Source organism: Phyllobates terribilis, unplaced genomic scaffold (genome assembly GCF_046119375.1).
Source record: "Phyllobates terribilis strain yellow unplaced genomic scaffold, ASM4611937v1 Scaffold_2__4_contigs__length_985480577, whole genome shotgun sequence".
Classification (NCBI taxonomy): Eukaryota; Metazoa; Chordata; class Amphibia; order Anura; family Dendrobatidae; genus Phyllobates; species Phyllobates terribilis.
Window position 1 is genome coordinate 441,286,842 of NW_027362762.1, and position 288,358 is coordinate 441,575,199.

The window sequence follows — 288,358 nt, forward strand, 5'->3', positions numbered from 1 at the left end:
TACCCACTAGTAAGGTCCAAAGTAGAAAAGAAGTTAGCTGATTTTAGTGCGGCTAAAGACTTCTCTATTCTAGGCAGCGGATATGCGTCTTTGTGGGTGATACGATTGATTTGTCTATAGTCCACGCACATTCTCATGGTACCGTCTTTCTTTTTTACCAAAACTAAGGGAGCTGCCCAGGGGCTACAGCTATCTCTAATGACCCCAGCTTCTTTCATTTCTTTCAGCATACCCTTGGCGTTCTGATAATGTGCAGGGGGTACAGGCCTGTGTCTCTCTTTTATTGGTGGGTGGCTCCCCGTGGGGATATGGTGTTCTATCCCTTTTACTCTGCCGAAGTCTAGCGGGTGCTTACTAAAGATTCTTTCATACTCCTGAACCACCCGGTAGACTGCTTGTTTTTGGTGCAGGGGAGTGGAGTCAGCACCCACATGGAGTTTCTGGCACCAGTCCTCCTTTTGTTTCTGAGAGCCATTACCCTCCGCCTGAGGAGATGGAGGCAATGGTTCCACTGCCCTGATAGCATTGTGTTGGACGGCAAACAATTTGGCAAGTGTAGCGTACCTGGGTAAGTGTACCTCCCTCTCCCGAATGTTGAGAATGCGAACGGGCACCCTCCCATGACGGACATCAACCACCCCCCGGGCTGTCAAAATGGTGGGCCTGCTGTCTGAGTACACGGGTTCTACCATGGCTTGGTAGTCTCTGCCTCTCAACCCGATTGCAGTCCGACACCAGATCAGCATTTCACTTTTGGGAGGCATGGAAATGGGGAATGGGTCACTCATTCTTACACTACCGATCTCACCACCAGACTGTTCTACCTGCTGCGGTCTCATCAGGGCTCTTATCTCTTTCTGGAGGACCCTCTTTTGGCTGGAGCTCGCATTCATCGCCACCTGCTGTAAAATCACAATTACTTCTGAAAGACAGTTTTCAATTATATTAGTACCCACAGTTATTTTAGGGTGACTTTCACGACGGTCAATGTCCACAATGATCACTCCCTGTGCCGGCAGTTCCACCTTACCAATCTTGATGGTCATCTCTCTGAACCCCACCTGCAGCACGGGTTGGCCATTGCTGGCAATGATGCTTAGGTCATCGTCTGGGTAGCGGGTTATGTCAGCGTCACTCCAGTACCGCTTGAAAAGTATGTAGGGGATGGTAGTCACTTGAGACCCGGTGTCCAGCAGTGCACTCATGGGGATACCGTCCAGCACTACGGGTAAGACCGGGCGTCCTCCCACGTACTTATCACGCCAATTAGACGGACCTGATGACCTTATGCCTGGGGGTTGGCCCTCTGCCCCAGGTCGGACCCATTTAAAGTACAGTACCTTGCTATGTGTCCTGACTGACTGCAACGGCGGCAAATCGGCTGTCCATCCTCAGTGTAGCGGTCAGCGGGCCTCCCTCTGAACGGTGGGATCCTCCTCTGTCGACGCCACGGGACATCCTCCGGACTGGAAGCCAGCTCGATTGGTCTTGACGGTTCCACCTGCAACGACTGTACGGTCCTGGTTAATGCAGCCACACTCTTTGTTAGCTCCTGGACCTGATGGTGCAGGTCTGCAGGCTGGGATGGATTTAGGGCCTGTGCATCAGCCCCCACAAGGTCTGCAGGGTAGGGCGCTGCCCCCTGGTGGCAAGTGATGGCAGGGCGCCACCTGCTGCGGGTTCTCTGAGCACTCGGATGGCCCGATCCTTGAACTGCGCAAAAGTCAAATCGGGGTTCTGTAGGGCCATGAGGCGCAGCTGGGTTCTGTGGGAGCTGGACAGCAGGCCTTCTATGAACTGGTCAGTCAACAGTTTATCAGAGTCCTGCACGCTACCAGGGTCAGCTTGTTTGATAGTTCTCAGGGCTTCTTGCAGGTTCAAGGCATAGTCTCTGATACTATCCTGGGCCCGCTGCTTACAGCCATAGAACCGCATTTTGATTTCTGCTGAGGTACGGGTATCAAAGGTACTCCGCAGCCGGGTCAGAATGTCCTTTACTGTCTTTTTCTCCTCATCTGACCATGATTTCACTTCCCGCTGGGCTGCACCGGTGAGCTGCCCCGTTAGAATGCTCACTTTCTGTTCTTCCGTCAGGGGATAAACCTTGAACAAACTGTGCAGTCTTTCCCTAAAGTCAGTTAAGGTATGGGGGTCCCCTGAGTATTGGGGTAGCCAGGCTGCTCCGGAGATGTAGGGCATAGAGAACGGCATCACTGCTGCTGCAGCCCCGCCGGTCATAGAAGGCCCCTCCGTGTCCGTCATCTTCCTCCCCCCTAGTTAAGCGTGGCCTACCTTCCGACGATCCTCTTCTGTAGGCCACGGCTCCGCTGGTGCTGCTCCGTGTGAGGACCTTGCGTCGCGTCCTGGTGACGTCAGCGCCGCTCTCTCTCCCTTCCAGGACCTTGCGCAGCGTGGGGCGGAGCTTCAAGTCTCGCGCGGTTTGGACGTCCACGCCCCTCTTCTTCCCGCGCGGCGTCCTGAAGATGGCGTCCGATGGCGGGAAAACGGCTGAAGATGGCGGGAACCGACGGAAGATGGCGGGAGACGGCAGAAAATGGCGGGAAACGGCTCCGGATGGCGGGAAACCTCTTCTTCAGGTACGTGTACAGTCTTTTTCAGGCACGCAATACCCGTTTATGGCGGGTTGGTCTCAATCCTGCCGACTACGCCAAAGCTGACTCGCCCCCTGGGCCGTGGGGCACTCGGGACCGGACTTCAGGGCAATGCTGGGAGTAGTAGTGGCGACCCGGTCCCGTGGCTCAGGGTGGTCAGACCAGTAGTAGTCTATGATGTGTTTTAGGTAATGTCCGACTACGCCACCCGTGGATTGCGGTCAGGGAGGACCGCCGCTGCAAGGCCGACCGCTGAGGCTGGTGTTGGGGATGCAGCAGGGAATAGTACAACTCCCCACGGGAGGAGTGTAGCCTCAGGGCAGTGTGATAGGATGCTGGGGGTGATTGTGCAGGCGCAGCAGTAACCACACAGAGTCCAATAATGCAGTCCAGGGTCTTTTACTGATCCTATCATAGACCCAACAGGAGTACAGGGTAGGTATGGACCTGGGTGTCTGAGGACATTCGGGCGAGCTCCGCTGGTCAGGGTGAGTGGGTAGGCCTACCATTCTCTTTCTGCCCTTGCTGACTATCTCCCCCTTTAGTGGTATGATAGCCCACGTCCCTGAGCTTGCCGTGTACTACGCCTGTATGGCTTGCGACTCGGGCCTTAGGTACCTGTAGCTTCTCCGTGCTGTACTGGTCCCTCTGTGTGGCGGAACCTCCAGGCTTCTTGGCCAAGGGACCTGCTATCCCTTGCGGGTTGGTTTTCTGCTGCAGGGTTTGCAACCCTGACAGCCTCGGACCCCAGTGTCCGGAATGTAGTTTCCCTCTGTCAGGACCGGCTCTCGTCGCCTCTGTCCCTGACTTTCTGCTCCTCCTTTGCCTCCTGGACTCCTCAGCTGCGGCTGACCTGTCCCTCTGCTTCTGGGAACCCTTCTGGATACTTCAGAAGCGGGTCCTGGTCTCTCTAACCCTGCCCTCAGTACCAGTTTTTATAGGGGCAGCCTGCTCCCCCTACTGGCCTGGGACAGGAGGTGCGGCATGCAAATGGTCCATGACCAGAGAACCTCCCTACTGCTCTCAGACACAGCCTTACAAGTTTGTGGCATCCAGGCCTGGGGTGACACATATATATGCTTCCAGCCCCCCTGTAATGCATATGTGTCCTCAGAGTCTCCTATGATCCAGCGTCTCCTGTGATGTATATGACCCCATCCCCTCCTGTTATGTATATATGCCCCCAGAGTCTCCTGTTATGTATATACCCTCAGCGTCTCCTGTTATGTATATGCCCCCAGCGTCTCCTGGTATGTATTTGTCCCCAGCGTCTCCTGTGCTGTATATGCCCCTAGTCCCTCCTGTAATGTATATAAGCCACCAGCACAGTAGCATAGCTACCGGGGGGGCAGAGGGGGCAGTCGCCCCAGTCCCTGCTCTCTGAGGGGGCCCACGCGAAGCTACACTACTGTAACTGTATCGGCGTGCGCAGCACGCCTTTACAGTTACACTCCAGGCAGAGCAGGGAGACTGGATGTCCCTGCACTGCCCGGCGGCCGATATGCGGCCCTTGAGCAGGAGGGAGGGGGAGGACCGGTGCCAGCATCGGGATCCCCTGCCCGTCACCGCCGCAAGTTAACTGATGAGAGAAGGAGCGCGACGCTCCCTCTCCCATCAGTCCCCCCTCTGCATCTGACATCAATCACGTCATCACCTGGCACCCGCTATCCTGAAGATGTGTGCAGGCCGGGCGCTCGGAGCAGCGGGGGAGCGAGGAGGAGAGGTGAGTACTGTGTTTATTTATTTATTTTTCCTATTGGGGGGGATATTATGCTACATACTTTGCTTATGGGGGGAGATTATGCTACAGACTGCCTATAGGGGGAGGAGATTATACTACAAACTGCCTATGGGGGGGAGATTATGCTATAGACTGCTTATGGGGGGGTGTAGATTATACTACAGACTGCCTATGGGGGGAGATTATGCTACAGACTGCCTATGGGGGGATTATGCTACAGACTGCCTATGGGGGGGATATTATACTACAGACTGCCTATGGGGGGGATATTATACTACAGACTGCCTATGGGGGGGATTATGCTACAGACTCTGCCTATGAGGGGATTATACTATATGAAGGACTATCTGGTGCATTATACTATATGTAGGCTATTTATACAGTGTGGGGATTACAGTTAGGGTCATACAGTGTGGGAGATAATGTGGGGTCTTTGCACAGTGTGGGGGCCATCATACAATGTGGGAGATAATGTGGGGTCTTTGCACAGTGTGGGGCCATCATACAATGTGAGAGATAATGTGGGGTCTTGGCACAGTGTGGGGGCCATCATACAGTGTGGGAGATAATGTGGGGTCTTGGCACAGTGTGGGGGCCTTAATACAGTGTGGGAGATAATGTGGGGTCTTTGTGCAGCGTGGGGGCCATCATACAGTATGGGAGATAATGTGGGGTCTTTGTGCAGTGTGGGGAGCATCATACAGTGCTGGAGCCATCAGTTTGGAGGCTACTAAGGGGTCAGTATACTATGTGGGGTACTATACAGTGAGGGAGTATTATACTGTGTATAGGAGAGCATCATACTGTGTAGAGGGGAGCTGTACATGGGGGGGACTCAAGACATTTTTTAATGTTAAGTGGGCAGTTATTGTTATAGGGGAGCTCAGGTTATTATGACTGTCAAAAGGGCACACAGAGGGCATTATTACTTTCTAGGGGGCAAAATGTGGGCACTGGTTTAAAGGGCACTTGCACACGGCATTACTATATTCTAGAGGGTTGTTTAACCATCTAGAGGGCACACAGGAGGTGCAGTAATAGGGACACATACGGCAACAGAGGCTCAGTGTAATGCACACGCTCGGGCTGAGTGGCGTGTGCATGTATATGTAGTGATTCCACTGGACCATGCCAGAGAGTGAATGCCTGGAGGGGCGTAACTAAGTATCCACCCGATCCGACCAGGGTCGCACGACGGCATACGACGCCTGTGCACCAAGGAGGAACCGAGCAGAGGGACCAGGTGCTACTCCAGGACAGACCCCGGACACGGCTGTTGACCCACACAGGGGAATACAGGAACAGGCAGGTTAGGCTGGCACACAGACTGCTGGGTATAGGCAGACACGGCTGGTATGCAGACTGGCGGATGCTGGAAAGCACGACTGGTATGCAGTCAGGGAGGTACTGGCAGGTACGACAGGTTGGAGCACCGAGTGGATAGGACCCAGTACAGACTGGGACTCAGGAACAGAACCGCAGATGCGGTGGACAAACAGCAGAGTGAGGCCGCCCAGAGCGGCGAGCAAGAGCAGAACAAGACGAGACCGCCTGGAGTGGTGAGCGAGAGAAGAGCAGGACAAGGCCGCCTGGAGCGGTGAGCGAGAGAGAAGCAGGACGAGACTGCCGAAGCAGCGAGCAAAGGGTCAGAGCAGAGCGAGACTGCCGGAGCAGCGGGCAAAGGGGCAGAGAAGAGCAAGACTGCCGGAGCAGCGAGCAAAGGGTCAGAGCAGAGCGAGACTGCCGGAGCAGCGAGCAAAGGGTCAGAGCAGAGCGAGACTGCCGGAGCAGCGAGCAAAGGGTCAGAGCAGAGCGAGACTGCCGGAGCAGCGAGCAAAGGGTCAGAGCAGAGCGAGACTGCCGGAGCAGCGAGCAAAGGGTCAGAGCAGAGCGAGACTGCCGGAGCAGCGAGCAAAGGGTCAGAGCAGAGCGAGACTGCCGGAGCAGCGAGCAAAGGGTCAGAGCAGAGCGAGACTGCCGGAGCAGCGAGCAAAGGGTCAGAGCAGAGCGAGACTGCCGGAGCAGCGAGCAAAGGGTCAGAGCAGAGTGGAAACCGCAGGAGCGGTGAGCAAGGCAGAGCAGGCAAGAACCGCCGGAGCGGTGAGCAAGGCAGAGCAGAGGGGACAGGGCTCTGTTCACACGGAACAGACTGGAAGGGAAAGGCAGAACCAGGTACACACAGGATACTTGCAATGAAGTAGCGAATGGACTCTAAACTCACAAACGGGAGTACAGGTACAATGAGTAGGAGTTAGGTACGGGATCAGATTCTGCAGGAAAAGGGAAGGTACAGACATAGAGAAAAACAGGTAACAGGCTAGGAGAGTATTCAGACAAGAACAGACACAACAGCAAGATACAGGAGCGGGTCTAGGTATGCGGCCCCTAGAAGGCGGAACGAAAAGGCTAGGAGCGTGTTCAGACAGGAACAGGCAAGATACAGGAACGGGTCTAGGTATGCGGCCCCTAGAAGGCAGAAAGAACAGGCTAGGAGAGTGTTCACACTGGCCTGGAAATACAGCCTCCAGGATAGGCAGAAGACAACATGCTAGAAGATAGTTCAGACAGGACACAGTTCTGACACGGGAACTGATACCGCAAGGCAGGAAACATAGACAAGACCTGGCACATCAGTGACTGGAAGCCAACTGACAGAACACAATGCTCAGGCATGGATTCCGGGGAGGAGCTGGGTTAAATACCAGGTGACAGACAGCAATAGGCTGAGGACGCACAAGGGGTGTGCCTGCAGCAGCTACAAGAAGCAGGAAGTGATCGGGCGCCGCCCTTAAGCAGCAGAAACAGAGGCAAGCAGACAGTATGGAGGGAAGCCAGGCTAGCAGACTGGACTGGAGATCAAGTGTGCGCTCTTGCACAGTGGGAGATGGACCACTATGCAAGGACGCCGCCAGGTATGTTACACTCAGCATTGGTGTATCAGCAGGATGAGGAGTTTGTGCAGGTTGGCAATAGATGGGGACGGTGCCTGAAATGTAAGGAGTCAAATGTGTCTTTGTTGTGATCTCTGCAGACCTGAGACTGAGTCCTGGATGCAGGAATTGTCGTTTCGGTCTGGGCCAGATGGAAAAGACGGTAAAAATGAACAATTTAATCAGAAAGAACGTCAGCTGTAAGTTACAATATATAACCGTACTGTGATCTCTTATATGTTCTGCAGGACTGGCATCTATCAATATATGTCACCATATGGCAGTAGTATCAGTGCTGGTCTTTGTATAGAGATTATTTTTAGTAACAGCGCCGTCATCTGCTAAGGTTTTCCTACATCCACTATCTGGGTGCGCCACCATAGCTGTAATCAGTGTTACCTGGTAAGGGGCCCACTCAGAAGTTTCGCCCCCCCTGAACCAAAACCCTAGCTACGCCTCTGCACCAGCATCTCCTGTGATATACATATTCCCCAGCGTCTCCGGTGATGTATATTCCCCGATCCCCTCCTGTGCTGTATATGCCCACAGCCCCTCCTGTGATGCATATAAGCCACCAGTGTCACCTGTGATACACATATGCTCCCAGCTTCTCCTATGTTAATAACTTACTGCTGCGAGCTCTTTTCAAAATTCATCACAAAGAGTTGACTCCAAACTAATGCAAACCTGGAAAAGCAATTGCGAGTAGTAACATCATCACTACCACCTAATATCACACGTCACACCAAAGAGAAGCAGCTCCAGGCATCACATTAAGGGTGAGTTAATTAATTGCTTGACCAAATATAGCAGAATAAAATTCAAATTGATCATTTTTTATGGCCAGCAAATGATGTTATAATAGTGATGAGCGAGCACTAAAATGCTCGGGTACTCGTTGCTCGGGTCGAGCAAATTGGAATACTCGGGTGCTCGACCCGAGCAACGAGCCCAATGTAAGTCTATGGGAAACTCGAGCATTTTTCAGGCGGCTCCCCCCCGGCGGTCGGCAGAGGGCCTAAAAATTGCCCAAATCGATGGGAACAGTGCTCAAATGACATGAGGACAGCATGGGGAAGACCCCGGGAAGCATTTCTGACTCCCAGGTCACTGCTGTTAACAACGTTGTCAAAGTATTACACCACTTTTACGGACTCACAATAAAACATACAAAAACGAAACCAAAATGGATTTTCCTGGGAAATATGTTAAGGAACATCCTTTCTAGGGTAATGACTTGTATAGAAGGCAAAATAAATAACCAAAACCAAAAATACTCCTCCACACCTTGGGCTATGTTCACATGTTGTGTTTTTGATGCGCTTTTGCACATTTGCATTGCTTTCAACCAAGACAAATGCATTCACCAGGAAATGTAATTTTAACATTTTACAACCTTATCTGGCCATGTGGTGTGTGACACATCATCAGACACATGCATACAGTGCTGAAAAGACATGGGAACAGAATGGGGAAGACCTCTGGAAGCATCTCTGACTTCCAGGTCACTGCCTAAAAGTGTGCCCATCATAAGTGATCCTTGGCGCATGCGAAGATGCCTCCCGCCAAGCACCTGTCGTTGCAGACTTGCAACAATCACCGTCCACGTCCTTGTCCCACTGCAGCGTTCAGTTGTTCCTACCCATTCCTTGGAATGCAAGCGCAAGTATGCAGGCAGCCAGCCACCCACCCACCTACAGGCTGCAATACTATACTGCCAAATTTTTGACAGCTGCTTGCACTTGAAATGTGGCCTATTAAGCTCGTGGAGGCAGAAGCTTTTCACAACCTCATGTCGGCGGCGGCCGGGTGTCCATACTCGGTCCCCAGCCGCCACTATATTTTCCGGTATCGCCTCCGTCTTCCACAAGCACGGATCCCACAACATTATCCGTGCCCTCCCCAGTGCACTAACTGGGAAGGACCGCCTAACCACAAACACGTGGACAGGTGAATGTGGCCAGGGACGGTACGGAGCCAGTCCACAACTTTTTTTTGCTGACAGTTGTATTTAGCTCGGTGAAAGGACTGGCATAGAGGGAAACCCTATCTACCCTGCATGTCATTTCTCACAGGAAGTCCTGTAATGCAGCTTGTTGCAGAAGCAATGGCAGCCCGTTCAACATCAACTCGCACTTGTCGGTGGTGCTTTGACACACACACACACATCTTTCTTTGCGCATGTAATTTCTTGAATACAGAGTTGGACAATGGCCTGATCTGTAATGTGGTTTGAGAAATAACATGCATAAGCATGGCCGATCCACATTAAAAAAGCAGCCATAGAGTGTCCGGGAACCTTCTCCCACACTTTTCTTAGCCAGGGCTGCTTTTCGGCAGGGTTGGACGGGACCACCAGAGAACCGGAGACTCCTCCGGCGGGCCCTGGCTTCTCCTTCAGGAGAGTTCATAGTGCCGAGGTGAGGCCATGATTATGATAGAGGCCACCATCTGTTTAGTTTTCTGCTACTTGGAATGCAATTGCAAGTATGCAGCCAGCCACCCACCCACGCATAGGCTGCAACACTAAACTGCCAGATTTCTGGGCAGCCTTTTGCACTTGAAATATGGCCTTTTAAGCTCGTGGAGGTGGAAGCTTTTCACAACCTCATGCCGGCGGCGGCTGGGTGTCCATACTCGGTCCCCAGCCACCACTATATTTCCCGGTATCGACTCCGCCTTCCACAACCACGGGTCACACAATATTACCCGTGCCCTCCCCAGTGCACTTACTGTGAAGGACCGCCTAACCACAAACACGTGGACAGGTGAATGTGGCCAGGAAGGGTACGGAGCCAGTCCACAACTTTTTTTAGCTGACAGTTGTATTTAGCTCGGTGAAAGGACTGGCATAGAGGGAAACCCTATCTACCCTGCATGTCATTTCTCACAGAAGTCCTGTAATGCAGCTTGTTGCAGAAGCAATGGCAGCCCGTCCAACATCAACTCGCCCTTGTCGGTGGTGCTTTGACACACACACACATATCTTTTTTTGCGCATTTCATTTCTTGAATACAGAGTTGGACAATGGCCTGATCTGTAATGTGGTTTGAGAAATAACATGCATAAGCATGGCCGATCCACATTTAAAAAGCAACCATAGAGTGTCCGGGAACCTTTCCACACACTTTTCTTAGCCAGGACTGCTTCTCGGCAGGGTTGGACGGTGTGCCTTTGCTTCTACCTCAGGAAAGTTCATGATAGCGCTAACTTTGCAGCTGCTATGGGGCTCTTGAGCGGGGGAGAAAGGTTAGCCCTCAGAATCAAATCCTCTGGTGGGCACAATGTTTTTCAATCTGAAACAGCTTCTCAATGGGACTTGTATTTCACCACAGCCATATTTTTTAGCTTGGTGAAAGGACTGGCATAGAGGGAAACCGTATCTACCCCGGCTGTCATTTCTCCGTCACCAGGTTCCGCCCATTGTTACACAAGACCATGCCTGGCTGTATGTTCAGCGGTGAGAGCCACAGATCAGGCTACTGTGTTACAGCTTTCAACAACTCTGCAGCGCTGGGCGGTTTGTCAATTAAGCATTAAGCATGTTATCTTCAGCACAGCCTGTTGCCGTTTGGCCAAGGCAGTGCTGCAGTGCTGTCAGCTTGAGACTGATGTGGTCATTTCGGAGATGGAGGAGGAGGTGCATGAGCTGAACAATGTGATTACATTGTTGTTAAATTGGTGACGCTGTTTTTTATACTAAAGAAAGATCCTATTGTTTTGTTTTTTACATTTTTTTTTAAGACAAATGCATTCACCGGGAAATGTCATTTTAACATTTTACAACCTTAGCTGGCAATGTGGTATGTGACACATCATCAGACACTTCCTGTTTTATTTATGATGGAGGGACTCTGAAAGTCATAAAGCCTATTTTTATAGGGACATCAGACGGCCCTTACTATTCTTAAAAGGCCAGCAGTCGGCCCTAGCTATTGTTAGAGAGCCATCAGCCGGCTATGCTTTGTTGTTCCCATTATTAACAAGTGGGTCTCCTATACTGTTATTGCGTATCCAGTGACTGCAAGGGCTGCCAAAAATTTGGACGCAACCCAATGCCCCTTTGAAGAGACATAGAGGAGGGTCTCAGTAAAAAAAAATGTTCCTATTATAAAGGAGCGGGTCTCCTATAAGTGGTAATGCCCAAAATTTGGGAAAAACCCCACTAAGAATTTAAAGACACATAGAGCAGGGCCACAGTAACAAGTACGACATGTTCAAATTAGAAAGGAGAGGGTCTGCTATACAGTTATAGGGTATGCAGTGAGTCCAAAGGCTGACAATTTTAGGAAAAACCCCATTAAGAATTTAAAGACACACAGAGCAGGGCCACAGTAACAAGGTACGACATGTTCCCATTAGAAATGAGAGAGTCTGCTATACAGTTATAGGGTATGCAATGAGTCCAACGGCTGACCAATTTTAGGAAAAACCCCACTAAGAATTTAAAGACACATGGAGCAGGGCCACAGTAACAAGTACGACATGTTCCCATTAGAAAGGAGAGAGTCTGCTATACAGTTATAGGGTATACAGTGAGTCCAACGGCTGACAATTTTTGGAAAAACCCCACTAAGAATTTAAAGACACATGGAGCAGGGCCACAGTAACAAGGTACGACATGTTCCCATTACAAAGGAGAGAGTATGCTATACAGTTATAGGGTATGCAGTGAGTCCAATGGCTGACAATTTTAGGAAATACCCCACTAAGAATTTAAAGACACATGGAGCAGGGCCACAGTAACAAGTACGACATGTTCCCATTAGAAAGGAGAGACTCTGCTATACAGTTATAGGGCATGCAGTGAGTCCAACGGCTGACAATTTTAGGAAAATCCCCACTAAGAATTTAAAGACACACAGAGCAGGGCCACAGTAACAAGGTACGACATGTTCCCATTAGAAAGGAGAGAGTCTCCCATAGTGTTGGCCTATGCAGTGAATGCAAGGGCTGCCAAAAATTTGGAGGCACTTCAATGCCCCTTGGAAGAGACGTGGATGAGAGCCTCATAAAAAAGTATTCCCATTAGAAAGGAGCGGGCCTTCTATACTTGTCATAAACACCCTTTAAAAAAATTAGGTGGGTGTTGCATCACGGACCACGGTCACCCTGGTGATATGGTGGTGGAGGATGAGGAGAAGGAGGAGGACAAGAGCAAATAGACAAAATCAGGAAGCGTATACCCATATGTGGGTGTAAAAAGGTGCATGGGAATACACCTCTAGAGAAAAGACACTGGATTGGAGTTTATGTTACGCTACTATCATTCGGTGGTGTTGAGAAGTATGGCCCAATCCAGCCCTTGTTCATTTTTATAAGAGTCAGCCTGTCAGCATTTTCAGTTGACAGGCGGATGCGCTTATCAGTTATAATTTCACCAGCGGCACTAAAAACCCGCTCTGATAAAACGCTGGCGGCAGGGCAGGCCAGGACCTCCAAGGCATAGAGAGCCAGTTCATTCCACGTATCCAGCTTGGATACCCAATAATTATAAGGCACAGCAGAATCACGGAGGACGTTGGAACGGTTAGCAAGGTACTCCCTCAGCATCTTCCCAAACTTTGCACTCCTTGAGAGAGTACCCCGAGCCTCAGGGCCTGTCCGATGGGAGGGTCTGAGAAAACTCTCCCAGAACTTTAACAGTGTTCCCCTGCCTCGGCTGGATTAAAGTTGTGTCTCTCTCGCCTGTACTCCTTTCGTTGTCCAACGAAGTGTGCCCTCTGCCACCAGCGTTTTCAGATGGGAATTTTTTAAATAGTTCCGCAACAAGGGCCTTCTGGTACAGCCCCATTTTTGTTGACCTGTCCGCCTCAGGAATAAGAGATATAAAGTTCTCCTTGTAGCGTGGGTCTAGAAGTGTCACCAACCAGTAATGGCTGTCACCCAAAATTTTGAGAACGAGAGGGTCATGGGAAAGGCAGCGTAGCATAAACTCAGCCATGCGTGCCAGACTACTAACAGGCAAGACTTCCGTGTCCTCAACAAGAGGATGACTGACCATGCTGTCCTCCTCCTCCTCTCTGTCCTCTGGCCATCCACGCTGAACAGACGGTATGACAGCTGCACAGGTAGTATCGTCTATAGTGCATGAAACTAGCTCCTGTCCTTCCTACTCCTCCTCCTCCTCTTCCTCATTGTCACCCAATCCACGTTGGGATGAGATGAGGCTTGGCTGTGTGTAATCACCCTGTATGGTTCCTTGCTCCATCTCATCGTGCTCCGCCTGCAATGCATCCTCTTTGATTGTGAGCAGAGAGCGTTTCAGAAGACAGAGAAGCGTGATGGTGACGCTAATTATGGCGTCATCGCCGCTCACCATCTTGGTGGAATCCTCAAAGTTTTGGAGGATGGTACATATGTCTGACATCCATGTCCACTCCTGAGGTCTTATGTGTGGAGTCTGAACTGAATACCGACGGCCTTGTTGATGCTGGTACTCAACAACTGCCCTCTTCTGCTCACAAATCCTTCCCAACATCTGCAGTGTAGAGTTCCAGCGCATGGGGACATCACACACCAGTCTGTGAGCCGGAAGCTGCAAATGCTGCTGAAACACTGCAAGGGCGGCGGAAGCTGTAGCTGACTTTCTAAAATGGGCACACAGGTGGCGTACTTTAACAAGCAGATCCGGCAGCTCCGGGTAGGATTTGAGAAACCACTGAACCACGAGGTTAAGTACATGTGCCAGGCATAGTACGTGTGTGAGCTCGCCTCGCCTCAGAGCCGCCACCAGGTTCCGGCCATTGTCACACACGACCATGCCTGGCTGTAGGTTCAGCGGTGTGAGCCACAGATCTGCCTGCTCTTTCAGAGCTGTCCACAACTCTTCAGCATTATGCGGTTTTTCACCTAAGCATATTAGCTTCAGCACAGCCTGTTGCCGCTTGGCCGAGGCAGTGCTTCAATGCTTCCAGCTTGTAACTGATGTGGTCATTTCAGAGATGGAGGCTGAAGAGGAGGAGGAGGCTGAGGAGGATGAGGTGCAGGAGTTGTAGACCGTGGGGGCAACCCTGATTGACCTAGGGCCCGCAATCCTTGGCGTCGGGAGGACGTGTTCCGTCCCAAGGTCCGACTGGGTCCCAGCTTCCACTATGTTAACTCAGTGTGTCGTCAGCGAGATGTACCGTCCCTGCCCACAAGCACTTGTCCACATGTCCGTGGTTAGTTGGACTTTACCGGTAACTACGTTGTTGAGAGCATGGCTAATGTTTTGGGACACGTGCTTCTGTAATGCAGGGATGGCACACCGGGAGAAATAGTGGCGGCTGGGGACCGAGTGCCGAGGGACGGCCGCCGCTATCAGGTTGCAGAATGCTTCCATCTCCACGAGCCTAAAAGGCAACATTTCGAGCGCAAGCAGTCGTGGAATGTGAGAATTTAGTAGTGTGGACTGTGGGACGTTGGCTGCATATTTGCGCTTGCATTCCAAGGACTAGGGTATGGACAACTGAACGCTGCGCTGGGACAAGGACATGGACGTGCTTCCTGATGCTGCTACTTAAGAGTGTGCAACGACAGGTGCAGGGCAGGAGGCATCTTCGCATGCACCATGGACAGGGGATTGGCTTGCACCCACAACAGCAGAAGAAGCAATGGTACCACCCACAGACACTGTTCGTAGACCCTGGGGTTCGGCCCACAAAGTCGGGTGCTTTGCTGCCATGTGCCTGATCATGCTGGTGGTGGTCAGGCTGGTCGTTTTGTCACCCCTGCTGATGATGGCCTGGCAGGTGGTGCAAATGGCCTTTTTGGGGTTATCGGCAGAGTCTTTAAAAAACAACCAGACTCAGGAAGACCTAACAGTTGTACTGGCAACTTCCTTCGTGTTATATTACGGGGAACGGTTGCCTGCCTTCTGTTTGCGGCCACCACACTGCTTCTTCCTGCCTGTTGGGGTGCTCTGCCTCCCTCCCCCTGTGTGCTGCTGTCCTCGCTCTGCATGTCCTCCTGCCAGGTTGGGTCAGTTACTATATCGTCCACCACCTCGTCTTCCACTTCCGCACCCTGGTCCTCCTCCTGACTTTCTGGCAATTGTGTCTCATCATCGTCCACCTCTTGTGACACTTTCCCACCGTTGCTTTCGTGTGACCGTGGCTGCTCAAATATTTGGGCATCGCTACACGCGATCTCCTCTTGCCCCGCTTCAAGTGGACCAGGCGAGAGGCCCGAATCTATAAATGGAAAAGTGAACAGCTCTTCAGAGTGTCCAAGTGTGGGATCAGTTGTCTCTGGGCACTCGGCATGATGGGAGGAAGGAGGATCAGGGTGAGGAATATGTGGTCCAGACTCACAGCTACTGAGACTTGACCGTGTGGAAGACAGGGTGGTGGTGGTGGTGGTGGTGGCTAAGTGACTGGAAGCATTATCCGCTATCCAACCAACAACCTTTTGACACTGCTCTGGGTTCAATAGTGGTGTGCTGCAGTCCCCTAGAAATTGGGACAGGAAGGTCAGGAGAGAAGATGTGGGTGTTTGTTGTGGCACAATTTCGGCTTGCCCATGGCCTTGTCCTCGGCCTCTGCATGCACCATTACCATCATGTCCAGTACCCCGTCCCTTGCCACGTGCCTTGCCCATTTTAAATGGAGGACAGTATCTTCCATGCTCACTACAAATGACTGAGTTTGGAGTGAACTTATATGTGAGCCGTTTGACGGAGAAAACACAGTTTTAAATACCTGGCCTGTAGGTAAGTAGTTTGAACAGCAAACTGCTGTGAATTGCTTCACTGACACACTGAAATTTTTTTTTAATGGAGGCCAGAAATGGCAGTATTTTGTGAAAACGCATATGTAATACGTGTGACGGAGAAAACACAGTTTTAAATACCTGGCCTGTAGGTAACTGTTTTGAACAGCAAACCAGTGTCAAAACTTTGCTGACACACTGAAAGAAATTTTTATGGAGGCCAGAAATGGCAGCATTTTTTGACAACGTATATGTGAGGCGTGTGACGGAGAAAACACACTTTTAAATACCTGGACTGTAGGTAACTATTTTGAACAGCAATCTGGTGTCAATTGCTTCACTGACACACTGAAAAAAATTTTTAATGGAGGCCAGAAATAGCAGTATTTTCTGAAAACATATATGTAATCCGTGTCATGGAGAAAACACAGTTTTAAATACCTGGCATGTAGGTAACTGTTTTGAACAGCAAACTAGTATCAAAAACTTTGCTGACACACTGAAATTTTTTTTAATGCAGGCCAGAAATGGCAGTATTTTCTGAAAACGTATATGTGATCCGTGTGACGGAGAAAACACAGTTTTAAATAGCTGGATTTTTAGCGCTGTAATATGGAAAGGACCTGGCTGTATTCTGCAGTGCCAACAAGCAAATGGCACAGAAAAACTGTGTTCTCTGGATTGCTTTTTAAGCAAATTATGAGGATTAAGATGCAAAAACAATTATTCCTGGCCCCTTAAACTTGGGCCTATTTCTAGAAATATAACAGCAGCAGAAGGCAGAACTGGAATGGAGCGTCTTGTTCTATGTGCACTGCAGTCTGTTATATACCCTGCCTGCCTGCCTATATACACTGCCTGTCTGATATCTCTGCAGATGGATTAGTTAGTCCTCAAAAGAACTGTTTATTAAGATGGATATGTGTAATGTACGGTTTTTCTCCCTACACTACCTAATACACGATTAAATCTCTCCCTGACACAGCAGCAGCTCTCCCTACACTGTCTGATCCGGAGTGACTGTGACGAGCATTGCGGCGCCAGGTCTTATATAGACCTGATGTCGCTGTGCGGACAGCCCATCACTGTAATGCCCACAACCAACATGGCTACGGCATTACAGTGCATGGCAGGCAATCCCTGCACGTTCATTGGCTCTCTAAAGAGTGCCAAACATGCAGGGAGGGGACCCGAGTTCCCGCCCGAGCAACCCGGAAATACTCGCCGAGCGCCGAGTTTGTCGAGCACCATGATGCTCGGGCGAGTACCGAGTAGTGGCGAGCGCGTTCGCTCATCACTAGTGTTGAGCATTCCGATACTGAAATATCGGGTATCGGCCGATATTCGCGGTATCGGAATTCCGATACTTAATTCCGATACTTTTGCAATATCGTATACCGGAATCGGAAGTTCCCATAATGCAATGAGCCATTTTCATTTTATTCAGCCAATGAGGATCCTAAGAAGTGTGGGCACATCCTGTTAGGCATGTAGGCATCTTAACTAATGGCATGGCTGTGATTGGCTGCTGAAATGATGTCATGATGCACTATAAAAGCCGCCGCCGCCATTTTGAGCTCACTCTGCTGTGAATTCAGTTAGGGATAGGATGCTGTTGTTCTGAGGGACAGTTTTAGCTACCTATTTGGTCTATTCTGCTTTACCCAAGCTACTTTATAAATCGCTGTGCCTTGCAGTGCTAGTGCACAGTTCTCTGTGCTGTTCACCGCTTTCTGCAAGGTCTCTGTGTGTGAGTGCAGCTCACCCTGTAGTGTGTGCTTCAGCCACGTCTGGTTATAGTGCACTCAGTGTGTGTCACTGCCTCATACATTGTCCTTTTTTGCCAATTCATAATTTTTCCTGATATCTCCTATTAGTGTGGTGGTTCCATCCGTATTCAGCTAAATTTGTTCCAAACACACTATATAGGAGTAGATAGAGAAATTTTTTTGGTCTTGCAGCGCTAGTGCACAGTGCTCTGCATCTGTACTGTTCACCGCTGTCTGCAAGGCCTGGTGTGTGAGTGCAGCTCACCCTGTAGTGTGTGCTTCAACCACGTCTGGTTGTAGTGCACTCAGTGTGTGTCACTGCCTCATACATTGTCCTTTTTTGCCAATTCATAATTTTTCCTGATATCTCCTATTAGTGTGGTGGTTCCATCCATATTCAGCTAAATTGGTTCCAAACACACTATATAGGAGTAGATAGAGAAATTTTTTTGGTCTTGCAGCGCTAGTGCACAGTGCTCTGCATCTGTACTGTTCACCGCTGTCTGCAAGGTCTGGTGTGTGAGTGCAGCTTTTTTGCCAATTCATAATTTTTCCTGATTTCTCCTATTAGTGTGGTGGTTCCATCCGTATTCAGCTAAATTGGTTCCAAACACACTATATAGGAGTAGTTAGAGGAGCCTTTCTGCAGCATTGGGCCCTGCAGCCCCAGCCAGATTAGTACTAGCCTATTTTTTGCAGCCTCATCTATTGCATTGTAGGTTACCTTCCTACATTGTAATAGCTACAAAAAGTTTGTGATACTATCGTTATTACATCTTTAGGCACATCCAGTGTCTTTTTGTGACAAAAAAAACCTAAATAAAGTTCACCAAACACTCCACTTTACAGTTGTGTAGGCCACATTAGCTCATATTAAAGTCTAGTCCACACTTTATAAAATTAGTGTTTCTTATACCTGTTAGCAGCTGTTCAGGAATAAGCACACTAAGCCCTTAGTACTTTTCTGCCTATATTTATCAGTCTACCAAGATGAAGAAGGCAGGAAGTAAGGCATGTGGGCGTGGGCGTGGGCGTGGAGTTTCTGCAGGGAGAGGACGTGAGGATTCTGTGCCTGCAGGGAGAGGACGTGGGGATTCTGTGCCTGCTGCCCAGTTTTACCAGGGAACAGTCCTTTATGCGCAGCTTTGTAGGAGCTAGCCGTACCCCACTGCTGCGGGAGGACCAAATTGAAGCCGTTGTCGGATGTATGGCAGCTAACGCATCGACTTCAATTAGTTCCAGATCCTCTCAGGTCCTGAGCACTGAAGAGCACCCATCTGTCTCTTCACCACCTGCCAAATTGTCCAGGCAGTCAGAGAGCCCTGGACAGGAGCCATCTCTACTTCTGTTCTCTGAATCTCTTGGCTTGGAAAGAGGGGGCCAGCCAAGCAGAATTCGAGAATTTGAAGAAGAGGTAGTATGCAGTGATGCGCAACCGTTTTGTCTCTCTGAATCTGAAGAGGCGGGTGGACCAGTGCCTATGGTCAGCAGCACACCTCAGTACGCATCTGATGATGAGACTCAGGTGCCACTTTCTGGTGCAAACTGTGCTGTCGAGACTACCCAGGAGAAGCAGTTGTTTGAAGAGGGTGGTGTAGATGATGAGGTCCTTGACCCATCATGGCGTGAGGGACAGGAAGGTGGTGGGAGCAGCTCTGAGGAAGAGATTCCCCGAACAGCCCAAAAAGGAGGAAGAGGGAGGGGGCAGACTTGGTTGCCTGTAGCCTCAACTTCGGCACCCATTAGGAGCATGGCTCTTCCAAAATCCAAAGCGGGCGCTCCCAAGACTTGCAGTGCCTGGTCCTTTTTTGACACAGTTGCAGATGACATTTGCTTTGTCAAATGCAAGCTGTGTAATCAGAAGGTGAAAAGAGGGAAAAGTGTCAGCAACCTCAATACCAAAAATATGTGGAAACATGTGCGGACCAAGCACGTGATGGAGTTACAAAAACACACTGAAGACCTAGGCCAACCTACAGCGCCACCTACCACCTCTTCAGCTCGTGTTGTAGCCTCTTCCTCCAGCTCACACACAGCTGGTTCGGCTTCCTCACAGGATCGCCATGGAAGAATCTCTGGCACTGTTGTACAGAGACACAGTGTAATTCCACCCACAGCACCACTTTCCCAGTCATCCTCACACTCCCAGGCCAGTCTACAGCCATCGTTAGCACAGGCATGGGAGAAAAGGCGCCCATACTCGGCAAACCACCCCCGAGCACAGGCTCTGAATGCTGGCATTGCTAAACTACTGGCCCTTGAAATGCTATCATTCAGGCTGGTGGAGACTGACACATTCCGTAACTTTATGGCATTGGCAGTCCCACAATACAACGTGCCCAGCCGATTTTATTTCAGCAGGCAAGCCGTCCCTGCCCTGCAACATCATGTGGAGGGAAAAATTAAACATGCGCTACAAAACGCCGTCAGTAGCAAGGTCCACCTGACCACCGATGCGTGGACCAGTAAGCATGGACAGGGACGATACCTTTCCCTCACTGCCCATTGGGTAAATGTTGTGGAGCCGGGTACAGATCTTGAGAGTGGCGCTGTACGTGTTCTGCCAACTCCAAGGTTTGCAGGAATCCAGTCTGTACACATTGACTCCTCCTCATACTCCAGTTCCTCTGAATCAGCGCTGCAGGAGCCGTCACGGTCTACCTCCACATCGACCCGTGAACGGTTACCTGTTATGGTGACCAATATGAGCACAGCCGTGGCCAAACGTCAACAGGCCGTATTAAAATTAATTTCTTTGGGGAATCGAAGCCACACAGCGCAGGAGCTCTGGAATGCCATCAAGCAGCAGAGCGACGTGTGGTTTGTGCCAGCGAATCTCCAGCCAGGCATGGTAGTGTGTGACAATGGCCGAAATCTGGTGGCAGCTCTGGGCCTAGGCAACCTCACTCACATCCCATGTCTGGCACATGTGCTCAACTTGGTTGTGCAGAGTTTTTTGAGGGACTATCCGGATCTTGATGCACTGCTTCACAAGGTCCGCATAGAGTGCGCTCACTTGCGGCGTTCCAGCAATGCAAGATCACGCATTGCAGCTCTGCAGCGCCGATTACGTCTTCCGGAACATCGCATCATATGTGACCTACCCACCAGGTGGAATTCAACGTTACATATGTTGGAGAGGTTGTGTGAGCAGCAGGCAGCAGTAATGGAGTACCAGCTGCAGCAGGCGCAAAGAAGTCGCAGTGCGCGCCGTTCACACTTCACCACCACTGAGTGGGCCTCTATGAAGGACATTTGCCACGTTTTGCGTGCCTTCGATTATTCCACGCGGATGGCGAGTGCAGATGATGCACTAGTCAGCATGACTATCCCCCTTATCTGCCTGCTTGAAAAAACACTGCAAGCACTAAGGGACGAGGTTTTGGAAGAGGTGGAGGATGAGGAGTCACAAATGCCATCTGCTTCTCTACAGTCTGCGCAATGTGGTTCCTCACAAAGGCCTAGGCAGGGGACACTTTGTGAGGAGGATGAGGAGGAGTCAATGGATGAGGAAGACATCTGTCCAGAGGAGGGAGGTACACAATGCTCTAGTAGTCAGTATCTAGAGCGAGGGTGGGGTGATGCAGAGCAGGCAGAGATCACGCCTCAAGCAGGGGACAGCATTTCTTGGCCAGTTGGCAGTCTGCAGCACATGGTTGATTTCATGCTGCAGTGCCTGAGAAACGACCGCCGCATCGCCCACATTCTCAACACGGCTGATTATTGGGTGTCCACCCTCCTAGATCCTCGCTACCGGGACAACTTACAAAGCCTCATAACACCGTTGAACCGGGAGCGTAAAATGCGGGAGTACCAAGACGCACTGGTGCATTCCATCATGTTCTCCATTCCAACCGAGAGCAGTGCTGCTAGTGCTTTACAAAGCAGCTCAGTGCGTCGAGGCAGTGGAGGAAGCTCTGCACAAAGAGGGAGCAGAAGCAGCGCCTCAGCACAAGGAAAGACCAGTATGGCCGAAATGTGGCAAAGTTTTGTGTCCCCGCCGCCACAAATGTCTACACCATCACAGACGGCTCCAGTCAGCAGGAGGCAACGTTTCCGTCAGATGGTGACAGACTACATGTCTTGCCCTCTTAGTGTACTCCCAGACGGCTCTTCTCCCTTCAAGTTTTGGGTCTGTAAGCTAGATACATGGCCAGAGCTAAGTCAGTATGCATTGGAGGTGCTAGCTTGCCCTGCTGCTAGTGTATTATCGGAACGCTTCTTTAGTGACGCAGGTGGTGTACTAACAGACCGTCGCATGCGACTATCCTCCGATAACGTTGACCGGCTTACTTTTCTCAAAATGAACAAGGCCTGGATCTCTCATGAATTTGCCAGTCCTCTTCCAGAATAAATAATTGTTGGCAAAAGTATCCAGGTCTCCTGTTCTGTTCATGTTTCTACCACCTGAACTGTAATCCCTGAGCTCCAACACCGCCAGTTGGCGCTCGGAAGTGCCGTCTGCACAGTCAACACTTGCTGCCGTGTCATTGGGGTTCAGTAACGTCAGCTGTTCCCTGGCTGTGCGGACGGCAATATCTCCTGCTCTGTCCACATTCTCACTACTACAGATTTTAAAGTTGCTCCAAATACACCTCTGGCTCCTCTGTTTTCAGTATTATCCCTGAGCTCCAACACCGCCAGTTGGCGCTCGGAAGTACCGTCTGCACAGTCAACACTTGCTGCCATGTCATTGGGGTTCAGTAACGTCAGCTGTTCCCCTGCTGTGCGGACGGCAATTTCTCCTGCTCTGTCCACATTCTCACTACTACAGATTTTAAAGTTGCTCCAATTACACCTCTGGCTCCTCTGTTTTCAGTATTATCCCTCAGCTCCAACACCGCCAGTTGGCGCTCGGAAGTGCCGTCTGCACAGTCAACACTTGCTGCCGTGTTATTGGGGTTCAGTAACGTCAGCTGTTCCCCTGCTGTGCGGACGGCAATTTCTCCTGCTCTGTCCACATCCACTGTACTACTGATTTAAAAACTCCTCCAAATACACCTCTGGCTCCCCTGTTTTCAGTATTATCCCTGAGCTCCAACACCGCCAGTTGGCGCTCGGAAGTGCCGTCTGCACAGTCAACACTTGCTGCCATGTTATTGGGGTTCGGTAACGTCAGCTGTTTCCCTGCTGTGCGGACGGCAATTTCTCCTGCTCTGTCCACATTCTCACTACTACAGATTTTAAAGTTGCTCCAATTACACCTCTGGCTCCTCTGTTTTCAGTATTATCCCTGAGCTCCAACACCGCCAGTTGGCGCTTGGAAGTGCCGTCTGCACAGTCAACACTTGCTGCCGTGTTATTGGGGTTCAGTAACGTCAGCTGTTCCCCTGCTGTGCGGACGGCAATTTCTCCTGCTCTGTCCACATCCACTGTACTACTGATTTAAAACCTCCTCCAAATACACCTCTGGCTCCTCTGTTTTCAGTATTATCCCTGAGCTCCAACACCGCCAGTTGGCGCTCGGAAGTGCCGTCTGCACAGTCAACACTTGCTGCCGTGTTATTGGGGTTCGGTAACGTCAGCTGTTCCCCTGCTGTGCGGACGGCAATTTCTCCTGCTCTGTCCACATTCTCACTACTACAGATTTTAAAGTTGCTCCAATTACACCTCTGGCTCCTCTGTTTTCAGTATTATCCCTGAGCTCCAACACCGCCAGTTGGCGCTTGGAAGTGCCGTCTGCACAGTCAACACTTGCTGCCGTGTTATTGGGGTTCAGTAACGTCAGCTGTTCCCCTGCTGTGCGGACGGCAATTTCTCCTGCTCTGTCCACATCCACTGTACTACTGATTTAAAACCTCCTCCAAATACACCTCTGGCTCCTCTGTTTTCAGTATTATCCCTGAGCTCCAACACCGCCAGTTGGCGCTCGGAAGTGCCGTCTGCACAGTCAACACTTGCTGCCGTGTTATTGGGGTTCGGTAACGTCAGCTGTTCCCCTGCTGTGCGGACGGCAATTTCTCCTGCTTTGTCCACATCCACTGTACTACTGATTTAAAACCTCCTCCAAATACACCTCTGGCTCCTCTGTTTTTAGTATTTACCCTGGGCTCCAATACCGCTAGTTGCTGCTCAGAAGTGCCGTCTGCACAGTCAACGCTTGCTCCAGTGTTATTGGGGTTCAGTAACGTCAGCTGTTCCCCTGCTGTGTGTCCGGCAAATTCTCCTGCTTTGTCCACATCCACTGTACTACTGATTTAAAACTTGCTCCAATTACACCTCTGGCTCCACTCTGTTTTTAGTATTTACCCTGGGTTCCAGCACCGCCAGCTGGTTCTCGGTAGTTCCATTTGCTCTTGTACCTTCTACTACCCATCCGGGTTCCAGTACCGTCAGCTGATTCTCGGCAGTGCCTTTGGATTAGGTGCCTCCTTCTCGGTATCCAAGTTCCACCAACGTCTGCTGGTTCTTGGTAGTGCTTTCTGGCACAGGTACCTCCTGCTTAGTAACCGAGTTCCAGTACCGTCAGCTGGTCTTCGGCAGTTCCATTGGCTCTTGTACCTTCTGCTACCCATCCGGGTTCCAGTACCGTCAGCTGGTCCTCGGTAGTTCAATTTGCTCTTGTACCTTCTACTACCCATCCGGGTTCCAGTACCGTCAGCTGGTTCTCGGCAGTGACTTTGACACGGGTACTCCCTCCTGCCCAGCCTGGTTCCAGCACGCCAGCTGTTTCCGGGTAGTGTCAACGTCACTTTGCCTCCAATGCGTTGTCCTGTCGTGTTGCGGTCGGGTTAGCCGACTCTATGGTGCCTGCAGTTTAGGTGACTCCTATGTGGGCTGCGGGATCTGGCAATGAAGGCTGATTCCATAGTGCCTATAGGACAAGCACCCCCTGTAGGACTGTGGGTTTTGGTAACTGCGGCCGGCTCGCGGCCTTGAACTTTTTTTTACATGGGTACCTTCTGCTACCCATCCGGGTTCCAGTACCGTCAGCTGGTTCTCGGCAGTGCCTTTGGATTAGGTGCCTCCTTCTCGGTATCCAAGTTCCACCAACGTCTGCTGGTCCTTGGTAGTGCTTTCTGGCACAGGTACCTCCTGCTTAGTAACCGAGTTCCAGTACCGTCAGTTGGTCTTCGGCAGTTCCATTGGCTCTTGTACCTTCTGCTACCCATCCGGGTTCCAGTACCGTCAGCTGGTCCTCGGTAGTTCCATTTGCTCTTGTACCTTCTACTACCCATCCGGGTTCCAGTACCGTCAGCTGGTTCTCGGCAGTGACTTTGGCACGGGTACTCCCTCCTGCCCAGCCTGGTTCCAGCACGCCAGCTGTTTCCGGGTAGTGTCAACGTTACTTTGCCTCCAATGTGTTGTCCTGTCGTGTTGCGGTCGGGTTAGCCGACTCTATGGTGCCTGCAGTTTAGGTGACTCCTATGTGGGCTGCGGGATCTGGCAATGAAGGCTGGTTCCATAGTGCCAATAGGACAAGCACCCCCTGTAGGACTGTGGGTTTTGGTAACTGCGGCCGGCTCGCGGCCTTGAACTTTTTTTTACATGGGTACCTTCTGCTACCCATCCGGGTTCCAGTACCGTCAGCTGGTTCTCGGCAGTGCCTTTGGATTAGGTGCCTCCTTCTCGGTATCCAAGTTCCACCAACGTCTGCTGGTCCTTGGTAGTGCTTTCTGGCACAGGTATCTCCTGCTTAGTAACCGAGTTCCAGTACTGTCAGCTGGTCTTCGGCAGTTCCATTGGCTCTTGTACCTTCTACTACCCATCCGGGTTCCAGTACCGTCAGCTGGTTCTCGGCAGTGTCTTTGGCACAGGTACTCCCTCCTGCCCAGCCTGGTTCCAGCACGCCAGCTGTTTCCGGGTAGTGTCAACATCACTTTGCCTCCAATGCGTTGTCCTCTTGTGTTGCGGTCGGGTTAGCCGACTCTATGGTGCCTGCAGTTTAGGTGACTCCTATGTGGGCTGCGGGATCAGGCAATGAAGGCTGGTTCCATAGTGCCAATAGGACAAGCACCCCCTGTAGGACTGTGGGTTTTGGTAACTGCGGCCGGCTCGCGGCCTTGAACTTTTTTTTACATGGGTACCTTCTGCTACCCATCCGGGTTCCAGTACCGTCAGCTGGTTCTCGGCAGTGCCTTTGGATTAGGTGCCTCCTTCTCGGTATCCAAGTTCCACCAACGTCTGCTGGTCCTTGGTAGTGCTTTCTGGCACAGGTACCTCCTGCTTAGTAACCGAGTTCCAGTACCGTCAGCTGGTCTTCGGCAGTTCCATTGGCTCTTGTATCTTCTGCTACCCATCCGGGTTCCAGTACCGTCAGCTGGTTCTCGGTAGTTCCTCAGCTTTCTTGTACCTTCTGCTACATTTCCAAGTTCAAGCTTTTTGAAATGGTTCTTGGTAATCACTCTGGATCTCCCTGACGAGGACCCTGAAGACGAGGACCCTGAAGACTAACCCTAAGAAGACGAGGACCCCGAAGACAACGACCCTGAAGACGAGGACCCTGAAGACCACCCCGAAGAAGACGAGGACCCTGAAGACCACCCCGAAGAAGACGAGGACCCCGAAGACGAGGACCCAGAAGACCAACCCGAAGAAGACGAGGACCCCGAAGACGAGGACCCCCGAAGACGACGACCCTGAAGACCACCCCGAAGAAGGCCAAGAAGATGACCCTGAAGAAGTTGACCAAGAGGACAAAGAAGAGAAGACAAGCACCAAGATACAGAAGAACAAGAGACAGAAAACCAAGAAGCAGAAATACAAGAAGCTGCAGAACAAAAAGCGGAAGAACATTAAGCATAAGACTAAAAATCAGAGCAAAAGATAATATCTAAATTATAAGCAGAAGATGACTAAGCAGTGTATGGGGGTGAGTCCGTTCCTCCTCGTGGTGCCCCTGGAAAAGACCTGCTGCTGCAGGCCAAACTGAACGCGGACAAATCCTGTTGTAAATCTTTTGTGACGGGCAGAACGAAAGGTGTAATGTCCAACCTTTTATAGATAACAACTACAGGAATGCCTGTCACAAATAACAATATGAGGAAGAAGAAGAATATGAAGAAGATGAAGAAGTAGAATATGAAGAATGTAAAAAAAAAGAATAATACGAAGAAGGTGAAGAAGAAGAAGATGAAGGTGAAGAAGAAGAGGATGAAAAAGACGCTGAGGATGATGAAGAAGAAAGTGTGGGAGAAGTAAAAAAGAAGGTGAAGAGCATGGAAGTAGTGAAACATAAATATCTGACAAAATATAAAAATACTTAACATAGTCAATATTTCCGTAACTCAGAACGTCTTAAAAAAAATATTAATTCCTGCTATTCCATTTGATTGGGCAAAACCTCTATGCCTTTATTGTCTCCCCCACCTCCCCCAATACATTCTACATTATTCTTAGTTGTTTTCCTTCATGTAGAATTAACCTACAAGGAAAGAAAGGGTTTATTTTCATTCCGATATTTCTGTCCCATTGACTTGCATTGGTTTTCGGTATCGGAATCGGCGATATCCGATACTTTTTCGGTATCGGTCCGATCCAATCCGATCTGATATTTCCCGATATCGGAAGGTATCGCTCAACACTACTCATCATTAATAACTATCCAAATGGCCCCCAGCAGAAAAAAGGTTACCCATCCCTGTCCTAAAGTAACAAGTTTAGGGATGTAACCTTGTACTGAACATTCCCTGAAACCTCCTTCTAAAAGGCTAAGTCAGTACTGAAGCTAAGAATATTTTAAATGGTAAAATCAAACCTAACCTTTCAAAGAAGAGGTCAATGTCATTATAATATTTAAAAAAAATTAAATATGTCATGGCAAATATGATCTGTTTAAGGGATATTCTTCTAAAAGTGTTTTTCTTTTGTAGAGGTTAAATTGTACGACAAAATTGTTTATTTCTAATGTTTGATATATGGAACTTCATCTTCAAATTTCTGTGTAGCTATTACCATACAGATATACTGATGTCTGTAATTACTGTTCAATTGTTTTACTTAGGATTTTACAAATTAGTCTTTGCATTTGCAAGCATAAATGTTTATTTAAAATGTAGTTTAGTTTATTACCTTAATTATTTAAAATAGTTCTTATAACTCTCTTCACCTGAATGCAGATCAGATTATATGGCAACAATAGGATCCATATCTGGGAGTTCATAAAAACTGCTCAATTCTCATTAGAAGTTATAATATTTTAGAATTTCTTCAAGTATATTTCTATATCATTCAAAATGCTTTGAATAATGTATTGTTCTGAGATCTGCCTTATTGAAGACTGTTTAAAAATCAAATTTTGTCACTTTTATAATACTAAAATGAATGGAAATCCTAATAGCATGTTCCTTTATACATAAAAGAAACAGAGGTATGAATGAGAGCATATTACCCAGTACTGAAAGATACTGTATAGATAGGGGGCATGAGACAGAAGATGGTCTGCATCCTCAATAGAGATTAGCAAATCCTTTGAAATTCTAAATCGCCAACATCACAGAACTTTTCCAAAAAATGTGATTCGCAGTGAATTCATTCGCAACAAATCAAAGGTACTGCAAAGCATCCATGTTCTCTGAATAAACTTGTAAAACACTCTGAGATCTCAAAAGAAATTATTCAATCTCTTTTAAGCTGTCACGATTCTGTTGTCAGATTATCCGGGGCAGGGTCTCCTTCCCTGTCCCTAACGCTAGGGGCGCTCTAGCTATCCCTGCTCCCAAGATTACTTCTTATGGTGAAGATACTGGGGCCACATACCTTGCTGAACTCCTAAATCAGCCATATATCTGTGCCCCTCCCCTACCTAGGGAAGAGGGGAGGAATATTGTATGTATATACACAAACCAGACAAACAAGGAAGGACGTACAGGGATAAATGAAAATATCAATCATATAAATATGCCCTCACACACAACAGAGAGGAATACCGGGTAAAAAAAGGAAGGGAAATTTAAATAGGAGAGGATGAGAAATTGCACACAGCCAAAACACCTTGTAACAGTTAAAGATAAACACTCGAAATGCCTCTACCAACAATTGACTCCTCCACTCCTCACCAGGCAGTACAAGACTTGATATTGGCAATCCAGATTGCCAACACAAGTATATAGGAGAGGGGAGTTGCCAATACTGAACAGCTGAGATCATCCAAGCTGGGAAGTTTCAGAGACTCCAAGCTGAACAGATTAACCCCTGCACTGCTAACAAAAACCTACACCATTTAATATGAAGGAGAAGTGCTTCTGATCAGTGTAGGAGTACGTGAAATCAGACTCTGCGGTCTTCTGGGCCCTCTCTGTCACCGTAAACCATGACAGTACCCCCCTGACAGTGACCTCTGGAAACTCAGGGCCGGGTTTATCAGGGTGTGCCACGTGAAAGGACCGGATTAACCTAACCGCATGGACATCAGATGCTGGTACCCACATCCTCTCTTCAGGACCGTAACCCTTCCAATGTACCAGATACTGAAGAGACTGATGAACCAAGCGAGAATCCACAATCTTAACTATCTGAAACTCTAAATTCCCATCAACAATGACCAGAGATGGAGGTGCTATTGATGGTTCAGAGGATGCAATATATTTTTTTAGCAAAGAACGGTGAAACACATTATGAATCCTAAAAGTCGGTGGCAAAGCAAGACGAAATGCTACAGGATTGACGACAGACACAATCTTATATGGACCAATGAACCTGGGACCCAGTTTCCAAGAAGGGACCTTTAATTTAATATTCCAGGAGGACAACCACATCAAATCACCAACACAGAGGTCCGGACCCACCAAGCATCTTTTATCAGCCACACTCTTATATTTGGACTTCTTCAAATTATTAAGAGCCCCTTGCCACACAGACATAATAGATGATGAAAACTGTTCCTCTTCAGGTATTCCATAGGAACGATTCCTATTAAAAAAGCTGAACTGAGGATGAAACCCGTAGGCTCTGAAGAACAGGGACTTACCAATAGACTCATGACAATGGTTATTCACTGCGAATTCAGCTAGAGGTAAGTAACCCAATCCTCCTGATTCTCAGAAACAAAACACCTAAAATAAGTCTCAAGATTTTGGTTAACACGTTCAGTTTGCCCATTAGATTGCGGATGAAAAACTGAGGAAAATGATAGATGGATCCCCAACCGAGCGCAAAACGCTTTCCAAAATTTGGAAATAAATTGCACCCCCTGGTCAGAAACAATATCGGTAGGAATCCTATGTAATCTCACGATTTCTTTGATGAAAATTTGCTCCAAGGTCTTGGTGTTGGGTAAGGCGGACAGCGCAATGAAATGAGACATCTTGCTGAACCTGTCCACTACCACCAAAATAACTGTATTACCTGCAGATACGGATAAATCAGTAATGAAATCTACTGATAAATGAGTCCGAAGTATACTGGGAATCACCAATGGTTGAGGAGACCCAGAAGGACAAGTATGAGGGGTCTTAGCATGTGCACAGAGACTACAGGCAGCTACATATTCCCGAACATCCTGATGCACCCCAGACCACCAAAACCGCTGGGTAAGGAGATCTGTGTTGGCTTTACTTCCAGGGTGTCCAGCCAAGACCGAATCACATTGTTCACTTATAACTTTAAGACTGAGATTTACAGGTACGAACAGTTTACCTAAAGGACAGGCAGCCAGGGCGTCCCACTGAGCCTGTACAACCTCTTTCTCAAGGTCAGAACTTACAGCAGCAATAACTACTCCTTTCTGTAGTATAGTAACCAGTTCACAATCCTCTCCACCCCCAGGAAAACAACGGGATAAGGCATCTGCCTTAACATTCAATATGTCAAGAAAAAGTTGAATCTGGCAGAAAATAAAGACCACCTTGCCTGTCTAGGCATCAGACTCTTAACAGATTCTAAACATAACAGATTTTTATGATCAGTGATTACCATGAATGGATGAACGGCCCCTTCCAGAAAATTATGCCACTCTTCAAAAGCCCACTTAATTGCCAAGAGTTCCCTGTTACAAATGTCATAGTTTTTCTCAGCAGATGATAGCTTCTTGGAAAAATATGCACAGGGATGTTGTGACGATACAGCTTCAAATCTTAATCAGACAGATATATAGATTTGCTAAGCCAATTGTGTTTGTGTTGACTTTACAACTTGTGTGTGTTTCTGTGGCTGATCAAGAAGGACATACTATTTGTATAACCCTGAATGTTGTCTTCTATTGGTTTGTAAACAATGATGTTTGTTACTATGATAATTACATATTATACTAAGCTAGCTAGTTTATTTAAAAGAGCCCCCTGCTATACCAACTATGTAAATTGATTAAATACACAAACAATGAGACCTGAGCCCTGTGGAATAATATCATTCCTAACCCTTGACCTGTGGATGTGTACTTAAAAGGACATGTGCCTCTGTAGCAGGCAGACTTTACAAGGAGAATCAAAGATCAGAGACTCTCTCAGACCATCAGCTTGTAGCATGGCTCGATCCAGTGAGACACAGATTTTGATCTACATGATTCCAGCCTAAGGGTATGTGGCCCTGACTGGAAACATATGGATCTGCTCCACTGACCATCAGAGAGCCGATGGATACATTTGGGGAGATCAGGTTGGGATGATGAAGTCACCTGGCCCCATGGATATGTTGTTTGGGGTTGCCAGGTGGGACCCTCCGGTCGCCTGGAACCCATGGAGACATTCGGAGGAGCCAGATTAGGAACATCTGGTCATCTGGCCCTATGGAACCTCTTGGAGAGGCCAGGGTGGGACCTTTGGGTCTCCTGGCCTTGTACCTCGATGGACTGCTAGCTTCCTAAGCTGGCCACTACCTTCTCTCTGTGGGGGCCCACCAGAAGCGGGTGGCCTCTGGTTGAAGTAGTTGGCCCTGGAAGTCCCAAAGTCGCAGCTGTTCTATCCCAGGGGGGCCAGCAGAAGGGTGAGGACTGTGTAATGTTGTACCATTTTGGGTATTAGCTGGGACTGTTTTATCTGTTTATTGTCCGTTTTGTGGTCCAATAAAGTATTGGCACACTGTTTTACCCTCACCCTGTGTTGTCTGTGTAGTATTACTCCCACGGAAGACCCCGTGTCTTCACATATTGGTGACAACAATGGCATACTACTCAACCCAGAGGATCTGGGGGAGCTATAAGGGGACTGGTGTTAGCACACACCGTTCAAAGGGCTCCACAACCAGGGAGGCATATAGACAGACCTAGCAGACCATAGGTGAGACATACATAGCGGGATTCGGATCCTACCATGTCCAACCCTATCAGCCCGGCCTTGGAACGAGGACCGGAGAGGATTTACAGCAGCAACAAGAAACAGTAACTACAGGAGCTGTGCCAGCTTCATCGGATTGCATACCATTCCATCGATACTCATCGGATTTAATTCAGGAACCACATGATGCTGATGACGGCATGTGTGGATGCAATGGATACGAGTCTGTTCTTGTCAATTACGTGTGGAGTTTATTCGCAAGGAAGACATGGAATATGCTCTGAGGAAACTGGATGATGCAATGTTTTGTTTTCATGAAGGTGAGACCTCTAACATTCGGGTCTTTGCTTAAAGACATGCTGATGGACTGTCTCCAATAAGTGGAAAAGGATGATTGGGATCCTATCATGTCTGGCTGATTAAGATTGGGGGAGAAATGTGACGAAACAGCTTCTAATCTTAATCAGCCAGATGTTTAGATTTGTTAAGCTAAGAGAAATGCACTATTGTGTTTGTGTTGACTTTAGAACTTGTGTGTGTTTCTGTGGCTGGTCATGAAGGACATACTATTTTTATAACCCTGAATGTTGTCTTCTATTGGTCTGTGAACAATGATGTTTGTTACTATGCTAATTGCATATTATACTATCTAGCTAGTTTATTTAAAAGAGCCCCCTGCTATACCAACTATGTAAATTGATTAAATGCACAAAAAATGAGACCTGAGCCCTGTGGAATAATATCATCCCTAACCCTTGACCTGTAGGTGTTTACTTAAAAGGACATGTGCCTCTGTAGCAGGCAGACTTTACAAGGAGAATCAAAGATCAGAGACTCTCTCAGACCATCAGGTTGTAGCATGGCTCAATCCAGAGAGACATAGATTTGGATTCTACATGATTCCGGCCTAAGGGTATATGGCCCTGAATGGAAACATACGGATCTGCTCCATTGACCATCAGAGACCCCATAAATACATTTGGGGAGACCAGGTTAGGCCGATGAAGTCACCTGGCCCCATGGATATGTTGTCTGGGGTTGCCATGGGGGACCCTCCGGTCACCTGGAACCCATGGAGAAATTTGGTGAAGCCAGATTGGGACCAGCCGGTCATCTGGCCCTATGGAAACTCTCGGAGAGGGCAGAATGGATCCTTCGGGTTTCCTGGCCTTGTACCTCAATGGACTGCTAGCTTCCTAAGCTGGCCACTACCGTCTCTCTGTGGGGGCCCACCAGAAGCAGGTGGCCTCTGGTTGAAGTAGTTGGCCCTGGAAGTCCCAAAGTCGCAGCTGTTCTATTCCAGTTGGGTCAGTGGAAGGGTGAGGACTGTGTAAAGTTGTACCATTTTAGGCATTAGCTGGGACTGTTTCATCAGTTTATTGTCCGTTTTATGGTCCAATAAAGTATTGCCACACTGTTTTACCCTCACTCTGTTTTATCTGAGTAGTATTACGCCAAGGTAAGACCCTGTGTCTTCACATATTGGTGGCAACAGTGGGATACTACTCAGCCCAGCAGATCTGGGGGAGCTGTAAGGGGGACTGGTGTTAGCACACACCGTCCAAAGGGCTCCACAACCAGGGAGGCATATAGACAGACCTAGCAGACTATAGGTGAGACATTCACAGCGGGTTTCGGATGCTACCATGTCCAACCTCACCAGCCCGGTCTTGAGAGGAGGACCGGAGAGGATTTACAGCAGCAACAAGAAACAGTAACTACAGGAGCTGTGCCAGCTTCATCAGATTAAATACCTGGCCATCGACACTCATTGGATTTAATTCAGGAACCACAGGATGCTGAAGACGCCATGTGTGGACACAATAGATACGAGTCTGTTCTCGTCAATTACGTGTGGAGTTTACTTGCAAGAAAGACATGGAATATGCGCTGAGGAAAATGGATGATGCAATGTTTTGTTCTCATGAAGGTGAAACCTCTTACATTCGTGTCTGTGCTTAAAGACATGCTGATAGACTGTCTCCAATAAGTGGAAAAGCATGATTGGGATCCTATCATGTCTGGCTGATTAAGATTGGGGGAGCAATGTGACAATACAGATTCTAATCTTAATCAGCTAGACGTTTAGATTTGTTAAGCCAAGAGAAATGCACTATTGGATATGTCGTTTGGGGTTGGCAGGTGGGACCCTCTGGTCACCTGGAATCCATGGAGACATTCAGAGAAGCCAGATTGGGACCAGCCAGTGATCAGGCCCCATGGAAACTCCCGGAGAGGCAAGGGTGGAACCCTCGGGTCTCCTGGCCTTGTACCTCGATGGACTGCTAGCTTCCTAAGCTTGCAGCTACCTTCTCTCTGGTTGAGGTAGTTGGACCTGGAAGTCCCAAAGTCGCAGCTTTTCTATCCTGAATCAGCCCTGTATCTGTTCCCCTCCCCCACCCAGGGAAGTGGGGAGAAATAGTGTATATACTGTATATACACAAATCAGACAAACAAGGAAGGATGCACATGGATAAATGAAAATACCAATCATACAAATATGTACTCACATACAACAGAGAGGAGCACTGGGGAGAAACGTAAGAGAAATTAAATAGGAGAGGATGAGTATTTGATCAAGAAACAATAGCTTTGTAACAAGTGTCCAAAAAGTATCCCTTTTTTAAAGCAGCAATTGGTTTCCTGTTTGAAAAGTACAGAAGCAATGTTTTTTTAAAAATCCATCAAAAATGATACCTTTTTCTTGGAGCAGTTTCATGATTTTATATTAACACTGTGCAGGGTAGGAAATATAACATAATAGACAATCAAGAGTTGTGTGGCAGTCTATCAGCAGAGGCAGCACAGTATAGAACATGATAGGCAGGCAGGAGATGTGCAGCTTTGAAGGGAGAGTAGTAGCAGCCTTGGCAGCAGCACAGCATAGATAGAAAATGATGGACAGGCATGAGATGCCTGGTTATATAGGCACATTGGCACTGGCAGCAGCACAACAGTATAGAACATAATGGAGCCGCAGGCAATCTCTATGACCAATAACCATTGATATTAGTCATAGGTAAATGAAAATCCTCACTGATCTATGCCTGATTCACTTTGACAAATATACGGTTGCGCTGGAACAGGGAGAGGAGCATTGACTCTGCAGGGAGCAGAAAGGGGTCTCCTGTTCAGACATGCAATCAGCGGGTGTCTGCTTTGTGAAAACTTCCCTGAGCAGGGAACTCAGTTTATCCTGATAATACACAAATTGTGACTCACTTTGAGAAGCCAGAAAAAATCCCCCATTTTGGTTTATAGCAAGGGTCAAAAAGCATGGCTATACAATAGTCATCCCTTTGGTGCTAATGATACGTCTGTCAGCCCACAACCAATCAAGGATGCAGCTTCCCATGCTTGCCAGCATGAGCTAGATTCCCATTGGTTCACTTTCCGTTCCCTGCTGTGATGGTTGGCTATCATAGCCAGCATAATCATCATCACCATCACTATCAATTTCATACTGATTGCCAGCCTCATTCCCTGCCTGTGCATGGGATAATGCAATGTACCACTCCACATTCATATGCTGCTCTTCCTCCTCCCCTCTACTGCATTTGACATTGTCCCTGAGTGTGCCCAACATCCCTAACATGTAGAAGTTGCTGTTCTTTCTATATCCTTTGTTGCATCCTTGTTTTTACTTATAAAAATGAGGAGGATGACTTTAATGCACAGTTAATGCAAAGTTGACAAAATTAGGAGCCTCTTTGAAGGGCCCTAGTAGGCAACACACGTCCCTCATTAGATGCTAATATCACTGCTTTATAATGCTCATGTGACGCCTCTACTCAGAGAAGCCCGTGTTTTACCCTGGGTGTTGAGAGACTCGGTGTCGGGCCCTGTGATGGAGAGGTGGGATGCAGCCGTGGCCCGGGCCCGACCCGTGCTCAGGGCCGTCACATTAGAAAGAGATGGTGTGGGCTTGTCCGGGTTGAGTGGCTGATTAACGACTACGCCACCTGTGGTGCCTGGTGAAGGGCCACCAGCACCGCTACAGTCCGCTGAGGCATGGTGTTATGGCGGCTAAAGTTCTTACTACTCCCCACAGGCGGAGCAAGGCCTCAGGGCAGAGGGACAGGATGGAGGGGGTAGTAGTAGAGGAGAAGGGATCCCGCATCCCGCTGTGTAGCGCAGAAATAACAGTCCGGAGGCCATAGGGGTGAACTTCCAAGGCTTTACTCACTTAGATGGCAGAGGAAGGCGACTCCCTGCTCCTCGCGGAGTCCTGCGGTCACCAGGGACGGGGGTCCGACAACCTCCGAGTAAGTCCAGCATTCTGTCGGGACCTTACACCAGAGTGTTCCTGAACCACAGACCGAATCCTTTCTTGTCCGTGTGTGTGCAAATAGGCGGGGTCTCCCTCTGAGCTCCTCTCAGAACAAGGGTACGGGTGGCAGCTCCGCTCCGTCCGATACCCAGTGGGATCCTCTGGGCCTACCGGGCTTTCCCAACTAGGACATAGAGTAGCAAGGTCGGGTGTCGGGGGCCGGTACCCCTTTTGCAGCCGGAGTCCCTCTGAATATATCAGCATGGCGAGGACAGGTGGCGTAATCCGCTCCGTCTGCATCCTGCCTGGGATCCATTTGCTGTGGAGCCACACTCTTAAGCTCCGGGCCTTCTTGATCCTGGTCCTTGGCCGGGTTGAGACATTCCTTGTCTTCAACCTACCTCTCGCCCCAAGGCCAGGGCACGAGGGATGTGTTCCTTGCCGGTGCAGGCCACACAGGATCTGCGCTCCCGGAGGGAGTTCACAATACACACAGCACTTGACAGCACAGAACAACCAAGACCAAGATCAAAGATGGCTTTGATTTAAATATGAATTCTAAAGTGTAACTAACTTGTAAGTCCTCCACCCTCACCCACTAACTGGTTCCCCTCACTCTTGGTTCCCCAGTCTCCCTGTAACCAGGGGAGCAGCACCTAGTGCATACTAACTCCCTCTGGTAGAGAAATGTGGTGTTGGATGCAAAAGGTTAGGTCCCGACTATCACACTGTCCTTAACTCAGAGGAGAAACACCACACTCCATTAAAGAAGTGCAGCATCCCTGTGGCGGTCGAACCCTCAGGGGCGCCACACTCATATAGATGCTCAAACAAATGCAGCTTTGAATTATATTGCATTTCAACATTTCAAATCAGATGGTACTCAGGCAGTCTACTTTTTTCAAAGTCTAGAGAGCATGTTTCACCATGTAAGGAAGGTTGAAAAAACAAGACACTCTCCTGTACAATGGCATCAGCTTCTTCAAGAAAGTAAATTTCTTTAAAACATTTTGCAAAATCAAATATAGGGAGCATGTGTTACTTGGCCCAATGTAGTGCAGCTACAATGTTCCAGGCATCATCACAGAATACAATACCCAGATGTAGTTGATGGGGAGTGATCTAGTGTGAAATTTGCTGCTTGATGCAGAGTGGCATCTCATACGTTCTACGGATTTTGTTGCCCATGTTCATTTGCAGTAAAACACATTTACAGCGCTTAAGCTTACAAGAACAAAAAGACTGAGGGCAAAAGAGTGAATGCAGCAATCTGCATTGATGTCCATTGAGGAAGATGTGTAGGAAAAGGTGCATGATCACTAAATGGCGTTGGAACCCGACCTTGTGCCCAACTGTGGAGGCTTCACCATCTGTCCGAATTACTACACTGTGTGCAGAATTATTAGGCAAATGAGTATTTTGATCACATGATATTTTTTATACATGTTGTCCTACTCCAAGCTGCATAGGCTTGAGAGCCAACTACCAATTAAGTAAATCTGGTGATGTGCATCTCTGTAATGAGGAGGGGTGTTGACTAATGACATCAACCCCCTATATAAGGAGTGCTTAATTATTAGGCAACTTCCTTTCCTTTGGCAAAATGGGTCAGAAGAGAGATTTGACGGGCTCTGAAAAGTCCAAAATTGTGAGATGTCTTGCAGAGGGATGCAGCAGTCTTGAAATTTCCAAACTTTTGAAGCGTGATCACCAAACAATCAAGCGTTTCATGGCAAATATCCAACAGGGTCGCAAGAAGCGTGCTGGCGAAAAAAGGCGCAAAATAACTGCCCATGAATTGAGGAAAATCAAGCGTGAAGCTGCCAAGATGCCATTCGCCACCAGTTTTGCCATATTTCAGAGCTGCAACGTTACTGGAGTATCAAAAAGCACAAGGTGTGCAATACTCAGGGACATGGCCAAGGTAAGGAAGGCTGAAAAACGACCACCTTTGAACAAGAAACAAAAGATAAAATGTCAAGAATGGGCCAAGAAATATCTTAAGACTGATTTTTCAAAGGTTTTATGGACTGATGAAATGAGAGTGACTCGTGATGGGCCAGATGGATGGGCCAGAGGCTGGATCAGTAAAGGGCAGAGAGCTCCACTCCGACTCAGACGCCAGCAAGGTGGAGGTGGGGTACTGGTATGGGCTGGTATCATCAAAGATGAACTTGTGGGACCTTTTCGGGTTGAGGATGGAGTGAAGCTCAACTCCCAGACCTACTGCCAGTTTCTGGAAGACAACTTCTTCAAGCAGTGGTACAGGAAGAAGTCGGTATCGTTCAAGAAAAACATGATTTTCATGCAGGACAATGCTCCATCACATGCATCCAACTACTCCACAGCGTGGCTGGCCAGTAAAGGTCTAAAAGAAGAAAAAATAATGACATGGCCCCCTTGTTCACCTGATCTGAACCCCATAGAGAACCTGTGGTCCATCATAAAATGTGAGATCTACAGGGAGGGAAAACAGTACACCTCTAGGAACATTGTCCGGGAGGCTGTGGTGGCTGCTGCACGGAATGTTGATCGAAAACAGATCAAGCAACTGACAGAATCTATGGATGGAAGGCTGTTGAGTGTCATCATAAAGAAAGATGGCTATATTGATCACTAATTTTTTTGTTTTTTGTTTTTGCATGTCAGAAATGTTTATTTCTAAATTTTGTGCACTGATATTGGTTTACCTGGTGAAAATAAACAAGTGAGATGGGATTATATTTGTTTTTTATTAAGTTGCCTAATAATTCTGCACAGCAATAGTTATCTGCACAAACAGATATCCTCCTAAGATAGCCAAACCTAAAAAAAAACCACTCCAACTTCCAAAAATATTAAGCTTGGATATTTATGAGTCTTTTGGGTTGATTGAGAACATAGTTGTTGATCAATAATAAAAATAATCCTCTAAAATACAACTTGCCTAATAATTCTGCACACAGTGTATATGCTGCATCTCTGCCGCTGAAATTGTTGACCCTGTGGACTATAAAAAACAAGGACTGCCTCTATCCAAATTACTGCTCCACTTGTCTATAGTGAAGTGCATTTTTAAGATTAATTGCAAGACCATCGAGTGGCCAGCATTTTCTCCAGCACATGGGTGCACCTCTTTCTGTGAAAAATAATGGTGGCTAGGCATCTTCCAGAAATGCTGAGCGTACACCATAATTTCCCAAAAGGCTTTGGAATCAACTAAGGTGTATGGGAGTGATTGCACCACCAGCAACTTGATCAGTTGGGAGTTGAGTTGGCAAACAAGCAAGTGACTGGGTGCGTATTGTTCCCCGACCACATAATCAGTTGTGGATAGCTGAAGATGTGACCAAGGAGGAGAAGAAGTATGACAAGCAGTAGAAGATGATGATCACACTGATTTGGTGCTACTTGACGATGTAGTATGACTACAAGAAGAAGGAAGAGAAAGACAGCTGGAGCCTTGCTCGTATTGATGGCTAGTTTGCTTTTCCCATATGAGCAGGTGATGCCGCTTCATGTGCTGATGTAGAGCCATAGTTCCAATTAAATTTGTACAGGGATGTCCATGGATTATTTTCCTCCTGCAGAGCCTGTCCACGCCTAATGATTAGCTGGCCTTCAACATGGAAAAGACAGCACACAGGATATGACACCACTATTATTGGAGCTTCAAGGCACCTTTGAGTCTTCTCCATCAACAGCAGTTGCGGCACCAACTACTTCCCAGCTGACTGCAAAAGAAGCAGCTCTGTCAATGTAGAAGCAGCTCTGTCTTCACAATTCTTTATCACCTACTTCAACTTCACCATCCGTGTCTTCTAAAACAATCACCTCCTGTTCACCTCAATCTGGTTCTCAGGTCCTGTACATCACAAAATCCTCATCATCATCATCATTGACTTGGCTGACTGTTATCTCAATATGGAAAATGTCCTGAGCTCCTTGACCCTCCTCCTGATTCAGGCCAAGAATTGGTGAAGACACAGCATGATAAAAAAACAACAAGGGCTGGTGTGGATTGTACATACGTAAAATTATACTAATAAAATAGATGTGCAGAAAATAAGCAGTTTAAATTGATTCCTGATATATGGTCTCTTAGTCCTTTTTGCGCCTTTTTGTAAATCTAGTCTTGATCATCAGCTCTTCTCTTTGTGCATCTTCTTGAGGATCCTTGCCCCTTTGGCTCACAAGACTAGATATACATTGAGGGAAGAGGAGGGAATAACTTAGGAAGAGGTGGGCATGAATAAAAGATTTACTAGAAACAGTAGAATTTAGACCAGGTAAAAAAAAAATAGAAAGTGACAGGTCCTCTTTCATTGGAACTTGTTAGGATGATTTTACTACTGCAACTAGTGGTATGGTGGAATATATTTAATCATGTAGTAATCTGATGTACCAGTGCTGAGAAACAAGGAGTGAAGCGACATGAAAATTAACATGGAAGTGCATTGAGAGTACATCGATGTACTCCGAGTGCATCCGCACACTACAAATGTCATACCTGTCAAGCTTTCTTTAAGTCATTGCAATTGCTCAGGGCCTAGGAAAACACCGTTTCGTGGCTCCTTTTAGCCTCAGCACCCTTGCTATTTCTAGCATTAGATTAGAATATTCATTGGGAGCCCTTCTTCCTACACATTAAGGAAAGGGGGCAGAACTTCTTAGTTGGTATCTATGACAACAGAAAGTTAATGTGAAAAATATACCAGTGAGACTAGTACAATTAGTTGGGAATATAGGAGCAAGTAGACTGAAGTTGGTTTTGACAGTATGGCAGAACCAGTGGTCACATAATGAAGTCCCAGTAGAACTCCATAAGAAATACAAGCAGTAATCAGGAAATCCAGACCACAATGGTCAGGTCAAAGCCAAGTTCACAGAACAGGAGATAATGGCACAAGCCACAGGAATACAATATCCAAAACTGGCCCAGTTGAGCTTCTGATGAAAACGCCATTCCAGTCATCTGACCGCTGTAGCCAATTACAGGTCCCTGTGGGCATGTGACCAAAGAATGGGATGTCATCGCTTTTGATCCCTTTGGGTTTCAAACTACTGAGTAAGCATCGATTATGATTTTGTACCATCAACTGCGTTAAGAGAATTTATGTTTGACAATCCCTTTAATTCTATTTTGTCAGTTGTTGTTAACTCCTTGGTGGCAAAAATGCAACTGTTGAAGATATCAAGTAGCTTGATCTAAATGAAAATGATAAAGATAGAGACTAACTTCCATTTTATGGCTAGATTTGCCATTCAATAGATAGAACAACTTCACAATTAAGCTCTTCAACGGGCAAGAGAGATAACCTCATAAAGAGCTCTATTTGCTGGACAGCCATTACTCAATTAAATATGTCAGCCAAGTGTACAGATATACATAGCAAAGTAGCCATCCTGTATAAGGGGAAGAAGGAAGAGGACACCAGGTGCATAAGCCAATAGTCAATGGAAGTAGATTGCTATGCATGACACTTTGGGGATGTGTTAACAACCAAAAAAATATATTTTTTTCACCATGCCTTTTTAAGTGTCATTCTTATCTCTTGTGCCCAATTCCTGACCTGCTCTTCAACCTCCCACACCAATACTCTGATCGAGGGTTGCCAGCCATCCAGATATTCCTGGACAGCCCGTAAATATAGGGTATTTTTTTGCCTCTGTAAAAAAGTTTTTAAGGCATCCATGATTTTTTTTGAAGCTGAAGAAATTTATACAAATTATTTTGACTGTTTATCACCATTTTACCATTTACAGTGAATGCAGCTGATATCTTCATATCAAAATCATGGACTGTACATATCTATCACTTTTATTATTAATTATTATTTAACGGCCTTCAGTCTTGAGCCCTGGCGACTTGATCGATGAATGCTCTATAGGAAGATCAATCTTGTGCCAGCCTAGATAGGTCCACCAGAGTCTTCTCTAGCGTTATCTTGATCGTATCAAGCTATCAGGTTGCTGGTCTTCCTATTCGCCTTGTTGCTTCTATTCTTTCAACCATGATGTCCTCTCAAGTGATTGTTCTCTTCATATGATGAGTCCAAAGTAGGCAAGTCGTAGTTTAATGATCTTTGCTTCTAGTGACAGGTCTGGCTTGATTTGTTCCAAAATTGATTTGTTTGTAATTCTTTCCATCCATGGTATTTTTTTAAACAATGTGTTTATTGAATTTTGCACAAAAATCAAAACATACAATCTATAGGGCCAACAGATGCCCAAAACTGTGCCCCAACCTCTGGGCTTACAAAATGTACAAAATGAACAGTATAAAAATAAAATAAAAGGAAAATACATATACATAAAAGAAAACAAAAGAAAAAAGAATGGATTAATTACATTAATTTCCCCATATATTAGATGGTTGTGAGAAATAATTTATATCCGTAAGTGCTGTGAATGTCGCATGGCTCATATTTACACTATTGCAAGATCGGAGGTGCAAGGTAGGGAGAGGGGCCCATAATCGTCCCGCGCGTCACCCAAACTCAGAACTGCACACAAAATATCCCGCTTCCTCAACGTTCCCCATGTATAGACAATGGGCTGTTTAACCAAGGTTCCCATATTTTATCAGTTTTCTTCTTTGCCTTGAGTGTGTGTGCCAGAGCCATTTCATATTGACAGTTCGTGTTCAGTCTGGTCACTATCTCCCCCACCGTAGGGATGCCCACTCCTTTCCATTTAGCCGCAATAGCTGATCTAACTGCGATCAGAATATATGACAAAATTCCTCTAATTTCCCAGGAGACATCCATTAATCCTATATGAAGTATTCCCATACTAGGTGTTATCTCTAGGTGAGTCCCCAGTACATCCCATATCAAACTATCCAATGCCTCCCATAGTGATTGAAGTTTTGGACAAAACCACCACATGTGGCCCAACGAGCCTTCCCCATTGTATCCTCTCCAACATAAAGATGATGATTCAGACCCGAAGTGTACCATCTGTGCCGGGTAGTAGTACCATCTCATTTGCATCTTTTTAAGCTGCTCTAGGTGGTTTAAACACAACGAAACTCGCTGGACCTCATCCAAACCATCCCGCCAGTCCTGAGGGTCCGTCAAAATTCTTAGATCCCATTCCCAACGAGTCATATACGTCAATTTATCGTCCAGATCTGGGTCGTTTAGAGCCCTATAAAGTATAGAAACCCCCTTAGAACCGGTCTTAGAGTGGAGAAAGTAACCCATAGCTCTTTTATCCTTAGGTAGAATAAAAAAGGGGGATGTCTGTGTACAGTGGAGTAAATGCCTTATTTGCAAATACTGGTAAAACAAGGGCTGTAGGTCCGGGAATCTCATAACTAGTTTATCAAAAGGAATTATTACATTGTCCTCCAACAGGTCTGCTAGCAATTGAACTCCAGCTGTCACCCAACGTTGAAGGTTAATATATATGGAATATGATATTCTAGAGCTCGTAAAAGAGATCTCAGTCCTGGGGAGTAACAGCAGTTTGGATGCCAAATTCCTCCAACAATGCATAGTAGCCTCCGATGTTGGTAACTCAGCGACCAGAGTAGAATGGTTTCGGGCAAGTAAGGACTCTATTTGCAATCATTTGTGGCCGCTGTCCATGTTCCACCAGTTCCTGATTCCCGTCAAAACCGCCGCTCTATAATAGGCTATGAGATTGGGCATGCCCATCCCTCCCATGTCATGTGGATAATACAGAAGTCTACTAGACACCCTCGGTCTCCTATTGTCCCAAACATAATTATTAGCCAGTCTTTGAAGGGTATTTATGATTTTAGAAGGGATTTTAATTGGGATACACCTAAAATAGTATAAAATTTTTGGAATTTTTGGATGAATCAATAACATCTTTCAGTCATGACAACATCCAGGTCACCAGACAGCAGGAAGATTGTTTGGTCATGCGCAGTGCATGACCAAACAATATTCTCACTGTGCAACGCTGACTGCCTGCATGGCACAGGGATGGTGCTCCATCCCTATGCTATGCAGGCGATCAGAATAAAAAAAATGAAAGTCCCAGAGTGGGACAAAGTAAAAAAGTAAAAAAAACTTTCAGAAAGTGAAAGAAAAATGTAAAAAAAATTTAAAAAATATTTAAAAAATCAAAATAAAAAAAGAATCCACCAAAAATAAAAATATAATGTACCCATCAATAAATATTATTATGAAAAAACAAAAAAACAAACAATAAAAGTAAACATATTTGGTATTGCCGCGTCCGTAACGACCTGACCTATAAAACTGTCCCACTAGTTAACCCCTTCAGTGAACACGGTAAAAAAAAAAAAAAACAAAGCAAAAAACAATGCTTTATCATCATACCACCAAACAAAAAATGTAATAACACGCGATCAAAAAGACGAATATAAATAAAAATGATACTGCTGAAAACTTCATCTTGTCCCGCAAAAAAACAAGCCGCCGTACAGCTCCATCATCCGAAAAATCAAAAAGTTATAGCTCTCAGAATAAAGCGATGCAAAAAAATAATTTTTTCTATGAAATAGCTTTTATTGTGTAAAAGCGCCAAAACATAGAAAAACGATATAAATGTGGTACCGCTATAAACGTACTGACTCGAAGAATAAAGCTACCTTATCAATTTTACCACACGCGGAGTAGAATAAAAAAAATTTAAAAAAAACAATTCCTGAAAAGTTGGTGTTTGTTTATTCTGCCTCCCAAAAGCTGGAATAGAAAGCGATCAAAAAATGTCACGTGCCTGAAAATGGCACCAATAAAAACGTCAACTCATCCCGTAAAAAACAAGCCATCACATGACTCTGTCGGCCAAAATATGGAAAAATTATAGCTCTCAAAAGATGGCGATGCAAAAACTAGATTTTACAAAATATGTGTCTTTTAGTGTGTGACAGCTGTCAATCATAAAAACCCGATATCATTCTGGTATCTCTGTAGTCGCATCGACCCGAAGAATAAGGTCGTCTAATCACTTATACAGCACTAGGAACGGCGTAAAAAATAAACGCTAGGGCTGGGTTTGGGGTTAGGGTTGTGCTAATGTTAGGGTTGGGGTTAGGGTTGTTTTTTTTTTTCAAAAGTAAAAAAAGATGACGATATGGCAACTAGTGCTCGCTACTTGATTTTGTATCGGGTGCTCGGGTATGCATCGAGTATCGCGGGTGCTCGAGTCTCCGCCCTATATGCTTCGCGGCCAAAAAAACCTCGCGGGGATTGCCTGCCATGCACGAGCGATCCCCGCATGTTTTTTTAGGGGTGTCTAATAACCGTGAAACATGCGGGCGGGGACTCGAGCATTTCACTTGAGCACCCGTGATACATGGTGCATACCTGAGTACCCGATGCAAACTCAAGTAGCGAGCACTTGCGCTCAAGACTAATGACAACTTATTCAATGTGATGATGACCTAATGTCATCAAATTCTGTGTCGTACCTCTGGGTTCAAAATGTTCACTATACCCCTTGATAAAATCTTTGAGGGGTGTAGTTTCCAAAATGGGGTCACTTGTGGGGGGATTCAACTATTTAGGCACATCAGGGGCTCTCCAAACGCGACATGGCGTCCGCTCTCGATTCTAGCCGATTTTGCGTTCAAAAAGTCACACAGTGCTCCTTCCCTTCTGAACTCTGCAGTGCGCCCAAACACTGTATTTTCCCCACATATGGGGTATTGGCATACTCAGGAGAAATTGCACAAAAGTTTCTTGGGTTCATTTTCTCCTCTTACCCTTGTGAAAATAAAAAAATTGAGGCTAAAACATAATTTTTGTGGAAAAAGTTTGATTTTTTTATTTTCACGGCTCCATGTTATAAACTTCTGTAAAGGACTTAGGGGTTCAAGGTGCCCACCACACATCTAGATAAGTTCCCTGAGGGGTCTAGTTTCCAAAATGGTGTCACTTGTGGGGGGTTTCCTCTGTTTAGGCACATCAGGGGCTCCCCAAATGCAACATGGCGTCCGCTAATTATTCAAGCAAATTTTACATTCAAAAAGTCAAATGGCGCTCCTTCCCTTCCGAACCCTGCCGTGCACCCAAACAGTGCTTTTCCCCCATATATGGGGTATCTGCTTACTCAGGAGAAACTGCACAACAAATTTTGGGGTCCATTTTTTCCTGTTAGTCCTGCAAAAATAAAAAAAATTGGGTCTAAAGTAACATTTTTGTGAAAAAAGTTAAATGTTAATTTTTTTCTTCTACATTCCAAAAATTCCTGTGAAGCACCTGAAGGGTTAATAAAGTTCTTGAATGTGGTTTTGAGCACCTTGAGGGGTGAAGTTTTTAGAATGGTGTCACTTTTGGGTATTTTCTGTCATAAAGACCCCTCAAAGTGACTTTAAATATGATGTGGTCCCTAAAAAAATGGTTTTGTAAATTTTGTTGGAAAAATGAGAAATCGCTGGTCAACTTTTAACCCTTATAGCTCCCCAATAAAAAAAAATGTGGGTTCCAAAATTGTGCTGATGTAAAGTAGACATGTGGGAAATGTTATTTATTAACTATTTTGTGTGACATATATCTCTGATTTAAGGGCATAAAAATTAAAATTTTGAAAATTGCAACATTTTCAAAATTTTCGCCAAATTTCCATTTTTTTTTTTCACAAATAAACGCAAGTGATATCGAAGAAATTTTACCACTATCATAAAGTACAATTTGTCACGAAAAAACAATCTCAGAATCAGTGGGATCCGTTGAAGCGTTCCAGAGTAATTACCTCATAAAGTGACAGTGGTCAGAATTGTAAAAATTGGCCTGGTCATTAACGTGCAAACCACCTTGGGTTGTAAAGGGGATAAGGGGGGGGGGTGACATCATGCATGGGGCATTATAAGGAGGGGTGACATCCTCCATAGGCCATTATAAGGGAGGGGGGTGTGACCTCCTGCATGGGGCATTAAAAGGGGGGGGGGAGTGACTTCCTGCATGGGGTATTATATGGGGGGAGTGACATCCTGCATGGGGCATTATAAGGGAGGGAGTGTGTGACATCCTGAATAGGGCATTATAAGGGGGGGTGACATCCTGCATGGAGCATTATTAGAGGGGGTGACATAATGCATGGGGCATTATAAGGGGGGTGACATCCAGCATGGGGCATTATAAGGGGGGGTTTAATCCTGCATGAGGCATTATATGGGGGGAACAGCCTGCATGGAGCATTATGTGGGGGAACAGCCTGTGTGGGGCATTATGTGGAGGGAACAGCCTGCATGAGGCATTATGTGGGGGGAACAGCCTGCATGGAGCATAATGTGGGGGCACAGCCTGCATGGATCATTATATGGGGGCCAGTATTCTGTATGGAGCATTATATGGGGGGGCCAGTATCCTGTATGGAGCGTTATATGGGGGCCAGTTGTTATGATCTGCTACAAGCACTAAGGAAAGACAGGAGATCTGTCCCTACAATAGAACTAAACTGGATCCCTACGATGTAACGGGGGACCTGATCCTGCGATCAAACTCGCTAAAGTCCTCGGCTAGTCTGTACGAAGACCTATAGATGCAAGGGTGGGATCCCTACAAGAACTAGGGACTGGGTTAAAGTTGGACACCTCCTAGCAGAAATTGTAGCAGTCAAAGACAAACACACAACAAAGAACATAGAGGTCCGAAGACCTAGCACAACTAACAGAGAACGGTAACAGAGCACCAAGCTAGCTCAAGAGTAGTAAATACAATGAAGTCCAGCAAGGCCAGGAGGGCGGAGCCGGATTAAATAGGCAAAAATGGTCATGTGACCAGCAAACTAGAAAAAAACTAACAGGAGAGTTCTAACAGTACCCCCTCTTCTAAGAGGATCCTCCGGATCCCCTAGGACCGGGCTTATCAGGAAACCTCCTGTGAAACGCTCTGACAAGTCTGGAAGCAGAAACATCATCCGCCCTCACCCATGAGTTATCCTCGGGTCCGAAACCCTTCCAAGCGACGAGATACTGCAAACTCCCTCTATACCGTCTAGAATTTAGGATGCGGGAAATTTCATATTCCCCGTCCTCCACCACCGGAGGAACAGTGGCAGAGGCGTCACCAACCGACACATCAGCTTTTTTCAACAGAGAAACATGAAACACCGGATTAATCTTCCAGGAGGTAGGAACCTCCAACCTAACAGCAGATTGGTTAACTATCTGAAGCACCTTAAAGGGCCCTACAAACTTGGGACCCAATTTTTTCGAAGGAATCCTCAATCGCAGATTCTTAGAGGACAACCAAACCATGTCACCAATAGCAAACGAAACCTCTTGCCGTTTCCTATCAAAGTACCTCTTAGATTTTTTGTTAGCCTCCTGAAGATTATCACGCACATCCGTCCAAACTCTCTCCAAATCACCGGAAAAACTCTCCTCCTCCGGCACAGCCGATACCAATTTGGAGAATGACCCAAAAGACGGATGTCTCCCAGTACAACAAAAAAAAGGCGAACACCCAGCAGAAGAGGATGTATGGTTGTTAAGAGCAAATTCAGCAAGTGGCAGAAACTCAGACCACCCCTCTTGATTGTCTGCCACAAAGCAACGCAAGAACTGCTCAACATCCTGGTTCTTTCTTTCTGTCTGGCCATTAGACTCAGGATGATAGCCGGATGAAAACGACAAATGAACTCCCAACCTGTCACAAAAGGCACGCCAAAAACGAGCCATGAACTGAGGTCCCCTATCAGAAACAATGTCAGTAGGAACGCCATGTAGTCTGACAATTTCCTTGACAAAGGCCTTAGCGAGTGTCTTAGCGCAAGGCAGTTTGATGAAGGGAACCAAGTGACACATCTTGCTAAAACGGTCCACGACCACCCAGATGACCGTGAAACCTTCAGAGGGGGGAAGGTCAGTAATAAAGTCCATAGCCAGATGTGTCCAAGGTGCACTAGGAACCTCCAGAGGGCAAAGCAACCCCGCAGCAGGGGCATGCGAAGACTTAGATCTAGCACACACAGTACATTGACGCACCCAATTAATGACTTCCTTCTGCCATCCAGGCCACCAAAAACTGCGACCCACAAGTCTCTTGGTCTCAGAAATTCCTGGATGACCTGCCAACCGAGACTCATGACACTCAACAAACAAATCTCTCCTAAAGGTCCTAGGCACAAACAACCTCCCATGGGGAGTGTTAGATGGGGCATTCTCCTGAGCTTTAAGAATCTCATCCTCCAAAACGGAGTCCAAAGCAGCAATCACAACACCTTCTTGTAAAATGCTCTCCTCCTCCTCCTCAGCACTGACCATGGGAGAAAAGCTGCGAGACAAAGCATCCGCTTTAACATTCTTGGTACCCGGGATGTAAATAACGGAAAAATTAAACCGCGAGAAAAAAAGTGCCCACCTAGCCTGACGGGCATTCAAGCGCTTGGCAGCATCAAGATACATCAGATTTTTATGATCAGTGAAAACCTGAATGGGAAATTCAGCACCTTCCAAGAGATGACGCCAGTGTTCAAATGCGAGTTTAATAGCCAGCAATTCCCGATTACCAATATCGTAATTAAGTTCAGTCTCAGAAAATTTTTTTGAAAAAAAGGCACAGGGATGTACTCCATCCTTGCTTTCCTGAGACAACACCGCACCAACCCCCACAGAAGAAGCATCAACCTCAACCAAAAACGGCTTAGTCACATCAGGCTGCATAAGGATGGGAGCAGAGGTGAACCTCTCCTTTAGAAACACAAAAGCTTCAATGGCCTCAGAAGTCCACTGAACCGCATTAGCACCTTTCCTAGTGAGATCGGTCAGCGGTTTGACAATAATAGAAAAAATTGTTATGAATTTTCTGTAATAATTGGCGAAACCCAAAAACCTCTGTATCGATTTCAAACCAATAGGCCTAGGCCATTCCTGCACAGCTTGAACTTTAATCGGGTCCATCTCAAAACCTTCACTGGAGATAATGTAACCCAAAAAACTAATTCTCTGTACAGCGAACTCACATTTCTCTAGCTTAGCAAAAAGCGAATTGTCCATTAATAACTGTAAAACCTCACGTACGCTCCGCCAATGAGACTCCAGATCAGGCGAATAAATCAGAATGTCATCCAAATACACAACCACATTTTTGCCGATCAAAGGTCTAAGGATGTCATTAATAAGATTCTGAAAAAATGCTGGAGCATTGGTAAGACCAAAAGGCATAACCAGATTCTCAAAATGACCCACAGGAGTGTTAAAAGCAGTCTTCCATTCATCACCCTCCTTCATGCGCAACAAATTGTATGCCCCCCGGAGATCAATTTTAGAGAACCACTTGGCCCCCACTAACTGGTTAAACAAATCAGGAATCAATGGCAGTGGGTAAGGATTGCGTACAGTAATTTTATTAATCTCACGAAAGTCCAGACAAGGACGTAAACCGGCATCTTTTTTTTTTACAAAAAAAAAATCCAACAGCCACAGGAGACTTGGAAGGCCTAATGTGACCGGCGGCCAAGCTTGTCTGTATGTATTCCTCCAAAGCCTTTCTCTCAGGAATAGTAAGATTAAATAAACGACTTTTAGGAAGAGTCACTCCAGGGACAAATTCAGTGGTACAATCATAGTCTCTATGGGGAGGCAAAATTTGTGACTCCTCCTCAGAAAAAACTCTCCAAAAATCCTGAATAGGTACAGGTAATTCCCCTTTTTCCACCGCAGCAATACGTCCGTTACAACACTTGTCATAACATTTAGGGCTCCAGGACTTAATTTCATTGGTAGACCAATCCAGTACAGGATTATGCAATTTTAACCAGGGCAACCCCAATATTACTGGAGAAGGCAAATTATTCAATACTACCAAATCCAAATTCTCTTGATGAACACCATTAATAGTGAGGGGAAACTCACAGACCTTGTGAGTAACACTCTTCAAGGGAGAGCCATCAACAGAAACCACAGCAATAGGGGATGACAAAGGTTTAGGTTTTAATGTAAGTTTTTCCAAGAATCCCCCATCAATCACATTCAGAGTAGAACCACAATCCACAAATACCCGAAATTCAATTAATTCTTCCTGAGCAGCGGTAGTAGCAGATAGGAATACTCCCTTTGTATTTAAACAGGCTATACGTGCATAACTGACCATTTTTTTTTCTTTGTTCATACGAAGCACACAGTTCTTAATAAAATGACCAGAATTTCCGCAATAGAAGCACAAACCTTCAGAAATCCTGCGGTCTTTTTCCTGAGAGCGGGGTGTCATCGACCCAATCTCCATCGGCTCTCCTTTGTCAGCACAGACCCTCTCAAGACTCGGAGCTGACATAGCAGAGGATTTGCTCTAATTAACCCTTGCACGCAGTCTCCTGTCCACCCGTATAGCTAATTGCATAGCCTCCTGCAAGTTTCTAGGTGTGGGATAAGCAATCAGCAAATCTTTAACCCTTTCACCTAGCCCCGCAAGAAACAAACTTTCAAAGCTGAATCGTTCCAGCCCACCTGGGCAGACCACCGACGGAAGTGAGAACAATACTTTTCCACATTACCTGATCCCTGCCTCAAACGTCTCAATTCAGACTCAGCAGATGAGACACGATCAGGATCATCGTACAACAAACCCAAAGCAGAAAAAAAACTATCCACTGATCTAAAGCACGGATCACTAGGTTGGAGAGAAAAAGCCCATCCCTGAGGATCCTTGCGCAAAAGTGACATTATGAACCCTATGCGCTGTGATTCATCACCAGAGGATCCGGGTCTTAAACGAAAATACAATAAACAAGCATTTTTAAAAGAAAAAAAATCTTGTTGTTCACCAAAAAATAGATCAGGCAGACGTACCTTTGGCTCTACCAAATGTGCTCCAGAACAGCTACTCACGTGTTGTTGGAGCTCGGCCACCTCCAGAGAGAGTCCCTGCAAGCGTTGAGCCAAACCTTGAACCGAGACCATGATGGAAACTGGAGGTCTTTCCTTAGAGAATTTTTTTTGGGCTGGACTTACTGTTATGATCTGCTACAAGCACTAAGGAAAGACAGAAGATCTGTCCCTACAATAGAACTAAACTGCATCCCTACGATGTAACGGGGGACCTGATCCTGCGATCAGACCCGCTAAAGTCCTCGGCTAGTCTGTACGAAGACCTATAGATGCAAGGGTGGGATCCCTACAAGAACTAGGGACTGGGATAAAGTTGGACACCTCCTAGCAGAAATTGTAGCAGTCAAAGACAAACACACAACAAAGAACATAGAGGTCCGAAGACCTAGCACAACTAACAGAGAACGGTAACAGAGCACCAAGCTAGCTCAAGAGTAGTAAATACAATGAAGTCCAGCAAGGCCAGGAGGGCGGAGCCGGATTAAATAGGCAAAAATGGTCATGTGACCAGCAAACTAGAAAAAAACTAACAGGAGAGTTCTAACACCAGTATTCTGTATGGAGCGATTCGCCGGTTTCTGAGCTATTGTAGAATTTACAATAGATATCACTCATGTAATGTAAGAAGTGAAATCTTTGGCCTTGTACTATATATATATTTCTCTGCTGTATCTGTGCATCATGAAGCGTGGTATGTGTTAAAGGGGCCCATTGAGACTCTTTCACCCGGGGCCCAGAAAAACCTGGAGCCGGCCCTGGCCAGCCGCATTCTTATTCATATGTACTATGAGTAAGGGCTCGCTCACACTGGCGTATAATATTGAGGAGTGCAATGCGAGAAAATATCGCATTGCACTCTGGCCAATGTTATTCAGTGAGTCAGTGCTCATCTGCGAGTTTTTTCTCAGCTCGAATCGGACTGAAGAAAAAATCGTACCATTCTGTGATCGGATGTGAGAATTGGATCGCACTTGCCAATGCAAGTCTATGGGTGCGAGAAAAAAATCGGACTGCATACAGACCATGCGTGTGCCGCCCAATTTTTATGCACACATCTTAAAGGAAAGCCGACATCATCAACCAAGTACAGTAAATTCACAGCCCGAACCGTCAGAATAGAATAGCTATAATATATAGATATATAGAATAGATAGATAGATTAGATAGATAGGATTGATTAAAACAGATAGATGTCCTGTAGATATTTATTGTCACTAGCCCCGTACATATAATAAACTAGCACCGTTTAGTGCTTTTCATGTGGCACTAAAGGGTGTTTACCCTTATTAAACCTATTAAAGAAATAAATAATTTAAAAAAAATTATGTAAGGTCCCTTCTATTTTTGATAATCAGCCAAGGTAAAGCAGACAACTGCTGGCTTATATTACCAGGCTGGGAAGGTCCCTGGTTATTGGGCCCTTCCCAGCCTAAAAATACAAGACCGCAGCTGCCCCAAAATTGTCACATCACATTAGATGCGCCAATTCTGGACCTTTGCCCGGCACCTCGTGATTGCCCTGGTGCGTTGGCAATTGGGTAATGGTTTATGGGGTTGATGTCAGCTTTGCAATGTCAGCTGGCATAAAGGCCAGGGGTTAGTAATGGAGAGGCGTCTATCAGACACCCCCATTAATAAGCAAGTAAGTTAAAAGAAAAAAACTCACAAAAAATAAAATAATTTTAAAATACACGCCCCGAATCTAGCCCTGTTTCATCAATTTATTTAAAAAAAACAAACATCCACTCCAGGGATTTCGACGTAGTCCATCGAGTCCAAATTAGTCAATAATTGGAAACCTGAAAGACATGAAGAGAGAGAGGTAAAGAAATAAAAACAAGAAACACTCCCTCATTCACCAATTTATTATTTAAAAAAAATCCCCGCAGCTCTGACGTAATCCATGGCGTTCCCACGACATCCACCAATTCAGTACTTCAACCTATCAAGCGTTGTTCTGAGAAATCTTTTGATTCATGGTCCTCTCCTTCCCCCTCCAACACACATTTGGAAGTAACATATACCTTGCAGAAACTATGAACAAAAGGAAACCATGTGGATGCTGCCTGTACACATGAGCACTTTGGAAAATGTCATATGATGTCAAGCCAGGCTGGTTAATCAAAAGAATATATGTGGATGCTGGCAGGTAGGAGATGTATCACTTTTACATGAAGCATTTTCTCTAACCAATTTATAGATAAAGTAACATTTGGCTAATGGAGCATAAGTGAGTAGGCGAGAGATCATTAGCTTGGAGCCATTCTGCTATTTTTCTAAATGTCTAAGTAGTGAGCACATGTAGATGTGTGCTCACTGAATGTATGTACAGCATTTGTGTATGTAAGCATATACACACGTGGTCAAAATTGTTGGTACCCCTCATTTAATGAAAGAAAACCCCACAATGGTCACAGAAATAACTTGAATCTGACAAAAGTAATAATAAATTAAAAATCTATGAAAATGAACAAATGAAAGTCAGTCATTGCTTTTCAACCCTGCTTCCACAGAATTAAAAAAAAATTAAACTCATGAAATAGGCCTAGACTAATAAGTTTACTGTTGATATGTGAATGTACAGTACAGACCAAAAGTTTGGACACACCTTCTCATTTAAAGATTTTTCTGTATTTTCATGACTATGAAAATTGTACATTCACACTGAAGGCATCAAAACTATGAATTAACACATGTGGAATTATATACTTAACAAAAAAGTGTGAAACAACTGAAAATATGTCTTATATTCTACGTTCTTCAAAGTAGCCACCTTTTGCTTTGATGACTGCTTTGCACACTCTTGGCATTCTCTTGATGAGCTTCAAGAGGTAGTCACCGGAAATGGTCTTCCAACAATCTTGAAGGAGTTCCCAGAGATGCTTAGCACTTGTTGGCCCTTCTGCCTTCACTCTGGGGTCCAGCTCTCCCCAAACCATCTCGATTGGGTTCAGGTCTGGGAGCTGTGGAGGCCAGGTCATCTGGCGTAGCACCCCATCACTCTCCTTCCTGGTCAAATAGCCCTTACACAGCCTGGAGGTGTGTTTGGGGTCATTGTCCTGTTGAAAAATAAATGATGGTCCAACTAAACGCAAACCAGATGGAATGGCATGCCGCTGCAAGATGCTGTGGTAGCCATGCTGGTTCAGTATGCCTTCAATATTTAATAAATCCCCAACAGTGTTACCAGCAAAGCATCCCCACACCATCACACCTTCTCCTCCATGCTTCACGGTGGGAACCAGGCATGTAGAGTCCATCCGTTCACCTTTTCTGTGTTGCACAAAGACACGGTGGTTGGAACCAAAGATCTCAAATTTCGTCTCATCAGACCAAAGCACAGATTTCTACTGGTCTAATGTCCATTCCTTGTATTCTTTAGACCAAACAAGTCTCTTCTGCTTGTTGCCTATCTTTAGCAGTGGTTTCCTAGCAGCTATTTTACCATGAAGGCCTGCTGCACAAAGTCTCCTCTTAATAGTTGCTGAAGAGATGTGTCTGCTGCTAGAACTCTGTGTGGCATTGACCTGGTCTCTAATCTGAGCTGCTGTTAACCTGCAATTTCTGAGGTTGGTGACTCGGATAAACTTATCCTCAGAAGCAGAGGTGACTCTTGGTCTTCCTTTTCTGGGGCGGTCCTCATGTGAGCCAGTTTCTTTGTAGCACTTGATGTTTTTTGCAACTGCACTTGGGGACACTTTCAAAGTTTTCCCAATTTTTCAGACTGACTGACCTTCATTTCTTAAAGTAATGATGGCCACTCGTTTTTCTTTACTTAGCTGCTTTTTTCTAGCCATAATACAAATTCTAACAGTCTATTCAGTAGGACTATCAGCTGTGTTTCCACCTGACTTCTGCACAACACAACTGATGGTCCCAACCCCATTTATAAGGCAAGAAATCCCACTTATTAAACCTGACAGGGCACACCTGTGTAGTGAAAACCATTTCCGGTGACTACCTCTTGAAGCTCATCAAGAGAATGCCAAGAGTGTGCAAAGCAGTCATCAAAGCAAAAGGTGGCTACTTTGAAGAACCTAGAATATAAGACATATTTTCAGTTGTTTCACACTTTTTTGTTAAGTATATAATTCCACATGTGTTAATTCATAGTTTTGATGCCTTCAGTGTGAATGTACAATTTTCATAGTCATGAAAATACAGAAAAATCTTTAAATGAGAAGGTGTGTCCAAACTTTTGGTCTGTACTGTATGTACATGGGAAGATTACAATGAGGGAAGTCTGGGCTACCATCCAGTGACGGAAACTTAAGGATGCTAAGGCCAAATTGCCCTCATTATAGATCTTTTCACTACCACTAGCATCACACATCACCAGCAGGAACATTCCTGCAGCTACACTGCCTGCAATAGAAAGTAGCAGCTAAGCTGCATCAAACCATTCTCGGCTTCCTGCCTGAGGCTTTCTCTATGACTCAGGTGGGGTTATCATTACCTACGTCATTTAGCAGGTACCTGACCAGAAGAAGACAGAAGTGGCATTGTGAGGGATCATCTGGAGAGGTAAATGGTTCCTTTTTTATCTAACATAGTTCGGGAGAGCACGATGGGGGATGAATTGGGAGTAGGAAATAGGACATGGGACAGCGACTTGTAATGAAATGGGGGGTGAGATAAAAGACACAGGACAAGGACTTGTAATGAATTTGGGGGAGGGAACACAGTACAGAGACTGGTAATGAATTAAGGGATGTGAGGAGAAGAAATGGGACAGGGATTTGAAATGAGTTGGGAGGGTGGGAGAGAGGACATAGGACAGAGACTTATAATAAAATGGAGGGTTTGAGAAAGGGCACACAAAAGAGAATTTTACTGAATTGGGGGTAAGGGGGTGAGAGAGGACATAGGACAGGTACATGTAATAAATTTTAGGGGTGAGGGCACAGCACAGAGACTTTTATTGATCTAGGGGGATAGGAGAAAAGACATGGAGTTGTAATGAATCGAGGATGGTGGGGTGGGAGAGCGGACACAGGAAAGGGACTTGTAATGATTTGGAGAGATAGGATATAGGACAGGGACTTGTAAGGTATTGGGTTGAGAAATGACACAGAACGAATGCTTGTAATAAACCAGTGGGGTAGGGTGGTAGAGAGGATGCAGGAAAGGGAATTGGAGAGGTGGGAGAGAGGATACAGCAGAATCTTGTAAAGAATTGGGGGAGCAGAGGGAGAGAGGACACAGATGAGGGACTTGTAATTAATTTGTGGGATGAGATGACACAGTAGAGTAACATGTAATTAATTGAGGGGTCAACAGGACACAGGATGGTGACTTGTAGTGAGTCAGGGGAAGGGAGTTGGAGAGAGGACTTGTAATGAGTCAGGGGGAGGGAGTTGGAGAGAGGACACCGGAAAGGGACTTGAAATGAATTGGGAAGGGGAGAGAGAGGACACAGGACAGGGATTTCTATTGAATTGGGGGTGCAGTAGGAGTACAGTGAGGCATAAGGACGTAGGCCAGTGACTGGTAATGAATTTTGGGTGAGTCAGTTATTTACTTTATCATTATGCCATTATTATATAGCATTCTCTCCTATTATGAATAGATAAGGCAAGGCGTTTCTGACCCTTGTGGTCCTTAATCATTGCCTTATCTATTCTTGGTTTCCCTCTATGCCTCATGGAGTACTGCTGTGTGAACTGTTGCTGATTTTATCTTTACTGTGTGAGGCAGTGACCGGGATCGTATACGAGGGACGTTATATCTCCCCCAGAATGTGTACAGACACCAATTAAAACCATTGGAGTGCATTGCAGTCACAGGCACACCTGCGGCAGCAATGCAAGAATGAAGGTGAGCATTGACCTGGCCAGACTACCTGGCTAAGGCAGATTAAGTAAAACCTGGCAGGGCTTTCATTTCTTGGAGGAGGTCACAGGAGGCAGTGGGGCGACCTCCTCCCTCCAACCCGGGTTTTCCAGTGGCTCTTGCCACAGGTCCTTTAAAAACCCTGCACTAAGGAATAGTGTTGTTCTATGTTGGAACCTGCTAGGAGCATAGCAGGAAAGGTCAGCAGGATTGAGTGTGGCTGAACCCACGCCTGGGAAAGCTCTGCACCTGTCAGGCTTTGAGCGGCCCGGCGTGGCCGTTGCCACCGGCAACCGTTGTTTATGAACTCATGCTAACCCGGCTGCGAACCGAAGGACTTTCTGTTTACCCATGAGTTGCTGAATAAAAGCTGTTTATGTTGGACTTGATTGGGTCACTGAAGCAAGTACTGGTCTCTTCCTGAACTTTCTTTTTCATAATGTATAGCACTGTCCCTTATTAAATAGCGCCCTCATTTGTTACCTACAGCAATGTCCCTTACTATAAATCATCCCCCCTTATTATGTATAGTGTTGTATCTTATTACATAACATTACAGTGTCCTCTTTAGTTATGTATATCCTGTTTTTACATAGCGTAATCTCTTGTTATACAGTACAGACCAAAAGTTTGGACACACCTTCTCATTTAAAGATTTTTATGTATTTTCATGACTATGAAAATTGTACATTCACACTGAAGGCATCAAAACTATGAATTAACACATGTGGAATTATATACTTAACAAAAAAGTGTGAAACAACTGAAAATATGTCTTATATTCTAGGTTCTTCAAAATAACCACCTTTTGCTTTGATGACTGCTTTGCACACTCCTGGCATTCTCTTGATGAGCTTCAAGAGGTAGTCACCGGAAATGGTTTTCACTTCACAGGTGTGCCCTGTCAGGTTTAATAAGTGGGGATTTCTTGCCTTATAAATGGGGTTGGGACCATCAGTTGTGTTGTGCAGAAGTCTGGTGGATACACAGCTGATAGTCCTACTGAATAGACTGTTAGAATTTGTGTTATGGCAAGAAAAAAGCAGCTAAGTAAAGAAAAACGAGTGGTCATCATTACTTTAAGAAATGAAGGTCAGTAAGTGCGAAAAATTGGGAAAACTTTGAAAGTGTCCCCAAGTGTAGTTGCAAAAACCATCAAGCGCTACAAAGAAACTGGCTCACATGAGGACCGCCCCAGAAAAGGAAGAACAAGAGTCACCTCTGCTTCTGAGGATAAGTTTATCCGAGTCACCAGCCTCAGAAATCGCAGGTTAACAGCAGCTCAGATTAGAGACCAGGTCAATGCCACACAGAGTTCTAGCGTCAGACACATCTCTACAACAACTGTTAAGAGAACACTTTGTGCAGCAGGCCTTCATGGTAAAATAGCTGCTAGGAAACCACTGCTAAGGACAGGCAACAAGCGATGAGACTTGTTTGGGCTAAAGAACACAAGGAATGGACATTAGACCAGTGGAAATCTGTGCTTTGGTCTGTTGAGTCCAAATTTAAGATCTTTGGTTCCAACCACCGTGTCTTTGTGCGATGCAGAAAAGGTAAACTGATGGACTCTACATGCCTAGTTCCCACCGTGAAGCATGGAGGAGGAGGTGTGATGGTGTGGGGGTGCTTTGCTGGTGACACTGTTGGGGATTTATTCAAAATTGAAGGCATACTGAACCAGCATGGCTACCACAGCATCTTGCAGCGGCATGCTATTCCATCTGGTTTGCGTTTAGTTGGACCATCATTTATTTTTCAACAGGACAATGACCCCAAACACACCTCCAGGCTGTGTAAGGGCTATTTGACCAAGAGGGAGAGTGATGGGGTGCTACGCCAGATGACCTGACCTCCACAGTCACCAGACCTGAACCCAATCGAGATGGTTTGGGGTGAGCTGGACCGCAGAGTGAAGGCAAAAGGGCCAACAAGTGCTAAGCATCTCTGGGAACTCCTTCTAGATTGTTGGAAGACCATTTCCGGTGACTATCTCTTGAAGCTCATCAAGAGAATGCCAAGAGTGTGCAAAGCAGTCATCAAAGCAAAAGGTGGCTACTTTGAAGAACCTAGAATATAAGACATATTTGCAGTTGTTTCACACTTTTTTGCTAAGTATATAATTCCACATGTGTTAATTCATAGTTTTGATGCCTTCAGTGTGAATGTACAATTTTCAAATGCAAAAAGAACTTCGGCACTCCATACATGAATATATACAATTTTCAAAGTCATGAAAATACAGAAAAATCTTTAAATGAGGTGTGTCCAAACTTTTGGTCTGTACTGTATATAGTGCTGTCCGTTATTACATAGTGTCCTAAGTGTCCATATGGGAAAGCATTTATCAAGCTGTACTATTGCTCTCTCTATCATGTCATCTGCCAAATGTGCACCAGAGCACCTGTGTGTTCATCACATGACCTATGACATGACACCCCACCATCACCATCATTTGACTTATCATATTACACATTAGGTGAATGGTGAGGAACCAAAAACAGTCTACACTGCCCAGGGCTCTGGATGCCACTGAGTGTATATATACCTGCTCATGTGTGCACAAGTCTGCTTATATGTATCAAGCAAAATCCCAAAGGAGCGGGCAGTACATACAGTATACAAGTATGAAGTGCTAACCAGTGTACGTGAGGAACACGTGCATTCAAAACACAGAGAAAGGCATGCACAAAAATGTTTTAGTACATGCCTTCCTCTCTGTATTTGGGATGTGGCTGCTTTGCTCAAAACTGCTAGCAGTAAAAGTGTGTGTTTAGGCTATGTGCACACGATGCGGATTTGGTGCGTTTTTTCTCCGTGCGGAAATGCAGCAGAAATGCATTGCACATCTTTTCCCATGACATCCTATGACATTTTGCAAGTTCTGTGCACATGGTCAGGATTTTTTCTGCACGGATTTTAGGTGGGGAAAAAAACGCAGCATGACCATTACTTGTGCGTTTCCGCATGCGGATTTGCCTATACAATGCATTGGAAAAACGCATGGCAAATCCGCAAGTAAAAACGCTTAAAAAACACATCAAAAACGTGTGTAAAATCCCCATGCGTTTTTTCTGCCAAGGAGATGCAGAAATGCTCTGGAAAATTTCTGCTTCATTTCTGCACCGTGAGCACATAGCCTTATAATTGCCTGCACATAAAATTGTACATGCATATTTTTTTTTCTGCCTTGTAAAAATTATGAATTTAATAAAATTTTTAATTTGAAGTGTTTTTTTTTTTTTACTATGGCTTATTTCATACATCTTTTCAATAGTTTTTGCCTATAGAGAAGCTTATGGAAAAAAATACCAAATCTAAAGCAATCTGTATAAACATTTTTGAAAAGTAAATATCCAGCCAAAAATACACTGAAAGTATGAACATTTTCTACAAAAAAGGCACTCTTTGGAGTGCACTTTAGGCTATGTGCCCACGATGCAGAAATGCTCAGGATTTTTCCTGAGCGTTTCTGCATCTCCCTGGCAGAAAAAACGCATGCGGATTGTACATGCGGATTGTACATGTGGATTGTACATGCGGATTGTACATGCGTTTTCCTGCCAGGGACATGTGAAAGTGAAGCGTTCTTCACATGCATTTCCGCATGCGGGTTGTCAAGCGCTTTCCAAGCAATTTTAGCATCACTTGGAAAAGTGCTTGACAACTTGGTCACACTATATAAATCCATGCAACCGGCATGGATTTATATACTGTGACCTTAAAGAATGTTTAAAAATAAAAAAATAAATCTATACTTACCTTCTGATGGCCCCCGCAGTCTTGCTTCGCTTCGTCCTGGCTGCCGGCAGCTTGCGGTACACTACACTGAAGGACCTGCCATCACATGACTAAATGACGTCAGCGCAGGTCCTTCAGTCCACCATGATCTGGCGGCAAGGGAGGACAAGCACACTGGGGGCCATGAGAAGGTAAATATAATATTTATTTTTTATTTTATTCTTTTTTTTACAGTTTTCTATGGTTCCCGGGTCCAGAGGAGAGTCTCCTCTTCTCCAAACCTGGGTACCATCCGCACATTGAAACGTATGTAATCCGCATGTACAGATCCAGTGATGCAGATGTTATGCGTTCCAATGCAAGTCAATGGCGGCGAAAAGGCAGCGCTTCCACAAAATAATTGGTAGTGCTGCGTTTTTTTCCGCAATGATAATCCGCAGTGGAAATTTCCGCAGCATGTGCACAGCACATGCGGATTATCATTGGGGAACATGGCAGGCCTTCTACCAAGCGGTTTTTAAGCGTTTCTGCCGCTGCGGAAACACTTAAAAAACGCATCGTGGGCACACAGCCTTATATTTTCCTATTACCACACTGCCATCAATTAGTAGTATTTTATGCCGCATACAAAAAAAAACACCAGGAAAAAAAACAAGAAAAGTGGCGTGTGTACAGTGTTTCTTACTTTTTAGGTCATGTTCACACATTCAGTATTTGGTGAGTTTTTTACCTCAGTATTTGTAAGCCAAAACCAGGAGTGGGTGATAAATACAGAAGTGGTGACGTGGTTCTATTATACTTTTCCTCTGATTGTTCCACTCCTGGTTTTAGCCTACACATACTGAGGTAACATACTGACCAAATACTGACGTGTAAACGTAGTGGACGAGTTCATCACATAATGCTATGTTATTGACCACTTGTTGCTTGAGTGCCTATGAGACCAGTTATCTCTGTGCCCTGGAAATGGCATACTGTAAACGCCCATTGCGTTCCTGGAATTTAATTCCCTATTCCTATCTCCATGAAAGCTCAGTTTATCGAAAAGTGTGTCAGGAAATCGTATTTAGCTGGATTGAGAGAAGCGGAGGAAAATCTAGACTGCATGTGACCACCAGTATGCAGATCAGATACTGACGATCACGTTACTGTCCATTCGATCTGGAAGTTGAGGGGGAATCCTGTAATGCACACTCTCATTCCCTTCTCCTGTCTGCAGCTGTTTGATGGGACAAAAGAGGACTCCTGTAGTGTCAGTGTTATATGCTCTTTCGTTACTCTCTGCTATCAGCATCAGCCACTTGGTGCTGTGTGACAAAAAAAGGGGATCAGAACATATCTGTACACACTGACACTATGTGTGCTCTCAGCTCCTATTTAAAAGCAACTAGCAGTAGTTGTTCCATATCACAATATATAGGGCGTACTGATACAAACAAGATTGCTGCATTCATAGTGGAGTGGATATATTTATAAAGAAAACAGCAGCGCCACCTAGTGATTAACATACAGAACTGCAAAACTGCTCGTTGCCCAAAATTATGTAATTTAGAGACAAAATTCAGGGAAAAAGGTTAGAGTATGGTGGTCATGCGACCTCTTGCACGCCACAAATCTTAAACAGGTTGTCCGGATTTCTGTTAGAAGTCTGCAACTATTTTGTGTCTGCAGACTTCTGAATCCTTACAGTGTGTGCACACTGTCAGGATTCTCTTGTCAGTGAGGGCTCGCTCACATGAGCATATACATCGGACAAGTGCTATCTGATGTTTTATAATGTTCAGACCAAAGTTATACTTTTGGGCAGTGCTGGACAGGGTTTTTTCTCATACCAATTTGGCATGAGAAAAATAATAAAAATCGCAGTATGCAAATCGGATGGCACACACCCATTCAAGTATATAAGCGCGTGGAAAACATCAGACTGCACTCTGATGACATCTGAGTGCAGTCCGATCTCGCAAACTCACAATAGAGAAGATAGAGAACAAAATATCTCAATATTCTCCACACCTGTGCTTTGAATCTCTCATCAGAGTGAATTGGATCCCACTAAGCTGACACTCTGATCAGAGTTTGGTTGGAGTGTAATTACCATAATCGATCTGATTCTCTCGAAGGACAGAATATACGCTCTTGTGATCCCAGCCTGACAGCGATATGCATACTTCCAACTAGATGTGCTCGGACTCTCTCAATGCAAGTAAATTGAGAGAGGCAAACATGTCTAGTCAGCATGTGACTGCATATATGCAATACCAATGAATCCTGACAGTGTATGCACTGCATGCCGTAAGGATTCAGAAGTATACAGTCAGAGTGACTGCAGGCTTTCATTAGAATACTGGACAACTCCTTTAAGAGTCCACTTATGTAGCATTGCAACCCCTTCACAGGTAATCAATGCTTAGTCCTTGCTGACAATGCAAAATGGATTGAATGGCTACCCTGCAGTGAGGACCTCACCTAATAGAAAGTGCTAAAATATACTTGCCATTGTTTTTTAAGATAGAAAAACACATTTATATTTTGTCACTGTAGTTTACAATACAAACAGCATACAGTATTAAATAGCTATGGAGGCGGACATACAGTGGATATAAAAAGTCTACACACCCCTGTTAAAATGGCAGATTTTTGTCTTGTAAAAAAATTATACCAATAAGAATCATTTCAGAACATGTTCTACCTTTAATGTCACTAAATTTGTATAATTCAATTGAAACACAAACTGAAGTCTTTTCAAGTGGAAAAAGAAAAATAAAGAACTTAAATAATGTGGTTCCATAAAAATGCACACCCTTAAACTAATACTTTGAATTCATGACAGTATTCAGTCTTATTGGGTAGGAGTCTATCAGCACGGCATATCTAGAATTGGCAATCTTTGTCCACTTTCACTTACGGTAGCTCTCCAAATCTATCATATTTAGAGGGCACCTACGGTACAAAGCCCTTTGCAGGTCAAGCCATAGATTTTCAATTGGATTCAGGTTCTTGCCATTCCAAAACTTTGATATTATTCTGGGAAAGCCATTCTTTTGTTGATTCAGAGGTATGCTTAAAGTCGTTGTTGTGATGAAATGTGAAAATAATCTTCATCATCAACTTTTTAGCATTTGACTGAAGTTTTTAATGCAAAATAGATTGATATTTGGAACTGTCATAATTTCCTCCACATTGACTAAAGCTCCAGTTCCAGATGCTGAAACAGCCCCTAAGCATAATGCTGCCTCCACCATGCTTCATTGTGGGTATGGTGTTATTTTTGTAATGCAGTGTTTGTGCTGAGCCAAACATACCTCTTAAAATCTAGAGCAAAATGTTTAATCCTGGTCTCATCAGATAGTAGGTTTTTGTCACATGCTTTTGGCAGACTTGATGTAGGTTTTCACAAAACATAGCCAGGCTTGGATGTTTTTCTTTGTAAGAAAAGGCTTCCGTCTTGCCACTCGACCCCACAGGCCAGAAATATGAAGAATATAGGAGATTGTTGTCACATACAGTAAAGAAACAATACTTGCAAGAAAGTCCTGCAGTTACTTTAATGTTAACTATCACAATTTCATATAGTACATAATATATTTCCAGGTCGAGAGCATAACAATTGTTTATATTCCCCTTAACAGTAAGAAAAACTCAATGGAGGGTTGAGTATTCCTATAATATTTATACCCAAAGAAACCACTGCTGGAGTAGCCACAAACCACCAAGATATATTTAAAAAATTAATTTTATTGAAACATAATTACATTTTTTTAATATATATATATATATATATATATATATATATACGTAATGTAATAGTCTTATAAGAAAGAAAAAGTAATGGAGTAAAGTCAATGGCCCATAGTACACATGGTTGAAAAATAGTTACATCCAATTCATATTAATCATTTTATAGTGGAATCTTATTATATCATACAGTACAGTATCATTCTACATAAATGCCCATATAATTCACAATAAAAATACACGAATTAAAGCAAGATGTACCATTTACCCATAGTGTATCAGGGATAATTAGCTCTCCATGCTACACCAACGTGCGTTTCGCGTGTTGCTTTTTCAAGTGGAAGTGCAAAATACCTTGTCCACGCCATCATTGTGCCTCCGCCACCAGACATCATCACACCATGTGCATGTAGGATAAATCCTGACCCAGTGATGTCATTAACATGCACGCACCGCTATACTGATGCCCTGAACAGAGCGGCACGGTGTCAGAATGCAGCACGCATGCGAACATCGACAGCCATTTATAGAAGTCCAATGGACGTGGTGATATTTATAATATCGTTACGTCAAACCATAAATAGGAAAATTAACTTGTTAGTTAAGTATAGCAGACAAATACAGTGGGTGAAATAAGTATTGAACACGTCACCAATTTTCTATAATTCTATAATTTCTCATTATTACACATAATTTAATTTATGGACATCTATGGTTAGATTTCTTTGCCTGTGTGGATTGGATGGGTTGTTACCAACACCTGGTGAGAATTTCATGTAAATAGCACCTTTAGAAATATATTTACTTAGAAAATTGGTGACGTGTTCAATACTTATTTCACCCGCTGTATAAAGGGATTCCTTGAAAAAAACAAAAAATAAAAACCAAAACATGGCATTATAAATACCTTTGATTGATGACCCACACTCTTTAATCTAGTTTAGGTATTTACTTTGCTAAATAAAATATGGCTATGTATATTGTTAAGATATGGGATTACCTCCTGATCAGTGGGAGGGGAAGGGTTCTCATAGCCAGGAGCCCATGGTTTTTGGGATTTAGTTTCCTTCTACACCCCAGCATTACTAGCCATGTTTTCATTGCGTAAAAGAAAACTTACATTTATACAGGGTGGGCCATTTATATGGATACACCTAAATAAAATGGGAATGGTTTGTGATATCAACTTCCTGTTTGTGGCACATTAGTATATGGGAGGGGGAAAACTTTTCCTGATGGGTGGTGACCATGGTGGCCATTTTGGATCCAACTTTATTTTTTTCAATGGGAAGAGGGTCATGTGACACATCAAACATTGAGAATTTCATAAGAAAAACAATGGCGTGCTTGGTTTTAATGTAACTTTATTCTTTCATGAGTTTTTTACAAGTTTATGACCACTTATAAAATGTGTTCAAAGTGCTGCCCATTTTGCTGGATTGTCAATGCAACCCTCTTCTCCCACTCTTGACACATTGATACACTGCAGAAGAAATGCTAGCACAGGCTTCCAGTATCCGTTGTTTCAGATGCTGCACATCTCGTATCTTCACAGCATAGACAATTGCCTTCAGATAACCCCAAAGATAAAAGTCTAAGGGGGTCAGATCGAGAGATCTTGGTGGCCATTCAACTGGCCCACGACGACCAATCCACTTTCCAGGAAACTGGTCATGTAGGAATGCTCGGACCTGACACCCATAATGTGGTGGTGCACCATCTTGTTGTAAAAACTCAGGCAATGTGCCATCTTCAGTGCATAAAGAGGGCAACACATCATCATGTAGCCATTTCAAATATCCAGTGGCATTGAGGTTTCCATTGATGAAGAATGGCCCCACTATCTTTGTACCCCATATACCACACCATACTATCAATTTTTGTGTTCCAACAGTCTTGAAGGGATCTATCCACTTTGGGTTAGTGTCAGACCAATAGCGGTGGTTTTGTTTGTTAACTTCACCATTCACAAAAAAGTTTGTCTCATCACTGAACATAATGTTCTGTGTAAACTGAGGGTCCTGTTCCAATTTTTGTTGTGCCCATTCTGCAAATTCAGTGATCTGGGTCATCCTCGTTGAGATGCTGCAGCAGCTGGATTTTGTAAAGGTGCCTTTTGTGAGTAACTAATTTCCGCCGAAGGGATGTTCGACTGATGCCAGTGACATGCGACGAGTGCTACGCTGTGGGCTCTTGCTGAATGAAGCTAGGACAGCCACTGATGTTTCTTCAGCTGAATGAAGCTAGGACAGCCACTGATGTTTCTTCATTAGTGACAGTTTTCTTGCGTCCACATTTTGGCAAATCCAACACTGAACCTGTTTCACGAAGTTTGGCAAGCAGTTTGCTAACTTTAGCATGGGAGATGGGTGGTCTCGTAGGGTGTCTTGCATTGAAATCTGCTGCAATGACCCGGGTACTGTGTTCACCAGACAGCAACACAATTTCTATCCGCTCCTCACGTGTTAACCTCTGCACCATGTCAATGGCTGTAAACACAGATAAACTTGTAAATAACTCATGAAAGAATAAAGTTAAGTTAAAATCAAGCACACCATTGTTTTTCTTATGAAATTCTCAATAAGTTTGATGTGTCACATGATCCTCTTCCCATTGAAAAAAAATAAAGTTGGATCCAAAATTGCCAACTTCAAAATGGCCGCCATGGTCACCACCATTCTTGAAAAGTTTTCCCCCTCCCATATACTAATGTGCCACAAACAGGAAGTTGATATCACAAACCATTCTCATTTTATTTAGGTGTATCCATATAAATGGCTCACCCTGTATAGTTCTGTCTTGCACACTTTTTTCATGAGCATAAGGGTTACAATTAAATAGCTAATATTTCCATGTAGAGTCAATTTCACTGGGGGCACCAGGCACCGCAGTCCAACAATGATGCCACCTATTTTGCAATTCCAAGATGGTCTGCTGGAGTTTCTAATTTTAAAGCAGGGACTTTCCAGCTGACTTTCTCTGTCAGTACGAATGCCACCTTTTTCTCATAATATGCCGCTTCATTAATAAAGGTTGGATAAACAACTTTTTCTCCATCATAGAACAAATCTTCTCCATTTATAGTTGTAAAGATAGGATCTCCAGGCTTCAAAGGAACATAATCCTTGTCCTATTTTGGAAGCATAATGTGAATAATTTATTTATAAGAAGTTAAAATACATTAAAAGTTCTTAAATAGCTGAAAGTTCACTATTTCACTGGGATCTACATTTGTGCATCCGAGTAGCACAAAGGTGGAGGAGTTACTATAGATTTTCTGAATCTATGACACCATGGACAGTGTGAATCAAACATACATTGCATTCTAAACATCTATGCCCAAAATTCATGTCCCCGCTGGCTTCTTCCCACTTGCTCAACTAGATTGCGAGGTCTCTCCCTATAAACATCTAGGGAGAGACATGTCAGTCCAGTTAAGAGGATGGGGATAAGTCATTAGAGATATGCCTCTTGAAGTAGTCACCTTGTCCCCATCCACACCTGTAAGTGTTTTTCTTTAAAACTTCAGTGTGAATCAGCTGACAGGTTCAAATAAAGAAAATTTGTAGGCAGATTTTTGCTATCCTATCTGACAGCAACATGATATAGGGGCAGAGATCCTGATTAAAGTGAGATGTCACTTACTGGGCTGCTTGTTGTAGTTTTGATAAAATCAGTGTTTATCTACTGTAGATCTACCAGTTCTCTTAATGTGGACCTCTGTATACAGTACAGACCAAAAGTTTGGACACACCTTCTCATTTAAAGATTTTTCTGTATTTTCATGACTATGAAAATTGTACATTCACACTGAAGGCATCAAAACTATGAATTAACACATGTGGAATTATATACTTAACAAAAAAGTGTGAAACAACTGAAAATATGTCTTATATTCTAGGTTCTTCAAAGTAGCCACCTTTTGCTTTGATGACTGCTTTGCACACTCTTGGCATTCTCTTGATGACTATCAGCTGTGTAGCCACCTGACTTCTGCACAACACAACTGATGGTCCCAACCCCATTTATAAGGCAAGAAATCCCACTTATTAAACCTGACAGGGCACACCTGTGAAGTGAAGACCATTTCCGGTGACTACCTCTTGAAGCTCATCAAGAGAATGCCAAGAGTGTGCAAAGCAGTCATCAAAGCAAAAGGTGGCTACTTTGAAGAACCTAGAATATAAGACATATTTTCAGTTGTTTTACAATTTTTTGTTAGCTATATAATTCCACGTGTTAATTCATAGTTTTGATGCCTTCAGTGTGAATGTACAATTTTCATAGTAATGAAAATACTGAAAATTCTTTAAATGAGAAGGTGTGTCCAAACTTTTGGTCTGTACTGTAACTCCACCTACATCCCTGATTGGGAGTTTTCTGTGTACACTGTGCATAGGCAGAAAGCTGTCAATCAGTGGTAGGGTGTGCTTATACAGAGCTTATGAATATTGAGGACTACATGGCAGCAGGTTTACTAGTCCTCTAGTGATAATCTCCAGCTGATAAATCAGTGATTTTATCAAAACTACAGCAAGCAGCCCCGTAAGTGATACATATCTGGAATCAGGATCTCTGTCTCTACATTATGCTTCTGTCAGATTAGGCGGCAAAAACCTGGTGACAGATGCCTTTTCATTTTTTTTAGCAACAAAACAATAAGAACTTGTCAAGACATTACGTACCTAAATGGCATGACTTTCACTAGGTCTTCAAAATGATAATCTCTACTGCCAGTTAGGCAACATTCACACTTGCATTTGTCTGTTCGGGTTTTTGGAAGAGAAATGGAATTAATGGAAAAAAATGAATCCATTGCATAAATTTAATCTGAGGGATCCCACTGAATATGATGAGGACCGGTTGGAGACTGTGTCCTTTTTTAGACCAGAAAAAAAAGGTCCTGCATGATGCGCTTTTTCTTAAATTCTAAAAATTACACATATTAAAACCCATATGGAGACAATAATAATAAACGGGGCCCCTTTACTTCTGCTTTCATCAGTTATATAACAGCCCTGTTCTGAGTGTTAATCCTGTTTGTCTATTCCTAAAACCGAAACAGATAAACGGAATGCCAGAACCTGGGTGTGAACATAGTCCAAATATATTGTACAAAAGATGTTACTTATTGTTTGGTATTACTATAGAAATAAAGAACCTTAAAAACTTTACCTGCAGATCATTGTGGATAAAAGCTGAAATTTCTCCAAATGAATCTCGTGGATAATCTATTCTGGACAAAACTCTGTATATATCAGTTTGGAAGCTTGGAAACTCCTTACCTGAATTAATATGACAGAAACAACATGCTATGATCATATTATAATAAAAAATAATTCAAGTAAATTAAGAGGTAACATTAAGAAGTTAAAGAATATTTCAAATTAAAGGGAATGAATTAATGAAAATACCGTCCAATCTGCAGGCCCCATGTTATAGAGCAGGGGGAGCTGAGCAGATTGATGTATAGTTTTGTGAGAAAAGGTTCAGTATAACCTGGGTTTTAATCACGTAATCCTCTGATCTTTCTGGGATTTTTGGTCCAGTGGGCGGGCCTATCAGTGACTGTCAGCTGTCTTTGTATAAGTGTGTATAGAGAGACAGCTGTCAGTCACTGATAGGCCAGCCCACTGGACTGAAAGCTCCAGAAAGAGCAGAGGTTTAAGTGATTAAAACACAGGTTATACAGAATCTTTTCTCACAAAACTACACCTCAATCCGCTCAGCTCCCCTGCTCTATAACATGGGGCCTGCAGATTGGACTGTATTTTTCATGGTGACAAGTTCACTTTAAGCCTTTCCAATGTTCACCAAAAATGTGAATTATTAGACAATATCTTACCTTGATTAAAAAGCTCAAGGAAGTCTAGGCCACAGTTTACAAGTTGTCTCATCCTGGAAAACACATCCGCTCTGGTCACTCCTTGAGGCTGAGGTCCAAGTTCTATACCTTCAAAGACACAAGGCAACATCTGAAAGCATTAGATATTCTAGTGTAGTTATTCCAGGCTCCTGCCATTTTCATTTAAAAATCTATAATAGAAACAGTTTTGATTTTGTTTTCCAAATTTCAGGAATTTTGGTTAGGATGTGACTATGTTTATACGTATACCTTTTATCTATCTTTGCAGCTATCTTTACTAGCTTCATACATTTATAACCATGTTCCAAGTGTTAATGTTTTCATGCTACAGATTTCTAGCCTAAATGGAACCTGTCAGTTTTTACCTTCCTAAATTGATCACACAAAGTTCTAGGTCCTATAAAGGACTTTGTATCATTAGAGCACAGCAGAAGTATAAAAAAAAGTTTCTCTACTGTATGTAAATGGGACCAGAAGTGTCTACTGGGCTTATGCCCTACTTAAAAGTGTCAGATGTTTTCATCTGTAACCCAAGCCCTCTTTCCTTGATTGAACGTAGATTTGGGCCAACACATGTACAGAAAGGAATTAAAAAATATGTCCCCAACAAGGAGTTGCCAATGTGCATGTGCAGGTTTTATGCAGTATGGCATTAGTGCTAGATTTAGGAAAGACTATGGATGATGAAGAAGATCTTCACCGACATCAAAGGAAAATACTGGGTTACTGATGAACATGCCAGACATTTCCAAACAGAATATACTCACAATGAACACGCTGCGCATCATTTACATGAGATGTGGAATATTTTAAAACTTTTTAAGTTAATAGGAAGAGGTTGTTCAAGTGTTTACATTGAGATACACGAGCTTCAGGTTTCCTCTCTGTTCTTTACTAATTATCTGTCTATAGGAAAAAGGTAGTGAGACCTGTAATCTGCTCTACATTTTCAGTGGCCACATACTAAGACCTCATTCAGACATTAATCACATGTGTTCTATCCATAATTTTCATGGATTGAATTTGCACCCGTTAAAGGCTATTGTGCTATTCACATGTCTGGCATTTTTTCAACAAAAAAAATCATGGAGATGCCCATGGATCAGCACACAGGTTGAATCCATTTATAGTCCATGTGCTGTCTGAGATTAACTATGTAATGGATAGAAGAAACTTTGTAATATTTTTTTTCTTCATGCGAGAAAAATTGCTGCTGAAACTCTGATGCTCTGATGATAAAAACTGACACACTAAACTATGATGAAATTCTGATCCAAAACACTGATGAACAACTGTAAGTGTTTTTACAGTTGTCTGAATGAAGCCTTAGACAAGAGTATGAAAGTGTGGGTGAATCCTGCCTAAATGCATCCTATAAATGTGTACTAACAAAGTAAAACTAAAGCACATATGTTAAACACTGGCCCGCAGGGTGAGTATATTTGGCCTGCAATGCCTTGGCGGGTCCCCCCGAGTATATTTGGTCCGCAAAGCCTGGCAGGTCCCCTGCCTGGCATTGCACTTTCATCCAGCATTGCACTTTCAACTATATCAGCATCCTGGATGCCGATACAGTTGAAAGCAGTGATGAAGGAGGGAGCGTCAGCCTGTCCCATCATTCCCCCTCTGCGTCTGACGTCTCAGTGCAGCGTGCGCTGTGACGAAATGTGCAGAGGATCTGAAGACACCATGAAGAGACTGGAGCAGCGGGGGAATGGGCAGAGGTGAGTAGTTTTGTTTATTTTTAATGTGGGGCCATTATACTGTATGGAGCACTATGTGAGGCCCTTTATACTGTATAGAGCACTATGTGAGGCCCTTTACACTATATGGAGCACTATGTGAGGCCCTTTACACTGTATGGAGCACTATGTGAGGTTATTATACTGTACAGAGCACTATGTGGGGTCATTATACTGTATGGAGCACTATGTGAGACCCAGTAGCGTAGCTAATGGAGGGGCAGAGGGTGCGGTCGCCCCAGGCCCCATGCTCAGGGGGGAACCCACCACGGGGCACCCACCCAGAACTATGCTACGCCGATATACTTACGCAAAGCCTTGGCTGCACAGCGCTCCCTTTTCCCTGTGCTCAGAGGTATTCATGTCTCTTAGACGTGAATACCTCTGAGCAACACCGCAGCGCTGGGAGGAGGGGAGCACTCGTCATCTCCCGTCCTGACATGCAGTGGAGTGAAGAGGTCGCAGACTGCTACCTCATCATCACTCTGCTCCGCTACCGTGATCACTGAGCCGGAGAGCGGCAAAGGAGAAAGGACACCTCTTGCTTGCATGCTATGGGGCAGTGTGGAAAATTGAGAGAGGGAGCAGAATGGGGGTGGGTGGACCAGATGGAGAAGTGTTGCAAAAAGTATGGAGAGAAGCAAGCATGGGGTACAATATGAAGGTGTGGGGGGGGACCATTTGGAGAAGTTGGGGACATTATGGAGAAATGGGAGTATTGGGCACCCATATGGAGAAATGGGTGTTCAATATGAAGAAGTGGAGGGACAATATGGAGAGGTGGGCGCGTAGGGGACAAAATAGGGGAACAGGTTGGAGAATTGGGAGCGTCTGAGGACCATATGGAGAAGTTGGACTATGGAGGGATTGTATGGAGAAGTGGGGGCACAGTATGGATAAGTGGGGGACAATATGGAGGAGTGGGGGGACCATATGGAGGGAGTGGGGGACATTATGGAAAGGTGAGGGGACCGCATGGGGAAATGGGAGCATGAGTGGACCATATGGAGAAGTGGGTGTACAATATGAAGAAGTGCAGGAACAGTATGGAGAGGTGGTAGCGTAGAGTACAATATGGAGAAATGGGTGTACAGGATAGAGAATTTGGAGCGAGCAGGGACAATATGGAGAAGTGGGAGTGTGAGGGTAATTGTATGGAGAAAAGGGGAACAGTATGTAGAGATGGGAGAGTGGAGAAACAATATGGAGAGGTATGGAGAAGTGGGGGAATAGTATGTATAGATGGGAGCATGGCAGGATATGGAGTGGCTAGAGCTTTGGGGACAATGTGGAGAAGTGGGGATACAGTATGTAGAGATAGGAGCGTGGGGGGACAGTATGCAGAAGTGAGAGCTTTGGGGACAATATGGAGAAGTTGGATTCATGTACTGACAGTGGATCTGGTAATGGATTCATGCATTGACCGTGGTCCTGATTGTATACAAATGTATGAATCCATAACTGATCAGAGGTTGTCACCCGGCTGAGGCAGTCACCTTTCTGCCACTGGTTCCCTACTGTGGCTGTCACCCTGCTGCCATCATCCTGCTGCAGAAGTGGGAAAGGTAAGTGCGCTATAGAGCCGAAGGTTATTGGGACTTTTGTTGTATGAGGGAAGTTAATGTGAAGGCACAATATCTTGTGGGCAGTATGCAGAGGAGGAAAATTGTGGTTCTAGTTCTGTATTCATCTACAGACGGTGGTTCTGGCACTGCCTTCATTTAACAATAGTGGTTATGGTGCGTGGTTCTGGTGCTGCATTCATGTACTGATGGTGGCTCTGTGTATATGGGTGCTATGGGCCCACCATACTGTGTATATGGAAGCTGTGGGGCATTATATTGTGTATAGGGAAGCTATGTGCCCACCATACTGTATGCAGGGGAGCTGTGGGGACATCAAACTCTATATAAGGGAGCTATGGGTCCACTATACTGTATTTACAGGAGCTGTATATTTGACCCAGTGGACATTATTAAATGTTAAGTGTGCACTTAGAAGTATTATTGTATAGAGACAGTCAGAGTATGGGTAACCTTCAAAGGGGCAAAGCACTTTCCTAAGGCATCTGTAAAGTGCACTAATCTTTTCAAGGGAGCAATTTTACCATCTAGAGGGTACAAATGAGGCATTATTACTTTGTAAGGGGCACAGTGTTAGGCATTATTATGTGGGCAGTAAGAGGAGCTGTTATTGTGCCACCCAGCAGGTGAAGTAAAAGGGACACATACAGCAGCAACGGCTCAGTATTAGGGTATCAGTAGGATGGGGAGTTTGTGCAGGTGGGGGACAGATGTGGACGGGGCTGGAAATGTCAGAAGTCAAATGTGATTTCCTTGTAATCTCTGCAGATGAGTCCTGGCTGGAAGAAGAAGTTGTCATGTTGGCCTGGGCCAGATGGAAAAGACAGGAAAATGAACGACTCCATCAGAAAGAACGTCAGCTGTAAGTTGCTATGTATAACTGTACTGTAATTACTTGTATCGTCTGCAGGACTGGAATCTATCACTATATGTCACCATATGGCAGTAATATCAGTGTTGGTCTTTGTGTAGAGATTTATTTTCAGTAACAGCGCAGTCATCTGCTGAGGTTCCTCTATACCCACGATCAGGGTTCACCACCATAGTTGTACACACGGTTACAGGTTAGGGGCCCACTCAGATGTTTCGCCCCCCTGAGCTGAACCCCTAGCTACGCCTCTGGCATTATACTGTATGGAGCACTATGTGAGGTCATTATACTGTATGAAGCACTATGTGGGGCCATTATACTGTATGGAGCACTATGTGGGGCCCTTTATACTGCATGGAGCACTATGTGGGGCCCTTTATACTGCATGGAGCACTATGTGGGGCCATTATACCGTATGGAGCATTATGTGGGGCCATTATACTGTATGGAACACTATGTGGGGCCCTGTATACTGTATGGAGCATTATGTGAGGTCATTATAGTGTATGCAGAACTATGTGGGGTCATTATACTGTATGGAGCAGTATGTGGGGCCTTTATATTGTATAGAGCCCTTTTAATGGCCATTATACTGTATGGAGCACTATGTGGGTCTATTATACTGTATGGAGCACTATGTGAGGCCATTATACTGTATGGAGCACTATGTGGGGCCATTATATTGTATGGAGCACTATGTGGGGCCATTTATACTGCATGGAGCACTATGTGGGGCCCTTTATACAGCATGGAGCACTATGTGGGACCATTATACTGTATAGAGCACTATGTAGGGCCGTTATACTATCACTATGTGGGGTCATTATACTGTATAGAGAACTATGTGAGCTTTTAATTTTGGTCCTATGTGTATTTGAGTTTGATATCCATTCCCTGCACTAGTGTTCTCAGTTTGAAATCCAGTTTGTAATACAGATCTTACAAATATCCAGCCCCAAGAGATGAGATTTCAGGTACTCATTCGTCTCTATAAGTATGTCCATATTGCAACCAATAATGACATACATCATGCAAACAAAATGAATCCATATACACACACACTTGTATAGGTGAGCAAAACCCATAACATAATAAGAACTTGACACTGTTATACAACCCCTGGCAAAAATTATGGAATCACCGGGCTCGGAGGATGTTCATTCAGTTGTTTAATGTTGTTGAAAAAAAGCAGATCACAGACATGGCACAAAACTAAAGTCATTTCACATGGCAACTTTAGGGCTTTAAGAAACACTAAAAGAAATCAAGATTAAAAATGTAGTACTCAGTAAGGGTAATTTTTTTCAGACCAAGCAGTGGGAAAAAAATTATGGAATCACTCAATTCTGAGGAAAAAATCCTGGAATCACCCTGTAAATTTTCATTTCCAAAACTAACACCTGCATCAAATTAGATCTGCTCATTAGTCTGCATCTAAAAAGGAATGATCACACCTTGGAGAGCTGTTGCACCAAGTGGACTGACATGAATCATGGCTCCACCACGAGAGATGTCAATTTAAACAAAGGAGAGGATTATCAAACTCTTAAAAGAAGGTAAATCATCACGCAATGTCGCAAAAGATGTTGGTTGTTCACAGTCAGCTGTGTCTAAAATCTGGACCAAATACAAACAACATGGGAAGGTTGTTAAAGGCAAACATACTGGTAGACCAAGGAAGACATCAAAGAGTCAAGACCGGAAACTTAAAGCAATATGTCTCCAAAACAGGAAATGCACAACAAAACAAATGAGGAATGAATGGGAGGAAACTGGAGTCAATGTCTGTGACCGAACTGTAAGAAACCGCCTAAAGGAAATGGGATTTATATACAGAAAAGCTAAACATAAGCCATCATTAACACCTAAACAGAAAAAAACAAGGTTACAATGGGCTAAGAAAAAGCAATCGGCGACTGTGGATGACTGGATGAAAGTCATATTCAGAGATGAATCGCGAATCTGCATTGGGCAAGGTGATGATGCTGGAACTTTTGTTTGGTGCCGTTCCAATAAGATTTATAAAGATGACTGCATGAAGAGAACATGCAAATTTCCACAGTCATTGACGATATGGGCCTGCATGTCAGGTAAAGGCACTGGGGAGATGGCTGTCATTACATCTTCAATAAATGCCCAAGTTTACATTGATATTTTGGACAGTTTTCTTATCCCATCAATTGAAAGGATGTTTGGGGATGATGACATCATTTTTCAAGATGATAATGCATCCTGCCATAGAGCAAAAACTGAAAACATTCCTTGAAAGAAGACACATAAGGTCAATGTCATGGCCTGCAAACAGTCCGGATCTCAATCCAATTGAAAATCTTTGGTGGAAGTTGAAGAAAATGGTCCATGACAAGGCTCCAACCTGCAAAGCTGATCTGTCAACAGCAATCAGAGAAAGTTGGAGCCAGATTGATGAAGAGTACTGTTTGTCACTCATTAAGTCCATGCATCAGAGACTGCAAGCTGTTATTAAAGCCAGAGGTGGTGCAACAAAATACTAGTGATGTATTGGAGTGTTCTTTTATGCTTGCTTTTCATGATTCCATAATTTTTTCCTCAGAATTGAGTGATTCCATAATTTTTCCCCTCTGCTTGGTCTGAAAAAAATTACCCTTACTGAGTACCACATGAGTTGCCATTTGAAATTACTTTAGTTTTGTGCCATGTCTGTGATCTGCTTTTTTTCAACAACATTAAGGCTATGTGCCCACGATGCAGAAATGCTCAGGATTTTTTCCTGAGCGTTTCTGCATCTCCCTGGCAGTTAAAAACGCATGCGGATTGTACATGCGTTTTCCTGCCAGGGACATGCGGAAATGAAGCGTTCTTCACATGCATTTCCGCATGCGGGTTGACAAGCGCTTTCCAAGCGATTAGCATCACTTGGAAAGTGCTTGTGACAACTAGGTCACACTATATAAATCCATGCAAATGGCATGGATTTATATAGTGTGACCCGAGAGAATGGTTAAAAATAAAAAAATAAACCTATACTTACCTTCCGATGGCCCCCGAGACTTGCTGCGCTCCTGTGCTGGCTGCCAGCAGATCGCGGTACGCTGTACTGAAAGACCTGCCGTCACATGACTGTGACGTCAGCGCAGGTCCTTCAGTCCTGCGCGATCTGTCGGCAAGCGAAGAGAAGGAGTCCGGGGGCCGTCGGAAGGTGAATATAATCTTTATTTTTTATTTTATTCTTTTTTTTATGGTACCTGGGTGTGGAGGAGAGTCTCCTGTCCTCCACACCCGGGTACCATCCGCACATTAGAAAGCGCCAATTACGCAAGTACAGATGCAGTCTTGCAGAATTGGCGCATTCTAATGCAAGTCAATGGCGGCGAAAACGCAGCGCTTAAGCAAAATTAATGGACATGCTGCGGATTTTTGAGCGCAGCATAAACGCAGCATTGAAAGTGCGGAATTGCATTGGAGACCATGGGGGAAGGTTTACCAAGCGTTTCCCAAGCATTTACGCTGCGGAAATTCCGCAGCGTAAACGCTTGAAAAACGCATCGTGGGCACACAGCCTAACCCCTTTACAGCCTGTGACGTATTAGTGCGCACAGGCTGTAATCCCCCGGTTCAGTGTGGGCTCTGGCGGTGAGCCCGCACTGAACCGAGCACATGTCAGCTGATTATTACAGCTGACATGAGCCCGCAACAGCCACGGGTGGAATCGCGATCCACCCGCAGCTGTTAACATGTTAAATGCCGCTGTCAATCTCCGACAGCGGCATTTAACAGCGCCGCGCCAGAAGCGCGTCACTTACCCCGCCCATCGGTGACACGGGTCACCGATGGGTGGTCATGACAATCCTGGGTCTGCAGCAGACTCCAGTGGTTGTCATGAGCGGGTCGCTAAGAGCGCCACCTAGTGGTCGGTGCTCATAGCGCAGGACCATTTCTGCTGCATACAGGGGATCTGCTGATCCCCTGTATGTAGCAGAGGCGATCGGACAGTTGCTGCTTCTAGTCTCCTATGGAGACTATAGAAGCATGCAAAAATGGAAAAAAAAAAGTTTTTAAAAATATAAAAAAAATATAAAAGTTTAAATCACCCCCCTTTCGCCCCATTCAAAATAAAATAATAATAAAAAAACCTACATAGACATATTTGGTATCGCCGCGTTCAGAATCACCCGATCTATCAATATAAAAAAATAATTAATCCGATTGGTAAACGGCGTAACGAGAAAAAAATTCTAAACGCCAGAATTACGTTTTTTGGTCGCTGCAAAATTGCAATAAAATGCAATAATGGGCGATCAAAACATCGGATCTACCCCAAAATGTTATCAATAAAAACATCAGCCTGGCGCGCAAAAAATAAGCCCTCACCCAGCCCCAGATCCTGAAAAATGGAGATGCTACGGGTCTTAGAAAATGGCGCTATTTTTTTTTTTACCAAATTTTGGAATTTTTTTTCACCACTTAAATAAAAAAGAATCTATACATGTTTGGTGTCTAAGAACTCGTAATGACCTGGAGAATCATAATGGCAGGTCAGTTTTAGCATTCAGTGAACGTGGTAAAAAAAAAACAAAAAAACAAACAACTGTGGTATTGCACTTTTTTGCAATTTCACCGCACTTGGAATTTTTTTCCCGTACACGATATGGTAAAACTAGCAATGGCGTTGAAAAGTACAACTCGTCCCGCAAAAAATAAGCCCTCACATGGCCATATTGTCAAAAAAAAAAAAAGCTATGGCTCTGGGAACAAGGGGAGCAAAAAACGAAAATGCAAAAACGAAAAATCTCAAGGTTGCGAAAGGGTTAAACAACTGAATGAACATCCTCCGAGCCCGGTGATTCCATAATTTTTGCCAGGGGTTGTATAAGAGAAAAAAACTGAAAACTAATAAACTATTTAGACTAGGTTACGTTTTAGTTTAAATCCTAAAAAAGGTAGATGATATAATAGTATAATATATACTGTAATACAGTAATGCTTACAACATGAATGTTTTCCTATATTCTGGAGGTAAATATTATCCTTCTTTGGTATATCGATGAGGAAGTTATAACATGGCATAGAATGACTCCCACTGCTGCTCTGAAATCGAGAAGAGATTTTTTTAATCAAAACTAGAAGTAACAGAAATACGTTTATAAGAATTCACTTCACATCGCCATTATGTTTTGCATGTAAATTGTGATTCTTGTACAAAATTCTTATTCAGTAGATCTAAAAAAAAAACAAAAAAACCTTAACTTATTCATGGCAATGCTGCCCACCAGCACCATTTAATCTTCCCATACTATGTAAGGCCAGGTGCAGATAGCCGTCGATTCTTTCATCCAAGAGAATCGGGCCAATTATGCAAATGACACTCTGATCAGAGTTTCAGCATAGTGTGCTCCGATGAGAGAATCGGAGCACACTGTGAAGAGAAGATGGAGAACAAAATTTCTCCATCTTCTCCATTGTGTCAGTCCGTGGAAATCAGACTGAATTCAGATGTCATCCGAACGCAGTCCGAAGATTTCCATGCACTCATTGCCTTGCATGGCCGACTGCGATCCTAATATCAGATCAACCTCGGACATGGTATGATTTTTACCTCGGACCGGCCTGGTCCCATATTGGAACAAGTGTGATCCGATGTTTTGTTGGATTGCACACTGACGGAAAATATGGTGGTGTGCACCTGGCCTAATGCTCCTAAAATAGAGAGAAGAAGAATCAACATAGACCAAAAATGGTAGAAATATTTCTCTTTCTTACATCACCGTGTACATAGCGTACATGTACACCCATATTTTGCATCAAAATATAGCACACACCTCGGGTTAGAAAAGTGTTCATAAGTTTTGAGGTAGAAAATATCTATACACGTAATTGATTTGGTGTAGGCCATGTCCTCTTGTTCAGACAGCATGGGCTCATTCACACTTCTGTATTAAGTGAAAGAAAGGTGTTAACACATTTAATTGTTTTCACACTTCCATATTTTATTTGCTTTTTTATGCACATGGCGATTTTAATTACACTCCTACAGAGATGTATTAGTATTATTTTTAACACATAGAAGGCAATGGATTATTTTTAAGAGTACGTTTTGGTTTTCACATGTCCGTATTTTGTTTTTTTATTTTTTGGCATTATGAAGAATTCTTGCGCATATGCATACTAAACATATGCTCACCTACTGATTCCCCGCCACATTGGTCAGCACTGTAGTGATAGACTGCAGCTCCCTACGAGAGGAAGAAGAAAAGGGATTCAGGCAGCAGTAAAAAAAGAGTGATGGAGGATCAGTAAGTGAGTGTATTCAGTGGTGTAACGTGCAGCTTATGGGCCCCAATGCAAAAGCTCCAACGGGGCCCCCAATTATTGCAAGTCTTTAATAGCATTGGTCTTTTTATGTATGCAAAGGGGACATTTTGGGCCCTCTAGGCTCCGGGGCAGGGGTGCGATCGCAACCCCTGCTCCTATTGTAGTTACGTCCCTGAGTGTATAGATTTTTTTTTAGAATATACTGGACTTATTTTTAAGGAAAATGTGGAGTAGCCCCCCCCTGATGTCTAAACCTTGCTGATGGGTATGTGACATGAAACTTCCACCATTTTATTAAAAATCTAAAACAGCCCCCCAGAAATCGTGCATATCATTGATAACTTTCCATGTATTCAGAGGACCAGTTGCGCCCCCCTTAGGCACCAGAGCACCACTTACTTGCTTGCTTACACATAACATGTTGTTCATTTATTAATCTCACCTGCAAGTAGTTTGCTAAATGCATTGACAGGACATCATCCTTCGAGCAGCGCAAAAGTGTAGCGCCCATGTTGGAAGTTGTATTGTGCAAATCAAAAACAAAATCATGCAGACATGATCCAGAGCCATATTTCTGATTCAGTTCTCTTGCTCGCTTAAACTCATATGGGTCATTCTCAGAATCTGGTGAGCTGATAGAATAGAACAAGTGTAAATCAGCAAGGTACAAAATTCTTGCATTGTTCCCTTCTGCTATAAACCTCAAGAAATATAATGTAAATACATTTAGTAAAATATATAAAAAAATATACAATGCAAAATAAAATGGAAACATAAAAAATTAGCTCACATATAAAATCCAACACAAAGATGCAGCAGGCATCCAACCTGACACAAACACACATAGCCTGGGTATCAGTACTTTAGGCTTTAATATGTTCATATCACACACTAAATAAATTATTCAAAAAACTTGGTGACTGAGTATATTTTCCAAAATAATGAAGCTTTTAATTATTTTCAAAGGTGTAAAATGTTAGTAAAGGCTAATTACATAAGGTGAGGCTTCCACCAAGGATGGAACTAACTGACAGGAGCCTGTGTGACAATATGAGTCTGATTCATCAAAGTGTTTAAGTCAGAAATCTGGGGGAAAAAAGTTTTGAAAAGTCGCAAAATGTTGGTGTAATGCGAAGCTGCGCTAAGATTTTGAGACATTTGGTGTTTTATGCCATTTTCACCCACCTCCACCAAAGTGGACCGGGCTGGGCATCTCCAGCTCATCATATTCATGACAAACAGAGGCGTCCTTTACTCCACAATTCTTACTCCAGTCCCCAACTGGAGTGTGATTGGTGATTCGGTGCACACGAAGACACACGCCACTGTCCAGATGATTCATTAAGAGGCATGCGCCTATTTATGAATCAGGAGCGTCTGACTCCAGCACGGCTCATCAATACCAGAGTGACAAACGCCAGTTTTGATGAATCAGGACCTATATCTTTTTGACTCCATTTGTGGGGAGATAGTTCTCTCTAGAATACATCTGGTGTCAAATTACACAATGACCATTTTCCTCAGATATCCAAAATAAGACTCTGCGCCTCTGGATTAAATCAGAGTGATATGGAACATCAGGACAGGACTTATGCACTTATCAAGAAGCCCTATGATGGCTCTGTCCCATAATATGGTCATGTGCATGAGCCCTAACATTACAACAGCCTCACCTTAGTACTTCCTCTGAAAAGCAGCGATTAAGGTCACTGTCAATGTACCGCACACATTTCTCCACAGCAAGTGGATTTGCAACACATGGTTCAGCCATAAACGTTGTCCTATGCAGCTCAGAAGGATCTTTCAGCCAGTGTTTCGCCAACGTGACACCTGACATCTCATTTCCATGTGTACCTCCAAAGATAACCACGCGGGAGACTGGTGAACACTCCATAGAGGAGCTCAGAAATTCTTCCTGAAATACAGAAAAACATGATATTTATGCTAAATGATGGTAAAATGCATAAGGCTAAGTACACATTACGTCTGCGCCCAGTGTCGGGCATATACACTGAGGAGGTAGGTTCCCAACAGTGGCCAAAGTCAGGGTGGATGCCAAGGCATACCACATGATATATGTTTCTTTGCAGTAGGCCTCTGTATAATAAAAGCCCTGTCTACAGTGTTTTCTTCTGGGTCACGGCCCCACTATCAGTTTTTGGTCAGTATCTGGTCAGTATTTTTTCTCAGGAGTAGGAGGCAAAACCAGGTGAGGAACAATCAGAGAAAAGGTATAATGGAAACAAGTTACCAATTCTGCATTTATCACCCACTCCTGAGAAAAAATACTGACCGAATACTGACCAAATACTGATAGTGGGGTCGTGGCCTTAGAGTTAAAACCTTATACAGTTACAACCTGCTAGACTGTCATCACAAAGCCCTGATCTCAATCCTATTGAAAATTTATGGGCAAAGCTGAAAAGGCAGGTGCGAGCAAGGCGACCTACAGACCTGGATCAGTTACACCAGTTTTGTCAGGAGGAATGGGCCCTAATTCCAACCAACTATTGTGAGAAGCTTGTGGAAGGATATCCCAAACGTTTGACCCAAGTCATTCAGTTTAAGGGCAATGGTACCAAATACTAATGAAATGTATGTAAACTTTTGACTTTGCAGTAAGTAATAAAAATGCTTTAAAACATTCTCTCTCATTATTCTGGCATTTGGCAAATATTAAAAATTATGGTAATCCTAATTGACCTAAAACGGGAAAGGTTTATTCTGATTTCATGTGAGATATTGAGAAAGACATGCATATGTGTCTTTATATATATAGTGTATGTAAACTTCTGGTTTCAACTGTATGTAAAAAAATCTGTGGATGTATATAGTAGCCTAGGTGCAGAGACAGAGTGCACTTAACCTTACATGGTAGCTTAAGGACTTGTTACCAGATCAAACATGGCCAGCTTTTGCTTGTTTTTTTTCTGCTGCTCCCCTAAGAATAACGTTTTTTGTTTTTCTAAAATCTGCCATACAGTTCCAGCGATATGGGCCTTTTTATTTAATGCTAATTTTTATTGTCTTTACCAAGTGGACAGTGCTCACAGGGTAATCATATAGAGCAGCCTAAAGACAAGCCCACAGAAAATGAAAATAGTGAGCCATACCGCCTCGGTTAAGACCATAAAAATTAATATATCAAAAGGCTCTGGAAACGTGTAGCTGATTTGAAAAAAAAAAATGAAATTAGAGCAAAAATGGTCCTGTTTAATTGATATTGAAATATTGCAATAAAATACTCTTCAAGGTTATAGTCACTTGTGCTGACTTTTTTCACCATTTAAAATAAAATAAATCACTGCAGATATCAAACACTGCACAATGCATTATTCTGTGTAAATCACTTCAAAGAATAAGTCTACAAAACCGCCATGTGTGAATGCATTCTTGGGCAGGCGCTGTTCTAAAATCTTAAATCAAAAGCCTAAGTCTAAATCCATATGTACTAATTCCCCACAAACACAAATGCCAAAAATAAATTTCACATGCTAGGCCTTGGTACAGAGGCTTAGTTACACATACTATCCCTGGATATTACATTTTAGCCCTTATTAAGACGTCAGTTATTCTCATATGCCTTCTATCCTCTATCCATGTTTTTTATAGGTAGAACATGTACCCATTATAGTCTTATCCATTACGTTCAGGTCTTGTATGTGATTTTTTTTCTTTATACACTTTGATTTTCTCTCTAATTATTTAACGCTTCGTCACTACCATCTTGCTTTAGTTTTCAAACTCTTTCTATTTGTCATTTATTGTGCCCCTTACAACTCTATTTAGCCATAGAGGTTTCCTCCTATCTCTTGCTTGTTAATTCCCATAGTGTGGACAAGTCTCATTGAAGATGCTTATAAAAGTGTCCCATGTACTTTGAGTACTTTTATTTTTAAGGACATCGTCCCAGTTTCCGGTATTATGACACTTCTTGAAGTATACGTTTTTCATCACCTTGATGCTACCCCCATTACTTTGCCCGCTGTGCTACCCAGTGCCTCTGAAACTAATTAGTGCTACAAAGTGCCCCCCAAAAAATAGTTGTGCTAAGCAGATATTGACCTCGATCAGTAATAATGCCTTCAGAGTGCCCGCAAAAGAACTGCACTAATGGGACAGTTCCCCTCACAGCTATATAATGGCCACACAATGCCTCAAAAAGATGTACAAGTCAGAGTGCCCCAATACTTGCCAGAAGGTTTCCTCCAGCAGTTAGTGCCCACATAGCAATCCCTAAAATAACTGTGCCACTTGAAGAGCCACTAAGAGTACTACACAGTGTCCGCAACAACAATAGTGCCCACAGTGTTCCCTAAAATAACTGTTCAAAGCATGTCGCCCCTAAGAATTTGTGTCAGAATATCTACATAGTACAAAGCACATCCCCTTAACTGCAACACTGCCTACCAGGCACAAAAATAACTTTGCCAAGCAGACGTCCCCAATTGTGCCAACAGCAATAATAGGGCACCTCATGTGTCCTCCATAATAGTTGTACCAGTTTCCCCAAAAGTAAAAATGCCACCAAGTAGAATGCCTAAACTCTAATCAAGAAAGAGTAAAATCCTAAATACTCTCCTAACCTCATTCCCACATCATACATTTTCTTAAAAGCATTGCTTCTGGGTAAAATTCCCCTATACCTACTTTTTGGTTGGGTTTTACTGCAAAAAAAATGTACCTCTGCATGAAATTCAATGAGTATGGATATAAAGAAAGAATACATTAATATGAACGCCATATTAGTACAATGCATTTACCTTGGCATTGATGGACGCTAAAAAAATATAATTCAAAATGTCGGCACAAAACTCCAATATTTTACAGATTTGCTTGATTTTTCTGATGAATTAAAAGACTATTAACAGTATTAAAATTTAGTAAACTTTCTTTAAATTAGCATCAATTCTATCTAATACAGTCATGGATGAACGTTTTACCACCCTTGAAATTGTTTCAGAAAGTAAAGTATTTCTTCCAGAAAATTATTGCACTTACATGTTTTGTTATACACATGGTTACTTCCTTTGTGTGTATTGGAACAACACAAAAAACAGAGAAAAGGCAGCAAATTGGACATAATTTCACACTAAACCCCAAAAATGGGCCGGACAAAATTGTGGACATCTTTCCAAAAATGTGGGCAAACAACTTGTCTCAAGCAGGTGATGCTCGTTCAAACTCACTTGCGGCAAGAAACAGGTGTGGGAAATATGAAAATCACACCTGAAACCAGATAAAAAGGGGAGAAGATGACTCAGTCTTTGCATTGTGTGTCTGTGTGTGTCACACTAAGCATGGAGAACAGAAAGAGGAAAAGAGAACTGCCTGAGGACTTGAGTACCAAAATTGATGAAAAATATCAACAACCTTAAGGTTACAAGTCCATCTCCAGGGATCCTGATGTTCCTTTGTCCACAGTGCACAAGATAATCAAGTAGTTTACAACCCATGGCACTGTAGTTAGTTTACCTAGAGGTGGACGGCAGAGAAAAACGAATGAAAGGTTACAATGCAGGATAATCCGGTTGTTTTGCTGCCTCTGGTACTGGGTGCCTTGACTATGTGCAAGGCATCATGAAATCTGAAGATCACCAAAGGATTTTGTGTTGCAATATTGTCAGAAAGCTGGGTTTGCGTCCTAGGTCATGGGTCTTCCAGCAGGTCAATGACCCCAAGCATACTACAAGAAGCACCAAGAAATGGATGGAAACAAAGTGTTGTAGAGTCCTGAAATGGCCATCAATGAGTCCGGATCTAAATCCCATTTAACTCTTGTGGAGAGATCTTAAAATTGCTGTTGGGAGAAGGCACCCTTCATATATGAGTGACCTGGAGCAGTTTGCAAAAGAAGAGTAGTCCAAAACTCCAGCTGAGAGGTATAAGAAGCTTGTTGATGGTTATAGGAAGCGATTGATTGCAGTTATTTATTCCAAAGGGCGTGCAACCAAATATTAAGTTGAAGATGCCAACAATTTTGTCCGGCCCATTTTTGGGGTTTGTGTGAAATTATGTCCAATTTGCCTTTTTACCTCTGTTTGACTGTATGTGATGGATTAACATTTGGTGACAGTTATGGTCTGGCAAGTAAAGCTTTTTTCTGATGGTAATGACACTCCTGAAAGCAAGCCTACAATAAAATGTTACCTGGGATATATTCATTTTTTTAATCAGTTTACTTTCTCATTCACTCACTTTGTTCAGTCTTCTGCTTTAGACCTTGTGAAATTCTACATTATATCGCAGTTCTGTGCTGGAAATAAGTGTTAAATTAACAGATATTCTGGATTATTGGAAATATCATAATACATTAAGTAATTTTACACTTGATAGAACAGCAAGAATATCTTACCATTTCCTCCTCTATACAGAGAGTACAAGAAATAAGTTTTACTAGATTGCTTCTTTATAGAAGTACAGACTGGAGTGTTTAGGTTATGTTCACACTTGCTTTTTGGAATTAGGTTTGCCTGTTCCTATTTAGGAACATACAAAGGGAATTCATGTCCAAAGAGCGTCTATTGCATAGCTGATACAAACAGTAGCAAAGGACCTCTAGGAATTATTATGGGGTCCGTCTGTGTCAAAAAAAAGAAAAAGCATCATGTAGACCCTTTTCTTCTACAGTAAAAATTTACACAAAATAGAAACCAGACGGACCCATAATACCCAGTACGGCCCTTCTGCTTCTATTTGCATCAGTTATACAACAGATATGCGAATAGTCTCTTCAGAGAGAAAGACATGAACTCTAGCGCCACCTACTGGACATGACAATCCTAGACGTCTATATCAACCCTTTAGCAACCCTTGCTGTATGACTTAGGATAAGAAGCCAAACTAGGAACTTCATTTGCAGACATGTGTTTCATGGTGTTTTCCCCTAATCGGTGGAAAGTAGAAGATCTGATTTGGCAAGGTGAGAGGCCCAGGGGGAACCTCTCTCCTTGTGGAGTGTACCAGGCTGGTTTAAGGAGACTGATAGGCCATGCAATGCTCCTCTAGGAATTTAGAGAGGAGCATTGTGGAGAGTGCCACGCTTATACTGGCTTGGCACTCTCCACAAGGAGAAACGCATCCTCTCTTATACAATAGGCAAATGCAGGTGGGAACACAGCTTTATTTTAAAATGTGGAGATTCCTAATATTACAAAATGGCATGGCGTAATAATATGCAGGGTACAGGGTTCAACAGTACAGTTTTTTCTTTAGTTAATCAGTAAAAGGAAACCTATTGTGTAAACGTAAAACTGTAGATTGAGATTTCCTATAATAATATGTGTACAGGAAAATGAATAAAAACAAAGCATCTTCTAGAAGAGAGATTAAAGGGAATCTGTCACCCCCAGGGAGATATCAGACCTCTACTATGGGCATACAGGGTATAGAAAAGTAAATCTCTACATATCTGTATGGCCCATAATAGAGGTCTGATTGCATAGAAAAGTGTTTTATTCAATTCTATTTTGTACAGGCTTGGCGTCCGGGGGACACCAAGAAATCCCCGCCTATGTGCTTATTATTCCCCCAAATCCCCACCTATATGCTTAATTATCATATCCCCCCCCCCCCTACCCTAACGTCACAGGGCCTGTGATGTGCACTGTGCTCCCTGACTTCCCGGGCATGCGCTCACAGAGATAGATCGCTTTGCTTCATCCCGGCCACGTCTACCTGTGCTCTGTGCTGCAGGTTTCTATTGCGCAGGCACCGAGGAGTCACTGTCACTTCAAAAGAACAATAAAGGGTACTACAGATGACACGTTATGGTTTGGGCTTCTACGTGGGGTAAACATATACCCCTCTTTAAAAAGATTTTTGTGAGAGCACCATTCCAGAGTAATTACCTCATAAAGTGACAGTGGTCAGAATTGTAAAAATTGGCCTGGTCATTAACGTGCAAACCACCCTCGGGGGTAAAGGGGTTAAGATATTGTGGTTGAGTTGTGCTAGACTCCAACCTATGGAAGACTACAACTGAGCTGAGAAGCTGCTGTGTGGGACGTCAGTCTGGGGCAGTAAGTGAGCAGGGTGTAGAGGAGGCCGGAGAGGAGGTCTAGCTGATCTCGTCTTGAACTTTAGTAGAGTGAATGGGAGTGTGGTAGGGGACCACAATAGAGATAGGGCCGGATGTATAGAGCTGATCTTAAAGCAACCCTCCACCCCAGAACCTAAATATACACACATATATATATATATATATATATATATATATATATATACAGTACAGACCAAAAGTTTGGACACACCTTCTCATTTAAAGATTTTTCTGTATTTTCATGACTATGAAAATTGTACATTCACACTGAAGGCATCAAAACTATGAATTAACACATGTGGAATTATATACTTAACAAAAAAGTGTGAAACAACTGCAAATATGTCTTATATTCTAGGTTCTTCAAAGTAGCCACCTTTTGCTTTGATGACTGCTTTGCACACTCTTGGCATTCTCTTGATGAGCTTCAAGTGGTAGTCACCAGAAATGGTCTTCCAGCAATCTTGAAGGAGTTCCCAGAGATGCTTAGCACTTGTTGACCCTTTTGCCTTCACTCTGCGGTCCAGTTCTCCCCAAACCATCTCGATTGGGTTCAGGTCTGGTGACTGTGGAGGCCGGGTCATCTGGCGTAGCACCCCATCACTCTCCTTCTTGGTCAAATAGCCCTTACACAGCCTGGAGGTGTGTTTGGGGTCATTGTCCTGTTGAAAAATAAATGATGGTCCAACTAAACGCAAACCGGATGGAATAGCATGCCGCTGCAAGATGCTGTGGTAGCCATGCTGGTTCAGTATGCCTTCAATTTTGAATAAATCCCCAACAGTGTCACCAGCAAAGCACCCCCACACCATCACATCTACTCCTCCATGCTTCATGGTGGGAACCAGGCATGTAGAGTCCATCCATTCACCTTTTCTGCGTCGCACAAAGACACAGTCGTTGGAACCAAAGATCTCAAATTTGGACTCATCAGACCAAAGCACAGATTTCCACTGGTCTAATGTCCATTCCTTGTGTTCTTTATCCTAAACAAGTCTCTTCTGCTTGTTGCCTGTCCTTAGCAGTGGTTTCCTAGCAGCTATTTTACCATGAAGGCCTGCTGCACAAAGTCTCCTCTTAACAGTTGTTGTAGAGATGTGTCTGCTGCTAGAACTCTGTGTGGCATTGACCTGGTCTCTAATCTGAGCTGCTGTTAACCTGCGATTTCTGAGGCTGGTGACTCGGATAAACTTATCCTCAGAAGCAGAGGTGACTCTTGGTCTTCCTTTCCTGGGGCGGTCCTCTTGTGAGCCAGTTTCTTTGTAGCGCTTGATGGTTTTTGCAACTGCACTTGGGGACACTTTCAAAGTTTTCCCAATTTTTCTGACTGACTGACCTTCATTTCTTAAAGTAATGATGGCCACTAGTTTTCCTTTACTTAGAATTTGTATTATGCCAAGAAAAAAGCAGCTAACAATCTGTTCAGTAGGACTATCAGCTGTGTATCCACCAGACTTCTGCACAACACAACTGATGGTCCCAACCCCATTTATAAGGCAAGAAATCCCACTTATTAAACCTGACAGGGCACACCTGTGAAGTGAAGACCATTTCCAGTGACTACCTCTTGAAGCTCATCAAGAGAATGCCAAGAGTGTGCAAAGCAGTCATCAAAGCAAAAGGTGGCTACTTTGAAGAACCTAGAATATCAGACATATTTTCAGTTGTTTCACACTTTTTTGTTAAGTATATAATTCCACATGTGTTAATTCATAGTTTTGATGCCTTCAGTGTTAATGTACAATTTCCATAGTCAAGAAAATACAGAAAAATCTTTAAATGAGGTGTGTCCAAACTTTTGGTCTGTACTGTATATATAATTATATATATATATATATATATATATATATATATATATATATATATATATATATATATATATATATATACACACACACACACACACACACACACGTTACACATCCTATGTGTAGCCAGCATTTCTGGTACCCTACAGCCTGCTGCTTCTGCGTCCCTCTGTGAGAATGGCGATTCATTCTCCTTTTCTGCGAAATGGCTGCCACAAAAGCATGGAAACCACAGTGGAAAGCCTGATCCTCCTCTGCCCTTTTTCTATTGTGGAATGGACACAGCATTTGTCACCAGCTGGGCCATTCCACACCAATTGGAAGGTGGGCATGGAGTGCTTCAGACTTTCACATGGCTCCAGATGTGCTTGAGGCAGCCATTTTTGAGAAGAGGAGAATGGAAACCCTCCCCTTGAGAGAATACAAGTGGGGTCTCATGAGAACACGGACCCCATAACGGAAAGGGGTAATTTATTATGGGTTTTTCTGTTCTTAACAGTTATGCTGAAAGGGTTAACAGTTGTTAGTAAGCTGTGCTACTGCATGAGCAGGTTCAAACCGGTTTTATTTGGCTGTCTTGCCGCCTTTTTTTCCTGACCTCTGATTGGCAGTTGAAGAAAAGTGCGGGAAGAAATTGTGTATAAATATCAGCTGTTGCTAACGGTCAGGATCATCTGTGGATAAGAAGAAAGAAGATCCCTCCCAACCTCCCTATTTATTGTTTCCTTTTCCCATCGCGTCGTTTATTTTGAGGGAAAATCGCCCGATTCTGCCGGGTGGATTGGATATGTTGATTATGATGAATTTTCGTTTATGGACTTTCTATTAAATATTTTTTATGAGTGAATAAAATTATTTTCAAAGTAACCAACGCCGCGGCCATTCTATTCCATGAAATTTAGTGTTGTGTATTTATTTAGTATAAGTGGGTCTTGTGTTACCATGGGCTGCTGATCCCACAGGGGTATGCAGTGGCAGCAGGACTGAGGGCAACAGGTATATGACAACTATACATCGGACAAGCTCTGGAGATTAATGTGAAATCAACACAATTTGGAGATTTTTATTAGGTCATGGCCCCACTATCAGTATTTGGTCAGTATTCAGTCAGTATTTTTTCTCAGGAGTGGGAGCCAAAACCAAGTGAGGAACAATCAGAGAAAAGGTATAATGGAAACAAGTCACCAATTCTACATTTATCACCCACTCCTGAGAAAAAATACTGACCGAATACTGATAGAGGGGCCGTAGCCCTATGTTAACACCAGCATGAAGCCCCTGTGAAGTTACCAGTGGCTTTATTCTTCATACAAGAACTGCAACTAAGCTGTGCCATGTTCACACAAGTTGTGTTTTTTTCTGCTGCAAATCTGCTGCTAACTTTTCTCTCACAGGAAAACAGCTGCGTTAAAAATGCAGGTTTTGGTGCGTTTTTTTAACCACCCATTACTTCCTATGGGTGAAAAAATGCTGCAAATACGCAGCAAAATCACAGGTGCATTTTCTGCTGCAAAAACGCTGAAAGAAGTGACATGCTGTATTTTCCAAATACGCAAGCAAGGCAGAAAATACGCACCAAACAAAAAGCAACGTGTGAACAGAGACTTCTGGTTTCTCATAGACTTTGCTGGTACTGCAAGACGCAGCTGAAAATTTGCATAAAAATCTGCTGCAAAATACGCAGCAAAACACAACATGTGTGAACATAGCCTTAGTCTGCAACAAAAAAAGAAGAAACTGAGAATAGCACATACAATATAACGTGACCGTGTGCAGTTAGTGGGAAGACAATACAGCCTTAGGGCTTATGCAAAGATCCATAGATCTCAGTCCGATCTCGGACCACACTGCACGGACTCTGCGGCTCTCCTGACCCGAGCGTGACAGCTTCATGTATTTCTGTGAGGCTGTCACGCTCAGGTCTGGAGAGTCACGGCCATCATTAACGGCCCAGTTCCACCACTGGAGAGAAGGTTTCATGAAAGAACACTACTCCTTATTCTAAAAGTGAGATTGCATCGGTAGTGACCATGTCTGATGGCAAAATATTTAAAATTTGTGCCTAAGCATGTTTGGCAGATTGCAGAGAATTATAGCCCATTACTTGCATACTATTAAAATTATTTTAATTTTTTTTTTTTACCAAAAACATTTGTTTAGCCAGTTCGGCTAGGGCAGTGTTTCCCAAACTCCATCCTCACGGCCCCCCACAGGTCATGTTTTCAGGATCTCCTTAGTATTGCACAGGTGAGAGAATTCCTGATGCCTTGATGATACTTCAATCACATGTGTAATACTAAGGAGATCCTGAAAACATGACCTGTGGGGGTCCGTGAGGATGGGGTTTGGGAAACACTGGGCTAGGGTCACACGACCGTTTTCTCTCCAGGCTAATCAGATTTTGATCAGAGTGGGATCCGTTTTTCTCAGAGGTGGTGAGGAACAAAAAAAATGTCTCCACCTTCTCTATTCAGTCAGTCTGTGAAAATCAGACTCCACTCAGATGTCATCTGAGTGCAGTCCAGTGTTTTCCACGAACCCATAGAGTTGCACTGACAATTTTGATCCAACACTCAATCAAATTTGGACACATCAAAGATTCAGAGAGAGCTTTTACCTGCTCCAAAGTTTGGGTCCCCATTGATTTCAATGGGTTCAGGTTCAAGTTAGGGTACAGTTCTGGTCCCTGAACCAAATTTTTGACTAAAATTCGGTCTGGGAACCAGAACCCAAACTTCCACGGGGACGCTCATCACTAATCCTTACTGCTTTGCCTCCTCGCTGTAGAATTGAATACAGACATACTAACTTTCTCATAAAATCAATTGAGCAGGAATAAGTAGACGCCACTTTTTTTTTTGGGGGGGGGGGGGGGTTCAGACGACATTAGCTTCCGTTATCCCTGATTAGCTCTGTAATCTGACTTTAGTAATCCACAGGGCTTTCAGATTCATTGCTCAATGATGTATTTAAATTAACAAATTGACAATTTCCAGAATTCTATTTGATGGATGAGGGAGAACGGACAAAGAAAGTAGATGTCTGATTATATGATCATCTTTATACGGGACCTTTCACATACATAGGGACATGAACAATTAGACTCCGGGATACACAAAATCAAACATCACTTCCCTAGATAAATCATTGCATGCACTTAAATGCTCTAAGGGAAAGATTTGTCCATGGTTGCAAGTCTTACTTGTGTTTCCCATTGCACACAAGGTAATGTCAGGACAGATCACATGCCATGCATTGCTTACCACTAACTTGATGCTTGTCACCCTCAGGGATTTTCTTTGGTGTGTTTTGTAAGGCTTTACTGGGTGGAGTGGATCAGTCACAGCTTCCTGCTTCTCCTCTTCATCCCTCCCCTATAAACCTTGAACATGATTCTTATTAGCTGGAAAAGTGCTGAATCAGTGCTGCAGTTTGTGGGACAGATAAGGTCATGTATGCACTAAGCATGCCACTCACACTACCACTACCCATTACAAGTACACACCCTGGCCCCTGGGTAGTAGATTTGCTTCTAGTAATGTTAAATATAATGTCCATCCACAGCCACAATAAACAGAACAGCAGCAATATCTGCATTGTCATTCCACACCCAGAAGTTGGTGCCAGAATTAAATGCAGCCCTTTTCGGCTCTTATTCACTGATACATTATTGAAGGATTCATTTTAGATTTGTAGTTTTGGATATTCACTGCTTCCCCTCGTACCGCACTGTAGAATATGTTAGAACTACATAGATAAAGAAAAAAAAAATTGTTTGTCTGCCAAATGTAAAGAAAGCTCCTGGGACAGCCAGCAAACGTCTCCATAAGCCCCCATTTTGCATTAGGCCTCTGTCTGGGGTGGTATACATTGGTATTCCATTTTTCTTTTGCATAGAATAGAAGTCTGGGCATGTATGTAATATTTTCTTTTTTTGGATACTTATTCGAAACAGTTAGATGGGGTAAATGGAGCGCCTTCATTAGGCTTCTCACGCAGTTGCAGCAGCAGCATTTTTATTATCCTACTGTTCTACCCAACTGAACATTGATCACTTAAAAAAACACAGGAATTTCATTTTCATAAAACAAATGCTAAAATGCAGCTGTAATAAAATAAAGTCTCATGCAGGTGTCCATTTTCTTTTTTTCTTGTACAGTAGAAGAAACCAACCAACTTCCATGGGCTTTTTGGATCCAATTTATCAGTTTTTCTCATATGCCAAAAAAAACCACAAAAACAATTGATGGAATTTTTATCCATTAATCTGAATTGGTCTGAATGTAGCCAGAGTGGATGAAAATTCTAAAAGTTTTTCCAAGTGATTTTCTAGTGTCTAAAATTGCAAAATTTAGTGCAAAGGCACAAGAATGTTGCAACTGTTCGCTCTTTTAGGACTGCCCTGTCACTTCTGTGAATGAGCCAGTTTTTCACGGTTAGCACTCGTACCTATGGCAATCTATGGGGCTACTCACATATCCGTGATTCTTTGCGGACCAAGTAGTCCTTGAAAAATCATGGAAACCGGTAAGATATTGATCCAAGTGACAGATGAAACCCAGCAATGAAAGTCTAGAACTCCGAGAGAAAAAAAACACAGACCGCACTCAGATGTCATTCGTTTTGCACTGACAGATACGAAAGAAAAGTTTCTGCATCAAACGCCTTCTCTTATCACTAAAAAATAAAACTGCTGAAACTATAAATGAAAATCACTGATGACTTTCGGACCGTTTTCCTCCTATGTCAAAAAAAAGTCTCAGGCATCATAGTCCACCAGCACTAAGTAACACAAGAAAACGCTCCTAATATACATCAGAAACAGACAGACAGCCAAAACAGTGTGCCAAGTTTATTACCTGATGTGTGTATTGTAATAAGTTTGGAACATCATACTCTAGTAGATGTTTTGTTCAAGACTTGCACATGAAACAGTCTAGATAAAATTTCCCCATTATTTTAAATTTAAAAAAAAAAAAAATCTACTGCCAAGACATTGAAAACAGTGAACCAGAGTAAGAAAACCCTGAGGTCCACAACAGGCTGGTCACTAAGTGGTTAAAACATTCAGCATTAGCATAATACAGTTTGGCTGACTAAGTTGTCTAAAGTTAGTGTTCACACTACGATGAGCCGCTCAGCTCAAAAAAAAAAGTTTTCACAAAAAAAGTGCTCGTGAAACACCTAAAGACTCATCCCATACGGTCAGTCTTTTTAGTTCACTTTAGACTTTTAAAAACACCAAGAGTTTAAAAGTGACTGGTCCATTCTGCAGGCGGTTTCCATCCTTACAAGTCAATGGGAAGGCTAAAAATCACCCATAAGACACTTGGGCAACTGAGTGGTTAAGAGTTTCCTTCAATAAATCGCTATAGTTTTACTTATTGCTGAATGAAATTGCTTAATGAAAGTCTAAGTCACGGAGAGAAAAATACTAATAGAAGCTTAAAAAAAATAAACACATGACACTGAGAAAATGCCAGTCAAAGATTCATGAAGTGTCTTCTGCTTGAAAACAGGATGTTTTTTACTGCCAGAAAAAAAATAAAACAGTGTGAACATGCCCATAGGGTTTGGCCAAATGGCGTGGTTGGCCCATGCAGCTAAAACTCCGTCCGTCCAAATCTAGCCAATGGCAGCACTCACTCAGCCCCACTTTAAACATGAAGCTAACCATCCCAGCAATCAGCCAAGTACATGGTGTATAGCATTGACATCCCACCGCTCTATACACCATGGTGTGGTCATTTAAGGGTACTGCAGCTCAGCTCCCACTAAAGTGTATGGCAGAACTTACTGCCGAGGTTTCCAGCCCCCACCAAGCGGATATCCCAAGGACAGGGCATAAACATGTCAGTCCAATCAACTCAAATACAGCCGATTTAGTTCAGGACAAGTTTCTTTTGGGAGAGAAAGGCCAGGTGTGAACAATCCTTGTGGTGGACAGCAGTCAGTAGCAAAGTAACTGAACTGGTTTAGTTGTAAATTTGGGTTTTTAAAGTGCCCTTACACAAGTGTTGACCGTGATGTGCACACAATTCGCTGATGCCTAGGGGCGTCATATTTATCTACACCTGTTAACACCCAAGTGCGGAGCTCTGCTTCAATGCATTTCAACGCCTCAGCCAGCATTATTGTTCGTATTGGGTCAGAAAATAGGAAATAGCACGTCTGCGTTCAGAACAAGCAGGATTACATAAAGTATAGAGCTTTGGCTCTTGTAAATGTCAAAAGCAGAACAAGTGTGTAAAATAGTGAAGTAACCTCACCAGTAATGATGAGCACTTGCGCTCATTACTGGAGTTGGTCTAGAGTGCTCGGGTATGAATAGTATCATGGGTGCTTGAGTGCCAAGTTAGACTCCCCACAGCCACGTGTTTCATGGCTGTTAGTCAGCCACAACACATGTAGGGATTCCCAGTGTTTGTCAGGCAATCCCCACGTTTTGTGACTAACAGCTGCGAAACATGCGGGACAGGGACTCAAACATGTCACTCGAGCACCCGCAACAAACTCCGGTAACGAGCACTTGCGCTCATCACTACTCAGTTCTCATAGTACGACGCCTCGCTAGCCTATAACTGACATCTTTCTTGCATATATGATAGAAATTTTGTTAACCCCTTCCTGCTAAGCTGCATCCACTTTTTACAATGGTGTAAGAAGGGCATTATAATATAGTCACAAATTTTGGCACTAGAGGCATGAATCGAAATTTGTTAATACAACGCTTTTTTTTTTTTTTTTTTTTTTTTTTTTTTAAAAAGGGTGTAGAACCCACAGTAAATACCACCTCAAGAGATCCTAAGCCTGGAGTCAGATTTCATGTTTAGGGCACAGCCCCACTATCCGTATTCAGTCAGTATTTTTTTCTCAGAAGTGGGAGCCAAAACCAGGTGAGGAACAACCAGAGAAAAAGGTATAATAAATGCAGAATCGGTGACTTGTTCCTATTATACCTTTTCTCTGGTTGTTCCTCATCTGGTTTTGGCTCCCACTTCTGAGAAAAAAAAAATAATGACCGAATACTGATGGTGGGGCTGTGGCCTTAAAGCTAGACTTTTGCAGCTCGATGCGGACTCCCTTCTGTTATGCAAGTGTACAAAACCAGGTTCTCAAGGTGAAAACTATTCCTAATGATAGAATATTCACGTCAACTACCACAGGGATCTTCTGCATAGTAATGTCTCCTAAAGGACAAACTTGAGATGCAAGCCGCACACAGCTCGGGGAACATTTTTCAAAGTCAGGCTCATGGACAATAATGTGTATTGTTCCATAATGGATAGTAAACTGGTTGTCTCACCACAATATCATTGCTCACAATTGCATACAAAGGAGAGCAGAGGCTTTTGTCATTGATCAGCCCTAGTAAACAAGTGGAGGCTGACCAGCGTTGGATTTATACTTTGCTATATAGAGACACACATTTCAATTAGCCATTTAAATAAAGTTGCCATGTTTGGGCGCAATAAAGCTTCTAATTTCAAGAACAGTAAGGCCATATCATGTATTTCTTCATTTTCTGGTTTCGCATGTATTGATGCTCTCCAAAACTTAGATAAAACACCAGCAAATACACTCTACATTGTACCCATGTTATAAAAATCAGTCACTTCTAAAAAAGTACCTATAAACTGGAGAAGCATTCTTCTTAGATCAGGGGTGGGTAACCTTAGGCCCAGGGGCAGTTCATGGCCTGCGAGGACCTTTTCTTCTGCCCCCAGGCACCGCAATGCTTGGGCCGGCAGCTGTGAGTGACATACTTTGTCAGCAGAGTTAAGACCCCGTCTCACATAGCGAGATCGCTGCTGTGTCACGGTTTTGGTGACGCAACAGTGACCTCACCAGCGATCAGGCCCCTGCTGTGAGGTCGCTGATCGCTGCAGAATGTCCTGGACCTTTTTTTGGTTGTTGCCCTCCCGCTGGTCAGCACACATCGCTGTGTGTGACCAGCAGGAGCAGCGATCAGGCTGGTAACCATGATAAACATCGGGTTACTAGGGGCACGTGTGCCCCTAGTAACCCGATGTTTACCATGGTTACCAGCCTGCTCCTGCTTCAGCAGGCTGGTAACCAGGACATCGTGGAAAGAATCTTTCCACGATGTCGCTGCTCCCCTGATCGTTGGTGAGCCTGCCTGTTTGACAGCTCCCCAGCGACCACATAGCGACGCAGCAACAATCCCTGACAGGTAATATCGTTGTCGGGATCGCTGCAGCGTCGCTATGTGTGCAGGGGCCTTTAGTGCATAATTTGTATGACCCCCGGATGTTTGTATAAATATCCAAATGGCCCTTGGCAAAAAAATAAATAAAAGGGGGGTCCCCACCCCTGACTTAGATGCAGGACCACCACTTTCCCTGCAGGGTAAACTAGGTGATGTACTTTAGGCCTCATTCAGACGTCCGTGTTGCACTTACCTGTTCCATTTGTGTTTTTCACGGATATAACATGTACCCATAGTATATGGAGCTGTTCACACGTCCACGTGTTTTCACAGACTATGTCGCCATACAAAACCTATGGAGACATATCAGTATTGTTCCAATATCATGGCTAAAAAAATGCCAAGTCAAGGGCTCCAGGAAAATCAAGGACATAACATGGATGGCATCAGTGTACCATCCGAATTGCTTCTATCTTTTACAGTGTTAATTTATCCATCCGTGAAAAACAAGGATTGTAACACTGGACACTGGTACCTTTTTTTCCACTTACGTATTTAAACACAGATGTGTGAATGAGGATTTAGAGCTGGCGATTTGCTTTAAGAGAATGCTGGACATGTCAGTGGTATCTCAAGAGGTCTCATTGGTGTGGACCCTCTACCAACATTGTCAAAGAAATTAAGTCCATTGTCATGCACGCAAATAAAGTTGGAGACGTTACGAAGAAAAATATGAGGTTTAATTCATTATTTGAATCTCAACAGTATCTGCTTTATGTCGGCATCTGATGTAAGTGCAGTCATAAGAGCCCATTACGTATGCTGCGAGGAAGTCTGTCCGGTAGCAATCATTCATACCAGGCAGCCATCTTGAACAAGACAGACCTCTTTACAGCATATAAAGTAGGGTTCTCGCCTAAAGTGTCACATTTCAATAAGTTAATGGAAGCCATCTTCCTGTACAGGGAACATTTACTTGAAGTTCTTTGCAAAGTCTTCTCCCTTTTTAATAGAACCTTTCAGCTCTCCCATAGCTTCTCCTACCAGCTTCTCTTCAAAGGCTGACAGTTTCCCCAAGCCCAAGTTCTTCTCAATGCCATTTTTCTATTAACAGAGAGAAGGGTTAAGGGAGAAACAAAATCATCGATTCTGAATTTATTGACATTAACTTTGGCCTTCTAGCCATGTTTTACATACCCCCAGCAGCAGAGGAGTTGAGAAATAGGTGCACTCGGTTTCTTCAGATCTAACGAATGAGCATTCAATGACACCTTCCTTCCCGTTCATGGCATCCAGCAGAGAAAAGACAAACCGTGCACCGGCATAGGCCATAGAAAGAGTTGCAGACCCTTAAAGGATGGAGAACAGCAGTAACTTAATTTTAGCACCTTATGTCAAATTAAAAAAAAAATTAACCCCTTCAACCCTGGGCAATTTTTTATTTTTGTTTATTCCTCCCCTTCTTCCAAGAGCCATAACTTTTTTATTTTTCCATCCCCATGGCCATTTGAAGGCTTGTTTTGTTGTACTTTTGAATTACATCATTTTATCATGTGGTGCACTGGAAAGCGGGGGGGCGGGGGGGGGGGAAGAGTGTTGAAATTGAAAAAAAAAAAGTGCACTCGCACAACTTTTTGTTGCTTTTTTTCTGTATTTACCATGTTCACTTTATGGTTAAACTGACCTGGCAATAGGATTTCCCCAGGTCATTACAAGTACACAGATGCCAAACACGTATAGTTTATTTTTATTGAATTAGTGAAATTGTTTTTTGTAAAAATTGCTTTTGTTGCCACCCTCCCTCCCTCCCCCCCATCCCTGAGACCCATAACGTTTTCATTTTATGGGATATGGGGCTGTGTGAGGGCTTATTTTTTGCGCCCTGGATGTCGATTTAACGGATACCATTTTGGGGTAGATATGTTTTGATTGACTTATTGCAATATTGCGACGGCCAAAAAAAAAACACTTAATTCTGGTGTTCGGATTAATTTACTTTATATATAGATAGACTTCTACGAACGCGCCAATATCAAGTGTGTATTTGTTTTTTAATTTTCAATAGGGCAAATAAGGAGTGTGATTTGAACATTTGTTATTTGTTTCCCCTTCATATTTTAAAACACTTTTTTTTCACTTTCACAGGAGAATCATAATGACAGCTTGGGGTCTGCTGATGACCCCCGTGCCTGTCATGAAAGCCCATCGGTGCTCTGTGATCACATCACGGGGAGGCTAATGGGAGACTGGAACGACGTGCCCCTCTGCTGGTGCATGTCAAATGCTGCTGTCAGCAGCATTTCACAAGTTAACAGCCAAGGGCAGAGCCTAGATGTTAAAGGAACATGATGGCTGATTAAATCAGCCATCATGTGCAGGGACTAGAAATAGAAGCAGATAACAGAGTGGCCTACACAATTGTCTGCCACAATAGATGCCCAGAGTATAAAACCACCTTCCCTGTCACCAACACACCTGCTCCTGCTTTAGCCTTGACAACTTCTGTGCCCGCTTCCTGAATTCTGACAGTAAGGGCTTCCAACTGGTCTTGAGGAAATTCTACCTTAGGTGTACACTGTAGAAAGAAAATATCACATAAGCTGGTTCACAATAACCAATCTGATCCAGTTATACAGATATATACCATTAAAGTGAACAAAGGCCATGCTCGTTAATAAATTATTTTACATCTCTAAATAATCCGCAGATCAGTGGGGGTCCGGGGCCAAAAATGTTCACTTTAGGAGGCAGGAGCGCCCATCTCACATGAGTGCATGCACAGACTGCTTTATGGTCTGATACTTGCTCATAGAAAACAACCAACCAATATTTTAAACTATGCACGAATAAAACTAATGTTTTACGCCCGAAATCTGAAATGCACTTTGGTTTTGCCAAAATACAACAGTACCAGCAAATACTCCCTTAATAACCAATTCTACTTCATCTTAAAAAGGACACCCGTGTATACAGATTGAACTTTGCAGAGTCATAGCCACGATCTGTCGGCAGCACTAGGCCCACTTGTTTTTCTCAGATATATGAAATTGGGAGTTTGTCTAAACCTACCTGAGAGATTAGTGGAATAATTGTTTTGCCAGCATGTCCACCAACCACAGGAACATTGACACGAGCTGGATCCAGCCCCTGAAGGGAAAAAAAATAGGATATGACACAACAATGTCTGTATTAGGGTAAGGGAGTAGTGGAGATAACTAGGGCGGGATAGAAAATTATTCTGCTAAAATATTTATTGCAAGTAAGAATTAGATGTGCAAAATAGTAAAATTATCTAAAGTGCTACTTCATCTTGTAGTTCTGTGTTGCAGATTAGGGCCTTTAGGTTAAGTTCCCATGAGGAGTTTTGGACGCTATGAATTTTCGCTGCACAAAAAACAAAAACGGCAACGCCTTAAGAGTACAGCAAGGTGAACGGGATTTATAGAAGTCTCATCCCCACTATACTTTTTTACGCTGCGTAAACAGACCTGCGGTGCATGTTTGTAATCCATAATATGTCAATTACTTTTGTGGGTACGCTGAGTTTTCGGTCTGGATTTTCCCAATAGCATTGCATTAAATGTGGAAAATCCGCAGGTAAAACAAAACAAATCACACATTTTTAGTGTGTTTCCACTGAGTAAACACACATGTAATCGGAACATGACTATCCATAAAGTTTTGTTAAAAGTGTTGTCTGGTTCAAGTCGATAAGTCTGCAGTGACTGTAGACTTATGAATCCCCCCCAGAAAACGCTCTGTGCACTGCAGGGATTCGCCGGTTTCTGACCTGAGACCAAAGGGCATGTATGAGTTATACATACTCCCGGCCAGTGGGCGATGCCTTGCTCCCATACACCTGTATGGAGCGAGGCCACGTCCTTTAGTCAGCCGGGTCACTAGACGGGGCATAGCCTTGCTCAATACAAGTGTATGGAAGTTAGGGAGCACCCACTGGCCAGAAGTTTTGTATGACACATACATGTAGGTATAACCGGCGAATCCCTGCAGTGCACACAGTGCGAGCACTGGGGGATAAATAAGTCTGCAGTCACACAGAGTGACTGCAGATTTATCAATTTGGACTGGATTACTCCTTTAAAGCCAAATACCAGCAAGTCTCAAAACCAAAAGCAACTGATAGTGATACTGATAGTGGGGCTGTGGCCTTAAAAGCACCATTCCAGCAGTGAAAAAAAAAAATGCTGGAGTGGTGCTTTAAAAGAAGGCAAAGAACAACATTTAAAAATAACCAGCAAGTAACCCAATAGGTGCAGAAATACTACAGAAAATCTGCAATATCAAAACGTGGCAACGTAGACTTAATGTAACGATGTGCGATGACATTTCATTACCTTTAGCTCTGCGACAAAGGTGTTGGCTCTTACAATGTCAAGGGTAGTGACACCAAAAATATGGTTAGGGTTGTAAACACCATGTTTCTTAAACATTTCTGAAGTGATAGGAATTGTGGAGTTCACCTGTACAAAAAAAAAAAAAAAATGTAAAAAAAATTTAGCATTTTCTGTAACGAAGCATACATGTCCAATTTTGATTAAGAGTATTTTCATCAGAGATTTGTTCTAAATGTCCGCAGCTCTCCACATTCACTTCTATGGGAGCTCCAGAAACTGCAGAGTAGATGGAACTTTTATATGTGACAGCCATAAATGACAGATGGGGATAGCCTTTAAAGTTTGGAAGGGGGAGATTCGACATCCAATTTGCTGTCAAAGAACTTTTCTCCGACACTCAACTGCAGGGGTAAAACATATGCAAGAATGAACTCACTGGATTTGCAATGATGCAGATCATGGCTTCTGGACACGTTTTTGCACAAGCATCAGTGAGAGTGGCAACAATAGATGCGTTGGTGTTGAAAAGATCATCACGGGTCATCCCTGGACGAGAAAGCATTAAAGAGTTGCTAAACTGCACACAACTATATTATACGGACTAATGTAACTGTAAAGACGAGATAAAAAAAAACCACAGGAAAAAGTTAAGAATTCATTCTGATGTGACCCAGCACACTGATAGAAAGGAATCTATTTTTAAAACACAAAAAAACATGAACATCTGAATGAGGCCTTATATATGTGGTCAATACAAAGGCCTGGCTTATGACTGATTCCTTCTCTGGATCTTATGAAGGACTAGGAACATTTATTACTTGCGGCAGAAAAGCTATTCCTAAATAGCACAAGATTCTAGCACAGTTAAAGTAGTAAGGCCCTACTATATCAACATTTATAAAAGGGCTGGATACTGTTCTGATAACCAATGAAATTGGAGTTACAAATAATCTAGAGATGGACAACGTATAATTGATAGAAAGATTATATTTGAAGGACACTTGAAGAAGAACTTACCAGGCTTTCTAGGTACACCAGCAGGGATTACTACTACATCAGCACCTTTCAAGCTCTCTGGTAGCTGCTCTGCACCAATATATCCTATAAGAATGAGATAGTGTTTTAAGGTTACTTACATTTATATTAATACTAGTAGAAGACACGGCCCGTACATAGTCTGGTCTTTTCTGTAGTAACATATCGATGCAAAACCTGGACGATAAAGAAACAAGACAGAAGAACTATCGGCGCCTTCGAAATGTGGTGCTGGAGAAGGATGCTATCAATACCATGGACGGCAAGAAGAACAAGCAAGTCAATTTTGAAACAAATCAAGCATCACCAAGCTACGACTTGCCTACTTTGGACACATCATACGAAGAGAACAATCACTGGAGAAGGACATCATGGTCAGAAGAATAGAAGGGACAAGGAAAAGAGGAAGACGAGCAGCCTGATGGCTATATACAATCAAGATAATGGCAGAGAAGACCCTGGTGGACAGCATCTAGGCTTGCACAAGATCCATCTTCCTACAGAGCGTTCATCCATCAAGTCATAGAATCATAGAATGGTAGAGTTGGAAGGGACCTCCTGGGTCATCTGGTCCAACCCCCTGCTCAAAGCAGGATTCACTAGATCATCTCAGACAGATGTCTGTCCAGCCTCTGTTTGAAGACGTCCATTGAAGGGGAACTCACCACCTCTCGTGACAGCCTGTTCCACTCATTAATCACCCTAACTGTCAAAAAGTTTTTTCTAATATCTAATCTGTGTCTCCTCCCATTTGGTTTCATCCCATTGCTTCTAGTCTTTCCTTGTGCAAATGAGAATAAAGATGATCCTTCTACAATGTGACAGCCCTTGACATATTTGTAGACAGCTATTAAGTCTCCTCTCCGTCTTCTTATTTGCAAGCTAAACATTCCCAAATCCTGCAACCGTTCCTCATAGGACATGGTTTGCAGACCAGTCACCATTCTGGTCGCTCTTCTCTGAACTTGTTCCAGTTTGTCTATGTCTTTTTTAAAATGTGGTGCCCAAAACTGTACACAGTATTCCAGATGAGGTCTGACCAAAGAGGAGTAAAGACCGATAATGACTTCACGTGATCTAGACTGTATGCTTCTGTTAATACATCCCAGAATTGTATTTGCCTTTTTTGCTGCTGCATCACACTGTTGACTCATGTTCAGTCTATGATCTATTAGTATACCCAAGTCTTTTTCACATGTACTGTTGCTTAGCTCTATTCCTCCCATTCTGTATATGCTTTTTTCATTTTTATTGCCCAGATGTAGTACTTTGCATTTTTCCCTGTTAAAAACCATTCTGTTGGTTGCTGCCCACTGCTCCAGTTTATTTAGGTCTTTTTGAATCCTCTCTCTCTTCTCTAGTATTAGCTATCCCTCCTAGCTTTGTGTCATCAGCAAATTTAATCAGTTTACCCTCAATTCCTTCATCTAAATCATTGATAAAGATGTTGAACAATACAGGTCCCAGGACGGAGCCCTGTGGTACCCCACTTGAGACATTCATCCAGCTGGATGTGAAGCCATTTACAACCACCCTTTGAGTCCGATCACTAAGCCAGTTATGAATCCACCTAACAGTTGCCTGGTCCATTGCATACTTGGTCATTTTTTCAATAAGGATGATGTGAGATACTTTGTCAAATGCTTTGCTGAAGTCAAGATATACTATATCTACAGCATTTCCCTGATCCACCCAGTCAGTGATTCTGTCATAGAAGGAAATTAAGTTAGTCTGACATGACTTGTTAGTTACAAACCCATGCTGACTCTGGTTAATCACTTCATTCTTATCCATGTACTTACATACATGTTGTTTAATAATTTGTTCAAAGATCTTTCCTGGTATAGAAGTCAGACTCACCGGCCTATAGTTCCCTGGGTCCACCTTCTTCCCCTTTTTGAAGATAGGAACAACATTTGCTCTTCTCCAGTCTTCTGGGACTTCTCCTGTTCTCCAAGAATTTTCAAAGATTATGGAGAGTGGTTCTAAAATTTCTTCTATGATCTCCTTCAGTACTCTGGGGTGTAATTCATCTGGACCTGGAGACTTGAACTCATTTATGTTAGCTAAATATTCCCTCACAATCTTTCTGTTTACTGATAACTTGGATTCCTCTATTCCTTTAAAAGGACAGTGAAGATCAGTTGATGTTACATTTTCTTTCTGAGAGAAAACAGATGCAAAATAGGAATTAAAAAGTTCGGCCTTCTCAACATCCTCTCTTACCATTTCTCCATTTTCATCCTGTAAAAATCCTATAGCATCTTTGACTTTTCTTTTACTTTTGACATACCCCCAAAATCCTTTTTTATTGCTTTTGACATCTCTTGCAAGCCTTAATTCATTGTCAGCTTTAGCTAACCTGATACGTGCCCTACAGGATCTGCAGACTGCATTATAATCTTCTTTAGATATGCCTCCCTCTTTCCATTTAATAAACATTTCTTTCTTTTTTAGCATGTGTTTAAGTTCTGTGTTCATCCAAACTGGTTTCCTTAAATGCTTCCCATTCTTCCTACTTTTCGGGATTGTTAACGATTGTGCTTTGAGAATCTCATTTTTAAAAATTTCCCATCCTTCCTGGACATTTTTGTCCTTAAGGACATCCAGCCATTGGATCCCTCCTATTCTCTTTCTGAGTCTCTTAAAATCTGCCTTTCTAAAATCTAACCTTGAAGTTTGAGTCTTCACATGTCTTCCTCCTCTAGTTATCCAAAATTCTATAATAGCATGATCGCTGCCTCCTAGGGTCCCAGCCACCTTTACCTCCTCAACCATTTCCTCCCTGTTTATAAGAATTAGATCCAAAGTAGCAGATCCCCTTGTTTTCTCCCCTACCTTTTGGAAGATAAAGTTGTCAGCAAGAGAGGATAAGAATTTGCTTGACCTGTTAGTTTTACTTGAGAGAGATTCCCAACAAATGTCTGGATAGTTGAAATCTCCCATGACCACTACGTCATATTTTTTGGAGAACTTGGTCATTTGATACATAAAGAGTTCATCCATATCTTCAGCTTGCCCAGGTGGCCTGTAGTAAATGCCTACAATGGTGTCCTTTCCGTTGTTCTCTCCTTGTATTCTTACCCAAACAGTTTCCACAGAACTCCCAGTCTCTGAAGCTTCAATCTCTGTGCAGATATACGCTTTTCTAACATACAATGCGACACCTCCTCCTCGTTTATCAAGTCTGTTTCTTGCAAATAAGTTGTATCCTTTTAGCCTTTTATTCCAATCATGTGTATCGTCCCACCAAGTTTCAGTGATTCCAATGACATCATATTCCTTTTCCTGCATTAGTAGTTCCAATTCTCCTTGTTTGTTGCCCATGCTTTGTGCATTTGTATAAAAACATTTTAGTTTGTGATTGGTTTCTCTTCCTCCCATATTTTTATTATTTAGATTTTTTTGTCTTTGTTCTTCTTTTCCACTTCCAGTAGCAGAGATCTCAATAGTATTTGTCAGCTGTATGGCTTTTTCTGGCCTTTTGCTTCCCTTCCCACATTGTTCTAGTTTAAAGCTCTTCTGATGAATGTAGCAAGGCGACTTCCAAATACATGTTTTCCAGTCTTCGTAAGGTGCACCCCATCTCTAGCAAGTAGACCATCGTATAGGTAATTCATTCCGTGATCCAGAAATCCAAATCCTTGTTGACGGCACCATCGACGTAGCCAGTTGTTCACCTGTAGAATCTTATTCCACCTCATTGTTCCATGGCCATCCACTGGGAGGATGGATGAGAAGACCACCTGCGCTCCCAATTCTTTCACTTTCTTGCCTAAGTCTTCAAAGTCACTGCAGATGGTTTCCAGGTCCTTTCTTGCGGTGTCATTTGTCCCCACATGTATTAGCAGGAATGGGTAGTGATCTGTAGGTCTGAAGAGTCTTGATATCCTGTCAGACACATCTTTAATTTTTGCTCCTGGAAGACAGCACATTTCTCTTGAGGTTATGTCTGGTCTGCAGATAGCGGCCTCTGTTCCTCTTAACAGGGAATCCCCCATGACCACCACTCTCCGTTTTTACTTCACAACATTCTTCTTTCTCCATCCAGGAGGATTCTGAGGGCTTACAAGGTTATTCATTGCTGGCAAAGTCTTATTTTGCTGTATTTCTTCATGGTTCTCCTGTGCGAGAGCCTGGTACTGGTTCCTGAGCAGTATGGGTGCTGACTGCCTCTCGATCCTCCTGCTTCTGTGGGTCACATGCTTCCATTCCTCTGTTTCGTCAGGTGCAGTTCGAATTTCTTCTCTTTCTGAATCATGAAGAGATAATTCTGCTCTGTCTAAGAACTCTTCACCTTCCTTAATGATTTTCAAGGTAGTTAACCTCTCTTCTAGATTTCGCAACTTTTCCTCCAACAGGGACACAAGCTTGCATTTCTGGCATGTGAAGTCTGGCTTTTCCACTGGCAAGTCTGTGAACATGTAGCAGGATATGCAGCTCACCAAATGGCTCCTGGACTCTTCCATGTTCTTATTGTTAATGTTCTGAAAACAGTGAAAAAAGCTTAAAAAAAAAAGCTTCAAAATGGTTTACCGATGTCCTCTTTTCAGCTGCAACAGCCAAAATCCAGTGTTCTTTGAGCTCGCGGAGACTCTTCACTTACCCCAAAATGCAGTGGGAATATGCAAATTATCTCCTCAGGACTCCTCCCCTGGTTTACCGATGTCCTCTTTTCAGCTGCAACAGCCAAAATCCAGTGTTCTTTGAGCTCGCGGAGACTCTTCACTTACCCCAAAATGCAGTGGGAATATGCAAATTATCTCCTCAGGACTCCTCCCCTGGTTTACCGATGTCCTCTTTTCAGCTCCAACAGCCAAAATCCAGTGTTCTTTGAGCTCGCGGAGACTCTTCACTTACCCCAAAATGCAGTGGGAATATGCAAATTATCTCCTCAGGACTCCTCCCCTGGTTTACCGATGTCCTCTTTTCAGCTGCAACAGCCAAAATCCAGTGTTCTTTGAGCTCGCGGAGACTCTTCACTTACCCCAAAATGCAGTGGGAATATGCAAATTATCTCCTCAGGACTCCTCCCCTGGTTTACCGATGTCCTCTTTTCAGCTGCAACAGCCAAAATCCAGTGTTCTTTGAGCTCGCGGAGACTCTTCACTTACCCCAAAATGCAGTGGGAATATGCAAATTATCTCCTCAGGACTCCTCCCCTGGTTTACCGATGTCCTCTTTTCAGCTCCAACAGCCAAAATCCAGTGTTCTTTGAGCTCGCGGAGACTCTTCACTTACCTCAAAATGCAGTGGAAATATGCAAATTATCTCCGCAGGACTCCTCGCCATGGTTCGAGATCAAGTTGAAGGCAGTTAAATAAGGAAACAGCACTTGAATACTTAAAGCTCTCACAATAAATAATCTTGGATCAAAAAGATGTATAACGGCCAGTTAGCCCAAAACCAGGAGCCAGTACTGAGAAATTATACTGGGAACAATTCAACAAGGCTTTACCAGTAACAGAAGCATATTGGTTACCTTGGTCTGGGGATCTGACAAAGTCCACACACGGCAGTAATAAAATGAAAGCTGAAACGTAACTAAAGGAGTACTCCTAACATATCTACAGCATATCAGTGTTTTGGAAATAAATCAACCCTGCTTTTACCCTAAACTTGTATAATCCCTTGAATTGTCTGATCAATGGTCAAATCGCCAACAATCCAAGCTGCCAGAAGGGTGTCTGGTCACACCATTCCATCTCCTATGGAAGTTAATTAAGTGAACCCATTACCTCTCCCTCTGGAGATCAGTGTTCCCCAACTCCAGTCCTCAAGTCCACCAACAGATCTAGTTTTCAAGATTTCACTGGTGGTGTACATGTGAAAATTCCATTACCTGTACAATACTAAGGAAATCCTGAAAACACAACCTGTTGGTGGCCTTGAGGACTGGAGTTGGGGAACACTGATATAGAATATGAGACTATGCACCCACACTCAGAATATTGTTGAGAGTCTATTAGTAGTGCCCACACATATCAAACATTGCGCCATAAATAAGCAGGCGGAGAAGCCATTGAAATGAACATGCGCATACATTGGTTTATTAAAGGGGTTGTCTCATTCTTTGTCCAGGAGCGCACCGCTCCCCTCCTGACTTCCTGCCTGCGGGCCCTCCTGAATATTAACAGTTCGAACCAGAGCCATTGTTACACCCCTACCTCCCATACAAGCAGAGATAGTTTTACCTCTGCAGCATCGGAGGAGCAGAGGGGACGCGAGGCTGGCCAGATCCAACTTCAGAGCAGCGCTTGCAAGCTGTAAAGATAAAGTCTTGCAAGTACATGCTCCTTCTCTAAGGAAACGGCCACCTCTGGAAGAATGGAGAGATGGTCAGCAAGTTATGCAGCGAACTGTAAACTCTAGAGAATGGGGAGGATTTTTAGTATTTAGCCTGTTTTTACAAACACTTTGCAGTTTTACCCATTTAACAAGAAGAGAACCTCTTCAACATAGAAGTAAAACTTTTCAGTAACACGTACAATACAAGTGATGGTCACTTTACCTGTCACCTTTGCTCTTGTTTCAATGTGGCTCAAGTCTGCAGCTACACCGGGTGTGTGGGCAATATCATATAGAGCCAGGTTGCTAATCAAGGGACTGTTCTTCAGCAAAAGGGAAAGAGGCTGCCCGATTCCTCCAGATGCACCAAGTACGGCCACTCTGGCATTGTTCTGAAAAAGCAACAGTTATATACATTACACTTGAACTTACAGAGCTATCAGGCAACTGTGTTATTAGAACTTCTGCTTACGCCCCATGTACACTGCCATTGACAAAGCTCTAATAGAGGCTCCATTGTAGTGCATGGGGGCCTTTACAGCACTTTTATACAGTTTTTTTTAAAGTTTGAATTCATAGATATCAGAAAAAAAAAATAAGTGTGGCAAGCTCCGTCAGAAGGTGCATTGCATTACTTCTAGCAGGTCAGCTAAATACCTGCAGTCACTGCATTCGACTGCAGAACGCGGACATTGGGCATTATGCAGACAGTCTGGATTCCCCCTCTATGGCTTGATCTTGCAGGCGGTCACATGCTGACTATATCCTCAGGCGCTTCTCTCAATACCAAATATGGTACTCAGCGTGGGAACTAAACCCTACAGTGTGTGTGTGGGGGGGGGGGTTTTACTGTAGGGTTTAGTTCCCACACTGAGTACGTATTTGGATCAAGTTCGTATGTTATCCCCCATCAACAACATAGGAGATAACTGAGCGATCCCTGGAACCAGGCTCTGCAGAGCCACATCTTGAATGTAGTGGAAGTCTGCATGCTCAACCTCTGCTCTATTCATTGTCTAAAGGACTGACGGAGGAGGCCGAGCACTGCACTTAGTACGTTAGCCGCCATCAATCACTGTACTACCTTGACAATAAAGATTAGGCCCCATCTTCACAAGACCACTTCTCTTCCTCCTCGTCCCCACTCCTACTACCCAACTGTTGAACCCTAGAGAATAAGGCCAGATGGAGCGCCCCTACCCAAAAGGTCTGTGCTAGATCAATGAAAGATTGAAAAGGAGAGTGCAGCTTCCATTTTTTTTTTTTGCCAATGTGGAATATCTGTGGCAAGACTTTAATGGAACAGACAAAAAAATGCATTTCTGAATTATATCCCCTGCTTTGGTTAAAATGGAAAGGGTGGAAGTTTTTTTTTTTTCTTTTTGTTAACCTATAAAGAGGCATCTGCCATATAGTTTTACTACACATACAAAGTTCCCTCTTAACACCGATGGGTTTCCTAAACTAGCTCCACATGACCTTTACTGCAGCACTAGAAGACATTGCTATTGCCTTTACACACACAACACCCAGCAATCCGGTGGACTGACCCAGCTGACACAATGTGACAGGATAGGTCAGGGGTCGGACGTGCAGGGCGCATCTCTATATTTGATCATTACAGAACCGTAAGTGGGGCCTATGCAGGAAAACCTTCAGCGCAATATGGTGACATATACAAGAACCAGCCACCATGTTCACAGCTCACAAGTGTTGCCATAGAATGCATATAGTCTAAGGCTTAAAAGGGGTAGTCCAGTGCAAACATAAGTATGCAGTCACTCTGCAGACATTACATGCTGCATGCACACCAGTTTATATTCCAGTTCATTTCTTTAGTTTTTTTTTCAGTCACTCTGTGTGACTGCAGACTTATGAATCCCCCCCAGAGTACGCACTGTGCGCTGTGGGGGTTCGCTGGTTTCTGACCCGGGACTGGAGGGTATGTATGTGCTATACATGCTCTGGGCAGTGGGAGTGGCCTCACTCCATACACTTGTATTGAGCGGAGGCGGCGCCATGTCTAGTGACCAGGCCATACTCAATACAAGTATATGGAGCGAGGCCACATCCACTGCCCAGAGCATGTATAGCACATATATACCCTCTGGTTCCGGGTAAGAAACCAGCGAACCCCCACAGTGCACAGAGCGTACTCTGGGGGGATTCATAAGTCTGCAGTCACAGAGCATGACCTTTGCATCCATACCACTAAGTTCAGTAGTAAAATCCTCGTGACAGGTTCCCCTCAAACAATGCCAAAAAATATTAACATTTCTCTTGCATAAAACAAAACCACAACAGAAATGTGAGTAGAAATCTAGAAGTCATAGCAGCTTAAAGGGCTCCTGACAGCTTTCATTATACACTTCCTGACAAGGCCTTTTTACTGTCTAATTTCTTCACATGCCAAAACTCGATTTTTGACTGCAGAGGTGATAAGCTAAGAGGTGGGTGGCCAGTTGTAAAGGGTGTTGCTTCCCACAGACTAGTCATCCTACTAATCGTGCTACTGTGGGCATGAGTATCATGATTAGCATGAGCGGCGTCAGCTGCTCTTTGTAAATCAATGCCTCCCTGACAATGTGCAGTGAGCTGGCTGTACGCTCCCTAGCGCACTGTGTATGCCCACCACATGTCACCGCTGCCTCCCTGGGCATGCGCAGTGTGCCTCTGAGGCCGGGGAGTACACCCGTCTGCCTGCACATTGTCAAGGAGGCAGAGATCTGTAAAGAACCAGCGATGACTTCACTCCTGTAAATTATGTTACTCTCACCCACAGAAACGCGATAACATGATTAATGGGACAATCACTCCAGATAAAGCAACACCCCCATGATAAGTCGCCCAGTAATTGGCATATCACTGGCCAAGTCATAAAAGTGACTTGGCATATGAAGAAAGCAATAACAGGGGCTTGTTAGGAAGCGGAGCATGGTAGCAATAAACAAATGGCTGCAGTCTGGGGGGCTCTTGATAGTAGATCTGTCACTTGACTTCACAACACAAACTGTAAATAATAAATTAATCTTAGGCCTAATGATACTTGTGTACTTACTGTGAAAACCCATGTCAGAATGGCTGTGTAATCCAATTATTAAAGCTAGAATGTGAAATCTCATGAATAAGGGTTTACTCTCCACCAATCCACCCTGACTGCTGCAGCTTGTACTGAGCAGTGTGAGATGACAGCATCTGGAGGGAGGAGTGACACCGAGGAGCAGAGATTGAGTTACACTTTTGTAAAGGATTGCATAGCCATTCTGACATGGATTCACAGTAAACCTACATCCTTACATAAAGATTGATTTACTAGCATACACGGTGGGATCTGGAGAGGCCTGGGCAATAAGGAGTTACAGCTGGTGCCAACACCAGGAAATAGGAAGAGTCAGCTGTGGGCTTCCTTATGTCGAGGGCAGGAGATGGCACCCCCGAGGACAGGAGATGGCACCCCCGAGGACAGGAGATGGCACCCCCGAGGACAGGAGATGGCCTCTCTGGAGATGGATGCTAAGCCTAAAGGCTGACATTACTATCGGGAGAAGTGCTGTGCCTCCTATTGCTCTCTGTTATCAGCCATTCGTCATACATTCTGAAGACTGAAGCAATCCCCATGTACATGTATGAATGGCCCATACAGGGCAATAGGGGCAGAGCACAGGACAGCTCCAGCAGATAAGGGACGTGCCGCTCAATGACAGTTCAGGACAATACGGTAATCATTACCCCGCACCACATGCGCGGCCGGCTACCTGTGCGCTGGTGGAGAGTCCCCGGATGACGCCGGACGCGGCGGGTCTTACAATGCGGGAGAACATGGCGAATACAGGTGCAGAGATAACGCGCTACAGACTGAGCAACCGGTGACTCCAACGACCTCCAGCAGCAGAGACAGCACCAGAACGAAGGGGTGGTTCTTGAGGGAACGTCTGACGTCACTAACGACCTTTCGTCCGGCGGACGTAAAATAGCGCGCATGCGTAATAGCGGTTCGGTAACTTTCTATACTTTTGTGTTGCATAACATTAACATAACCACTACTATGTACTGAGCTCAGTATCCTAATTTGTAAAGTGGACTGTTCCAACGGTTTATAAGCCTGAGTGCAACATTGGCCTGGAGTCTGTGTCACGTGGGACAGGCTTGCCGCTGTTACTCCTCCCATAGCAACGTCGCTGGCGTCCCTAGCAACGAGAGTTTAGCCATTGCTTTGATGAGCACTGAACGATGGCAGCTGTAGTGTAGCCCGTGATCGTAAGTACTCTGCGACTTATGAGTGACCTAGCAGGTGAGCAGGACATTAGTATAGTGCAGGAGAGTAACGTGCATGGCGAGATCTGTCCACTCAGTGGGGCCCACACTAGTGATTTCTGTCCCCCCAACTGTTTCCATTCTGTCAGGTGCCTATATCTTATGGACAGCGAGGATTGCACATTGTGCTGGATTAGTGACTGGGAGCCATCAGATTGTTAGAGGATCTCTGACCATAAAGCAGACTGAGCCCTATTAGGGGCGTTTACCACTACACTTTAATCCCTTCCCATCGTGGATGATTTCTGTTCTTTTCCTCCCCTTCTTCCAAGAGTCCGTCTACATAGCCAGATGAGTGGGATGAGTTGCAGTTTTACGTTACTGTTCACTTTACCATATAATATACTGGAAAACGGGGAAATAAATTCCAAAGTTTTTGGGGTTTTGTTCTTAAGGTGTTCATTATGCAGTAAACATGGCCTGGTAACACTATTCCCCAGGACAGTATGGTTACAGCGATACCTAACTTGCATGGTTTACTTTTTATTTTTTTTAGTGGTTAAAAAAAGGATCAGAACTTTGTAAGAATAAATGTGGTTTTGTCGACATTTTCTGATGGGATTTTTTTTTTTTCATTTTTTTGGGGAATGGGTGGCAAAAAAAAACAGCATCCATGCTGGCAGTCAAATTTTTTTCTTTTTCTTCATCATTTACTGTACATGTTAAATAAAGATAGAATTTGATAGATCGGACTGTTGCAAATGTGATGCCAAATGCGTTTATTTGTTATTTTTATTTTAATCTCATTATATCACAGCCAGGATACTCCATATGTAGTGCAGGCTCTGCTCCTGAGCCTGCTCCAGAAACCTGCATCTTACATGTGTCATATCTGTATGGTGGATGTCAGAAAAGGGTTAAAGGAGTTAGCCAGGATATCCTTAAAATTAGTCATCAATATCAGATCAGTGGGGGATCCAACACCTGACACCCCCAGCAGTGAACTGTTTGCAGATGCCACAGTGGTAAATTGTACACAGAGTACAGACAGGTCCGGCTCCAGGTTTTTGTGGGCCCCAGGCGAAAGAGTCTCAGTGGCCCCTTTAACGCTTACCAGATTCATGATGCACAGATACGGCGGAGAAATATAAGTATACAACGCAGGGCCCAGCCTGCCCCCTCATCCTTCATATATGTAGACGCACGTATATACAGTATGCAGACACATGCACACACACACGGTACGCAGACGTGCACACACAGTACCCAGATATGCATACAGACACAGAGTACGCAGACATGCACAGAGAACGCAGGCATACATGTGCACACATGCAGACATGCACACATGCAGACATGCACACATACACACACACATGCACATGGTACACAGATATGATCACGTTCAGTACGCAGACACACACATACAGACATACATATTTGAACACAAATTCTTCAAAACACATATAAAACAGACATAAATATATATATACACAGTCATAGACACATTAGAAATATTTTTATTATGGGGATTGGGAAAGCTGGCAACCAGCCTCGCTCACCTGCCCCGGCCTGTGTCCCGTCCAGCTCCTCAGGCATGTGGCTGTGCAGGGCCACTGGTGTGTGTTTGATGGCCATGACTTTCACAGTCACAGACATGGCCCTGGACCATCAGGGTGGCACACCTGCCATCGGGGCCGCTCCCCAGCATCTGTGCAGGAACGCTGGCGCTGTTTGATTGCCATCACTTTACCAGACATGTGCGGCTGTGTCTGCTAGTAATGACACGGCCGGGGTGACACACAAGCAAAATTAAAGGTGCAGTGCCGACCTTGCCGTGTCATTACCAGCAGGCACAGCACACTGTGCGCGGCAATGTCTGGTAAAGTGACGGCAATCAAACAGCGCCAGCGGTCCTGCACAGATGCTGGGGGAGCCGCCTGGGCCCCTATGGCGAGTGAGCCCCCCCTAGCATTTCAATATTTGCAGATGACACTAAACTCTGCAGGGTAATCAATACAGAGGAGGACAATTTTATATTACAGGAGGATCTATGTAAACTAGAAGCTTGGGCTAATAAATGGCAAAAGAGCTTTAATGGGGATAAATGTAAGGTAATGCACTTGGGCAGAAGAAATAAAATGTATAATTATATGCTTAATTGTAAAACACTGGGCAAAACTGTCACTGAAAAGACCTGGGTGTATTGGTGGACGACAAGCTCACGTTTGGTGGCCAGTGTCAGGCAGCTGCTGCAAAGGCAAATAAAATAATGGGATGCATTAAAAGAGGCATAGATGCTCATGAGGAGAACATAATTTTACCTCTATACAAGTCACTAGTGCGACCACACTTAGAATACTGTGTACAGTTCTGGTCTCTGGTGTATAAGAAAGACATAGCTGAACTAGAGAGGGTGTAGAGAAGAGCGACCAAGGTTATTAGAGGACTGAGGGGTCTGCAGTACCAAGACAGGTTATTACACTTGGGGTTATTTACTGTGGAAAAAAGAAGGCTTAGGGGTGATCTTATTACTATGTACAAGTATATGAGGGGACAGTACAAAGACCTTTCTACTGATCTTTTTACTCTGAGGCCTGAGACGGGGGCAAGGGGGCATCTTCTATGTCTGGAGGAAAGGTTTAATCATAATCACAGACGTGGATTCTTTACTGTAAGAGCAGTGAGACTATGGAACTCTCTGCTGCATGATGTTGTAATGAGTGACTCACTACTAAAATTTAAGAAGGGCATGGATGCCTTTCTTGAAAAGTATAATATTACAGGTTATATATACTAGATTCCTTGATAGGGAGTTGATCCAGGGAACTAGTCTGATTGTCGTATATGGAGTCTTTTTTGGAATTTTTTTCCCCAATGTGGAGCTTAGTGTTTGCCACATGTTTTTTTTTGCCTTCCTCTGGATCAACATGTTAGGCTATGGGTTGAACTAGATGGACTTAGTCTTCCTTCAACCTTAAAAACTATGTTACTATCTAATATATATAATTGTCTTATCCCGTCTGTCTGTCCAGGAAATCCCGCGTCGCTAATTGGTCCGGCCGTGGCCAATCAGCGACGCGGGATTTCAGAAAAAGATGGCGGCCGTTAGCGGCTCATGTGCCGCACGGAGGTCAGCGGCGATGCAGCTGGGAGATGACCGGTAGCAGAACTACCCCGACCGGCGAGTGTGATCTCCCGACGGCAAGTGTGAAGGAAGGACGGGGAGTGGCGCCGCCGTTGGGGATGCTTCTGCTGAGAGCAGCCGCTTATCTCCCGGCTGCTTGCAGCGGAAGTACCCGCACAGGCAGCGCCGCTCCCGGGCCCACACTAATACGACGCTGATTGGTCGCGGCCACCGGTCGCGACCAATCAGCGATATTGGCGCCAAATTTAAACACCGCTCTGCTGATTGCACCCGGTCTACCGCATACATAATCTAGAATACCCGATGCGTTTGAATCAGGCCACCATCTAGTGTTACTATGATGGTCCAGGGCCCTGGTACTTACCGAGTTGCTGACGTCGGCCCTGAGTACAGAGCTGGAGCATCACAATAAAGTACTCTGTGTATTGGCCATTTCCGGGCTGCAGCTCAGCTCCAATTAAGGTGAATGGAGTCCCGACTCTATGCTATTTATTTCTAGTCATTGTGAGACCCGCAACTAGCTGATTTTTGAGGGTGGCGTGTGTTAGACCCCCCCTGGTCTGATACTGATGACCTACCCTAAGGGTAGATCATCAATATATAAGTCTTCGATAACCCTTTTAAAGTGACTCTGTCAGAAGGTTTTGGCTATGGAATCTGAGAGGTGCATGATGTAGGAGCAGAGACCCTGATTCCAGCCATGCACCAGTTATTGGACTGCTTGGTGCAGTTTTGAGTTTTGATAGAATCCATGTTTTCTCTGCTGGAGATGTAGCGGAGCTGACTGGCAGCTTCCTGTGTACACTGTACATTGTCATCAAGCTGCCAATCAGGGGTGGGGCCAGGGTTATACAGATTAGCAGGTCTGCTTTGCACACGACACCTGGTTCAGAATCAATAATCTCCTGCTAATAAAACACTGATTTAATTGAAACTATAGCAAGCTGCTGAGCAAGTGGCACTTTCCTGGAATCGGGGTCTCTACTCCTACACCATGCTACTCTCAGATTACATAGCAAAATCATGCTGACAGATTCCCTTTAACCTCTTCTGTGATTGCGTTGTATGGAACACTGATTGCCAGGAGGAAGCGTTGTAATCTGCTTATTGTCAAGAACCATACTAACAAGTAGGGATTGTCCATAGCATACAGCCTCTTTACCATCAGAAAGAACTGAAATTGGTTCAGGTCTTTTGTACAATTTTGGAAGTAATAAGTTTTGTATGTTGCATCGTAGTGTTCATATGTTGTAAAAGAAGACGCATATGCAGCAATGCTCGCAAAATGGTTGTCACATCTCATCCAGTGATGGGACCCGTATCTATTTGGAGAGAGGACAATGCCTTTATGTAGTGTTTGCAATGATTAAAGCAAGAAAAGGACGTATTTGGCTGCAATACATTTGCCATAATAACCAGCATCTTGATGAGAGGAAAAATATCAAAGCAATGGTTGGATTGGAGGCAAAGTGACACATGTGGGCAGCTTATCCTTTTACCACTGCAGCCAGCTTTGTCCTTACAACTGGACAACCCCATTACTTTGTCATTACTACTGGGCAACTCAATTACTTTGTCCTTACTACTGGACAACCTGTCACGGGTGTGTCAGAAGTGACAGACAGTCGCCCTGCAGTTGGTTGCAGGAGATCTCTACGTTTGGCATTGCACACATCTTCTTAGAGGCTGTCTCTAGGACCCAGCGGCTACCTTCCTCTGGCTAATTAACACCCTGGCCTGGGTGTATAAATACCTGCTGTGTATCAGAGGGAGGTGCCGGCGATATTCATTACCACCTTTGAAAGCTTTAGCAAGAGCAGTACGTCTTTCTCTCTGGTGCTGAAGACATGTGCACATTTGTCTGGAGTTGTCTAAAGCTTAAGCAATTTTCCCCTGTTTGTCCTCCCTTGTTGTCCTTGGTGTCCTTGGTGTTCATTGGGGATCGACTAGTGCTCAACTCCTCCCTTCCCTAGCCTTAGCCATACGCCAGGGAAAGACAGGGCGAGGAACGCGTGCGGCGATTGGTGAAGAACCAATACAGGGACGTTAGGGGAGACAGGGTGATGCTAGATCAACCTAGGAGGTCTCCACACACCCCCTTTCCCTAGAGTCTGGGCTCCCTTTCCCTCTTCCCTTTGTGTTGCACTAAGTCTTTCCCACACCTTGCGTGACATTATCGCCAGCCGAGCACATTTTGAAAAGGGGAAAAAAAAAAAAAAAGACTGAGATTTTGTTGTTTTTTTTCTCTGTGTGATTTTGGGCATGGACCTTTTTTTACTTTCTCCCTTGGTATGGGTTCAATTGCAGAGCGGCTGCACAGGCTGTCTCTGGAGGTGAATGACCTCTGCGGTGAGGTTCAGCAGCAGCATCAGTGGCTACAGGTCGCCAATGTGGGGGTCTCGACAGTTAGGCCTGTCCAGCCTGAACCCAATGTTGTCCTCCTGGACAGGTTTTCAGGAGATAGGGACAAGTTTTTTGTTTTCAAGGAGGCCTCTAAACTGTATTTTAAACTTCGTCCTTACTCCTCCAGAAATGAGGTGCAACGGGTGGGAATTGTGATCTCTCTACTGCAGGGAGATTCTCCGTTGTGGGCGTTTCCTTTACCGCAGGACTCGATTTGTCTCCAGTCTGTGAAGGGGTTTTTCAGAGCTCTGGCCCTCTTCTATGATGACCCTGACCAAGTCTCCTTGCCTGAGTCTAGGCTACGTCGCCTTCAGCAGGGGAATCGGTCAGTGGAAACGTACAGTTCGGAATTCCGTAGATGGGCAACAGATTCCAAATGGAATGACTCAGCCCTTAGAAGTCAATTTTGTGAGGGGCTTACTGAAAGGTTTAAAAATGCCTTGGCACTATATGAAACCCCTCAGTCCTTGGAGGCTGCCATGTCGTTGGCCATACGTCTTGATAGACGCCTACGGGATAGATGGGTGAGACCACCTTCTCCCTGGCCTTCTTGCTGGGGTTATGTACCTCTGCCGGGGGAGCAGTCTGGAGGTTAACCAGTACTGGGGGAGGTGGAGTAACCCATGCAGTCAGGAGGTATCTCTACATCATTCATCTCCCCGGAGATTCGCAAGAAAAAAGGCGTATGTTTTTTTTGTGGGAAAAAGGGACATTTTGTTGGGACCTGTCGTTTAATTCCTAAACAAAAGGAGACTCTATTAACTCTTGGTAGTCTGGAGTTGGATAAACACGAGGTGCATTTATTGCCAACCTGCAGTTCCCGCTTTGTCCTGATGGCAGAGGTGGTGCAAGAGAGCAAAACCGAGAAAATGTCTGTGTTTGTTGACAGTGGAGCCGGAGTCAACATGGTTGATACTGAGTTTGTGAAAACTCATCATGGTCTTGCTTGCTGTACTTTAGATAAACCTATTTACATCTTCGCCATCGACTCGGCGCCACTTGCACAGAAAGCATTTACTCATATTGTAAATAATGTAGGTCAGTTCATTGTGAAATAATCCCTTGCTATGTCCTGGACAATCTTTCCACACCGATTGTTTTAGGTATTCCTTGGCTTGTTAAACATAATCCTTTGGTGGATTGGCAAACCGGGGAGATTATTGAATGGGGAGATTACTGCCATGAGAACTGTTTAGATATTTCCCCTCGCTACTGTCTCTACAGAAATATTGCCTGCATTTGTGTCTGGTTTAGAGGACGTATTTTCTGAGAGGGGGTGTCAGGATTTTCCTCCTCATCATGCTTATGACTGTGCTATTAACCTGACCCCCGGAGCTAAACTACTGAAGTCCAGACTGTATAATCTTTCTGGCCCTGAGAGACAAGCCATGAAGGATTTCATTGCGGAAAGTCTGGAGAAGGGACATATCAGACCCTCATCTTCGCCCGTGGCGGCAGGCTTCTACTTTGTGAAGAAAAAAGATGGCGGTCTACATCCCTATTTAGATTTCCCGGAATTAAATCAAATTACCATCCGTGATCCATACCCTCTTCCTCTGATTCCTGATTTGTTCAGCCAGGTTGTAGGAGCTAATGTATTCTCCGAGTTGGATTTAAGGGGAGCCTACAATCTGGTTAGAATCAGAGAAGGGGACGAATGGAAAAAAGCGTTCAATATCCCGGAAGGACATTTCGAGAGTCTGGTTATGCCTTTTGGTTTGACCAATGCACCTGCGGTATTCCAGCATTTCAGAAATGATATTTTCCATCATTTGGTGGGGAGGTTTGTGGTGATTTATCTGGATGATATTTTCGTTTACTCACCTGATTTTGAGACACATCAGGGGCGCGTTAAGCAAGTTCTCCAGATATTAAGAGATAACAAACTTTATGCCAAACTGGAAAAATGTGTTTTCACTGTTCAGGGGGTGCAGTTTTTGGGGTACTTCTTGTCATCTTCGGGTTTTTGGATGGATCCGAAGAAGGTCCGTGCAGTCCTTGATTGGGAACTTCCTGAGAACCTGATGGCTCTACAACGCTTTCTGGGCTTTGCTAATTTTTACCGGAAATTCATCCAAAATTACTCTGTAATTATGAGACCCCTTACTGACATGACTAAGAAGGGGTCTGATTTTTCCAAATTCGTCAGATGTATCCCTCCAGACTTTTTCTTCCTTAAAGAATCATTTTGGCACTGCACCTATACTTAGTCAACCCGATGTTTCCCAACCCTTTATTGTGGAGGTTGATTCGTCAGATGTCGGGGTTGGGCCTATGTTGTCTCAGGGTCCCACCCCTGGTAAATGGCGTCCATGCGCCTTCTTTTCTAAAAAAAATTGTCTTCGGCTGAGACAAATTATGACGTGGGTAATAGGTAACTTTTGGCGATCAAATTGGCGTTTGAAGAATGGCGACATTGGTTTGAGGGGGCTGTCCATCGTATTACTGTTATTACTGACCATAAGAACCTTTCATATCTCCAGTCAGCTAAACGTCTCAACTCTAGGCAAGCTAGATGGTCCTTGTTTTTTACTAGGTTCAATTTTGTTGTCACTTTTCATCCAGGGATCAAAAATGTCAAGGCTGATGCTTTGTCCCGGAGCTTCTCTGGGGGTGGTAACCATGAGAACCCTGCTCCGATATTACAGAAAGGGGTAGTCATTTCGGCACTGTATCCTGGACTGGAGGGTGAGGTGTTGGAGGCTCAGGGGGACGCCCCTGCCTCCTGACCTTCAGGAAAGTTATTTGTACCATCTGGTCTGTGTTGCAAAGTAATTAAGGACCATCATAACTCTGTGCTTGCTGGGAATCCAGATGGTAAGGCACCCGTGGACCTCCTCTCTTGTCATTTTTGGTGGCCGGGGTTGCATCGGGATGTGATTGAACACATACTGATTGTAGTATGTGCGCGCGTTCTAAGGTTTCGCATACCCGTCCGACTGGTACTCTTCTTCCGCTACCTATGCCTAGTAGGCCATGGACACACGTGTCCATGGATTTTATTACTGACCTACCGGTTTCTGCAGGCAAAATGGTGATTTTGGTGGTAGTAGATAGGTTCAGTAAAATGGTTCATTTCGTTGCATTGCCTGCACCTCTAAATGCCAAGACACTTGCTCAGGTGTTTATTGAGATCGTGAAGCTTCACAGGGTTCCCTCCTATGTGGTGTCAGATCAGGGGACCCAGTTTGTTTCCAAGTTCTGGAAGGCATTCTGTTTCCGACTGGGGGTGCAGCTGTCCTTTTCCTCTGCCTTCCACCCTCAGTCGAATGGACAGACCGAGTGTGTCAGTCAGAATTTGGAGACCTTCATCAGGTGTTTCGTCTCAGAAAATCAGGAGGAGTGGGCATTCTACTTACTTCTAGCAGAATTTGCCATTAATAATCGTCGTCAAGAATCCACTGGCAGGTCACCGTTCTTCGGTGCATACAGTTATCACCCACAGTTTGCTACCTTTAGTGGGGGAGGATCTTCAGGAGTTCCTGAGGAGGAACGGTTTGGTTTGTCGCTCTCCTCGGTATGGCAAGGTATTCTGAGTAATTTAAAGATCATGGGAGACAGGTATAAATGTATGGCTGACAGAAAACGCTTGCCAGGTCCGGACCTAAATGTGAATGACTTTGTGTGGTTGTCTACCAGGAATATAAGATTGAAAGTTCCTTCTTTAAAGCTGGGACCTTGGTTTATTGGTCCTTATAAAATAACCGCCGTCATTAACCCAGCAGCGTTTCATCTTGAACTTCCTCAGGCCATTAAGGTCCACAACGTGTTCCATAGGTCCTTACTCAAGAAGTATGTGGAACCTCTTGAGCTCTCACCTCTACCACCACCCCCAGTAATGGTTGATGGTAATATGGAGTTCCAGATTTCGAGGATTGTAGATTCTTTTCTCCAACATTGTTCTCTACAATACTTGGTGCACTGGAAAAGCTATGGTCCAGAGGAGAGGATGTGGGTCTCAGCATCAGAGGTGAACGCTCCCAGGTTGGATCGTTCATTCCACACCTCTTATCCTGAGAAACTCGGTCCTGAGTGTCCGGAGGCCACTCGTAGAGGAGGGGGTACTGTCACTGGTCGCCCTGCAGTTGGTTGCAGGAGATCTCTACGTTTGGCATTGCCGACATCTTCTTAGAGGCTGTCTCTAGGACCCAGCGGCTACCTTCCTCTGGCTAATTAAACACCCTGGCCTGGGTGTATAAATACCTGCTGTGTATCAGAGGGAGGTGCCGGCAATATTCATTTCTCCCTGTGAAGGCTTTAGCAAGAGCAGTACATCTTTCTCTTTGGTGTTGAGGACATGTGCGCATTTGTCTGGAGTCATCTAAAGCTAAGCAATTTTCCCGTTTGTCCTCCCTTGTTGTCCTTAGTGTTCAGTGGGGATCGACTAGTGCTCATCTCCTCCCTTCCTTAGCCTTAACCAAACGCCAGGGAAAGACAGGGCAATGAACATGTGCGGCGATCGGTGAAGAGCCAATATAGGGACGATAGAATATCACCCTGTCTCCCCTATCAGCCAGGAGGTCTCCACTCCCCACTTTCCCTAGAGTCTTGGCTTCATTTCCCTCTTCCCTTTGTGTTGCACTAAGTCTTTCCCACACCTTGCGTGACACAACCCCATTACTTTGTCCTTACTACTGGACAACCCCATTACCTTGTCCTTACTACTGGACAACCCCATTACCTTGTCCTTACTACTGGACAACCCCATTACCTTGTCCTTACCACTGGACAACCCCATTACCTTGTCCTTACTACTGGACAACCCCATTACCTTGTCCTTACTACTGGACAACCCCATTACCTTGTCCTTACCACTGGACAACCCCATTACTTTGTCCTAACTCCTGGACAACCCCATTACTTTGTCCTAACTCCTGGACAACCCCATTACTTTGTCCTTATCACTGGACAACCCCATTACTTTGTCCTTATCACTGGACAACCCCATTACTTTGTCCTTATCACTGGACAACCCCATTACTTTGTCCTTATCACTGGACAACCCCATTACTTTGTCCTTACTACTGGACAACCCCATTACTTTGTCCTTACTACTGGACAACCCCTTACTTTGTCCTTACTACTGGACAACCTCTTACTTTGTGCTTACTAGTGGACAACCCCTTACTTTGTGCTTACTACTGGACAACACTCCAAGGCAGCAAGTGGGGAGAAGTCACCTGCCTGACTAGTGTACAGTGCGGCTCAGTCCCCGGTGGCTTTTAAAGTATGTTTTTCTCTGAAATTCCACAGAATTTCAGAGTCAAACTTAACTAAGTTTATACAGCCAGTGCCTGATACATGCTGCCCATTCCATGGACTGCATTTATCAGCTGTCAGGTTCTCTTTAAGGCCAGTCATACCACTAACAGTCATATATTTCTCACCTATCTTTGGATAAGTGATATATGTATTTAGTAGGACAACCCCTTTTAATGACACATCCTTGTATTTAAAATCTGTCTTGTGTCATTTCATGATACAATTACACAGTATGCATCTAAGTGATTCTGTGATTGTTATTTTGTGACACTTTGTACTTTATGTCATTGGTACATTTTAGTAGATGCATCTTATGTCTATTTGTAATAATAAAAAAATGAAATTTTTTTTCAGTCATTTGGAAAAATTGGCAATTTCTAAAATTATATTTTACTTGTGAGACATTCCAAACAATAGTAACATTTACCAAATGTCTACTTTATGTTGGCTCCATTTCTTGGCATCAAGGCTATTTACCATATATTATTTTTAGGACATTAGAAAGCTTATCAATTTAGCAGTATTTTTTTCCACTTGTCAATAAAATGTAATTTCCACATCATATTCTTTAGGACCTTGTTAAAAAAAGGCATTTGCAGAGAATAGTGGAAACCCATGAAAATTTACCCCATTTTGTAAACTACACCCCAGCAATAAATTCATCTAGGAGTGCGATGAGCGTTTTGATCCCACACGTGTTTAATACAATTTTCTAGCATTGTGCTTAAAAATTAAAATTCATTATACATAGTTACATAGTTTCTAAGGCCGAAAAAAGACAAGCATCCATCCAGTTCAGCCTATTTCTTGTGCACTGCAGCTATTCCGCAGCGTTGATCCAGGGGAAGGCAAAAAAAAAACCATGCGGTATAGGCCAATTTACATCATTGAGGAAAAATTCACTTCCCGACTCCAATCTGGCAGTCAGATTAAATCCCTGGATTAATTAACTATCACTAAGCATAAGATGTAATTGTATTGTTCTCAAGAAAGGCGTCCAGGCGTCATTAAGTGAGTTGAACATCACCACTTCCTCTCCCAGAGAATTGCAGAGTCTCATGGCTCTGACCGTAAAGAATCCCCTTCTATGCTGCCTCCAGACGCACAGTGTGCCCCCTCGTCTTTGTCACCATCCTTGGTATAAACAGGTCATGGGAGAGATCTCTGTACTGCCCCCTGATGTATTTATACATGTTTATGAGGTCTCCCCTAAGCCTTCTCTTTTCCAACGTAAATAGGCCTAATTTTGACAACCTCTCTGGGTATTCTAGTCCCTCCATTCCCTTTATTACCTTAGTCGCCCTCCTTTGTACCCTCTCTAGCTCCAATTTGTCTTTCCTGAGCACCGGAGCCCAGAACTGTGCACAATATTCTAAGTGCGGCCTTACCAGCGCTTTATACAGAGGAAGAACAATGTTCTCATCATATGCCCCTATTCCTCTTCTGATGCATGCCATGACTCTATTTGCCTTCGCAGCTGCTGCCTGACACTGGGCACTCCAATTTAATTTGCTATTAACCAAGACGCCCAGGTCCTTCTCCATATCAGATTTCCCCAACGGTTTCCCATTTAATATGTATGGGTGACTGCTGTTTTTCTTTCCCATGTGCATGACCTTACATTTATTGGCATTGAACCCCATTTGCCATTTTTTGGCCCAACTCCCCAATTTATCTAAATCCTCCTGTAGCTGTGCCCTATCCTCATCTGTATTAACTACTTTACAAAGTTTAGTATCATCTGCAAATATTGCTATTTTACTATGCAACCCTTCCACTAGATCATTAATAAATATATTAAATAATATAGGGCCCAAGACAGACCCTTGAGGCACCCCGCTAGTAACCCTGACACCCCCTGAGCTTACTCCATTGATAACCACCCTCTGTTTTCTATCACTCAGCCAGCTATTTACCCACTTGCACACATTATCCCCCAGACCAAGCATTCTCATTTTATATACCAACCTTTTGTGTGGCACGGTATCAAACGCTTTGGAGAAGTTAAGGTATACAACATCCACTGACTCTCCCCGGTCCAGCTGTGAGCTCACCTCCTCGTAGAAGGCGATCAGGTTTGTTTGGCAGGAGCGATCCCTCATGAATCCATGTTGATATGGAGTTAGACAGTTATTATCATTAAGATATTCTACAATAGCATCTCTAAGAAATCCTTCAAACAATTTACCCACAACAGACGTTAAGCTGACTGGTCTATAGTTCCCAGGGTCACTTTTAGACCCCTTTTTGAATATTGGTACCACATTTGCTTGGCGCCAGTCTAGTGGGACAGTCCCTGTCCATAAAGAGTACTTGAATATAAGATACAGCGGCCTGTCTATCACATTACTTAATTCTTTTAGTACCCGGGGGTGTATGCCATCTGGGCCTGGTGACTTGTCTATTTTGATATTATTTAGGCGTTTCTGAACTTCCTCCTGGGTTAGGTGGGTGATATTTAGCGGAGGGTTTACTTTATCACTCTGCATTTCCTCCGATAAATTGTTTTCTTTTGTGAAAACAGTGGAGAAGAAGCTATTGAGTAGGTTTGCTTTACCCTCATCGCCCTCTATGATTTTACCCAGGTTATTTTTCAATGGGCCAGCGCCATCAGTTTTAATCCTTTTACTGTTTATATAGTTAAAGAACAGTTTGGGATTTGTTTTACTTTCCTTGGCAATTAGTCTCTCTGTCTCCTCTTTTGCTATTCTTATTTGTTTCTTACAGATTTTGTTTTTTTCCCTATAAGATATTAGCGCTTCCTCGCTGCCTTCTTGTTTAAGTTTACCAAAAGCCCTTTTTTTGTTTTTCATTGCCCTCTTGACTTCCTTATTTAGCCACATTGGCTTCCTCCTATTCCTAGCCCTTTTATTCCCATAAGGTATGTACCTTCTACAGTGACTATGTAGGACTGTTTTGAAAATTTCCCATTTTCTATCCGTGCTCCTATTACTGAAGATACTATCCCAGTCTATAAGGTGAAGGGCATCTCTTAGCTGATCAAACTTTGCCCTCCTGAAGTTCAGTGTTTTTGTGACTCCCTTGCTGGGCACCCTACTGAAGCACATGTGGAATCGTATAATGTTGTGGTCACTATTTCCCAGGTGCCCCCCGACCTGCACCTCAGTTATTCTGTCTGACCTGTTAGTTAATATTAAGTCTAAAAGGGCCGTCCCTCTAGTTGGTTCCTGCACAAGTTGTGACAAATAATTGTCTTTGATAATTGACAGAAACCTGTTTCCATTCTGAGATCTACAGCTTTCGGTTTCCCAGTCTATATCGGGGTAGTTGAAGTCCCCCATAATAATCACCTCGTTATTTTTTGCTACTTCGTCTATTTGTCTCATTAATAGACTTTCCGTGGCTTCTGCTATATTTGGTGGTTTATAACAGACTCCTATGATAATTTTATTATTGTTTTTTGCCCCATGTATCTCCACCCATAAGGACTCGACCTCCTCATTTCCCTCCCATACATCCTCCCGTATTGTAGGCTTTAGACACGTCTTTACATATAGACAGACTCCACCCCCTTTCCGACTTCTTCGATCCCTTCTAAACAGACTGTAACCCTGTAAGTTAACTGCCCAGTCATAGCTTTCATCTAACCATGTCTCGGTTATTCCCACTATGTCATAGTTACCTGTAGATATTTCTGCTTCCAGTTCATCCATCTTGTTTGTCAGGCTCCTGGCATTTGCTAGCATGCAGTTTACACGATTTTGTTTTGTTCCAATCTTCTCCCTGTGGATTGTATTAGAAATTTTCTTACCTCCCTTCCAAGTATCTTGTCTTGGACCTTCTTTGTCGCACTTCATATCTTTCATTAGTATGTTCTCTGGTTTCACGTTCGTGTCCGTTTAATGTGTGGGTTTAGCTTAAAATTGTATTTTATACACCTCCATTACTAACACTGAAAGAGAGATGTAACAAAAAAACACCTTGAGAACAGCCCTCTTCAACCTTTTTATTAAAGAAATCCAATAAAGGTCCAATGTCATCCTAAACCTGTGAAACCTGTAAAAAATGATGAGCTGATGTCTTCATTAATGATATGTGACTTTTGATGGGTTTTGTTTATCTGGAAGTGGATGAACAAATAACAGAAATTTTGGCACTGTGGGGTTTTTTTTACAACCATCATGGTAACATTATAAAAAGAGTTAAAGGGAATCTGTCAGCAGGGTTTTTCTACCTCATCTGAGAACAGCCTGATGTAGGCAAAGAGGCCCTGAATCCAATGATATATCACTTAGATTACTGGGTGCAGCTGTTCACTTCTGACACAGAGTTTTTAGATTTAGCATGAAGCAGAGCTGAGGAAGCTAACCCCGCCCACACCACAGCTAACCCCACCCACACCAGACTCTGTATCAACATTGTCTATAGACTTTGAGCTGCTTATCACAGGAGGGGGCGGAGTCAGACTAGTATGCACGCGCTGTTGTAGTCCAGGCAATGATAATCACCAGGTGATAAAACCTTCAATGTAAGCCTGGCATGTGACACATCCTTGAGTTCAGTGTTTTAACCCCTACCTCATGCTATCCTCAGATTACATAGCAAAAGCCTGCTGTCAGATTCCCTTTAAAATGGATGAAGAATTGTTGACTCATTTTATAAGACTTGTGTATTGCATTCTAAAATGTGTTGCCAGTGACAGTTTTCTGTGTATGGCCGATCTGGAGACTTAACAATAGCTTCCATAGCAACAATCATCAACCCCATGATTGTTTTGCATGTACCCCACGACCATTCACAAGACCAGGGGTCCTGTGTCTCCCGTTTGGTATGGCAGTCAGACATGCGCACTACCGCTTTATATAAAGTCTATGATACTGATGGAGATGGCAAAGTTCAGTTTTTGCCTATCTTTGTCAGTCCCATATACTTTAAACAGAGCAGCAGCGTTCATGCGTGATCTCGCTCCATTCAAACTAGGCACTCATGATCTTGAATAGCGGGGGTCTAAGTGATGGGATCGTCAGTGATCAGAGACTTGGCACCTCTTCTGTGGATAGGTAATACATTTTTGATTTGGGACAATCCCTTTTTTAATGTTTTAACAGTTTGGTGCAATTAACATGAAGCCTTTTTTCTTTTTGGTTTTCCTAGAAACATGGCTGAGTTGGCATTATGTACAGAGACAGAACTGTACAACATACTGAACCAGGCGACTAAATTCTCCAGGCTTGCTGAACCAAATTATCTTTGTCTTCTGGGTGAGTAGTGGAAAAAGTCATAGCAAGGCGTATGGATGGGTGGAATATACGAGGCACGATTGCCCAATATTAGCTTCTAATTACAACACATGTCAGCAGCACAAATAGGTCCTTTCTATGCCCCCTGGTATGTAACACCCGTCAGATTTGGCTAGTCCACAAAAAGCAAAAAATGCCATTAGCATAGTCACTTCATTTAAAGTTCGATTCAATGCGGAAAAAAATGGTTCAAGTTTTTGGCTTAAAAATATCCATTTATCAAGCAAAATTGGATACAATACCGGCTCCTGTCCTCCAGCATTATAGGATTTTTTTTCACTGTGTTATTTGGCATATATTAGCAATATACAATGAGACTTGAATTTCTATAAACCCTCTCCCTGGATGCTGTTCCTTGGACCACTTTTGGTAGGTACCGACCACTGTATATTGGGATCACACCACCGCACCTGCCTTTTTTGGAGATGCTCTGATTCGCTCCTGTAGTTATCACAATTTGGTCATCGCCTTTATACAGTACTTACCTATGTTGCGGATTCTATTGTAAGAATTCTCATGCTCATGCTGCAAAATATATCCGCAGTGTAAATTGACAGGATCTGTGGGTCTGAGATCCACAGTATGTTACTTTATACTTCAGATGTAGGTGGAAGTTTGCAATGTAAAGAGTGAAATATGTGGATTCTCCGCACCTTTTTTATAATGATATCCCCAGCGATGAATACATCTGCGCTTGACCTTGAGCAACCTCTGCTGCCGGAGGTTTTAAGTAAATACTTTCTGTGGGACTTTAAGGCTATGTTCACACATCTTGGTATTTTCTGTGTTTTATTTCTGCAGCAAAACTGCAGCAAAACCTGATCTCTTGCCAGGAGGTTGTTCAGAATTTTTCTTGCTTTTTTGATTATTTTTTGGTGCGTTTTTTTCAGCGTCTTTGGTGCGTTTTTTTCACTGTTCTTTTGTCTCTAATATGCATGTACATAAAGTTCAGTGAAAAAAAAATGTCAATCTGGGTATGGCATAAAAAACGCTGAAAAACCTGACACCTGTATTTTTGGTGCATTTATTCAGTGTTTTTTTCACCACCCATTACTACCAATGGGTGAAAAAATGCTGAAAAAAAGCTGAAAGAAGTGACATGCTCTATTTTGCAAAAAACCACGCAAAGCACAAAATCCTGAACAAAAAAAAAAACATGATGTGTGCATGAGATTTCTGGAATCTCATACTTTGCTAGTACTGCAAAACGCAGCTGAAAATTTGCATCAAAAATGCTGAAAAAACCATGATGTGTGAACATAGCCTTAGGTTAAGTTCCCAAATATGTATAGGGACAGAATGATGGTTAATACAGTTGTTCGGTCCCCATACTGCGTGCATGTTGTGGCAGCACATCCCGTTTCAGTAATCTTTCTCAATAGTCTTTTCTTTTTATCTTCTAGATGCACGTTCAAAGAGAGAGTACAATGAGAGTCACATTATTACCGCAAGGAGAGCTAAGCAGGTACTGTTATAAGGTGCCGTGAGGCCGAATTCCCATATACAGCTGTCCTTCCTGGACTGTAGGATAATACTTTAGTAGTAGCGATCAGACAACACTGTCTATGTTATGTTCTGTTGTAGAAATTAATCTCTATTCATTTTCTTTATTATTGCTTTTCATAAAATAAAGATTACCTCTTCCCCCATAAGTCACATATTGTGCCCTAATCAATAGTAAATTGCATAGTAGAAGTGTACTTACAGCTGGTGCAGAAGATATACAGGTGACATATATAAAGCTGCACTTAATTTGAACTTTTCGATATGGATTCTCCTATTAAGCTATAAGAAGTTAGCCATTGTGCTCACGGACATATCATGTACTTGCTTTATACAAAGCCGTATTGGCCTCCATGTAATGTCATTGGGGCTCCATACGCACCGTCTCTCACTACGAATAAGTGCAATGCCATCTTCGATTTTCCTTTCTTTAGAATGAAGACAAGTGTTTCCTGTTGCCAGAGTATATGGAGTTGGATTGTATGAAGTACTGTGTGGTATATGATAGTCGAACTGATTCTTTGGATGGTGAAGGTAAGAGATTCATACTTAGAATTTCTATAAAATAGCAGCAATGGTGTTAAAGAGGATCTGTCACTAGATTTCACAATACAAAATTACTTTCATTATTAAATAGAGCCCTTGGACTTGATGGGTCTGCTGTACTTACTTTGACAATCCATATCAGAGTGGCTGTATAATCCTTTGTGTACGTTTTCCCACTTCATATTAACATGAGTATTGAGCTGGGCTCATTTTATTATCACCACGATACAGCCATTTTAGCATGGATTTTTAAAGTAAATACAGAGCTCTTCACCATTATTGCCACCCCTTAATTTTTTTTCATAGACTGTATAATATCTTCAGAAAGCAATGGAAATGTACCAAAGTTATATCCTCAGGAATTTTTAATTAGTGTTCCAAAGTAATACAACAGTAAAACATTGTTTTTCTACTTCCATGTTGCAATTTCAAAGAAGAAACAGAATAAACAGCATGTGCAGCAATAAAGGTACCCCTAATTAATACTTAGTTGCACACCCTTTGGCATTGCTGACAGCCTCCAAATGTTTCTTGTAGCCATCTATAAGCTTCCTGCACTTCTCAGATGGAATTTTCTCCCACTCTTCCTTTGCAGTTTGTTCAAGCTCTTGATGTTTAGGGTTTTTTTTTCCCAATGGCAGATTTCAGCTCAGCTCAAAGATTTTCAATGGGATTGAGGTCAGGATTCATTGCTGGCCATTTTAAAACAGTCCATTTTTTCTTTTTCAACCATTCCTGTGTACTTTTGGATGTGTGCTTTGGGTCATTGTCTTGCTGGAGGACCCATGATCTTTGACTCAAACCAAGTTTTCTTACACTGGGTAGGACATTTCGCTCTAAAATCTCTTGATAATTCTCTGATTTCATGATTCCTGTGATACGGTCAAGGCGTCCAGTATCGGATGCAGCAAAGCAACCCCACAGCATTATGGATCCTCTTCCATGCTTAACTGTTGGTAAGGTGTTCTTTTGTCTATAAGTTCATTGTTCTGTCTGTAAACAAACTGTTGCTTTGCATTGCCAAAAAGCTCTATTTTTGTTTCATCTGTCCACAGAACATTTTCCCAGAAGGATTGTGGTTTGTCAAGGTACTGTTGGGCAAAGATAAGTCATTCCTTTTTATGTCTTTACCTGAGCAATGGTTTCTTCCTATGACTTCGCCCATAAAGCTCTGCTTGGTTTAATGGGCCGCGTATGGTACTTGTTGAAACCATGACCCCAGTCTGTTCCAGGTTGGCCTTCAGGTCTTTGGATGTTTGACGTGGTGTTTTTTTCCACCATTCGCACCAACCTTTGAAGACATCTCTTGTCAATTTTCCTCTTTCCCCCACGTCCAAGGAGGTTCTTGACGGTTCCATGCTTGGCAAACTTCTTAATAACATTGCGTACTGTTGAAACTGGGATACCAAGGTCTTTGGAGATGACCTTATACTCTTTGGAAGTCTTGTGTTTGCTAATAATAGCATTTCTGATGTCCTCAGACATCTCCTTTGTCTTCACCATTGTGAAAAAGGAACAGGGCCTACCATGTGGCTTTTTAAAACACTGAAGTCATCATTCATTGGCTAATTCATGTCACATGGGCTTCGACAATTAATCACAGGTGAATCTCTTTTGTGATTTACCAGGCGAGTCAAAATGTGTTTCCATACTAAATTAATGTAATGGACACCAGTGACACACCAAGCTTTAGGTTTTTCTATTTTTCCCTCCCATTTTTTTTGTTTTAAATTATTGTTCATCATTTGCACTTTTGTATTTAACACAAGAGCTCTATACAAAAAAACTGTTTCACTTGATTCTTTTTTTTTCAGGAGATATTCCATATTATTTATTTTACTCACTTATATAGCACCATTAATTCCACAGCGCTTTACAGACATGATCATCACTGTCACCAATGGGGCTCACAATCTACATTCCCCATCAGTAGGTCTTTGGAGTGTGGGAGAAAACCGGAGAACCCGTAGGAAACCCACACAAACACAGGGAGAACATACAAACTCCTTGCAGATGTTGTCCTTGGTGGGATTTGAACCCAGGACCCCAGCACTGCACGGCTGCAGTGCTAACCACTCAGCCACCGTGCTGCCCATATTATGTACTTCTTCATGGGTGCCAATTACGATGAGCAGGACTGTACACCAGCCTCATCAGGTCTAAGAAATCTATTAAATAATGTATGCCATTTGTATTTTGAAATCTGGTAACTGATCCGCTGTCAGTATTTTACCAATGAAATCTCTTCTCAGGTCCAGCTATACAATGTGCCAAGGTCATGTCACAAGTTACTCATCTCCCAGTGTTGGTGCTGAAAGGTGGATATGAGAAATTTTCTGGCTATTACCATTTCTTCCGGTCTCAGAAAGTGTTCTGGATGCCACAGGTAATTGCTTTTTAGTGGTAGGCACAACCTTATTTTTAAAAGGTGTTGCCCAATTTGACTGAATCATTAGGTGGGCATACACAGGACTATGGATGGCAAAACCTGACAATTTTGTCAGAATCAGAAAAAAAATTACCGTATATACTCGAGTATAAGCCGACCCGAATATAGGCTGAGACACCTAATTTTACCACAAAAAACTGGGAAAACTTATTGATTCGAGTATGAGCCGAGGGGGAGAAGTGCAGCAGCTACTGGTAAATTTCCCCATCCTGGTAAGCATTGCCCACTCATCACCAATCATGGTATGCATGGCCCCCTCATCCCCAATCCTGGTATGCATGGCCCCCTCATCCTCAATCCTGGTATGCATGGCCCCCTCATTCCCAATCCTGTTATGCATGGCCCCCCCATCCCCAATCCTGTTATGCATGGCCCCCCCATCCCCAATCCTGGTATGCATGGCCCCCTCGTCCCCAATCCTGGTGTACATGGCCCCCTCGTCCTCAATCCTGGTATGCATGGCCCCCCTATCCTGGTATACATGGCCCCCCATCACTGCACACATGAAAAAAATAAACACTTCTATTCACCTTCCTTCCCTCTGCTCCAGCGCTGCCATGCGCACTCAGACTCTGAGGTGAGCTTCCGGGACTATGGGCGTGGAGAGGAGTGAATATTCATTTTCTTTAATAGTGCGCAGTGTCAGCAGTGGCCGAAGCTCCTGCTGTGTCTCATCGATCCTATGTGCCCGCTGCTAAAGAGAATGAATGAATATTCACTCTTCTCCACGCCCATGGGAGTGGAGAAGAGTGAATATTCATACTCTCTAATAGCGGGCACAGAGGATCGCTGATCCACTGCTGACACTGCGCACTATTAAAGAAAATTAATATTCACTCTTCTCCACTCCCATGGGCGTGGAGAAGAGTGAATATTCATTTCCCTTTAGTAGCGGGCACACGTGGCAACTGCAGCGGCCGGCTACTGCATGTGCCCCGCTCTTCCGCAGCTGCAAATCCCCCCCCACAGCCGGTGTATATGTGTGTACAGTACAGACCAAAAGTTTGGACACACCTTCTCATTTAAAGATTTTTCTGTATTTTCTTGACTATGAAAATTGTACATTCACACTGAAGGCATCAAAACTATGAATTAACACATGTGGAATTATATACTTAATATGTCTTATATTCTAGGTTCTTCAAAGTAGCCACATTTTGCTTTGACGACTGCTTTACACACTCTTAGCATTCTCTTGATGAGCTTCAAGAGGTAGTCACCGGAAATGGTCTTCCAACAATCTTGAAGGAGTTCCCAGAGATGCTTAGCACTTGTTGGTCCTTTTGCCTTCACTCTGCGGTCCAGCTCACCCCAAACCATCTCGATTGGGTTCACGTCTGGTGACTGTGTAGGCCACATCATCTGGCGTAGCACCCCATCACTCTCCCTCTTGGTCAAATAGCCCTTACACAGCCTGGAGGTGTGTTTGGGGTCATTGTCCTGTTGAAAAATAAATGATGGTCCAACTAAACACAAACCGGATGGAATAGCATGCCGCTGCAAGATGCTGTGCTAGCCATGCTGGTTCAGTATGCCTTCAATTTTGAATAAATCCCCAACAGTGTCACCAGCAAAACACCCCCACACCGTCACACCTCCTCCTCCATGCTTCACGGTGGGAACCAGGCATGTAGAGTCCATCCGTTCACCTTTTCTGCATCGCGCAAAGACACGGTGGTTGGAACCAAAGATCTCAAATTTGGACTCATCAGACCAAAGCACAGATTTCCACTGGTCTAATGTCCATTCCTTGTGTTCTTTAGCCCAAACAAGTCTCTTCTGCTTGTTGCCTGTCCTTAGCAGTGGTTTCCTAGCAGCTATTTTACCATGAAGGCCTGCTGCACAAAGTCTCCTCTTAACAGTTGTTGTAGAGATGTGTCTGCTGCTAGAACTCTGTGTGGCATTGACCTGGTCTCTAATCTGAGCTTCTGTTAACCTGCGAATTCTGAGGCTGGTGACTCGGATAAACTTATCCTCAGAAGCAGAGGTGACTCTTGGTCTTCCTTTCCTGGGGCGGTCCTCATGTGAGCCAGTTTCTTTGTAGTGCTTGATGGTTATTGCAACTGCACTTGGGGACACATTCAAAGTTTGTCCAATTTTTCGGACTGACTGACCTTCATTTCTTAACGTAATGATGGCCACTCGTTTTTCTTTACTTAGCTGCTTTTTTCTTGCCATAATATAAATTCTAACAGTCTATTCAGTAGGACTATCAGCTGTGTATCCACCTGACTTCTGCACAACACAACTGATGGTTCCAACCCCATTTATAAGGCAAGAAATCCCACTTATTAAACCTGACAGGGCACACCTGTGAAGTGAAAACCATTTCCGGTGACTACCTCTTGAAGCTCATCAAGAGAATGCCAAGAGTGTGCAAAGCAGTCATCAAAGCAAAAGGTGGCTACTTTGAAGAACCTAGAATATAAGACATATTTTCAGTTGTTTCACACTTTTTTGTTAAGTATATAATTCCACATGTGTTAATTCATAGTTTTGATGCCTTCAGTGAATGTACAATTTTCATAGTCATGAAAATACAGAAAAATCTTTAAATGAGAAGGTGTGTCCAAACTTTTGGTCTGTACTGTATATATATAAAAAATGTAATGAAACAATATTGTTTTTATTTCCTGGTGATTAGAAGGTTTCACTGATGAACAGCTCATCCATGCTCAGGATTTGTCAGTTTAGGGACACAGTGCCCTATATTTTATTAATATGTGAGTAGCCGGGACCTAATGGATGGGATGGAAAGCTTCATATAGGAACGCTGCTAAACTCTGCATAGCTTCTAGAATTCTCTTAGGTAATTGATATTATATTGTTTGTATTTTCTACAGGAAATTGATGAATTTCAGGCTTACCCCATTGAAATCATACCAGGTTTGTTATACATGGGTAATCTACGACAAGCAAATGACAGACACGTACAAAAGGATCTGAAGATCAAATCTCACGTTAACGTCTCACTAGAGTCTACAAATCTGTAAGTAATAACAGGAAATGAGAGCGCTGAGAGACAGCTAACAGGATGGCTTCATTGTCTGTGTCTTCTGGTGATCGGCAAGGGCACCCCAACCTACCCAAAACCTAAGCCACTCCCCTATAAAATGGACAGGGGGTGAAATGATGGCCAAGGCTTGCTGAGGACCCCCCATGCCTGCCATAATAGTGTACCATTGAAGTCCGGCCTGTGGGTGGACTTCATAGAAGACCGCGATTTTTACTATACACAGCAGTGCTGTAGTATTGCTGGGTTTAGTACAAGTGACCATCCGATCGTATGTTAAGGTCCCCTAAGGGGACTAACAAATAAGGATAGAAAGAAAAATCAATCTATCAAAATATAAAGTTAATTACCCGTTTATTAGTTTTTCTTCATAATGTAATTCTTTTAAGAAGGCTTCTTAACCCTTAAGCCTCAATTCATTGAGACTGGTATTTTGCACACCAGTTTTAAAGAAGGCACCATTGGCGTAAGATGTGACTAATTCGTAAAGAGGCGCATACCACTTAATGAATTAGGCGCACCCTACATCCGGCGTGCACCTCCACCAGAAATGTTTACGCCAGTCAGAGACTGCAGAGAATTTCTGGTGTGAGTTATGCCACTAAAGTGGTGTAACTTTTTAATTTTCTGGTTTCTGCGCCACTAATTAACTGTATTTTCACCACGCAGGAACATAACCTAACACAGTGGATTTCCATCCTAAACTGGACACAATCAGCTTTATTATCATACATGCAGCAAAGCAAGTCCATGACAGTACAAAAATAAATCCTTGGTCGTATGCCCGCTAACTAAAGAAATGGCATCTTTTGCGACCAGAGGCCACTGATCCAAGTGCCTAGTACCTCAAAGCAGAAAATTCCATCCTTACCAAACAGCATGGTGGTGGCTTGCACAGCGATTGTAACAGCTTATCCTTATGAGTAGGGGCAATTAATATAGCTTATTTAACCCCTTCTTGACAAGTGACGTACAGTATATGGACATTACATTTTAGAGCTAATTCCTCTCCCACAGAACCAGCACCCACATGTATCTTCAAGCAATTCAGGCTATTCCTGATTGTGGTTGCTTAACCCCTTAGATGCCACAGTCCGTATCGATTGTAGCATTTAATTGGATAATCAAAGGGAAGGGGAATCCTGGCACTCTTTTGCAACCCACCCCGCACATAACGTTGTTGAGGGGTCCCAATGAGAAGTCATGGCAGCTGGGTGCCTACTGAAGGCTTCTGTGTCTGAACAGTTTGAGCTCTTGTAAAGCACTGCAACAAAATTTACAATCATGAGACTAGTAAAAAAAAAAGAAGAAAATACTGAAAATAATTTTTAATAGATTAAAACATTATTTTTTCCAATTATCTAAATGAAAATAAACATATCTGGTTTTGCTGCATCTGTAAAAGTTTGTACTTTGGAAATAAACATGTCAGATTTGACATGTTTCATTCACTTTTCCCTCCCCTTCAAAAATGGAGTCAATTATCAAAATGTTGCTTGTACCCACTAAATGGTACCAAAAAGACTGCAGCATGTCCCTAATAAACAAGCCCTCCCTCACTTGGCTCCATTGATGGAAAAATATAAATGTTACAGGTCTCAGAATTTCTTGAACCAAACTTTTTTTTTTTTTAAGGCAATAAAACATAAAAAACTCTATACATTTGGTGTTACCATAATTATACAGACGTGAAAAATAACATTTATTTGTGTATTAAAGAACAACTTGCTTGCAAAACACAAGCTTGTATATAGCAATAAGTTATGGCACTTGGAAGAAAGTGTTAAAAAAAATTAAAGATGGCCGATGAGAAAAGAGCCCCGCACCCTGCTAGGGCATTAGGCAGCCCACACCCTGGACTTTCCTGGATGGAGTCTTCTCTGCTTTCTCCACTTCAGCTCGAATCATTTTCACATTTGTCTTTGTTTCGACATTAGCTTTAACCTTGTATTTTTCAGTTTGCTGCCAAGTGAAGTATTACTGCTTCCAGAGCCAGATTCATGCGACTCAGACCTTCTCCAATTGTTTCCAAGTGCTTGTCAATTTATAGGTAAATATGACTGTAAATCTAGAAATAGCAATGAAGTATGTTGATGCTGTCTCCTTTTTTTTCTAAAGATGCCCAATACGCTTACGTTAGCTGTTTGCTTGACTGCTATTCTCTTGGACTCATTTATACACATGCATGTGTTTTCAATTGGTAGAAGAGAATAGGCTATTACCAGACAGCGTATGCAGAAATAAAAGATCAGTGGCGGGTGGGACAGGTTAGTTGGCTGATCCTGCCGAAATTTGCCATTTTATCCAACTTATAACTAATGTTTAGGGGCGCCTTTTAAAGTATCACTCTAGGTTTTATTTTTTAATTTCACCCCTGGTTAGGTATCAGTTATGTATGTTCCCTGTGTTTAGTAAAATACATATCGATCGCACTGCTCCAGGCCTCTTCTTCACCACGTGACCGGTGTGTTGACTGGCCGGATTATTTCAGTGTTTGCTGACTCAATATAAGTCTATGAGATTCAGAACGAGCCTCTCATAGACTTGCACTAAGGTTAGAGTCACATGACAGTATAAAAAATCCTTCAGAGTCTCATCCAGAAACGTGGGACAACTATTTTCTGACTTGTCATCAGTGTGCTGTCTTTTTTTCACAGCAGCAGCTATTAATCATTTACAAGACCATTTATAGTTTCCTATCTTACAGAATTGCAATGTATAGGTAAAAATTGGATCCTATATGGCATCTGATTATTTTTGCGCACTCATAGACTTGAATGGCCGAATCTCATCTGATTTACAGAAGAAACTCGTGCATGATGTGATTTTTTTTTTTCACATGCAGATTTGAAAAAAAATCGCTCATCTGCATTACCCTATTAGATAATATTCACGGATAGCACTCGAACTGAAAATATAGTCATGTGAACGAGCCCTAAGGCCTCTTTCAGACGTCAGTGTTTCGAGTACGTGTGATGTCCATTTCCACATGTACTGGAGACACTGACACATGGAGACCCATTCAGATTTATGGGTCTGTGCACATGTCAGTATGTTTCCACAGACTGTGTGTCCATGGGCAAAACATGCTGACATGTCTGTTTTTTACCCGCTGCACAGGCCGCAAAACATCTCACACTGATGACACACGGATGACATCTGTGTGACACGTGCCAGCGCATGGGAATCAGCGTACTGTTAGCGCTGTTCCCAAGCGCCAGGTGCTGAACGCTACCCTCATCATTGTCCCCTGATGGCGCTGCGATCAGCACCCACAGAGACAATGATGAGAGTAGTATTCTGCTCCTGCTGTCTCCAACTGTAATAATAGAATAAAATAAAAAATCCTTATACTCACCTTTCCTAAGTGTCCCCCGCTGTAATCCATGCGACCACTCATGCCAAGGATCCGGGTAGAATGACACACTGCAGCAAGCGGGCCCCGGAGCTGCGCTCAGTGAGTGACAAGACAATGCTCACTGAGCGCAGCTCCAGGGCCCGTTCGCTGCAGCACATCATTCTCCCCTGCTCCTCGGCATTAGTGGTCACATGGATTACAGCGGGGGACACTTTGGATAGGTGAGTTTAAAGATTTTTTATTTTATTCTTAGTTTTACAGTTGGAGACAGCGGGAGCCGACTACAACTCTCATCACTGTCCCCTGCTGGTGCTGATTGCAGCGCCAGCAGTGGACAATGATGAGGGCAGCGTTCAGCACACGGTGCTTGGGAACAGCGCTAACTGTACAGATGATTCCCAAGCACCGGTACGTGTGATCCTGATGTGGCATATGGTTGTCACACGGTTGTCACACGGTTGCCACACGGACACGGATATCTCCAGTACGGGTTTTTCCAGTACCGGAAACATCAGGACGTGTGAAACTCGTCTAAGAGAGATAATAAATATTAGCAGGGACTTCCGGCCAGTCACAGCTGCGGCCCCAAGATGGCAAAACAGGAACAGAGTGGTGCCAGAAAGAGTAGAAGACTGTGACCGGTAAGCATTTTACTATACACTGAGAACATACATTACTGATACCTATGGTGGTGATATTAAAAAAAAAAATACCGGGGATGGTACTTTAAGGAAGAAAAACTATAAGACCAAACAATTTAAACAGATTTAACAGATTTAATTCAGATTTCTATTTTGAGACGCTTGGCTTATGGAAGCCTATGGGAACATCACTATATAGATATATATACTGTTCTGCGCTGTGAACTGCTATTCTACAGCTGTCCTTTTCCCACTATTGACATAACTAACAGACTAAGGCCACGTGCACACGTTCAGTATTTGGTCAGTATTTTACATCAGTATTTGTAAGCCAAAACCAGGAGTGGGTGATAAATACAGAAGTGGTGACGTTTCTATTATACTTTTCCTCTGATTGTTCCACTCCTGGTTTTGGCTTACACATACTGAGGTAAAAAACTCACCAAATACTGAGGTGTAAAAGTGGCCTAATCCAGGCTCTGTGAACAAATTCTGAGTTCAACTACTGCAATTCTTTACTAACTGGTTTTCCATTAAAGAAAATGTCTTGTGTATTTTATTTAATTTATTAACTGAATAACCAATTAGTCTGTAGAAGACAAATCATGTGTTTTTTCTGTTTTTTAATGGTTGTAGCTGTTTGTTTTTGTTTTTTTTTTTAATTTTGAAAACCTTCCCAGAAGAAGTCATAGTAAGGTATATGCACACGATGTGTTTTAGACGTATGCGAATCTGACAAGTTTATTGGGAGGAAGACTTTTTAGGACGTGCCATTGTCTTTTTGGACATTTCCTGAGTAATTTTTGCAACGTCTTTGTCTCACTTTATTTTTTTTACTTGTATTGTATAAACCAGCGTGCAGCTTCTAAGAGGCCGATACCTGAAGAATAATCAGGCCACTTCTTTTAACCACTTCACATCTTTGGAAACCTGTAGCAGTTAGAATAAGCTCAAAAGACTGAATATATGCACAACAAGCTGTTTTTAAATTGCAGTGCTTATATTCATTCTTTTGAGCATTTCTTTAGTGCTTTTCAGGCGGATTTTGGAGCGTACCTGCCTGAATAAAACATTGTGTGCACATACCCATAGCTTGATTGCTCTCTTGGGGAGAAACAAAATAATAATAAAGCTTTCGAGACTATAAGGTCTCTTCATCAGCAGATGCAGATCAGTAGTCACGACAGCTTGCTTTGTAACATCACTTATTTTACCTTTTAATAGCTAACAAAAGTATCATAACTACCGGATTATTATTTTGTTTCTCCCACTGAGAGTAATCAATCATTTTTCAGCTGGCTAACACGCTATCAGAAACCTGTTTTTTCTCATATCCATAGAGACGCTTACTCTCCTGATGTATTTTTTGTATAGCAGTAGGGTGTATGTACTTACTGACAGCTGAAATGAATAGGAATCAATTGACAGAATGTCTCCAGAAAGTGATGGAATACAACCCATTACTACATGCACCAGGGAATAATAGGGGAAATGCATACCGAACATCACAGTATATGTGTATAGTTTTAATAGAACCTGTTATCAGGTTCCTTTGTTCAAAACCAACGCCACCTAATTTGTATAGAATAAAATTTGCCCTTTACCGGCTTGTCTTTCGCCCCTTCCTCCTAAGCCACCATACTTTTTAAAGTGAATCTATCATCAGTTTTCACAATGCAATCCTCATATAATATCAAATACATCTCTTAGACCTGATGAGTCTGGTATACACTTTGTGCAGAATTATTAGGCAAGTTGTATTTTAGAGGATTATTTTTATTATTGATCAACAACTATGTTCTCGATCAACCCAAAAGACTTATAAATATCCAAGCTTAATATTTTTGGAAGTTGGAGTGTTTTTTTTTTAGATTTGGCTATCTTAGGAGGATATCTGTTTGTGCAGGTAACTATTACTGTGCAGAATTATTAGGCAACTTAATAAAAAACAAATATAATCCCATCTCACTTGTTTATTTTCACCAGGTAAACCAATATAAGTGCACAACATTTAGAAATAAACATTTCTGACATGCAAAAACAAAAACCAAAACAATTAGTGATCAATATAGCCACCTTTCTTTATGATGACACTCAACAGCCTTCCATCCATAGATTCTGTCAGTTGCTTGAACTGTTTTCGATCAACATTGCGTGCAGCAGCCACCACAGCCTCCCAGACACTGTTCCAAGAGGTGTACTGTTTTCCCTCCCTGTAGATCTCACATTTTATGATGGACCACAGGCTCTCTATGGGGTTCAGATCAGGTGAACAAGGGGGCCATGTCATTATTTTTTCTTCTTTTAGACCTTTACTGGCCAGCCACGCTGTGGAGTAGTTGGATGCATGTGATGGAGCATTGTCCTGCATGAAAATCATGTTTTTCTTGAATGATACCGACTTCTTCCTGTACCACTGCTTGAAGAAGTTGTCTTCCAGAAACTGGCAGTAGGTCTGGGAGTTGAACTTCACTCCATCCTCAACCCGAAAAGGCCCCACAAGTTCATCTTTGATGATACCAACCCATACCAGTACCCCACCTCCACCTTGCTGGCGTCTGAGTCGGAGTGGAGCTCTCTGCCCTTTACTGATCCAGCCTCTGGCCCATCAAGAGTCGCTCTCATTTCATCAGTCCATAAAACCTTTGAAAAATCAGTCTTAAGATATTTCTTGGCCCATTCTTGACGTTTTATCTTATGTTTCTTGTTCAAAGGTGGTGGTTTTTCAGCCTTCCTTACCTTGGCCATGTCCCTGAGTATCGCACACCTTGTGCTTTTTGATACTCCAGTAACGTTGCAGCGCTGAAATATGGCAAAACTGGTGGCGAATGGCATCTTGGCAGCTTCACGCTTAATTTTCCTCAATTCATGGGCAGTTATTTTGCGCCTTTTTTGGCCAACACGCTTCTTGCGACCCTGTTGGCTATTTGCCATGAAACACTTGATTGTTCGATGATCACACTTCAAAAGTTTGGAAATTTCAAGACTGCTGCATCCCTCTGCAAGACATCTCACAATTTTGGACTTTTCAGAGCCTGTCAAATCTCTCTTCTGACCCATTTTGCCAAAGGAAAGGAAGTTGCCTAATAATTAAGCACACCTTATATAGGGCGTTGATGTCATTAGTCAACACCCCTCCTCATTACGGAGATGCACATCACCAGATTTACTTAATTGGTAGTTGGCTCTCAAGCCTATGCAGCTTGGAGTAGGACAACATGTATAAAAAATATCATGTGATCAAAATACTCATTTGCCTTATAATTCTGCACAAAATTTCAGCTGAGCCCCTGCACCACCGAACACCTCATCCTACCAGCTTGGGGTCAGCAGCCATCTCCTGCCTCCGCAGCATCTCCTGCTTCCGCCAGCAGTGACCCTGCCACCTGGGACCCCACTACGCCAACATATTCCGCAGTGCTTTACAATTCATACAATTTACATACATTATCTGCACTGTCCCCATTGGGGCTCACAATCTAGATTCCCTACCAGTATGTCTTTAGAGTGTGGGAGGAAACCCATGCAATCATGAGGAGGACATACAAACTCCTTGCAGATGTTGTCCTTGGTGGGATTTGAACCCAGGACTCCAGCGCTGCATGGCTGCAGTACTAACCACTGAGGCACCGTGATGCCCTAATATATACTATAGCTAAATAGTTAGCCTTCCTAGAGCGAAGGGCCCGGACACGGACAAGACCTCATACTCTTATTACCTGCCACATCATAATATGTAAGTACTTTACTAACATCATTTCTTAGACAGCACTATCCCCCCCACTAGGGGCGCCATACGTGGCTAATCTTATATTGGTATTCACTTGCATTGTTCAAGAAGGTTTTTACACATACAGGTGCATCTCACTAAATTAGAATATCATCAAAAAGTTAATTTATTTCAGTTCTTCAATACAAAAAGTGAAACTCCTATATTATATAGAGTCATTACAAACAGAGTGATCTATTTCAAGTATTTATTTATGTTAAAGTTGATGATTATGGCTTACAGCCAATGAAAAAATAAAAGTCATTATCTCAGTAAATGAGAAAAATTAACAAAAAACACCCGCAAATTCTTCCTAAGCATTTAAAAAGGTCCCTTAGTCTGTTTCAGTAGGCTCAATAATCATGGGGAAGACTGCTGACTTGACAGATGTCCAGAAGGCAGTCATTGACACACTCCACAAGGTCCCAGAGTTCCAATTTTCATTTGGAAATCAAGGTCCCAGAGTCTGGAGGAAGAGTGGAGAGGCCACAATTCAAGCTGCTTGAGGTCTATGGTGAAGTTTCCACAATCAGTGATGGTTTGGGGAGTCATGTCATCTGCTGGTGTAGGTCCACTGTGTTTTATCAAGACCAAAGTCAGCGCAGCCGTCTACCAGGAAATTTTAGAGCTTCATGCTTCCCTCTGCCGACAAGATTTTTGAAGATGGAAATTTCATTCTCCAGCAGGACTTGGCTCCTGTCCACACTGCCAAAAGTACCAATACCTGGTTTAAAAACAACCGTATCACTGTGCTTGATTGGCCAGCAAACTCGCCTGACCTTAACCCCATAGAGAATCTATGGGGTATTGTCAAGAGGAAGATGAGACACCAGACCCAACAATGCAGACGAGCTGAAGGCTGCTATCAAAGCAACCTGGGCTTCCATAACACCTCAGCAGTGCCACAGGCTGATCGCCTCCATGCCACGCCACATTGATGCAGTAATTGATGTAAAAGGAGCCCCGACCAAGTATTGAGTGCATTTACTGAACATACATTTCAGTAGGCCAACATTTTGGATCGTAAAATCATTTTTCAAGCTGTTATAAAGTATTCTAATTTACTGAGATAATGACTTTTGTGTTTTCATTGGCTGTAAGCCAAAATCATCAACATTAACAGAAATAAACACTTGAAATAGACCCCTCTGTTTGTAATGACTCTATATAATATAGGAGTTTCACTTTTTGTATTGAAGAACTGAAATAAATTAACTTTTTGATGTTATTCTAATTTTGTGAGATGCACCTGTATATACTCTCACCTGCATGCTCTACATATCGCACTCTGGATAGTCTTGTCCTGCTCTGGCAGCACACCTAGCTATCTCATCAGCACTTCGCTCTGGGAAGGCTAACTATTTAGCTATATATTAGTCTACAGCATATGTACTTATTCATGTGGTCCTCTATTGGGGTTTTCCCTGACTTATTCTTCATTCCTGTTTTTATTATGTATTTATTACTTTAATAAAAGTTGTATTTTATGAGACTTATATGCACTATGTGGTTTTTGTTTTTGCAGTCTATACATGGGGTGCATCTCTAGTTATGTATATTAATTTCATATTTATATGCTCTTTTCTGTTGGTTCTTCTCTATCCAACTAGCCTGATTGTTGTCTTTGGTGGGATTTGAACCCAGGACCACAACACTGCAAGGCTGCAGTGCTAACCACTGAGCCACCCTGTTATTGTATTGGTTACCCTTCTCTTCTAGAAAAAAATCATGATCTCAGGTTAAGTTCACACATGCAGATGTGCAGCATCTTACAGTTCCAGCATAATGGATGAGCTTTAGAGAAATCTCCTGCCCACAGTGGTTTTTTGTTTTTTTTACGCAGTGTGAACTGACGTGCGGTGCTTTTTTTTAAATCCACAACAATTTTTCTTGTGGGCATGCTGAGTTTTATGTGCTGATTTTCCCCATAGAATTCCTTTAGATGCAAAAAAATCCACAGGTAAAGAATCCATGTTTGTTTTTTGTGCATTTCCACTATGAAAACGAACTGAAAAAACGCATGCAATCTACACATTACTGTATCAATAAAGTACCGTCAAAACCAAACTTTGCAACTTTTGAAAGCAGTTTACACTAGAATTCTGATGTAATCACTATTGTGAATCGGGGCCCAAGTGTTTTTTTTGTTATTATGTGCAGTAAAGCTATTAAGAAACGTTGTCCGTAGTGAATAACCCCTTTAAGCAGAAGAGAAAGTGGTGAATACTGATAGTGCTGCATATGTCATTTTTTTCTGAAAAATACCTTTTCTTTCTTTTCCTAGATTCTCACATGGCAACAAATTGTGCAGTTCTTGTCTTTTCCCAGTTAGGGATCAGTCGCAGTGGTGTTGTGGTAATAGCATATATCATTCATTACAGAAGATGCACACTCCAGGTAATGTGTGGACACTTGTACATTCGGATTACGTAACAAGATTTACCCTTGGTTTATGGACACTCCTTACTATAAGATGCTCCATAGGTTTAGATATCAGAAGATAGAAAAATATATTTCCTACTAATTTAAACTTCTGTGATGACATACATAAGCAGAGGGTCCGTATCACCAGGTGGTAATAAAGTGATCTAGGGAGCTCTGTAGGAAAGTAAAAGTCAGGTTAAGGGCTCGGTCAGAAGTCAATTTTTCTCATACAAGTCCTATCATTGGTTTTCACAGATCGCACTAGTACCTATTATAGTCTATGGGCTGTTCACATGTCCATGCATTCTTGCGAACTGAGTGGTATGCATCAAATCACAGAGATGTGTCCGATACTGATCCGAGTGCTGGATGAAAATTTACACTGTAAGTCTATGGGTCCTTGAAAAAAAATCACACAACACTCGGAGGGTCCCTGAAAAAAGTCAGACAGCACTCGGAAGGTCCCTGAAAAAAAGTCAGACAGCACTCGGAGGGACCCTGAAAAAAATCGGACAGCACTCGGAGGGTCCCTGAAAAAATCAGACAGTATTCGGAGGGTCCCTGAAAAATTCAGACAGCACTCAGATGCCATCTGTGTGCTGTCCGTTTTTCACAGACCGTTTGATAAGAGAAACTTGAATTTTTTTTAATACATACAAAAGAAACTGGTGGAACTCTGATGACAAAAAACGACACTCTGACCAAACTCTGATATAATTCGGATTGTTTTTTTGTGTACAAGAGAAATCACTGGCACCTGAATGAGCCGTACCAGTCAGCTCCTGTTCTCTGCAGCATTCACATTATGCACACCCGTCTCCTACAGGCATGTATATACATATGTATACAGACACCTTTGAGGCAGGCATCCTACACCGATTTTAATCTATAGTTTACCTCCAGGTATAAAGTTTTCTTCTTCCCCATACATCCCAGTTTCCTCGAGGCCTTGCAGTTTCAGGACCTACAGCATGGTACTGTTTTCTAGTAAAATGATGGCCACACTAATGGAAATTAAACATACCCCTATTCCTATAGCAGAATAAATAAAATCACTCCAAACCCCAGTGTGAACCTCGCCTAAGCTGTTTCCAGTAGTGAATAATGTGTTTGGTCATGCATTTGTATAGAACCAGATGTTGCCTTGAATGATGTAGAGAACAGAAAACGACCCGCAGTTTCCTCTAATATGCGTCTTGTTTTTTCCAGGAAGCGTGGAATCACGTTCTCAAGTGCAAAACAAATATGAGGCCAAACAGAGGATTTGTACAGCAGCTGTCCGAATGGGAAAAGATCACTTTAGGACGGCAGCTTACCGATGTATCCGATCCCAAGTTCTAACTTTGAACATTTGTCTTTACGGACAGGGATTGGTTTTCTCCAAATGATCTGTTTCTATGGTTCCATTAGACAATACACTGTACAGATTACATTGTGATCCACATACATTCATTGTGTAGCAGGAAAGAAGACCAATGTATAAATGGGATGGAACATAAAGATCAGCATAATGTAGGGCCAGAGACCCTGAATCCAGCGATGTGTCACTTACTAGGCTGCTTCTGTAGCTTTGATAAAAATCACTGCTTTATCAGCAGGAAATTATCCCTAGAGGACTAATAAACCCGCTGCCATGTGGTCATCCATATTCATGTGCTTTGTATAACCCCGCCCCCATCACTTATTGACCCCGCCCCCATCACTTATTGGCGGCTTTCTGCCTATGCACAGCGTACACAAAAGCTGCTAATCAGTGTTGGGGCGGAGCTATACAGAGCTCAGCATTCAGAGAACTGGAAGATCTGCAGTAGGTAAAATAGGGATTTTATCAAAATGACAGCAAGCAGCCCAGTAAGTGACACTGGAATCAGAGTCTCTGCCCATACATTATGTTGCTCTCAGATGGGATAGCAAAAACTTGGTGACAGATTCCCTTAAAAGAAACTGATGCCATATGGACATCATCAGTATGGCATCTGTTCTTTTATGGATCAATTATTAACATTTTGATTATTTTTTAATTGTAGATGTATAAAAATGGATACTATACATATATCATACAGATGTAAAATATGGACATACGAGTGGCCTATGAATGTAAAAATTATCCCTTTTTATGGATGAAAAATGGCACTTGTCTGAACCTTCACACTTTTGATCTTGCCCAAAATAATGCTGTTTGAAAGTGGTCTTTAGGGTTATGTGCACACTGAATTTTTTTGAAGGCAGTCAAAAACGATGAGATTTCTAGTGGAAATCGCTTCAGAAAATGCTCCTTTTTCAGGTGTTTTTCATTTGATAAAGCGGTTTTGGAAGCATTTTTTTCCTGAAGCGTTAGTGCCTTGTTTGGAGGAGTTCCCATGAGTGGATTCTTCAAAGGAATGACCTGCACTGCCTTTTCTCAAACCAAGCGTTTTCCAAAATCTTCAAGCCGGAAAAAAACGTTCAGATCACTGAAAACATGAACAGCAAAGTGGTTTTACAATCAAAATGAATAAGAAGAGTATTTTGAGCCGTTTTTGAGCAGACTCATTTCAAAAATACTCTGACCCTGAAGCTCCTGATCATTAAGTGGTGTAGACTGGAGTGTCTGACGAGTGGACTGGAGTAAGATTTCTGGTGTAAGGAATGTAACAGCTCATCGTGAATTAAACAATCAAGTGTCGCCAGCTCCGCCAGTAAAACCATATATGCGTTATTTACCTGAAGATTTTCCGCATCACCTTCAAGTCTGTAGGGACTGCGGACATAGTTGCCTGAATTTCTCGATTCCAATAAACTCCCTGCATATCCTATTCTGATCCATTTTTGCACACTGTGCACTTACAGGTCAGTTTTTGCAGCGTGGAGCTGTGACCTCATTTATTGGGAAAGCAGTTACTGATATTGTTAATCTGGCACTCTAGATTGCACTACAAGGCTGTGTTCACACACAGAGTTCATGCTGCGGCTTTTACCCACAAAAGCCCTGTGCTGCTGACATCTTTTTACCATTTATCTGCAGTCACTCTATCTTGCAGGAAACAGCTGGTTCACCTGTAAAACTGTGCGGCCATCACTATCAGGGCGCAGTCAGAACGCTGCATTACTGGCGGGAGGATCGTGAATGCAGCCTGAGGCCACGGCCCCTCTATCAGTATTCGGTCAGTATTTTTTCTCAGGAGTGGGTGATAAATGCAGAATTGGTGACTTGTTTCTATTATACCTTTTCTCTGATTGTTCCTCACCTGGTTTTGGCTTCCACTCCTGAGAAAACATACTGACCAGATAATGATAGTGGGACCGTGGCCTTAAAGGGAATCTGTCAGCAGGTTTTTGCTACCACAACAGACACGTATCATATTTTGCGGAGTATAAGACGCACCCCAAATTTTGGGGTGCAATATAGGAAAAAATGTGTTGTTTTTTTAAATAAAATGGTGTGCCTTATAATCCTTTTTACCTGGGGGCAGCGGTGGTGGAGTGGGGGTCACAGGAGCCAGAGTCACACATACCGGATATTGCCGGCGAAGGTTGCTGCGGCAGGAGTCGGACGATGCTGCAGCCCCGTCCACAGTAGTGTCAGAGCTGGGCTAGTTCAGCGGGGCGATGCTGCTGCCCCATCCTCAGAAGTCGGTGGTGAGTGGAGGAAAGGGTCCTTTCCCGTACATAGCTCTGCGCTGTGCTTCGGTAAAATGGCCGCTGGAGCAGGCACAGATTGAGATCTCAGCGCAGGGCTATGTCAGGACTATGTACAGGATAGAGAACCTCACTGCCGACTTCTGAGGACGGGGCCGCAGCATCGCCACGCTGAACTCACCCAGCTCCCACCGCCTTGACTCACTGACACTTCTGAGGACAGGGCCACAGCAGAAGCCGCCAACCTCCAGTGTCTGGGACCCTGATCCGACCCCGCCCCCAGGTAAAATACCGTAACTTCTCATTATAAGACACACCCCCTTTTTCCTCCCAACTTTGTGGGAAAAAAGTGAGTCTTATAATCCGTAAAATATAAAAAAAATATTTAGCAATTACATGCCTGTAGTGTTTAGGCACATTTTTTTTTTTTACAAAATCCTGGATATCCCCTTTAATTGCAGTAAAACAGCACACAGCCTAATACAAGACACATCGCTGAAATCAGTGTCCAGCCCCTACATCAGACTGCCCTCGGATTACACAGCATAAACCTGCTGACAGATTCCCTTTATTCAGATGTGACATCATTAAGGTATCAAGAAATGGATCCGAAAATCTGCATTTAATGTTGCAGCATTTTTATTTTAATACAGTTGCATTTTATTTTCAGAGCACAGATAAAAGCCATTACTGTGGCGAACCCTAATGCAATACTTGTATCAACCTGCACTAGGTCCAGTATAAAGAGATTCACAACTGAACAGGCCTTTCCTGAGAGAAACCCCCCGGCAGGAGGGAGCAGCGCTGCTGTTAGCGGCCAGAGCGCCACATTCTGCCCTGTATATTCTGCCCTGTACGGTCTGCCCTGTACATTCTGCCCTGTACGGTCTGCCCTGTACATTCTGCCCTGTACGGTCTGCCCTGTACATTCTGCCCTGTACATTCTGCCCTGTACGGTCTGCCCTGTACATTCTGCCCTGTACGGTCTGCCCTGTACATTCTGCCCTGTACGGTCTACGCTGTACGGTCTGCCCTGTACATTCTGCCCTGTATGGTCTGCCCTGTACATTCTGCCCTGTACGGTCTGCCCTGTACATTCTGCCCTGTACGGTCTGCCCTGTACGGTCTGCCCTGTACGGTCTGCCCTGTACATTCTGCCCTGTACGGTCTGCCCTGTACATTCTGCCCTGTACGGTCTGCCCTGTACATTCTGCCCTTTACGGTCTGCCCTGTACATTCTGCCCTGTACATTCTGCCCTGTACGGTCTGCCCTGTACATTCTGCCCTGTACGGTCTGCCCTGTACATTCTGCCCTGTACATTCTGCCCTGTACAGTCTGCCCTGTACGGTCTGCCCTGTACATTCTGCCCTGTACGGTCTGCCCTGTACATTCTGCCCTGTACGGTCTGCCCTGTACGGTCTGCCCTGTACATTCTGCCCTGTACGGTCTGCCCTGTACATTCTGCCCTGTACATTCTGCCCTGTACGGTCTGCCCTGTACATTCTGCCCTGTACATTCTGCCCTGTACGGTCTGCCCTGTACGGTCTGCCCTGTACATTCTGCCCTGTACATTCTGCCCTGTACGGTCTGCCCTGTACGGTCTGCCCTGTACATTCTGCCCTGTACATTCTGCCCTGTACGGTCTGCCCTGTACATTGTGCCCTGTACATTCTGCCCTGTACGGTCTGCCCTGTACATTCTGCCCTGTACGGTCTGCCCTGTACGGTCTGCCCTGTACATTCTGCCCTGTACGGTCTGCCCTGTACGGTCTGCCCTGTACATTCTGCCCTGTACATTCTGCCCTGTACGGTCTGCCCTGTACATTCTGCCCTGTACGGTCTGCCCTGTACATTCTGCCCTTTACGGTCTGCCCTGTACATTCTGCCCTGTACGGTCTGCCCTGTACATTCTGCCCTGTACGGTCTGCCCTGTACATTCTGCCCTGTACATTCTGCCCTGTACGGTCTGCCCTGTACGGTCTGCCCTGTACATTCTGCCCTGTACATTCTGCCCTGTACGGTCTGCCCTGTACATTCTGCCCTGTACGGTCTGCCCTGTACATTCTGCCCTGTACGGTCTGCCCTGTACGGTCTACGCTGTACGGTCTGCCCTGTACATTCTGCCCTGTACGGTCTGCCCTGTACATTCTGCCCTGTACATTCTGCCCTGTACGGTCTGCCCTGTACATTCTGCCCTGTACGGTCTGCCCTGTACATTCTGCCCTGTACGGTCTGCCCTGTACGGTCTGCCCTGTACGGTCTGCCCTGTACATTCTGCCCTGTACGGTCTGCCCTGTACATTCTGCCCTGTACGGTCTGCCCTGTACATTCTGCCCTTTACGGTCTGCCCTGTACATTCTGCCCTGTACGGTCTGCCCTGTACATTCTGCCCTGTACGGTCTGCCCTGTACATTCTGCCCTGTACATTCTGCCCTGTACAGTCTGCCCTGTACGGTCTGCCCTGTACATTCTGCCCTGTACGGTCTGCCCTGTACATTCTGCCCTGTACGGTCTGCCCTGTACGGTCTGCCCTGTACATTCTGCCCTGTACGGTCTGCCCTGTACATTCTGCCCTGTACATTCTGCCCTGTACGGTCTGCCCTGTACATTCTGCCCTGTACATTCTGCCCTGTACGGTCTGCCCTGTACATTCTGCCCTGTACGGTCTGCCCTGTACGGTCTGCCCTGTACATTCTGCCCTGTACATTCTGCCCTGTACGGTCTGCCCTGTACGGTCTGCCCTGTACATTCTGCCCTGTACATTCTGCCCTGTACGGTCTGCCCTGTACATTGTGCCCTGTACATTCTGCCCTGTACGGTCTGCCCTGTACATTCTGCCCTGTACGGTCTGCCCTGTACGGTCTGCCCTGTACATTCTGCCCTGTACGGTCTGCCCTGTACGGTCTGCCCTGTACATTCTGCCCTGTACATTCTGCCCTGTACGGTCTGCCCTGTACATTCTGCCCTGTACGGTCTGCCCTGTACATTCTGCCCTTTACGGTCTGCCCTGTACATTCTGCCCTGTACGGTCTGCCCTGTACATTCTGCCCTGTACGGTCTGCCCTGTACATTCTGCCCTGTACATTCTGCCCTGTACGGTCTGCCCTGTACGGTCTGCCCTGTACATTCTGCCCTGTACATTCTGCCCTGTACGGTCTGCCCTGTACATTCTGCCCTGTACGGTCTGCCCTGTACATTCTGCCCTGTACGGTCTGCCCTGTACGGTCTACGCTGTACGGTCTGCCCTGTACATTCTGCCCTGTACGGTCTGCCCTGTACATTCTGCCCTGTACATTCTGCCCTGTACGGTCTGCCCTGTACATTCTGCCCTGTACGGTCTGCCCTGTACATTCTGCCCTGTACGGTTTGCCCTGTACGGTCTGCCCTGTACATTCTGCCCTGTACATTCTGCCCTGTACGGTCTGCCCTGTACGGTCTGCCCTGTACATTCTGCCCTGTACATTCTGCCCTGTACATTCTGCCCTGTACGGTCTGCCCTGTACATTCTGCCCTGTACGGTCTGCCCTGTACATTCTGCCCTGTACATTCTGCCCTGTACGGTCTGCCCTGTACATTGTGCCCTGTACATTCTGCCCTGTACGGTCTGCCCTGTACATTGTGCCCTGTACGGTCTGCCCTGTACATTCTGCCCTGTACGGTCTGCCCTGTACGGTCTGCCCTGTACGGTCTGCCCTGTACATTCTGCCCTGTACGGTCTGCCCTGTACGGTCTGCCCTGTACATTCTGCCCTGTACGGTCTGCCCTGTACGGTCTACGCTGTACATTCTGCCCTGTACGGTCTGCCCTGTACATTCTGCCCTGTACGGTCTGCCCTGTACATTCTGCCCTTTACGGTCTGCCCTGTACATTCTGCCCTGTACGGTCTGCCCTGTACATTCTGCCCTGTACATTCTGCCCTGTACGGTCTGCCCTGTACGGTCTGCCCTGTACATTCTGCCCTGTCCGGTCTGCCCTGTACATTCTGCCCTGTACATTCTGCCTTGTACGGTCTGCCCTGTACGGTCTGCCCTGTACGGTCTGCCTTGTACATTCTGCCCTGTACATTCTGCCCTGTACGGTCTGCCCTGTACATTCTGCCCTGTACATTCTGCCCTGTACGGTCTGCCCTGTACATTCTGCCCTGTACATTCTGCCCTGTACATTCTGCCCTGTACGGTCTGCCCTGTACATTGTGCCCTGTACATTCTGCCCTGTACGGTCTGCCCTGTACATTCTGCCCTGTACGGTCTGCCCTGTACATTCTGCCCTGTACGGTCTGCCCTGTACGGTCTGCCCTGTACATTCTGCCCTGTACGGTCTGCCCTGTACATTCTGCCCTGTACATTCTGCCCTTAACGGTCTGCCCTGTACATTCTGCCCTGTACGGTCTGCCCTGTACATTCTGCCCTGTACGGTCTGCCCTGTACATTCTGCCCTGTACATTCTGCCCTGTACATTCTGCCCTGTACGGTCTGCCCTGTACATTCTGCCCTGTACGGTCTGCCCTGTACATTCTGCCCTGTACGGTCTGCCCTGTACATTCTGCCCTGTACGGTCTGCCCTGTACGGTCTACGCTGTACGGTCTGCCCTGTACATTCTGCCCTGTACATTCTGCCCTGTACGGTCTGCCCTGTACATTCTGCCCTGTACGGTCTGCCCTGTACGGTCTGCCCTGTACATTCTGCCCTGTACATTCTGCCCTGTACATTCTGCCCTGTACGGTCTGCCCTGTACGGTCTGCCCTGTACATTCTGCCCTGTACATTCTGCCCTGTACGGTCTGCCCTGTACATTGTGCCCTGTACATTCTGCCCTGTACGGTCTGCCCTGTACGGTCTGCCCTGTACATTCTGCCCTGTACGGTCTGCCCTGTACATTCTGCCCTGTACGGTCTGCCCTGTACGGTCTGCCCTGTACATTCTGCCCTGTACATTCTGCCCTGTACATTCTGCCCTGTACGGTCTGCCCTGTACATTCTGCCCTGTACGGTCTGCCCTGTACATTCTGCCCTGTACATTGTGCCCTGTATGGCGCAGATTTCCCATGTAGAAGCCTTTACAAAGCAACAGGTACAATCCTCGTGTAACACCGGAGCACAGCGCCCCCATCTGCTGACCATGGACACCTTCTGCCTCTTATCCGGCCCATTCAACAAGTGGTCTGAGACTGAGAGAAATGTGGCAGCGTGCACACGCATGCGCACCGTCCTTCTCTTCTCTGACTGACACATCGGCGTGCACTGTCTCCAGCTCACAGGCGGCCTCTGCCCTCCATCACGTCACGTGACATGCAGGCCTCCTCCACCCTAGCACATGATTGGCTACGAACTAGGAGGCGTGACCGACCTTGTTATTGGTTCGAAACACTAATCAGGAAGCGGCGCTGGGGCCGCACACAAGAGGCAAGTCTGCGCTGAGGGCAACATGACGTCCTCGGCCCTGCCGGACTGTGTGCGGGAGTGGGAAGAGCTGCAGCAGCACTACAATGAGACCCAGGTGGGTGTGACGCTTCCTGCCGCCGCGGTTAGCGGTCCCTGTGCGGTTTGACACAAGCCCCGCCCCCCGCTGTGGTGATTGGTGGAGCTGGGAGAGTACATCTGCTGAGGTTGTCCCCATGGCAACAGCTTGTACAGAGCTCCAAATCGATTGCTTTGTGGCTGTCGTGCAACAGATGTCAGTCATTGTAAGACTAACATGCAATGTATGTGTATCTCCTGAATAGCCATCTATGTACTCGGATCTGACCAGTCTGCGCCAGTTTAGCGTCACCATACGAGCTCTGACCAGTCTGGACCCCCAGAGGTCATGGCATTGTCCATACAGCTGTGTGACCGCATGAGGGCCAGTCGGGGACCGCTAGCTGCCAGTCTCCATAACACAGGCTTACTGAACCTTGTGTGTGCGGGATCAGACTCGGGGCCCCAAATGCTAAAATATTTACACTATCACAATCATTTATTGAGCTAGCTTCATACCGTTAAATGAGGGCAATTTCACTATATTCAACTCATTAGGCGTTTGTTTACCGACCTCTTTACACAGACTGACAAGGAATGATTGCGGTAGAGCGGTCACTAATAGCTTGCTTTGTCCCTATACATATCATGTTATCGGCATTACAACTCCCGTTAACACAAAGCAGTGTGTTGCTGAGAACAATGATTTTTGTTCTGCCATAAATGACATACAAAAACCAAGACTGATATTACTGCCATACTGTGACCATATAGTGGTAGAGACCAGTGTGAAGAGCATGTGAAGAGATTACAGTGCAGATATAGATAGTGACTTACAGGTGACGTTCTTTCTCATAGAGTCAATCACTTTGCCCGTCTTTTTATATCTGGCTCAGACCAACATAACGTCTCCAGCAACGAATCATCTGTAGAGTTTACAATAAAGACCTACAGTATGTCTTCTCACATTTCCAACACCGTCTCCATCCATTCCCCACCTACACAAACTCCCCTTTCTGCTGATACCCCAATGCTGAGCCACTGTTGCTGTATTTGTTCCTACTAGGGTTGAGCGAGTATGTCCTGTCCGAGTACGCTCGGGCCGAGCTCCGAGTATTTACAGCTGCTCGGTGATATGGTTGAATCGCTCCCGTGTGCATGATTTGCAACTGTTTGACAGCTTTATTGCATGTGAGGAATGTGTAAGAAATACATTCCTCTCATGTAATAAAACTGTCAAACAGTTGCAAATCATGCACACGGGAGTGATTCAACCATATCACAGAGCAGCTGTAAATACTCGGAGCTCGGCCCGAGCATACTCGCCGAAAGGGTTAATAGAACATACTCACTCAACACTAGTCCCTACTACTGTGCCTGCATGTGGCATTGTAGCAATACTCCTCTTAGTGCCCTACATAATAATGCCCACCACTGTGCCCCTCACATAGTAAAATGCTCCCTTTGTGCCCATTTGATGGTAAAATTGCCTCTTAGAAAATATTAAAGACCTTTGTAAATGACCTAGAAAGTGCCATAATAGTGTTCACATTTTGCCCCTAGAAGGTAATATTGCCAATATTGTAATATTGGGCAACACGGTGGCTCGGTGGTTAGCACTGCAGCCTTGCAGCACTGGGTTCCTGGGTTTAAGTCCCACCAAGGACAACATCTGCAAGGAGTTTGTATATTCTCCCTGTGTTTGCGTGGGTTTCCTCCCACACTCCAAAGACATACTGATAGGGAATGTAGATTGTGAGCCCCATTGGGGACAGTGATGATAATGTCTGTAAAGTGCTGTGGAATTAATGGCGCTGTATAAGTGAGATAAATAAATTCCCTTCTTTGTGCCCCACTAACTGTTATAATACCAAGTGCCTCTATAATGTGATGATGTTTCTTAAGTGACCACATTTAATATTATTGAGTGCCCCTAAAAGAGTAATAATATCCACTAATGCCCCAACAACTCCTATATACAGTATAATGACCTAAATACAGAATGGAGCCCTCACAGCCCACTATATCAGGTATGATGCCCCCCACAGCCCGGTTTTCACTATGCATAGTATAATGGCCTCCAATAAGATAGAGTATGGGGCCCTCAGAACTCCCAATATACAATATTGGGCTCCTGCAGTATGCTACAGTCATATGAAAAAGTTTGGGCACCCCTATTAATCTTAAGCTAAATGTTTTATAAAAATTGGTGTTTTTGCAACAGCTATTTCAGTTTGATATATGTAATAACTGTTGGACACAGTAATGTTTCTGCCTTGAAATGAGGTTTATTGTACTAACAGAAAATGTGCAATCTGCATTCAAACAAAATTTGAAAGGTGCATAAGTATGGGCACCCTTATCATTTTCTTGTTTTAAATACTCCTACCTACTTTTTACTGACTTACTAAAGCACTTTTTTTGGTTTTGTAACCTCATGGAGCTTTGAACTTTATAGCCAGGTGTATGCAATCATGAGAAAAGCTACTTAAAGTGGCCACTTGCAAGTTGATCTCCTGTTTGAATCTCCTCTGAAGAGTGGCATCATGTGCTCCTCAAAACAACTGTCAAATGATCTGAAAACAAAGATTATTCAACATAGTTGTTCAGGGGAAGCATACAAAAAGCTGTCTCAGAGATTTAACCTGTCAGTTTCCACTGTGAGGAACATAGTAAGGAAATGGAAGAACACAGGGACAGTTCTTGTTAAGGCCAGAAGTGGCAGGCCAAGAAAAACATCAGAAAGGCAGAGAAGAAGAATGGTGAGATCAGTCAAGGACAATCCTCAGACCACCTCCAGAGAGCTGCTGCATCAACTTGCTGCAGATGGTGTCACTGTGCATCGGTCAACTATACAAGGCACTTTGCACAAGGAGAAGCTGTATGGGAGAGTGATGCGAAAGAAGCCGTTTCTGCAAGCACGCCACAAACAGAGTTGGCTGAGGTATGCAAAAGCACATTTGGAGAAGCCAATTTATTTTTGGAAGAAGGTCCTGTGGACTGATGAAATCAAGATTGAGTTATTTGGTCATACAAAAAGGCGTTATGCATGGTGGCAAAAAAACACAGCATTCCAAGAAAAACACTTGCTACCCACAGTAAAATTTGGTGGAGGTTCCATCATGCTTTGGGGCTGTGTGGTCAATGCTGGCACTGGGAATCTTGTTAAAGTTGAGGGACGCATGGATTCCACTCAGTATCAGCAGATTCTTGACAATAGTGTTCAAGAATCAGTGATAAATATGAAGTTACAAAGTGGATGGATCTTTCAGCAAGACAATGATCCAAAACACCGCTCCAAATCTACTCAGGCATTCATGCAGAGGAACAACTACAATGTTCTGGAATGGTCATCCCAGTCCCCAGACCTGAATATCATTGAACATCTGTGGGATCATTTGAAGAGGGCTGTCCATGCTCGGCGACCATCAAACTTAACTGAACTGGAATTGTTTTGTAAAGAGGAATGGTCAAAAATACCTTCATCCAGGATCCAGGAACTCATTAAAAGCTACAGGAAGCGACTAGAGGCTGTTATTTTTGCAAAAGGAGGATCTACTAACTATTAATGTCACTTTTCTGGTGAGGTGCCCATACTTATGCACCTGTCAAATTTTGTTTGAATGCAGATTGCACATTTTCTGTTAGTACAATGAACCTCATTTCAAGGCAGAAACATTACTGTGTCCAACAGTTACTACATATATCAAACTGAAATAGCTGTTGCAAAAACACCAATTTTTATAGAACATTAAGCTTAAGATTAATAGGGGTGCCCAAACTTTTTCATATGACTGTATATACAGTATAGTGTTCCTAAATTCTTCTACAATTAACAACTTATGTAAACCCTTATCTGATCACCTATTCCCGAGTACCCCTGCGCAGCGTCCAAGCGCAGGCGATATGACACTGTGATGTCATCACTGCACCTGGACACTGACAGCTTACGCATCCTCCCAGCGTTCTGTAGGCGTACAGCAACCTGCGGCTTACAGAGCGGCGAGAGGTTTAACTCTATTGGCAGAGTATAACTGTATCTGTGTGCTGTGCACGCCGATATATAGTTGTAAGTGATGGTCACACGGAGTGGGCCCGAGGAAACCACCACCTCTGCTCCGCTACTGCAATGGCCCACTTTTGCCCCATTTTCCCCTGTCTAGAGGATATGGCTGCGCTAAGACAACAGATGTAGCCCTAGTGGATGCTATTACACAATTGTGATCTATTTTAATTCTGGCACAGTACTAGGCATGTGTACCCAAGATGGCACACACTGATCTGAAGAATATAGCACAGTGTGCCAGGATGTGCCTGTAGTACTGCACCGCCACTTTTCTGCGTGGAAAGAGTGTAACCATACAAGTAACTTTTCAACATAAGGAATACAGGCATAATGCTACATTTGGCCATTATCTGGCTTATAGCCTGCATTTTCACCAGTTTTCACTTCTGCAGACTCTATTTCTAATTTTCAATTTCACATAACTGTAGAAAAAGCCATGGACCGCACAGCGAAAACCCGTACATTGATATATTGCTGCTAAACACAAATTTGCAAGACTGAACACAAGGTTTTTGGTTCACTTTCTTGTGTGACGACCACCATTGATGTGATACCACGCTAGCAAGGGGAGCGTTCCAGGTGCCCCATTATTACTCCTGCTGAAAGACAAAGCTCATGGCTCCAGATCGCACAACCCCACATGCAGAGCACCTCCATAACTATGGCCGCCACACAACACCAACATCAAGTGAAAGGAGCTAAAAAACTCACCATCCACTTTGTGTCAGGCAGAAACTGAGAACAAAATAGGTAGTACCCCTATCCAGTCTCCTGCTAATTTGAATATACCTGGGAGAAATGAGAGAAATGTTTGTACCTAGTGTAACACGAAAAAAGAGGGGGACGTATGCTATAACTGTAGAAAAAGGCATGGACCGCACATTTAATACTTTTTTCTACACCTATATTTAATTAAGTTGACTCTGAGCTCGCAAAGTAGACTAGGTAATTTGCTTTGATATCTGCCATACACAGCACACAGAGATAGATTCCTGCTCTTCATTGCTTTTTTTAAGCAGACAGACAAGCAACAGCAACATGGAGGGAATTATACAGCAGAGTAGAGTTGCTTTGGGTTGAGGTAAAAGACTTGTTAGAAAGCTCACCTCCTTCTTTCTCCCTTTGCCTGTTTCCTCACCCTGCTCCTCACTCCTTCTCCCCTTTCACTCTCCATAGGATATAATGCGCTGTGTCACAAGACCCCGCAGTGAGCCTGCAGTCCTCAGACAGATTTGAGCTGCTTTTTTTTCAGAGTGAATGACAAGTTCAAGACGCAAGGGGGAGAGAAAGAAGTGGCTTATTTCTCTGATAAGATATATCATAACGTTTTACTTGTATTCGCCTGTACTATTGATTTACCGTATATACTCGAGTATAAGTCGACCCGAATATAAGTCGAAGCACCTAATTTTCCAACAAAAAACTGGGAAAACGTATTGACTCGAGTATAAGCCTAGGGTGGGAAATGCAGCAGCTAATGGTAAATTTCCCCATCCTGTCATGCATGGCCCTCTCGTTCCCAATCCTGGTGTTCATGGCCCTCTCGTTCCCAATCCTGGTGTGCATGGCCCTCTCGTTCCCAATCCTGGTGTGCATGGCCCCCTCATCACTGCACACATGAAAAAAATAAACACTTTTCCTCCCCTCTGCTCCAGCGCTGCGTCCTGTTCTGCCAGCAACAGCTGATCTCAGCATCTGAGCACGCATGACATCACTGCGATGCGCCCTCAGACGCTGAGGTGAGCTGCGGGGATATTCACTCCTCTCCACACCGGGACTATGGGCATGGAAAATATTCATTTTCTTTAATAGCGTGCAGTGTCAGCAGCGCTCAGCGATCCTGTGTGCCCCATACTAAAGAGAATGAATATTCACTCTTCTCCACGTCCATGGGAGTGGGGAGGAGTGAATATTCATACACTCTAATAGCGGGCACAGAGGATCATTGAGCCGCAGCAGGAAGCCGGTGGCTGCAACTGATACTGTGTGCTATTAAAGAAAATGCATTTTCACTCCTCTCCACTTCCATTGGCGCGTAAAAGAGTGAATATTCATTATTTTAGCAGCAGGTACACGTGATAGCTGCAGCAGCCAGCTACTGCCTGTGCACCGCTCCTCCGCCCCCCAACCCCACCCTTCACAGCCGGAATATATACTATCATGTAAGTATATACTCGAGTATAAGCCGAGGGGGGGGGGGGGGGGGCTTTTTCAGCATAAAAAATGTGCTGAAAAAGTCGTCTTATACACGAGTATATACGGTATGTAAAGTTTTTGGAAAGTACAGTTCCATTTTAAATATAGTGTGCAATAGAAATTAAACCCTTCAATGTTAGAAACAAGCATCTAGCGGTATAAAGAATCCAGTGCAATTCCTTTACTGCAGATCAGCCACGTGGTGATATTCCCTGGCATATATAAAGATTAGATAAACTATCACTGATGGCGATCACCAGCCCTGCCCCTGGCTGTGTCACAAGGATGACTGATATCCATATCTTTGTACTTTGCTACAGTTGAGATGTATAAATTGAACATACTTCAGGGCAGTAGTACGTTGTACCTCAAAAGTCATATTAAATATGTAATTGATAACTTCTTGTAATGGACACTGACACGATCACTGAGGAGGGTAGCTGATGGGTTAGAGAGAGATATGAGGAGCCTGGTATACCTGGTAATATCTAATGGTTTGAAACAGACAGCGTAACCTTGTGTGTGCTAAAAAATGGCTGAGAAAATGCCTCTCTAGCGTTCCTCAAAGCTACTACATGGGACAATACTTGTTCCAATTTACGATTACAGAAAACGCAGGTCATTCCCACCATTATTAACCAGGGGAGGGTGCACTGTAGGTTAGCTGGTATCCATTCTAGAAATATATTCCTTATACAGATGTAGCCACAGAACCATAAGTGGTGCAGAAAATGTCATAGCCTCAACTACACATAGGCCTGATTCATCAAGACCGGGGTTGGGGTTGTTCACAACTGTCTTGATGAGGGTTGTCCTGGATTCAGACGTTCCTGATGAAGAGGTGCACACCTCTGCATGAATCTGTAGCATCTTATGAATGGCATGTGCCTCTGTGCGCTAATCCAGAAACCTCACTCCTGTCGGATTCTGGAGTGAGATTTCTGGCGTACGGAGTGCCACAGCTCATCATTGATTAGACGGGCTGTGGTATCCCGCCCATTCCATGCCCCGTCCTGCACCAGCTCTCCCCATTTTGTCAGAATTCTGGTGAGAAGGCTTTGATGAATCAGGCCTTATATAGGATGGACCATTTATATGGATACACCTAAATTAAATGGGAATGGTTGGCACATTAGTATATGGGAGGGAGAAAACTTTTCCAGATGGGTGGTGACCATGGTGGCCATTTTGAAGTCGGCCATTTTGGATCCAACTTTTTTTTTTCAATGGGAATAGGGTCTTCTGACACATCAAACTTATTGAGTATTTCGTAAGAAAAACAATGGTGTGCTTGGTTTTAACATAACTTTATTCTTTCATGAGTTTTTTACAAGTTTATGACCACTTATAAAATGTGTTCAAAGTGCTGCCCATTGTGTTGGATTGCCAATGCAACCCTCTTCTCCCACTCTTGACACACAGATAGCAACACCGCTGAAGAAATGCTAGCACAGGCTTCCAGTATCTGTTGTTTCAGATGCTGCATATCTCATATCTTCACAGCATAGACAATTGCCTTCAAATGACCCCAAAGATAAAAGTCTAAGGGGGTCAGATCGGGAGACCTTGGTGGCCATTCAACTGGCCCACGACGACCAATCCACTTTCCAGGAAACTGGTCATGTAGGAATGCTCGGACCTGACACCCGTAATGTGGTGGTGCACCATCTTGTTGGAAAAACCCAGGGAACATGCCATCTTCAGTGCATAAAGAGGGCAACACATCATCATGTAGCAATTTCAGATATCCAGTGGCATTGAAGTTTCCATTGATGAAGAATGGCCCTACTATCTTTGTACCCCATATTCCACACCATTTCATCAAGATATGAGATGTGCGGCTTCTGAAACAACGGATACTGGAAGCAGGGGCGGACACAGACTGTAGTGGGCCCCTGTGCAAGAAATTTTGGGGGGCCCCCCCTGCCCTTCATAAGGCAACAAAGTTATGTAAACATAACCCCCCATGTGCATCTCTCACCCCCCCATGTGCAGCTCTCATCCCACCCATGTGCAGCTCTCATCCCCCCATGTGCATCTCTCATCCCCCCATGTGCATCTCTCATCCCCCCCATGTGCATCTCTCACCCCCCCATGTGCATCTCTCACCCCCCCCATGTGCATCTCTCACCCCCCCCATGTGCATCTCTCACCCCCCCCATGTGCATCTCTCACCCCCCCCCATGTGCATCTCTCACCCCCCCATGTGCATCTCTCACCCCCCCATGTGCATCTCTCACCCCCCCCCCATGTGCATCTCTCATCCCCCCCGTGCATCTCTGATTCCCCCCACTCCTAGTTAATTAATTGTATTTAAAAAAAATAAAACTTGTTATACTTACCCCCATGCAATCCCTGCAGAATCCTGGCGCTCGTCCACGTCGCTGCCACCAGGTTCTCCTGACGTTCGGCCATGTGACGGCGCCACATACATAGCCATCAGCTTTTGTTTTGGCCAAAAGATTTTTAAAGCCGCCACCACGATAAGGTAGACTCTTCTGGGCGGGCCCTACTCTAACCTATTAAAATTTTCTTAAAATATCCAATACTCTTTTTAGATATATTTTTATTTAGTTTTCTTTAAGGGAATGTGTCATATACATTTTTTTTTTAAATGACCAATAATACCACATACAGGGAATACCGCCACACCATGACCAGACCACATATTACCACAACATAGTGACCGAATAATACCACACAGAAGGGAGAAAAACTGCCACACCATGACCAGACCACATATTACCACTACATTACTAATATTACCACCACATTACTAATATTACCATAAGTGTCATTATACACGGGAGCTCTATACATGGTATGTATAACGTAAGTGTCCAGGTAATCTAGTGATCACCAGTGAAATTATACACAGGAGCTCTGTATATAGTGTCAGTGTACAGGTAATACAGTGACATTATACACAGGAGCTCTGTATATAGTGTACAGGTAATACAGTGATCATCAGTGACATTATACACAGGAGCTCTGTATATAGTGTCAGTGTACAGGTAATACAGGGATCACCAGTGACATTATACACAGGAGCTCTGTATATAGTGTCAGTGTACAGGTAATACAGTGATCACCAGTGAAATTATACACAGGAGCTCTGTATATAGTGTCAGTGTACAGGTAATACAGTGATCACCAGTGACATTATACACAGGAGCTCTGTATATAGTGTCAGTGTACAGGTAATACAGTGATCACCAGTGACATTATACACAGTGTACATGTAATAGACTGACTCACCGGTGACGTCTCTAGGTGAAGTCCTTCATCTTCGCTTTTCTCCTTCATCCAGCACAGACCGCCATCACGTCTTCCAGCCAGGACTCGTCTCTGCATAAAATAACACAGTTATCTAGAGCACATTGCCCAACTTCTACATTACGCAGCTGAATACAGACGTGCATCCACCATCAATATATGGTTAGTTATTAGGCAACCTACCATTCCAAATATAAATTGTAATCCACCACTGTGCCCCCATTAACTGTAAATAGGCACTTAATATATAATTTAATTAGAACCTCTACTCTTTCCGCCAATTTGTTACCAGTCACACTCCTGCATCCGCAACGCCCCCTACTCTATACTTCCTGCTCCCCGCATTCAATATTTACATGCACCCCCTGCCCCAATTCATTATATCATGTCCGTGCTCTCCCCACCCCATCATCATTTATCATTTACTCTCCCCCACCCCACATTCGTTATGTGCAGCTCATTATCCCCCTACTCCCAATTCCCCCATGTGCAGCTCTCATCCCCCTCCATGTGCCCCTCTCTCACCCCCTCCCCCCCACATGTGCCCCTCTCTCATCCCCCTCCCCCACATGTGCCCCTCTCTCATCCCCCTCCCCCACATGTGCCCCTCTCTCATCCCCCTCCACCACATGTGCACCTCTCTCATCTCCCCCCACATGTGCATCTCCCATCTCCCCCCCCACACATGTGCATCTCCCCCACACATGTGCATCTCCCATCTCCCCCCCCCACACGTGCATCTCCCATCTCCCCCCCACACACACATGTGCATCTCCCATCCCCCCCCACATGTGCATCTCCCATCCCCCCCCCACACACATGTGCATCTCCCATCCCCCCCACACACACATGTGCATCTCCCATCTCCCCCCCCCTACACACATGTGCATCTCCCATCTCCCCCCCCTACACACATGTGCATCTCCCATCTCCCCCCCCACACACATGTGCATCTCCCATCTCCCCCCCCTACACACATGTGCATCTCCCATCTCCCCCCCTACACACATGTGCATCTCCCATCTCCCCCCCCACACACATGTGCATCTCCCATCTCCCCCCCCACATACATGTGCATCTCCCATCTCCCCCCCCACACACATGTGCATCTCCCATCTCCCCCCCCCCACACACGTGCATCTCCCATCTCCCCCCCCCCCACACACATGTGCATCTCCCATCTCCCCACCCACACACATGTGCATCTCCCATCTCCCCCCCCCCCACACACACACACACACACACACACACATGTGCTTCTCCCATCTCTCCACTCCTAGTTAATTGTATTTTAAAAAAAATAAAACTTGTTATACTTACCCCCATGCGATCCCTGCAGAATCCTGGCGCTCGTCCAAATCGCTGACAGCAGGTTCTCCTGACTTCCGGCCATGTGACGGCACCGTCACATGACCGGAAGTCAGGGGAATCATGAAGGCGCTGCTGCAACAGCGCAGCTCAGCGCTGAAATGTCCCGGACCCGGCGCTTAGCATGGGGCCGGGGGCCCCATGAGGAGAGAGACGCACAAGAGGGGGGCCCCCGAGGGGGCCCCTACCGGCCGGGCCCCATACTAGAGTCAGGGCAGTCATGCCCTGATGGCGGCCCTGCTGGAGGCTGGAGGGGCCCCCTCTCCCTCGGGGCCCCCGTTCAATGAACCGGCTGCACGGGCGGTAGTTCCGCCCCTGACTGGAAGCCTGTGCTAGCATTTCTTCTGTGGTGTTGCCATCTGTGTGTCAAGAGTGGGAGAAGAGGGTTGCATTGACAATCCAACACAATGGGCAGCACTTTGAACACATTTTATAAGTGGTCATAAACTTGTAAATAACTCATGAAATAATAAAGTTACGTTAAAACCAAGCACGCCATTGTTTTTCTTATGAAATTCTCAATAAGTTTGATGTGTCACATGACCCTCTTCCCATTGAAAAAAATAAAGTTGGATCCAAAATGGCCGACTTCAAAATGGCCACCATGGTCACCCCCCCATTTGGAAAAGTTTTCCCCCTCCCATATACTAATGTGCCACAAACAGGAAGTTGATATCACCAACCATTCCCATTTAATTTAGGTGTATCCATATAAATGGCCCAACCCTGTAGATTCCATCTTCCCAGCTAATAGAAACAGCTCCCATAGTGCAGAGCATACAGCTCTTGAAATCAAAAGATACTTTATTTCATATACACACAATATTAATATTAACAGTGCAGAGATTGGAACCAATATTGCCCCATGTAGTAGCCGTTGGGAACGCTTGTGAGACATTTTGGTTGAAAAAAAGTCTGTCATCCCCAAAACACTATTTAAACTAAGTCATATAGGGGATTAGACCCTATAACCACAATATCTTTGTCAAGAGAAAGAGGGCACCTCCATATAGAAGGGGATCAACCTACATCTTGCTCTACTGAAACATCCGCAAGTGTATGTGTGCTACTCCCTTGTCCCGGCACCAGCGATGGGCCCTGCTCATTCTCCTATGGCCTCTTTCCTTTGCTGTAATCTATGCCAGGTTTTTCAAGTGACCCGGCAAACTTCTTTGATATTATTAAAAAAGTGCCACTGTTACAATCATTTCTCTCTCTTCTGACATGATATACATGTCAGAGGAGATAGAAATGATGCCCACCCAGTACCTCCGCTATCCGGGGGTCCTCCTCCTCCATCCCTCGCATCATCTTCCTGTAAAAATAAAAAATAAAAAAAAATGGCAGGCTCATGTGCAGTGCGCCTGCCGAGATCTGCCAGCCGGTGCCGGCAACAGCAGATCATTTTTTCTATTGGTTCCTGCTGATCACTGTGCTATCACAGTGATCTGTGATATCACAGTGATCAAAAGCCAATAATTAATCAAATCCCCCTTTGTCACCCCTTTAGTCAAATAAAAATTATGAAATAAAAAAAAAAAAAATTGTTTTCATTCTTTGCGGTTGGGGTTAGGATTGTTTTTTTTTTTATTTATTTTTTTCCAAAAGTTAAAAAAAAAATAAATGACAATATGGCGCCTAGTGTTGAGCGCAAGTGCTTGCTAGTTTGCATCAGGTGCTCGGGTATGCACCGAGTATCGTGGATGCTCAAGTGACGTGCTCGAATTCCCGCCCCGCATGTTTTGCAGCTGTTAGACCCCGCAAAAAACATGCGGGGATTGCCCATGTATGGCAGGCAATCCCCACATGATTTTTTTACCAGTTCGTCCATCATGACAGCACGACAGGAGGTAGTTCCTCTGACCTTCTAGGGACAGGAAACACATGAGAGGTTTAAAGCCCCTCCCCCCCACCTCACCCTCAGTGTTTTTCCTGTCCCTAGCAGGACAGGATGCCGTCAGAGAGGACGAACAACAAAAGATGAATTACCTGAGAGCCAGGGTGGATCGGCGGGGCTGACCTCTTCCCTTCCCCCGGTCAAGAGGCTCTGCGCTGATACCCCACTGAGGGTCCCTCAGCTGGGTCGGTGGAGGGGACTCCCGACAGCTTCGCACCCCTCATACAGAGGGCTCTAGGCTGCATCCTGCTGCCCGCTGGTGGTCTCCACGCTAAAACCTCCTTGCCCTTCCGGAATACGGGGCCAGGAGATCGTGAGGCAGCCGGCCGAACTTCCGGAGCGGCCGGAGACTGCCTTGCGCAGGCGCCCTGGAGCGACACCACTACTTCCGGGGCGCACTATGATGAAGTGCTGGAGCGCGCGCGATCTGGAAGTTGGCGTGCGTTCCAGGGTGGAGCGCATGCAGAACCGGAAGTGTGCCCCTTTGGCGTGCGTTCCATGGTGGAGTGCACGCCGAATGCTGGGGGGCATACAGGGCAGCAGAAGAAGACACCCCTGCAAGGAAACCGCAGTGGCTGTCATGGAGGGCGGGCCTTACATCACCTGGATCAGGTAAGACCCTTTAAAGGGTACCCTTGTGCACACACTGCCTGACACAATGGAGTCTAACCCTGTAAGGTCAGAAGCCCCATCTGAGTCCCTGGGTAGTGTAAGGCTGTGTGCACACGATGCGTTTTTAATGTGTTTCCGCAGCGTTTTTGCAGCTGCGGAAATGCATTAAAAACGCATGGTAGAAGGGCAGCAATGTTCCCCAATGATAATCCGCATGTGCTGTGCCCATGCTGCGGATTTTTCCGCAGCGTTTATGCTGCGCTCAAAAATCCGCAGCATGTCCATTAATTTTGCGGAAACGCGGCGTTTTCGCCGCCATTGACTTGCATTAGACCGCATGGATTACGCATCACTGTATATGTAGATGCGTAATCCACGCGTTCTAATGTGCGGATGGTACCCGGGTGTGGAGGAGAGGAGAGTCTCATCCACACCCAGGTACCATTAAAAAATCTGTAAAAAAAGAATAAAATAAAAAATAAATGTATACTTACCTTCTGTCGGCCCGCGCACCGCTCTTGCTTGGTTCCCGGCACTTTGCAGTGAGTTGAAGGACCTGCGCTGACGTCAGAGTGATGTGACGGGTCACGTGATGCTGACTTCAGCAGGTCTTTCAATTCAATGTTGCCGGCAAGGGAGAACGGAGTGAGCGGGACACCGGGGGCCATCGGAGGGTAAGTATACATTATTTTTTATTTTTACCACTCTCTCTGGTCACACTATATAAATCCATGCTGTTTGCATGGATTTATATAGTGTGACCTAGTTGTCACAAGCACTTTCCAAGCGATGCTAATCGCTTGGAAAGCGCTTGTCAATCCGCATGCGAAAATGTCAGTGGGTAACCGCTCCATTTCCGCATGTACAATCCGCATGCGTTTTTTTCTGCCAGGGAGATGCAGAAACGCTCAGGAAAAAATCCTGAGCATTTCTGCATCGTGTGCACATAGCCTAAGTATTTTTCTACCTCAAATCCCTCAGATCCACTAAAAATTGGTAGAATTGGGTATTAAATAAATATTCCCATGTCTCCCTTAAAATAGGATAGAGGAACCCAAAGATCCGGATCCTCCTCTAAAAAATCACGAAGATGCATATCATGTAATTCTAAACTACAGGATTCCTATAAAAAGCAATTTTGTAAGGAATGCATCGCTAAAGTTCTTAAGGAGGAGAAGGCATCATTTCTAACAGACATGCGGTCTATGATCCGGGAGGAAGTTAGGAATACGATTTCTGAACTCGTACCCGCCCAGTCATCCCAGATATCCCAGACTGTACAGTCCTCCTGCCGCCATAAAAGACCTAGATGGGAAATGGAGGAATCATCTGAGGAAGGGGAATATCTGGATTCCTCCTTGGAACAGTCAGGAAGGAGTGGAAGAAACTCTCTCCCAAACACCTTCAGAAGAAAGGAAAAAATATATGTTTTCAATTGAACACATAGATGATCTATTAAAGTCCGTGAGGAGCACTATGAATTTAGAAGAGACTCGCGTACCCATTTCTAAGCAGGATGAAATGTTTTCAGGCCTTAGACAAAGAAATAGAGTCTTTACAGTTAATGAGAACATTAAAGCTATGATTCTCGAGGAATGGGAAGATGCAGAGAAAAAACTCACCATTCTGAGAGAATTTAGGGCCCGGCTTCCATTCAACCCTGAGGATATCAAACTATGGGAGGAAGTTCCCAAAGTGGATATTCCCATTGCAAAAGTTGCAAGGAAAATGTCTATTCCTTTTGAGGACATTTCCTGTCTAAAGGACGCAATGGACAGGAAAGCGGAGACTATGCTGAAAAGATGCTGGGAAACATCAGCTGCGGTTATAAAAACCAATATAGCGGCTACCTCCGTAGCTAGGTCTATGTGTCTATGGATAGACGAGCTTTCAGACCATATCGTCTCTAATAACCTTAGAGAAATAATATCAGAATCCCTTCCATTATTAAAAATAGCGACACAGTTTTTGGCTGACGCTTCAGCTGAATCTGTTAGATTCACATGCAGAATTCGGCTCAAAACTTGGACTGGGGATAACCACTCAAAAAATAAGCTTTGTTCTATCCCCTTTTCTGGTTCCCAGGTTTTCTGTCCAGTCCTTGATGAGATTCTGGAAAGGGCGTCTGATAAAAAGAAAGGGTTTCCCGAAGAAAAAACAGAGATATCAGCCCTTTCGTAAATCCCGATCCCCTAAACGAGGCTATAGGGGTAAAGGTAAAATGGGGAGATGGTCCTACAAAAAAGGGGGAAGAGATAGAGCAGCCCAGTTTTTCTCTGGCCCTCCGAGTAGTCCCTGACTCTATGGGGGTTGGGAAGAGGCTTCGCTTTTTTGGGGAAAAATAGCAGGCCATAACAAAAAAACAATGGCTTCTGCGCACAATAAAAGAGGGATACAAAATAGAATTTTCCCATCCTCCCCCACAACGTTTTCAGATTACCCACTCTCTCTCCCTCTGCCTCTCGGGCCCTTTGGCTCGATGTAATAACCTTGGAATCTATCGGGGCGGTGGAACAAGTACCTCCCTTGGAAATAGGATTAGGCCACTATTCCTCCCTCTTCTCGATCTTGAAACCGTCAGGCAAAAGACGTACGGTAATAAATCTAAAGCCCCTATATCATTCAGTGCAGTACAGAAGATTCAAGATGGAGACAATCAGGTCCAGCATCCGTCTAATACAAAAAGATTCCGTAATGTGCACCCTAGATCTCCGGGATGCATATTATCACGTCCCTATCCATCCGACCCATCATCAATACTTGAGATTTGCCCTAGAGCGAGGAGACAGAGTATATCACTTCCAGTTTAGTTGTCTTCCTTTCGGTCTGTCATCGGCTCCCAGAATTTTTACAAAGCTAATAACGGAGGTGGTAGCCTTCCTCAGAAAACAGGGCATAATTATAATATCATATCTGGACGATATATTGTTAGTGGCCGAATCAGAGCCCGCTCTTCTCCAACAACAAATAAAGACAATCGAAACCCTACAAACCTTAGGATGGGGAATCAATTGGGAAAAATCAAGTCTACAATCAAGCACCGAAAAGGTGTTCTTAGGAGTACTTCTACACTCTCATCTCCAGAATTCTTCCCTGCCTGTAACGAAACAGCAGGAAATCGGTCTCAAAATCCGAAATTTCCAGAAAAAGACTTTCACGACTGTCAGATTCGCCATGACATCATGTATTCCCAGTGTAAAATGGGCCCAGGCCCACACGAGACCCCTGCAACGAGCAGTCCTATCTACCTGGAACAAACAATCTTCAGGTCTAAACAAAAAGATGAAATGGACACCAGAAACAAAACTTTCTCTTTCTTGGTGGACAAGACCCTCAAATCTAAGAAAGGCAGTAGAATGGATCCTCCTTCCTATGGTGCAGATCTCCACAGATGCCAGTCAAAGAGGCTGGGGGGCGAATATAGAGGGCAGATACTTCCAGGGCTCATGGCCTCCCGATCTGCAAAAAAGATCTTCAAACTTCAAAGAACTAAGGGCGGTCTGGGAAGTTCTTCAACAAGGCCAAGATCTACTCAGAGGAAACCACATAAAAAATTTTTCGGACAACAGGACGACTATCGCCTTTCTTCGTCGGCAGGGAGGCCCCAAAGGAATACAGTTGCAGATGTTAGCAACATAAATCTTCCAGTGGGCTGAAGTGAATGTTCTTTTGGTGTCAGCAATTCACCTCAGAGGATCCGAGAACACAATAGCGGACTACCTCAGCAGAGAGAAAGTCTGGTCCTCCGAGTGGGAGCTGAACCCAGATGTCTTCAAGCAAATAATCCAGAAATAGGGCTGTCCCTCCATAGATTTGTTTGCAACCAAAAGGAACAGGAAGCTCCAGCGATTCTTCTCCATCAACCAGGGCGACAACCCGGAAGGCGTAGACGCGCTCTCTCAGCCCTGGGGAAGAGATCTTGTATATACCTTCCCTCCGATGCCCCTAATCTCGAGAGTATTGAGGAAGATAAGACAGGAGCAGACAACTTTGATTCTAGTAATGCCTTACTGGCCCAAGAAGAGCTGGTTTCCGTTGTTACAACAAATGTCGATGGATCACCCATTTATTCTTCCACGCCGGGTAGACCTTCTATCTCAGGGTCCCTTGTATTATCAAGATGTCCATCTTCTCCTGTTAACAGCGTGGATCCTGAAAGGCACATGCTAGCTTCCAAGGGCTTATCGGATCGTGTAATCTCGACTTTACAAGCCAGCAGAAAACCGATAACCTCAACCATATACTCCCGAGTGTGGAAGCAATTTTGCTTATTTACTGGAGAATCAGGCATGGGCTTAGATAAGCCCGACATTTTAGACTTTCTCCAACAAGGATTTGATAAGGGCCTTAGGCCGAACACATTAAAAGTGCATATTTCTGCCCTGAGTTCCCTTTCCTAGACTATCCCTTAGCACAGTGGTCGGCAAACTTTTTTGCACCAGGGACCGGCTTTAAGCAAGACCAGTTTTCAACGGCCCGGTGGGGGTGGGGGCGGGGCTTTGGTCATATGTGGGTGGGGTTATGGAAGGGTGGAGCTTAGTGCATACTTATCATATAATTATGACATTTATAATGAGAATGTGATTCAACTTACCATAGGTTCAGAATGAGTGGGAGCACCAGGCTTGTTTCCCTGGATCAGTGGGAGCACTGGGCTTGTTTTCCTGCAACAAGACGGTCCCATCTAGGGGTGATGGGAGACAGTGAAACCCGAAGTGTGTTCCTTATGTCCAGTCTACTCCGTAATCTCGTTTTTGCTGTTGTCATGGCAGAAAACCCAGTTTCACAAAGATAGGATGTTGGAAAAGGAAGCAGAGTTTTCAGTGCTTTGGTGGCGATCCCAGGATATTCAGCCTTTACTTTAATCCAGAATGTTGGGAGATTTGAAGTCTCAAACATACTTTTAAGGCTACCATCATTTGCAATCTCAAGCAGTTGGTCTTCTTCAAGCACGGACAAGGTCGATTCACCTGGCTTGTTCACAAATGGGTTGTGAATCCATTCCTTCCTAGTTGGTGGGTCTTTTGTGGTCGGAAAATAGCGCTCAAACTCTTCTGAAAGCTGAGATAGGTGATCATGCACCAGCTGGGAGAATGAAGGCTCAGGCTCGGTCTCTTCGAAAATTCCTGCTAATGTTTGAAACATGTCAAATATCCCTGTTCTCACTCGCCGTCCCCACACTTCCAGTTTGGCTTTAAATGCAGCAACTTTATCTGCCAACTTGAAGGCAGTTGTCATTCTCCCCTGAAGTGACAGATTAAGTTCGTTCAAAAAGTTGAATATGTCACATAAGTAAGCAAGTTTTGTGACCCATTCCTTACTACTGAAATGTGCTGCAAGTGGCGATTCTTTTTCTAAAAGAAATCTATAAAGCGGGTCTCGTAACTCAAAAACTCTGGCCAGTGCTCTACCTTTAGAAAGCCATCTGACTTCTGTGTGTAGGAGAAGACGTTTGTGCTCCGCGTCCATCTCCTCACAGAGCTGCTCGAACAGACGTGAGTTAAGGGCATGTGCTTTTATGTGATTAACAACTTTAATCACATCTTACAAAACGCTGTTAAGTTCAGGTGACATTTTTCGGCTTGCCAGCATTTCTCTATGGATGACACAGTGCGTAGACTCGCATTCAGACGCAACCTCTTTGACCCGGGTAGTTAAACCAGAAAGCCGTCCCGTCATGGCAGCTGCTCCGTCTGTGCATATACCGACACAAAATGACCAGTTTAGGTTTCCTGATATGTAATCATCCAAAGACTTGAATAGTTCTGCACCTGTGGTGTTGGCTGGCAACAATAATGCACATAACATATCCTCATGCACATCCTCCTGAAAAATATATCGCACATAAACAAGCATCATTGCCTTGTTGTCAACGTCCGTAGACTCGTCAACCTGGATTGCGTACCATGGTGACGCATTAATCCTCTCCAACAATTGTACCTCGATGTCTTCTGCTATTTCATTAATTCGTCTACTGACCGTGCTCGCTGAAAGAGGAACCTGTGCCACTTTTTTAACCGCAGCCTCTCCTAAAAGTTCCTGGCAAATGTTCTTAGCGGCAGGCAGGATCAACTCTTCACCAATAGTGAAGGGCTTCTTAGCCTTGGCAATGCGGTTAGCCACTAAGAATGATGCTCTCAGAGCAGACACATTTGTTGATGTGGTGGCCTTCAATAATTGCTTCTGTCCTTCGTGTTCGCGTTTTTTTTCTTTCAAAAAACTCCAAAGGCTTGTCTTTTGATGCAGGGTGCTTGGTCTGTAAGTGGCGAACCAGTTTTGAAGGCTTCATGGCCTCGTTGGATAGCCGGTCGCCACATATCAGACAGAGTGGGCTTGGGGCATGTGAATCGCCAGTTGCGATGAACCCATAATTTAAGTAGGACTCATTGTATTTTCTTTTAAATGCAGCTTTCTTTTTTTTTAGCAGTCATGGAGCCTTCATCTGTCTCATTGGGTCTTTCTTCCTTTTCAAAGAAGCTCTTCAGTGATGTTTGTTTTTTACTCATTTTACAAGGGTTAGAGGTGAAGGCGTAGTGGGCCCCTAACACAGAAAGATGGCTACTGCTACTGGAGACGGGCACTGATGATGATGACCACTACTGCTGCTACTGGACACAGCCACTGCTGCTATGAATTTTCACTGTTATTTTCTTTTTTCACTTTAACCAGAAAATCTGCTGCTGGGCCGCACGACACCAGAACACAGCTACAGGAGTCATAAGGGTGGGACACCTGACGTCATATCTAGCTGCCCATTTGTATCCAGAGCCCCTCCCCCTCCAACTCACAGCTAGCAGGAGGGGAAGGAGCGCTGGACACACATGACCTGCTTGTCCCTGCTCCTGCCTGAGCACATTCTGTGAGTAGGGCCGCATGGCTAATTATCTATTCACTGCCAGTCCCTCCTCCTCTTTTCTTATAGGCTACTGATCACATGCTGGCTTTCTCCCTGCTGATCCTCTACAACTGTCAGTGGCGCCGAGGACCGGCTGAAAAACCCCAACGTCCTGGTCCGCGGACCGGCGGTTGGGGACCTCTGCCTTAGCAGACCACCCATGGGTATCAAGGTTTACCAGAGCAATCTCTCGTCTAAAACCTACGCTTAGGAATCTTGTACCATCATGGGACCTAAGACTAGTGTTAGGAGCCTTATATAAATCTCCATTTGAGCCTTTGGAGCCGTCAGGGATAGATCTACTCTCCATGAAAACAGTTTTTCTGGTAGCAGTCACCACGGCAAAATGGGTAGGGGAGATCCAAGCACTCTCTATTCTAGATCTTTACCTGAAAGTACTAGATGACAGGTTGGTTCTCAGATTGGATCCCTCTTTCCTTCCCAAAGTGATATCCAAGGCAAACTTGAACCAGGAAATAATCCTACCATCCTTTTGTCAATCTCCAAAAAAGGACAAAGAGAAATCATTTCATACTCTGGACGTCAGGAGATCAGTCATTTACTATATGGAAGCAACAGCTCCCTGGAGTTCCTCCAATATTCAGGAGCAAACAAAGGCAAGAAAGCCTCTAAACCAACCTTAGCAAGATGGATAACCAAAACTAACGCTCTTGCGTATGAGTCAGAGAAAAAGGACCCGTTAGAGCTCTAACGGGTCCTTTTTCTCTGACTCATACGCAAGAGCGTTAGTTTTGGTTATCCATCTTGCTAAGGTTGGTTTAGAGGCTTTCTTGCCTTTGTGGAGTTTCTACCTCTTGGGCAGAGAAGGCAGGAGCATCGGTAGAACAAATCTGCCAGGCAACTTGGTCTAATATTTCTACCTTTAGCAAACACTACAAATTATATGTTCCGTCCAGCCAAAAGCTAGCTTATGGTCGTAGGTTCTGCAAGCAGTAGTCCCACCCTAATGACCGTTTTGATTTGGTATTTCTCCTGTCGTGCTGTCATGATGGACGAACTGGTAAAATAGGAATTATTCCTACCGTTAATTACGTTTCCAGGAGTCCATCATGACAGCACCGTTATATTCCCTCCCCTACTCTTTATGCTAATGTGAATGTAACATTGGTGAATTTAATAAAATAGAGTTGCATCCATCCTGGGGTGGTGATTAGTACAAACACTGAGGGTGAAGTGGGGGGGGGGACTTTTAGCCTCTCATGTGTTTCCTGTCCCTAGAAGGTCAGAGGAACTACCTCCTGTCTTGCTGTCATGATGGACTCCTGGAAACATAATTAACGGTAGGAATAATTCCTATTTTTTTGGCACCCGAGATACTCAGTGCATACCCAATGCAAACTCGAGCAGCAAACACTTGCGCTCAACACTAATGACGACGTATTCAAAATGACGACCTAATGTTATCAAATGTGTAGTTCCTTAATCCTGATTATAAAATCTTTGTGGGGTGTAGTTTCCAAAATGGGGTCAGTTGTGGGGGTTTCTGCTGTTTAGGTCCCTTAGGCAGGGCTGTGGATTCGGTAAGCCAAACTTCCGACTCGAACTCCGACTCCTCAATTTCCATGACACGGCTCCACGACTCCAACTCTCTCATACATGGCTCATGTTTAAGTGATAAATTTATTGTAGCACAGATTCATCTCAGCTAAAAGTCTAGACACTTACAGTACAGACCAAAAGTTTGGACACACCTTCTCATTTAAATATTTTTCTGTATTTTCATGACTATGAAAATTGTACATTCACACTGAAGGCATCAAAACTATGAATTAACACATGTGGAATTATATACTTAACAAAAAAGTGTGAAACAACTGAAAATATGTCTTATATTCTAGGTTCTTCAAAGTAGCCACCTTTTGCTTTGATGACTGCTTTGCACACTCTTGGCATTCTCTTGATGAGCTTCAAGAGGTAGTCACCAGAAATGGTCTTCCAACAATCTTGAAGGAGTTCCCAGAGATGCTTAGCACTTGTTGGCCCTTTTGCCTTCACTCTGCGGTCCAGCTCACCCCAAACCATCTCGATTGGGTTCATTATAAGTCACTAGGTTCTATATGTGCGATGGAAGTCACTATTACAATATAAACCCGTGGAGCCTCATTATGACGCTCCATAGTCTTAAATAGTAAAAGCAACGTCTGGCTCACAAATGGTCACCTACGTGATCCGGCAATCTGGAATCACCGTCCCATGACAAGAGGACCAGAGTGACGCTGGACACCGGGAAAGACGGTGAACGTTGAGTATATTAATGCATTTATACCACATTACATGTACATTTTGACAGTTTAAGAGAATAAAAAATGACGGATTCTCTTATAATTTGGATGCACTACAGATTTGTTTTGTTGTTCTGAAATGGCTCCATGTGGATCTCGCACCTTGTGGCATAGGCCGTGTACTTTTTAATTTGTTTAAAAAAAAAAAAGTGGTGACGCTCCACCATGGAGAAGAGGGAGGCAGCGTCAGCAAGGTCACAGCATTTCACAGCTCCTTCTCCTCTCATGTCAACCAGGGCCTTTCCTGCACCTCAGAATTGTGTGCAGAGGCTAAATGCAGACTAGAACCGTTACACATGTTCCTTTCTATAGGTATTACCACCTGGGGCCCGTGATCCATACACCTATAACTTTAGTATCAATGTGTGTGCAAACTGGTTCTTTTTGCAAATGCTTGGCAGGTATGTGCCAGGATCCGGCAGCCCCAAGTGTATTGAAAAGTGTGGTTACAAAACCTTCAGTATTAAAGTCCCAGAGAGCCGATTATCTTTCTTAAAAGATATAGATTAGAAACATGGTGAAGCGTAGAGTTTCAGCTGTGATTTTTCTTTCTCACCTTTGCCTTTATTGAGACAGCATTAGCTTTAGGTTTTCTGAGTCTTATCTACTAGACAGGATAGGAGAGTGGTGATTAACCAGCTCATAATGTTGCATTTTGACCCGAGCATATAGAGCAGACTGTGCTACAGGAGCCCTTTGGCCTCATTAATATCTAGTTCTGTGCAAGACGTCTAACAATCTCTTTACAAAGGGGGATGAGGCTGGAGCATTGAGGTTGGCATGGAGCCCTTGATATTTCGATTGGCTCTCCCAGCAATGCTGTTAATAGGTGTCTCGTCTTACACTTTGACTTTATTTAGCACGGTGGCATATTTACAGGATAATCTCTTGATGTGTCATTTGGCATGCACTTTTTATATTAGCTATTATCGTAACCTTTTTGCACTTATAATGCCCCATTCTCATACTGCCCCATAGTATGAAGCATGATACAGATAGGGGTCCAATCTAAAGTGCCCCATGCACTAAATCGTTTCTGTACCCCAAAGGCACCATTGTCACTAATACAAAGGCCCTATATAAAATTCTGCCATCTACTTTATGCTTGCCTAAAGTGTCCCACATAATGTATCTTCTAAAGTCCTTTTGAAAGGTCATCATTATCATACCGGTGGGTCCAACACCCAGCACCCCCACTAATCACATGTTATTGAGTCCGGCAGTAGCAGGGTGTAAGAATTTACCAAAGCTGCACTGCACAATTCCGTTCAATGTGTAGCGAAATTTGCCGAGTACTGAACAATATCTCCTATTCTCTGATCAGTGGAGATACCGGGGTTGGGCCTCCCACCGACATCGTATTGATAACATGCACATGGTTTCCCTCCATGTGCCCCTTTTAAAATGTTTTCACACAGATTCTCTCTAAGCATCTCTTATAAAGAAACCAGATCACGTGCCCCAAAAGTGGCTTTAAAATTGTCAAATAGTGCATCTCAAAATACATGCCCTATACCTCATTATATGCCCACTGTAAGATGATGCTATTCATAAAATTTCCCCTAAATTGCTTGATCTAATATGTTAGGTTGTGCCCTTAAAATGCCCCACGTAAATTGATGCAATATACAATGTTAGCGCCCCTAAAGTGTTTTAAAATTGTTCCACTACATAATAATGCACAATACTTTCATCTTTCCCGTGAAAAGTTAATGCACATTGACTCAATGGCTGCCCGAGCAACCTACAACTGAGTACGGCAGATGTTAGTTGTCTAATAAGGGAGGTAAACATATGGGCCACTTTTAACATCTGTTTGGCTAGGTGTCTGCACCTTTACAATGCCTTATTGGTAGCCACCATAGTCTTTCACCTGTCAAGGAAAAGCTATGTGAGATAGCAGCCTGGGGAGGACTTGTGAGCAGTGGCCGCACCTCTTCCTGTTTGCTGACCGTGAAGAAGCCTGTCCATTGTATGGGCGTCGGTGAACTAGAGGTGCAGTGGACTTGCTCAACAGGGAGCATCGGTGGACTGGAGGCTATGACAAATATTGTCATCATTATTTGATGATGTTCAAATAAAGAGAGGCGGTAGACTGGAAGGAAGCGAGAGTGTGTGAAGCAGGGCCTGTGGAGAAGCTGCATAGTGTGTAGGCCGTGTGATTAGGCTTGTCACAACCCAACAAGGCTTAGAGAATATAATGGAGAGCAGCCTGGGAGATGTCAAAGAGACTTGTTGCCTTTTGGGAGTCCTTAGTTTGGGTTGCTAACTAACCTGTCTGTGTGCGCTGCATGCTCTCATCTGGGGGGGGAGGGACGTCAGTTTTATGAAGCCTGATGGAGCCAGTGTTGGCCCAGGAAAGAGGTTTGCTGGTGCAAGATTCATACCCAAGGAGATGGGGCTGTGCGAGATGGTAGCCTTATAGCTACTGGTGAGCAGTGTAAATCAGAGGATTGACTGACTGCCCTGAGGACTGTTTGTGGACTCGTAATTCAGTCCTGTGGTGTAATGAACTAGACTAGAGCATCATTAGGAGGGTCAGTTAAAGAAAGGCTCCTCACAATAGGGCTGGAAGTAGTAACAAACCTCCTATTGCTTGTTAGTGGGAAAGGTGCAAACACCGATTCCATTTTAACAGACTGGCACAATTGTCTATCTGGGATTTTATATCTACAATTCACCAGATTTACAGTTGGAAATGTGAAAAATAAATATATACGGTAAATAAAATTTTATATATATAATTTTTTTTTTTCATTGAAGGATCTTTATTTATGATAACCAGTGTTGACCAGAAACAGGAACTCCTGTTCAGATGGAATGTGAAGGGGCCCATACAAATAAAGTAGGCGAAAACCTGTTTTAAAGTCTTGCATAATTTCCTATAGCATCTGTCTATGACTTCATGTAAATGTTGAAATCATGGGAAAACATGAAAATATTTAGAATTTTTGCACAATAATTGACTTTATTATCTACATTAACTGTATTAACCCCTTAATGCCAAAGCCTGCATTCACCTTCCTCACCAAGCCAAATTTTTTAAATCTTCACTTTGTGGTAATAACTCTGAAATGCTTCCACACATCCAGGTAATTCTGAGATATTTTTCGTGACCTGTTGTTCATGTTAATGGTAAATTTAGATCAATATGATTTGCGTTTTACTTATTAACAAAAAATTGGAAATTTTTAATGAAAAATTTGCAATTTTTTTTAATTTTTATGCCCTTAAAATGTAGCCATACGACTAAAATTAATAAGTAATACTTTCCACATGTCTACTTTACATCAACATAATTTTTGAAATATACTTTTTTTTTGTTAAAAATGTAGAAGGGTTAAAAGTTTAGCAGCAATTTTTACAAATGTATAAAACCTTACTTGAAGTGACTTTTAGTCACCTATATGTCAGAAAACGCCCCATTAGAAAAAATGCACCCCTCAAAGTTATTAAAACCAAATTTAGGATGTTTGTTAACCCTTCAAGTGCTTCACAGGAATTAAACAGTGGAAGCAAAAAATAAAAATGTGTTATTTTCCACAAAAATGTTGCTTTAGCCCCAAATTTTTAACTTTCACAATAGTAATAGTAGAAAGGATGTGTACTGTCCAGGATGTGTACTGGTTTTAGGAGGATACAAGGGACCGGTTTATGTGTAGGTGTTGTTGGGACGACAGTGTAGTCTCTGGATCGACCCGTTAACCATGGTCAAGGGTCCAGATTTTTTTTTTTTTTTTCAGGGTTCGCTCTTCCAACAGAATTTATGGTCGCTCCGTTTAATGGCATGGCTGTTATAGCCACAGTTCTGACTGCATCGGGATTTTTGAATCCAATTATCTAGACTATGGTAAAGGCACGAAAGCTCTCCTCATTGTATATCTACCATTGTACTTGGAAGGTCTACTTTTGTTGCTGTGAATCCAGCAACGTGTCCCCGTTGTCCTTCTCCTTGCAGCTTCTTCTTCTATTTTGGCGGTCTGGTCGGGAGTTGGGACACTATCTTAATTTTCTCAAGGGTCAGATCTCTGTCTTGGCTATCCTATTTCAAAGAAATCTGGCTTCCAAGCCACGAGTCAAGACTTTTCTCCAGGGAATGGTGTATGCGAAGACATCGTACCTCACCACCTCCCCCCCCCCCTCACCCCCCCTTGATACTTGGGATTTTAATCTTGTTCTCAACATGCTTCAGTTCCCACCCTTTGAGCCATTGACAGACATCTTGCTGTTCCATCTCTTCTGTATGGTAGCTTTTCTTATCGCAATTATCTCCATCAGGCGGTTTCAGAGCTGGCTGTGCTTTACTGTCATGCTCTTTACCTCATCCTGCACCTGAACAAGGTGGTGTTGCATTCAGTTCAGTGATTTTGGCTTTCTTTTACTTTTTGTGGAGTAAAAATGTACGGTAATTACTTTTTTCTTCACTGCCCAATGGCATAAAATTCTGTGACACACCCATGGTGTCAATATGATCATTGCACCCTTAGATGAATTCAATTACAGGTGAATTTTGTTAAATGGGGACGTTTATGGAAGAGGAGGGGTTCTGACACCTCAGGGCCTCTTCCAGTGGATTATGGCACCCACAAACCATTCCAGCAAAATCTGAACTCCAGTACGGCGCTCCTTCCCTTCTGTGCTTTGCACTGTGCCTCAAAGGTAGTTTTAAACCACATATGGGGTATTGGCATACTCAGAAGAAATTGCATAACAAATTGTACCATTCATTTTCTCTCATTATTCCTTATAACAATTGAAAACTTGGGGTCAAGGCAACATTTTAGTGGAAATTTTCCATTGACTCAGCCCAATGTTATACAGTTCTGTGAATCGCCTTAGGGTTAAAAGTGCTCACTACACCCCTAGATTAATTCCTCAAGAGGTGTTGTTTCCAAAATGAAGTTGACGCGCCCTGGGCCTATGTGATGTAGCGTTGCGCACGCAGGGACTACCCGGAGCCGGATCTGATAGGGGTAGTAGTCTCGTGGCGGTGACCCGGTCCGTGCCCAGGGAGTCAGACTAAGTGGCGGTATATTAGCAGTAGATGTAGGACGACTACGCCACCCGTTGAATGCAGCTATGGAGCTGCCGCTGCAGGGCAGACCGCTGAGGCCGGTGGAAGGATGGTGCAGCGTGGATGGTATAACCCCCAACGGGAGGGGTATGGCCTCAGGGCAGCCGACGTGGATGATGGGGGTAGCAGGAATCACTCAGAGACGATGCGGTGTAGTTCAGGGTCTTTACTGGTGACAAAGATAGACCCACCCGGAGTACTGGCTAGCGGTCGGGGCCTGGTCAGTCCTTGAGCTGATGGGATCCCCCTTGGCCAGGCGGAGTTGTAGGCCTCCCCAACTAATTGTACTCTTCTGGCTACCTTGCTAGAGGCGGGTAAAGGTAGCCCACGTCCCTGAGTGTACCGTGTGGTGCTCACCCGTATGGCCGGTGACTCGGGGCCTTCTAGTAGCTTCCGCTCCACGACGGCGGTGCTGGTCCCACTCCTGTGACCGAGCCTTCGGGTTTCTGGGCCAGAGAACCTGAAATCCCCTGCCGGTCGGTTTCTGCTGCTGTGTAGGAGTTAGTCCCCACAGCCTCGGACTCCAGGTCTGGTAAGAAATCTTCAATCAGGGCGAGCTCTACAGCTTCCAGCCCTGACCTCCTCTTAGCACGACTCCCACAGAGCTCCTGATCTTTCTTTCCTATTACTGCTTCTCTTCTTCTCTCTACTCTTCTGACTAACCCTGCCTCAGCCCCAGGTTTATATAGGGGAAGTCCTTCCCCTCCCAGGACTGGGCAGGAGGTGTGGCATGCATAGGATTCCTGACCAAGAGACCTCCCACCTGCTCTCAGACATAACATTGCTGTTACTGTGGAAACCAGACCCCTGGGGTGCCACATAGTCACTTGTGGGGTTTCTGTTGTTCTGGCATGTCATAGGCTCTTCAAATGTGACATGGCATCCGCAATCTACTCCAGCCAATTTTGCGCTCCAAAAGTCAAATGCTGTTCTTTCCCTTCCGAGCCCTGCTATGCTCCCAAACAGCAGTTTTCCACCACATATCGGGTATCTGCGTACTCAGGAGAAATTGCACAACAAATTGTATGGTCCATTTTCTCCTGTCACTTTTCTGAAAATTAAAAATTTGGGGCTAAAGCAACATTTTTATGAGAAATGTATTTTTTCATTTTCACATCTCAAAGTTATAAAATTCTGTGAAGCACCTGCAGGTTCAAGGTGCTCACTACACGTCTAGAAAAAGTCCTTGAGAGGTGTAGTTTCAAAAATGGGGTCACTTGTGGCGGTTTTCACTGTTTAGGCACATCAATCAGCGGCTCTGCAAACGAGATATGACTTCTATCTATTCCAGTCAAATGGTGCTCCTTCCATTCTGAGCCCTGCCGTACGCCCAGAACAGTAGTTTCCCACCACATATGGGGTATTGGCGTACTCAGGAAAAATTGCACAACACATAGTATGATCCATTTCCCCTGTTACCCTTTTGAAAATTAAACCTTTTGGGGCTAAAGGAACATTTTAACTTTTTTTTTTTTTGTAGGAAAAATTAAAATGTTAATTTCAGCACGTAAAAGGTTAATAAACTTCTTGAATGTGGTTTTGAGTACTTTGAGGGATGCAGATTTTAAAATGGTGTCACATTTGGGTATTTTCTGTCACATAGGCCCCGCAAAGTCACTTCAAATGTGATGTGGCCCCTAAAATAAATAAGTAAATAAATTGTAAATTTTGATGGAAAAATGAGAAGTTGCTTTTTTTTTTTCAACTTTTAACTTCCTAATTTTTATTTTTATGTTTCAAAAATAATGCAGATGTAAAGTAGACATGGGATGGTTAATAAACAGCAATTATCTAGTTTAAGGGTTATAAAATTAGAAGTTTGAAAATTGCTAAATTTTTGCAAAAATTCTTATATTTTCACAAACACAATATATATCGACCTAAATTTACCACTAACATGAAGTGCAATGTGTCACGAAAAAACAATCTTAGAAACACTGGGATCCGTTAAAGTGTTTCAGAGTAATTAACCCATAAAGTGACACTGGTCAGAATTTAAAAAATTAGCCTGGTCATGAAGTTGAAAACAGGCATCAGTGCGAAGGGGTTAACCAACAAAATTTGGGAGAATAAATTTTGGCAACAGAAAGTGTCCTTTACAAAACAATCAAAATGGTGTGGAGAGGTGGCTGTGCTGCGCTGCAGGTATCTATCTACCGATTGACCTTTTTCTCCCCACTACTGTCAATCATCAGCTCTTAGATCAGGAGTATCGCTAATTTGTTGCTGCTCAGAGCTGGCCAAGTGCTGTAGCTACATAGTGACGTGTCGCATGGCAGCAATTTCCTGACATGTCGTTTGACCATAATCATCTGTGCAACTTCTTGTTACGTGACTATTTTAGTGCTGTAATTTTGCTGAAAAAAAATTGCCAAATCGCAGAAAAGTCGTTTGCGACATGCATTGAAGTCTACGGTAAGTGAGTCAGGTACAACTTGCAATCAGCCACAGAAAATCCAACACAGTTGGAAACATTTACCACTCTGTCACCGCAGGTCACAGTGCAACATAATAGGAAATCATGTGATGTCACAGTGTGACTCTGGTTTCTCTGTGTAGCCTGTATGTTTGACCTAATCACACTGTTCAATACTGTACATGTCACTACTGCATCCTCCTGTCACAGAGGGCAGCATCAGGTACCTGACCGGTCCCTTTAAACTTTTCCGTAGTTTCAGTTTTTTATGTGTTTAGTAGGTTCTCTGACTTCTTAGATACAGTATATGCTCATTCCCTCTTCATTCTGTAGCCAACTGCTCTAATATCTTGTGTGTTCACATCCACGCCAATGTCACCTTGGATTCTAGCAGTAATTTATGTGTGTGTGATTTTATTAGGAAACCCATCGCTCATATAAGCAGAAGTTGGAGGAATTAACAAAGCTGCAGACACGATGCTCCAGCTCCATAACCCGGCAGAAAAAAAAGCTGAAAGACCTGTCACTGGAACTGAAGAAGTATGTAATGGCCTCACTTCTGGGAATTAAACAGCAGATGCTAGAATTGTTCACAGCAAACAAAGATGCGCTGTAATTACTTAGCGCCGCTAAGACATATTCCTTCTCTGAGAATGGCGCCGGCTGAGCACAAAAACTTTTCTTAGTATCTGCAATAAATAAAAAAGTATGTGGACCCCTTTTGTAATGCACCTAGGACAATTCTGGTCCATATTTCCTATTGGGGTATTTGGGCCATTATTGCTGAGCAGATTTCACATATACTCAGTTGCCCCCAATCTAGAAGACATGGCACAAATTTGCATTGGAATTTGTAAAAATAAGGTTAGAGCTACCTGATGACTTTTGCTGCAACATATGTCATGCAACCAAGGTTCACTCGCTGCTGATGATCTCAGCGCAATACAAGTGAATTGGGTCTCATTGCGACCCTAACGGTACTGCAACAAGCAAATCGCAACAGGTCCAATCTCATCTGTTTTTTTGCAACCTGCTTGTCTCAATCACGTTTCACTCGGGGTCGTAAATGCAATCCCATTCATTTGTATTGCGCTGTGATGTAGCAGCACCGTGCAAACCTGGGTCACACAACAGGTGTAATGGGCAAAGTTGCCATGTAGCCATAACCTAAAACCTACAGGTTTCATCAATTATATCAGCTGATCGCCTTAGATTTCACTTGCCAGACTTGCAGTAATTTGCTGATTATAACACAGTCCTCACTTTAGGCTCAGGTAGGAACCTTTGCGCACATAACCATGGGCTGTTCACCTCAGGCTCACCAATTTAGTTTTGCTTTTTACTGTACATCACTCTAGTTCTTTAATGGGAACCTGTCTGGTTGGATAATGCAGATATAGAGTTAATCTGCAGGTTAATAGGGACGGGAGGGTGTGTGGCCGCAGTACTGGAAGTGCGGCACCCAGGAGAACATGAACTTAATTTTTCCAAGCATTCAGTCATACATTCATGCCAGCGCAATGTGACTCCCATCATCGTTCATTATACTGTGAGCGGCGGCTATTAGCACACCTTGGCACTTTGCCTGACTTCCCTGATGTACTGCAGAGCGAGCGGAGTCAGCTGCCAGTTAAAGTGCTAGGCCTTGCTTATAGCCGCCCCTCACAGTGTATTGAGCAGTGATGGTAGCCGCATCAGCACACTTGCATGACTGAGAACTAGGAGCTCCGAGGAGAAATAAAATTAATTTTCTCCCTGGTGCCACACTTTCAATACTGCGGTCAGGGACCTGCCCATCGCAATTAACCTGCAGATGAACCCTATGTTTGCAGGTAAATAGTGATATCAGACTTAATAGGTTCCCTTTAAAAAATCATAATTTTTAAAGATGGTTCTCAGTCAGTGTTAAATGCCAGCCATGGGTAACAGTGGCTGCGAGACAGGTCCTCTCTTGCTTCTATTCATACAATTCCGCTTGATTGACACGCTCAGTTTCTCCCTAGTTTGTCTGTTTTGTAAGAATCTGGAGGATGGAGGCAAAGCAGAGAAAATGCTGCAGCATAACAAATACCGCTGCGGATTAAGTTGTGCAAATGATGTGGCTAAGCGGCACATGCACATTTCACCTTTTATGCATAAAATCCGCAGCATAAATTGTCATCAGAAATTTACACTGAGGGTATTTTTTTTTGTATTCATCCAGGATAAAGAACACACAAGAAAATGAAGACCAAATTAAGGAAATGAAAGAAACTATGAAGCTGCGAGAGAAGGCATTTTTTGAAATGGAGTCTTTTCTCCCTAAGAAAAATGGGTAAAAAATTAAGGATTGTGATATTGTCAGTTGCTTTAAATATCCAGCAGCACTCCTCCGTACAAGGTGCACTGAAAAATGCATTGCCCACTAAATGTGTGCTTAAAAGTACACCCTACTTAGTGATTTTCCCACAAACAAAAGTTAATTTTAATCTATAGATCTTGGAATAATAATAAGTTCCACAATTGGATGTGTTTAAATAAAATGTTCCTGTGCTGAGATAATCTTATAAACGTGCCCCTGCTGTGTACTGTGTAATGTCTGTGTCTGACCGTGCAGGAACACGGTCTGATCATACCACATCTCCTGGGCGGGGGAGGAAGCAAAAGCATATACAGACATTACAGCACAAGAACGCAAATTATTCTTACTTTGAAGTAAAACATTGTTTAAAAACAGGCAGTGAAATGTTTTGCCTCACAAAAACGATCAGCTGTGATCCCATGCTGTAATGTCTGTATACTCTTTTGCTTCCTCCCCTGCCCAGGAGATGTGGTATGATCAGACCATGTTCCTGTATGGTCAGACAAGGCCATTACACAGCAGGGGCACATTTATAAGATTATCTCAGCACAGGGACATTTAATTTAAGCATCTCCAATTGTGTAAATTATTATTATTCCAAGATCTATTGATTAAAATCAACTTTTATTTGTGGAAAAATCCCTTTTAAATTACAAACTACCTTCAAATCAAAGTTCTTACACTAGTCCACAAGATACATTTTAATTATTCTGCCATGCCATGTATAATTTAGTTTGTTTTTCTTTTCTTGTGGGACAGCTATTGTATAGTAATTCCTGCTCTTATAGTGCCCGTACTGTTGTCTAGCTTTCTGTGCACTACATTGAGTATATGGAATATAACTATTCATTATAATTACTAATATAATTGTAATGTAGAGACCCGAAGCGATCAGAGCCGAGGGAGAAAAAACGGGAATAATGTCAGATATGGCCTATTTAGATGAGTTAGTAAATGAGTTCTCAGAAGAATGCTCTTTCCCAATTTTCGGAACGTTTACTGAGGCCAACAGTCACCTGACAAACGAGCATTTTGCACACATGCGTAAAATTCAATATCGGCAGCACATCACCACATGTAAATAGGATGTGCTGCCGACAAAATGAGACCATATGGGACAAAATGATCATATTAGCCATTGTTCCGCTTCTATTGCTGTTTCATCAGCCAGTGTAAACAGTCCAGTAAAGGACCACCAAGCAACTTGTATAAAGCAAATCGGCAGAGGTTTAATGGAATGCCTCAATCCATGTAAATTAGCATATTGGAGACATAAGTGCTTTGTCTATTGGTGATAGAATTATACGGTAAAGAGCAACTGATGGTTAAAGTGCTAGGGTGTATAATTCACACTAGGATGGGCATGGACTGGTTTTATTTGATGTTGTAGGTAGATATGACACTTTGTCACCCTACTTGTACCCATTCTATAATGAGATCAACAGGAGAAAAATAATTATTTTTCTCATTGTTCTGGTGCCAGCAGAGTCAGATATTTCGGTGTTGGGTCCCTACATTTCCTACCTATCCTGTAATAAGATGGGAATAACCCTGTTTACATGGTTAAAAGCAGTGTCCTGATCTAGAACATCTGAATAATTTCCCATCATGTTCCAAAGTTAGAGATGAGAGCGCACTAGATCTCTCTCCATACACAATGTTTCATACTTGAGGAGCAGATGTACTGACTAGAAGACGTACTTTTGTCAAATTGTCTTTTTCAGATTGTACTTGAGTCTGGTGTTGGGAAACGTGAATGTCACCCTCCTGAGCAAGCAGGCTAAGTAAGTAAACATTCTTACCTAGGGGCCTGTCTGTTTTCACTGGACTATTAAAGGGAACAAAAATGCTATTTGCTTGCAGATATAGAATGAATCTGCAGGTAAATGGCGCTAAACTCCTGCCTGCATGCCCTACTGGAGCAGTGGTTACAGAGAGAATTGAACTTGCATACTTCTTGTAGTCGCTTGCTTTCAGTTCATTTATGTGGCAGTGTAGGAAGCTATTACAGTCACTGCTCACTATAAAGTGAGCGCGCTGTAAACACTACCCAGCACTAAGATTGACAGCCTGCTCTACACACACTTGCATAAACTCACTGCACACACACGCACTCTATAAAGGGGACTGATTACAGTGTGCTCACTGCATAGTGAGCAGTGACTATTACCCCTTCACAGCTTTGTTGACTTTAAGCGCGCAACTTCAGGGAGGAAATAAGGTAATTTTCCTATCACCCATGACAGCACCACAACGAGAGAGGGGAACGACAGGAAACCTACAGAATAAAAGGATGGCGCCTCTCCACCACCTTAGTTTGGTTTCCTGTCCTTGAGCGGGAACCTTGTTAAAACAGCGGCAGAACAATAAGAAAGCAGATGTCCCCATCAGGCAATATGTAAGGTTGCGATTCAGTCTTCACCTTACACCTTCTATAGACACTATAGGCTTGATCTTGGATCTTCTGCTGTCCTTTCCTTTAGGAAAACGGTTCCACAGGCTGTGGTCCCACCCAAACCTTAAAGTTTCTCTGTAAATTTCTTGTGGTGCTGTCATGGGTTATAGGAAAACACTAAATTACTTACTGGTAATGTGATTTTCCTGAGCCCATGACAGCACCCTTATATTCCCCCCCGTCACCGGTAGAGGGTGATCACTTCATTTCCTTCATGGTGTTTGATTCACGCGGTGTGTAGAAGGAAAAGTCATGGGGTATATAACTTTTAAGTAGTGTCCTCTCATGCTCCGTAAACAACTGAAGTGGTGGAGAGGCGCCGCCCTTTTATTCTGTAGGTTTCCTGTCCTTGAAGGGCTTATCCCCTCTCTCGTTTTGGTGCTGTCATGGGCTCAGGAAAATCACATTACCGATAAGTAATTTAGTGTTTTCTCCCTTTAGCCGCTGCTCCAGTAGGACAGACGCATTGATTGTATCACTATTTACTTGCAGACAAATACCCTATGCCTGCATGCAAATAGCATTTTTGGACATAACTTTAAAGGGACCCCGTCATCTTGTAGTATACGCACTTTGAACCACATAGGTAGACTTCTTATAGAGACATGATATGAGTTTATATCCTTAGTGTCAGTGAATCAAGAGGCCCCCACCAGTTGCCGAACAAAGCTGGCCCTAGAATTTTTCTGACCTCAGTACCGCTTCTTGGTCCCTAAGACACCCATAGACTTCACTGTGACTTCAGCGGTCATCAGTCCGTTTACTGGGTACTTGTGTACAGTAAATGTTTTTATTTTTCTTTGTCAGATTTGCTTACAAAGATGAATATGAGAAGTTCAAGTTGTACCTTACAATGATTCTGTTTGTCCTGTCCTTTGTCTGTCGTTTTCTTCTGAACTCCAGGTAGGTATATGGTACATGTAAACGGGTACTGGAGCTATCAGACTGAGACCCTCCATGCGCCCCAGAACTCTGCCTTCCATCTACTGGCTGTAGTTCATCAGTTTAACATTCATTTTTATTTCCTTTCAGGGTGACAGACGCCATATTTAACTTCCTTCTGGTTTGGTATTACTGCACCCTTACCATCCGTGAAAGCATTTTAATTAACAACGGGTCGAGGTCAGTTGCTTTTTTTTCTTTTTTTTTCTTTATTCTAGAATCTACACTTGTGAAAATTGATTTGATATTTCATTTCCTTTATATTATGTTATCTGAACTTGCATGAGAAAAAATTGTAACTCCATTTTGTTATAGGGATTAAAGAAAATGAATAAATGGCGTTTAAAGGACGTTTGTCATCAGAAAATGTAGTAAAATTTTAAACAGGTTTTGATGTCAAATGTATATTTTTAAACAGATCTCTACAATTTTTTTCAACTTTCCATATCACAACTTATATATTTTTAAAAAAAAAAGACATATATTAGAAATTTTGCAATTTTCACACTGGCTACTAAACTTCATCCTAGACTTACACTTCCTGTTCTGTCCAGAAAACTTTTCAGTAGGCTCATTATCATCACAGGTAGGATCACAATGAACAATAACACCTCTAATTATAGTAGATAACAGAGGATCTACCATTCCGAATAAGCCTTGTCAGAACTCTCCTCCTCCCCCTTGCTTCACAATAACCCAGATGAAAGCAAGTTCTCCTATAACAAAACAAAAATCAATGAGTCAGAACCAGTTTATTGCAGACTGTCCATGTACAGAACATAAAGTATGTCTAATATTACACTTGGTAGCCAGTGTAAAAACAAGATTTTGATTTATTTTTTTTTAATATAGAAGAGAAATACATTCAGCATAAAAACCTTATTGGAACAATAGGTCGTTTTCTGATGACCTATTTCCTGCAAAGAACTGAACTTTGTGTGACACTATGCACAATCATGACATTTGTTCTGCACTTGGTGGTCTAGGGTATTATGGCTGCCGTGGTAGAAGCCAGTGTTTATATCCATACATCAAAATCTATATGTATGTGCATGGAGTAAATAATATTTCTTCACGATCGCTGCTTAAAGGGAACCTGTCAGGGAATCTGCAGGCACCATGTTATAGAGCAGGGGGAGCCAAACAGATTGATATATAGTTTTGTGAGAAAAGATTCTGTATAACCTGAGTTTAAATCATTTAAACCTCTGCTCTTTCTGGGATTTTCCGTCCAGTGGACGGTCCGATCAGTGACTGACAGCTATCTCTATATGCACACTGAAAATCTCAGAAAGAGCAGAGGTTTAAATGATTTAAACTCCGGTTATACTGCATCTTTTCTCACAAAACTATATATCAATCTGCTCAGCTCCACTTATTTTATAACATTGTGCCTGTCGATTGGACTGCACAGTGACAGGTTCCCTTTAAGGACTTGCCAGCATTTAGTATTTACCATATCTATTGTTCAGTTACTAAAATTAAAGGTATGCCTTCTTTAACATCCCCTTTAAAATGTTTCATTATTTACTCAGCAATGCACTGAATATAATTCCCAAATAATATTATTAAGAGTCCTAAGATCATCATAAGCTGCAATAAATCTCGTTAATTAAGGGTGCAGTCACAGGATCTGACCAAATAGTCTACGGCTGTGTCACATGCTGCCACACTTTGTCAAGATCTTATGATGCTGTATAAATAACATTTATATCAACACACCATGGCTTGGTGTACCTTTTTCATTTTTATGGGGCGTAAACTGGTGCTCAGAGAGAATCTGTCACACCAAATTATTTATATGCAAATGTAAGTCTTTCAAAGAAGAGTCCAGCAATACCTTTACATGGCCAGTCTGTTCATCTGTTACTGAGAAATCAGCGTTTGCATTGATATGCAAATGAGGCTGAAGATCTATTTGTAGATCTGAAGCCTCTGTCACTCCAGCTCTATTCCCCACCCAGCACAGCCTCCTCCTGCTTGACTGATGGCTCCTTTGCCTAAAATCACGCAGGGCAGTCTTTGAAAGAGCTACATGCACATATAAATAGTTTGGGGGCTGAAATCCTGCTGTCACATTGCCTTTAATTGCTTCAGCCATCAAAGGTATTGTATAAGTTAAAAAAAACTTGGCCCCACAGCAATATTGCAATGTGTAAACCTGTTGAATCTTTTACTGTTTGTGACCTAATGTCCATGCTATGTTTCATCACCGGCCTACAGTGAGCAATTACCATGCTTTATGTATTGTGCACCTCACCATGGTGGCCATTTATTGGTCTCAGTGGTCAGGTAATCACTTTTTCCGGGCAAACATCAAATTTATTTTGTGTTTTTGTTTTATTTTTTTCTGCAGAATTAAAGGCTGGTGGGTCCTGAACCATTACGTGTCCACCTTTCTGTCAGGGGTTATGCTGACCTGGTGAGTTCTAATAGCAAAAACATATTAAAGTTTACCATTTATATATGTTAATGAAGAGTGCATCGTCCATCATTAATAATGAACTGTTAGGCACTTCTACCGCTGGCAAGGCCCAGAAATGGGCTTTACTTTCCAAAGATCGTAATAACAGTAGTACAGCACCCAGATAGATTGTGCCATACAGGTTGTCCACCTTTTTTAAGACAATACTTTTTATTTCTTAAATGCATTTTTTTTTCTGCCTAAAAAAAATGTTGTAATTGTGTTTTAATTAAACATTTTGCACCAATTGTCTTCTATAATCTGTGTATTGCATTCTATATTTCTGGCTGCAGAATGAATTAACTGAGAATCCATCAATGAGCTTATTCTGATGGTCCAATGGGAGAGTCTGTACCCTTTTTTTATCTGTAATTTTCTGACTTCCTATCAGCTGTTTTATCTCTACAGACCAAATCAAAGATGAGTCTGCAGGGAGACAAAGAGCCTGTTTAAAGTATGGAGGGCTATGTATGGAGGGCTGTGTGGGGCCCACTATTCTGTATGGAGGGCTGTGTGGGGCCCACTATTCTGTATGGAGGGCTGTGTGGGGCCCACTATTCTGTATGGAGGGCTATGTATGGAGGGCTGTGTGGGACCCACTATTCTGTATGGAGGGCTGTGTGGGGTCCACTATTCTGTATGGAGGGCTGTGTGGGGTCCACTATTCTGTATGGAGGGCTGTGTGGGGTCCACTATTCTGTATGGAGGGCTGTGTGGGGCCCACTATTCTGTATACTGGTTGACCCGCGACTTTGTCCAAGTTTTTAATTTTGGCCCACTGTGTTTGAGTTTGACATCCCTGACTTAACAGGTATTTCATTCTAGAAGAGACATAGAAATAAACACACTGGTCGGGATTTCTAATGGCACACCATCCAAACAGTAAATTAAAAGGAACACAACGTAGTATGTATAAAGGAGCACTTGCACACCATACAGTGTCACTGAGTCCTCACCAGGGTGCACAGCCTATTGATTAATCTAATGTAGGTTTAACTGGGTTTTCTGAAGTTTTTTTTTTTTTTTTAAATTGCATGCTGATAAGAGAAGCTTTATTCACCTGGGAACTCATTCCCTGCTTCAGCGCTGCCACTCCAACTTTCTCGGGCCTCCTTTCCACCAGTCACCTGTCCTGTCCCAGCCGCCAATCGGTGGCTACATTGGTGACTGACATCACAAATATCATGTCACAATATCATCTCTTCTGGTCCAGCGGAGAATGTCTTCTTTTCTTTTATCAGCATAGCTCCTCACTGAAAATCTTTCTAAAATACAGAAAATCCCTTTAAAGCAATACAAGGTTGGACCTGATGTTGTTTTTCAGCATTATTCTAAACAAAGTGCAGAGGACAACCCTGAAGCATACATGCATTCCTTCATAAGTTTTGAAAGAATTATCTTTTGTCCTTCTATTTTTCACTGAATTAATCGACAAGCGCATATCAAAGCCTGCATCTTTGATTTATTTTTCTATATATTTTTTTAGGCCAGATGGATTAATGTACCAGATGTTCAGAAACCAATTCCTTTCTTTCTCCATGTACCAAAGTACGTATGCTGCATCTCTAAAATTATTAGTCTGTAAAAATTCATCTGCCTGAGACAATTTTATTATCCCTTTTTTTCAATAGGTTTTGTTCAATTCCTGCAGTACTACTACCAAAGTGGCTGTTTGTATAGATTGCGTGCTCTTGGGGAGAGGCATAACATGGATTTGACCGTGGGTATGTAAAAGCTTCTGAAAGAATATTATCAATGCACCAATAATATTATTAATTTATATACAAATATTGACTTACACAAAATAAATCTTACATCCTTTAGTACACCCAAAACTTCATTTGAATCTGATAGTTCCTATTGACCCTGAATTTTAAGGGTATTAAGAACACCTACAAACCCTGACAAAAAAAATCACACCTTTTGATGAGTTGCTATGACCCAAGAGCCTAACAATGACCCCATGGCTGCTATCTTACTACTTGTATTAAATCCTGCATTTTGCTGATACTTTTGTATTGTGGTGTATTATACGTATGTGCGGTGTAATATATATGTGATCGAAGTCCTTTAAATTCAAGTAAATAAGAAAATGTTAAAAAAATAAACAATATTCCCATTAAAAATGATTTATAATGTAAAAACCTAAAAAGGAAAAAAATGCACATCACCGGTATCACTGCACCTGTAACGACTTCTCCTATTTAATTTCCAAATTATTTAACCTCTCACGTTTGAACCCAGGAAAAAAAAAATTAAATCATAAAAACCAATGCCAGAATTGATATTTTTGGAATAAAAGTCGTTCAAAAAATCTTAACAACCCCAATATGGTACACATAAAAAGTGCAGCTTGTTTCACAAAAAAACAAGCACACAGCGTCTTTTGAAAAATATAAATTAGGCATTTTTGATTGTAGGAACATAATGTTTTGAAAGTGTTTTTCAGTGTGCAAAATTAGTAAAACCTGAAGAAAAATATATGAATTGCCGTAATTTGTACTGACCCACAAAATAAAGTTAACATGTCAGTTATACTGCACAGGAAACCCCAGGAAAAAAAAAACTGCAAAAAGTATAGTTAAATTGCAGTTGTTTTTTTTTTTGTTTATTCCCCTTCTTTAAAAAAGGAATAAAAAGCAATCAAAATGTACCTATGAAAACTTCAGTTCATTTTTCAAAAAATAAGCTCTAACACAGCTTTGTTATTGAAAAAAGTTATATTTGTCAGAAAATAGCGACACAGAAACGAAAAATTTATTTTACATGAAAAAAAAAGTAGCAAAACACAAAAAGTATGTGTTTTGGTATCAATGTAATTGTATTAATATAGCATGTTATCTAAGCCGAACGGTGAATGCAACATTTATGACGCAAAATAAATATCAGATTTGCTGTTTTCTACTCAAATCCCCCAGAATTAATAAAATGGAACTCAAAAAGGTATTTGAAAAATACAATTCATCCTGAAAATAAATGAATCCTTAAATAAACAATCCGTCACAAATGTATGTTGTCAGAAAAATGAAAATGGAAAAAACAATGACACTACACTGGGAATGGGATTAAGAAAAAGCAAAAAAAAAAAAAAAAAAGTTTGGTCTTTGAGGCCCAAATAGGCCTGGTTCTTAAGCGGTTAAACGGATATTATTTTGTGCAGTAACTGTGACTTTTATAAATCTGCTCTGAAGTTAAAAGGAGAAAAAAAAATATTACACTGCTCTTCTCTGTGGCTTTTCCCATCATTAAACACTGACTTCATACTTGCCAACATTTTGGTCAGTAATATAGGGGCCAAGGGTAGCACCCACTTCTCGAAGGGTTTTCATAAACGCCGACTCGTTTGGAATCGGGTCATGCACAAAATTGCCGGGATTGTTTGCAAGAATTTGGGACATTCGCACTAAATTCTATATGAATTCATTACATTGCTTGATCTATGACCGCCTTGACATGAAAAGTTTTAGTAGTATATCATTTTATTGTTTTGTTAGTTTTAATTCTGCATCTTTAGGGACGCATTCACATTTTGCAGAAATTCTTACACTTCTCTCTATGATTAACTATTTATAATCTGCTTGAATGATTTACATGTTTCAGAGGGGTTTCAGTCGTGGATGTGGAGGGGATTGACCTTTCTCTTACCATTCCTCTTCTTTGGCCAAGTAAGTGTACACTCATCATTACTTATTTGATTTGTGAAATCTGTTTTTTATAGTTTTGTACGAAGGCCTCAGACGTCAATGAGTCACATATGTGTTGTATCTGTGATTTTCACAGTTAAATCGCATACCCGTTCGGCCTCATTCAGACGTCCGTTCATATCAGTTTTTCTTGTACGAGTGCTATCCCTGTTTTTTCACAGAGAGCACTTTTATCTATGATAGTCTATAGGGCTGTTGATATGTTCAGTTTTTTTTCCCTCGGAATGAGTGGTCCGTTTTTAAAAAAAAACAAAAACAAAAAACAAGACATGTCCAATTTTGTACCAAGGGTCAAGATCGGCAATGCAAGTCTATGGGACCCATGGGTCTGTCAAAAAGGAGAAAGCTTTTAATTTTTTTTCTCTTAACATTGCAATGAATAGGAGATTTGCAATTTCTTTATAATTTTTTTTTCATATGAAAATCACTGATAATAACTGAAACACAGAGTAAACACTGATGACACTTGGATTCAAGACACCGAAGAACAACTGTATATGTTTTCACTTGGGAGAATAATCAGTGAAGTCTGAATGAGGCTTAAACCAAATGCTGCTATCCAGTAGGTATGCATAGTTGGAAAGTTAGGGCTCGCTCACACGAGCATATAAATCGGACGAGTGCAATGCGAGAAAACATCGCATTGCTCTCTAACCAATGTTATTAAATGAGTCAGTGCTCATCTGAAAGTTTTTCCTCAGCTCTAATTGGACTGAGGAAAAAAATCACACCATGCTGCGATTGACGGCGTATATCGGAGGAGACTCGCCAATGCAAGTCTATAGATGCGAGAAGAAAATCGAACGGCACACAAACCGCCTGATTTTTACGCAAACATCTCAAAGGAAACCTGAAATTTCATCAGCCAGTACAGTAAATTCACAGCCAGAACCCTCAAAATAGATAGATCATAAGCCCCCTCCATATAATACACTTGCACCATTTTAGTGCCTTTCATGTCGCACTAAGGCTGTGTGCCCACGATGCGTTTTTTAAGCGTTTCCGCAGCGGCAAAAACGCTGCAGAAACGCTTAAAAAATGCATGATAGAAGGCCTGCCATGTCCCCCAATGATAATCCGCATGTGCTGTGCACATGCTGCGGAAATTTCCGCTGCGGATTATCATTGCAGAAAAAAAATGCAGCACTACCAATTATTTTGCGGAAGTGCTGTGTTTTCACCGCCATTGACTTGCATTAGAACGCGCCAATTCTGCAAGACTGCATCTGTACTTGCGTAATTGGCGCGTTCTAATGTGCGGATGGTATGGGGGGTAGAGGAGAGGAGAGTCTCATCCACACCCAGGTACCATTAAAAAAGCTGTAAAAAAAAAATAAATATAAATATATATATACATACATACATACATACATACATACATACATCTTCTGGCGGCCCGCGCTGCGCTCCTCCTTGCTTCCCGGCACTTCGCGATGGAATGAAGGACCTGCGCTGACTTCAGTCATGTGACGGGTCCTTTAGTTACCGCTGCCGGCAAGGGAGAACGGATGGAAGCAGGACACCGGGAGCCATCGGACAGTAAGTATACATTTTTTCTTTTTGACATTCTCTCAGGTTACACTATATAAATCCATGCCGTTTGCATGGATTTATATAGTGTGACCGAGTTGTCAAGCACTTTCCAAGTGATGCTAAAATCGCTTGGAAAGCGCTTGTCAACCCGCATGCGGAAATGCAAGTGAAGAACGCTTCATTTTCGCATGTCCCTGGCAGGAAGAACGCATGTACAATCCGCATATACAATCCGCATGCGTTTCTTTCTGCCAGGGAGATGCAGAAACGCTCAGGAAAAAATCCTGAACATTTCTGCATTGTGGGCACATAGCCTAAAGGGTGTTTTGCCTTATTTAACCTATTAAAAAAAGAAAAAAAAAATTGGCCTGGTCATTAACATGCAAACCACCTTGGGAGGTAAAGGGGTTAAAGAAGTAAATAATTAAAAAAAATTATGTAAGATCCCTCCTATTTTTATAACAAGCCAAGATAAAGCAGACAGCTGTGGGCTTATATTATCAGGCTGGGAAGGTCCATAGTTATTGATTCCTTCTCAGCCTAAAAATACAAGCCTGCAGGCACCCAAGAATTGGCACATCACATTAGATGCGCCAACTCAGGCGCTTGGCCTCAGTTCTTCCCGATTGCCTGGGTGCGGTGGCAATCGGGGTAATGGTTTATGGGGTTGATAGATGCGATTTGTCAAAAATCACAGCTGGCATCAAGCCCTGGGGTTAGTAATGGGGAGGTGTCTACAAAACACCTCCATTACTAACCCGGTAATCAAAAATAAAAACGCACACAGAAAAAAAAAACACTTTATTTGAATAGATTCCCACACACTGTCCCTCATTCATGAATTTTTTGAAAAAAAAAAATAAAAAATCCCATGCAGATCCGCAGTAATCCACTGAATCCGGTGTAGTCCAGAAATTGATACCTGAAAAACCTAAAAAGACAAAAATAAAAACAAGAGACTGTCACCTCGTTCACCAAATTATTACCAAAAATCTTCCTATGAAGCTCCGATTTAGTCCACGTTCCCCGAATCTGGCTCCAGTGACTGTGAATAGCAGTAAAGTGACCGCTGTTCACAGTTGCCAGGTACTGATGACAACACTCATCAGAGCCACAGGGTCTTGCTGACTACAACGTGAGCTAGCAACGCTGATGAGAGTTGTCGTCACTACCAGGCACCTATGAATAGCGGTCCTATTTTACCATTGCATTTATGACAATATGTATTTTCCACATTGTATCACAGGCTTCAGAGCCCCGTAAAATCTTTTGTCTGTTATCCTGATAGTTACTGCCATGCCTTGAGTTTTGTATAAGTCTCCATGGAGTTCTTAATGGAAATTATAGGGGCCACAAAAAAATCTTGTGTAATGGTCCTCTATTGTGCCCAGGGAATCGCATATAATAGGTTTCCATTTTTTTATAGTGGTACAAAAATTGATTTAATGTCTGCTGTGCCTCTGAACCAGTGGTAGAGATACAAGGCTATGCTGGTTGTAATGGCCATGCTGTGTTTTTATTGCAGTTCTGGCAGCTCTATAACGCTGTTACCCTGTTTCAACTAGCCAGGCATCCAGAGTGCAAGGAATGGCAGGTAACGTACCCTACTACCTATGTCTTATTATCCCGAAGTGTGTAAGCTTCCGCTGCTGCTTTATACCCATGTCTCTTATAAGTGAAGCCTTCTGTAATTTTATCACAAGACACATTTTCAATGTACTTCAGTCTTCCTTTGTTATCGTAGCATGGGAAATTTACTATCTGGTTTTCAACTCAAATAATGCATTTTTGTCTATGTGCTTGCTATTCTTTGCTACTACCTTTAGTGCATTGTACATACAATGTGGATAATAAGTATTTGATACACTGCCGATTTTGCACGTTTTCCCACCTACCAAGAATGGGGAGGTCTGTAATTTTTATTGTAGGTACACTTCAACTGTGAGAGACAGAATCTAAAAAATACATTTTATTACATGAAATAAGTATTGGATACAATAGAAAAACAGAACCTAACATTTGGTATAGAAACCTTTGTTTGCCATTAAAGAGGTCAGATGTTTCCTGTAGTTCTTGACCAAGTTTGCACACAGCAGGGATTTTGGCCCACTCCTCCATACAGATCTTCTCCAGATCTTTCAGATTTCGGGGCTGTTGCTGGATAACATTTAGTTTCTGCTCCCTCCAAAGATTTTCTATTTGGTTCAAGTCTGGAGACTGGCTAGGCCACTCCAGGACCTTCAAATTCTTCTTATAGAGCCACTCCTTAGTTTCCCTGGTTGTGTGTTTCGGGTCATTGTCATGCTGGAAGACCCAGCCGCGACCCATATTCAATGCTCTTACTGAGGGAAGGAGCTTGAAACAATATCCATCGAACAGAATACATAATAGGCATTGGGTCATATTTACCTATCTATATTATCTGTATCAGGGCCACTACTATTCAAAATTGTGGACACTCCATATATAAGCAATAAAACCTAAACACCGGAGTATAATGTCCATAAAAAATCTCCATTTTTATTGAATCAAAATACAATATATAGGCAATTATACACATATATTAAAGTTATTCATGATAAGCAGCTCAGATCAGGTGTTACAATGTATGGTACCCACAGGTACATACAAACCTGGTTTGGGGAGAGCACATGTAATTAAAGTATTCAATTTAAAGTGCAAGTACTCAGAGTATTCAATCATAGCCATTGATATGTCCTTATTCAATACAAAACATTAAATCCTACATAACATGGATCGCAGCAGTCTTAGAACAGACTCTTACCCACAGTACACCACCACTGTGGGACACCACCGCAGCAGCCCTAACGTGCGTTTCGCATTGGCTTCTTCGGGGGGCTGTCACATTGTAACACCTGATCTGAGCTGCTTATCATGAATAACTTTAACATATGTGTATAATTGCCTATATATTGTATTTTTATTCAATAAAATGGAGATTTTTTTATGGACATTATAATTCGATTTTTCTGTCTTGAGGGAAGGAGGTTGCTGGCTAAAATCTTGCGATACATGACCCCATGCATCCTCCGTTGAATACGGTGCAGTCGTCTTGTCCTCTTTGCAGATAACATGCTTTATGGTTGGGATGGTGTTCTTGGAGTTGTACTCATCCTTCCTCTTTCTCCAAACACAGCGAGTGGAGTTGATACCAAAAAGTTCTATTTTGGTCTCATCTGACCACATGACCTTCTCCCATGCTTCCTCTGGATCATCCAGATGGTCATTGGAGAACTTCAAACGGGCCTGGACATGTGCTAGCGTGAGCAGGTGACCATGCGTGCCCTGCAGGATTTTCATTTATGACGGTGTAGGGTGTTACTAACGGTAATGTTTGAGACTGTGGTCCCAGCTCTCTTCAGGTCATTGACCAGGTCCTCACATGTAGTTCTGGGCTGATTCCTGACTTTTCTCAGAATCATCCTTACTTCACGAGGCTAGATCTTGCATGGAGCCCCAGGCCGAGGAAGATTGACAGCCATCTTGTTCTTCTTCCATTTTTTAATAATTGCGCCTACAGTTGTTGCCTTTTCATCAAGCTGCTTTCCTATTGTCCTGTAGCCCATCCCAGCCTTGTGCAGGTCTACAATTTTTTTTCCCTGGTGTCCTTAGACAGCTCTTTATTCTTAGCCATGGTGGAGAGGTTGGAGTGTGATTGTGTGGACAGGTGTCTTTTATACAGGTAATGAGTTCAAACAAGTGCAGTTAATACAGGTAATGAGTACAGAGTAGGAGGGCTTCTTAAAGAATAACTAACAGGTCTGTGAGAGCCAGAATTCTTGCTGGTTGGTATGTGATCAAATACTTATTTCATGCTATAAAATGCAAATTAATTATGTAAAAATCATACAATGTGATTTTCTTGATTTTTTTTTTTTAATTATTTTTTTTTATTCTGTCTCTCATAGTTGAAGTGTACCTATGATAAAAATTACACACCTCTCCATTCTTTGTAGGTGGGAAAACTTGCAAAATCGGCAGTGTATCAAATACTTATTTTCCCCACTGTATATAGTTAAAACTTAATGAATGATTTATTTGTAAAATAAGGAGTACACTTTATTCAATATTTGGTGCAGAATTTTATATATGTATGCTTGTCAGGACTTTTATATTAACTGCTCTATCTCTGTACTTCCATACAAGAGAGAGCAATGGACCAATCCACCTTCAGATTCCAGGTCTCCTAATGTGTTGTGATCCTGATGTCACTCTTACTTGCAGGTTATTATGTGTGGAATGCCATTCCTTGTCCACTTCATGGGGAATTTCTTCACCACCCTCCGAGTTGTCCAGCAGAAATTTCAAAAACAAAAGGAAGAAGGGAAAACTGAATAATGACAGTTCTGCCAGTACAGGCATAGCGCGATGTAGCCTTGCCACTTGCTGCAAATTGGGAAATCCCCGCAAGGACTGCACACTCCAATAAACCCTCACCATTGGGCCTGGAGTACACCATGATGTTTATTGTAGCACTACTGATTGATTTTTTTTTACTATACATGGCCGCTGCAGTCCACCCAAATGCATACAACTCCATGTATTGCTGCAGACTGCAGCTGTAGCTGAAATCAATCAGTAGTGCTACAGAAAGTTGCAGTGTAGCCCAGGCCTTAATTGGCTTGTTAGGTTTTACATGGCACAAAGAAGATGACCTGGAAATATCAGTAATTAACAGTTAAGTGTCTTTATACACTTCAACAACGTCAAACACAAGCCAGTGATTGGCTTCTTGATATGGACGTTACTCTATGATGTCTAGTTTGTTTTTTGGAGCTGGCTGCTCAGATTTTGTTCATTGACCTGTACATCCTCTCTCCTTGTTTGTACAAACCTGATCTGCAATAAACTCTTTCCAGAAATTATGTGGTTTTGTCTTTTTTTTTTTTTTTGTGCTGCAACACCAGACACGGTCTTGAACAAGCGTGGATTTTGTTTAAACTATTATTGTGGACAATCACACTAGTGTAGCTATTAAGCATTTCCCAACTGTAGATAAACCGGGCGGTGCAGCGCCGACGTTTGTCTACGGTCAGCGGTCTTGCAAAGATCTGGATCCCCACATACCTGCAAGCACCTGGAACGCTAGCTGTGACCCCTGGCTTCATCGAGACTTGATTTGATACAGGTCCTCATGACGTCACAGTCATGCTAGCCAATGACCCCAATCTCTGGGAAAGTTTATTGTAGTAACAAACTTTCCCGGGACTGTTTGTCCTCTGATCTTCTGTCAGTGAGCGATCAGAGGAGAAACAGTGTGACCAGTGCTTCTGAAAATAGCTTTGTCAGTGAGCAATCTTGTCATACTTTAAAAACACAGACACACACACACAAATGAATAGATAACCAACTATCCCTGTTAGTCCCATCAATTTATTAGTTAGGATATAGGGTTAGATAGGGTAGGTGTTTAGTGTAGTATAAGTTGATTAGATTATTCATTAATTAATTAATATTCTTAAAACTAAAATAAATCATTACGGTTAGGGGTGATCGCAATTCTTTTACCGATAAATCAGTTGTGTTAATCAATTTGTTCATTTTTGTACTAATATACACATACAAATACTGCAGGGTGGGCCATTTATATGGATACACCTAAATTAAATGTTAATGGTTGGTGATATCAACTTCCTGTTTGTGGCACATTAGTATATAGGAGGGGGAAAACTTTTCCAGATGGGTGGTGACCATGGCGGCCATTTTGAAGTCGGCAATTTTGGATCCAACTTTATTTTTTTTCAATGGGAAGAGGGTCATGTGACACATCAAACTTATTGAGAATTTCATAAGAATAACAATGGTGTGCTTGGTTTTAATGTAACTTTATACTTTCATGAGTTTTTTACAAGTTTATGACCACTTATAAAATGTGTTCAAAGTGCTGCCCATTGTGTTGGATTGACAATGCAACTCTCTTCTCCCACTCTTGACACACAGATAGCAACACCGCAGAAGAAATGCTAGCACAGGCTTCCAGTATCTGTTGTTTCAGATGCTGCACATCTTGTCGAAATCCCACAATCCTATTATGTTAGGTCAAATTTATGGACTCCAACTAATCTTCCTGACATTAATTCGCCATGGGGCTTGTTTAAAAAAAAAACAAAAAAAAACAAGCATTCAGTCTTACTGGTCCAACCGCCCTGTTCAAGCCACCCCTATGTTTTCTGTAATTCTCCCTAGGACCAGCTATGAAATTCTCATGAGATTTTGGCATTTTAGTGACCATAGTCAATGCCTACCCAGAAATGCCCCAGAGCAATGACAGACTATATAAAATCAGACCCATCATCGAAGACTTGACAGAAAAGTTCTCAAGGCTCTACACCCCAGCACAAAACATTTCTATCAATGAGTCCCTTGTAAATTTCAAAGGAAGACTGCACCCCAAGCAACTTATTCTAAGAGGGCAAGGTTTGGAAACCAAAGCTGTATAAAATGTGTGAGAGTTCAACCGGATACACATCAGCTTTTCGCATTTGAGGGGAAAAAGAGCCAACTTATCCCACCAGGATGCCCTACTAATATGGGGACATAAAATAAAATGTTTGTTCACAATTCTTTTGAACATTTCTATGCTTTAAGAAACAACTCTCTTAAGAAATACTATTCTATATGGTCTTCCTGGAACTCCTACTTTTCCCTGAATAAGAATACCTCTCCAAACAAATAACATCTTCTCTTAGCCAGAAAGTATACAGATCATTTATTGCAATATAATTTAAACTTTTTTTTTTTCCATCCCATTCCTCTCTCTCTTTCCTTCCTATCTCTCCTGCTTCCTTTCCCAGGTTCTTCCTCCAAGTTAAAAGTTTTGTTGTTAGGATTATATAACTGTTGTAATATTACTATACTGTCTTTATCATATTCTATTTTTCCTTTCCCTTGTTTTTTAAAACATACCTTAATAAAAAGCATATTATTGTAAAATGGAGTCGCTTGTGGGTTTTCTGCTGTTCTGGCACCTCAGGGGCTCTGTCAATGTGACATGTCACCCACAAACCATTCCAGCAAAATCTGCTCTGCAATATGGTGCTCTTTCCATTCCGAGCTTTGCACTGTGGCTGAAATGTAGTTTCTGACCACATATGGGGTATCTGTGTACTCAGGAGAAATTCCACAACAAATTGTATTGTGCATTTTCTTTTGTTACCCTTGTGAAAATTATAAATTTGGGGCTAAAATAACATTTTTGTGAGGAAAAGTAAAATTTTCAGTTTTTCTTCCACATTGCTTTAATTCCTGTGAAGCACCTGAAAGGTTAACAAAGTTCTCGAATGTGGTTTTGAGTAGTTTGAGGGGTGCAGTTTTTACAATGGTGTCACTTTTGGGTATTTTTTTGTCATAAAGGCCCTTCAAAATCACTTCAAATGGGATGTGATCCCTAAAAAAAATAAATTTTTTTTTTGTAAATTTTGTTGGAAAAATGAGAAATTTCTGATTAAACTTTTAACTAACAAAAAAATGGTTTAAAAAATGATGCTGATGTAAAGTAGACATGTGGGAAATGTTATTTATTAACTATTTTGTGTGACCTTTGGTTTAAGGGCGTAAAAATTAAGTTTGAAAACTTAATTTTTTTTTTCACACCTAAACGCAAAAAATATTGTCCTAAATTTACCACTAACATGAAGTAGAATATGTCATGAGAAAACAGTCTCAGAATCAGTGGGATCCGTTGAAGCGTTTCAGAGTTATTACCTCATAAAGAATTGTAAAATTTGGCCAGGTCAGAAAGGTGAAAACAGGCTCTGGCATTACACTGTGTTCCAAATTATTATGCAAATAATATTTTCTCAGATTTTCCCAAATTACCTATATGAATTGCAGTCATTGTAATTTTCCAGTCCAATAACTATTAGAGTACAATTGAAAGGTTTTTGTACAAACTGCCTATGATAACAGTATATTTTTAAAAAAAATAAAAAACTCAAACTGCACTCAAAATGCATGTTCCAAATTATTATGCACAGCAGAGTTTTCAACCTTTTCATTTTAATAAAGAACATGCCCATAGCAGCCAGAGATGCAGATGTGTTATGTGCAGCATGAGACGGGGCATTATCACGCATGAAAATGATCTTGCTGCGGAATGCACGGTTCTTCTTCTTGAACCATGGCAGGAAGTGCTGTTTGAGAAACTCAACATACATTATGGAGTTCATCTTTACCCCTTCAGGGATCCTAAAAGGACCGACAATCTCTCTCCCCATGATTCCAGCCCAAAACATTACTCCACCTCCTCCTTGTTAGCGCCGTAGCCGTGTTTGCATGGGGTGTCCATCAACCAGCCATCCTCCACGCCATCCATCTGGACCATCGAGATCATTTCATGCATCATAATGCCCCGTCTCATGCTGCACATAACACAGCTGCATCTCTGGCTGCTATGGGCATAAAAGGGGACAAACTTATGGTGTGGCACCCATGCTTCCCTGACCTCAACCCCATTGAGAACCTCTGGAGCATCATCAAAAGGAGTGTCTATGATGGCAGGAGGCAGTTCACATCTAAGCAACAGCTCTGGGAGGGTATTCTGTCCTCATGCAAAACAATTAAAGCAGAAGCCATCCAAAACCTGACAAATTCAATGGACGAGAGAGTTCAGAAGCTCCTTTCGAACAAGCGGTCCTATGTGCAAATGTTACATCACCTAGAATAAAGTTTTGAGTTGAAAACTGTTTGATTTCAGTTTGTAATAACCTGCTAATGCTTATCATTTCAAAAATGACCATTTTTTTGTTCTTTATTAAAAAGAAAAGGTTGAAAACTCTGCTGTGCATAATAATTTGGAACATGCATTTTGAGTTTTTTATTTTTTTAAAAATATACTGTTATCATAGGCAGTTTGTACAAAAACCTTTCAATTGTACTCTAATAGTTATTTGACTGGAAAATTACAATGACTGCAATTCATATAGGTAATTTGGGAAAATCTGAGAAAATATTATTTGCATAATAATTTGGAACACAGTGTAAAGGTTTAAAGGATTGATTGTGAATTTTCCTGCTGAATTGTAAACTACAAACATGATTGAGTTCAGCTGGACATACATAAAACATGCCAAGATTTAAAGCAGTTGTATATTACTGGATAATTGTGTATTAAAAAATTCCTCAGTGTGTCATGTGAGCATTGCAGCCACATAGGACATAAGAAATGATGCTTCCGTTACAACATAGACTCAAGAGGAACAAAAGAGTAGATGCATTAAAATCCAGCATGCCCAAACTTTATTTTTTTTTTCTTTTAACCGCAGCAGTAGACATTAGTGGACTGTCCTTTATAAATATTAGATTATTTACAGATCTCCCTTCCCCCAATTTCACACACAAAATGTATTTACATAGGGTGCGCTGTGTGGAAGAGATGAATCTGCTTCATTCACATTACGTTGGCCATGACAAAAGGAGGCTCAACTCTCAGCTCAAAGGAGAGTGTTGTTTAGGACTCGCTCACACGAGCGTATAACACATCCAAGTGCTATCTGATGTTTTATTGGATGGTACTCAACCCAATATTATACTGTGGGGCAGTGTGGATCAGCGATTATTTTCTCATGCCGATCGGGCATGAAAAAACAATCGCAGAATGCTGTGATTGCCAGTGAGGCTCAGACGCACCCATACAAGTCTATGGGTGCGTGTGAAACATCGGACTGCACTCGGATGTCATGCCAGTGCAGTCCGATATATGCCGAGACAAGCAATGGAGGAGATGGAGAAATTACTTTATCCTTCTCCTCCACACCTGTGCTGTGATTCACTGATGCAAGAGGATTGGAGCACAGAGCACTGACACTCGGCTCCCGCTCGCAGCAGAGCTGGAGCCAAGTATCATTAGCATATCACATCGGATGCTATATGCGCGTGTGACCCCGGCCTTAAGGGATTATCTGCATTGAACTGTTCCATCATGGTAGACTAGACCCTTGTCACTTGTAGGCACTATGCAGAAGACCCCCATTAGAAAAGGGTATATGAAAATTTGTATTGTAAACTAGACATCCATTTTTAGGAAAAGTTAGGCAATCTCCACTGCTAGTATAGCAGCACAAAGACCAAGTCTTGGTGCAGTGTGAGCAAGACTTGAGGCTAGTTTGGCCATGTCCAGGACGAATCCACAATGTACCTTGTTGATGGCTTCTGAGGTCATCAGGTAGGTCACTGCAGCTATGGCCTTTGTAGCTGCATCAGAGAAAATGTGGACTTCTCTTCTAGTGGCGACTGAAAGATACCTTAAGGCAGAACCTGATAGGAACAAGATGGGATGTTCCAAGATCTGCGGAGAGGTCTTCCATGTCTCCCACCTTTGTGGTTTCTGGGACGGTAGTGGAGTGTTCCAATCCGTGTTCTCAGTGGTCAACTGTCTCAACAGTATCTTCCCTTGAATGGTGATGGGTGCTGTAAACCCGAGAGGATAGTAGATGCTGTTCACAACAGGTAAGACTCCTCATTTGGTGAAGGGTTTAATGCAGACTGGAATGAGAACGTGTCCTGTTTAATGTCCCAGAGCAGACCAAGGCTGCGTTGCATAGAAGGAACGTCAGATCACTGATCAAGAACCCTTAAGCTTGTTGTACTGTCCTCAGATGGAAATGCCTTCATTACCTCCTGGCTTATGTAGATGATCTTGTGAGGTCTGAGATTTGCTGCTGAAAACATTTCCTGCATTCTAGGGAGGAGATCAATTGTCTCTTCACTTGCGGGTAGAGATTTAAGAGCATCATCTACATAAAAGTTCTTCTCCACAGATAGACGAGTATCCGATCCATACTTTCTCTCACCTTCCTGGGCTGTCCATCTCAATCCATAGATTGCCACAGCAGGTGAAGGGCTGTTCCCAAAGATATGCACCTTTGTCCGGTAGTCTATGTCTTTGTTGTGGACGTCATTGTCCTTGTGCCGTAGGACCCTGAGATAGTTTCCACTATCTTCTCTTGCAGAATTGTATACTGTTGACCTGAGGTTGTCATCACAGGACGGGAACATGTTCATGTTGTCAGGGGTTTCTTGCTGCGACTTACTGTCACTCAGCTTCTCTTTCACCTAGTAACGATGTGGGCATGGCTGAAAACAAGTTCTGCGACCACTTGGCAAGACATGAGTCTTAAATGAGAAGATTCTTGTAGGTCTCGTCTTCCTTTTCAGGTAGACATCACCTATGATAACCCAGCCTAGATCAAAGCGTTGAGCAAATGGAGCATCATGTGGCCCATTGATATGCCAATGTACATTGTGTAGCCGCAGAATGTCTCTGCCAAGCAGAATCAGGATATTCGCGCTGTTGTCAAGAGCTGGTATCTTGTTGGCTATAGTCTTTAGATGGGGGTGACGAAGAGCAGCCTCTGGAGTTGGTATTTCTTCTCTGTTGGATGGTATCTGGTTGCACTTGACCAAAGTAGGTAGGGGTATCTTCACATTATTCTCAAGAGAAGATACTATGACACCATTGACTCTTCTCCCAGAGACCTGTGTAACACCACTACAGGAGCCAAGGGTGTAGGGGTGAGCATTTTCCCTTTAAGTCAAACAGATCAAAGAGTTCTGACCTTGAAAGGGATCGGTTGCTCTGATCGCGCAGAACGGCGTACATCTTTACGGTTTTCTCTGGTTGACCCTTAGGCCATATGCCCACATAGCGTTTTTACAGCCGCTAAAACGCTTGTAAAACCGTCTGCCATGCAAAGCAATGTGAATTCGAATGTGCTGTGCACATGATGCACTAATTAGCGTGCCAAATTCGCATTGCGTTGCAAAACGCAGCATGATCATTTCTACCGCGATTACGCTGCAAATTCGCGGCCATTGAGGAACACTGAAACGCAGCAAACTCGCAGGTATATGTGGATTTGCTGTGTTTCAATTAAATTCAATGGCCGCAAATTTGCAGCGTAATCACAGTGCGTGTGGTACCCAGGATGAAGAGGAGACTACAACTCCTCTTCATCCCAGCTACCACGCGGTGAAAAAAAGAAATAAAGTTAAAAATAATCCCGCAGTGTACTTGCCGGACCTGCGATGACGTCATTTAGTCAGCTGATGGTCAGCGGTCAGGTGATGGTCGCGTGACCATCAGCTGATTAAATGACGTCACCGCAGGTCCTGCAAGTACACCGCCGGACACCGAGGAGAGTTGACGCCGCCGGGAGCAGACCGGAGAGGTGAGTACACAGGTTTTTTTTTATTTTTAACTTTTTAATTCTTTTTTTTTTTTTATACTATAGATGCAGCATTTAAAGCATCTAAATTGGTCACACAATATAAATCCATGCCAGTTGCATGGATTTTTATTGTGTGATCAACTTGTCAAGCATTTTTCCAAGTGATGCTCAAAATCGCTTGGAAAAGTGCTTGAAAAAGTGCTTGAAAAACGCATGCGAAAACGCTGAAAAAACACTTCTCTGCATTTTTTTCTGCCAGAGAGAGGCAAAAAAGCTGTGCATCAAATCTGCTCTGTGGGCACATAGCCTTAGGCTATGTGCCCACGTAGCGTTTTTGCGGCGTATTTACGGCCGCGAAAACGCTTGTAAAACAGTCTGCCATGCAAAGCAATGTGAATTCGGATGTGCTGTGCACATGATGCGCTAATTTGCGTGCCAAATTCGCATTGCTTTGCAAAACGCAGCATGACCATTTCTACCGCGATTACGCTGCAGCATAATCACGGTGCGTGTGGTACCCGGTGAAAAAAAATAAAAAAGTTAAAAATAAAAAAAAGCCCCCGGTCTGCTCTCCGGTCTGCTCCCGGCCGCGTCTTCTCTCTTAAGCGTCCCGCAGTATACTGTCAGGACCTGAGGTGACATCATTTAGTCAGCTGATGGTCACGCGACCGCTGACGTCGGCGGTCAGGTGATGGTCGCGTGACCATCAGCTGACTAAGTGACGTCACCGCAGGTCCTGACCGTACACTGCGGGGCGCTTAAGAGAGAAGAAGCGGCCGGGAGCAGACCGGAGAGCAGACCGGGGGCCGCCGGAGAGGTGAATATACAGGCTTTTTTTTAACGTTTTAATTCTTTTTTTTACTATAGATGCTGCATTTAAAGCATCAGTTGTTCACATATTATAAATCCATGCCAGTTGCATGGACTTATATTGTATGATCAACTTGTCAAGCACTCAAAATCGCTTGGAAAAGTGCTTGAAAAAAGGATGTAAAAACGCTTCTCTCTGGCAGAAAAAACGCATGTAAATCTGCATGCGTTTTTTTTTTTCTACCAGAGAGCGGCAAAAACGCTCTGCATCAAATCTGCTCTGTGGGCACACAGCCTTAGGATGCACGTTCACCAGACATATCTTCGCACAGGACTTGTCACACAGGTCTTCTGCGCAGACTTCTGTACATGAGGAAGATATTGTGGTAGGACTTACTGCTTGCTCTGCATCCTCCCCGTCATGCTTTGTGGTGGGGGAAGGCGTAGGCGGTGCAAGGTCAGGTTGGGAAGGATGGAGTGCTTGAATGTGGTCCTCATTGTCACACTCAAAACACTTCATAGAGATTTTACAGTCTTTTGGCAAGGTGTTCAGTAGAAGCACAACATCTGTTACATACCCCAAAACTTCTTTAAAAGCTCGTTGCGTTCCTAGAACCTAGGGGTTTCTTCCTGAAGCCGATGCACTTCTTTAGGTGATGTTGAATCTTATGAATCATACGATTAGGATTTTCGACCTTTTCACATACCTCTCTCTTGTCTGGAGCTGGTGAAGGTGTGGAAAGAACATCAGTCTTCTTCACTGACATTGGACTGCTGCGGTTTCTGACGCTTGAACGTGGACTTTCATACTTGGGAGAAAATGAGCCAGGGCCACTAGGTTCTCCATAGAAAAAGCTTGGGTCAGTCTTACACTCTGCAATATTTTCAATAAACTCACAGAAGTAGGAAAATGGAGGAAAGGAGACTCTGTTTTCCCTTTTGTATTTGATCCAAGTATGGCCCACCTATCAAACTTGATGATCACAGCGAATCATGTACCTTGCAAAGGCGGACATGTCCGTATTCTCTGCTTTGGAAAGACAGTTGCTGGCTGTGTAGCATTTTTCATACAGTCTGTGGTGTTTTCACCTAGGAGTGCAGGAAAGTATGGTGCAGCATAGGTATTCAGTCCAGTAACCGGCTTAATGTGCATAGATCCTGTCACACATGGAGCTGGAACTGTGTGGCTGACCGGAATGTGATGACTTGCCTGCATAGTGGCATGCATGTGTGCTTCTGTGTATAGAGTTTGGTGAGGTGCAGGGGCCTGGTACATTCTGGTGCACAAAGCAGCTTCAGGGTGAAGGGTTGGCATCGTGTTGCACTGACCTTGAATGCAGGATGCTGAGAAACGCTCTGCACACTGTTTCCTTAGGAGAATGTCTGTGGTTTCAGGAATGATTGCTGGAATCAGGGGTGCACTTTTTTGGCTTTGTACGTAGTCTCTAGTACGTTTAAGAGAGTCTTCAGCATCAAAATCACTTAAACTGATGCAGTCTCTTTGGCTCCCACTGATAGCTTGTTTCAGGACCTTCAACCTTGCCATGGCTGTGGTGTGTTCACATTCCTTTTCTAGGGTCTCTATTTCTGCCTTCTTGCGTGCTGCACTGGCTACAATTTCTGCCTTCTTGCACGCAGCTTATGCTTCCATTTCCATTTTCTTTTGCACAAAAGCGGCTTGTACCTTAGTTGCCTCTGCTTCTGCACGTGCTCTTATAAGCTGTTCGCTGAGGGTTAAAGATTTTGACGAGCGTGACTTAGATGATCGCTTTGACTGGCTGAGCCAGAAATGCAAGATGACATCTTGGCCATTAGTGCAATTCCTGCCTCTGTCTTGGCTTTAATATCACGCATCATGCATTCTCTCTCAAAGTTAAGTTGTTGGAAAGCATGCAGCTCTTTACAGAAAACAGATGTGTTAAGGTTTTGTAGAATTGTGACATTCCTCCGTTGTTCTGACATACAGTTGATAATCTGAACACAGTTGTGCAAGGGCTCCCTCTGGTGGTATGTTGAGAGAAGCAGGCTGAGAGAAGCTGTCAATGTGACTCAGCAGTTTTTGCTATAAGGCTGTGTGCCCACTATGCGTTTTTTAAGCGTTTTAGCTGCTGCAGAAACGCTTAAAAAACACATGGTAGAAGGCCTGCCATGTTCCCCAATGATAATCCGCATGTGCTGTGCACATGCTGCGGAAATTTTCGCTGCGGATTATCATTGCGGAAAAATCGGCAACACTAACAATTATTTTGCGGAATTGCGGCGTTTTCGCCGCCATTGACTTGCATTGAATTGCATAATATCCGCATGACTACATCTGCACATGCGGATATTAAGCGATTCAATGTACGGATGGTACCCGGGTTTGGAGAAGAGGAGACTCTCCTCCAGACCCGGGTACAATAGTACCTGTAAAAAAAAAAAAATTAAAATAAAAAAAATAGATTATACTTACCTTCTGATGGCCCCCAGTGATCCGTCCTGGCGGTCCGGCAGCTCGCGATGGTCTAAAAGGACCTGCCATGACGTCATTTAGTCACGTGACGGGTCATGCAACCGCTGACTAAATGACGACATGGCAGGTCCTTTTACACAACCACGAGACACCGGGGAGACCGGACACATCGAATAAGGACACCGGGGGCCATCAGAAGGTAAGTATAATATATATTTTTTACCATTCTTTTACGGTCACACTATATAAATCCATGCCGGTTGCATGTATTTATATAGTGTGACCAAGTTGTCAAGCACTTTCCAAGTGATGCTAAAATCGCTTGGAAAGCGCTTGACACCCCGCATGTGAAATCGCATGTGCAAAACGCTTCACTTCCGCTTGTCCCTGGCAGGAAAACCGCATGTAAAATCCGCATGCGTTTTTTCTGCCAGGGAGATGCAGGAAAAATCCGGATCATTTCTGCATCATGGGCACTTAGCCTAACACGGGAAAGTTCATGCTTAATGGTTTCAAAGTTCTCTCTAACTTTCCATGTAGGTTTTAAAGGACGTTTAGCCTTCTCACTAGACGGTGGATCAAGTTCTCTACATTCTTCATCTAACAATGGGTCGGGCAGAGACCGTGTAGTCATTCCCTCAGCCATCTTAATTCACAGTGGGAAGGAACACTGGATGATCTCTTATATGCTGAGGGCAGATTCTCTGCTGCATGTTTTGTAGCTTTAGGCTATGTGCCCACGATACAGAAATTAAGCAGAAAATTTCTGCAGCATTTCTGCATCTCCCTGGCAGAAAAAAACGCATGCAGATTGTGCATGCGGTTTTCCTGCAGAATACATGCGGATCCACATGTGTTTCCGCATGCAGATTGACAAGCACTTTCCAGGCGATAGCATCACTTGGAAAGTGCTTGACAACTAGGTCACACTGTATAAATCCATGCAAACAGCATGGATTTATACAGTGTGAACCGTAAAAATTAAAACAAATAAAGCTATACTCACCCCCGATGCCCCGGCGTGGCTGCAGCGCTCGTTCCTGTCTGGTTCCCGGCTGCCGGCATATCGCGAGACAGAGCGGTGAAGGGCCTGCGGTCACATGACTGTGACGTCACCGAAGGTCCTTCAGCGCTGCTGGCATTCAGAGAGAAGACGCCGGACAGGTGAGTATAAACTTTATTTGTTATTTTATTCTTTTTTTACAGGTACAATGGTACCCAGGTCTGGATGAGAGTCTCCTCTCCTCCAGAACTGGGTACCATCCGCACATAGAGACGCATAGAAGCCGCTTGTAAAAATGTACAGTCGTGGTTTCTGTGCGTCTCAATGCAAGTCAATGGCGGGAGTTCCGCTGCGCTTCCGCAAAATTAAATGACATGCTGCGGATTTTTGTACGCAGCATAAACGCTGCGGAAAAATCCGCAGCATGTGCATAGAACATGCGGAATCCCCTTGGGGACCATGGGGTGCGGATTACCTAGCGTTTTACAAGCGTTTCCGCTGCGGAAATTCCGCAGCATAAACGCTTGAAAAACGCTACGTGGGCACCCAGCCTTATAGAAGCTGTGGCTGGCTTTACAGATAAATCTGGGAAGTTCTTTTTACTATTCTGTCCCCATGGCTGTGCTGTAAATATATGGCGCTGTGAGACGCTGTTTCCAGACTATCTCTTCACCTTACTTACAAGGGCGATGGTCGCAAATAGCTTTAACTCGGCTGCAAGCAGGAACATTGTGAAGATTTAGAAGAACTTTATTCTTTCTTGCATGAATCTTGTAAGAATGCATACATCGGCATCAGGTAAAAAGAACTTTTCCTCAGAGACAGGCTGTGTGCACATGAGCTTCTAAGGGTGGTTAATGGAGAATGAGGAAAAGCAGGAAGAAGGGAGGGGTTAGCTACATCACAGCAACATGAGAGGGAGACAGGGAGAGAGAATGGACAAACTTCAAGGAAGGTGAGCCTTACAGCAATGCAATAAACAGTAATATATGTAATAAGTCCATTATTGTCCATGAAATTCCAAATTATGGGACATAACAGTGTTGTTAATATCCAAAATAAAAACATTTTTTTAATAATGCCTGACAAAAATAAAAATCAATAGGTACCATCAAGAGAAACATGAAGTGGACAGGTCTTTATTACCTTTCCCAGGAAAAGCTGTCACAAGAGGTTCTGCAGCTACTCTCTTGTGCATCTTTGACCCAACTACGGATCTGATGACTATCATCAGTCAAAGGGTATCTAATACTTATATAGCCTGAGGCTCCGATGAAGGGAACCATGGTTTGATTTCACCTGTCCAATCCTATTCGTCCCTCCATGTAGGATTAGAGGTCAGTTTCACTTCTTCAATGATTCACTAAAATACTTATGCATTTCTTACCTGTGGATTTTTCACATGAAATGCAATTCTATGGTAAAAATCTATACATTAGAAATTTCCATATTGCGGATTACAAACAGGCACTGCAAGTCAGTTTATGATGCGTGAAAAAAAAAAAAAGTGGACGGAAACTGTTATTTGTGCAATGAAACTACAGAGTGTCAAAACCTCATTGTGGGAACTGCACCTTAGATTGTCATATTGTAGAAGAGTGCAATGAAGGAGGATTCTTGCAGGATATCCCAGAGCTGAGGAAAAGTTGCCATCTGCTGGCCAGACAAAATAAAACAGAACTAAGTTATGCTAGAAGAGTTGAAAGGGGAACAGATTCAGAAGCTGGACCTTATCAGGTGACCTCATTCCTGGATATAAAAGCCCAGCGCGCCAAGATACAGGGAGATTTGGGGCTAGGCTGCAGAGTGGAGCAGACGTGTTCCAGAGGGACTGCAGATCCCAGCGCGGCAGGACCCAGCCAGAGGCCTGCACTGCTCCAGAGTCAAATACCGCCTGAGAAGCTCTGGACTCTTCACAGAAGCGTCCTGAGCCCTGCACCTGTGACCCAGAGTCAGGACCTGCGCCCCACATGGAGTAAGTTCCCGGGACCCGACACCGCCTCTCGAGCCGAGGTCTGGATCCCCTTACCCCAAGCGTGAGAGACTACCGTCGACGGTCAAGCAGAGAAGAAATGAGAGAGGGCTCCGACAGGAGACACGCGCCAACAACAGTGCAGGAATTGCGCAAGTGAACAGAGCCGTCACAACTCTCACCTACGGTACAGGGGACAGTTGGGATTAGGATTTCAGGTTGGGTTGGGGGCGGTTAGTGCGTGGGAGGCTAAACGGGAGCTGATAGACCTTATCCGGAAGAGACTTGCGGCCTAGCGGGAATAACTGGTGACCCCTGCTAGGGCCATACAATGAGAACTCACGTGGTGGCTCCCACGACTGGGTGTTCCACGCTTTTGCAAAGAACTTTAGCGTTATTCATTGAAACTGTTTGTCATTGTTATTCCAATTTGCTGTTCATTACCCCTGTTACTAACTCCCTTGCATAATACCTGTTATACATACAGTACAGACCAAAAGTTTGGACACACCTCATTTAAAGATTTTTCTGTATTTTCATGACTATGGAAATTGTACATTCATACTGAAGGCATCAAAACTATGAATTAACACATGTGGAATTATATACTTAACAAAAGAGTGTGAAACAACTGAAAATATGTCTTATATTCTAGGTTCTTCAAACTAGCCACCTTTTGCTTTGATGACTGCTTTGCACACTCTTGGCATTCTCTTGATGAGCTTCAAGAGGTAGTCACCGGAAATGGTCTTCCAACAATCTTGAAGGAGTGAGATGCTTAGCACTTGTTGGCCCTTTTTCCTTCACTCTGCGGTCCAGCTCACCCCAAACCATCTCGATTGGGTTCAGGTCTGGTGACTGTGGAGGCCAGGTCATCTGGCGTAGCACCCGATCACTCTTCTTCTTGGTCAAATAGCCCTTTCACAGCCTGGAGGTGTGTTTGGGGTCATTGTCCTGTTGAAAAATAAATGATGGTCCAACTAAACGCAAACCGGATGGAATAGCATGCCGCTCCAAGATGCTGTGGTAGCCATGTTGGTTCAGTATGCCTTCAATTTTGAATAAATCCCCACCAGTGTCACCAGCAAAGCACCCCCACACCATCACACCTCCTCCTCTATGCTTCACGGTGGGAACCAGGCATGTAGAGTCCATCCGTTCACCTTTTCTGCGTCGCACAAAGACACGGTGGTTGGAACCAAAGATCTCAAATTTGGACTCATCAGACCAAAGCACAGATTTCCCCTGGTCTAATGTCCATTCCTTGTGTTTTTTAGCCCAAACAAGTCTCTTCTGCTTGTTGCCTGTCCTTAGCAGTGGTTTCCTAGCAGCTATTATACCATGAAGAACACCAGCAAAAAGTTCAATTAGGGAAAAAGAGGTGAAACGAACGGGGAGAAAGAACCCCTATACTATAAGTAATTACCTCTATTATCCTGTAGATAATCCCAGATTGACAAAAAAAGGGGGTTTGAATCAAAAAATATATAAATTTTATTACACAATATTACATTTAATTACACAATAGCGATAAAAAAGTGTAAAAATGGATGGGGAGGGGAGAGGACAGCTAGAGAAGACAGGGTAAGACAGGAATACCCTGTTCAGAGACTAACATCCCCAGGGACAGCTTACAATGTATACCAGGTGTAAATATGGGCTGTCAACTAAATATTATAATAATATGAGGTCCTGGCAAAAATCATGCCAGGTAATGTCAGATCTACCAATGATACAATGGAAGCACAACATGAAACCTATGTGCACAACAATAGTGGATTATAAGTTAAGAGATGACTTTTAGAGAAGATCTATGTCATCAAATCAATGAGATTATATGGTTTCCATTACCTTGAGTCATTGTTGGTAGATACTAGGACAGCGTAGAGTAAGGTGCTGGGGATGCCTGGCGGCCTCGACGCGCGTTTCGCCCGGAAATGGCTTCGTCAGGAGGCGTGGCTAACGTGCAGGAAGGGGACACCTTATATATGTGATTATGCCAATCAGATGCATTCGTATGGCGAGGTCCCGCCCCCGGCGATGACGCGGGCGCGACACGTCACACGCGACAAGGGAGGGGACGGACTATCCCCTCCGTTGTCACGGCAACGCGCCCAGCCCACGACGCCGCCGGAGCGAAGACACACCGGCACAAAGGAAGGGATAATGTGAGAGTGCGTGATGCGATAGAAAGCAAATACCGATATGCCAAATCTCATCGGGGGTGCAATTTGTACCAAACAGAGTCGCTCGCATGGCAAAGTCCAGCCCCCGGCGATGATGCGGGCAAGACAATTTACGCGCCGCCCAAAGGGGAGTGGATATGCCCCCCGTTGCCGCAGCAACGCGCCCAGCCCACAGCGCCACCGGACCTGAGACAAGCCAGCGAGGGAGATAAGAGGTATGAGATTGTATAGAGTATATAGAGTGGGTATAGGTAGACAGAAAGCTATAGAGAAGTGCAGCGCAATGCCAGCACACGGAACGGCCGTTTCACTGTGTCGCAAGGCACTGCACTCCCATTAGCAGAGGATATAAGGTCAAGATCCCATGAAAAAGAGGGGATAGCTCAATGGGCGATAGGTCTCTATACAAAAAACAGATAATCATGTAGATGAAGATGGATCTTATATATATAGATAGGCATAAAAAAGACCGTTAGGCTGTCAAAGGATATATATGACAGTACACAAAACATATAACTTACATTTGAAATATCTTATGTGAAAATAGGGTAACTTCTAAGATAGTAATATTATTGTTATATAAGTTACAAAACATACTCCTATAATGAAAAGTAGCCAATCAAGACAGCAAGTCGTAGATATATAGGAAAATGTATTAAAGATGTCAAAAGCCTAATGAATAGATTTGGCAGCTAAATATTAAGTATAAGGATAACAGTACATCTATTCTCTATATTCTTCCATATTAGTTCTTGTCATCCGGAGATTGTAGACATGATTATTGTATTAGTTGATTGAAGAGGTTATCCATTCAGAAGTAATTGGTTGTTTTCCAAAGTTCAGTGAGGTATTCAATAGATCGTATCTTCCGCTACCTTGATACACAAATGAAATCCATTCGGATAGTTCGCACCTCCCTATGATCATGGCATGGTAATCTAGGTCAGATGAATAAAAGAAAATGTAAGATAAGGGCATAAAAAGGGTACAAAAAGGCAATAACCCGAGAGAGTGAGGGGAAGATAACAGAAGGTGTCAGGATAAAAATAGCGCAGCACTTAAATTTACAAAAAAGACTTGAAACTGACCATATCATTCAACCCCTTTGGGGAGATAGTGTCCAATAGCACGATCCACCGTGTCTCTTTTTGAAGCAGCTTCTTTTTGATATTTCCTCCTCTGATCCCCATATATATATGATCAATACCCCGAACTGTTAACCCGCGTGGGTTACCTTTATGATTTTCTAAGAAGTGCTTTGGTATTGTTTTAAGGGAGTTAGGATCAGTACAGGAAGAGGCGTTATTGATATCTCTAATATGTTCTTGTATGCGTACTTTTAAGGCTCTGGTGGTCATGCCTATATAAATCAATCCGCAGGGACAAGTGAGATGGTAGACAACTGCTTCAGTGTTACAGGTAACATGGTGGACAATGCGGAAGGACCTATCTCCATTGGAGTTGCAAAAATGCGACGCTTTTGGTAAAAATCTGCAAATCGAACATCTGCCACATGATGAACTGCCCCAGGGCGGACCTTTGCTCCTAGCTAAGAACGAATTTTTTGGGGGGAATATAGTGGCTATTAGTTATTAAGTCACTCAATGTGTTAGATTTCCGCCAGGTAACAACTGGTCGGTTAGGGAGCTGACTTTTTAAATCTTTGTCAGTCAGTAATACTGACCAGTGTCTCATCAGGATTTTTCTGATATCGGTCCAGTTGTTATTGAACGTCGCTATAAATCTGGGGTATGAATTTTCTATAGATTCTCCGATTTTGGGTTTAAATATTGGGACAAGAAGACTTTGTCTGTCTGAATTTTTAGCTCTAAAATAAGCTTTGTTTACATCACGGATGTTATAACCTCTATTCAAAAATCTTTTAGAAAGATCTTGGGCTTGATAATCAAATTTGTCATCGCTAGAGCAAATCCGACGAGCTCTAAGATATTGGCCGATGGGGATTGAGCTTTTTAGTTTTGGGGGATGTGAGGAGGTAAAATGTAATAAAGAGTTAGTGGAGGTCTCTTTTCGAAAAATATCTATGCCAATCCTCCCGTCATCCATTCTGGTAATAAGTAAATCCAAGAAATCTATACAGGACTGACTATATTTATAAGTCAGTTTAATATTTAATTGGTTATTGTTGAGATGATGAAGGAAATTGTCAAGTTGTGACGTGGAGCCCTGCCATATAAATAGCACATCATCTATATAGCGAGACCAAGAGATGACTGATTCGTGGCCAGGTGTTTCAAGGACCGTATCCCTTTCCCACAGCCCCAGGAATAGATTAGCATATGAAGGTGCACAAGACACCCCCATTGCTGTCCCCTGGAGCTGTAGGTAGGGTCGGTCCTTGAACACAAAAAAATTGTGTGTCAAAATGAACTCAAGGAGTTCCAGAATAAAATCAATGAGTACCGGCTCGGAATTAGTCATCTCCAGGAAAAATCTGGCGGCTGTAATGCCGTCGCTATGTTGTATTGATGTATACAGGGACTCCACGTCACATGTAACAAACCACATATCTGCTTCTAAGGTAATCCCGTCAAGTTTCCTCAGGACATCAGTTGTATCTTTTACATATGATGGGATAGTTTCTACGCACTGTTTCAAAAAGAAATCCACAAATTGGCATATCGGTTCACAAAGACCCCCCATGCCCGAGACAATAGGTCTACCTGGTGGGCAGAGGGGGTCTTTGTGGACCTTGGGAAGTAAATAAAAAGTGGGAATCACCGGAAATTCTGGTAAAAGAGCCTCTTTCATTTTAACAGGGATGGCAAATGATTCAACTCCGTCGTCCAGTAGATTGATCAGTTCTCTTTGGAATGTCAAAAGGGGAATGCTATCCAATCTCTTATAGCACGTATTGTTATTAAGCTGTTTAAACGCCTCTTTTTCATAATCTTGTGAAGGCCAGATCACTACATTACCCCCCTTGTCCGCTCTTTTAATGACCACGTCTTTCATCTGCCGTAGTTCACGTATTGCTCGTCTTTGGGAGTGAGAAAGATTATCTCGTGATATTTTCTCCTCAAGGCGAGAAAGGTCATTCCTCACTAGTCGAACAAATATGTCGACCTGTGGGCATGCGGACAAGGGGGGGAAGGCTGTCGATCGTGGGTATAACTGTTTCGGCATTGAGGCTGGTTGGGTGATTTCACTCTCCCGCGCCAATTCTTTCAGATCTTGCAAGGCCTGCTTTTCAGTGGCTGTAGAGGGCTGCATGTCTGAAGATTTGAAATATTTTTTGAATATTAATTTGCGGGCAAATAACTCTAAATCTTTAATAGTGGTAAAATAATCATATTTATCTACTGGAGAGAAGGAAAGCCCTTTAGAGAGTACCTCCCTTTGGGGTTTAGACAGAATGTGATGAGATAGGTTAATTACCTTTAGATTTTCTTTAGTTTGGCTGTTTTCGTCCTGAAGTTGTAGGGATAGTGTTTTCTTTTTGTTGCTGGTGTTTGTAGATGCTGGAATGGACCGGTTAGTGTACCTTCTTCGGCCCCCAAAGGTCGTTTGCCTAAAAAAGGCCCGCCACATTCTTCTTCCGAGGCGGTAGGGAAACTAGAGACAGACTGTGAGCGGGGTCTATTTCTGTTGGTCTTAAAGTTCCAGCGATATACTCTATTGTTTTGGTAATCACTTAGGTCTCTCAGATATTTCTTTGTTTTTGTTGTCTGTATATCACTTTCCCACTTTGTTAGATCCTGTTCCAAAGATGAATCAAATACCTTGTATTCATCTACTGTGAGAATATTTTGTATTTTCTCATGTGTTAGATCTATCTCTTTCTCTATTGTCTCTAGATTTCTTTTGTCAGTCCCTATAAGTAATTCCAATAAAGTACGGGAGCATTTGGTGAGAGTTTCCTCCCACTTTGTGGTAAATGTCTGATCGTCAGATTCTAACGTCGGGAATAATTCGATATGAAGTCCCCTAGGTATGATTTCTTTCTGTAAATAATTTTCTAAGGCGGCTTTATTCCACCATATTTTTATTCTTTTTTTAATTAATTCTTTAATGTTCAGTTTCAAGTCTTTAATATTACTAGTCTCTTTGTCGGTAGTGGTTTACTAGCAGCTATTATACCATGAAGGCCTGCTGCTCAAAATCTCCTCTTAACAGTTGTTGTAGAGATGTGTCTACTGCTAGAACTCTGTGTGGCATTGACCTGGTCTCTAATCTGAGCTGCTGTTAACCTGCGATTTCTGAGGCTGGTGACTTGGATAAACTTATCCTCAGAAGCAGAGGTGACTCTTGGTCTTCCTTTCCTGGGGCGGACCTCATGTGAGCCAGTTTCTTTGTAGCGCTTGATGGTTTTTGCAACTGCACTTGAAGACGCTTTGAAAGTTTGCCCAATTTTTCGGACTGACTGACCTTCATTTCTTAAAGTAATGATGGGCACTCGTTTTTCTTTACTTAGAATTTGTATTATGGCAAGAAAAAAGCAGCTAACAGTCTATTCAGTAGGACTATCAGCTGTGTATCCACCAGACTTCTGTACAGCACAACTGATGGTCCCAACCCCATTTATAAGGCAAGAAATCCCACTTATTAAACCTGACAGGGCACACCTGTGAAGTGAAAACCATTTCCGGTGACTACCTCTTGAAGTTCATCAAGAGAATGCCAAGAGTGTGCAAAGCAGTCATCAAAGCAAAAGGTGGCTACGTTGAAGAACCTAGAATATAAGACATATTCTCAGTTGTTTCACACTTTTTTGTTAAGTATATAATTCTACATGTGTTAATTCATAGTTTTGATGCCTTCAGTGGGAATGTACAATTTTCATAGTCATGAAAATACAGAAAAATCTTTAAATGAGGTGTGTCCAAACTTTTGGTCTGTACTGTATATGTCCCCGACTGTTTCCATCTTGTGTCTCTGTGCATTGCATTCCGGCACCTGCATTACAATATAGTGATACCCTAATGCAAAATACGAGTATCAAATATATTTCGGTATGATTGGTAGCATTGTTATTTATACACGCTATGCAAATCACCAAAAAGGTGACACCAATGGTATGTCCGCCCTGGATTAGATAGATTTGATCTTAGTTATCTTTTAAAGGGTTATTCCAATCTACTTTCTTTAGGAGCACTTCTTCTCCCCAGCTTCCTGACTTTCTGATTGGTTAAGAGGCGGACGAATTGTTCTGCAGGCCCAAACTGTGTGCTCCTGGTGCTGCTATATAAACAGCTTTGTATTTGCAACATAAAAAATGCAGGGGGACTGAAGCTGGCCAGGATTAGAAGCTAACAAGACACTCCAGTGATCCCAGCTAGCCTCCATGCAGGGCTTACAAGAGAAAAGAGCTTGAATGCACCGCACATGTTCGGCCACTGCTTCTACACCACAGTGGTGGCTAGTTGCCTTAACAACTAGCAGTAAACTACAAGTTCAGTTATTAATAGCAAGAGTACAAGGAAAATTTTAATAAAAAGTTAATTGTAAACATATTTGTTTTTACAAGCACTATCCAACCACACCCATTTGTGCAGATTGGAATAACCCTTTGATTTCTTTACCCTGGATAATTCATATCAATAATGCTCATTATCACCTCCCTTCTGGAAATATGTTATGGACTCAACCAAGCCTGTTTATGTGGAAGACAGGGCTGAGGACCATATTTACTAATCAACTTTAGAATAGTGTACATCATTTTTTTGAGCCTTACATCTCCAAGAATAATAACTGCATCATGGGTTTAATTTTCTGCATGGTTTAGTCACTTGTAAATATTGGAGCCTCCAACTCATCAATTCCCTGGCAAAGGTGATCAATAACAATGCACTTGTAATTCCATAGCAGCAACAACACCATGAATGTGATGATCAACATAGCCGCCAACACCACTGCCACCCGGCCCCTAAGGCTGAAGCCATGGTCAAAACATGTCTCTGTCACTTTATGGAGGTGTCGGGGAAAGACTGCACTTTCCTTTCCGTCTTCGATTAACAAAATCTTGGATTGTATTGAAGGCATTATCTAAGTGTTATCTTCTTCCTGTTATATATCCTGTAAAGACAATAATGGGAAAAATATGAAGACACCAGTCTTGTTTTATGACTTCCACAGTAGTTACAGTTCATCTTTCCTAAAATCACCTCAGAAAGTAGTAGCTATAAGCCCCTGCTCTTTCATCTGTATACTCACTTATCATAAGTGACTTATGCTTCCCCCCCTTGGGCAGGAGCTGTGGTATGTGCTGACCATGAACTGGAGCACCTCCGCATGGTGAGACACAGCCATTACACAGTACAGAGCAGGGGCACATTTCTAAGATTATCTCAGCACAGGAACATTTTTTTTAACACATCCAATTGTGCAGATTATTATTATTAGTAGTAGTAGTATTATAAATTCTATTACTTAATATGTACTTTGTCGTGGAAAAAACCCTTTAAGATTGGCATTTTGTATGCCAGTCTTAATGAGTGCAAGAATTAGGTACATCAAAGTTATTAACAAGTGCACACCACTTAGTGAATTGAGTGCATCCTATTTGTGACTTGTCTCAAAATATGTAGGCTTGCTGATACATCAATATGGTTTAAAAATTCTGAGACTCCTTTACAGCAAATCTGATTCGTAATTTACACTTGGCAATGTGCAGAGGATATTTTTTAATTATATAGTTTACTTCTCGTTGTCTAGGTTAATGGCAACCTCTGCCGTCTATCAATGGTGGTTTGTTTCCTAGGCAAAGAGTGCAGTGCTTACATGTTTTTTTGTAATAGAGCTAGCAATCGTTACTGTGAAACTGGCAAGATAAGTAGATCCGTCCTACTTTTGTGCTACTGTGTGCCTCCAATGCTGTGGAGGCTTTACTGCTTGCAGCAGGGGAGAGCACACTGTTCAGGTCAGTGATGCACACATGCTACTAGTAGTGAAGTTGGGAGGCTGGGGATTGGTGCATTTCTTAAATGCTATGTTGAGACAAACTTTAAAACTTCTTTTCAAATCTAACCATGTCGCTTTTCTTTTCTAAGTATCAAATAAACTCGGAGACACTGTTTGCCCTATGTTACATGTTTATTTTTGGGATTACCTCAATACTTCTATCTACAATCTTAACAGGCAAACTGCGCAAGAAGAAAATTTCAGCATCATTAAAGTCAACACTAAAAGATTGACAAAAAACAAAATATTGATTCATTATTGTAAAATAATGTAGGATAAATACTGAGAATTGGATCCATCATACAGTGTTCAGCATAAATGAGTACACCCAACAGATATGTCAGAACACCTCTAGTTTCCTTTCAGAATCAACATTTTCTATGGGATAGCATGCTACCAAATACTCGTCAAAATGTAGACTGTTGATTGAAAACAAAATTTGTAATTTTGCACACCCAAAAAAGTAATTTTCCTAACAAGTTCATTGATGATCATGTTGCAAACATGAGTACACCCCAATGAAAGTCTTAGGAGCAAAGCTAAAGGTTAGACTGCAAAATTCTAATTAACAAGAATTCATCACGAGCAGACAGTTGACTATAAAAGGGCATTACATAAGAAAGAAAACCCCTTCCCGTTTCATATGGTCAACAATGGCACCACATGGAAGAGAAATGTGACTTTTTTTTTTTTTCACAAGAAAATTGAAGGCTAGAAGAAGATCAGCAAAGCTTTACTTATCTGTCAGAATACTGCAGCAAAAGTGATACAAAAATTGAACAAAGATGGAACTGCAACCATCTCACAGAGACATTCAAGCCAACCGCTGAAATTAATACCTAAATATGAGGGTCTTAGCATCATGACATCTTGGAGTGTCAGTTAGCTAAAGAAGTAGAAAGCTAAACCAGGGTATTTCCCGTGATACAATACGGTGTACACTGCAGAGGAATGGCGTGTATGAGTGTTGTCCAGGAAGGAAGCCTCTCCTAAAGCCTATGCACAATAAAAGCCCGCCTACAATTTTTCAGGGCCCATGCTGAAAAATATGAAGACTACTGGAACTCTATTATCTGGAGTGATGAGACCAAAAGAAATGTTTTTCTAACTGATGACTTCAAAACTGTATGGCGTCACAATGGTGAGGAATACAAAGAAAAATACATGGTGCTTATAGTGAAATGTGGTGGCAGTGTCCTTGGATTGTGTGCCTCTCCACTCTTCCTCCAGACTCTGGGACCTTGATTTCCAAATGAAATGCAAAATTTACTTTCATCTGAAAACAACACCTTGGACCACTGAGCAACAGTCCAGGTCTTTTTCTCCTTGGCCCAGGTAAGACGCTTCTGGCGTTGTCTATTGATCATAACTAGCTTGACACAAGGAATGCGACACTTGTAGCCCATGTCCTGGATACATCTGTGTGTGGTGGTTCTTGAAGCAATGACTCCAGCAGCAGTCCACTCCTTGTGAATCTCCCCCAAATTTTTGAATGTTTTTTTTCTTAACAATCCTTCCAAGCCTGCGGTTATCCCAATTGCTTGTGCACCTTTTTCTACCACACTTTTTCCTTCCACTCAACTTTCCATTAATATGCTTGGATACAGCACTTTGTGAACAGCCAGCTTCTTTAGCAATGACCTTTTGTGGCTTACCCTCCTTGTGGAGTGTGTCAATGACTGCCTTCTGGACATCTGTCAAGTCAGCAGTCTTCCCCATGATTGTGGAGCCTACCGAAACAGACTAAGGGACCTTTTTAAATGCTTAGGAAGCCTTTGCAGGTGTTTATTGTTACTTATTCTAATTTACTGAGATAATGACTTTTGCGTTTTTATCGGCTGTAAGCCATAATCATCAACATTAACAGAAATAAACACTTGAAATAGATCACTCTGTTTGTAATGACTCTATATAATATATAATTTTCACTGTTTGTTTTGAAGAACTGAACTAAATAAAATTTTTGATGATATTCTAATTTTGTGAGAAGCACGTGTGTGTGTGTGTATATATATATATATATAAAATAACATTTAGGGATATGTATATATATCTATGTATCTAAATTATATTATATATATAGACACATACAGTTATGGAACCCTTGAAAACATGTTTTGTTACACACATGTTTATTTCTTTTGTGTGCATTGGAACAACACAAAAAATAGAGATAAAAAGGCAAATTGGACATCATTTCACACAAAACTCCAAAAATTAATTTTCAGGGAGACGTACTTAATTTTCTGGAACAATATCAAGGGTGCCAACACTTTAGGCCATGATATTATATATATATATATATATATATATATATATATATATATATATATATATATACAGTGCAGACCAAAAGTTTGGACACACCTTCTCATTTAAAGATTTTTCTGTATTTTCATGACTATGAAAATTGTACATTCACACTGAAGGCATCAAAACTATGAATTAACACATGTGGAATTATATACTTACCAAAAAATGTGAAACTACTGAAAATATGTCTTATATTCTAGGTTCTTCAAAGTAGCCACCTTTTGCTTTGATGACTGCTTTGCACACTCTTGGCATTCTCTTGATGAGTTTCAAGAGGTAGTCACCGGAAATGGTTTTCACTTCACAGGTGTGCCCTGTCAGGTTTAATAAGTGGGATTTCTTGCCTTATAAATGGGGTTGGGACCATCAGTTGTGTTGTGCAGAAGTCAGGTGGATACACAGCTGATAGTCCTACTGAATAGACTGTTAGCTGCTTTTTTCTTGCCATAATACAAATTCTAAGTAAAGAAAAACGAGTGGCCATCATTACTTTAAGAAATGAAGGTAAGTCAGTGCGAAAAATTGGGAAAACTTTAAAAGTGTTACCATGTGCAGTTGCAAAAACCATCAAGCGCTACAAAGAAACTGGCTCACATGAGGACCGCCCCAGGAAAGGAAGACCAAGAGTCACCTCTGCTTCTGAGGATAAGTTTATCCGAGTCACCAGCCTCAGAAATCGCAGGTTAACAGCAGCTCAGATTAGAGACCAGGTCAATGCTACACACAGTTCTAGCAACAGACACATCTCTTCAACAACTGTTAAGAGGAGACTTTGTGCAGCGTGCCTTCATGGTAAAATAGCTGCTAGGAAACCACTGCTAAGGACAGGCAACAAGCAGAAGAGACTTGTTTGGGCTAAAGAACACAAGGAATGGACATTAGACCAGTGGAAATCTGTGCTTTGGTCTCATGAGTCCAAATTTGAGAACTTTGGTTCCAACCACCATGTCTTTGTGCGACGCAGAAAAGGTGAACGGATGGACTCTACATGCTTGGTTCCCACCGTGAAGCATGGAAGAGGAGGTATGATGGTGTGGGGGTTCTTTGCTGGTGACACAGTTGGGGATTTATTCAAAATTGAAGGCATACTGAACCAGCATGGCTACCACAGCATTTTGCAGCTGCATGCTATTCCATCCGGTTTGCGTTTAGTTGGACCATCATTTATTTTTCAACAGGACAATGACCCCAAACACACCTCCAGGCTGTGTAAGGGCTATTTGACCAAGAATGAGAGTGATGGGGTGCTACGCCAGATGACCTGGCCTCCACAGTCACCAGACCTGAACCCAATCGAGATGGTTTGGGGTGATCTGGACCGCAAAGTGAAGGAAAAAGGGGCAACAAGTGCTAAGCATCTCTGGGAACTCCTTCAAGATTGTTGGAAGACCATTTCCAGTGACTACCTCTTGAAACTCATCAAGAGAATGCCAAGAGTGTGCAAAGCAGTCATCAAAGCAAAAGGTGGCTAGTTTGAAGAACCTAGAATATAAGACATATTTTCAGTTGTTTCACACTTTTTTGTTAAGTATATAATTCCACATGTGTTAATTCATAGTTTTGATGCCTTCCGTGTGAATGTACAATTTTCATAGTCAAGAAAATACAGAAAAATCTTTAAATTAGGTGTGTCCAAACTTTTGGTCTGTACTGTATATATATATATATCATAATATATATATATCTATATATATAGATATATATCAAGGTTGTAATAGGCAGCACTGTGTCTTATTCACGCTTTCTAAGGGGGTGGGGATGCAATGCCACCAGCCTACTTCTCTTTGTTTGGGATGGGATATATAGGGGTGAACAGTGAAGATAAATGTTCTTTACATCCGAATTATATTGCATGTTATTCGGAGTATGTTTTATTTATGTTAGTATTCTGCATGTATGAAACAGATTTATGAAATATTACTGTACATTCACAAAAAAAAACAGAAAATATCAATGGTTGAAGTAATATTGGGAATACAGAGCTGTACACAAAATAAGAAAAAAATCAAATAATTCCATACAATATTCAAGTGTCTGCAACATACAAAGCCTCAGCTGTCAGAGTCCTATCCTGCAAGATCATGGGAGTATAAAGTAAATGATTCCTACCTGATCCTGTGCGCCCAGTGATATAGATCTGTTTCTCCAAGGATAAGAGGCCAGTAACTATCCTGCTGTGAAGGTCCTCCCCTTCTTGCTCTACTCATCATCACCTACAGGTTGATACAGTTGTACCTAGTCTAAACAATCTGCTGTGTTCAAACCAGTCTGTACTGATACATTGTAGTTAACTAGGGCAGGATAAACTCCTGCTGCTTTGTTTAGCTCATAACAGAGGATTGGCTGGAGTAGATAGATTGTAACAAATCCTCAACTGTGAGAAGTATTAGTTCCTTACAGGACCGTTTTGACCTCTATGGCCACGGCCCCACTATCAGTATTCGGTCAGTATTTTTTCTCAGGAGTGGGAGGCAAAACCAGGTGAGGAACAATCAGGGAAAAGGTATAATAGAAACAAGTCACCAATTCTGCATTTATCACCCACTCCTGGTTTTGGCTCCCACTACTGAGAAAAAATACTGACCGAATACTGACCCAATACTGATAGTGGGGCCGTGGCCTAAGCAAAGATTCTGAACTAGAGAAAATCCAGAGTCCACATACCCTGTTAAAATGGCAGGTTTTCTCATGTAAAAAAAATATTCAAGACTATTTCAGAACTTTTTCCACCTTTAATGTCACCCATAATCTGTACAAATAAATTGAGAAGCAATATGAAATCATTTTGATAGGAAAAATTTAAAAAAAAAAAATAATATTATGGTTTCACAAGTATGAACACCCTCTTATAACTGAGGATGTGGTCGTGTTCAGAACTAGCCAACCACATTTAAACTCCTGTTAAATAGTAGTCAGTACATGTTTGCCATCATTTTCAGTTATTCTGATTAACTCCATATGAAGTTTAGATGTTCTATTAGGATTTTACAGACATTTTCTTAGATGCATTTTAAAGCCGTGGTCCATAAATTGTTTACAAGAGCAAAGGGATCTTATTGTTGAAAGTTATCAGTTAGGAGAAGGGTAAAAAAAACATTTCAAATCGTTAGATATACCATGAAACACTGTGAAGACAGTCATCAAGAAGTGGCTGAAATTTGGCACTACGTTGACATTACCTAGAATTGGATGTCCCTCAGAAATTGCTGAAAAGACCAGAAGAAAATTGATCCAGGAGGCTGCCAAGAGATCTACACTAACATTAAAGGCACTGTAGGAATTACTAGCAAGTACTAGTTGTGTACTGTGTAGCTGCGTGGGGGCGTAGTCATGGGCGAGGTACTCGTCTCTTTCACCCCGACACGTTACATGAAGGTGGGAGTCCTGGCTTGGTGTGTGGACTTGTGCTATGAGGGCGCTACGCCCAATGCAACCAGCAGATAACCAATGTTACTGGTTTGGCAGGACCAGGTTTTTTAAAGTTCAATGAGGAAGACAACCAGTTGAAATTAAAGTTATTACTGAATGGGAACTTGGTAGGGAATGTATACAAGCGATAGCGAGTATGCAGTCTTATGAATGTTTCATTTACAACTCAAAGCATTTTTCACACAGTTTCTTTCCTTCTCTTCTCTATCTTCACCTTTCCTTTTCTCTCGCTCTACTTGTCCTCTTTCTCCACTGTTTCTCACTAGTTCACCAAAACCCAGCTCGACACTGCAGTCCTGTTCAGCAAGAGGCCTTTGCTCAACCCGCTTTACCGCATCTTCTGTCCCCTAAGGGTGCCAGTGTGGCTGGTACTTATCTTCTCTAATGCTAATGCTCTGGAACTCCCGCCCGTCGCACTCTAATCATCCTGCGTACGTAGTCGTGTCTAGGCCCATTACCCTCAAGAGTTACAAACTTTGGACCTTTCTGCTAGGCATCCTCTTCTGAGACCTGTCTCCAGTAGATCACTCTGTCTCTTAGTCACTTCTGCTCTCTTTCCTTCGGTCTCCTTTCACTTTAGGGACACCCTAGAATGCGGCACTGTTCACAACGGACCTTAGGTCCTCTTTCTATGCAGTCCAAGGCCTATCTGACTCTCTGACCAGGAAATTGTCTCTTTCCCTTCAACTAATCCCCTCCCACTCTGGGGTAGTCCCAAACATTAACTCTAACTATCCCTATTGTCAAACTGCACACATTATCAATATTACTAACACCTTTAACGCACATCACAATTTACATTATACATCACAACTCACATTACATCACATAGCATTATACTTGTTTCTTCAAGGGAGAACGTGAGCAATATGTCCATGGAAACCTTTTCTTACAAAGGAAAACATCCAAACCTGGTTATGTTTTGCCAAATCCAACATCAAATCTTCCAAAAGAATGTGGGAAAACGTGTTATGGTCTAATGAGACCTAGGTTGAACTATTTGGCCATAATTCCAAAAAGCCAACACAACACATCACCAAAAGAACAATGTAAACATAGTGGAGGCAGCATTATGCATTTTGGCTGCTTTTGGCCAGCTAGAACTGGGAATTTAGTCATGTTGAGGGGAATTATGAACAGTTCCAAATATTAGCCAATTTTGCAACAAAACCTTGTGGTAAAGTCTCTCACTCTGCTGCAATGGAGGTAGATATAGGACACTGTCTCTTTAAATGACGTGGTTTATTAGCAAACAGCACATGGTCCAGTTTAGCTCCAACAGAAACTCTCAAGAACTGGCTTCCACACACTGAACACACCTGAGTGTCAAGGCTGGCTATTTAAAGCCCAGACCACTCTCTGGATTGGAGATATGGTGGATGACATCCCGCCCTGCATTTCGTCATCCACTAAAAACATGCCCTTGTAAACCTGGTCCGTTAACCCTTTCTGCACCTGATATGCAGGAGAAACTTCCATGTTTCACATCACTGAGGCTAACAGCCTCAGTGAAGCATATCTCCCTTCCAACACACTACCAGTGACTTTGTCACAACCTTTAGACTTCTGCTAAAAAGCTGAAGATGAAGCGGAATTTCACCTTTTAGCATGACAACGACTCAAAGCATACCTTCAAATGAGCAAAAGAATGGCTTAGCCTGAAGAAGATCAATTTTTTGAATGGCCCAGCCAGAGTCATGACCTGAATCCAACTGAAAATCTGTTGACCTGAAGAGGGCTGTATATAGGTGATGTCCTCACATTCTGACAGATTTAAAGCGCTACTGCAAGGAAGAGTGGGCAAAGATTGCCAATTCTAGTAATGCCATGCTGGTAGACTCCTACACAAAAAAGACTGAATGTTGCCATAAATAGAAGGGGTAAGTCAACAAAGTATTAGTTTAAGGGTGTGTATATTTTTGGAACCACATTATTTTAGTTCTTTATTTTTCTTTTTCAACTCACAAAGATATCAGTTTATTTTTCAATTGAATTATACAGAATATGGGTGACATTAAGGCCTCATTCAGACTTTAGTATTTTTCAAGCACGCAAAAAAAAAATTACAAATTTGCAAAGTTAAACACAGACTGCATATGGATGGCACATGTGTGCTGATTGTGTTTTTCACAGACCCATAAACTTCTATTAGCCCTGGTAACACCTGCTGCCGGAAAAAAACCAAATAAGTCTCAGTGACCTTTGCAAGGAGACATGGTCCATGAAAGAATAGACATGTGAACAGCGCCATAGACCATACTGGGTACATGTTGTGTCCGTGAAAAACAAAGATAGAACACGTACATGCAACACGAATGCGTGAATGAGGCCTAAAGGTGGAGAAAGTTCTAAAATGATTCTTCTTGGTATGATTTTTTATATGTATATGGGAGCCCCAGAGTGGGGAGGAAATATCCGGCATGTCCCATTTTAGATTGTCTCCTGGATAATTATGTCTGCTGACTGGCCGAGATGACTGCTGACCAAACGATCGGCCAAACTATCATTTGACCGACAGCTATCCGATCTGTATGGTGGTCCTTAGATTTGGGTCTCCATACTTAAGGAGCACTATAGCAGCTGTCTTGCCTATCTCTATGGTATCTCCACACTTGGTTTTAGGACTGCACGACTGGTGGGTTTTGGTTGCAGACATGCTTGCAGTCTAGTTTTCAGCATATTTTTGCTAAGTAAGGAGTAATTGGTGTTGGGCTATTTGCCTCTTAAGGCATGTTCACAAGGATTTTTTTGAGGCAGAAAAATTTGCTTAAGAGAATTTTAAGAAGTTTTAAAAATCCACATAAGACTCCACAAGAATATACACTTGAGATATGTTTACACTGAGCTTTTTGGAAGTGAAAAAATCCAATGTATTTTCAAGAGGAATCCACTTTAGGAAACACTCCTTTTACGTTTCCTGAATTAATTTTGAAGTTTTTGAAGTGTTTTGTTCCAAATTGTATTTGGCAGCCTTCAGTGCTTAGATACAGCTCACCACTTAGTATATATCTGTGTTATTTAAACTGGTTCTTAGGCAATGTACTCTTTTGTGCTTGTGGCATATCAAGCGGCAATGTTCAAAGTGAAGAAAGGTTTCCAATCCAACACAGTGAATTAAAAGAAAAAAGTATTTTTTGTAGCGCCATTAAAATAATACTGTAGGCATAAAAAATTATACTGACACGTTTCAAGTCTGGTTGACTCTTATAAACGATTAAGCTCGAAATGCGGCAGTTATATTTTTATGCCTATGGTACTATTCATGTCTGTAGCTGTATCCGGTCCCAAGGACTCCTGAACTACAAGTGAGTACAGAAAGAATCCTACAGCACATCACACAAAAGTCATATTCCTGTCTAGAAGAGGGGTTTCAGGGCAAAGAAAACTCAGTTCCGACCCACAGCAACCAACCCTGTCCCCCCCTTCATGAACATACCCTCACTGCACTAAAAGTATGAAAATCCTCAGAAGTTGAGATATGAGATGATATTTGCACAGTCCCTACACTATAGATATTGCTTGATCTGGAGGGAACTCTGTATCAATGGAGACTTTCCTTCCCTTTTTTAAATAGAGTGATCTATCCTTCAGAAGCCTGGGAAAGCTGATTAACAGCCCTTATTCAGTATTTGGTCAGAATTTTACATCAGTATATGTAAGCCCAAATCAGAAGTGGATGAAAAATGGAGACTGCTTCCATCTCTTAACCTTACAAAACCATCAAAATGACACATACTGTATGTATATTTATATACATTTTTTTAATAACTTATAATAAGAAAAACACAAAATCACACAGATGTTGGGTAAATGAATGGCCACAGCTTTTATTATAAATTTACAAACATGTTGCATACCTTTTTTTGGACCTTGTTCATCCAAACAAATTTCCAGTCTCCATGCCAAGTCAGTACATAAAACAGTGAACATGTACCACCTCAGGGCCAAAGCAACCGCCAGGAGAGGAGGTCGAAACACTCATTACAATTGACAAAAACCTGGGATGGGTTGAAACGTCTTGAGTGGATTATACGAAATAAATGAAATTACTACCAACGAATGAAGTTACTACCAACACGTGAGTGCTGGAACATGCTTTTTATACATTACGAAACACTCATTCGACCTTCCGACCACCGCCACCCAACAATACTAAAGCACTTTCAATGCCATCCTGTAGGACTGATAGAAAAATATCATTCCCGTTGGGATTTAAATGAACTCCATTCACCAACAACAAATCATGGTTGTCACCTCACAACATGCGATGACACAAAACAAACTCACAATTTGACCTGACAAAACGTGAAACTCTAACATCCTGAGGGTCATTCTAAGGCTGCTAAATTCCGAGCCCCTTTCCATGCTCACCTTGGCACGATCTCCGACCACACAAAAATACATTCCTGAGAAAACAAATGCCAAGATCTTGTCAAGTCATATTTTATTGTACCTATAAGATCAGACAATTTTATTTTACCCAAATCATCCCCCCCCCCACATGTATCATCAATACTGTTGGATGACCCCCTAAGTTACTACTAGTCATTGCTTGAGGTAAGACCTGAACCCATCACAAACCTCTGATTCCTAGCCAATGTGCTTCTGCCTTTTTTTTGCCCCAAATTTATACCTGCTAGCTGACAATCCTCTCTCGTCTTTGCCGAAAATATGTAAGAATGTCCCATGATCCAAATTTGGGGAGCCGGCAAATATGAAAAGATATAACCGAAAGCACCCCTGAAATTTTAAGTGATACATTTTAATTCCGGCCTAACGTAAGAGTGAAGACAAGAAGACTTCCACCTGCCCAACTGCTTAATCATGTCATCACCTAGCTCCAAACCACTGGCCTCCGTCGCAGCGCCAATTTGAAATGAATGCGTCCCGAATTCCAAAGCATCAATGACGATAAAACCTAACGATAATTTTAGAACCGATTTAAATTGATAACGCAGTACTGAAATGCCAGATTCGTGTACCAAAAACTGCAGAAAAGAAGGGCGAATTAACATAAAATCTTTTACCGCTTAGACTGGGCAAAACGGGCCGCCTAAATTTTTAACCGTCAAACCATATGGGGTTGTCCTGAGGAAGGAGTCTATGAAAGGAAGGACTATGAATAACAATAAACCGCATTTTTTCCTGAAATCTTTTGCACTGTGTTTAAATCAGCAGAGCATACCTAAATCCACTTAACTCCGGTATCTCTCTGAAAACACTTGTCGATATTGCAGCAGCTGACAATTTTTGCCTCATCAGTGGTTGTGTCACACACAACCTTTTCAGAGGAGCTTAAACTTATTTTTATCCCCACTAATTTACTTGAATAAAACCTTATTGCGCTTTTTTTTTTTTTTTTTAAACAATGTGTTTATTGAATTTTACACAAAAATCAGAACATACAATCTATAGGGCCAACAGATGCCCAAAACTGTGCCCCAACCTCTGGGCTTACAAAATGTACAAAATGAACAGTATAAAAATAAAATAAAAGGAAAATACATATACATAAAAGAAAACAAAAGAAAAAAGAATGGATTAATTACATTAAATTCCCCATATATTAGATGGTTGTGAGAAATAATTTATATCCGTAAGTGCTGTGAATGTCGCATGGCTCATATTTTCTCTATTGCAAGACCGGAGGTGCAAGGTAGGGAGAGGGGCCCAGAATTGTCCCGCGCGTCACCCAAACTCAGAACGGCACACAAAATATCCCGCTTCCTCAACGTTCCCCATGTATAAACAATGGGCTGTTTAACCAAGGTTCCCATATTTTATCAGTTTTCTTCTTTGCCTTGAGTGTGTGTGCCAGAGCCCTTTCATATTGACAGTTCATGTTCAGTCTGGTCACTATCTCCCCCACCGTAGGGATGCCCACTCCTTTCCATTTAGCCGCGATAGCTGATCTAACTGCGATCAGAATATGTGACAAAATTCCTCTAATTTCCCAGGGGACATCCTTTAATCCTATATGAAGTATTCCCATACTAGGTGTTATCTCCAGGTGAGTCCCCAGTACATCCCATATCAAACTATCCAATGCCCCCCATAGTGACTGAAGTTTTGGACAAAACCACCACATGTGGCCCAACGAGCCTTCCCCAACATAAAGATGATGATTCATACCCGAAGTGTACCATCTGTGCCGGTAGTAGTACCATCTCATGGGCGTCTTTTTAAGCTGCTCTAGGTGGTTTAAACACGACGAAACTCACTGGACCTCATCCAAACCATCCCGCCAGTCCTGAGGGTCCGTCGAAATTCTTAGATCCCGTTCCCAACGAGTCATATACGTCAATTTATCGTCCAGATCTGGGTCGTTTAGAGCCCTATAAAGTATAGAAACCCCCTTAGAACCGGTCTTAGAGTGGAGAAAATAACCCATAGGTCTTTTATCCTTAGGTAGAATAAAAAAGGGGGATGTCTGTGTAGAGTGAAGTAAATGCCTTATTTGCAAATACTGGTAAAACAAGGGCCGTAGGTCCGGGAATCTCATAACTAGTTTATCAAAAGGAATTATTACATTGTCCTCCAACAGGTCTGCTAGCGATTGAACTCCAGCTGTCACTGAACGTTGAAGGTTAATATATGGAATATGATATTCTAGAGCTCGTAAAGAGATCTCAGTCCTGGGGAGTAACAGCAGTTTGGATGCCAAATTCCTCCAACAATGCATAGTAGCCTCCGATGTTGGTAACACGGCGACCATAGTGCTTTGCTTCACTACTTCTGTCTCCAATATCAATCTGGTAGAATGGTTTCGGGCAAGTAAGGACTCTATTTGCAACCATTTGTGGCCGCTGTCCATGTTCCACTAGTCCCTGATTCCCGTCAAGACCGCCGCTCTATAGTAGGCTATGAGATTGGGCATGCCCATCCCTCCCATGTCATATGGATAATACAGAAGTCTACCAGACACCCTCGGTCTCCTATTGTCCAAAACGTAATTATTAGCCAGTCTTTGAAGGGTATTTATGAGTTTAGAAGGGATTTTAATTGGGATACACCTAAAATAGTATAAAATTTTTGGTAGGACCTTCATTTTAAAAATATTTATCCTGGCTATCCACGATGCAACAACGTTTTGTAATACCGCCAGCTCCTCCCACACCGTATTTATCAGTCTAGTAAAATTTACTTCCACCAATTGTTTTGAAAGGGTTAAGGTGATACCCAAATACGTCATTCCTTCCTGCGCCCACTGAAAAGGGTATGCCCCTTCCAGTCTTTGCCTAAGTGACAATGGAACAAGAATCGTCAGGACAACAGTCTTAGCTGCATTCAGTTTATAATACGAGATGTTTGTAAATGTTTTGAGATCGGACATAATGGCAGAGAAGGACCTGTCCAGATCAGTGCACGGGATAACCACATCGTCTGCATAAAGACCGATTTTGTGGGAGGACCCCCCCCCCACCGAGATGCCCGAAATCTCTGAGTTATTTCTAATCTTTTCAGCCAAGGGCTCCATACATAAAGCAAATATGACTGGAGATAAGGGGCAGCCCTGCCGTGTCCCATTTGTTATGGGGAAGGATTCAGAGAGGAAACCAGACGTCAAAACCTTAGCGGAAGGAGTGGAGTACAATGCGTTAATCGCAGACAGAATAGGTCCTTTTTGTCCAAATTTAAGCAAAACACTTTTAAGGTATCCCCAGTGCACCCTATCAAACGCTTTCTCAGCATCTAGCGACAGGAGTGCACTGGGGAGGCCGCTCAACTCTGCCACTTTGATCAGATCCAACATCCTCCTCGTACCATCTTTAGCTTCCCTACCAGCAACAAAACCAAATTGATCCGAGGATATCAGGGAAGGAATGACACGATTTAGTCTAACAGCCAAGAGCTTGGTAAAGATCTTTACATCACTATTCAAAAGTGCTATTGGTCTAAAATTACCTGGAGAATCAGGGGTCTTTCCAGGCTTAGGCAATGTGACGATCGTAGCCTCCAAATTAGATACTGCTACCTTTCCCGAGTCTCTCCAGGTATTATATAACCTGATAAGGTATGGGGTAAGAATTTTTTGGAAACCACGATAGTACTCATTAGCCATGCCGTCTGGGCCAGGGGTCTTGTGACATTTGGATGAATTAATAACATCTTTCAGTTCTACTTCTGTGAGCGCTTTGCGTTTTTTAAATCTAGAATCACAAATCCTGCATGCTCACATCCTGCAAATTGTAATTTTGTCTGCTACTTTTCTCCCTCCATTAACCCCTCACAGACAGTCCTTGGCTCCTACGCTAGGATGCTTTGGCGCCTACAAGAAGTGGTACACGATTTTCTATTATACTTTTCCTCTGATTGCTCCACTCCTGATTTTGGCTTATAAATACTGAAGTAGAATACTAACTGTCACGAGTTTACCGCGAGAGAGAAGAGCCAGAAGACCGCAGCGTCTGATTACATGTACTCCTGCACTGATTTGAAGTGCTTCTACCTCATATTAAATAGTGCAGGTTAATGTCAGCAGTGCAGGGGTTAATTTGTTCAGCTTTGAGTCTCTGAAGCTTCCTGCTTGGATGATCTCAGCTGTTCAGTATTGGCCACTCCCCTCTCCTATGTATATTGGCCTCTGGCAATCTGGATTGCCAGTGTTAAGGCTTGTACTGCCTGGTGTGGAGTGGAGGTGTTGGTTTTTGGTAGATGCATTTTGGAGAATTGTTCTGTGACTGTTGCTTGGTGTTTTGGCTTTGTGCATAGTTCCCAACCTGTTCTATTTAGTTTACCTACCTAATCTCTCCAGTGTTTCCCTCTGTTGTCTGTGAGTGCATATTTTATACAATTGGTATTTTCAATTATCCCTGTACGTCCTTCCTTGTTTGTCTAGTTTGTGTATTTAAATACACTATTCTTCCCCACTTTCCTGGATGGGTAAGGGGACAGATTAGGGCTGATGCAGGAGCTCAGCAAGGTACGATGCCCCAGCATCTTCAACATCAGAAGTAACATGGGGAGCAGGGATAGTTAGGACACCCCTAGCATTAGGGACAGGGAAGGAGCCCCTAGCCCCGGGTTATCAGACAACAGAATCATGACACTGTCCAAATACTGAACGTGTAAATATGGCCTTATGGTGCTATAATGCTAGACATGTCAGTTCCCAGCTTTCCCAAATGCAGATCTAACCATGAAACAGGTAAATATAATATGACAGATTGGGACAACTCCAAGATTAATTGCTAGGGATTTTATGGGAACATAGAATAGTTAACAGGTCACACTACATTGTAGAATGATTCTGATAACACTCACTTGTTTGCTTTGTCTGTCAGGATTCAGCCACATTTCCAGAAATATGATACTATAATTACCTGCTCTTATCTCCTTCATGTGTTTTAATGAGCCATTTTTCCACACAGGGAAAGACTACTCATTGTATGGAAACCTCGTCAGCAGGGGAAATGAGGTGCAAAGTTCTAAGAAGGCATTTTATGTTTTTAATGCACATCTGTTTAGATACAGGATAAATCTCCCTGCTCTCATAATTCTGCGATTTTATTTATTCTATAAATAGCTACTTTATAGAGGAACTTCAACAGAAAAGGTATAACCTGCATCCAAAACCTATGTTTAGGATATTTTAACTCACTGGTCACACTGCAGCTCATGGATACTTAGGGCCCAATTTATCATTTGCGGGATTTTGTTTAAGTTACTCTTCTTTTTTTGCCTTGTGGTACTTCTTGACATTTTGTGTGCCAAAATTCTTCAGAATTTAGAAGAATGGAGGGCAACACCCAAAATAGCCTACCTAGGGATCAACCCGTCACATATCAAGGTAAACAACAGTGAAACAACAAGAAAAAATAAGTACCGTATTTTTCGGACCATAAGACGCACCCCAAATCTTGGGGTGGAAAATAGAAAAAAAAAATTATAAGATGACCGGGCGGTGGAGCGAAGGTCACAGGAGGCAGGGTCCTTCAGGAAGCCGGCAGAAGTGGAGGAATTCTGCGGACCCTGGATGCAAGAAGGCGGTGCTCCAGCAGCGGAAAGTTGAGGTGGTGGTGGAGCAGGATCGCAGGGCCTTCCGTTCCCTCCCTCAGGAACCCGGCGACTGCAGCAGAAAAGGTGAGATGCTGTGGGGCCGGGGTCTGCCTGGGGCTGGTGTCTGGCTGGGGCCGGTGCCGGTCCCTGACTGGGGCCTGTGCCTGGCTGGGACTGGGACCTGTGACGGGCTTGGGCTTGGGCCTGTGCCGGGCTGGGGCATGTGCCTGCTGGAGCTGGGGCCGGCGTCGGGCTGTGAGCGGCGTAGCAGAGCGGCATGCACGGCTTTCCGGTGGCCGCGGCCATCTTTCTGAAGCTGTGATCTACTGGAAAGTGGCCGCCCGAGCTCCCAGTCTGCGCATGCGCCGGCTTGGGTGGCCATTTCCCTGTAGATCACGGCTTCAAAGCCACGCATGCCACTCTGCCTGACCGCCGACAGCATTTCACCTCTTCGTCTCCTGCCGCCACGTTCCTGAAGGAGGGAGGGAACGGAGGGCCCTGCGATCCCACTCCACCACCACCGCAACTCCCTATACGTTCGGACCATAAGACGCACCCCCCATTTTCCTCCCAAATTTGGGGGAAAAAAGTGCGTCTTATGGTCCGAAAAATACAATATGTAGAGACAGGGACCGCCAATAAGGTACAAAAAATATTTACATAATTTTATTAATACAGACTGAACAAACAATCAAAGAATAAAAACAATTAAAAAAGCATGACGCTTAATACTATATCAAACTAAAACAACAACATAATACTGATCTGGCCAATCCTCAATCACCAGTATGTAACTATACAATCATATATAGCACATCTTATTAATCCTAGAGCATAATAATCACATAATATGCTCACACTTGTAAAACCATATCATATAAGGTGATACTCATAGAGTGAAATATATGGATATACCATGCTGTGGGCACAATTCACAACGATAAGTTGGAAAGTCAAAATAAATAGGGTAAGGATGTTAACAATAGTAGGAGGCTGCTGCAAAATGCAGTAAAAAATCAAGATATGATAGCCATAGGTGACCTGTGTAGATACAGAGAGGAGATGAGAGAGAACCCCAACCCCACGCGTATCGCCACTACTCCAGTGGCTTCATCAGGGGTGGAAATCGTAATGAGAAAGCTGGTCCAGTCAAGTATATATATTATAAACAATTAACGTAATGAAGATAAGCTGTTAGAGGTTACAGCAGGTATCTTCGCTATGATATCAGCGCGCATGCGTAAAGTGCAGAGAGCCCGGGGCAAAGCATGCACTCAGAAAAGGAACACGGGCTGCTCTGGGTCAATCCGAAGGTGTGCATGATCCGCACGTGCATAACACGCAGATAGGCGCTCCGTGTTGGACTTGCTAGCCTATGCGCAGGCGCACACAGGCCTTGAGATCACCCGGAACTATATTGTTTAGTTTCTGGTTTCAACTCCGCTTGGATTGCACAGGCGAACCTATCTGCACGTGTACATGTTTTTGCGCGCCTTCGGACTGTCCCGGAGCTGCCTGTGTACATTTTCTAGGTGCATGCCTTGCCCCGGGTCCTCTGCACTTTGCGCATGTGCACTGATATCATGGTGGAGATACCTGTTGTAACCTCTCACAGCTTATCTTCATTACGGTAATTGTTTATAATATATATACTTGACTGGACCAGCTTTCTCATTACTATTTCCTCCCCTGATGAAGCCACTGGAGTAGTGGCGATACGCGTGGGGTTGGGGTTCTCTCTCATCTCCTCTCTTTATCTACACAGGTCACCTATGGCTATCATATCTTGATTTTTGACTGCATTTTGCAGCAGCCTACTACTATTCTTAACATCCTTACCTTATTTATTTTGGGTTTCCAACTTATACTTGTGAATTGTGCCCACAGCATGGTACTATATCTATATACAGTTGTGCTCAAAAGTTTACATACCCTGGCAGAATTTTTGCTTTCTTGGCCTTGTTTCAGAGAATATGAATGATAACAAAAAAACTTTTTCTCTACTCATGGTTATTGGTTGGGTGAAGCCATTTATTGTCAGACTACTGTGTTTTCTCGTTTTAAATCTTAATGACAACCAAAAACATCCAAATGACCCTGATCAAAAGTTCACATACCCTGGTGATTTTGGCCTGATAACATGCACAGAATTTGACACAAATGGATTTGAATGGCTACTAAAGGTAACATCCTCACCTGTGACCTGTTTGCTTGTAATCAGTGTGTGTGCATAAAAGCTGAATGAGTTTCTGGGATCCAGACAGACTCTAGCATCTTTCATCCAGCCACTAATGTTTCTGGATTGTGAGTTGTGGGGAAAGCAAAAGAATTGTCAACGGATCTACAGGAAAAGCTAGATGTACTGTATAACACAGGAAAGGGATACAAAAAAATATCCAAGGAATTGATAATGCCAGTCAAACTGTGAATAACAAATGGAAAATTAGGGGCTCTGTAAAAACCAAACCACGGTCAGGTAGCCCAACAGAAATTTCAGCCACAACTGCCAGGAAATTATTCGGGATGCAAAGAAAAACCCACAAATAACATCAGCTGAAATTCAGGACTCTCTGAAAACTAGCGGTGTGGCTGTTTCAAGATGCACAATAAGGAGGCACTTAAATGGGCTGCAGGGTCGAGTCGCCAGAAGAAAGCCATTACTGCGCAAATGCCACAAAGTATCTCGCCTACAATATGCCGAACAGCACAGAGACAAACCTCAAAACTTCTGGAACAAGGTAATTTGTAGCGATGAGACCAAAATTGAACTTTTTGGCCACAACCATAAACGTTACATTTGGAGAGAGGTCAACAAGGCCTATGATGAAAGGAACACAATTCCTACTGTAAAGCACGGAGGTGGATCGCTGATGTTTTGAGGATGTGTGAGCTACAAAGGCACAGGAAACTTGGTAAAAGTTGAAGGAAAGATGAATGCAGCACATTCTCAGCAAATACTGGAGGCAAATTTGCACTCATCAGCCCAGAAGCTACGCATGGGACGTACTTGGACGTTCCAACATGACAACGATCCAAAATACAAGGCCAAGTCAACCTGTCATTGGCTACAGCAGAACAAAGTGAAGATTCTGGAGTGGCCATCTCAGTCTCCTGACCTCAATATCATTGAGCCACTCTGAAGAGATTTCAAGCGCGCAGTTCATGCTAGACAGCCCAGGAATTTACAGGAACTGGGGGCTCTTTGCCAAGAAGAATGGACAGCTTTACCATCTGAGAACATAAAGAACCTCATCCTCAACTACCACAAAAGACTTCAAGCTGTCATTGATGTTAGAGGGGGCAATACACGGTATTAAGAACTGGGGTATGTGAACTTTTGATCAGGGTCATTTGGATAATTTGGGTTGTCATTAAGATTTAAAAAGAGAAAACACAGTAGTTTGACAATAAATGGCTTCACCCAACCAATAACCATGAGTGGAGAAAAAGTTTTTTTTTGTTATCATTCATATTCTCTGAAACAAGGCCAAGAAAGGAAAAATTCTGCCGGGGTATGTAAACTTTTGAGCACAACTGTATTTCACTATATGAGTATCACTTTATATGATATGGTTTACAAGTGTAAGCTTATTCTGTGATTATTATGCTCTAGGATTATTAGGATGTGCTCTATATCAGAGGTCCCCAACCGCCGGTCCGCGGACCAGGACCGGGCCGTTGGGGTTTTTCAGCCGGTCCGCGGGGAGAGGGGGCCCCTCCAGCCTCCAGCAGGGCCGCCATCAGGGCATGACTGCCCTGACTCCAGTATGGGGCCCGGCCGGTAGGAGCCCCCTCGGAGCCCCCCTCTTGTGCGTCTCTCTCCTCATGGGGCCCCCGGCCGCATGCTAAGCGCCGGGTCCGGGACATCTTAGCGCTGCGCTGCTGCGGCAGCACCTTCATGATTCCCCTGACTTCCGGTCATGTGACGGCGCCGTCACATGGCCGGAAGTCAGGAGAACCTGGTGTCAGCGATTTGGACGAGCGCCAGGATTCTGCAGGGATCGCATGGGGGTAAGTATAACAAGTTTTATTTTTTTTTAAATACAATTAACTAGGAGTGGGGGGAATGGGAGATGCACATGGGGGGAGGGGAGAGATGAGAGATGCACATGGGGGAGGGGAGAGATGAGAGATCCACATGGGGGGGAGGGGAGAGATGAGAGATGCACATGGGGGAGGGGAGAGATGAGAGATCCACATGGGGGGGAGGGGAGAGATGAGAGATGCACATGGGGGAGGGGAGAGATGAGAGATCCACATGGGGGGAGGGGAGAGATGAGAGATGCACATGGGGGGAGGGGAGAGATGAGAGATGCACATGGGGGGAGGGGAGAGATGAGAGATGCACATGGGGGGAGGGGAGAGATGAGAGATGCACATGGGAGGGAGGGGAGAGATGAGAGATGCACGGGGGGGTGAGAGATGCACGGGGGGTGAGAGATGCACGGGGGGGATGAGAGATGCACGGAGGGGATGAGAGATGCACGGGGGGTGGATGAGAGATGCACGGGGGGTGGATGAGAGATGCACGGGGGGTGGATGAGAGATGCACGGGGGGTGGATGAGAGATGCACGGGGGGGATGAGAGATGCACGGGGGGGATGAGAGATGCACGGAGGGGATGAGAGATGCACGGGGGGTGGATGAGAGATGCACGGAGGGGGATGAGAGATGCACGGAGGGGGATGAGAGATGCACGGGGGTGAGCTGCACATGGGGGGGTGAGAGATGCACATGGGGGGGTTATGTTTACATAACTTTGTTGCCTTATGAAGGGCGGGGGGGGCCCCCAAAAATTTCTTGCACAGGGGCCCACTACAGTCTGTGTCCGCCCCTGGGATGAAGTAAATGCAGCTGAACAGCAGCTGTCAGGACAGCTGCACTGTCCTGCTGCAGGGCGTGATGGGGCCTCAGTGATGCGGCTCCTGGCACAGCACATTATGTGGGGCTCCTGGCATAGCTCCTGGCGGGGACCTGGTCTACACTATATGATAAGTATGCACTAAACTCCAAATCCCTCCATTACCCCGCCCCCATATGACCAAAGCCCCGCCCACCCCACCCCCTCCTTGCTGGGCCATGGAAAAATGATCTTGCTTCAAGCCGGTCCCTGGTGCAAAAAAGGTTGGGGACCACTGCTCTATATGATTGTATAGTTATATACTGGTGACATATACACTTGAGGATTGGCCAGAACAGTATTATGTTGTGGCTTGATATAGTGTTAAGCGTCATGCTTTTTTAATTGTTTTTATTCTTTGATTGTTTGTTCAGTCTGTATTAATAAAATTATGTAAATATTTTTGGTACTTTATTGATGATCCCTGTCTCTACATACTTTTTTTTTCTTGCTGCTTCAAAATTTGTTAAAATGACGCAAAAACTTCTGTTGTCCAACATATCCTTCTAGGGGGGACTGGACTACATTTGTACAACATTTTTGTGACTTTTTAAAAAGTGAATCGTCTGCAAACATCTGTAAAACAGAATCCATTTCCTCAATGAAGAACATAAAAAAACAAAAACCTGCAAACACATGAAATAGACTTCAAAAAAGGCAAAAAATAAAAAAAGAATTTGGCACAAATCACAAACATGCTTTGAACACGTAAACTAGATGAAACAACACGTGCAAATGCAATAATAAATTGGGCCCTTAGTGTCTACGCTGACAAAAGCCAGAGTGCACCCATAAAAAGTACTCTTATAAAAAGTGTGAGCCAAAGATTACCCCATAAATAGTAGGAGTAACAGCATACCTCCATAAACAGTGCCCCTATTAACAGTGCAAACAAAAGAGTACTCCCATAAACTGAGTCAGAAGAAAGTGTGAGTCTGAGAGTGCCACCATAAACAGTACCGAATAGAGAGAGGTCCCATAAACTGTACCAGCTTTAAAGTCCCCCCACAGCAGTGTCTCCGATATTAATAAAAACTAGACTGTGTCCCTCTAAACAGTTTAAGTTATATAATTTGGGTGCCAGCTTTTTTTTCGATGAAGCTATGTGAAAGTTAGTTTGTTACAGGATGAGTTTACGTTTAATTTTTATAATCGGGTAGTGACATTGTTTTATTTTTGTTTATTGTTTTTTGTCAAGGTGTTCACAGTACTGGTAAAATAATGCAATAATGTTACAGTATATATTGGGTTACTGCAATTCTGTAAAAATTTTTAGATATTTTACATAGTAAAGCTGTTTTAGTGGATAAAAAAAGTTTTTTTTGTGATTTCTTCACTTTTAATTTACATGACTTTATCATATGATCGCTCATGTAATACACTGCAATACCTCTTTATACTGACAAACAGGGTCTTAATAGGTGCAGGCTCTTGTTAGGGCCTAAAGTATGCTTCCAGAGTAACGAGGTGACAGAAATCAGCACCATAATTTTAATGGGGTTTTCCAGGACAAGATTTTTTTTTTTACTATGGGCCTAAGAACTAATAGGCAGGAAGTGGTTATCTACCTGCTTATTCTACCCGGCGCAGGCTCACGGATCGCACCTGCTGGTGATTCTGCTGTTTCACATCAACAGAGTAGCTCTTCTTATGCTGACATCATTCTGATTGACAGCTGGCTTCCCGCAGTTATGCAGCGGGGAGCCGGCTGTTAATCAGCATGATATCACTAGTCACACCCCGTCAACAGAGCAAAGCAGAAGAGAAGCAGCTGCTCTGTCAAAGTGATGTCAGAGGAAGTCATAGAATTACTGGCAGCAATGGTCTGTGACTGCTCTGAGCCGGCAGAGTGCAGAACAGGGAGGTAGTTATCAATCATCTGCCTGTTAGTTCTTAGGCCCATAGTAAAAAATTTTAAAAAATAGTCCCGGATAACCTCTTTAAGATGGTTGTCAATAGTTAGAAATTAAATCTGTTATTGACCTGTCTGATTTGCACCTGTCATATGGCATAAGGAACCACTGTAAGGCCAGGGTGAAAAACATCGCCGAACTGCACTGCCACATAGTATAACATTGGGGAAAGTGCTGTCTGATAAAACATCGGATAGGGCCTGATCATAAGGTGGTAGGGTCAATACCAGCAGCAAAGGATTTCTCTTGCATCCCCCTTTCGGAGCTAAGCAACCTTACCAGCTCCTCCATTACCTGACCGAAAGTTTCTCAGTCTCTAACTTCTTGGGTTTCAATTGCAGGAAATGATATCCAAGAACTAAAATTCCAACTGACTGCCAAACCCATCAAACATGACATGGAGGGGAACAACCATTGCTTACTCTGAATTAGGGGAGCAAAGCAAAATTCTGGCAAAAAGGTGAAAGTTAAAGGAAACCCGACAGCTTCCCCAGGCCCCACAAACAGCCACCATGTATTTATTGCTACCATTATACACTTCCTAACAAGGCCAATTTATTGTCTTATTGATTTCTTCATATGGCAAAAGATAACTGTGGTGTAAATATGCTACTTAGTGGTTGACTAGTCTGGCAAAAACAACATTCCCATGACTAGTCATCCTGCTACTGATGTTATCACGCCTCTGTGGGTGTGAGTAACATCATTTAGAAGAGCAGCATCACCTCCAGCTCTTTGCAACTCTCTAACGCCCTGACAGTATGCAGTAAGTGGAGTATATGCACCCCAGATTCATTGATGCACTTCACATAGTCAGGGAGGCAGCGGTAACGTCGGACCCAGCCAGCCGCTGTTATGCCTCACCACTGCCTCCCTGAGTATACACAGGGAGTGTTCACCCAGCTTCACAGCAGAGATTTGCAAAGAGCTGGCGGTGACACCCTTCTTGTAAATTATGTTACTCATGCCCACAAAGGCGTGAGAATATGATTAGTGGGATGACAAGTCTGGCAAAAACAACAATCCCGTGACTAGCCACCCACTAATTAGCATATCGCCACCGCAGTTCTAAAAACTATCTTTGGAATATGAAGAAATCATTAAAACAATAAAAAAGGCATTGTTATGAACTGTATAATGGTAGCAATAAATACATGGTGGCAGTTTATGGGGCCTAGAGAAGCTGTCAGGTTCCCCTTAAAGAGGTTGTCCACTACATTACATGTGCTGCCATTCAGTTTAAATCACTAAAACAAGTACTTCTTTAAATACCTTCCACTGTCATCTCAGCCACTGAGGGGCGCTATCCCTGCACTCTGAGTGCTGATCACATGGCCTTGGATGCCTCCTGTGCTGATATTATGTGAGGTCACGTCAACCTCCGGGCTCTGAAAGTTGATGTTGCATCACAAACTTGTGACCAGCCTCCCTGAGACTCACCCTGATTGACTGGGCTGTGGGTGGTGCTTCACTGCATGTCACAGCCCAGTAGCCAGTGTGTGCTGGGATAGGTAGAGAGGTCACATGAGTGGAGCTGCTCCTGGGAGGGGATGATGTCACAGGAGGGGGCGGAGCCTCTATCCAGTGTAGACCCATGCCATGAAGTAGCCTTGTGCTGTGGCTTCAATTTAGAAAAAGGAGGGCAGGGAGGGGTTTGGGTGGGGTTTAAAAGGGGTTGTCCACTATGTTCACATTGATGCCCTATCCATAGGATAGGGCATCAATGTATGATCGTCCGGGGCCCAGCACCCCCACGGATCAGCTGTCATCAGTGCCCGTGCAGCCGCCGGCCGGAAGTGCTTGCCTGTGGTACTTGGCCGTCAAGTTGCAGTGGCTGACACTTGTTACTGCACATCCGCCTCATATTCAATTCAATGGGAGGCAGATGTGCAGCACCCCGTGGCGGCCACTACAGATGGACGGCCAAGCAACGCAGGTAAGAACTTAAAAACCAAGCAATGTGAACTGAGGTCTAAGATGGTACACATGTAAGAAATAAGAGCATGTTCACACTAGCAAAAAGATACAAAACCTACAAAAGACAAAAAATATATCGCATACCCTACCATCATTATATATAAATGTAAAGCAAAATTGCATATGAAATATAGGGTAGTTAGTGAACTATTTTTGATCAAAAAAAGTATACAAGCCATCCCACCAGCGACAAGGTGACCCTAATTGGGACCGTCCAACACTGTCTATATTAAAAACCTTACTGTATGTCAGAGTTGAAGTGATGCATATAAAAGGGTAGACAAGGCCGTCAAGTTGCAGTGGCTGACACTTGTTACTGCACATCCGCCTCCTATTCAATTCAATGGGAGGCAGATGTGCAGTACCCCATGGCGGCCACTACAGATGGACGGCCAAGCAACGCAGGTAAGAACTTCCGGCCAGCAGCCGCCGGCACCAATAACAGCTGATCGGTGGGAGTGCCAGGTGCGGGACCCCGGCCGATCATACATTGATGCCCTATCCTATAGATACCTACGGATAGTGCATCAATGTGAAAGCAGTGGACAACTTCTTTAAGTGAGTGTGATAGGTGCTGGCTTACAGGCCACTGCAATGCATGATGGAACTTGTAGTAAAAGAACACAGGAAGCCAGGAGAAAGGAAGTTGTCGATTAACCCCATCAGAACAGCAGCCAGGAGAATGTGCTGCTAGAGCATGATAAAAGGTAATATTGCTAAAATAACAAAATGTATGTATTAAAAGGCACAAAATAGCATGCTTTATGAAGAAAAAAAAAGTTATGGTACTGGACAACCTCTTTAAAGGGAATCTGTCACCCCCTGGGAGTATATAACCTATTAATATGGGAGTACAGGTGATAGAAATGTTAATCTAGTCCTATATGTATGCCTCATATTAATAGTTTTGATGTTTTGAAATTTTATATTATACCTTTATGGCAATGATTGCTGCAGGCCACAGGCCCATAAGGAATCCTCACCTCTTCTCTTTATTATAACAGTACTCCCCTCCCCTGAACGTCACTGTGTCCTGTGATGTGCAGTGGCAGCACTGTAATCCCGAGCCTGCGCTTTGAACTACGTCCTTGATCCTCCCTCTCATGAGCCTCCGTGACTCACCGGCTCCTGCGCAGAAGATCACAGACTAGTGTATTCCGTGATCTTCTGCGCAGGCGCCGGCAGTGACACTGCTGTCCATAGGGTAAAACAGGTCTCTGGGAAGATGGAGGGCGGGTAAGTCCAAATCTGCTTACAGTCAATTGCGGGCACAGGGGACGTCGCCGTCAGTAACACGCCTGCGCAGAAGATCAGGGAATACACTAGTCTGTGATCTTCTGCGCAGGCGCCGGTGAGTCACGGAGGCTCATGAGATGGAGGATCGTGGAGATAGTTCAACGTGCAGGCGCGAGATTACAGCACCACAACTGCACATCACAGGACACTGACGTGCAGGGGAAGGGGGGTACTATGATAATAAACAGAGGAGGCGGGGATTCCTTATGGGCCCGGGACCTGGGGCAATCATTACCATAAAGGTATAATATAAGATTTCAAAACCATTAATATGAGGCATACAGGTATGAATAGATTTACATTTCCATCAGCTGTATGCCCCATATTAATAGGTTATATACATCCCAGGGGGTGAAAGATTCCCTTTAAAGAGGGGTCTGGTGTATGGCATTCACAGAAACAGTGAGTTATGCTGAATGTTGCCCCGCCCACTTGTGATATGCCTCACCCACATGTGCAGCAAGCCACTCCCACCCGTGATAAGCCACTCCCACGTGTGCAACAAGCCCCACCCCAACCAACAATTTTCAAAGCCTGGAAATGAGGGAGAATCTGATGTATCATCACAGAAAGCAGAAGATTCTCAGCCAGGGGTCATGTAACCCGGAGAGCAGCTCAGGATACAGCAGAATGTGACAAAGCAGAGTATTTAGTGAAGAGCTTATCTATGGGAGTTAGTTTATATGAAAGGGACATGGAAAGTAGTGGCTAACCCCTTTTAATCCTCCTACACAACTGTTTCTGTTTCATTTAATGACTGGGTTTCGGCCTACATATGAAAATAATAATCATTATTGCCTGTTTGCTACAATTGCTTATTCATACACCTGACTATAATCCTAGAAAGTTCCTGACTTTGCACAAGTGGACCTAGAAAAATTGCTGCTGTTTTGAAGGCCAAGGACGGTCACACCAAATATTGATCTGATTTAGATTTCTCTTGTTTATTCACTTTTCGTTTTGTTAATTAATAAAAATGAACTATTAACACTTCTGTATGTGAAAGCTTTCTTACTTTGCAGCATTTTCTCCACACCTAAACATTTTGCACAGTACTGTATATATACTATAGGTGTCCTATGTGTGGCCATCTACAACATACGGGTGATCAGGGATCAGCACTAGTGGCCACGTGACAAGATATTCCATTATATTAATACAGGGTGGCAATAAGGATCCGCTCAGAGAGCATGCACGGAATTTCATCTAGGAGAAGAGTGATGTACAATAGGTAAATGATCAGCCCATGAATCTGACCGATTACAGGATATGATTCTCTGGTTGGGAAGAGAGACTGTTCCTGTCTCCAGCACCTCCCAAGTGCAACCAGTTAACTTGCATAGCCAGCGACAAAGCTTTAAAAGTATTTTTCCTACAATCTGTTGGGGCATTTAGGATTACAGTAACATGTTGGTGATGCCTGTCTCAGGACTTATAACTTACTGGGGGCAGTTCAGGAGGCATAAACCATATGACTTACTCCCTTTAAATATCATTGCTCCATTTTCTGCTCCTTGTTCAGACTACATCACTTATGACATCAGCACAGCCTGGCAGTTCTGACGCTGTGTGACATCACAATGCTGCGTGCAGTGTTCTATGTGCTGGAGAACACCAGAGTCTTTTGAGGGTTTTATGTCGGAGAAAATGGATTTGCGGAGCGTTGCTGTAGTGCTGTTCATAATTATTTTTTATTGCGTAGAAGGGAAGCCTATTGAAACACCAGAGGGTAAGAGTCATTGACAAATAGGGATTAAATATTGTATTTTTCTTTATATGTTCATGGGCTTTGGTTATAGAACAGTTGTGTGTAACATTGCATTTTATCGCCATTCGCTGGAAAGTCATTGAACTGCAATACCGTACACGGCCCATGGGCAGGAGCGGTGCTGTAGTATAAAGAAATTAGTCATTATTCTATAATCTAATAATTCCCTTTATAGAAAGTAATGTGGGTGTCTGAAGCCACCTCTAGGGGGAGCTCACTGAATACTGATTATTATTGCATTAAGTGTATCCTTGTCTGTAGTAGCTCCCATATTCTCTAGTGGTGACAGACAGAATTGTCATTTACCTCTATGGCTATGCAGGCCATGGTGAGCTCTTTATCAAAAAACTCAGCTCTGACCATTATAAAGTAATATCAGGATATTAATCAGTGAGACATTCTGAACATATTTAGATCCTGATTATTATTTATGGGTGAACATTAGTGATGAGCGAGTGTATTCGTTACTATTTGCTATTCGCACGAATAGTGCGGTATTCGGGTTAATCGTTATTCTGCGAGTATTTGTGTACTCGCCTCTCTATATTCGGATGTCCCGCCCTGCAGTTTTGGCGCCTTCTTTGCAGCCACTAAACATGCTCGGCTTCTTAACCAATCACAGTAATGCTGCAGACATCTTGGTTGTGGCATTACTGTGATTGGCTGGCCGCCCAGCGTCATAGGGTCTATTTAAGCCTGCCGCTACCATTTTGTGCACATTGCATCTGGAGCCTGCATAAGCATAGGGAGAGATCGCTGAGCTGCTAGGGAGAGTATTTAGGCCTCTTGATCAAACAAAAGCCCTTGTAAGGGCTACCTGCAGTGTGTACTAGTTCTGTGTTTAAAGGAGCTAGCTCACTAGCTCCATAATACACCAAAAAATAGCTCTTTTCAGAGCTGAAGACTCACAGCAAAGTCAGAGTACAGAGGAGAGCTTGTGTATTAGCCAGGGAGAGGATACAGTATTCTTCCAGTGTCCATCTTAAAACAGCTCTTGTCAGAGGCAAAGCAATATTTTTCCTGCACACACAGAATTAGCATTATGTGCTGCCTTTTTTTATTTTTTTATTTTTAAGCACTGGCCTATTTTCCCTGCTGTTTTAGGGGTCAGAGCCTGCCTTCTATCCACATTAGTGTACGTAAAAAATCTTTGCTTGCCCTGCACAAAGCAGTAGTCCAAACATTTCCTACTGCCTGCTACAAACAAGCACCAGGCCATTTTAACCACTATTTTGGAAGCCACTATCCCAAGGGCCACCAATCACAAATAGTAGTTAGGCTGGAGTAGTAATACTGTCCTTGTTTGTCCACTGCACAATCTGCGTAGGGTTTGTAAAAATTAGCCCTATGGGCTGAGTCATGGTTGACGCAGGAAACCACCATTCCAAGGGCCTCCAATCACAAATAGTAGTTAGGCTGGAGTAGAAATACTGTCCTGGTTTGTCCACTACACAATGTGCATAGGGTTCCTAAAAATTAGCCCTATGGGCTGAGTCATGGTTGACGCAGGAAGGAAATGGGTTCTTATGGGAAGGGGGTGATGTTAACAGCAGTAGCATGAATCTGCATTTTTGGTGAATTTAGGTTGACTTGATCTCATCTGGAGGGATTTTAAACTGTGGAGATATCCAGTCCTTGTTGAATTTAATTAGAGTAAGTCTGTCTGCATTTTCCGTGGAGAGGCGTGTGCGCCTATCAGTGATGATTGCCCCAGCGGAACTGAAAACACGCTCAGACACCACACTAGCAGCTGGGCAGGCCAGCACCTCCAAAGCATATAAGGAGAGGTCAGGCCAAGTGTTCAGCTTAGACACCCAATAATTAAAGGGAACTGAAGCGTCAGAAATTATGCACGTATGGTAACTTAAGTACCCCTTGACCATGTTCTGCAACTTATCCCTCCTTGGCATTGTTACAGGCACAGATAGCCTTTACTGTTGTGCTTGTCTATTGAAAATTGCCCAATTTGTGCATATTTTCCCTCCACCTCTGTTGGAGCTGGTGTTCTTGTCTCTCCCCATTATCCCTTGGTGTTGAAAAAAGGCTTGTATGAGGGTGATGTTTTCAGCAACTGATCTACAACGGCCCTCTTGAACAATTCAATTGTAAAACTCTTTGTTGACTCCAAAAGGAGAGAAGGAAATTTCTCCTTGCACCGTGGATCAAGAAACGTGGCCAACCAGTATAGGTCGCTCTTGTCACCTGCACCTTAAAAACATCTCCAGAATCTGACCTTTTCTCACCTTTGAAACTGCTAAAACTCTTACTGTCGGTCTTATTCACTCTCGTCTGGACTACTGCAACTCTCTTCTGATCGGTTTCCCTCTTACCAAACTTTCTTCACTTCAGTCTGTCTTGAATGCGGCAGCCAGGGTCGTATTTCTGTCCAGCCGCTTCACCGATGCCTCTATCTTGTGCCAGTCATTACACTGGTTGCCCATTTGCTACAGGGTCCAATATAAACTTATCACACTCAGGCTATGTGCACACAATGCGTTTTTTAAGTGTTTCAGCAGCGGCAAAAATGCTGCAGAAACGCTTAAAAAACGCATGGTAGAAGGCCTGCCATGTTCCCCAATGATAATCCTGAGGAGATAATTTGCATATTTCCACTGCATTTTGGGGTAAGTGAAGAGTCTCCGCGAGCTCAAAGAACACTGGATTTTGGCTGTTGGAGCTGAAAAGAGGACATCGGTAAACCAGGGGAGGAGTCCTGAGGAGATAATTTGCATATTTCCACTGCATTTTGGGGTAAGTGAAGAGTCTCCGCGAGCTCAAAGAACACTGGATTTTGGCTGTTGGAGCTGAAAAGAGGACATCGGTAAACCAGGGGAGGAGTCCTGAGGAGATAATTTGCATATTTCCACTGCATTTTGGGGTAAGTGAAGAGTCTCCGCGAGCTCAAAGAACACTGGATTTTGGCTGTTGGAGCTGAAAAGAGGACATCGGTAAACCAGGGGAGGAGTCCTGAGGAGATAATTTGCATATTTCCACTGCATTTTGGGGTAAGTGAAGAGTCTCCGCGAGCTCAAAGAACACTGGATTTTGGCTGTTGGAGCTGAAAAGAGGACATCGGTAAACCAGGGGAGGAGTCCTGAGGAGATAATTTGCATATTTCCACTGCATTTTGGGGTAAGTGAAGAGTCTCCGCGAGCTCAAAGAACACTGGATTTTGGCTGTTGGAGCTGAAAAGAGGACATCGGTAAACCGCGCGCCGTTAGGCATTTTGAAGCATTTTTCACTGTTTTCAGAACATTAACAGTAAGAACATGGAAGAGTCCAGGAGCCATTTGGTGAGCTGCATATCCTGCTACATGTTCACAGACTTGCCAGTGGAAAAGCCAAACTTCACATGCCAGAAATGCAAGCTTGTGTCCCTGTTGGAGGAAAAGTTGCGAAATCTAGAAGAGAGGTTAACTACCTTGAAAATCATTAAGGAAGGTGAAGAGTTCTTAGACAGAGCAGAATTATCTCTTCATGATTCAGAAAGAGAAGAAATTCGAACTGCACCTGAGGAAACAGAGGAATGGAAGCATGTGACCCAGAGAAGCAGGAGGATCGAGAGGCAGTCAGCACCCATACTGCTCAGGAACCAGTACCAGGCTCTCACGCAGGAGAACCTTGAAGAAATACAGCAAGATAAGACTTTGCCAGCAATGAATAACCTTGTAAGTCCTCAGAATCCTCCTGGATGGAGAAAGAAGAATGTTGTGAAGAAAAAACGAAGAGTGGTGGTCATGGGGGATTCCCTGTTAAGAGGAACAGAGGCCGCTATCTGCAGACCAGACATAACCTCAAGAGAAATGTGCTGTCTTCCTGGAGCAAAAATTAAAGATGTGTCTGACAGGATATCAAGACTCTTCAGACCTACAGATCACTACCCATTCCTGCTAATACATGTGGGGACAAATGACACCGCAAGAAAGGACCTGGAAACCATCTGCAGTGACTTTGAAGACTTAGGCAAGAAAGTGAAAGAATTGGGAGCGCAGGTGGTCTTCTCATCCATCCTCCCTGTGGATGACCATGGAACAATGAGGTGGAATAAGATTCTACAGGTGAACAACTGGCTACGTCGATGGTGCCGTCAACAAGGATTTGGATTTCTGGATCACGGGATGAATTACCTATACGATGGACTACTTGCTAGAGATGGGGTGCACCTTACGAAGACTGGAAAACATGTATTTGGAAGTCGCCTTGCTACACTCATCAGGAGAGCTTTAAACTAGAACAATGTGGGAAGGGAAGCAAAAGGCCAGAAAAAGCCATACAGCTGACAAATACTATTGAGATCTCTGCTACTGGAAGTGGAAAGAAAGAACAAAGACAAAAAAATCGAAATAAAAATATGGGAGGAAGAGAAACCAATCACAAACTAAAATGTTTTTATACAAATGCACAAAGCATGGGCAACAAACAAGGAGAATTGGAACTACTAATGCAGGAAAAGAAATATGATGTCATTGGAATCACTGAAACTTGGTGGGACCATACACATGATTGGAATAAAAGGCTAAAAGGATGCAACTTATTTGCAAGAAACAGAATTGATAAACGAGGAGGAGGTGTCGCATTGTATGTTAGAAAAGCGTATATCTGCACAGAGATTGAAGCTTCAGAGACTGGGAGTTCTGTGGAAACTGTTTGGGTAAGAATACAAGGAGAGAACAACGGAAAGGACACCATTGTAGGCATTTACTACAGGCCACCTGGGCAAGCTGAAGATATGGATGAACTCTTTATGTATCAAATGACCAAGTTCTCCAAAAAATATGACGTAGTGGTCATGGGAGATTTCAACTATCCAGACATTTGTTGGGAATCTCTCTCAAGTAAAACTAACAGGTCAAGCAAATTCTTATCCTCTCTTGCTGACAACTTTATCTTCCAAAAGGTAGGGGAGAAAACAAGGGGATCTGCTACTTTGGATCTAATCCTTATAAACAGGGAGGAAATGGTTGAGGAGGTAAAGGTGGCTGGGACCCTAGGAGGCAGCGATCATGCTATTATAGAATTTTGGATAACTAGAGGAGGAAGACATGTGAAGACTCAAACTTCAAGGTTAGATTTTAGAAAGGCAGATTTTAAGAGACTCAGAAAGAGAATAGGAGGGATCCAATGGCTGGATGTCCTTAAGGACAAAAATGTCCAGGAAGGATGGGAAATTTTTAAAAATGAGATTCTCAAAGCACAATCGTTAACAATCCCGAAAAGCAGGAAGAATGGGAAGCATTTAAGGAAACCAGGATGGATGAACACAGAACTTAAACACATGCTAAAAAGAAAGAAAGAAATGTTTATTAAATGGAAAGAGGGAGGCATATCTAAAGAAGATTATAATGCAGTCTGCAGATCCTGCAGGGCACGTATCAGGTTAGCTAAAGCTGACAATGAATTAAGGCTTGCAAGAGATGTCAAAAGCAATAAAAAAGGATTTTGGGGGTATGTCAAAAGTAAAAGAAAAGTCAAAGATGCTATAGGATTTTTACAGGATGAAAATGGAGAAATGGTAAGAGAGGATGTTGAGAAGGCCGAACTTTTTAATTCCTATTTTGCATCTGTTTTCTCTCAGAAAGAAAATGTAACATCAACTGATTTTCACTGTCCTTTTAAAGGAATAGAAGAATCCAAGTTATCTGTAAACAGAAAGATTGTGAGGGAATATTTAGCTAACATAAATGAGTTCAAGTCTCCAGGTCCAGATGAATTACACCCCAGAGTACTGAAGGAGATCGTAGAAGAAATTTTAGAACCACTCTCCATAATCTTTGAAAATTCTTGGAGAACAGGAGAAGTCCCAGAAGACTGGAGAAGAGCAAATGTTGTTCCTATCTTCAAAAAGGGGAAGAAGGTGGACCCAGGGAACTATAGGCCGGTGAGTCTGACTTCTATACCAGGAAAGATCTTTGAACAAATTATTAAACATCATGTATGTAAGTACCTGGATAAGAATGAAGTGATTAACCAGAGTCAGCATGGGTTTGTAACTAACAAGTCATGTCAGACTAACTTAATTTCCTTCTATGACAGAATCACTGACTGGGTGGATCAGGGAAATGCTGTAGATATAGTATATCTTGACTTCAGCAAAGCATTTGACAAAGTATCTCACACCATCCTTATTGAAAAAATGACCAAGTATGCAATGGACCAGGCAACTGTTAGGTGGATTCATAACTGGCTTAGTGATCGGACTCAAAGGGTGGTTGTAAATGGCTTCACATCCAGCTGGATGAATGTCTCAAGTGGGATACCACAGGGCTCTGTCCTGGGACCTGTATTGTTCAACATCTTCATCAATGATTTAGATGAAGGAATTGAGGGTAAACTGATTAAATTTGCTGATGACACAAAGCTAGGAGGGATATCTAATACTAGAGAAGAGAGAGAGAGGATTCAAAAAGACCTAAATAAACTGGAGCAGTGGGCAGCAACCAACAGAATGGTTTTTAACAGGGAAAAATGCAAAGTACTACATCTGGGCAATAAAAATGAAAAAAGCATATACAGAATGGGAGGAATAGAGCTAAGCAACAGTACATGTGAAAAAGACTTAGGTATACTAATAGATCATAGACTGAACATGAGTCAACAGTGTGATGCAGCAGCAAAAAAGGCAAATACAATTCTGGGATGTATTAACAGAAGCATACAGTCTAGATCACGTGAAGTCATTATCGGTCTTTACTCCTCTTTGGTCAGACCTCATCTGGAATACTGTGTACAGTTTTGGGCACCACATTTTAAAAAAGACATAGACAAACTGGAACAAGTTCAGAGAAGAGCGACCAGAATGGTGACTGGTCTGCAAACCATGTCCTATGAGGAACGGTTGCAGGATTTGGGAATGTTTAGCTTGCAAAAAAGAAGACTGAGAGGAGACTTAATAGCTGTCTACAAATATGTCAAGGGCTGTCACATTGTAGAAGGATCATCTTTATTCTCATTTGCACAGGGAAAGACTAGAAGCAACGGGATGAAACTAAATGGGAGGAGACACAGATTAGATATTAGAAAAAACTTTTTGACAGTTAGGGTGATTAATGAGTGGAACAGGCTGCCACGAGAGGTGGTGAGTTCCCCTTCAATGGACGTCTTCAAACAGAGGCTGGACAGACATCTGTCTGAGATGATTTAGTGAATCCTGCTTTGAGCAGGGGGTTGGACCAGATGACCCAGGAGGTCCCTTCCAACTCTACCATTCTATGATTCTATGATTCTATGTGCTGTGCACATGCTGCGCAAATTTCTGCTGCGGATTATCATTGCGGAAAAAAACGCAGCACTACCAATTATTTTGCGGAAGCGCTGCATTTTCGCCGCCATTGACTTGCATTAGAACGCATGTATTCCGCTTCACTAGATAAGCACATGCGGAATACATGTGTTCAATGTGCGGATGGTACCCAGGTGCGGAGGAGAGGAGACTCTCCTCCGGACCCAGGAACCATAGAAAACTGTAAAAAAAAGAATAAAATAAAAAATAAATGTTATATTTACCTTCTGGCGGCCCCCGCTGCGCTCGTCCTCCCTTGCCGGCAGATCGCAATGAACTGGAGGACCTGCGCTGACGTCATAGTCATGTGACGGCAGGTCCTTCAGTGCAGCGTACCACGATCTGCCGGCAGCCAGGACGGAGCGAAGCAAGACTGCGGGGGCCATCGGAAGGTAAGTATAGATTTATTTTTTGATTGTTTTTAACATTCTTTCGGTCACACATGCATTTCCGCATGCGGGTTGACAAGCGCTTTCCAAGCGATTTTAGCATCACTTGGAAAGTGCTTGACAACTTGGTCACACTATATAAATCCATGCAAACAGCATGGATTTATATAGTGTGACCAAGTCTTGCCACAGACACTTACACATGAACGGTGCCATGTGGGCCAAGCTGCAAAAAGGCAAATGTTCTGCGTCCCCAACAGTAGAAACAGTACCCATCCTCTCCTCATGCTGACTCGCCTCCTCCTCCACCTCCTCCTCCTCTCTAGCCCATCCAGGCTGGACAGACATGAAGCTTGGGTTGGGTGTCCCCTCAGTAGCATTATGAGTCCCCTCGGTAGCACAGAAAAATATGTCCTCTCCCTCCTCATCACCCAATGTTGCCTCAGCATATTGGCTAGGCTGGGTAGTATCACCCATTGGGAAATCCGGCTCCATACCAACATGATGGGCACTCAAAGCTTCCTCTTTGAGATTATGCAGTGATTGTTTCAAGAGACACAGCAGCGGGATGGTTACGCTGATAATAGCCTGATCACCGCTCACAAGGTTGGTGCAGTACTAAAAGAACCTCCCTAGAACCTCACAAATGTCAGCGATCCACACCGACTCTACAGTAGTTATGTGTGGTGGCAGACTCTCAGTTTGACCAGCATGCTGTAGTTGGTATTCAGCTACTGCCCTCTGCTGTTCACTAATCCTCGCCAACATATGATAGGTGGAGTTCCACCACGTGGGCAGGTCGCAAATGACTTGGCAAATTCAAGTGCTTTTGCAGCGCTGTAAAAGCAGCAAAAGCAGTAGAGGAATGGTGGAAATGGGCGCTAATACGGCGCACCTTCTCAAGTAGGTATAGTAAGTCACGGAAAGTTTTCAGAAATGAGACGGGGCATTATCATGCATGAAATGATCTTGATGGTCCAGATGGATGGAGTGGAGGATGGCTGGTTGATGGACACCCCATGCAAACACGGCTACGGCGCCAACAAGGAGGAGGTGGAGTAATGTTTTGGGCTGGAATCATGGGAAGAGAGATTGTCGGCCCTTTTAGGATCCCTGAAGGGGTAAAGATGAACTCCATAATGTATGTTGAGTTTCTCAAACAGCACTTCCTTCCATGGTTCAAGAAGAAGAACCGTGCATTCTGCAGCAAGATAATTTTCATGCATGAAAATGCCCTGTCTCATGCTGCACATAACACATCTGCATCTCTGGCTGCTATGGGCATAAAAGGGGACAAACTTATGGTGTGACACCCATGCTCCCCTGACCTCAACCCCATTGAGAACCTCTGGAGCATCATCAAAAGGAGTGTCTATGATGGCGGGAGGCAGTTCACATCTAAGCAACAGCTCTGGGAGGGTATTCTGTCCTCATGCAAAACAATTAAAGCAGAAACCATCCAAAACCTGACAAATTCAATGGACGAGAGAGTTCAGAAGCTCCTTTCGAACAAGGGGTCCTATGTGCAAATGTAACATCACCTAGAATAAAGTTTTGAGTTGAAAACTGGTTGATTTCAGTTTGTAATAACCTGCTAATGCATATAATTTCAAAAATGACCATTTTTTTGTTCTTTATTAAAAAGAAAAGGTTGAAAACTCTGCTGTGCATAATAATTTGGAACATGCATTTTGAGTGCAGTTTGAGTTTTTTATTTTTTAAAAAATATACTGTTATCATAGGCAGTTTGTACAAAAACCTTTCAATTGTACTCTACTAGTTATTGGACTGGAAAATTACAATGACTGCAATTCATATAGGTAATTTGGGAAAATCTGAGAAAATATTATTTGCATAATAATTTGGAACACAGTGTAGAGGCCTTGTCTGCTATCCAAGATATAATCTGCTCTCACTCTTCTGGCTTCGACATACGTTTACGTTCCAGACCAGGAACTTTTTCCAGGAACATAGTGGATGCATCAAGCTTCTTTGACCTGACACAGACTGAGTGCCTTCTCGAGCACCACTGACAACACCACGTCCAAGTCCCTTAACAACAGGCTTTTTTGGCATTTTGGGTTGTGTTGACAGATTTTCAGATGTTGATGGCCCAAGCCAAGCTAGCTTTTACAGGCACAGCCAAAATAGTGAGTCAACCATGACACAGCCCTTAAGGCTAATTTTTACAAATCCATGTGATGCGCCCCCTGGGCCGTGGGGTACTCGGTGCCGACCCGGTCGTTGCTATGGGAAATGTCACAGTGGCGGCGACCCGGTCCGTGACCCAGGGCGATCAATCCAAAGGGGAATTATTTACAGGGGATTAAAGTCCTTATATATATAGTTTGTGACGCCACCTGTGGTATGCGGCTATATGGAGCCGCTGCTGCGGTGCAGAACCTCTGGAGCTGATGTTAGTGCAGCAGGGTTGATTCAGCTCTCCACAGGCAGAGCTTAGCTCCAGGGCAGTGTAGAGATGTTGTAGATGTTATAGGTGATGTTGGGCGTTGTAGTGCAGGGGTGATGGCGCAGATAATAATCACAGAGACAGTGAGGTGCAGTCTTCAGGGTCTTTACTCACGGTTGTTGCAGTCCAAGTTACAGGTACCAGTGTAACTTCCCTCATCGTGCTGTGCTTACTCAGGGAGGGGATCAGTCAACCCCCAGATATCTCTGGAGTACTTAGCAGGACCCACTTCTGTGTGTTCTCTCTCTCTGGCCGTCTCCCTGCACCTCATACCTAGTGTCCCAATCCGGTACCCGCGGGCCTTGTCGGGCGGCGTCTGTTCCATCCCCTGGGTCCACTATGGCTACCTTCTTGGTGAGACTGATATGGACTGTTGGCTGCAGGACTTGAAATACTGCAGCCTCCGGTTTCTAGTTGAGACAAAGTCCTCCGCTAGTTGAGGGACCGGTCCCCTTTGTGTGGCCTGACCCCTCCACCTCCTGGTGGATTCGGGCGTATGGGTGACATCCAGCACTGCCCGTACCCCTGGGGTCCCTTCCTAGTTCCTGGAGCCCTTCCTGCTCCTCTCCTCCTTCTTCAGTCCTGGGCCTCTCCTCAGGGCCTCCTCCTGAGCAGAGCTCCTACTCCTCACACTCTCCTCCTCTGACTGAACTCACTAAACAAGATGGCTTCTCTATTTATACCTTCCTTCACAAGTGCTCCCCTAAGCTACCTCCTCCACCCACACCCTCTACATAGTTCCACCCTTCAGCTAGGGACCAGGGACTGTGCTCTCCCTTAGGAGCAATCTCGCCCTGTCCCCACTGAAGTGGAATGTGTTGGATGCAGTTGTTAGGGTCCCGAGCAGTACTCCTTCCTTACCGGAGAGTGAGATACCACACCTCTGGGTGAGATGCAGTACCTCTGTGGCGACCGAACCCTCAGGAGTGCCACATATGCACATTGTGCAGTGGACAAGCCAGGATAGTATTCCTACTCCAGCCTAACTACTATTTGTGACTGGAGGCCCTTGGGATGGTGGCTTCCTGCATCAACCATGACTCAGCCCTCACAAACCCTATGCACATTGTGCAGTGGACAAATCTGGAATGTACAGTAGTCCTACCAAACTAATGTTTGTCATTGGAGGCCCTTGTCACAGGTTGTGTCACATTGTGACTGAGATAGGGGATACATATTCAATAGAAATTTATACTGACTGCTGATGACCGACTGATGGCCCTCTGAAAACTTGAATTGAGGGCCACAACTACTACAGTACTCCATCGTAGATAATGTTTGTCAAGGGAGGCCCTTGTCATGGAATCTTCCTGCACCTATGACACAGCCCCAGGAGTAATTTTTGGAAATACGATGCACATTCTGCACTGGACCAAGTAGTCTTCTCTTGCTATATAATCTGGGGAATATTGACAAGCAAAATCTCTAAGCCATTTGGAGAAGCTTCTCCAACCCATCCTGGAGGGGGGGCACCATATCTCCTTTGTCCATTGACTTGCACAAGTGATATCTTTGAGCTCGTCATCTAGTTGACTAGTGCAGATTTATTTTTCTGGTTCACAGAGTTCAGCCATACCTGAGGATCATAGGCCGCTCTCACTGCTACCTTCTAGTATTCCATGTCTCTTGGCCTTTTTCTCTGTAGCCGCTGCCCTTAAATGAGTTAAATAATAGTGAGGGCCCTACAATATGAATAAGTGAGGGCACTCTCAAATGTACACAAGAGGCACCTCCAAAATTTTTAGAGGAGGGCACTTCAAAATGTATGTTACAGGGCCACACGAGGGCTCTCACAAAACTCAGCTTTCCTGTCTACTGCAGGCCCCCTGAACATTTGAATTTAGGGCCGCAGTATCACATGGTGGTGGAGGAGAAGGAGGGTCAAGCCCAACGCTACAATGGGCACATCATCCCTCCATCATTGACACTCAGATATGTATTCCACTGTCTGAGTGTCAATGATGGAGGGACCGCCCAAATGTCTAACAGCTGTCCTTCCAAAACGCATGTTACAGAGCCACCTGAGGCCTCTCAGGTCAAAGATCAACATACCTACTGGTGCATTCTAGCTGTGTTTGTAAAGTGCTGGGGAATAGCGAACTAAAAATGATGTATGACAGAGGGACCTACAAAATGTATAAGTCAGGGCCCTCCTAATTGTAAAAGGCGATTGTAAAAAAGCCACAACAGTATGTGTGAACAAAGGCTAAAAGGGATATTTTTTGGGTTTCTCTGGTTTATTTAGCCTTTTATACAAGTGATTGTGCAGGAAAAACTGTTTTTAACCTTTTTGGCCTGTTAAATGCAATTTAGGTAAGGTTTGTTGGTTGTTCTTGTGTGTCTGTAAAAGTGGTGTAATACTGCCATACAAGCTATTTTTGGGGCTCAAGATCATATGCATATTTTAATAAGACTTATCACTATAGGGTTACGCAGAGTTAACTAGATTCATATATGCTGTGTATCACTGTATTTCCTAATATTTGGTTTTATGTGATATTTCATTTAGGATATAGTCATTGGTCTGTTTATATTTATATACTGTAGGTGATGGGTCTGGTCCGGTTCTTTTATGTGATCTCAACTTTTGCTGATTGTGTGTGAGGACTCCTCAGTGTACTGCCATTTATAACCACTGGTTGTACAAATGAAGGCTTTTTATTTTTGATGTTCTAGTCCCGTCCTTCCATGACCAATAAATTTGGTTTCTTTTCTTTTGATATTTACAATATAGACATGCAGAGAATTGTTCTACATTTTTGTTCATTTGCTCATATTTAGTTAGAAAGTTTCAATAATATATGCAGGTAATTGATGTTATCACTAGGGACTGTGTAAGATTCTAGGGTTCAGTTATAAGGAGTCTTCTATCCCCCCCTCATGTTACACTATTGGGGTCACTTGTTGCTATCATGGGTTTCATGTCTTCAATTTCTTCTTTCTCTTATGGACAGCGGTTTCCCAGAGATCATGGGCTGTTACATTCCCCAGATCGGACTTGGAGATCAGCGACGATAATAACAGTGAGTAGTCAATTCCTTCATCTCCTGATTCTACTTCCATTATCCTATAACAAGTCCTGCCTGCAGCTACAGTATATATAAATATATAATGTGGCCCCCCTTATCCTGACAATGTCTTCTAGAATATTCTGTCTGTGCTAGGAATTAATAGCTGGCATCTTGATTCTTTATTACCAGTCATTCGTCGCTATGCCCTGCCCGTGTGTCTCATTATAATGTTCATCTATTTGGTCGGAATCTGGATTTGCTGGTGAGTTTCCATCTTTTCTTCTGCATATCACATTATTCTCCTTTCATATGAATGTGCAGCACGGTGGCTCAGTGGTTAGCACTGTAACCTTGCAGTGCTGGGGTCCTGGGTTCAAATCCCTTGGTTTGTATGTTCTCCCCGTGTTTGTGTGGGTTTCCTCCTACACTCCAAACACATACTGATAGGGAATCTAGATTGCGAGCCTCAATGGTGACAGCGATGATAATGTCTGTAAAGCGCTGTGGAATTAAAAGCACTACATAAGTGAGTTAAATGGAAAAAAAAATACACTATTATCTGACCTACAGGGGGTGCAGTAACCACAGCAGCCAGGCAATACTACAGGGCTGTGATATAATCAGTAGGTGCCGTTCTCCTGGTTGTGGTGCTGTTTTATGATGTAATATATACTAGGACTAGTGATGAGCGAGCACTAAAATGCTCGGGTACTCGTTGCTCAGGTCGAGCAAATTGGAATACTCGGGTGCTCGACCCGAGCAACGAGCCCAATGTAAGTCAATGGGAAACTCGAGCATTTTTCAGGCGGCTCCCCCCGGTGGTCTGCAGAGGGCCTAAAAATTGCCCAAATTGATGGGAACAGTGCTCAAATGACATGGGAACAGCATGGGGAAGACCCCTGGAAGCATTTCTGACTCCCAGGTAATTTCTGTCAACAACGTTGTCAGAGGAATTACGCCACTTTTACGGACTCACAATAAAACATACAAAACTAAACCAAAATGGATTTTCCTGGGAAATATGTTAAGGAACATCCTTTCCAGGGTAATGACTTGTATATAAGGCAAAATAAATAACGAAAAACCAAAATGCTCCTCCACACCTTGGGCTATGTTCACATGTAGCGTTTTTGATGCATTTTTTCACTTTTGCATTGCTTTCAACCAAGACAAATGCATTTACCGGGAAATGTAATTTTAACATTTTACAACCTTATCTGGCCATGTGGTGTGAGACATTATCAGACACATCCTGTTTCATTTATGAAGGAGGGACTCAAAGTCACAAAGCCTATTTTTATAGGGCCATCAGGCGACTTTACTATTCTTAAAGGGCCAGCAGTAGGCCCTCAATATTCTTAGAGAGCCATCAGCCGGCTATGTTTTATTGTTCCCATTACTAAAGTGTGGGTCTCCTATACTGTTATTGCATATGCAGTGAGTGGCAGGGCTGCCCAAGATTTGGACGCACCCCAATACCACTTTGAAAAGTTGGATGCACCCCAATACCCCCTTGAAGAGACTTAGAGGAGGGCCTCCTTAAAACAATATTCCCATTATTAGGAAGTGAGTCTCCCATTGTGTTTGCCTATGCAGTGAATGCAAGGTTTGCCAAAAATTTGGAGGCACTCCAATGCCCCTTGGGCAACTTTAGGGCTTTAAGAAACACTAAAAGAAATCAAGATTAAAAATGTGGTACTCAGTAAGGGTAATTTTTTTCAGACCAAGCAGAGGGAAAAAATTATGGAATTACTCAATTCTGAGGAAAAAATTATGGAGTCATGAAAAACAAACACACAAAAGAACACTCCAATACATCACTAGTATTTTGTTGCATCACCTCTGGCTTTAATAACAGCTTGCAGTCTCTGAGGCATGGACTTAATGAGTGACAAACAATACTCTTCATCAATCTGGCTCCAACTTTCTCTGATTGCTGTTGCCAGATCAACTTTGCAGGTTGGAGCCTTCTCATGGACCCTGGTCCTCCTCCTGACTTTCAGGTAATTGTGTCTCATCATCGTCCACCTCTTGTGACACTTTCCCACCGTCGCTGCTCAAATATTTGGGCATCACTACATGCGATCTCCTCACGCCCCACTTCAAGTGGATCGGACAAGAGGCACGAATCTATAAATGGAAAAATGAACAGCTCTTCAGAGTGTCCAAGTGTGGGATCAGTTGTCTCCAGGCACTCGGCATGGTGGAAGGAAGGAGGATCAGGATGAGGAATATGCGGTCCAGACTCACGGCTACTGAGACTTGACCGTATGGAAGACAGGCGGCTAAGTGACTGGAAGCATTATTCGCTATCCAACCAACAACCTTTTGACACTGCTCTGGGTTCAATAGTGGTGTGCTGCGGTCCCCTAGGAATTGGGACAGGAAGGTCGGGCGAGAAGATGTGGGTGTTTGTTGTGGCACAATTTAAGCTTGCCCACTGCCTTGGCCTCGGCCTCTGCATGCACCATTGCCATCACGTCCAGTTCCCCGTCCCTTGCTACGCGCCTTGCCCATTTTAAATGGAGGACAATATTTTCCACGCTCACTACAAATGGCTGAATTTGGAGCGAAGTTATATGTAATCCGTGTGATGGAGAAACCACAGTTTTAAATACCTGGCCTGTAGGTAACTATTTTGAACAGCAAACCGGTGCCAAAAACTTTGCTGACACACTGAAAAAAAATTTGAATGGAGGCCAAAAATGGCAGTATTTTCAGTGCAATTATATGTGAATGTGATCCGTATGACGGAGAAACCACAGTTTTAAATACCTGGCCTGTAGGTAACTATTTTGAACAGCAAACCGGTGCCAAAAACTTCGCTGACACACTGAAAAAAAATTTGAATGGAGGCCAAAAAAGGCAGTATTTTCAGCGCAATTATATGTGATCCGTGTGACGGACAAACCACAGTTTTAAATAGCTGGATTTTTAGCGATGTTATATGGAAAGGACCTGGCTGTATTCTGCAGTGCCAACAAGCAAATGGCGCAGAAAAACGGTGTTCTCTGGATTGCTTTTTAAGCAAATAATTATTCCTGGCCCCTGAGACCTGGGCCTTTGTCTAGAAATATCTAACAGCAGCAGAAGGCAGAACTGGAATGGAGTCTCTTGTGCTATATGCACTGCAGTCTGCTATATACACTGCCTGCCTGATATCTCTGCAGATGGATTAGTCCTCAGAAGGACTGTTTGTTGACATGGATATGTGTAATGTACTTGTTTTCTCCCTACACTACTTAATACACAACCAAATCTCTCCCTCTCTCAGTAGCAACTCTCCCTACACTGCCTGATTGCGGAGTAAAACCTACAAAAGACAAAAATATATCTCATACCCTACCATCATTATATATAAATGTAAAGCAAAGTTGCATAATAAATATAGGGTACTTAGTGAACTATTTTTGATCAAAAAAAGTATACAAGCCGTCCCACCAGCGGCAAGGTGACCCTAAATTGGGACGGTACCTATACTGCCTATATTAAAAACCTTACTCTATATCAAAGTTGAAGTAATGCATATAAAAGGGTAGACAAATAGGACCGGGTCCCAACTCCAGACCACCCAGGCCCGTGGTAAGCTACATATATACCAGTCAGCTCAACAAAGGGGATGCCACACCCTTAAATTGCACAGAATGCAAACAAGACAAAAAACCAAGCAATGTGAACTGAGGTCTAAGATGGTAGACATGCAAGAAATAGGAGCATGTTCACACTAGCAAAAAGAAGCAAAACCTACAAAAGACAAAAATATATCTCATACCCTACCATCATTATATATAAATGTAAAGCAAAGTTGCATAATAAATATAGGGTACTTAGTGAACTATTTTTGATCAAAAAAAGTATACAAGCCGTCCCACCAGCGGCAAGGTGACCCTAAATTGGGACGGTACCTATACTGCCTATATTAAAAACCTTACTGTATATCAAAGTTGAAGTAATGCATATAAAAGGGTAGACAAATAGGACCGGGTCCCAACTCCAGACCACCCAGGCCCGTGGTAAGCTACATATATACCAGTCAGCTCAACAAAGGGGATGCCACACCCTTAAATTGCACAGAATGCAAACAAGACAAAAAACCAAGCAATGTGAACTGAGGTCTAAGATGGTAGACATGCAAGAAATAGGAGCATGTTCACACTAGCAAAAAGAAGCAAAACCTACAAAAGACAAAAATATATCTCATACCCTACCATCATTACCACCTTGCCGCTGGTGGGACGGCTTGTATACTTTTTTTGATCAAAAATAGTTCACTAAGTACCCTATATTTATTATGCAACTTTGCTTTACATTTATATATAATGATGGTAGGGTATGAGATATATTTTTGTCTTTTGTAGGTTTTGCTTCTTTTTGCTAGTGTGAACATGCTCCTATTTCTTGCATGTCTACCATCTTAGACCTCAGTTCACATTGCTTGGCTGATTGCGGAGTAGACTGATGAGCACAGAGGCGCCAGGTCTGATATAGACCTGATGACGCTGTGCAGCAGGCCAATCACTGTAATGCCACAACCACCATGGCTGCGGCATTACAATGAGTGGCAGGCAATCCCTGCATGTTGATTGGCGCTCTAAAGAGCGCCAAACATGCAGGGAGGGGACCCGAGCACCTCTCAAGTACTCTGCGAGCTCCGAGCATCTCGAGTACTGAGATGCTCGGGCTAGTACAGAGTACTTGCGAAAATGCTCGCTCATCACTAACTAGGACTTGTATACGCTGTACCTTTATATCTTACCCTCTGTAGTGGGGGAGGGACATGGTCATATCATGGTGAGTAACTGACTATTATCTCTGTTTCACACAGTTATTTGTATGGGGTCCGGAGACGTCGGGGCATGCTGGAGGAGGCAGACCTGATGGAAGTTGTCATGGTCATGAGGCCAGGTAACTAATAATTTAAAATACCAAAAAAAAACGGGTACAAGAAGAGCCGTCATTATTGGTGATGTCACACATGGGTGGTCTTTCTATTACCCCAGAAATCAGCAGAATGCAGCAGTGAGAGCTTATGTCTGCTATGGGCTGTAGTGATATATTGTGGCCATTTTGCATTACTCATTTTTATAGGGAAAGATTTTGTGGAATCTGCTGTCTACTGATTTGTAGAGATGAGTAAATCATTTGAAATTAGAATTCTCCAGCTGCGCCAAATTAACCCCCAAAATGTTGTTTACCGCAAATAAATTAGCTGTGAGTTGCAATTCAACAAAGCCTCTAATTGCCCGGGAAAATACATGTAGAACCCTCACAGGGCTCCTAGAATTGTATTGGATCTCTTTGAGCTCTTCCAGGCTAACACAACCTTATTAATGTCCAAGTGACCTCAACCTATCTTGATAGGGAAAAATGGATGGCGACCATCTCAAAGTCCAAGAGGAACACAGTCTGTGACACACAAACTTTACTTTAGGGATTTTTGTTTAGTAGCAAAATTAGAACAGAAGGGCATTCAACTGCCCTATTTGTTTCAGTGTGCGAGGAAAACAACAGTACTGCTATTAAGGTGCTGTTACCACAGTACATCACAGATCAATCAATTCACAGTCACACTGACTCTGCAGGTCCAGCACCTTCCTAGCACTTGAATCTCTGGATTATTATTCATAGACAGACTACCACTCCCATTTTCAATGTGCTTCAGCATTGCAATGGTACACCACAATCAGATTAGGCATTTTTCTATTGCTATGTGGAATGGGCAGTGTGCTATGACCTCCTATCATTACACTCAAAAAGCCTGAAATAGTGCTGTTTGGCCAGCTCACACCTTTATACTGGCTTTGATAGCCCCCCCTGATTAGCTGCACTAAACCATGTGATGTGATAGAAGCAAGGCATTATGGGAAAGTCATGCCTGACATCACGTTAAATGATGCCAGGCTTTATATATTTTTTGCAATCCTCGCAAAAAATCAAATCACATAGTGTTTGAAATTGCTGGGACCTGCGAATTTCACTACATTGAACTTGATGTTGGTCCTCTGCGGATCGATCGGCTAATTTCTATTGGTTTCCTTTTTCATTGTAGGTGGTCCTGAAGCTGCCATCAATGTGGATAATGAAGAGGATGTGAGAGTCACTGAAGAGATAGAAATGGAGTTAGAAAGATGGATGTAAAGCCCAAGAGAACATCAGGAAGAAAATGCTGAAGGGGGTTTCTGTCAGTAGAATTTTATTTATTACCAATTAGAAATTGTCCACACCTGAATTCGTAAGATAATCTGTTATTTATTGATCATGCAGCATGGAGACAGAATGAAAGCCAACAAATCATTAGCGTAATCATAATGTCTACCCTCATTTCGTTCCATGGCAGTTATATACAGTACAGACCAAAAGTTTGGACACACCTTCTCATTTAATGATTTTTCTGTATTTTCATGACTATGAAAATTGTACATTCACACTGAAGGCATCAAAACTATGAATTAACACATGTGCAATTATATACTTAACAAAAAAGTGTGAAACAACTGAAAATATGTCTTATATTCTAGGTTCTTCAAAGTAGCCACCTTTTGCTTTGATGACTGCTTTGCACACTCTTGGCATTCTCTTGATGAGCTTCAAGAGGTAGTCACCGGAAATGGTCTTCCAACAATCTTGAAGGAGTTCCCAGAGATGCTTAGCACTTGTTGGCCCTTTTGCCTTCACTCTGCGGTCCAGCTCACCCCAAACCATCTCGATTGGGTTCAGGTCTGGTGACTGTGGAGGCCAGGTCATCTGGCGTAGCACCCCATCACTCCCCTCCTTGGTCAAATAGCCCTTACACAGCCTGGAGGTGTGTTTGGGGTCATTGTCCTGTTGAAAAATAAATGATGGTCCAACTAAACGCAAACCGGATGGAATAGAATGCCGCTGCAAGATGCTGTGGTAGCCATGCTGGTTCAGTATGCCTTCAATTTTGAATAAATCCCCAACAGTGTCACCAGCAAAGCACCCCCACACCATCACACCTTCTCCTCCATGCTTCACGATGGGAACCAGGCATGTAGAGTCCATCCGTTCACCTTTTCTGCGTCGCACAAAGACACGGTGGTTGGAACCAAAGATCTCAAATTTGGACTCATCAGACCAAAGCTCAGATTTCCACTGGTCTAATGTCCATTCCTTGTGTTCTTTAGCCCAAACAAGTCTCTTCTGCTTGTTGCCTGTCCTTAGCAGTGGTTTCCTAGCAGCTATTTTACCATGAAGGCCTGCTGCACAAAGTCTCCTCTTAACAGTTGTTGAAGAGATGTGTCTGCTGCTAGAACTCTGTGTGGCATTGACCTGGTCTCTAATTTGAGCTGCTGTTAACCTGTGATTTCTGAGGCTGGTGACTCGGATAAACTTATCCTCAGAAGAAGAGGTGACTCTTGGTCTTCCTTTCCTAGGGCGGTCCTCATGTTAGCCAGTTTATTTGTAGCGCTTGATGGTTTTTGCAACTGTACTTGGGGACACTTTCAAAGTTTTCCCAATTTTTCGCACTGACTGACCTTCATTTCTTAAAGTAATGATGGCCACTCATTTTTCTTTATTTAGCTGCTTTTTTCTTGCCATAATACAAATTCTAACAGTCTATTCAGTGGGACTATCAGCTGTGTATCCACCAGACTTCAGCACAACACAACTGAAAGTCCCGACCCCATTTATAAGGCAAGAAATCCCACTTATTAAACCTGACAGGGCACACCTGTGAAGTGAAAACCATTTCCGGTGACTACCTCTTGAAGCTCATCAAGAGAATGCCAAGAGTGTGCAAAGCAGTCATCAAAGCAAAAGGCGGCTACTTTGAAGAACCTAGAATATAACACATATTTTCAGTTGTTTCACACTTTTTTGTTAAGTATATAATTCCACATGTGTTAATTCATAGTTTTGATGCCTTCAGTGTGAATGTACAATTTTCATAGTCATGAAAATACAGAAAAATCTTTAAATGAGAAGGTGTGTCCAAACTTTTGGTCTGTGCTGTAGGTAAAAATAAAGGCGTGTCATAATGATTCTAGCACAGGAAAATATAATTAACAGAAGACGAAATGCAGCTGTTATGTGAAGGTCAAATGATCTGGCTGTAACTTCTAATTACTGCATTTTAACGAATGAGGGAAGACACCAGCTAACTAGAAGGGAATTCAACAGCAAACCCACAGAATAATAATTAGTTGATATAAGACTGAGTCTAATATACTGTATATGTATACGTATATATGTATCTTCTAAAAGTCTATATAATAATGATTATTAAAATAAGCAAGAAATTTATTACAATTATTATAACATTCCCTCATCTTGTAATAAATCATTCATCTGTAAACATCTGAGCTTTAGTTTTCCTTTGACAGATTTCACAGAAGCTCTTCATATATCAGAATATTAGTAATCTTGAGGGAAAGTATTATTTTCTGGATCTTTATCATAGAGTTCCAAAGTTCCCATTTCTTCATTGGATTCCAAAGTTTTTGTTATGGCAGAGTCAGTCAGTCTCTTTGTGGTAACAGCTCTAGTTGAAAGCCTCATATGGGGGTGGGGCACTGCGATATATGGCATAGTATCAGAGGATATTGAGCTATGAGAGCATATCCAGCAACTTTTCAGAATGTCTTTAGAAACTATGTCTCACAGCAGGACTCGCTGATACTTTGTTGTTCCAGTCCTCTCCTCCTTTAGTACATCATTGACAGTTAGGGAAAGGAATGCAATTGCCATCAACATGGTCCAAAAGGGTAGGGTCATCATCTTTGCTGCTGCCGAAAATCAGGACCTTTTTCCAGTGGCTGGCACTGATCCAAGTATCTTTGCCTTGGAGGTTGACAGAAATGGCAGTGGTCAGTAGTTAAAATGGCTCACTGTATCTGGGTTCAGTGGTCTCCTCTGTTGTCTCTTGACCACGACCCAGTCTCCTGGTATCAATGTGTGTGCCGCTTATACAGTTGGGGTCTGGGATCGAGGAAAGAACACGATTATGAGTAACAGTCAAATATTTGTGCTACTTCAAGACATATTCAGTGAAGGAATTGTAGGAGGCTGCAGATGCTGCAAGAAATACAACCTTGTCTTAGGGACACTACCAATCAGTATTTAATTGGGGACAGTTTCTCTCTACACCTTGGGGCGGTCCTCACTGAATACAGTGCAATGGGCAAGCAATCTACCCAGGACAAGTGTGTTTCCTCCATTCACTTCTGGATTTTTCATTTCAGATATAGTTAAGGTGTTCCACCTACTTTGTGAGTGATAGGGAACATGGAAAACCTGTTCTATCCCCAGAGTGGCCATGATCTGTTTCATCAGCTCTCCAGTGAAGTGTGTGTCTCTGTCACTCTCTATGGTTTTGTATACCCCATATCTACAAGCCACCTCACTTATCAAAAGTTTGTTTTGAACTTTGGTCACGGCCCAAGCTTCAGGCAACCAAAAGAAGAGATCAGTGCATACCAGGATGTATTCATAAGTACCCACCTTAGGTAGCTGTATGTAATCCACCTGCAGTCTCTGAAATGGGTAATCTGGTTTTGGCGTGCATTTTGTGGGACTCGAATAGGTCTACCGGGGTTATGTTTCGCACAAACTAGACATACTTTGTAGCAGCATTCGGGAACCCTTGGGTGCACCAGTTTTGTAGCACCACTGCACACATAACATCCTTGAGTTGTGCACTGGGGGAATGTGCTAGGGCAGCCATCATGGGGAACAGACAGCGTGGGAGGCAAATCCTCGTGTTTACTTGCCATACCCCTGACTCTGACCATACAGCACCCGCTTTGGCCCATGCTTTCTGTTCGTGTGGGGGTGCCTGGGTCTGGAAGACCTACCGTAGTTCACGATCAACGGCCACTGGGGCGGGTGCGGTGACCGTCTCCTCTGTGAAAAGGTAGCTTCCCGCACTCTCGGTCACTGAGTTCCCTAGCGGGGCTGTGTCTGCTATGGCCAGTATATCAGTCAGAGGTAGTCGTGCTGCTTCCTTAGCCACCTGGTCGGCCAAGGCAATCCCTACTGCAATGGGAGTTTGTTCCGTGTGCGTCGATAGCTGCCCCTTCTGGGAAGGGTGAGTGCTGTGAGTAGCTGCTCTACTGCCTCATAGGTTTGCCAGCAGAGGTCAGAAAATTACAGCTCCGCCAGATGGCTCCAAAGTCATGTGCGACCCTTTAAAACATGTATCGAGTCAGAAAATACATAAATCTCTTTACCTTTTCCCCAGATTGCACGCTGCATTGAGCGCCTTCAGCTCAGCCTCTAGCGTAGAGCCGCTGGAGGAGAGTGTTTCTTGTATTACTGCCTTACCATTGTGGACTACTGCATACCTGGTGATGAACCGTCCCTTGATCACTGTGCTGAGCTCTGGAACCATCTGCAGAATACTCAGCAGAGGGGTTAGCGAGGGCACATCAGTGATATCTAACAAGCCCTATGTGTCTGCCTCCAGTCATGTTCATGTGTCAATGTCACACTGAGCTTCCTAATCTGCTAGTCTGAAAAGCAGGGGCAGGTTTTGGCTCACAGTCCACCCCTTTATCCCACCCTGATATTCTCCTCCCTTTTCTAAATCCACTGGTAATAACCTAGCTGGTTACAATTATCCCTATTTGTGCAAGGGGAGGTTTCTTTTTCCTAATGGGGAGTCGGGCTTTTAAGTCTGTGTAGCCATAAGGCTTATACCCATAATCTCGGGCCGCTGTTGTCCATGCTGCTTTATGACAGTCAACACACATTCGGTCACCCCTGCTATTTGAACTTATGATACAAACATACTTATCGGACTCTGCTAGTTTGACAGCTTGCTCCTCATCTCTGCATCTTTTATATAACAGGCAGAAGTCCATTTGGATAGTAGCCTCCTGTCCAATTTCAAAAGTAAGATTTAAGGTCTTAAATTAGAAACCCTTCCACCACCCTGGACTTTCCTTTCCTGCTGGATCCATTCTTCTCCAATCTCCCATTACCATGGACATAAAAATAGACATGCAACTAACCCTGACATACACATCCTAGATCTGACCATTCTATCCGGGAAGGGGATGGGAGACTTCACCAGTTTGAGACAAGCTTCCCCTTATGGAAAACCTCCCTTTGTAGCTGGACTTTGACAGGCAAGTCAGATCTTACTCTGTCCCTACCTGTCTGACAAGTTTACAGTGTGAGAGATGGATCCAGGAGGAGCACTCAGCAATCTTGACCGCAGTAGGAGTAGTCAACAGGACTTGGTAAGGACCCTCCCACTTAGGATGGTGCCAGTGTTTCTTCTTTATAACCCTCACAAGGACCGAATCTGCAGGTTTCACAATCTCATGTTTTGTTAATGGTTCTCTTGGAACAAAATTAGGGATATAAACTTCTTTGTGAGTTAATATCTTAGCCATGTATTCTGCTAATGTACAGTGAACTTCCTCATCTATTCTTTTAAAGGGTTTTAGCTGAGGTAACAGAAAGTGTCTCCCATATATGATTTCAAAGGGTGTCAGCCCTACAGATGTTGGTGTCACATGCATGTTTAGTACAACCAGTGGGAGACAATACAACCAATTTTTCCCTGTTTCCTGGATGGTTTTTCTCAACTTGTTTTTCAAGATTCCATTGCGTCTCTCAACCAGTCCAGTGGACTGAGGATGATAGGCACAGGTTTTTTTTTAATTCAATTGACAATGTTTCAGTTAATAGTGATATTACTTAGTTTACAAAGTGTGGACCATTGTCACTATATATTTTTTCTGGAACCCCAAATCTGGGTATGATCTCTTTTAGGACGGTTGGAAAAACTTCAATCCACCTACTGAAAGAATCTATTAAAACAAGGCAGTACTTTTTTCCTTCACACTTGTTCAGTTCAATAAAATCCATACAAATGTGTTGGAATGGATATTCAGGGTGTGGAAATTGTCCTCTCTTTGGTCTCAGGTTCCCTTGGGAATTATTTTTTGCGCAAGTAATACAGGTTAAACAAAAATTTTTTGAATAGTTGGTAAAGCCGTACATTGTAAATACCTTAGATATGATCTTATGCAGGGCCGGCTCCAGGTTTTTCTGGGCCCCGGGCGAAAGAGTCTCAGTGGGCCCCTTTAACACATACCACGATTCATGATGCAGAGATACGGCGGAGAAATATATATATATAGTACAATGCAAAGATTTCACTTCATGAGTGATATCTATTGTAAATTCCACAATAGCTCAGAAACCGGTGAATCGCTCCACACAGAATAGTGGCCCCCATATAAGGCTCCATACGGAATACTGGTCCCCATATAACGCCCATACGGAATACTGGCCCCCATATAACGCTTCATACGGAATACTGGCCCCCATATAAGGCCCCATACGGAATACTTGCCCCCATATAAGGCCCCATACGGAATACTGGCCCCCATATAAGACCCCATACGGAATACTGGCCCCCATACGGAATACTGGCCCCCATATAAGACCCCATACGGAATACTGGCCCCCATATAAGACCCCATACGGAATACTGGCCCCCATATAAGACCCCATACGGAATACTGGCCCCCATATAAGGCCCCATACGGAATACCGACCCCCATATAAGGCTCCATGCGGAATACTGACCCCCATATAAGGCTCCATGCGGAATACTGACCCCCATATAAGGCTCCATGCGGAATACTGACCCCCATATAAGGCTCCATGCGGAATACTGACCCCCATATAAGGCTCCATACGGAATACTGGCCCCCATATAAGGCTCCATACGGAATACTGGCCCCCATATAAGGCCCCATATGGAATACTGGCCCCTATATAAGGCTCCATATGGAATACTGGCCCCCATATAAGGCTCCATAAGGAATACTGGCCCCCATATAAGGCTCCATACGGAATACTGGCCCCCATATAAGGCTCCATACGGAATACTGGCCCCCATATGGAATACTGGCCCCCATATAAGGCTCCATACGGAATACTGGCTTCCATATAAGGCTCCATACGGAATACTGGCCCCCATATAAGGCTCCATACAGAATACTGGCCCCCATATAACGCTCCATACAGGATACTGGCCCCCATATAACGCTCCATACAGGATACCGGTCCCCATATAATGCTGCATGCAGGCTGTTACCCCCCACATAATGCCCCATACAGGCTGTCCCCCCCCTTATAATGCTCCATGCAGGCTGTTACCCCCCACATAATGCCCCATACAGGCCCCTCCCTTTTAATGCTCCATGCAGGCTGTTACCCCCACATAATGCCCCATACAGGCTGCCCCCCCCTTATAATGCTCCATGCAGGCTGTTCCCCCCCACATAATGCCCCATACAGGCTGCCCCCCCCTTATAATGCTCCATGCAGGCTGTTCCCCCCCACATAATGCCCCATACAGGCCCCCCCTTTTAATGCTCCATGCAGGCTGTTACCCCCCACATAATGCCCCATACAGGCTGCCCCCCCTCTTTATAATGCCCCATGCAGGCTGTCACCCCTCCTCTTTATAATGCTCCATGCAGGCTGTCACCCCTCCTCTTTATACTGCCCCATGCAGGCTGTCACCCCTCCTCTTTATAATGCCCCATGCAGGATGTCCCCCCCTCTCTTTATAATGCCCCGTGCAGGCTGTTCCCCACCTTATAATGCCCCATGCAGGCTGGTCCCCACCTTATAATGCCCCATGCAGGCTGGTCCCCACCTTATAATGCCCCATGCAGGCTGTCACCCCTCCTCATTATAATGCCCCAAGCAGGAATCCCCCCCTCTTTATAATGCCCCATGCAGGCTGTTCCCCACCTTATAATGCCCCATGCAGGCTGTCACCCCTCCTCTTTATACTGCCCCATGCAGGCTGTCACCCCTCCTCTTTATAATGCCCCATGCAGGCTGTCACCCCTCCTCTTTATACTGCCCCATGCAGGCTGTCACCCCTCCTCTTTATAATGCCCCATGCAGGATGTCCCCCCCTCTCTTTATAATGCCCCGTGCAGGCTGTTCCCCACCTTATAATGCCCCATGCAGGCTGGTCCCCACCTTATAATGCCCCATGCAGGCTGTCACCCCTCCTCATTATAATGCCCCAAGCAGGAATCCCCCCCTCTTTATAATGCCCCATGCAGGCTGTTCCCCACCTTATACTGCCCCATGCAGGCTGTCACCCCTCCTCTTTATACTGCCCCATGCAGGCTGTCACCCCTCCTCTTTATAATGCCCCATGCAGGCTGTCACCCCTCCTCTTTATAATGCCCCATGCAGGCTGTCACCCCTCCTCTTTATAATGCCCCATGCAGGCTGTCACCCCTCCTCTTTATAATGCCCCATGCAGGATGTCCCCCCCTCTCATTATAATGCCCCGTGCAGGCTGTTCCCCACCTTATAATGCCCCATGCAGGCTTGTCCCCACCTTATAATGCCCCATGCAGGCTGTCACCCCTCCTCATTATAATGCCCCAAGCAGGAATCCCCCCCTCTTTATAATGCCCCATGCAGGCTGTTCCCCACCTTATAATGCCCCATGCAGGCTGTCACCCCTCCTCTTTATAATGCCCCATGCAGGATGCCCCCCCTCTCTTTATAATGCCCCCCCTCTCTTTATAATGCCCCGTGCAGGCTGTTCCCCACCTTATAATGCCCCATGCAGGCTGGTCCCCACCTTATAATGCCCCATGCAGGCTGTCACCCCTCCTCATTATAATGCCCCAAGCAGGAATCCCCCCCTCTTTATAATGCCCCATGCAGGCTGTTCCCCACCTTATAATGCCCCATGCAGGCTGTCACCCCTCCTCTTTATAATGCCCCATGCCTCCATACATTAAAAAAAAAAAATCAAATACTCACCTCCCTTCTCCTCACCTGCTACCTGCTGCCCGCTGCCTGCTGCCCGCCGGTCGCTGCTCGGCTCCAAGCTCCAGCGTTGTCGGCGTCTTCCCGCTCAGCGCTCCCTGTGACGGCTCAGGGGAGGGCGCGGTGTAAAGACGTCACCGCGCCCTCTGACCTGAGACGTCACAGGGAGCGCAGAGCAGGAAGACAGCTGATCTGCGGAGGCACGGGGAGAGGTAAGTATCGGGCTGCCGGGGCCCTGAGCAAGCGGCGGAGAAGGGCGGGCGCTGACACCGCTCTCCTCCGCCCATAGCCCAGCGGGGTGCGCGACCGCCAGTGGGCCCCTCTGCCTGCTCAGGGCCCCGGCATTTGCCCGGGTGCGCCAGGTGCTGACGCCGGCCCTGATCTTATGATCTCTACCATCCCTCCTGTGGAGACATGGCTAATGCCATGGCTCAATACTGTGGCATATCTGAAAAGGTTACTGGGCAGTATTATACACTGCTCAAAAAAATAAAGGGAACACTCAAATAACACATCGTAGATCTGAATGAATGAAATATTCTCATTGAATACTTTGTTCTGTACAAAGTTGAATGTGCTGACAACAAAATCACACAAAAATCATCAATGGAAATCAAATTTATTAACCAATGGAGGCCTGGATTTGGAGTCACCCTCAAAATGAAAGTGGAAAAACACACTACAGGCTGATCCAACTTTGATGTAATATCCTTAAAACAAGTCAAAATGAGGCTCAGTATTGTGTGTGGCCTCCACGTGCCTGTATGACCTCCCTACAACGCCTGGGCATGCTCCTGATGAGGTTGCAGATGGTCTCCTGTGGGATCTCCTCCCAGACATGGACTAAAGCATCCACCAACTCCTGGACAGTCTGTGGTGCAATGTGACGTTGGTGGATGGAGCGAGACATGATGGCCCAGATATGCTCAATCGGATTCAGGTCTGGGGAACGGGCGGGCCAGTCCAAAGCATCAATGCCTTCATCTTGCAGGAACTGCTGACACACTCCAGCCACATGAGGTCCGGCATTGTCCTGCATTAGGAGGAACCCAGGGCCAACCGCACCAGCATATGGTCTCACAAGGGGTCTGAGGATCTTATCTCAGTACCTAATGGCAGTCAGGCTACCTCTGGCGAGCACATGAAGGGCTGTGCGGCCCTCCAAAGAAATGCCACCCCACACCATTACTGACCCACTGCCAAATCGCTCATGCTGAAGGATGTTGCAGGTAGCAGATCGCTCTCCACGGCGTCTCCAGACTCTGTCACGTCTGTCACATGTGCTCAGTGTGAACCTGCTTTCATCTGTGAAAAGCATGGGGCGCCAGTGGAGACTTTGCCAATCCTGGTGTTCTGTGGTAAATGCCAAGCGTCCTGCACGGTGTTGGGCTGTGAGTACAACCCCCATCTGTGGACGTTGGGCCCTCATAGCACCCTCATGGAGTCGGTTTCTAACCGTTTGTGCAGACACATGCACATTTGTGGCTAGCTGGAGGTAATTTTTCAGGGCTCTGGCAGTGCTCCTCCTGTTCCTCCTTGCAAAAAGGGGGAGGTAGCTGCTGGGTTGTTGCCCTCCTACGGCCCCCTCCACGTCTCCTGGTGTACTGCCCTGTCTCCTGGTAGCGCCTCCAGCCTCTGGACACTACGCTGACAGACACAGCAAACCTTCTTGCCACAGCTCGCATTGATGTGCCATCCTGGATGAGCTGCACTACCTGAGCAACTTCTCTGGGTTGCAGAGTCCGTCTCATGCTACCACGAGTGTGAAAGCACAACTAACATTCAAAAGTGACCAAAACATCAGGCAGAAAGCATTGGTACTGAGATGTGGTCTGTGGTCCCCACCTGCAGAACCACTCCTTTATTGAGGGTGTCTTGATAATTGGCAATAATCTCCATCTATTGTCTATTCCATTTGCCCGACAGCATGTAAAATTGATTGTCAGTCAGTGTTGCTTCCTAAGTGGACAGTTTGATTTCAAAGAAGTTTGATTTACTTGGAGTTATATTCTGTTGTTTAAGTGTTCCCTTTATTTTTTGAGCAGTGTATTTATTTTCTGTAGATACATATAGGCCATTTTTTAAGATAGCCCCTTTTGTTACCCATTTACTTTGTTCAGATTTTGGTGATGCTTGTTGCATTTCTTTGAGGATTTGTAAGTCAATGTTTTCTAGACTTGTCTTGTAATGTCAGTATATTTGTGGTAGCTGCTTGTCTGCCTTTTCGTTGCCCTTGAAAATGGGATCATCTTTACGTGTATGTGCTGCACATTTACATATAGCTATTTTCTTGGGAAGCTGTATTGCCTCTGACAGGTTTACTATGAGATTTTTATGATTTATTTCTTTACCTGTGGAAATAACCATATCCCTATTTTTCCATTGTTGTGCAAACACGTGTGGTAGAAAAGGCGTATTGACTTTCAGTGTATATAGTCACAATTTTGTCTTTAGCAAGTTTACAAGCTTCTATAAGTGCTACACGTTCTGCTGCTTGTGCCGATAGGTGTTTTGGGAGCGCTTTCGCTATTAGGATTTTATCCTGTGTCACCACTGCATACACTGTAGCATTTGTACCATCTGTGTTCTTTCTGCAGGATCCATCTACAAACCGTCACTGTCTGGAATCGGTGTATCTTTAAGATTGGCTCTGGGCAACACTCTTTCTGAGATGGAGTCTAAGCAGTTATGTGGTTCCTCATCTAGAAGTTATATCCTAGGTACCTGACAGTAGTTTGCCACAATTGTAGTTTGTTTTTGTTTAATTTATGTCCTTGTTCCCTTAAGAACCATAGCAGGGCTTTGGTATCAGTTTTACAAATCTCCTCATTCTCTGATGCCAATAGAATGTCATCCACATATAAGAGTATATGGCTACCCTCTGGTAGCTCAAATTGAGCTAGGGTAGCCGACATTGCCTGAGAGAAAATTAGATTCACAGTACCCTTGCGGGATTCTGGTGAATGTATACCTCTTTCCCTTATATGTAAATGCAAACCAAAACTGGCTATCTGGATGTACCTGGATGCTGAAGAACTACTGATATCCATCACTATAAATTATTTTTCAGTCTCAAGTCATTTAGCAGAGTATGGGGGTCTGGCACTGTGGGAGCTCTTGGAATCACAGCCTTGTTTACAGCGTGAAAGTCATGCACCAAGCGCCATCCAACAGATGAGGGGGTCTTTTTTACTGGAAACAAGGGTGTGTTACAAGGTAAGCTGGGACAGGGTACAATCACCCCTGCCTGGAGGAGGATCTGTATGATGGGTTCTATACCCTTTCTAAACTTCTGTCTTAAGGGAATACTGCCTTTGATGGAGCCTGAAATTGGATTTTGGTGTTATACAGACAGGTTCTACCCCTTTTATCAA

At 43.6% G+C, this 288,358-nt stretch overlaps 5 protein-coding genes across 9 annotated transcripts; 2 read left to right on the plus strand and 3 right to left on the minus strand.

The window, feature by feature from the left end:
* Positions 1-67,954: 67,954 nt before the first annotated feature.
* On the minus strand, positions 67,955-94,828 carry LOC141214361 (N-acyl-aromatic-L-amino acid amidohydrolase (carboxylate-forming)-like). 2 transcript variants are annotated; one of them, XM_073665434.1, is made up of 8 exons: positions 94,688-94,761; positions 87,774-87,831; positions 83,249-83,490; positions 82,018-82,207; positions 80,252-80,351; positions 71,068-71,175; positions 70,398-70,507; positions 67,955-68,352 (listed from the first exon to the last, which is right to left on the minus strand). In XM_073665434.1, the coding sequence occupies exons 3-8, from the start codon at positions 83,467-83,469 to the stop codon at positions 68,131-68,133; spliced, it is 951 nt and encodes a 316-aa protein (XP_073521535.1). In that variant the 5' UTR covers positions 83,470-83,490; positions 87,774-87,831; positions 94,688-94,761; the 3' UTR covers positions 67,955-68,130. The 2 variants fall into 2 exon arrangements, with proteins under 2 accessions (XP_073521535.1, XP_073521534.1); XM_073665433.1 differs by lacking the exon at positions 87,774-87,831 and having other exon boundaries at positions 67,957-68,352; positions 94,688-94,828.
* A 5,484-nt stretch (positions 94,829-100,312) lies between these two features.
* MDH2 (malate dehydrogenase 2) lies at positions 100,313-115,225 on the minus strand. The gene is made up of 9 exons (XM_073665435.1): positions 115,028-115,225; positions 111,496-111,664; positions 104,967-105,050; positions 104,386-104,495; positions 103,950-104,075; positions 102,664-102,741; positions 102,070-102,169; positions 100,792-100,943; positions 100,313-100,698 (listed from the first exon to the last, which is right to left on the minus strand). The coding sequence occupies exons 1-9, from the start codon at positions 115,091-115,093 to the stop codon at positions 100,567-100,569; spliced, it is 1,017 nt and encodes a 338-aa protein (XP_073521536.1). The 5' UTR covers positions 115,094-115,225; the 3' UTR covers positions 100,313-100,566.
* A 176-nt stretch (positions 115,226-115,401) lies between these two features.
* Positions 115,402-152,076, plus strand: STYXL1 (serine/threonine/tyrosine interacting like 1). Its single transcript, XM_073665436.1, has 9 exons — positions 115,402-115,529; positions 131,455-131,561; positions 133,004-133,065; positions 133,538-133,637; positions 135,902-136,035; positions 138,942-139,087; positions 141,070-141,161; positions 149,164-149,276; positions 150,513-152,076. Exons 2-9 carry the CDS (start codon positions 131,459-131,461, stop codon positions 150,642-150,644), a joined length of 882 nt encoding a protein of 293 aa, XP_073521537.1. The 5' UTR covers positions 115,402-115,529; positions 131,455-131,458; the 3' UTR covers positions 150,645-152,076.
* A 6,154-nt stretch (positions 152,077-158,230) lies between these two features.
* TMEM120A (transmembrane protein 120A) lies at positions 158,231-206,804 on the plus strand. 2 transcript variants are annotated; one of them, XM_073665437.1, is made up of 12 exons: positions 158,231-158,416; positions 188,901-189,019; positions 190,683-190,793; positions 192,545-192,604; positions 194,083-194,178; positions 194,308-194,397; positions 196,574-196,639; positions 198,168-198,229; positions 198,313-198,405; positions 200,282-200,346; positions 203,444-203,512; positions 206,164-206,804. In XM_073665437.1, exons 1-12 carry the CDS (start codon positions 158,345-158,347, stop codon positions 206,275-206,277), a joined length of 1,017 nt encoding a protein of 338 aa, XP_073521538.1. In that variant the 5' UTR covers positions 158,231-158,344; the 3' UTR covers positions 206,278-206,804. The 2 variants fall into 2 exon arrangements, with proteins under 2 accessions (XP_073521538.1, XP_073521539.1); XM_073665438.1 differs by lacking the exon at positions 158,231-158,416 and adding an exon at positions 183,764-183,834.
* Positions 206,805-221,967: 15,163 nt separating this feature from the next.
* LOC141214446 (uncharacterized) lies at positions 221,968-243,203 on the minus strand. 3 transcript variants are annotated; one of them, XR_012283685.1, is made up of 3 exons: positions 233,873-233,980; positions 228,225-228,565; positions 221,968-223,467 (listed from the first exon to the last, which is right to left on the minus strand). XR_012283685.1 is itself a non-coding variant. In XM_073665441.1 (2 exons), the coding sequence occupies exon 2, from the start codon at positions 226,079-226,081 to the stop codon at positions 224,075-224,077; it is 2,007 nt and encodes a 668-aa protein (XP_073521542.1). In that variant the 5' UTR covers positions 226,082-228,565; positions 243,098-243,203; the 3' UTR covers positions 223,508-224,074. The 3 variants fall into 3 exon arrangements, 2 of the variants coding, with proteins under 2 accessions (XP_073521542.1, XP_073521541.1); XM_073665441.1 differs by lacking the exons at positions 221,968-223,467; positions 233,873-233,980 and adding an exon at positions 243,098-243,203 and having other exon boundaries at positions 223,508-228,565; XM_073665440.1 differs by lacking the exon at positions 221,968-223,467 and having other exon boundaries at positions 223,508-228,565.
* Between the last annotated feature and the right edge of the window lie 45,155 nt (positions 243,204-288,358).

Coding starts and splice junctions, on each gene's coding strand:
- LOC141214361 (XM_073665434.1), bottom strand. CDS start 83,469: ATGGAGTGTTCACCAGTCTCCCGCGTGGTTATCTTTGGAGGTACACAT. Junction 82,208..83,248: donor TTTTCAGAGGAAGTACTAAG/GTGAGGCTGTTG, acceptor CTATTCTATCAG/CTCACCAGATTCTGAGAATG. Junction 71,176..80,251: donor TATAGGAAAACATTCATGTT/GTAAGCATTACT, acceptor GTGTCTTTGAAG/GTATAGAACTTGGACCTCAG.
- MDH2 (XM_073665435.1), bottom strand. CDS start 115,093: ATGTTCTCCCGCATTGTAAGACCCGCCGCGTCCGGCGTCATCCGGGGA. Junction 104,496..104,966: donor TGGTGTACCTAGAAAGCCTG/GTAAGTTCTTCT, acceptor TTTCTCGTCCAG/GGATGACCCGTGATGATCTT. Junction 100,944..102,069: donor CAAGGCTAAAGCAGGAGCAG/GTGTGTTGGTGA, acceptor CCATCCTTTAAG/GGTCTGCAACTCTTTCTATG.
- STYXL1 (XM_073665436.1), top strand. CDS start 131,459: ATGGCTGAGTTGGCATTATGTACAGAGACAGAACTGTACAACATACTG. Junction 136,036..138,941: donor AAGTGTTCTGGATGCCACAG/GTAATTGCTTTT, acceptor TATTTTCTACAG/GAAATTGATGAATTTCAGGC. Junction 139,088..141,069: donor TCACTAGAGTCTACAAATCT/GTAAGTAATAAC, acceptor TGTATTTTTCAG/TTTGCTGCCAAGTGAAGTAT.
- TMEM120A (XM_073665437.1), top strand. CDS start 158,345: ATGACGTCCTCGGCCCTGCCGGACTGTGTGCGGGAGTGGGAAGAGCTG. Junction 192,605..194,082: donor CTCCTGAGCAAGCAGGCTAA/GTAAGTAAACAT, acceptor TTTCTTTGTCAG/ATTTGCTTACAAAGATGAAT. Junction 203,513..206,163: donor CAGAGTGCAAGGAATGGCAG/GTAACGTACCCT, acceptor TCTTACTTGCAG/GTTATTATGTGTGGAATGCC.
- LOC141214446 (XM_073665441.1), bottom strand. CDS start 226,081: ATGTGGCGGGCCTTTTTTAGGCAAACGACCTTTGGGGGCCGAAGAAGG.